General features: G+C 38.8%; 3 protein-coding genes, 1 non-coding gene and 3 pseudogenes across 5 annotated transcripts in view; 5 read left to right on the plus strand and 2 right to left on the minus strand.

The window, feature by feature from the left end:
- Positions 1–25,986: 25,986 nt before the first annotated feature.
- On the plus strand, positions 25,987–185,971 carry ST8SIA1 (ST8 alpha-N-acetyl-neuraminide alpha-2,8-sialyltransferase 1). Its single transcript, XM_053557786.1, has 5 exons — positions 25,987–26,622; positions 101,455–101,599; positions 128,068–128,177; positions 134,317–134,409; positions 184,529–185,971. Exons 1-5 carry the CDS (start codon positions 26,387–26,389, stop codon positions 185,013–185,015), a joined length of 1,071 nt encoding a protein of 356 aa, XP_053413761.1. The 5' UTR covers positions 25,987–26,386; the 3' UTR covers positions 185,016–185,971.
- A 17,351-nt stretch (positions 185,972–203,322) lies between these two features.
- On the minus strand, positions 203,323–203,422 carry LOC128562907 (uncharacterized; annotated as a pseudogene).
- Positions 203,423–207,533: 4,111 nt separating this feature from the next.
- Positions 207,534–207,637, plus strand: LOC128563048 (small nucleolar RNA U13). Its single transcript, XR_008373715.1, has one exon. It is a non-coding gene; the product is annotated as a small nucleolar RNA U13 (small nucleolar RNA).
- Positions 207,638–216,715: 9,078 nt separating this feature from the next.
- Positions 216,716–217,206, plus strand: LOC128561917 (60S ribosomal protein L21-like; annotated as a pseudogene).
- Positions 217,207–230,871: 13,665 nt separating this feature from the next.
- Positions 230,872–231,668, plus strand: LOC128561918 (dnaJ homolog subfamily C member 8-like; annotated as a pseudogene).
- Positions 231,669–242,301: 10,633 nt separating this feature from the next.
- LOC128562767 (sulfotransferase 6B1-like) lies at positions 242,302–262,634 on the plus strand. 2 transcript variants are annotated; one of them, XM_053558070.1, is made up of 6 exons: positions 242,302–242,603; positions 244,701–244,885; positions 248,040–248,166; positions 255,365–255,459; positions 255,611–255,797; positions 258,498–259,464. In XM_053558070.1, the coding sequence occupies exons 1-6, from the start codon at positions 242,459–242,461 to the stop codon at positions 258,545–258,547; spliced, it is 789 nt and encodes a 262-aa protein (XP_053414045.1). In that variant the 5' UTR covers positions 242,302–242,458; the 3' UTR covers positions 258,548–259,464. The 2 variants fall into 2 exon arrangements, with proteins under 2 accessions (XP_053414045.1, XP_053414044.1); XM_053558069.1 differs by lacking the exon at positions 258,498–259,464 and adding an exon at positions 260,682–262,634 and having other exon boundaries at positions 242,307–242,603.
- A 17,619-nt stretch (positions 262,635–280,253) lies between these two features.
- Positions 280,254–288,358, minus strand: part of CMAS (cytidine monophosphate N-acetylneuraminic acid synthetase) — a 19,050-nt gene continuing 10,945 nt past the window's right edge. The window contains exons 4-8 of the mRNA XM_053556525.1: positions 287,098–287,231; positions 285,094–285,188; positions 284,535–284,706; positions 283,628–283,781; positions 280,254–280,834 (exon numbers count right to left, since the gene is read on the minus strand). Coding sequence (XP_053412500.1) covers positions 280,644–280,834; positions 283,628–283,781; positions 284,535–284,706; positions 285,094–285,188; positions 287,098–287,231 — 746 coding nt within the window. The 3' untranslated portion in view covers positions 280,254–280,643. The remainder of the gene's footprint in view (positions 280,835–283,627; positions 283,782–284,534; positions 284,707–285,093; positions 285,189–287,097; positions 287,232–288,358) is intronic.

Raw genomic sequence — 288,358 nt, forward strand, 5'->3', positions numbered from 1 at the left:
AATTGTCCTCATATCGAAGTTGAATACATAGGATATAAGCTTCTCCATGTATCCAAATCAGTACCATTTCTATACAACAATAACAGTCAAGTTCAGAGTCAAATTGAAGCCTCAGTGCTATTTACAACAGCTGCAAAGAAAATTAGACACTTAGGAATATACTTACCAAGGAGGTGAAAGATCTTTACAGGAGAGCAACCAAACACAGAGGAGGGAAATTGCAGGTGGCACAAACAAACAGAAAAACATTTCACACTTATGGATTGGTAAAATCAACATCGCTAAAATGTCCATACTGCCCAAAGTGATTTACAGTTTCAGTGCAATCCCCAGCAAAATACCAATATCGTATTTCATATATCTAGGAAAAACCATTCTACACTTTGTTTGGAACTAGAAAAGCGCCCACTTAGCCAAAGCAATCTTAAGCAAAAAGAACAAATCTGGAGCCATCACATTACCAGACTTCACACTTTACTACAAGGCTATAGTAACCAAAACAGCATCGTATTAGCACAAAAATAGAGACATATATCAATGGAACAGAACAGAAAAGCTGCATATAAAACCATTCACATACAGCCAACTGAACTTGACAAAGCAGACAACAATATACAACTGGGAAAAGAAGTCCTATTCAATAAATGGTGCTAGGAAAATTGGATAGCCACATGCAGAAAAATGAAATAGGAACCATATCTCTCATCACTCACAAAAGTAAATTCAAGATGGGTAAAAGGCTTAAATGTAAGGCATGGAACCATAAAAATTCTAGAGAAAAATGTAGGAAAAACTCTTCTAGACATCTGCCTAGGCAAAAAAATTGTGCCTAAGACCCCAAAAGCAATTACAGTAACAACAAAAATAAATGCATGGGACTTGATTAAATTAAAAGATTTTGCACAGCTAAGGAAATCATCAACATAGCAGATGGAGAACCTATAGAAGGAGAGAAAATATTCAGGGCTATACATTTGATAAAGAGCTAATACAGAAAATCTACAAAAACCTCAAACACATCAGTAAGAGAAAAACAACCCTATTAAAAAATGAAGAAACAACAGACATCATAGAAGCTTTTTGGAAGAAGATAGACAAATGACTAATGAACATATGAAAAATTTCTCAACATTACTAATTATTAGGGAAATGCAAATTAATACCACATTGAGATAGCACCTTGTTCCAGTTAAAATGGCTTTTATTAAAAAGTTCCAAAACATTAGAATCTTCCATGGATGCAGAGAGAAAGGAATTCTTATACATGTACACCCTGTGTGGAAAATAGTATGGAGTTTCCTAAAGAACTAGAAGGAGACCTACCATTTGATCCAGCAATCTGTCCACTGCGTATTTACCCAAAGGGAAAGAAATCATTTTATCAAAAAGACATCTGCACTCAAATGATGACTGTATTTGAAAGTCTAATTATGTTGATATTTCATGTTTTAAGCTAGTTTCCTATTTTTTTTTGAAGTTTTTGGCCAGGGCTGCATTTGAACCTGCCACCTCTGGCATATGGGGCTGGTGCCCTTCTCCTTTGAGTCACAGGTGCCTGCTAGTTTCCTATTTTTTCCCTACATTTTGCTATTATTTTTAATAAGTGCTACAGAAGTTTCTGTTCCCAAGTAGACATAAACCAGGGCACTGTAGCTTGAGTCAGAAACTGACTCTGAGTGGTTACTATTACTGAAGACACCATTCAAGGCCTTCACTGTGTCTGCTAATGAATCTGATGATTTCTTATCCAGCCAAATATGCTTATCAGAAACCTCAAACATCCCTAACTACAGAAACAACCAGAAACTTCAAACAAGTACTTGGTTAAAAATATAGATGGGGGGGCAGTGCCTGTGGCTCAAAGGATGGGGTGCTGGCCCCATGTACCGGAGGTGGTGGGTTCAAACCCAGCCCTGGCCAAAAAACTGCAAAAAAAAAAAAAAAAAATATATATATATATATATATATAATAAGGATATGCATGTTGAAATAGATACAGATCAGCGGTGCTGGTGGCTCAATTGAGAAGGGCACTGGCCACATATACCTAGGGTGGCGGGTTTGAACCCAGCCGGGGTCTGCTAAGCAACAATGACAACTGCAACCAAAACATAGCTGGGTGTTGTGGCAGGCACCTGTAGTCCCAGCTACTTGGGAGGCTGAGGTAAGAGAATCGCTTAAGCCCCAGAATTTGAGGTTGCTGTGAGCTGTGATGCCACAGCACTCTACCCAGGGTGACAGTTCGAGACTCTGTCTCAAAAAAAAAAAAAAAAAAGAAAAAAGAAATAGATACAGATCAGGGTTTTCCAACCTTGGACTGTTGTTGATTTGGATTTTTTGTTGCGGAAGGCCGTCCTGTGCATTGTACAATATTTAGCAGCATTCTGGGCCTCTGCCCAATTAGATTAGGTGTCAGTAGTTCCCTTCCCCCAGTTTTATCACAGCCAAAAATGTCTCTGGACGTTGCTAACCCCAAGCAACACAATCTCTTTGGCTGAAAACCATATGATACACATATGTCACAATCCAGATGTATCTCCAGATTGCTGCATGGAGAATCAGACCTTTCAGACCCAAGTAGAAACTTTTAAAATAATGTTTTAGAGACAGGATCTTGCTCTGTCACCCAGGTTGCAGTGCGTAGCTCAGTCATAGCTCACAGCAACCTCAAACTCCGGGGCTCAAGAGATCCTTCTGCCTCAGCCTCCCAGGTAGCTGGGACTACAGGTGTGCCACCACACCCAGATAATTTTTATTTATTTTTTGTAGAAATGGGTTCTTGCAATGTTGCCCATGCTGGTCTCAAACTCCTGGCCTCCGAGTGTCCTCTTTCTCTGGCCTCCCAAAGTGCCGGGATTAAAGGTATGAGTCACCGTTTCTAGCTTCCAAGTACAAACTTTTAAAAAAACTTTTCTTAGTTTGATATGGCTGATAGAAAGCGGGGGTGTCAAGGGGTCTTCCTTCTCAAACACAAAGCTGAAGGCCATTAGGGAGGCTCGAGTGACAGCACATGTAGTTGAAAGCAGATTGAGCTCTGATTTGCAGATATGGTATTCTCTGGTGTTCGGGACAGACAGGGATGGCTTTTAGTGAGAGATTCCAAACAGCTGCACATATAAACCTTTTATGTGAAATGTTCACATTGGCAGTGTGAGAAGAGTGTATTTTGTGGATCCATCATTCACGTTAACATTCCATATGAGTTTTAGGTAGAGAGACTGCTGGCATTTAGAGACAGGCAGACTCAACCTCATCATTAAACTGAACTATACACAGATTTCACTTAAGGTCTTAACCCTTGTAAATGGTTTTGAATCCCTCACATGCCCTCTCGAGTCCGTGCTGCCAGCCACGCTGTGCCTCCCCAGTCGGCCATGCCCTGCTTTTCTGGCAATGTGTTCCCCTTGCTTGCCCATCCTCATCCTGAGTGATCCACTGTGTTTCCTGTTTAACCACCTAGGTGCCGGTAAGCTTTTATCAGGCACAGGTGAGCTCATTTGCTGGACCCCTTTCCACCATCTACTGACATAAGACGGTTTATTTCCTTAGCTCCATACAAATGTGGACATTAGCCTTTTTGCTTTATCTCTCGTTTTCTTACACGCTTGTCTTGCCCCAGCTAATTTCACTTTTCTGTCTTCATTTTGCCCAGTTCCCTTCTTAGGACTCCCTGCTCCTGTGTCTGCAAGGCTGTGTACTTTCAAGTCGGTGAGGGTGTTCAGTGGATGTGTGCTAAATGTTCACAGTTTTCTTACGGTTAATATTTTCCCAGTTCTATTCTTCCTGTTCTTCAGGAGAATGTCTTCCTGTTTTAAGGCTGAAACATCTTTTTACAGGCTCCATCACACATATGATGTGCATATGTACACATATACGTATGAAGTATATATACACACAAACACATATGTATATTTTCTCTATATTTCTAATTAAATAGAAAAAATCAGGTCCAAGTTTAGGTCCTAGTCATTAGAAGGGTGGGTGGAATTTATCTGCGTCCTCTAAGTACTTTTGTGTTAATAGTGTCCTGTTCTCTTAGACTTAGCCCTAAATGTCAGGCTAATGTGCATAGCCACTAGTTCTATTACAGTAATTAACAGGTATTAATTATTTAGCAGTTTCATTATACTAAATGAGCCATTTCCGCTTAGCTCTTCGGATCTAAGGCAGGGAGAGATGCTTGGTTTTCCTTTATGAACGATGTGCTACGCCTCTTGCATGCACTGTCCCCTTATCTCTTTACCTGCTAACTTTCACAACTCACTAATCCATCTACTGGTCCTGTACTCTGTATTGCTGTGTTTATTTTTGTTTATTAGGAGCATGAATGATAAATGTAGACGAAGGGTAGTTTTTGAATTTTATCAGCAGGGATACTTTCTATTAGATTTGGCAGAAGCCTAACCCAAACAGTCTAATAAAAAACAGTAAACGTAGTCTCTCAAATAATTGGAAAATCTGAAGGCAGATGTACAGAACTAGACTTACCCCATGCTGCTAGGACCCGTCTCTCTACATACCTCTCAGCTCTGCTTTCTCTCTGTTGGGTTTTCAACTCTCTCTATGTGGTAGTGAGATGGATGCCAATATTTTTAAGTACACGTACCTATAGTTCAAGTTCAGTAGAAAAAGATCTTCATTTTCTCAACAATTTCAAGAAAAGTCCTGGGCGGCGCCTGTGGCTCAAGGAGTAGGGCGCCGGTCCCATATGCCGGAGGTGGCGGGTTCAAACCTAGCCCTGGCCAAAAACCAAAAAAAAAGAAAAGTCCTGAATTGGACTCTCGTCTCACGTGATTGGCCTAGGTTGGGTCAGGTGTTCATTCCTGAATCAACCACTATAGTAAGGAGCCAAGGTGTTCTGACTGTCCAGGCTGAGGTCACTGGGTAGAGGCCGCCTTTCCTGAGCGGAAAGACTCAATATTACAGGAGAGTTGGCTCATCTCACTGTGCTGGAACCAGAAGAAGGGGGATTAGAGAAAGGGAAGGCAAACACCAAGATCTCTATTCTAAGTGTCCTTATTGGGAATGCTAGGAAGAAAATTCTACCATGTTTTGGATTATAAATTGGAAAACACAGCATTTCTTTCAAGATGGGTCTTCTCAAGTCATCTCAATAGCTTTGATTTAATAGTGCTCTTGCCAGTCTATGTTTTTGAAATTGATATTTTAGGGAATGCCATTTTCTTTGAAGGGCTTGGTGTTTTATTTTAACGAAGAAAGTTATTTCCTGTGCTATGAAGAGACCCACATCACGTTACACTGTTACAAATGTTAAAGTACACACAGTTTATTGATAGCTTTGTGGTAATCTTTATCTGGCTTCTGCATTTATTTCAATATTGTTTTCAACTTAACTTCTGTGGAGAAAGCCGTTTTTCCTGCATATAAAGAATATGAGAACAGGCATAAGGGATACTCCTAAAAGAACGTTTAGACAATGTCATTGTCTGAGATAGACGGTGATATTTTACATGCTAGCACGGAGGAAATATAACTGACAATATTTTTGCAACGAGGGAGACTTTTAGTAATTTGTTTCATTGTGTGAGAAAGTTAATTCAACTTACCCCGAAGAAGGAACACTTAGTACTTAGTACTTAGTACTGAACTGATTTTGTTTTTGCTTTACGGCTACAGTCGTGGGAAATGTGTTCTGTGTAAGAACGTACAAATCTCATACACGCCCTGTCGCTTTGGCCTACTCTCTTCTGCCTGCGTTATCTTCCCTTTCCAGCTTGATCTTTCCTTGCTTTTTAAACTCCATTCTTCTCTTTTTACCGTTTTATACTTTCCTTTGCTCCCTGTCTATTCCTTTGGGGTTGGTTTCCTCATCTCCTACTCTAGTAGAACCTCTTTAAGCTGACCACCCAAGGGACTGTAACAAACTGGTCAACATACGGAGGTGGTCAACATGAAGAACTAGGCCTACTGTACTGGTAGGCACAGGTCATGTATGTCTGGTCTATGAAAATCAGGTGAACCTAAGGAGGTGGTCAGTGTAGGCAGGTGGCCAACTATGGAGGTTTTTACTAGAGTTTTTCAAATAATCTGCAGATACTAAGTTTCTGTATGGAGGAGAGAATTGCTACAGCTTTTTAATTCTGTCACCTGAAAATTTTTAATCTCCTTATTTCTCAATATGGCCCTATATAGAAAGCGTTTGCATTAGTGAATAATCAGATGTAGAATGACACTTTATATAGTGAAAACTTGCTCACAAAGGTCTATTCTTCACTTACACTGTAGTCACAGAATTTATGGCTAGATATAAAGCAAAAGCACACTGAAATGGGAAATTACATAGAGAGAGGATCTAACAAGTTTAGAATTTAACTTATTTTAAACTATATGTCTATGAGTATGTTTTAATTTTACCTACAGTAAAATTTATTTTTTTGGTGTACAGTTTTACGAGTTTTGAAACATGCATCAAGTCATATAATTGCCACCAGTACAATCAAGACATTAATACATAACAGTTTTGCCATCCAGAGAAGTTTCTTGTGATACCCTTGTTATCAATCCCTATTGAGGCCCAGTCTGTGACAATGACTGCTTTGTCTTCTGTCGCTGTACCTCAGCCTTTCCCATGATGTTATATATTTGGAATCATACAGTATGCAGGCTTTTGAGCATAAAGCTTTTTAAATTTAGCATGGTATGTTTCAGATTCATTCTTATACTGTATCAATAGTTTTTTTTTTTTTAATTGCTGAGTCATATTCCTTTTTATGGATGTACCAGAGTTTGTTTATCATCTACCAGTTAAAGGACATTTGGGTTGTTTCCAGTACTTGGCAATGAAAAATTAAGCCACTATAAACATCCATGTATGGGTTTTTGGGGCGACACAAATTTTTACTTCTCTTGGATAAATAACTGGGAATGGGATTGCTGGTTGTACAGTAAAAAATGTTTAGCTATATAAATAACTTGCAAACTGCTGTCCCAAGTGGCTGCGCAACTTTGTATTTCCATCTGTCCTGTATAAGAGTTTGGGTGCTTTGCGTCTCACCAGCATTTGGTATTGCTAATGACTTAATTAAATTAAATTAATTAATTAAGCTATTTTAATAAGTGTTTGGTGTTTAAATAATTATTCATATTTAATAATGATGACATGCATTTATTCATGTGCTTATTTTTCCATTCGTACTAATTTATCTATTTTCCTAAAGTGGTTTGAAATGTTTTGCCTATTTGTTTTTACTGAGGTGTTAATGTTTTTATTGCTGAGATTTGAGACATCATCATTCTTCATACGAATCCTTTGTCAGTAATAATATTTGTATTTTCTCCCAGCCTGTGGCTTTCATTTCATTCTTTCCACAGTGACTTTCAAAGACTCAAATATTTTAATTTTGATGAAATCCATTTCATCAACTTTGTTTTAGGATGACTTAAGTTTCTGGTGTTGTACCTTAGAAAGTTTTGGCTAATTCAAGGTCACAAGAATTTACTCTTATTTGCTTTTTAAAGTTTTATACCTTTATGATTTGCATTTAGGTCTGTGGTCCATTTGAATGAATTTTTCTGTCAAGTAGGTGTTATATGTGGGTTCTTTTTTCTTTCTTCCTTAAGAAAGTTTCAGTACCATTTGCAGGAAAAGTTATTTTTGCCCCATCAAACTTCCATTGTATCTTTGTAAAAAAAAATCATTGCCTGTATTTTTAGGAGTCTATTTATGGATTTCGATTCTGTTCCATTATTATATAATACATGTCTGTTCTTTCATTATTACCATAGTTCTCATTACTGTAGCTTTATATTAAGTCTTGAAATTATGTGTTGTGCATCCTTTAACTGGTTTCTTCTTTTTCAAAATTGTTTTGGCTATTCTAGTTATTTTGCCTTTCCATATAAATTTCAGGATAACTTTGGCAGTATCTGGATTGCATTAAGTCTACAGACAAATTTTGGGAGAATTAGTCACTTAATAATATCGATTAACACAATCTATGGACATAGTATATCTTCCCATTTGTTTCAGATCCTTTTTGACTTTTTTTAAATCAATGTTTAATATTTTTCAGCATACTGATCCTACACATATCTTGTTATATTTACATGCATTTAATTTATATGTATTTTGAATGCTGTTTTAAATTATACTTACCCCCTGAATTTTTATTTCCACTTGTTTGTTGTTAGTATGTAGAAATATAATTAATCTTTTTATATTGACCTTGTATCTTGAAAATTTGCTAAATTCACTTCTCAATTTTATAAGCTTAACATATTATTTTAGATTTTATCTGTAAACATTCATGACACCTGTAAATAGAAATAATTTTATTTGTTTCTTTTCGATCTGTAGACCTTTTTTTTTTTTTTTTTTTGCATTATAGCACTGGCTAAGACTCTCAATATGATATCGAACAGGTGGAGCCAAAACAAGACATCCTTGCCTCATTATTGATCTTAGGGGAAAGACTTTAGCCTTTTATTAGTAAATGTAGTATAGTATATAGTTTTTTGTTTTTTTTGTAGCTGCCCATTATCAGGGGCAAAGCATTCATTCTTTCACCATTAAGTATAATGTAGGACATAGAGATTTTTCAGATGTCCTTGGTTGGGCTAATGAAATTTATATTCCTAGTTTGCTTATGGCTGTTACATTTTATAAAATGCTTTTTTTGTATTTATTGGGATCATGTAGTTTTTCTTGTGCTGATATTGTGAACTATATTGATCAATCTTTTAGTATTGAATCAGCCTTACACTACTGGGAAAATCTCACTTTGTCATAATGTTATCTTTTTTAACGTTGCATATTTGCAAGATCCTATTTGCTAATATTTTGTTGAAATTTTTTGTGTCCGTATTCGCAAACAATATTTTCCTGTGGTTTTTATTACTTGTGATATGTATGTCTGGTTTTGATATTGATAATGCTGGTCTCATAAAATGAGAAGTGCTTTCTTCTCTTTTATTTCCTGGAAAAAGATTGTATAGAATAGGTATTATTAATATTTCTTCTCCCAATGTTTGGCAGAATTTGACAGTCAAATATTCTTGGCATGGAGTTTCTTGTGGGAAGGTTTGCGAGTACACATTTAATTTCTTTAATTGAAAATGTGATTATTCATTTTATCTATGTCTTGAGTTAATTTTATGACTTTCCGTCATTCAAAGAATTATTCTATTTTATTTACAGTTTTCATATCTAAGATGAATTGGTAGTATTCTTTTCCGCCTTCTTTTATATTGTTTGATTTTTAAAAATATTCTATTTTCTATTTTTGTTGGCTTTTCCCTTGTAGGCTGTAAGCACACACATGCATATGTGATCTAGGGATTGTAATATACCTATTAAACCTTTAACAGTCTTCTTAGAGTTAATATTTTGCCGTTTTAGGCGAAGTTTAGACATATTCTCTTCAACCTTTTCCTTTTATGTTATAATTGGCATGTATTTTATATCTAAATAAAATGAAAAGTCACTCAGAACATGCTACGATTTTTGTTTCTGATGGCCATGCAAATGTATTCAAAGAACTTAAGAGGAGAAAAATAATTTTTTTATATAGATTTACTGAGATATATACCCACTTGTGCTGCTTTTCCTTCCTTAACTTCTAAATATTTCTCTGTTATCATTTTCCTTGAGCTGAAAAATCTTCTTACTCCACTAATTTTAGATCAAGTCCGTTGGCAACAAATCCAAAATTTTTTTTCATTTGAGAATATATTTATTTTGCTCTCATCCCCAAAGGCTATTTTTGCTAGTCGTGAGATTGAGGATTGACAGTTATTTTCTTTTGGCACTTGGAAGATGTTGTTTTATTGTCTTTTGGCCCCCCAGTGGTTTTAGTTTTTGATGAAAAATACACAGTTATTTCAATTGTTATTTCCTAAGTAGAATGTCTCTTTTAATGGGTCATTTAATGCCTTTTCTTAGTCTTTGCTTTTCTGCGGTTTCATTTTTATATGTCTAGATTTCGTTTCCTTTGAGTTTATCTGTGTGTACTTTGTCAATTTACTTAAATCTGTCAATTTACACCTTTGTTCAAATTTGGGAAGTTTTCAGCATTATTTTTCCATTTTTCCCTGCTACCTGTTTCTCCTCTTCCTCTGTGATACCCATGATATGAATGTTAGACCATTCAATATCGTCTCACAAGTTCCTCAGGCTTGTTCCTTAACTTGTTATCACCCTTTTCCTCTGTTCCTCAGATTAGATAATCCCTTAATTTAACCTGTCTTCGTTCTCTTCCTTCTCTCATCTCCATTCTGTTACTGAGCCCATTCATTGGTATTTTTGTTTCTGATATTTTAATTTTTGGTTCTAAAGGTTTTATTTATTTTTCAGCTGAAAACTTTACTTCTGTCTATCCATTCTTTTTAAGAGTTTTCACCTTGACTTCACATAGGAGAGTTACAATGGCTGTTTTATTGTATTTTTCTGCTAATTCCAGTATCTGAATCATCTCAGGGGTTTTATCTCTTGATTTTTTTTTCCCTTGATAATTGGGCACATTTTCCCAGATTTTGGTATTTTGGGAAATTCTAGATTGTATCCTGGACATTTCAAATGTTATCCCATGGACCACTAAGTCCTGTTAAAATTCTCTGGAGAAAATTGAATGTTCTATTGGAAAAGACAATTGGAAAAAACTTGTCTGTTGGGTACAGCGAATAGTATTCTGGTGACCGGCACAGCGAAAGCCCTGACTTAAGCATTACACATGACATTCATGTAACAAACACACTTGTACCCTTCAATATTTTGGACAAAAAAGATAAAGGTTTCTCTGGTTGTGAGGCAAGATGGAACAGACAAACGTTTTTGTTTGTTTGTTTGTTTTTGCAGTTTTGGGTTGGGGCAGGGTTTGAACCCACCACCTCAAGTATATGGGGCCAGCACCCTACTCCTTGAGCCACAGGTGCCACCCTGGAACAGATAAACTTTCCCCTAGTTCTTCTACGGCTAAAAATCCTGAACATTATATATGTGGTGTGAAGCAAACACAGATAACTTTGGAAAGTAAAAGGCAGTCTAGGGACATGGGACTGGAAGAAAACCTGGCAGAGTTCCCTGTTTTTGTTTTGTTGTTGTTGCTGTTGATTTATATGCCCTGGAGTGGATGATGAAGAAGAAGGCAGTCTGGAAATACCAACAGGCAAAGGCAAAAAAAATTCCCACAAAACACTTACTCTCTCTCTCTAGCTAAGGGACCAGGAGAGTGGAAGTCTAGAATGAAACAGTTTAGACACTAACCACCCTGATGTAATTACTGTAGAGCAGAATAAACAGTGGCTACACCCACCCAGCAAACGCTGCATGAGGAAGCTGGACTGCCTCCCTCACCTGCTTGTAATGAACCCTCCCTCCCTGGTGGTGGCAGTAGAGTCCGGGTGGAGAACTTGGACTTCCACCCTCCCCTGGCTGTAATGAACCCTCCCTCCCCAGTGGTGGCAGTAGAGTCCTGGTGGAGAACTTGGACTTCCTCCCTCACCTGGCTGTAATGAACCCTCCCTCCCCAGTGGTGGCAGCAGAGTCCTGGTGGAGAACTTGGAATCCTCCCTCCCCTGGCTGTAATGAACCCTCCCTCCCCAGTGGTGGCAGTAGAGTCCTGGTGGAGAACTTGGACTTCCTCCCTCACCTGGCTGTAATGAACCCTCCCTCCCTGGTGGTGGCAGTAGAGTCCTGGTGGAGAACTTGGACTTCCTCCCTCACCTGGCTGTAATGAACCCTCCCTCCCCAGTGGTGGCAGCAGAGTCCTGGTGGAGAACTTGGACTTCCTCCCTCACCTGGCTGTAATGAACCCTCCCTCCCCAGTGGTGACAGCAGAGTCCTGGTGGAGAACTTGGACTTCCTCCCTCACCTGGCTGTAATGAACCCTCCCTCCCCAGTGGTGGCAGCAGAGTCCTGGTGGAGAACTTGGACTTCCTCCCTCACCTGGCTGTAATGAACCCTCCCTCCCCAGTGGTGGCAGTAGAGTCCTGGTGGAGAACTTGGACTTCTAACCTCACTTGCACATTATTGCTGGCTGGGAGGAATAAAAATTACTTCAGCTGAGGCAACCACCCTGCCTGATTTGTCCTATTTATTTCGACTTAGAGGAATTTAAATCTAGTGATGCTGATGGGAAGTGGAGACTTGTTAGAGCTAGCTGCTGAGTTTACTTCACCTGTTAAGGTGGTGAAAAAAAGATGTGGGTCTCAAATTCCACTGGGACATTCAAGGCTATATGCCAGGCGTTCTCAAACTGCAGCCTGCGGGCCACATGAAGCGGTATGAATTGTATTTGTTCCCGTTTTGTTTTTTACTTCAAAATAAGATATGTGCAGTGTGCATAGGAATTTGTTCATATATATATATTTAAACTATAGTCCGGCCCTCCAACGGTCTGAGGGGTAGTGAATTGGCCCCCTGTTTAAAAAGTTTGAGGATGCCTGCTATATGCTATATCTATCTAAATTGCATAGCCCTGGGGTGATGGAAATATTGGATACTGGTGAACAATATACTATAAACCCTGATCTATAGTGGGAGGAAAATGTCAGGAGACCAGGAAAAAAAAAAAAAAGCATTTAGGGTTGTGGTGATATTGTGATTAAGTACTAGGGTTATTGTGAACCATTGTTTGGAGACCGAAAAATAAGCAAAACAAAAAATGAAAACGTAAAATGCAAAAACCTGCAGTGTGAGGACTTGGACCTGAGTGCATAGTTAGTGTAGCTGTGATTATGAATGGAGGGCTGAGCCATGGCTAGCAGTTCTACCCTTTGCCTGGTTTTAATTGGTAATGTTAATTAGGCATTTTTTGAATTGCTGAAATTCTTCTCCATAATGAATATTAAGCAGTACCAAATCCCAGAAGGATAACAAGAAATTTCAGCTTTAATTTAAATATATTATAGGATTGTTGGAAATGAAGATTGGTACAGCCATTATGGAGAGAAGTGTGGAGGCTCCTAAGGATATTAAAAATAGAACTACCATATGACCCAGCAATCACTCTTCTGGGCATATACCCAAAGGAAATGAAATCACCACCTCATCTGCACTCTTATGTTCACTGCAGCATTATTCACAAATAGTCAAGGTATGGAAACAGTATTCAGGGCACCATTTTAATGCCTCTAAATTTGACACAATGTTTCTTTTTTTTTAAGTGAACATTTATTTTATTCACTCAAAAGGGCAATTTTTTTTTTTTTATTAAATCATAGCTGTGTACACTGATGCAATCATGGGGTACAATGTGCTGGCCTTATATACAATCTGAAATATTTTCATCTAACTGGTTAACATAGCCTTCACCGCACCTTCTTAGTTATTATGTTAAGACATTTATGTTCTACACTTAGCATGTACCCTTGTAAGATGCACCATAGGTGTGGTCCCACCAATTACTCTCTGTCCACCCATCTTCCCCCCTCCCCTCCCTCTCCTCTTTCCTCTTCTTCTTGGGCTATAGTTGTGTTATAGCTTTCATATAAAGCTATAAATTGGTTCCATAGTAGGGCTGAGTACATTAGATACCTTTTCTTCTATTCTTGAGATACTTTGCTAAGAAGAATATGTTCCAGCTCCATCCATGTAAACATGAAAGAGGTAAAGTGTCCATCTTTGTTTAAGGCTGCATAATTTTCCACGGTGTACATGTACCACAATTTATTAATCCATTCATGGGTCGATGGGCACTTGGGCTTCTTCCATGACTTAGCTATTATGAACTGGTCTGCAATAAACATTCTGGTGCAAATATCTTTGTTATAAAGTGATTTTTGGTCTTCTGGATATAAACCTAGTAGAGGAATTGAAGGATCGAATGGCAGGTCTATATTTAGATCCCTGACCGTTCTCCAAACTTCTTTGCAAAAGGAACGTATTAGTTTGCATTCCCATCAGCAGTGTGGAAGTGTTCCCTTTTCTTCATATCCATGCCAACATTTCTGGTTTGGGGATTTTGTGATGTGGGTTAAGTTAGATGTCTCAAAGTGGTTTTTTTTTGGCTGGGTTTGGGTTTGAACCCGCCACCTCTGGCATATGGGGCCGGGGCCCTACTCCTTTGAGCCAAGGCGCTACCATCAAAGTGGTTTTGATTTGCATTTCTCTGATGATTAAGGATGATGGGCATTTTTTCATGTGCCTGTTGGCCATGTGACACAATGTTCCTTAAGGGCACAGTGAGCTGGACAGTGACTTCATGGCATATGGCCACCAAGGCCTGTCCAGAAGTGCTACCTCACTGTCTAGTAGTAGAAATAGTCTCATCATCCTTAACCTTTTAAAAATGACTCTTCTTTCCTGGAGAGGGACAAAAGGGAAAACTCTGGCAAGGCTGTGTCTGAGGCCTCCTCTGTGGTTGAATAGAGACTTCCACCCAAGAAAGCTATAAAACCAGGTAATAAACAAAAACAACAGAAAATTGCAGGAGATGGGAAGAAGTATATAACCGGTAATGATGTTGGGAAAGAGAAACATCATTCTTTGCTTGAGACAGCTCCAGATAAAGAGAATAATACTTTTAGCTATCTCAGATGTGGTGTTGAATCTTGGCCAGTGCTCGACAAAGCCCCCAGACTTTTTTTCTCCTGAGAAGGAGAGCTACATTAGATAAATACTATTAGATTCACCCAAAGAATGTGCTTGGTCAGTTTACAGAAAAGATATTAATTCACATCCCTTGTCAAGTCTTGAACATGAGTGGGTTGCAATTGCCATTTGGGTTGTGTTATGTTGGTTGCTTTTATCATATTGATGCTTTAGTAGTTTTTAGAGGAAAACTATTTTTGAACTGGCGGAGACATTGTGAATTTGGCATCTGTGTCCGGTACTATGCATCGCTGTGAACCAAACTGACAGCCTGTTAAGGCAACTGCGTGTGATCAGGAATGCCTGGCTGCATCGCTGCCTGCCGTGTTGTCAGGATCTACTTTGCTCATTTGACAATACCAGGTGTGAATGCAGACAGAGTGCTCTACTGTACGAACTCATCGTGATGGGATCGGGCTTGTGCCCCAGACGATGGCTATCAGCTTGATATGCCTGTTGTAGATCACTGATAATTCATCCCTGAAACTTCAAAAAGGGCAATTTTGAGAAATTTCATGGCTTACTTAAAATGAGCTGCACCTAGGAGGCTAAACAACAAAATTCTTGATTTTCACCCAAGCCCAAGATACACAGTGGCAATGTTTGTTGTGCCTTAACTAATATTGGCTGGAAGCTCACCCTTGTGACAGGAAAGAACTGCCAAGCCAGTTAAGGACATCTAAAGGAATTGCTGTGGGCTTGGCAGTTGATCTGGAAAGAAAATAAAGCAATATGTAAATGAAAGTTGCCAATTACTAAACCGATGGAGAATCCGGCTTACTAACATCTCTGGGTATAAGTATGTTACTTACAATAGAATTTAATGTGACTAAAGGGCAGTGTTGAGGTATAAGAGAGAATCAAGGTAGAAGAATACATTTATGAGAAAACTATGGTCAGCCATAAACTATGGCAGGTGGTTTATCGCCTATCACGGGTAGGTGTGTTCTTTATATCAGTTTCATCATTCTCATAGTGCCACAAATCGAAAAGGAATTTATAGACTCTCTGGTACAATTTGTTTGGAGTTTTGACAAAGTATCATTGCTTACTCTTTGGAATAGCAGGTCCTCACGGCAAATCTTATGAATTAGAACTGGCATTTTAACAAGATCCCCAGGTGAATAGTATGTATGTTAAAGTTTAAAAAACACTGGAATATGTTTTCTCTACCCTTCTTTTGACACAAGGTTGCCTCCATTTCTGTCAGTAGAGCTTAAGGAATCATCAGGGACTTTACCTGGCTTTGGTAGTTTCACATATATTGCAGAAAAGAGGTTTTTCAAAAGCCAAATAGTAGAACCTCTGTAGGTTGACCACCCAAGGGACTGTAACAAAGCGGTAGACATACAGAGGTGGTCAATATAAGGAACTAGACCAACTGTACTGGTACACACATGTGATGCATGTCCCGTCTATGCAAACTGGCTTGACTTAAGGAGGTGGTTAATACAGGGAGTTGCTGAACTGTGCAGATTCTACTTTATCATCCAGAACCAGCAGGTTAAGTTTTGATTGATGCATTTGCACTCAAATGTGCCTGTCAGTAGGTGGCTGGGCAGTCGTTCTAGTACGGTTGATGAGAGCTCATCTGAATCCCCACGTTGGCCCTTATCTCTTCCATACCATTTTCATTTTGTGACTAAAGAAAGTTTTTCTTTGTATCTCATTCTTAGTGTAATTACCATTCTGATTTTACCTCTAATAGGTATGTATATAAGTATAATTTTGGAATTCTATAACTGGAGATATCTTAGAGGTCATTAAGCATAATTTTCTAACTTTAGTAGAGAAAAACATGTGGCCCAGTAGATTAGGTGACTTTTTAATCCATTATGGATGGAATTTGGCATACATGTGTATATACTGACATTTAGAAAAAAATGAATATATTAATGCCAGGGAGAGTGGGCATTTAGTCTCTACAGGTCTCATAAAATAAATTACCTTACAAAATACACACAGAATTTATTTGAATATTATTCCCATGGTAGAACTACCCTAGGCCATGGATATGGCTTAAATATTTGTCCCCTCCAAAATTCATGTCGAACATTAATCTCTACGTGGGAATATTGAGAGATGGAGCTTTTAAGAAGTGATTGGGACCGGGCTGGGGGCTCAAGCCTGGAATCCTAGCACTTTAGGAGGCCAAGGCAGGTGGATTGACTGAGCTCAGATGTTCGAGACAAGCCTGAGCAAGAGTGAGCCCCTGATATCTACTAAAAACAGAAAAATTAGCCAGGCATTGTGGTAGGTGCCTGTAGTCCCAGCTACTTGAGAGAAATCCCAGCTACTTGAGAGGCTGAGGCAAGAGGATCACTTGAGCCCAAGAATTTGAGATTACTGTAACGTCTGATGACATTGCACATGACCCAGGGTGACAGAATGAGACTCTGTCTCAAAAAAAGAAAGAAGTGTTGGGTTATAATGAGGGTACCCTCAGGAATGGACTAATGGGTTATCATGAGAGTGGGACTGGTGAGTTTATGAGAAGAGGAAGGGGGACGTGAGCTAGTGTATTAGTATGTTGGCAGGTTAGCACCCAAGCATGCACCCAAACCCCCTTGCTATGTGATGCCCTGCACCATGTTGGGACTCTGCAGAGATCCCCCACCCGCAAGAAGGCTCTCCAGACGTGGCCTTTCAACTTTGACCTTCTCAGCCTCCATAGTTGTAAGAAATACATTTATTTTCTTTAAAATTACTCAGTTTCATGTGTTTTGTTTTAAGCAATAGAAAATAGACTAAGACAGCCAACTGAAACAGGATTTAATATAGATTTTCTTCTGAATATTTTTATTGACAGAAGAGATATTTGAGTATGGAGGAGGAGGAGGAGATTTCTTTGTGTTAGACTTTAAATTGGGGAATACAGACTGATTTTAATTTTTTTAAACGTTTCATGAGTACTTTGTATAACAAAATGTCATGTTTTATGATATGTTAGAAGGAATTATGGGTGAACTTAGTCAGTGAATACATCTTTAACTCCACTTACACACAAAACGCTGGCTGATGCTAGACGAATGGAGACATTATGCATTGTCTGAACTGGGACTGTCTGTGCTATTTACAGTGGTATCTTTACCTGTCCGATAGTGGCTTGGCTTGAACAGGTGGCGTTTTATTTGCATTTCATTGTTGTCTACTCTGAAGTTGTTTCAAATATAACTGCGAAGTCAAATAATGTGAATTTGGTCCATTTATAAGAAAACAAAATGAAAATTCAAACCTCAGTGAGTAGGGCGCCGGCCCTATATGCCGAGGATGGCGGGTTCAAACTCAGCCCTGGCCAAACTACAACAACAACAACAACAAAAAAATAGCCGGGCGTTGTGGCGGGCACCTGTAGTCCCAGCTGCTCGGGAGGCTGAGGCAAGAGAATCGCGTAAGCCCAGGAGTTGGAGGTTGCTGTGAGCCGTGTGACGCCACGGCACTCTACCGAGGGTGGTACAGTGAGACTCTGTCTCTACAAAAAAAAAAAAAAAAAAGAAAGAAAATTCAAACCATGTTGCAAGGTTTTTTGATGCACTGCTGAAAAGTTTATAGATACTGGCACAAAGTCAGGAGGGGAGAGATGATCAGGACTTGGAATGCTGTGGGGGAAAGAAAACATTCATTAAAGAGGCTGAGATTTTAAAGGTAAGTGAGATCTGGATAGGCAGAGAAAGTGGGCCAGAATTTCAAATGAAGGTAATACAATATGGGTGGCAGGCGCCTGTAGTTCCAGCTACTTGGGAAGCTGAGGCGGGAGGATCTCTGGAGCCCAGGAGTTTGAGGTTGCTGTGAGCTATTATGGTGCTACTGTACTCAGGCCTGGATGACAGAGTAAGACTCCTCTCTCTACACACACACACACACACACACACACACACACACACACACACACACACACACACACACACACACAAACAAAAATAAAAATTAACAAATGAGAATTTCAAATGAAGAGCTTACATGAATGAAGCAATCACAGGAAAGCTGGGGCACAGTCTGGAATGACTCAGGTGGAGGCAATTGTGTGTAAAAGGATGTAAGGCCGAGAATAGGGTTGCTGAGATTGTGATGCATCCTGCCTGCTGGGTTATGGATTTTAGACACATATATGTAGGCAACTGTGAGCCCTTGGTTAAATGCAGGATGGTGCAATTAAAAGTGTTTGAGAAACATAAGTATGTCAGTGCCACACAAGATGGGCAAGTTAAAAAACTGCAGACAAAGAGAATGTTAGGAGATAAAAGAAAACAGGATTCAGAACTGGGGTGGTAGCAAAAGAAGGACAAAGGGAAGATGGAATTCTAAAGGCACAACGAGCAAAGAATTGGCAGAACTTAATATAGAGCAGTTGGGAAGAATTCACCAATGCTTTATTCTTTCTACCTATAACCTGGGGACTGAAGATTTTCTTAAAGTTAAGGCCATATATAAAGTTAACTAATAATATATTCTTTTCAGTGCAAAAAGGTTAACACTTTTTTTTTTTTTTGCAGTTTCTGGCCAGGGCTGGGTTTGAACCCACCACCTCCGGCACATGGGGCCGGCCCCCTACCCCTTTGAGCCACAGGCGCCTCCCATAAGGTTAACACGTTTTTATTAAGCCATCTCTGAATACACACGGAATTGAATGGCAGGTCTGTTTTTAGGTCTCTAAGTATTCTCCAAACACCTTCCCATGAAATAACTCTTATTTGAAAACCTGGAGCTGTTGCTGTATATCCAGACTATAGTTTGCCATAGTTTAGACCATGTCTTCCACATTTCAATGCTTTATTCCCTTGACTTCTGTGGCGACCATAGTGGATACCCAAATACGGTTACATCAGCCATCTGTTCTTGCATGTTGCTCACTTTTTTCATTAAAGTCTTTAACATCTTAATCAGAGTGACTTTAAATTCTCCATCCATTAATCCCAATACCTGTGTCATATGTTCTGTGCTGTGTCTTGTTCTGATGCTTGCTTCGTCTCTTCATAAAAGGAACAAATGGGCTTTTGGTGTGAAGTTTGATGTTAATTTGTCTAGGAGTTGGGATGTTTAGTGTTTTCTGTAGCTGTAAGTGTCAGAGACTTCAGATTCCTTCAACATCCTTGTTTTTGGCCCCCCTCGTTGACTGTGGTCTTGCTAAACACTTCTCCTTAGACAGAATCTGTGTTTTGTGGCTCTTTCAGCTATAATCCTTTAATATTATGCTTAAGTCCTGTTGATGCCGTAGTAAATTGCAGGAAAGGGGAAGTGTTCTACAATTGTAGGATGAAATTTCAGGTTTCAGTGGCTTATGTCCCTGGACAAGGAACTTTACAAATTTTTTTTTTGCTTTATTTTCCTATCATTGGTAGGAAGGCCTAGATGGGGTTGGAGTGGGAGAAGAGCTCTTGGCCCAGACAAGGATATGGTAAGATCTTTTTCCTTGGAGGGTAGGTATTTGTTGTAGAGAATCCTCTATGTATCTCACAATGGTTACTTTTCCCAATTCCTGCAAGAGCCCCAACATGATCTTTCTCAGTTTTTTACCTTGAAAACCTAGTGGGATCCTCAAAGGTAAAACTCATAAAAGTATGGAGGCTAACCTGACTGGGATGCCCAGGAATTTCTGCCTTTCATATTAGTCCACATTGAGGCTCCAGCAATTCCACTTTACCGATCTCAAGTTACCATTTAAGTGATTCTACCAGTTCATGGCTCCAATATCTTCTGCCATAGATCAATAGAGCTTAGCTCTAACTCTGAATTTGTCTGTTTCTCCACATTGTGTGTGTGGGGGTGGTTTGCCTTGTGACTTTAATTCTTTAATGAGTCCAAGAAAAGTTGTTGATTTTCAGCTTATTCAACTTTATTGCTTTTAATAAGTTTGATCCCATGTAACTTGTACGTGTTTTTCTTTTAAATATTTCATGATTTTCTTTTTCTTGTTTTCTAAAATTTGACTGTTAGATACCTTGGTGTAGGTTTTGAAAATCTATTATGTTAAGTTCTTTAATGAACTCTCTAAATTTTAGTCTTTTTTTCTTTTAGTATGTCTTTGATAATGTTTTTCTTTCTGTTACTTTCCCCTTCTCTCCCCAATTTGGATATTGTTTTCTTTTCTCTGTTTGAGTCCATAATTTATCTTTTTAAAAACACATATATTTTTTGCCTCCTTTTTGGGATATTTTTTCAACTTTGTGTTTAATCCTTCTATGAATTGTGGGTTTTGTTGTTGCCACATTTTTAATTTTAGAGGAATTTATTTTTGGTCATGCGAACCTCTTGCTCCTGCTTCATTGGACTGTGTCTTAACCCATGTGAGAATGTTGTAGTTTTTATGGAAAATTTCTTTTTTCCTGCATTATCAATTTTTCCTATGGCTGGGTTTTTGGTGTATGTTTGTTTGCTTATTTTGTCTCTGCTTTCATGTTGGAGACACTCTTCAAATGTCTGAGGATCCTTGACTCTCAACTCATTTTTAAGAAGGGAGCATTTCAGAACACATTAAAATGGTAATACCATTGTGAATTTTATGGCCTTATACTCAGTTCTTTCCTAGTCCATGGAATAGAGTTGGCTTTTTGTAATTAAAGAAAAACAACCAAATATATATAGAAGGAGGCCTTAAAAAGAGGTGAGGGTAGACAGAAAGCCTACTGGGGGTTGGAGTGGGAGAAATGCTCTTCTCCCAGATGAGATGAAGATTTGCAATGAGAAACTCTGTGAGTGGGCTTCCCCAGAGGGTGCTGGGCAGAGATATGACCATTTGTTTGGAGATCTGCACATATCAGAATCCATAGGTCTTCTCCTTTGTGCTGCTCAATCTCTAGAGAGTTAAAATGCTGTTTTAAGGCAGGTTGGGATGAGATCTGGAGGCTTCACTGCTCATTTATCAAGACTTAGAAACAAATCTCAGATTTTGTTTTATTCCTTAGCTCCAGCTCCAGAGGTCCCAGGTCCTCTAATTTCTGGCCTTTTAAGAGCTCTAATTCTTGTTGACGTCTCTCATGCTCCCGTGTCCTGTGCATGTGGGCACATGGACAATCACTTGAAGGCCCAACGTGTTTGCAGCTTGATAAATCAGTTATCACTTGTTTACTTGCTTTTCTGCTTGTGAACGTTTTGACATGGTTCGTCTGCTTTTGCATCCTTTCTTTCTGTCTTGTTCTTGCGAGTGTCTTCCTCCTTGACTTCCTTACTGTCCTTTTAGCAGGGTCATGATAGAGAGTGGAGCTAAGCAAATGCATTTATTCAGATAAACCATATTCATAACTTTTCTTGATCAATAATCCCATTTATCTTAGTATTGTAAGTTGTCATGAAAAAGGCATGATTTTATGCTCTGACTCTCCATTCCCAGTCATTCTATTTTTTTATTTTTTTGAGACAGAGTCTCACTTTGTTGCACTTCGTAGAGTGCTGTGCTGTCATAGCTTACAGCAACCTCTAACTCCTAGGCTCAAGTGATTCTCTTGCCTCAGCCTCCCAAGTAGCTGGGACTATAGGCATCCGCCACAACTCGTGACTATTTTTAGAGGTGGGGTTTTGCTCTGTCTCAAGCTGGTCTCAAACCTGTGAGCTCCAGCAATCCACCCACCTTGGCCTCTCAGAGTGCTAGGATTACAGAATGAGCCACTGCGCCTGGCCTCAGTCATTCTAACAAAAGGAACTTGAGCAGAGATTAAAGAAAGAACAATCTTTTTGAATATCTTTCTTTTAAATCATTGGCAATTCTATTTAATCTTTAATGAAAGTCTTTCTTGTGACTACTAATATTTGTTTTAACACACATCAGAGCATGCTGGCTTGTGTTCCATTCACTCTGATCTTCTTTATCCATCTAGGTCTCTTGCTACTTCTTCATGAGAGGGGCCGCTTTCCTTTCTCCTCCATCACTTCAATTCTGCCGTGGTTCTGCATCTTATACTGGCTTCTTCTATAATTCTGATGTCACAAAAGCTTGCATGAAGTTTAACTATTATCAAGTTGCTTTACCTATCATGTTTACTGGTTTAATAGATTACTTGCCAAGACCAGGAATGGCCGTTCACTGAGAGAAAAGTCTTCAGTGCCTATAAGACCTTTTATGAGCTGGTGAATGATCATGATAGACAAATTAGTTTCAATATTGTACTTATTGAGGAGGCATTTATACCATTGTTATTGTCTTTGGTAGTTAGGACAAAATACACTAGAATATTCTCTCCTCTACTCTTACATTGTTCTTCTAAAAGATGATTAGGGACACTAGTACAATAGCAGAGTCATGCATTCCTGCTGGTTTTCACTTAGCTGTATGTTCTGTAATAACAAAATGAATACTATTATTTTACAGCTAGGAAAAATCAAAGCTCAGAATTTATGCCACAAATAAAGACATATAACAAGTAAGTGACAGAGATGAATTTTGAGCCAGGCTAGCCTGACACTAAAGCTGGGGCTTGTTCTACCTGATTCCTGCCTTTATATTTTTCTAATAAACATTTATAGAGTTTTTTTTTTTTTTTTTTTTTTTTTTTGTAGAGACAGAGTCTCACTTTATGGCCCTCGGTAGAGTGCCGTGGCCTCACACAGCTCACAGCAACCTCCAACTCCTGGGCTTAAGCGATTCTCTTGCCTCAGCCCAAGTGGTTTAGTCCCTGAGAAAATCCTATTTCTATCCTCTAAGCACACTCAGATGAAGTAGTATAAAAGAATCCAAGCCACTGCTATAATTCATACAAAACAAGATGGCTAAATATCAGGCAAAATATTTTCTTTAAAACATTAAAACTTGAGAGTTCGGTTCATACTTTTTCCATAAACAGTGAAGCTTTAGCAATAGCTTGAATACATTTGAGGCTTTCATTACAAAGTCAAGCAACAATTATTTTGGAGGATATGTATGTGCTCAAGCCTGAGTTTGTACCTAGAGAAACATGAAGAAAATGTGAAATATTGTTCTTGCTCATCTCCTAAACATGTAGGCATACCACCACATGGAGATGTTATTTCATCAAAAGCACAGGCTTTTCATTTGATATATGAGACCAAATTCTCTCCCTGCATAGTTAGTGGAGGCTGTGGCAGAAGGATTGCTTGGGCCCAGGAATTTGAGGTTGCTGTGAGCTAGGCTGACCCCATAGCACTCTAGCCTGGGCAACAGAGTGAGACTGTCTCAAAAAAATATGAGAAGAAGAAGAAAGAAGAAGAAAAACGTTAGCCACACAGCATAACAGGTCTACCTGTTTAATCATCTGTCAGGGACAGCAAATCCTGTGGCATTCAGAGCAGGAGGTTAAAGGGAATAAGAGCAGAAATAGCAAGTCTTTATTGTGCTCCTGTCCCATGCAGCCTGTGTTTTAGGTGGTCTGGGAACACATTACGGAGTGAGAAATTTTTAGGGATGTGGCTTGGTCTTACACGATGCATTGAATTTGTGCAGAGAAAGAAAAAAAATCTGTGCACATAAAATGCAGATGGTTGACCCTTTCACAGAAATGATCCCTGTGTGACTTACCTGAGCGAGGGGAATGGCCTGATGAGATTTGGTGTTCCTACTAAGGAAAATCAGGACTTAAGGTTAGATGGTGGGGTGGGGCAGGAGTCCACAAAGGCAGGAGAATTCTTCCTTTGCAGAAGAAGGAGAAACAGCACACTCCATCACAGAAATCTTTTGATATAAGGCCCAATTTTAATGCATTTTTATGATATAAAATGGGGAAACATTTACACAGCCCCTTCATAAATGCCTTGTTTTTATTGGTTTATTGTTAATTTGCTCTACAAGTATCCCTTGAACTTGTGAAAGAAAAGAGAAATCGGGATGGTTTGTGTTTTATTTAAATTACAAAAATAAAGGTGGTAAATGATTTCTCCCTAGCCCTGGAGACTGTGGGACAGTTCCTCCTTCGTTCCCGCTTTCTGGAACAGAAGAATGGTGATGACTGGTTACTTTACAGGACTCCCGGGTGATCTTCGTTTTAAAGAACCTGCATTAAGAAACTGTACTGTGGTAAAACGTAACTTTGGGCTGTGAGGGTTTCCCTGTCTCTCTCCTGATTTACAGAAGTAGGAGAGCGATTTCTGGGGCACGTCTGTCGGGGGAGGGCAGTAGGTTATTGACCTCAGGGAACGCAGTGGTACTGGGAGGAAAACTCTATGGTAGTCATCCGGTATACTGTTTCGTTTTTGGTAAATAACTTTGTATCAACTTGTCAAGTTTCATCTCTTAGTGGAAGAAGATCCTAGTAAAAGGTACCAGGCCACCTAGCAGTCAGTGCAGGCTATGGGGGCACCGCAGCCTGGTCAGCAGAGCCAATGGAGTTACAGCCTTCGATTCTGATTTGGTGATGAATGAGCTGACCGGGTTAGTAGGCTGCCGGGTCTCCTCTTTGTCCTTGCACACTTTCCATGCTTGACGAGATGCCTAAACAAATACAACAGGCAACCGCTAGGAGGTACCCGAGCTATGCGTCGGCAGCCGGGAAGAGCAGAAATGGCTAAAAGCGGCTCCCAGGGCCCGGCGGGTCTGGGAGGGTGGTGCTTTTCCAAGGTCAGGGTTGCGATAAGCTTGTTGGTGGAGCGAGAAGGACTTCTAAGAACTAAAGGTCTTTTAATCTAAACCGCGGAGGAGGAGAACGCGCAGCTAAAGCACTGTGATTTCCCGAGGTCTGCGTGCTCGGGCACCAGCTGCTCGCACATCTGGCTGCAGCGGTGCCTTTGCCTGCAGGGCGGAGGCGCGGCGGAGGACCCGGTGCACGCACCTCCTCGTGCGCGCGCTCGCTTGCGCCCGGGAGCGTGTGTGTGTGTGTACGCGCGTGCACGAGAGTCGGCTGGAACCGGGGCTCCGGGACCGGCTAATGGGGAGTGGGGGCCCAGTGAGGAATAAATAAATCTCTGCCAGCCTCTGTGCGCCTCGCTGCACCCAGTCTGAGAAAAGATACGGGTGACAGGGGCAGGGTGACAGTCCGGGCACAACAGCCGCGCGTTGGAATATCTCCAGTCTCTGGCGCACTCTGAGATTTATATATTTGTGTTTTAGAGGAGGGGGGCTGTTGCTCTTTATTGTCTGCCTTTATTTGCGAAGAACAAGGGCAGGAGAGAGGGGAGTGCGCTCTGGGTGAGCGTCGCGGCTCCGAACGGGTCGAAGGAGGCAATTTTGCGGGTTGGGGAGGGAGGGGAGACCTTGATTTCCACCAATCCCCGGGCGCGTGTCTGCGAAGTCCCGGGCGCAGCGGAAGGCTGCGGCGCGCCGCTGAATTAACTGATGGGAGCCAGTTCTTTTCTTCTCCGGGAGGGGTGGGGAGTGAGGGTCCTGGCGGGCGAGGCGGAGGAGTACGGGGCAGGGTAGCGGTCTTGGGCCGCCGTGGAAATTTCCAAGGACTTGGTGCGGTGCGGAGAGCGCGCCTGGGGAGGAGGGGGGGGTGCCTGGCGGCGCAGCAGCGCGGGAGGAGGTGAAGAGCCTAGGAGCATCGCTGGGAAGGGGACGCCACGGTCCAAATGTCCGGGAGGAAGCCCAACCTTTTCCCGGACCATCGCCGAGGGCGACCGTGATGTTGCAGAAACGGCGGGAGCGACTCGCCGCGACCTCTCTCTGCTCCTTGGGAGACCCCGGCGCCCGTCTCTGCAACCAGGGGAAGCGACCATGGCCATAGGTCGTGACTTGCTCCCTGACCGCTTCCCCTAGAAGGAAATCCATGAAAAAGTTGTATTTTAAAACATCATTGCACTGACTTTTGGGGCCGTGGCGGCCGAAGAAGCGTGCGTGCTTGTGCGAGCAAGAAAAGCCAAAGGTGTCTTGTGCATGGGGGGCTGGCGGTGGAGGGACCCGCCGCTGCCACTTGGCTACGCTTTGTGCTGAGGCCCGGCTCTCGGGACGCAGGGGCTGCAATGAGCCCCTGCGGGCGGGCCCGGCGACACACGTCCAGGGGGGCCATGGCTGTACTGGCGTGGAAGTTCCCGCGGACCCGCCTGCCTGTGGGCGCCAGTGCCCTTTGCGTCGTGGTCCTCTGTTGGCTCTACATTTTCCCCGTCTACCGGCTGCCCAACGAGAAGGAGATCGTGCAGGCGGTGTTGCAACAGGGCACCGCGTGGAGGAGGAACCGGACGGCAGCCGCAGCCTTCAGGTACTCTGCCCTCCCGGCTCCTCCCCTCTAGCGACCTTTCTTCCCGGTGCGCAGAGGACGGGGTCACCGGCCAGGACCGCCTGGCACCTTCCCTCAGAGGCATTCCTTTCACCTAGTCTTTCTTTTCCTAGCTCCCCTTTTATGTCATTCGCAATCTGGGGACTTTAGTCAGGGTCCCGTCCCCACCCTTTACCCCAGGAGATGTGCAGACACCTGCTTGGCGCATGAAAAGATGGTACGCTTTTCTTCCCAATCCTGAGTTTAACAATTTGCCGGTATCATCAGTGGGATGGAGAACCCAGGATAACTTAGTGTCTTGCACTTAATTTGTTGTTCTCTGCAGACATCTGAAGCTATAGACAAGCAGAAGCAGGCAAGAGGCGTCTCCCCTGGGTTAGGCAAGCAGTTGGTCACATAAATCACCAGTGTGGGGGTGATGGGCAAGTCTTGGGCATTGAGAAACAGGAGCAGATCCTGCAGCTTTGTGCCGTGTGCCCACCTCAAATACAGAGCTCTTGCTGGCGTCCTTCGAAGAGCCCACACTATGCAATTTCATGTTGAAATATCCACAGCTTCCTAATATCTTCCTAATATAAGTTTACCCACCACGAACCGATTCTTTAGAAGGATGAGTTAGGTGCCCAAGGTCATTACCTTTGATGCGTGGGTGCTGGAATTTTCATCCCTTAAAGCTCCAGAGAAGCTCCCAGCTCTTCTTGGCATAGGCTGCGATGCCTCTGGAAGATAGGAGTTGTTATTTACATAAGGATTTGAAATCAGACAACAAACAAAAAACAAAAGCCAGGTTGGAGATCAGACCTCGGAAGACCACTCCTCCCACGTTGTAGTTTCTCTTCCCTTCTGGGAATTTTAGATTGTCTAAAAATAAGTTCCTGGCAGCAGGGTTTGTGTAGTTAGACTGGAGGGAAGGCAGAGCCGCTTCCTTCCTCTCTGTCTCACCAGGCATGTTGAGGACATAAGCAGTGTTTCCACCACTGTGAGATGCCCCTGTCACCTCCTGTCCCCGGGACAGAAGATGCTGCAGCTGGCTCTTCCTGTGATTGTAGTGGTCTGGGTGGGCAATGCTTTCCTCTGCTCTGCAGATCTTTCCAATCAGAGCAAGGACAGGTGGGTTCCAACTTGAATATTTCTTACTGTAGTTATTTACAGATGTTCAAAGTGTGTGTATATTTTTAAAAACTTTTAAAACATATGTTTCCCTCCCCTTCTCAGGCCTGCTCTTGGAAAGAAGGTCAAAAAGTTAATCCAGCTAATTCTTTGAGATGAAAGTAGCAGAAATTCTCCCTGGAAGAGAATGCTTTCCTTCTCTCTTTTTAGAACTCTGCTGTCATTACATTTAAAAATAACCCCACTCCTCCTAAAAGTGTATAAGGGTTAATTTTCTCTTTCCTTTCCAGTATTGATTGTTGGACTCAAAAGCAAGCAAAAGGCAAAGCATAGCATCCAACAATTCTTTTCTCTAAAGACAGAAGGCACTTTCATTTCAAGTAATATAAGAAAATGAGTTAAGAACTTTCCATTGGTTTGCGATGAAAGAGTCCATTTTTTTAATATAAGAGGGAGAATAATCAAGCCCTGCTAGAGAATAGATTTCTTTTTAGAGGACACATCAAGTGGAAAATGCTTCATATGCTGAGAAACACAGGCTGATAGTTTCTGAGACACATTTGCTCCTTGCTGTCTGGAGCCTGGAGTAATTGCCAGTGTTTTTGGCTGCCATTTATTCTGGTTCCTATGTGCAGAGAATTACTTATTAAAACCCACACACTATAAAAACTACCCAGACACACAACTCTGAAAGTTAGGGTCTATGACATCGTTTTAGAGGCATCGTTACTTTTTGAAAAGAGTTTGAGCTTCAGAGGAGAATTCTGCTTCTGTCATGGATCGTGCCATGAATAGATAAACAGCAGAGTGTCTTTGGAGTGATACTATAGCTCTTTGAGTCTTAGCTTCCTTATTTATGAAATGGGGATAATAACATTTACCTTGCCAAAAGTCTGGTACATTATGTACCCGGAAGATTGTTGTTTTATAATTGGTTATAATTTCCCATATATGTTACAACTCTAATAAAAACATCTGACCTGCCCCCAAGAATTTGGAATGTTCTACCTGCTTAATTTACAGGGAAACATTATTGGTCCCTACTCCCCTTCCTACCCACATACACTTAAGCTAATAAACAGGGGCAAAGAGTTATGAAAGGTAGGAAAAGTTTTGTGGTTTATGTTAAGAATTGGTTTTACTCTGTGCATTTAATAAGATCCATTGCTTTTTAACATCTGAACTGTTAGTAGATCGTTAGGATATGGGCAGTAGTGCATATATGATAAATATTAGACAAGTCAGCCAAGAATCTTTATTATGTTAAGCAGGCACAACTTTGGCCAGGAAACATCTGTGTTTCTCCAGTCTGAAACATCTGCACAAATACAAAGATAGGTATACAAATGTACAAAGTGTACTTACATGTGGAGCTATGTGCACATTTATTTACAAACCATGGACTGATCTCAGATATATGTATAAATATATATGTATACACATGCATACAAATATTGGCAATCCGTCAACTGACAGTATGTTAAGGAGTGACCCCTGTGCACAGCTGTGTGTTAGGGCCTGGGAGATAGCCCTGAGTAGGGTGGGCTGATTGCTTCCTGTAAGAGAGCTTACCTCCTCCTAGTGGATGACTGTAAGAACAAACCAATGAATCAGTACGAAGATTTACGGCACTGTTAAGTGCTATGGAGACAAAAGGGTGTTTCATTATGTTTATAAGCATCAGAATTTCAGATTTTATTTTGCCCTCTGTGCTTTTATTCACCTCTGTGATTTTCTTCCTTTAGCGCAGGCCTTGTCCTGTGCTGCCTTCTCAGAGGGGAACCTTGGCAAATTGCATAGGAGATGGCAGCAAGCAAGTCATAAAGCTGTGACAGTTTTGAATTAAATGGAAGATTTTCCTAATGTATATAGGTAATAGAAAAGTAAAGAAACCAATCGACCCTGTCGTGGACACTTTTTCTTTCTTTCTTTCTTTTTTTTGAGACAGAGCCTCAAGCTGTCGCCCTGGGTAGAGTGCTGTGGCATCACAGCTCACAGCAACCTCCAACTCCTGGGCTCAAGTGATTCTCCTGCCTCAGCCTCCCAAGTAGCTGGGACTACAGGCACTTGCCACAAGGCCCGGCTATTTTTTGGTTGCAGCCGTCGTTGTTTGGGGGGCCAGGCTGGATTCGAACCCGCCAGCTCAGGTGTATGTGGCTGGCGCCTTAGCCGCTTGAGCCACAGACGCCGAGCTGATGCTTTCTTAACTGTTACTACTTCTGATTGGGTAGCATTGTGGGCAATGCCAAACCGAAGTAGTGTGTCTCTCTTACCAGACCCATTTTCATTTGCTCCTCAAACACGAAACTCACCTCAGAATTTTTTTTTTTTAAATTCTTGGCACCTGATGTAGTAACAAGAATAACAACAATAAGTTTAACCAGTTTTAGGTGCTTATTAGCTGCCTGACGCTATGCTAGCATATATCATCTCGTTTAATTTTTATCAGCACCTTGTATAAATAGAATAACGTGTATTATTATTTACAATTATAAAGAAGAACACATAAATAGATATATGTGTATTGTTGTTTACAATTATAAAGAACATGCCCTGGTCCCTGGCCTGAAGGGACTTGCTATAATCCCATGGAAGAGACAGATATGCAGACAGTTAACTAATTAATTAGAAAAAGGCCCATCAAAGAGAGGCGGAATGGCAGCGGGAAAAACTTGTGGATTTGGGAGCTGCTGGAACATGGTTGGAATTTTGCCTGTGTGATCATTGGTAAATGCAACTCTCAGGGCTTCAGCTTTCCTGTTTGTAAATAGGGTTTGTAATCGTGTCTTACAAGTTTATAGTGAAGATTATATAACAGCACCCGGAGAGCACGCAGAGGGATGCGTGCCACATATTTCTATTTAATACCTAGTCATTGTAACCATAGAAACACAAGCAAAGTCCTGAAAAAGTTCACAGAAGGTGACACTTAATTTTACCGAAAGGAGGGAAATCAGAAGGTATCAGGGAGGAGATGGCGTTTCTATGAAGTCTTAAAGGATGATAAGATGTTCCAGGCTGAGAGAACTGCAAAGTCCAAGGGAGAGAGGTTTGGAAGTACTTGGGGTATTTTCCAGTGTGGAAAGTTATTAATTTGCCTGTGAAAGATTGGACGATAAGTGGAAACCAGGTTATAATCTTTGCATGTATTTAAGGTGTGGCTCATAAGAAGTGGACAAAATTTAAATATCCAAGGATACTGGCTGTGTGGTAGCTATCAGTAGGGATGGTACATCACTTTTACCAGTGGATTTGGGGTTGGAAAAGTAGAAGATAATAAAGCAGTTGTTTTGAAAAGTCTTTTAACTTGCTGGTTGGTACCCATTACTCTAAGCGTTCATATTTTTCTTTTATTTTCCAAATTATGAGCAATCTACCACTCAGTTTTAGATTCTGTAGCTTCTTTTCTTTTCCTATTTTTGAATTCTAGGATGTTAAAAGCTTCAGGTGTTTCTGTGGCTGTTGTGGTGCAGCAGAAGGGCACTGGGAGGAGAGGGTATGAGAAATAGGTGTAGCCCTCTGTCCAGAGGAGATAGAAGTTTTAAGTTGGGGATTTGTGGAATTTACTTTTAGAGAAGTAGTGTAGGAAAGAGATGGTTTAATAAGATTTAGTGCTTAAGAAAAGAAAGTACAATTATGTTGTAAATTTATAAATGTGGACAAACCTCATCAGCGATAATCATAATAGAAAAATGAATCATTAACATTTATTGGTCACATAAAATGTACCAATTATAGTTCTTAGAGCTCCCACATGTTATCTTATCTTTTGTCCTCAAAGTAACTCCATAAAGGAGGTTTGTGAATGTTTTTTGTTTTACAGCTGGGGATAGAGAAGTTCCGAGAGATCTATGAACAAAACAATTGGATTCGGATTTCCATCCTGGAGCTGTTTAATTCTAAAATTCATGCTTGTTGCCTGATAATCTTGGACAAATGAAGCCTTGCCGCATATATTCTCTTGTGACATGGGCTTGAGTAGTTCTCCAGTGTCAACTAGCATCAGTTTTTCTTTTTATACTTTAGTAATATTGCAGTCATTATGGTTCCTGAAATAGGCCAGGCTGTGTTGGTTTTACTTGAACCATTCTCTCTGCCTGGAAAGATTATTTCAAGGCCCCATCTTCCTACCCTTTTCCCGGCTAGTTCCTGCTCATTTCTTTACAGTGCTTTATGGTGGTTAAGAGCAAAGGTTCTGAAGTCAGCTGTACTCAAAACCTGATTGTATTACTTGCTGTAATTTGTAAAATGTGGCTTGTAGAACTGTTGTGGGGATAATATGTTGAAAATGCTTAGAACTGTTTGGGCCATATAATTAATGCTCAGTCCATGTTAACTCCCCTCAAGTAAGCTTCCCTTACTCCTTCCTCCCTCTCTGTTAGAAGCATCTCCACTCTGCCTTTTTAAAAAATACTGAATGCACGTTATTATATTTCTTTCAGTTATTCAAAATATCTACTATTATATGCTTACTACTATTAACATGGAAAATGCTGCTATTATGACAGTGAACTTAACAAAATTCTTGCTCTCTTGAAACTTATAGGTTAATGAGGGGAAACAAAAAATAAATAGATTAATATACAAATATCTGCAAGTGATAAGAGCATCAATCATGCTGTCTTAAACATGCTAGTATATTTGTTTGCCTTCTCTGCTAAATTTTAAGCGCCTTGATTACAGGGACTGTTTCTCTTGGATATTTTCATTCCCAGAGCCTAGTATGGTCCTAGCCACTAATTTTTGTTTTGTTATTATATGAATGAAAGTTTTAGAAAGGCTTGGAACCATATAGCCAATCAGTCAATCAACAAATATTTAATAAAGACTTATTGTGTATCCAATACCCTGCTTGGCAGTTGGGGATCCAAGGAATATGGCATCCTTTCTGTTCTCAAGGAGCTCTTACTCTAGAGCAGAATTTCTTAGTCTCAACACTACTGACACTTTGGGCTGGGTGCTCTTTATTGTGGAGTGCCGTCTTGTGCGTTATAGGATGTTCAGCAGCTTCCCTGGCCTCGCTCACTAAATAAAACAGTCAAATATGTCTCTTGACTTAGCAGAAATACTGATGGGGTGCACAAATTGCCCTTGGTTAAGAACAACTGCTTTAGGAAAACAAAATAAACCTAGTTGACAGGATAAAAACCCCCACAAAATATATGCAATTAAGAAATACATTTGAAAAGTACAGTATAAATGCTTTGATTATTTAGGGAAAGGTGTTTTCTCTGCAGGCTCAAGTAGTTGGACAAGACTTCTTTGTAAGAGGAGTGAGTGAATTGTACACATACATGATGGATGGACAGGTCTTGGTCAGGGAAGAATCAGGAAATGGGATGTATTTAAGATATTTACTATAAGCAATTGTCTCCGCTGAAAGCTTATATTTTCATTATTATCATCTTTAAGCACTGGCAAGAGGAGTCTTTGAGTTGTGCCCTACACTGAAGGAGCCACACCCTACTCTTCCTCTGGTTTTATCCCCTCTAGGTGGAGCGCAGTGTCATTGAGGCCATTCTAGATCCTGGATTACCTGCCCAATGACTCAGGCCCCCTTCCACAGCCTACCTGCCTGTGTGGGGCATTTTCCTAGCCTTCCTGACAGTAGCTTGCCCACTGACGTGTACAATCCTAGGCCCAAGGGATGGCCAAGGGGCCAGCTCTTTGAGGGAGGGGAAGGCTGTGAAAGGAACTTGGATTTGGGACTATGGGGTCCACATGTGCACATGGGATGGTTTCTCCCTATGTCCCCATGTTCCAGTACCAAGCTTCCTGGTGTCTGAGAAATCTAAATTTGAATCTGAAATTCCAGATTGTTATATAGGTATATTTTTCCAGGAGGAGAAGGATAAAGCATATTTTATCTATTTGTTGGTTTGATTATAACTTCTCAATATTTAGTTATATTTGTACTTTTGTCCCCTGTCTTGCAAATGGGGACAGTTATTGTGCCTTTGGTTTGTACTGTACAATCAATACTCGAGTGAAAAATTATACTCGTTTTTTTGCAACTTGAGAGTCTGTTAATCTTCATTTGAGAGAGAAATGTTTTATGAAATTAGTTGTATCAATCAAATGATTATGTATACTAGTGTAGAGTATGACCCTCTTGGAAGTGATGCTGTCACTTAATGAAGTGATGGTTGATGTGCTCTCTCCTGATGGTGTCGATAGATTTCCAGTAAAATGTAATACTTTTAAACTTTTCATTCTAATCTGGCTCTATCAGGAGCTGTATGACATTGGCAAAGTTATTTAAGCTTTCTGTACCTTTGTTTTGTCATCCGAAAAGTATGTGTAATATGCCAATTAACTTCTTAGGTTTGTGATAATAATTAAGTCTGGTAATTAATGAAGAATCTACAGCCATCCTCGCTTGGCTGAGTGAGATGATAGGACGCTTGTTTCCTCCTAGAAAGAGTCTGGACTTTGGTGTCCTTGAGATCAGCACTTGATCCTGGTTCTCCTGGTTCTGTCATTTATTAACTTTGCAACCTTGAGCAATTTGCTTGGCCTTTCTGAGCCTTAGCCATGAACAGCAATTGATACCTTGAGAGGCTTGGGTACTGCATAATAGCTAATTATTAATCTATAATGAGGAGAGAAACCATGCCTATTAATTTTATCTTCAGTAAAGGAATGTCTGACAATGAAATCTGACCTAATGACATATCCTCTCCTTCCATCGAGAAGGGTATTACGGGCGTTGTAGTCAACAGCAGGCTTATCTTTAGTTTTGCTTTCTACATTTCTGTTAGCCATGTTCAAATGTAGTCCAAAAATATTAAATGAAAAATTCCAGAAGTAAACAATTCATAAATCCTAAGTTGTCCACTGTCTGAATAGCATGATTTAAGCTCTTGGTATCTGTGAACGTGCTAGAACTTGTTATTAGGCTGCCTACTAGTAGAATTACCTTCCCTTCACGGGGTGGGGCCTTGGTGTGTGCTACACCTTTGGGGGGCAAGACGCGACTGCAAGAGGGACTTTGCCTAACAAATGCAATCAGTGTAATCTGGTTTATTGTACCCTCAATGAATCCCCAACAATTAAAAAAATATAATTACCTTTCAAAAAAAATATAATTACCTCTTGACATCTTGCTCCCTTGCTCCCAGGACGTGAATAATCCCTTTGTTCAGTGTTTCCACTATGTTGATGCTTCCTGACTGCTTCCTGACTTCCTGATGCTTCCTTAGTAGCTGGCTGGGTTATCAGATTGACTGTCATGGTATTGCCTGCCGTGCTTGTGTTCAAGGAATCCTTATTTGGCTTAACAGTGGCCTTCAAGTGCAAGAGTAGTGATGTTGTCATATTATTATAATGGTTCTATTTAATCACTAGAATTTTCAGTTATTGTTGTTAATCTTTTATTGTGTCTGATATATAAACAAAACTTTGTCTTAGGTATGTGGGTAAAGACATCCACTGGGTACCTTGGGACATATTTCCCATGGATGAGGGGGCTACTGAGATATCATTAGTTAAATCAGTAAGAAATTGAGTAGCATGATGCCCCAAGGGCTATAGTTTGTTTTGAATACTCGTGATGAGTTTTGAAGTGATTGATTCCTCCGCCCCTTTGAACTGTCTTCTAGCTGTGGCATTATGTGAGAAGGAAGCAGCCAAGACCATAAGAGCTGTCTCATTCCTTTAATTAGGTGCCAGGAGGAGGCTGAAATGAATTCAGAGCCACAGTCTCAATTTTTCAGGTCTTAAGGAACCGAGTACACTAACAGCAGTTTCTAGGTGATCCTAATGAGGGCATTTTTGCTTGTTTTAATTATTGATACGGTAAATATGTGAAGTATATTATTTATGTCTCCAATGTTCATTTTAAAATTTTGTAGTGTTTATTCTTTGTCTGATTTTGGAAATAATATATATTTACTGTAGAAAAAATTTAAAATGTAGTAAAAAGGAGAAAAATACCTACTCACTTACAATCCCATTGAAACCATCTTTTTTTGTAATTAATAAAAGACCATAAAGTGGGAACTGTGGTAAGGGATTGAACTCTAGAAAAAAAAAAAAGAAAAAAAATATTATATATATGTGTGTGTGTGTGTATATATATATATATATATATATGTATATCCTAAATTGCTTATACACACACACACACGTATCTCCTATAATTGCTTACTACTCAAGAGTCACATAGGTGATGGTCAGAAAGACCATAGATAACATCACCCTTGTGATAGCAAGGCTGGTCTTTGAGACGCCTTCCAGATGCTGCATTCTGGTAGACCAGCTGACCCAGCCAGACTAGTAGCCCATACCAAAGAACCAACTCTTGTGACTTAGAACTGACTCAATGCAAGAAGCAATTTCTACTTCCTGACCTTATGAGTTCATCCCCAGACAAGAAGCAGACCCAACTCCCTAGATCTTTGCCTGCCAAATTTTTTTAAAAAATGCTGGCCTTCAATTTCTATCTAAGAGAGACAGATTTGAGAAATTCCTCTCGTCTCCTCATTCTTTTTCTCTGTATCCACAGCTGCCTGAATGTATTGATTTCCTCCTGAACAACACGCAGTGAACCTGGTTGTGCAGTAACAAATTTGGGGGCTCAGCCAGCAGCACCTTTGTGGGCATTTGCCTGCCATTTGTAGCCTTTTGCTGGGGAGGTGGACTTAGATATGTGCCGTAGCGACTGCCCAGCTCTCTTGGACTAAGGGTCACGTCATCTCTGGCAGGACCCCCTCCGCTGTGTATCTTTTCTCCTACTCATGGTCCATGAATTCATCCTTTGGTTCCCAAGACCAAGGACTCCGTAAGGAAATTACAGTAACATGCCTCTTACACATTTTTTTTTTTCATTTTGGCCTAAAGATTTTTCTGTACATAATGACCTGTAACCTACTCTTGTGCTGATCATTGATTTTTGGCCCATCGGAGGTGGCCAGCTGCTCAATCTATGTTTAAATAAGGCAAATGCTGACCTATAACCAATTCAGCTGTTTTTGTACCTCACTTCTGTTTTCTGTATGTAACTTTCCTTTTTCTGTCCATGAATCTTCTTCAGCCATGTGGTATCACAGGAGTTTCTCTGTATCTGTTCTGACTCTAGGGAATGCCCTATTCTGAAATTGTTCCTTGCTCAGTTAAACTCTGTTAAATTTAATTTGTCAGAGGTTTTTCTTTTAGCAGATGATGTCAGTAATGGGTTCCAGATAGAGCTCCCAGAGACCCCCAGGAGCACAGAGAGAACAAGCAAGGTACCATTGAGCCGATGTGCCCATTGCTTGCTCTCTCTCAGCAACTGGGGCTCATGGGTTAAGTTCTCTTATGGATCCCAAGGCTCCACAGATTCGTGTTTTGAGCTCTATGAGTTTGTTTGAGCAAACTGTTGACCGTAACTGGGTTTGGAAGTCATAACTCAAACTGGACCGTGACCAGGATCAGATTGGATCAGATAATTGACTGGGTTGGATCCAGCTGGAGGCCTCAGATGTCTGACTGGGTCAGGCAGAAACTGGCAGTAAATGCAATCAATACAGGGGTGCAAACTCCAGCTTTTAGGAATTCCCAGGGATATCTGTCTTCTGTCCTTTTGCTGCTTCTTCTCCCTCTCCTTCCTCCTCCTCTTCCTCCTTCTTTTTTTGTTGGGTAAGGAAAAATCTTTACTGAATGATCCTGTCGATATGAGAGCCAAAGCCAAGATTCAAGGTAAAAATGAGATCATTAATTTCTGAAGAACCGATTGAGTATTCTACCTTCTGGCTGTGCCTACCTATACAAGTATAAATACTAGGACTAGAAAGAGCAAGTGCTTATAGAAATAGCTAAATCTTAGTAAAGGACATTTAAAATTACAGTGAAGTATTACAAATGCATAACTGTAAGATATGCAATTAAAAACGAGGGCCCCCACGTTAGTCTCATCCAGAGATGCTATTTATGTGCAGAAGCTTGTGACAACACTTAAAAGTTTCTTTACAAAAAGCCAATAATAAAAGGCATAGGTGACTAAGTAATAAGAAAAATTTAATATGCTATCCTGTTGGCTTAGTTAGTATGTAGCCCCTAAGGCAAAAAGGAAGCTCTCCTGGATAAAATGTGTACCCAAGGTAGGCCCTCAGGTAAAACAGACTCGCTTCGTTTTCACATCCTGTCCATTGCTGATTCCAAGAATAGAAATGCCTTTTTGGTTCTCTCAACTTTATTCTTTAGTGGGATCCAACTCAGTAATTTTAGTTAAGAAATAGTAGCTAAGTTAGAACACCACTTTCCCAGAACACACCTTTCTGGCTTTTAACTGGCTTTCCAGTTGAAATCCTTTTATAAAGAAATTTCTATCTGTCAAAGAAATTTCCATTTATAGGCGATGTCTGAGAGGGAGGACTGAGTCATTAGAAACTCTTACCTTTGTTCTAAATTTACATGACAAATATTACCTTTGTTTAGGGTACTTTGCTTGGCCATCTTGTTTTAACTGGAACTTGACATACATTTCTTTCCCTTGGAATGAGCAAATGATGTTATACTCTTTCTGCTGTTTTTTTGAGAGATAAATTTTCAGCCGTGTTTCAAAAAGGAGTCATTCTTTAAAAGGCAAATTGTTGCCTACCTAACATTTGCTTAAGACGGTAAAACAGACAATTAAATGATTGATAATCTAAATGGGAAACATGTATTTAAAAGCAAGCAAATGAAAATTCCTTCTAAAATGTCTAAGATCTGCTTCTGTGTGTCTGTATGTCTGGCGTATGTGATATATCACTATATATCACTTTATATCTTTTATAAACATATAAAAGAGCTCTAATTAATTGGCTTAAAAATGTAAGTGCTTAAATCAAATATTTAATCAGGAAAATAGAAACTAATTCGAATGCCTTTTAGTTCATGGGACTTTAGAGGTAAATGAAACTAGTTTTGAAATTGTTACGAAAGTCTTGATGTTTTTAGGTCATAAAAGTCATAAAAACTGCTGCTTCTGTAATATTTTTTAATACCTGCTGGATTTGACTGTGAGCTTATGTTTTTGATTTTGAACCTCTGGATTCTGAGGTCTGGATAGGTAGCCACGTGGAAGCCTGGGAGCTTGTTCTTAGAGCCCAGTCCCAGAGCTGCAAGGCAATATCTATCTGACCCTTGCCTCAGGTTTGTCTCCAGGCTATTCTGGGAGGGATTGGATCCTCCAGGCATTCTGTCCTTTATTGTGAGCTCTATACCTGGTATGTAAATTGAGGACTCAGGTCCTCTCATTTGTAGCCACCTTGGATGCCTTATGGCTACTTTAGACCTAAGTGGACTGGGGAAGTTATTAGTAAGACTTGTCATGTAAGTTTAGAACAATGATAAGTTTCTGGTGACTCAGTCCTCCCTCTCAAATACCATTTGTGTTGTAGTTTCAAAATGCTTTTTAGTAAGTTAAAAATCTTAAAGTCATGTTAAGTGAAACAATAATCACAAAATGTTTGAGTCATTTGTAAATTAAAATACTAAAACAGTAATTATTAGACATAGCTTTCAAGTTTCTATACTTTGACATTTTATTTTTATATGATATAAAAGCTAAATAAATTTAGGTGTGCTAATAAAAATTGGAGACTGATAGCAGTTCAAAGTTACTTTAACTTCCTCAGTTTTTCTGAGAGTTGGCATTATGATCAATAATGTATAATTAAAGGCACTGGATATATGAGAAACAACCCTATATGCAAAATATGTAAGAAAAATAGAATATATTTTTTGATAAAAAGGGGTTATGGGAAAACATAGAAGTATTTTTATTTAGAAAGGAATTTTGCCTAAGCTAAAGGTTTTAGAAATTATTTTTATTATTATTTTTTGCAGTTTTGGCCAGGGCTGGGCTTGAACCCGCCACCCCTGGTGTATGGGGCTGGTGCCCTACTCCTTGAGACACAGGCGCTGCCCTACAAATTATTTTTAAATGATAAATAAAACCAAATGGATATTGAAGTTGGAAAATGGAAAATTACAAAAGGCTTATAAAAATCTTACCTTATGGTCAAATTGATTAAAATTGGATGGATTTGCTTGTAAGATTCTATTAAAATTAGCTTTATCAATAATAATATGCTTTACCAATAATAATATGAAAGTAACATTTTGTTTTTCTTTTGAATAAACATTTTACTATAGTATTAATAAAAATAATAAGATACTTTTATTCATCTTTGGAGTAAACTGTAATAAAAACAAAAAGGAGAAAATAAGAAAGGCAGATTGAGTTTACCTCTTTATTAGCTTATCTTTTGGTTTGTCTCTATTAGATCTCATGATTGTTTGGGAAACTGAATCTCTTCTCTATCAAAGGGTAAGGTTTTTGCTTTTTAAAATCTTTGAATTATCAATTTGGCAAAATGGATGACTGTGTTACTAGAATCTCTCTGCCAGGTCCTTGGTCTCAGACATTCTAAGAATGAATCCACAGACTACCACAAGTGAGCAAAAGGATAGATTTTTATTTTTATTTTTATTTTTTTTGTAGAGACAGAGTCTCACTCTACCGCCCTCGGGTAGAGTGCCATGACGTCACACGGCTCACAGCAACCTCCAGCTCTTGGGCTTACGCGATTTTCTTGCTTCAGCCTTCTAAGCAGCTGGGACTACAGGCGCCCGCCACAACGCCCGGCTATTTTTTTGTTGCAGTTTGGCCGGGGCTGGGTTTGAACCCACCACCCTTGGCATGTGGGGCCGGCGCACTACTCACTGAGACACAGGCGCTGCCCTGATAGATTTTATTGATGGATAAGAAGAGAAGGAAGATAAAGCTTCTGGCATAGAGGAGGGTGGATTCCTGAGCAGGTAGTCTGCTTCAGCTCTCTGTTTAAAGGGGTTTCTATGCATCTTTTCCTTCCCTAAAGGCAAGGGGTGTTGGGGAGATGGAGGTATGTCTAAAATTTGTCACAGCCGCTTGGCTCTAGGGGCAGGTGGGTAGAAGTTAATTTAAAAACAATTGTCATTGTGTAGGAATGTGGTCTTATTTAGGTGTGCTACTCCTTTCTGGGTATGGTGGCTTAGATGGCACTTTGATTAAGCTGGTTTATGGGCCTATTTGGGGGCCCAGAAAATGGGGTCTATATTCAGGCCTGGGTAAAAGGGACCTGCCTCAACTATAATTTTATAGTAACCTGTGATCCTGATTTATGACAAGTGTTTTAAACCTTTGATATTTGAACTTTCCAAAATACAAATTCTAAATTCAGTCTTTTACCTCAAACTAACTATTTTCAAAGATTAGGGCCAGTGAAAGTCCAAGACAGACAATTTAGACTTACTTGGTATCTTAAAACTGTACAGGAAGCATTATTAAATAAAAATGGTGTTTAACGGAGGCGGAGCAAGATGGCCGCCGAGTAACAGCTTCCTTGCATCTGGGCACTGTGAGTCTGGGGAGATAGGACTCCAGGCATCTCTGGCTGGTGGGATCTGCCTATCATCACCCCTGTGAGGATACAGGGAGTCAGTGAGAGACTTCTGGATCCCAAGAGGGGGACTAAAACAGTGGAAAAACGGCAAGTGGTCACATGTGTTCAATCCGTCTAAACCCACCCACAACTGTAAGTTCAGTAGCAGTGAGACTGCAAACCAGAAAGGCCTTACCTGTGAAGTGTTTTGGTGTCTTTGGACTTGGCACTGAGTTGAACTGCCTTGGGGAGAGCCTGAGCGGGAGTGCGGAGAACTTTGGCCGTTGTCTAGGGCCCCAGTCTGAGCCGCTGAGCCAGACGGAGCTAATAGTGTTTGGCTGTGGGTCACAGGGAGCCATTGTGAGCAATCTGCCCCGGCAAGCTCCGCCCTCAGGGTCGCAGAGCTAGAATCGGGTGGGAGCTGGTAACCCAGGCACCAAGTAGCCTAAGGGTGGGATCTGAGCCGCCTTGCAGCCCTAACCCTCAGGGGCAGAGTGAGACCAGTTTTGGCACACTGGGTAAGTGGATAGCCACTTCAGCAGTGATTCCAGCGACAAGCACTTTCCTGGGAAAGCTTCTGCTCAGCAAGTTTACATGTTCAAAGTGCCTTTTAAGTGGGCTGAAGAGAGATTTAGGGTGTCTACCTGCTGGGGTTTGAGAAACTAGCAGCCTCCAGTCATATCTGATCTGTAATTAACATCTCATACCCCAGAAGACCACGTGTTGCCCAGACAATATTCAATAACATATACATACTGCTTTGTTTTTGGTCGTGTGTGTTTTTTTTTGTTTTTTTTTTTTGGTTTGGTTGTTTTTTTTGTTTATTTTGATGTTGTTGATTGTTGTTTTGTTTTTTAAGTTCAACCTTTTCCATACAGATCCTTTTTCTTTCTCAATTTTTCTAGTTTAATTATAATTTCCCGTTGCTGCCTATTTCAATAATTAGAACTTCATTTTTGTTAGTGCTTCTACCGCTATTATTTGGTTTTTCCAGCTAATTTTATCCCGTAAAGTTTTCTGTTTGCTTGTTTTGGTTTGATTTATAGCATTTTTGTCTTTCCTCTCTACTTGGTGGAGGTGGGGTACTGTGTCTGATCAGGTTAGCAAAGAGCTGCTGACCTCAAGGGAACCACCCAACTGGGCACCCCCAGAAGGTGGTTTTTTTTTTTAAGGTTGTATCAAAGTACCCTACTGTACACCTATGTTGCTCTGTCTCCCTCTTTCTGTGCCTCTCTTCTTTTTGTCAATATTCCTTTTACCCACTCCCTCTCCTTTCTCTATTTTTCCTTTTTATCTTATCACTCGGTCCTCCTTTCTTTCATGCCTTTTTTGCTCTTCAACTTTCTCACCCTTCTGGTCCTGTAACCCTTAGTCCACAGGCACGAGAACTTAAAGAGCAAGAGGAAGTGAAAAGAAAATTAGGGCAAAGAAACAGATAAAAAGAAATCACTCATGAGGAAGAATCAGCAGAAAACTCCAGGCAACATGAAGAACCAGTCCAGAACAACCCCACCAAGGGACCATGAGGTAGCTACTTCAGAGGATTCCACCTATACAGAAATGTTAGGAATGACAGAAAGGGAATTTAGAATACACATGTTGAAAACAATGAAAGAAATGATGGAAACAATGAAGGAAATTGCTAATAAAGTGGAAAATAACCAAAAGGAAATCCAAAAACAGAATCAAATCAGAGATGAACGATATGAAGAATATAAAAAGGATATAGCAGAGCTGAAGGAACTGAAACAGTCATTTAGGAAACTTAAAGATGCAATGGAAAGTATCAATAACAGTTTAGACCATGCAGAAGAAAGAATTTCAGAGGTAGAAGACAAAGTTCTTGAGATAACTCAGACAGTAAAAGAGGCAGAAAAGAAGAGAGAGAAAGCAGAAGGTTCACTGTCAGAATTATGGGACTTTATGAAGCATTCCAACATACGAGTTATAGGAATTCCAGAAGGGGAAGAAGGATGCCCCAGAGGAATGGAAGCCATACTAGAGAATATTATAAAAGAAAATTTCCCAAATATCACCAAAGATTCTAACACACTGCTTTCAGAGGGATATCGAACGCCAGTTCACCTCAACTCTAACCAAGCTTCTCCAAGACACATTGTGATGAACCTGTCCAAAGTTAAGACAAAAGAGAAGATTCTGCAATCTGCCAGGAGTAAGTGCCTGTTGACCTACAGGGGCAAATCCATCAGAGTGACCGCAGACTTCTCTAATGAAACTTTGAAGCAAGAAGACAATGGTCATCTACCTTTAATCTACTTAAACAGAACAATTTCCAGCCCAGAATTCTGTACCCTGCTAAGCTAAGCTTAAAAATTGATGGAGAAATCAAATCATTTACGGATATACAAACATTGAGCAAATTCGTCACAACAAGACCAGCTCTATAGGAAATACTTCAACCTGTTCTGTACACTGACCACCACAATGGATCAGCAGCAAAGTAAGAACTCAGATATTAAAGGGCAGAACCTAACCTCCACACTGATGCAAAAGATAAAACTAAGCAATGGACTCTCACCAAATAAGACAAATAGAATACTACCACACTTATCAATTATCTCCATAAATGTTAATGGCTTGAATTCCCCACTGAAGAGACATAGATTGGCTGACTGGATTAAAAAACACAAGCCATCCATTTGCTGTCTGCAAGAAACACACCTGGCTTCAAAAGACAAATTAAAGCTCCGAGTCAAGGGTTGGAAGACAATTTTCCAGGCAAATGGAATTCAGAAGAAAAGAGGAGTTGCAATCTTATTTTCAGATACATGTGGATTTAAAGCAACTAAAGTCAAAAAAGACAAAGATGGTCACTTTATATTGGTCAAGGGAAAAATACAATAAGAAGACATTTCAATTCTAAATATTTATGCACCCAATTTAAATGCTCCCAGATTCTTGAAACAGACCTTACTCAGTCTGAGCAATATGATATCTGATAATACCATAATAACAGGGGACTTTAACACTCCTCTTACAGAGCTGGACAGATCCTCTAAACAGAAATTAAACAAGGATATAAGAGATTTAAATGAGACCCTAGAACAACTGTGCTTAATAGACGTATATAGAACACTCCATCCCAAAGATAAAGAGTATACATTCTTCTCATCACCCCATGGAACATTCTCCAAAATTGATCATATCCTTGGACACAAAACAAATATCAACAGAATCAAAAGAATTGAAATTTTACCTTGTATCTTCTCAGACCATAAGGCACTAAAGGTGGAACTCAACTCTAACAAAAATGCTCGACCCCACCCAAAGGCATGGAAATTAAACAATCTTCTGTTGAATAACAGATGGGTGAAGGAAGAAATAAAACAGGAAATCATTAACTTCCTTGAGCATAACAACAATGAAGACACAAGCTACCAAAACCTGTGGGATACTGCAAAAGCAGTTTTGAGAGGAAAATTCATCGCTTTAGATGCCTACATTTGAAAAACAGAAAGAGAGCGCCTCAACAATCTCACAAGAGATCTTATGGAATTGGAAAAAGAAGAACAATCTAAGCCTAAACTCAGTAGAAGAAAAGAAATATCCAAAATGAAATCAGAGATCAATGAAATTGAAAACAAAAGAATCATTCAGAAAATTAATGAAACAAGGAGTTGGTTTTTTGAAAAAATAAATAAAATAGATAAACCATTGGGCAGACTAACAAGGAATAGAACAGTAAAATCTCTAGTAACCTCAATCAGAAACAATAAAGGGGAAATAACAACTGATCCCACAGAGATACAAGAGATCATCTCTGAATACTACCAGAAACTCTATGCCCAGAAATTTGACAATGTGAAGGAAATGGATCAATATTTGGAATCACACCCTCTCCCTAGACTCAGCCAGGAAGAAATAGAGCTCCTGAACAGACCAATTTCAAGCACTGAGATCAAAGAAACAATAAAAAATCTTCCAACCAAAAAATGCCCTGGTCCAGATGGCTTCACTCCAGAATTCTATCAAACCTTCAAGGAAGAGCTTATTCCTGTACTGCAGAAATTATTCCAAAAAATTGAGGAAGAAGGAATCTTCCCCAACACATTCTATGAAGCAAACATCACCCTGATACCCAAACCAGGAAAAGACCCAAACAAAAAGGAGAATTTCAGACCAATCTCACTCATGAATATAGATGGAAAAATTCTCAACAAAATCCTAGCCAATAGATTACAGCTTATCATCAAAAAAGTCATTCATCATGATCAAGTAGGCTTTATCCCAGGGATGCAAGGCTGGTTTAACATATGCAAGTCCATAAACGTTATCCACCATATTAACAGAGGCAAAAATAAAGATCACATGATCCTCTCAATAGATGCAGAAAAAGCATTTGATAAAATCCAGCATCCTTTTCTAATTAGAACACTGAGGAGTATAGGCATAGGTGGCACATTTCTAAAACTGATTGAAGCTATCTATGACAAACCCACAGCCAATATTTTACTGAATGGAGTAAAACTGAAACTTTTCCTCTTAGAACTGGAACCAGACAAGGTTGTCCTCTGTCACCTTTACTATTCAACATAGTGCTGGAAGTTCTAGCCAATACAATTAGGCAAGACAAGGAAATAAAGGGAATCCAAATGGGAGCAGAGGAGGTCAAACTCTCCCTCTTTGCTGATGACAGGATCTTATACTTAGAGAACCCCAAAGACTCAACCACAAGACTCCTAGAAGTCATAAAAAAATACAGTAATGTTTCAGGATATAAAATCAATGTCCACAAGTCAGTAGCCTTTGTGTACACCAATAACAGTCAAGATGAGAAGCTAATTAAGGACACAACTCCCTTCACCATAGTTTCAAAGAAAATGAAATACCTAGGAATATACCTAACGAAGGAGGTGAAGGACCTCTATAAAGAAAACTATGAAATCCTCAGAAAGGAAATAGCAGAGGATAGTAACAAATGGAAGAACATACCATGCTCATGGATGGGAAGAATCAACATTGTTAAAATGTCTATACTTCCCAAAGCAATCTACCTATTCAATGCCATTCCTATCAAAATACCAACATCGTACTTTCAAGATTTGGAAAAAATGATTCTGCGTTTTGTTTGGAACCAGAAAAAGCCCCGTATAGCTAAGGCAGTTCTTAGTAATAAAAATAAAGCTGGGGGCATCAGCATACCAGATTTTAGTCTGTACTACAAAGCCATAGTGGTCAAGACAGCATGGTACTGGCACAAAAACAGAGACATAGACACTTGGAATTGAATTGAAAACCAAGAAATGAAACTAACATCCTACAACCACCTAATCTTCGATAAACCAAACAAGAACATACCTTGGGGGAAAGACTCCCTATTCAATAAATGGTGTTGGGAGAACTGGATGTCTACATGTAAAAGACTGAAACTGGGCCCACACCTTTCCCCACTCCCAAAAATTGATTCAAGATGGATAAAGGACTTAAATTTAAGGCATGAAACAATAAAAATCCTCCAAGAAAGCATAGGAAAAACACTGGAAGTTATTGGCCTGGGGAAAGACTTCACGAAGAACACTGCCATGGCAATTGCAACAACAAAAATAAACAAATGGGACTTTATTAAACTGAAAGCTTCTGTACAGCTAAGGAGACATTAACCAAAGCAAAGAGACAACCTACACAATGGGAAAGGGTATTTGCATATTTTCAATCAGACAAAAGCTTGATAACAAGGATCTATAGAGAACTCAAATTAATCCACATGAAAAAAGCCAACAATCCCATATATCAATGGGCAAGGGACATGAATAGAACTTTCTCTAAAGATGACAGATGAATGCCTAACAAACACATGAAAAAATGTTCATCATCTCTATATATTAGAGAAATGCAAATCAAAACAACCCTGAGATATCATCTAACCCCAGTGAGAATGGCCCACATCACAAAACCTCAAAACTGCAGATGCTGGTGTGGATGTGGAGAGATGGGAACACTTTTATACTGCTGGTGGGACTGCAAACTAGTACAACCTTTCTGGAAGGAAGTATGGAGAAACCTCAAAGCAGTCAAGCTAGACCTCCCATTTGATCCTGCAATCCCATTACTGGGCATCTACCCAGAAGGAAAAAAATCCTTTTATCATAAGGACACTTGTACTAGACTGTTTCTTGCAGCTCAATTTACAATCGCCAAAATGTGGAAACAGCCTAAATGCCCACCAACCCAGGAATGGATTAACAAGCTGTGGTATATGTATACCATGGAATACTATTCAGCCATTAAAAAAAATGGAGACTTTACATCCTTCGTATTAACCTGGATGGAAGTGGAAGACATTATTCTTAGTAAAGCATCACAAGAATGGAGAAGCGTGAATCCTGTGTACTCAATTTTGATATGAGGACAATTAATGACAATTAAGGTTATGGGGGGGAAGTAGAAAGAGGGACGGAGGGAGGGGGGTGGGGCCTTTGTGTGTGTCACACTTTATGGGGGCAAGACATGATTGCAAGAGGGACTTTACCTAACAATTGCAATCAGTGTAACCTGGCTTATTGTACCCTCAATGAATCCCCAACAATAAAAAAAAAAAAAAGAAAAAAATGGTGTTTAACTTTATGTGGTAGGTTATATTTGTATAAACATATCATTAATACATGTTCCGAAGTATGCAGTTCCTAAAATTCTTGGTAAATGTTATCAGTAATAATTGTGGTAATTATCTAAGATTATTGTATGGCACCAAAATAACCAAATATCTTTTGTCAATTTTCTCTTTAACCATGGCTAGTCTAAGACTTTTGTTATCCATAAATGATTATTATTTTACTTTGATTCTTCTCTAGCAGCAACTTTTAGCTGGATTCAGTCCAAAGTTTGCTTCTTCAAGGAAAGCCATGGAAAGGACTGACAAGTTTTCCTGAATACAGGTTGTTGATAACTTTTCAGATTATATACCGTTGGACCAAAACAAAACACACTTCCAAGACATTCTTGCATTTATAAATATTATTGCTGACACAACCTCAAACAGAACAAAAATTAATTGCATGGAACTGAACTAATTTTGTATGACTTTTTTGTTTAGAACATTGCTGATTTTTTAAAATTTTGTTTTCCAGAAGTCAAGAAACCTTTTTCCTTCTTTTGAGCTATTTATAGCTTACAACAAAGTATATTTTTATAAGCAAAAGTCGAAGCAATTATTTTTCTCTCTACTTAATTTCTCTAAGATTTGGAAATTATTTGGTAATATTCTTTTTTTTAAATTTAGTAATATTCTTAATTTGTGGCAATATGGTTATTTTGCATACGTTCAATAAGAATCTGTTTGCTTTTATAATAGAACACAGTGAAAGACACTGGCTATTTTACTAAGGCTTTGGCTGATACGGCATGTTTTCAGAGATGCCAGACTGCTTTCACATGAAAGCTATAACCCAGTTACAACCTACGAATAGGGGAAGGGGGAAAGGGAGAGGAGGGAGGAGGGAGATGGGTAGAGGGAAGGGGATTGGTGGGATTACACCAGCGGTGCATCTTACAAGGGTATATGTGAAACTTGGTAAACGGTCTGTAAAGCTAGTGAATGATGCTCCATGAATATATCAATGTATACAGCTATGATTTAATAATAAAAAAAAAAAGAATTAAAATTGACTTTATGAGGCCAATGAAACCCTCTTTGGAAAAACTGACCTGGAACCTCATCTGTAACATTCCTGATCAGGGCTAAACAACAGATGTCACTTTTCTGATAGACCCAGGAACTCCAAGTTACTTTGAGACCTTGAGAAAAGAGTTTACCCTATTCATCGGGTATCTAAAGGCACAGATAAATCCTTAGCTTGACTCGAGACTTTCAAGTCTAAAATGAAATTCATTATGAAAAAATTCCAGCAAAGCCAATATACAAAAAAGCCTACAAGGTCAATAATTATTCTTATTGCACTTTATGCAAATAATCAGGCCAAGTATAATGAGACTGATGTTTATTTTTGCAAGTAAATTGATCCTGCTGTGATTTATTTGTAATAAAAATGGGAGACTGGAGAGAGAAAAAATTATGTTTCAGAAAAAAAACAAAACAAAACTATAGTCCACCTGTTATTAGATTCTAGCCATATCCACTGCTTTTGAGTTTTTGTTATTTGCTTAAAATTTAAATTAGATCCTGAAATCTTTCTTGGTTATAAGTCTCCAGATAAGGCTTTAAAATTTTTCTTTCATTTTAATCATTTGTACTTAATGAAATTGCCACTATCTTTTTTTGAGACCCTTGGATTTCAAGATGGCTGGCTGTGCCCTAAAATGGCAGTGTTTCAAGCAGCTGCCTGGGTCCTGGGTTCTTGCAGTGCTCTGGGTCAAAAAATGATCAGACATCCCACAGTAAGGTAAAAAGAAGCAAAGTTTATTGAGGAAGAGAAAGATAGGTTTGCAGAGTAAGAAAGTTTACAAAGCAAGATATGTGCCCCATAGACAGTGAAGCCCCCATTGTCACGACAAGGAGAAAGGAGAAGAGGCAAAGGTTATGGCTGGGGGTTGTCTTTTACTCTGCTTTGGTCAGGCCTACCTCATGGTTCAGAGGTATCCTTGGAACCAGAGTCTTACTGTGCAGGTGGACCTCCCATGAGCTTCCCTGAGAGCCCATTGGGGGTTGTGGACCACAGTGTATATTGAAGCTAATGACATGATAATCAGTCTTAAGACTGTTCTAGGTCACCTTCAAGACTCTATTGTACCTGTGGCAAGGCTAGAGAGTCTTCTACATCCTTTTTCATTTGGCCTGCTAAGTTCTGATTGTAGATTGGTAGGGTGATCTCTCTTCCTCAGTTGTGAGCAATCACTTGGGAGACATGGAGTTGGAGGCTTGGGGGCCTGGGGCCCTGCCTTTGTCCTCCATCCTCAGGAGAGCTGGATTCCTAGCTATCTACCTGACAACCCTACAAGCATACCTTGGGACATCTGAAATCCAAGCCACAAAAAAAAAAAAAAAAAAAGTCTGTCAGATTATCACTATTTACTTCCACTTTAATGGAAGATGCTTTGAGTTTATACATGTTATCTAGATCCCTCCGGACTCTATAAGGAAACCGCTTTATAAACTGTTGCAAATATTAACCCTTATTTTTATTTTTATTTTTTCTATTTGAAGGCTTGTCTGCAATGCCAGCTCCCCAAATGAGACACTCTTTAACTGAACCGATGTGTTCACAGGACTAGGAGACTGACCAAAAAGATACAGGACAATATATTTAAATTTATTCCAATTTATTTCCCCTCCCCTCCACACACTCTTTAGTTTAAACCCAATATTTCTCCAAGTATAGCAGTTTGGCTTTTAATATGTGAAACTCGTTCATTTCAAAGTGGGGACTGAAAAAAATTAAAAATATTTTTACCCCCAAATACATTTCTTTGACATATTTTGGGATGGCTGCCACAGAAGTAATGCTGCAAAGCTGTCTTCTGTGTCTCTGTGGGGGGATTTACATCCGTAGGGAATTTCAGTCAGGTCTTTCTGTACTTTAGCTAGAAAAGATTAACTTGAGAGTCTCTACCCTCTTCCTCATAAGTTTAAGAGAGGGTTGTCAGGAAGACACCAGGACACCTGATAACAAGGCTTGCTGAAAATACCGGGCTCTAGTTTTGGAATATATACCAACACCAACATAATTAAAAATCTGTCTGCAATTCTAGGACTGATCACCGAAGAAACTGAAAAATGCCTTAGGGCTCAACATAGGATCCTTCAAGTCTTTAGTTCAGGCAGTCCTAAATAGTCAGGCAGTGCTAGACTTCCTGTTGGCTGAACAAGATAAGAGTCTGTGTGATGTTAAACACGACCTGCTGTATCTGTATTCCTCAGGAAAAGTGGCAACCCAAAGAGAAAAATTTTCCCTAACAAGCTATATGGCTACAACAGAGCTCTTCTAGTTAACCTGTGCCTAATGGATTTTTATTATTTACTTCGATTCCCTGCATCACATAATTTCTGCAGGGTTTCCTGAAGCCAAGACTCTCACTCCTTCCTAGGGCTCATTATCTGTGTTATATATCGTCTGCTGTTCACTTAACTACTGTGCTAAGATGGCAAATGAGAGCACTGATGTTCGCCATGTAGACCTTAGGTCTGCAACCAGGCACCTGTGAATACTTGAAGACAACTGTGAAACAGTTTCATTCCTCTTACCCCAGGCTCAACCCCAACTTCACCCATGTCAGCAGGAAGAAGCCAGATTCGTTATCTCTGCTTTTCCATCTCATTAGCCCACACCTCAAAAATGAGGTGGGATGAAGCTTAGGGGGCCGGAAATTGTCCTTTATAAAATTAATAAAAGGCCATGTAGTGGAAAGAGTGCTAGGGGCCTGAACTCTGTGGAGTTATAGGCATAGTTAAAATATATATGTGTGTCTAGATATAAATATATATATCCAGCCATTATTGCCTGGCTTGCTTTTCTGTAATTGCTTATGACTCAGGAGTCACGTAGATGATGATCTTAAAGATTCTTTGCTTCCTTTATCTTCCCAAAGATAACATCACTCTTGTGAGACCTAAGGTTGGTCTTTGAGATATCTTTCAGCCCCTGCCTTTTGGTGGACCAGCTGACCCAACCAGAACAGTGGCCCTTACTGAGGAACTAGCTCAGCTGCTCTTGTGACCTGGGAACTGAAATAGCACAAGAAGACTGTGTCTGCTTCCCAGTCCGATGGCTTTATGCCCAGCCAGTCAGTAGACCCAGTTAACTAGCCCTTTGTTGCCTAACTATCTTTAAAAACCCTGGCCCCCCCGGGTGGTGCCTGTGGCTCAACAGAGTTGGGCGCTAGCCCCCATATCCCGGAGGTGGCGGGTTCAAACCCAGCCCTGGCCCAAAACTGCAAAACAACAACAACAACAACAACACCTTGGCCCCCAAATTCTTGGAGAGACAGATGTGAGAAATCTCTCCCATTGCCTCAATTCGTGCCTAGGATAGTAAACTCTCCATGGTAGCAGGTGATAAACCTGTTTGGGTGGTAACACCATCACTCAGAAGTACTTATTGTAAACACTGTCTTTTTAATGTACATTTGCTTGCATATCTGTGTATTACTAAATTGTATTTTATATGTTTAGTTTTATATCCTCTTTTATTCACTCAAAATTATGCCTTTAACATTTTATTACATAGGTAAATAATTTTTAATTTCCAGGCTGGTTATAAATAAAATAGCTTCATGATTTTTATTTTGGAAAAAAGAATTATTTATTATTCACATGTTAATCACATTGGAACAAATTGCTTTCTTAAAAAGATTATTCATGCTGTTGACAAATTTGTATGAGAGTTTTTTTTTTTAAAGATTTCTCCATTTGTATTTGGTGAATAGCTGAGCTCAGGAAATCAAACAGCCTCTTTAAAGAGTTCCCCCTCAAACTTGGCATTTGAATAATGAAAAACTACTATCTTCATTTGTAAAAGTATTTGACATTTAACAAATATTGCAATAATTAATAATTTTGTGATACATATTTTATCATTCAGTGCCTTTGAAACATATTTTTCTGTATCATTCAATGCCTTTTGAACAAAACAGAATAATAAATAATAAATAGAACTATAAATAAACAATAAAAAGAAAAATATCACAAATTTGACACTGCATATTTTTTTAGGAATAGAATATGTGGACCTACACCATCCCTATGTAATGGCTTTAAGATTTTCCATCATTAGGGTAGGTAAAAATTTAATTAATCTATCATTATTGGATATTTATATTGTTGCTATTTCTCACTTTTATAAATAATGATGTGATGAGCATCCTTTTGTGTACATCTTAAACACCTGTTCATTTTATTGGTATACATTTCTATTTTATTTTATTTAGGACTAGGTCTCACTGTGTTGCCAAGGCTGGTCTTGAACTCCAGGCCTCAAGCAGTCCCCTCCAGCATTGGCCTTACAAAGTGCTGGGATTATAGGTGTGAAAGGTATAAATTTCTAGAATTAGTTCTGACTTCTTTGGTTGTTCAGAGGAAATCTTTGGCTTTGGTGAAGGGCAGATTTGGGATTTTTCCCCTTTTGGTGTAGCTGGTGACTTCATAAATAGCGGACATACAGTGATTGCTAACATTAAATGATAAAGTTCCCTTCAGGTGGATTTTCAACAGGTTCAAAGCAACTAAAAATACTCCCATGTAACTGGATATGCACAATGGCTAGGCGCCTCTACCTTGAGCATTATGGAGAGCCAGCTAGGATGAATTTGTTTAGTGCAGTGGGTATGTGTACCTTTTTCTTTCATGCTTATCTTCTCTACTGCAGTACAGTTGATAATTAGCATACTTCTTTACATGTAAAAGCAATGCCTTTGTAGGGCTATTTATATCATTTTTCTAGCACTTAAGCAATTAAATAAAACTACAATTCAAAAAGGAAAACAAATGTTGATTTCCTGACAAGGTAGAGATTCTTTCAAGGAAAAACAAAAATGTCTCAAAATGGAAACATTATATTTTGTGACTCTTTAATTTTAAGAGTTATTTTCCTTTACTAAAATTAAAAATCTTGAACATGAATCTGGGGCAGATCATACTCAGCCGGTGCAGGGTGAGAGTGGAATAAAAGCTATAACAATCCCACAATGATATTTTGTTGACTTGATTTCTTGGTGGTTAAGTGGTGATTGGGATGACATTACCATTTGTCATCTCTATCCTGTGTCCTCCTCTCTTGCACCTGTGTTTAATGGCTCCGGGTACTGTTATTGCTTTGATGCTTTAAGTTAGAGATTGAGTCTGCTTTACATTTGTCTCAGATCCCCGTCACAGTCTTACTAAGAGTCTATTAAGTATTGGATGAATGAAAATAGTAGATTCTATGAAAGGCTAGTTGACAACTATCTGAATACCTTTTAGGGGCAGTTTCATTTACTCTGTTATTATTATTTCACTTTCTCTGTTATTAAGACTCGGTGTTATACATATTCACTACAAGTTCATTTATTCAATCCTTCGTTCATTCCTTGGTTCAACAAATATCTCTTCACTGCCAGGCACCACACTAGTTGCTGAGGCTAGAGCATTCAGCCAGGATCACACAGGCCTTGCCCTCCCGGAACATCAGAGCACACAGCGTAGAAGAAGCCGCGAAATCTTCCAGTCTCTCAACTCCTTTTTAATGGAAGGAAAAAACACAGGTTTAACTTCACTTTCCGCACTTAGCTGTAGATGCATTTGGCACAGTCCAGAAAGGGCCACGTCCCTCCTCTGGTTCATTCAGTTTGGGCCTGAGGTCTCCATCTAGTTCAGTGGTATAAAATCTTTTGACTCGTGCTAACATATGCAGCATGCAGAATGTTAGAGAGCAAAAGCACTTTAAAACCTTGCTGCAAGATACATGAGCCCATGGGAGGAAGAAAAGCTCAATTACTGGTGGAATCAAAGAGGCTGAGCCGTAGGCTAGCTCGGATGGAAACTTCTCAACAAAGTGAGTTCTCCACTCAGCCGGCCACCTCACACTAATAAAGGGAAGGAAGGAGAGGGGAGAACAATAAGGCCACATAAGCTGTGAGCTGAGGAGTCTCAGCTTGGGGTAAAAACACAAAGCCATTTTGTGTTTTCCTAATGACAGCCCCCAACCATGCCATGTCAAATCTACCTCCTGACTCCACTCTCACCCCAATTCCCGGGTTCTCATGAGTCTCTGAACTTCTACTTTTTACTAACTTGGCCAGATTTTATTAGCTGTTAACTGCTTGGATTATTGGGACAATCTTGTTTTGGCGTTTAGCTCAGTTTTGTTGATTTTAAAGCACAACCATTACTCTTGTGTCTGCCGTCACTATCTCTGCCTGTTCAGGCTCCACCTGAACTTCTAGGAGCTTGCCGTGGAATGCGAAAAGGGCGTTTGCTGGTGTCAGGCCCACTTCACCCCCTTCTGGGAGCTGCTGCTTCAAGTCAGGGCAGGGAGGACATTGTCTTTTCTCTGTTGGCCATGGCTGCTTCTCGGGTGAACCCTGACTGGCCATCCACATCTTCTAAGGACAAACTGTCCTGGCTCCTTCACCTGGCCGGTCGCCTTCTTATCAGGAGTCCTGATAAACACAACAATCCTGATTTTCTTGTGTCTTCCGTCTTCAGGGAAGGGGAGAATCCCCATCCTCAATTTTTCTTACCCTCAATTTTCCCTTCAGTGTTGCCCAGGATGAGGGTCAGGTGTGATGGGGCTGGACTTCTAATCATACCCTACCACCAGCCCTGCTCAGGTCTGCCTACTGTCCTGTGGCTCTTTCAAGTGATGTGGGGGTACCTAGCAGCTGTGTCTCTGGCATTGGACTCAAACCATAAGCCCAACATAAAATTCCACAGAACATCTTGTTACAAAAGCAAAGAACTGATAAAAAGCTAGAACCTTGCTGCTACTATATCAGATGTCAAGATTTATGACGTGGCCCAAGAAATTCTCCTTGGATTTTTAAAATAAAGATATTGTATGGAAAATTAAATTCATTTTAAAATATTAATTAATTAATTTTTGAGACAGAGTCTGACTTTGTCTCCCTCAGTAGAGTGCGGTGGCATCATAGCTCACAGCAACCTCAAACTCTTGGGTTCAAGCAGTCCTCTTGCCTCAGCCTCCCAAGTAGCTGGGACAACAGGCGCCCCCCACAACACCTGGCTATTTTTAGAGACAGGATCTCACTCTTTTTTTTTTTTTTTTGTAGAGACAGAGTCTCACTTTATGGCCCTTGGTAGAGTGTCGTGGCATCACACAGCTCACAGCAACCTCCAGCTCCTGGGCTTAAGCGATTCTCTTGCCTCAGCCTCCCGAGTAGCTGGGACTACAGGTGCCCGCCACAACACCCAGCTATTTTTTTGTTGCGGTTTGGCCGGGGCTGGGTTTGAACCCGCCACCCTCTTGCTCAGGCTGGTCTGCAACTCCTGAGCTCAAGCAATCCACATCGACCTCTCACAGTGCTAGGATTACAGGTGTGAGGCCCTCATCTGGCTTTAAATTCATATTTAATGAATGTTCATTGAGCACTAATGGTATGCAACACTGGGCTAGATGTTTTTATGCACCATATTTTAATCTAACCCTAGATCTGAAGATCAGCTCAATTTTTCAGAACATAATGATATTTTTAGTAATATGGTTGTTATTTATTTGTGTCTGCCGTATGCCAGACGCTATTTTAAGCACTTTACACAGCATCATCATTTAATGCAAGTACAAAATGAAGAAGATGATAATATCCTTATTTTATAAAGAATAAAACAAGAATATTATTTTGTCTGTGTGTAATTATTTGCCTAATGGCATTTAAATTGTTAGTGGTGCTCAGAGCTAGCATTTAATGATACTTACTATGCATCAGCCCCTCTTTTTAGTACTTTATGGATGTTAATATTCTCATAGCAGCCCTATAAGACACTCCTCTTATATTGGTGGACAAACCAAAACACAAAGAGCTTGAGGACCTTGCTTGGCATTATACAGTTAGTAAATGGCCTCTCTGATTCTGAACCTCTTCAGGAAGACCGACATTCACATTCATGGCTTCAAGTCAAAGCCTGGCACCTCCTTGTTTTATTACGTACATCTTAATACAAAGAAATGAATCTCAAATGGTAAAATTTCAGCTCATGAAAGTAAATTAACATTTTATTCTGTTTCACTGTTGTTAAGATAGTAAAATCAAGGGCTGTTTATGTTGTCTGCTCCTTAAAGATCCTACAAAGGAAGCAGTGAACTTAAATCAGAGGGAAGGCTGTTGTCTCTCTCTCTCTCCGCCTAACATCTCTGATTCATCCTGGCGGCTGAGCTTTAGGTCCCGTTTGTTCTCCTAACTATGGTGCTATCGTATCCCACTAACTTAACTCTCCTTGTTGTCTGTGAACTAAAATCCGTCCGACTGCGAGAAACAGGAGTGGGACCATTAATCTTTCCTTACTCTCCTTTGCTGAAAACCCCAGGGACATTTCTTTTGGCTTTAGTTCCTGTCTCTGAAATGAAATCTACGTGACAATGTTTTGAGTGATTCAGAGATAATCTAGACTCCAGTGTGTCCTTTTTATGAAAATGATGGACTCTTCTTATAAAAGTCGAAGCTTTATGCAAGCAAACTTAAAAGCCTTCTCCATCCCATTTCCTAGAGATAAAGGGTGTTCATGTTTTTATGTGTATTCTTCCTATCAGAGTATAATTTATTACCCTAACAGGGATACATGAGCTAAAATACTCAGGACGACGGTATAAATGAGGATTACTTCAAACAAACTGGGTTGTGTGATGCCAATACTGTCTATGAGTTTTTCATATCTCTATCTGTGGAAACATCTGGGTACATTCAATATGTATTATATTTAGTGATGCACAACCTCTGAGATGGTTCCCAGTGATCTCCACCTACTGGAATTCCTGCCCTGTGTCATCCCCTCTTTTTGAGTGTCGGCTGCAGTTAGTGACTCCCTTTCAGAAAAAGATACCGTGGAAGTGATGGCATGCCACTTCTGAGATTAGGTCAAGAAAAGACGAAGGCTTCCGTTTTGGGTGCCCTCTTTGTCTCTCCCTCGGTTGCGTGACTTGCTGTGGTAAAAGCCAGCTGCCGTGCTGCGAGGGCACTCAGGCAGTCTGTGAAGAGGCCCACGGGCTGAGATATGTAGATTCTGATCCATAGCCAGTGAGGAGCTGAGGCCACCAGCAGCTGCGTAAGTGAGCTGGGACACGTGCCACGTGCCTTTCAACTTGGAGGACTGTAGCCCCACAGACAGCTTGACTGCAACTTCAGTCCTTGAGGTGGAATCACCCAGTTGGGATTCTCCTGACCCACAAAAACTGTGTGGGAAAGGAGTCTTTGCTGTTTTAAGTTAAGTTTTGGAAATAATAGCTAATACACATTTATTAAATAAAAATCAAACCGTACAATAAATTGTTTTTGGCAACATGCCTTTCTTCCCCCCACCCCACAACTTCTGTCAGTACACACCTCAAGCAATACCATCACATTAAAAAGGAAGATAGACTATAAAAGTCCATTTTAGGAATGACAATTGTGAAAGAATATAAAATTCCATTTCAGAGATGATCATAGTGATTTTCTTTTGTTTCAATCTCACTACTCACCTGTTCAGAATTTCCATTTATTACTGATTCACGCTGGGGAGGTTGTGTGTTTCCAAAAATGAACCCATTTCTCTAGGTTTTCTAGTTTGTGTGCATAAGAGGTTTTCATAGTGTTCTTGAATGATATTTTGTGTATCTGTGGTATAATTTGTAATTTCTCCTTTTTCATTTCTGAGTGAACTTACTTGAATCCTTTTTATTTAAGCTTTCTGGTTAATCTAGCTATTGGTCTACTGATTTTGTTTATCTTTTCAAAGAACCAATTTTTTGTTTTATCTCTACATTACATTTTTTTTTGTTGTTTCCATTTCATTTGGTTCTGTTCTGATCTTTGTTATATCTTTCCTTCTGCTAGCTCCATGTTTGGTTTGTTCCTCTGTTTCTAGTTCCTTGAGGTACCACATTTGGTAGTTAATTTATGATCTTTATTTCTTTTTCATGTAGGCATTTAGTGCTGTGAACTTCCCTATTAGCACTGCTTTTTCTGTATCCCAGAGATTTTAGAAACTTGTGTCACATTGAATTTGAAAATTTTTTTATTTCATCTTGATTTCATAATTGAGCTAAGGTTTGTTTAGCAACACATTGTTTAATTTCCATGTAAATGTGTAGCGTTGAGAGTTCTTTTTGGAATTGATCCATAGTTTTATTCCACTATTCTGAGAAGATACATGGTATGATTTCGATTTTTCTAAATTTGCTGAGATTTGTGTTATGATCTAACATATTCTCTGTTTTGGAAAGTGTCCTATGTGCTGATGAGAAGGCATATTCTGCAGATTTCACCATGTGGTCCAGCATCATTACTAAAACAAAAGCAACAACAAAAACAAAAAATCACCACTGTGCACTGATGTGAGGTGTTGTTTATCTAAATGATATAATTTTACAGGTGTGGATCTATTTCAGAATTTCCATATTTCTTCTGTGGGTTTGTCACATTAGCTCTATTCTAAAATCATACTGTAGCTTTATAGTAAATTTTAATATCTTCTAGGGACAGTAATTTTTTCTTTGTCAGAATATTCTTTGTGGTTGTCATATTTTTCATTTTGTTATTTCAGTAGATTTAGGGAGTACAGGCATTTTTTTGTTATATGGATCAATTTTATCATGCTGAAGTCAGTGCTTTTAGTGTACTCATGACTAGAAAAGTGTACATTGTGCTTGATAGGTAGATTTTTATCCCTAACCCTTCTTTAGTTTTCAATGTCCATTACATCACTTTATGACCACATATCACCCTTAGTTAGCTCCCACTTATAAGTGAAAACATGTGGTATTTGTTTTTCAATTCCTGACATACTTAGGAGAATGGTCTTCAGTTCCATCCAAGTTTCTGCAAAGGACATTATTTCATACCTTTTTATGGCTGAGTAGTGTGTGTGTGTGGTGTGTGTGTTAATACCCCACATTTTCTTTATCCACTCGTCAGTTGATGGGCACTTAGACAGATTCCATGTCTTTCTAATTGTGAATTGTGCTGGGATAAACATTCAAGTGCAATAATTTTTTTTAAATAAAATATCTTCTTGTCCTTTCTAGTAGCAGGATTGCCAGATTGAATGATAGGTCTACTTTTATTTATTTGATGAATCTCCATACTGTTTTCCACAGAAGTTGTACTAGCTTACATTCCCACCAATGATGTATAAGTATTTCATTTCATCACATCCATGGCAACATCTATTGCTTTTTTGACTTTATAGTCATGGCCATTTTGACAGGGGAAGGTGGTACATCCTTGTAGTTTTAATTTGCATTCCCCAGTGAATAGTGATATTGGATGTTTTCTCATAGGCTTATTGGCCATTTTTCTATCTTCTTTTGAGAAGGGTCTGTTTATGTCTTTTGCCACTTTTCAATGGTGTTATTTTGTTGTTGTTGTTTTGTGAATATGAGTTCTTTGAGGATTCTGGATTAGTCTTTTATCAGAGCTATAGTTTGCAAATATTTTTTCCATTCTGTAGGTTGTCTGATTTTCCTTTGCTGTGCAGAAACTTTTTAGTTTAATTAAGTCCCATTCATTTGTGTTATGCTGTATTTGTCTTTGGGGTCTTAGGGAAATTCTTTCCCTAGGCTGATTTCCAGGAGAGATTTTCCTAAAGTTTCTTCTGGAATTTTTATTGTTTCAGGTCTAACATTTAAGTTTTTAATCCATATAGAGTTACTTTTTGTATATGGAGGAGATAGGGATCCAGTTTCATTCTTTGGCATGTGGCTGTCCTATTTTCCTAACACCATTTATTGAACAGGGCTTTGTTTACTCAGTCTAGTTTTTGTCTACTTTGTTAAAAATCAGTTGGTTGTAGATGGATGGTTTTATATTTGGGGTTTCTTTTCTGTTCTATTCGTCTATATGTTTTTCTTTACACCAGTATCATGCTGTTTTGGTTGCTACAGCCCTGCAGTATATAATTTGAAGTCAGATAATGTGATGCCTCCAGATTTGTTCTTTTTGCTTAAGATTGCTTTGGCTATTTGGGTTCTTGTTTGGTTCCATATGAAGTTTAGAAATGTTTTTTCTAAATCTTTGAAAAATGAAGTTGATATTTTTATGGGAATTGTAAATCTGTAAATCACTTTGGGGAGTGTGGCTATTTTAGCAATGTTGATTCTTCCAATCTGTGAGCAGGGGTTCTTTTTCCATTTGTTCGTGTCATCTGATTTTTTTTTTTTTTAAACCAGTGTCTTGTAGTTCTCTTTGTAGAGATCTTTCATCTCTTTAGTTAGTTATATTCCTAGGTATTTTCTTTGCAGCTATTGTAATCAGTAATGAATTCTTGATTTGACTCTCACCTTGACTGTTATTGGTGTATAGAACTGCTCCTTATTTGTGTAAATTAATTTTGTAACCCGAGGCTTTATTGAATGTATTCATTAGTTATTAGAGTCTTCTGGTGGAGTCGTTAGGGTTTTTTTTTAGGTATAAGAGCATATCATTGGCAAACAGGGATAGTTTGACCTCTTCTTTTCCAATTTGGATGCCATTTATATCTTTTGCTTTCCTAATTTCCCTGGCTAAGAGTGCCAGTGCTATGTTGAATAGAAGCGGTGACAATAGGCACCCTCATCTTATTCCAGTCATTTAGGGGAATGCTTTAAACTCTTCTCCTTTCAGTATTTTCTTGGTTTGTCATATATGGATTTTATTATGTTGAGGTATGCTCCTTCTATGCCTACTTAGTTGAGGATTTCCATCATGAAGGGTGCTGGATTTTATCAAATGCTTTTTCTGTAATTCTTGAGATGATCATATGGTTTTTGTTTTGAATTCTGTTTATATGGTGAGTCAGATTTATTAATTTGTGTATGCTGAATCATCCTGCATCCCTTGGGTAAAGCCCACTTGATCATGGTGAATTATTTTTTTGACGTGCTCTTGGATTTGCTAATACTTTGTTGAGGATTTTTGCATGTATATTTGTGAGGGATATTGATCTGTAGTTTTCTTTATTTGTTGTGTCCTTTTCTGGCTTTGGGATCAGGATGTTACTGGATTGAGAGAGTGAGTTAGGGATGATTCCCTCCTTCTCAGTGTTATGAACAGTTTCAGTAGGATGGGTGCCAGTTCTTGGTAGGTCTGTAGAATTTGGCTATGAATTTATCTGGTCCTGGCCTTGTTTTGTTGAGAGATTTTTCTTTCTTTCTTTCTTTTTTTTTTTGTTTGCAGTTTTTGGCCGGGGCTGGGTTTGAACCCACCACCTCCAGTATATGGGGCCGGTGCCCTACTCCTTTGAGCCACAGGCGCGGCCCAAGAGATTTTTTTTTTTTTAACCACTGTTTCAATCTCACTACTCATCTGTTCAGGATTTCCATTTATTACTGATTCAAGCTTGGAAGGTTATGTGTTTCCAAAAATGAACCCATTTCTCTATGTTTTCTAGTTTGTATGCATAAGAGGTTTTCATAGTGTTCTTGAATGATATTTTGTGTATCTGTGGTATAATTTGTAATGTCTCCTTTTTCATTTCTGGTTGAATGTATTTGAATCTTTTTTATTTAATATTTCTGGTTAATCTAGCTATTGGTCTACTGATTTTTTTTTTAATCTTTTTCTTTTGTTTCCATTTCATTTAGTTCTGTTCTGATTTTTGTTATATCTTTTCTTCTGCTAGCTTTGTGTTTGGTTTGTTCCTCTGTTTCTAGTTCCTTGAGGTACTACATTAGGTAGTTAATTTGTGATTTTTATTTCTTTTTCATGTAGGCATTTAGTGCTGTGAACTTCCCTATTAGCACTGCTTTTTCTGTATCCCAGAGATTTTAGAAACTTGTGTCACATTTGTCATTCAATTTGAAAATTTTTTAATTTTCATCTTGATTTCATAATCGAACCAAGTCTTATTTAGCAACACATTGTTTAATTTCCGTGTAATTGTATAGTATTGAGAGTTCTTTTTGGAATTGATCCATAGTTTTATTCCACTATTCTGAGAAGATACATGGTATGATTTCGATTTTTCTAAATTTGCTGAGATTGTGTTATGATCTAACATATTCTCTCTATTGGAAAGTGTCCTATGTGCTGCTGAGAAGAAGGCATATTCTGCAGATTTGGGGTAGAATGTTCTATTAATGTTTGTTATGTCCATTTGTTCTAGACACCCATTTAAATCTGGTATTTCTGCATTGATTTTCTGCTTTGATTATCTCTCTACTTCTGTCAGCAGAGTGTTGAAGTCCTTGGCTGTTTATTTCTTTGCTTAGATCTAGTAGAGTTTGTTTTATGACTTTGGGAACTTCTGTGTTCGATATATATATATTTAGGATTGTTGAAGTAACCTCATTTTCTTTATATACTGACTATCTTGTCTTTTTTTAACCATTGTTGACTTAAAGTCTATTTTATCTAATATAAGAATAATGATTTTTGCTCACTTTTGGTTTCCATTTGCATGGAATAATTTTTTCCAATCATTTACCTTGAATCTATGAAGATCTTTGTGTGTTAAATGGGTTTCTTGTAGACAGCATATATTTTGGTTGTATGTGTTTTTTTTTAATATCCATTCTGCCAATCCATATCTTTTAAGTGGGAGGTATTTAGGCCATTTACATTCAATGTTGGTATTGATATGTGAGATACTGTTCTGATCATCACGTTGATTCTTAGTTACTATGTTTTCTCCCTTATGTTACTTTTATAAGAGCTGTGAGTTTTAACTTTTGGGTGATTCTATAATGGGGGTATCAATTGATCTTTTCCATGTGTAGAAACTTTCAAAAACTTTTCTTATAGGCTAGATCTACTGGTAATAAATTTCCTTAATGTTTGCTTGTTTGGGAAATACTTTATTTTCTTTCATTTATGAACAATTTTGCCTGATATAGAATTCTTTGCTGGAAGTTACTCTGTTTAAGAAAATTAAAAATGTGACCCCAATCCCTTTTGTCTTGTGAGGTTTTTGCTAAGAATCTTGTTGTCTGATGGGTTTTCTTTTTTGAGTTACTTGATGCTTTTGTCTCAGAGCTTGTAGGGTTTTCACTATCACTTTGATTTTGGCCAAACTGATGACTAAGTGCCTTGGTGATGTCCTGTTTGCCAGGAATATTACAGAAGTTCCACAATCTTCTTGTATCTAGATGTCTGAATTTCTAGCAATTCTGGGGAAGTTTTACTCCATTATTCCCTCAAATAGGTTTTTCATGCTTTGTGGTGTTTCTTTTTCTCCCTTGGCGATATATAGGATTCTTATATGTTAAATTTATATAATCCCATATTTCTTGAAGAGATTGTTCATTCTTTTTGATTATTTTTCTTCATTTTTAATTGGCTTGTTTAATTTAAAAGCCTGTCTTCAAGCTCTGAATTCTTTTTCTGTTGTTCTCATCTATTGTTAAAAATTTCTAGTTTATTTTGAATTTTTGTAATGACTCCTTCTTTTACAGAAGTTTTTTTCTTAGATTGTCTTTCTCTTTAGTGAATTGTTCATTCATATCCTGAATTATTAGTTTGGTTTCTTTGTGTTTGTTTTCAGCTTTCTCCTCATTTTCATTGATCTTACTTTCCATCCATATTCTGAATTCTGTATCTGACATTTCAACAATTTTCTTTTGACTGGAGTCCATTGCTGAATCCTTTGGGGATCTCAATACAGTCTGTTTTTTTTTTTTAATGTCACCAGAGTTCTTATGCTAGTTTCTTCTCATCTGGAATCTCTTTTATCAGCTCAAAACAGATATTGTTGTGGTTCACTTGCTCTCCTTTGCAGGGAACTATGTTGCATAGTGAAGAGAGGGAGAGGTCCCTAGATGGACTCCTGATTCCTGTTCTGGAAATTGACTGGGCATGAGAGGATCAGATATCCTGCACTGTGAGCTTCTAACTACTGTTCTCCTACATCTCTTGATTCCCATTTCCCTTTGATTGTCATAGTTTAATCAGGTGCTGGGGGGATATTCATGTGGAGGCATGGGTTGATCCTCAAGTCACTGTTGAAGACTTGGGTGGGGATGGGGGTGGGGGGAGGACAGGTCCCTTGCTGTGGAGTTGGGTGGCTATAGGTGGCTATAAGGGTTTTCTCTGCCTGGGTACCCCAGCTGCAGCATCAGTGGTGGCTGGATGGGGCTACTTAGTTAGCACCAGTGGCTGCAAGGCTGTGGGTGTTTGTTCCACTCAGTTTGGGCAGCAGAAGTTATATGTGGAGGGCAGGTGGGATGCAGTGATGTGCAACAGGCAGGAGGTATGCAGCAGATAGGTGACGTGCAGTGGTGTGGGTGTTTACTCTGCCCAGGTTTGTCAGTGGTGGGTCCACTGTCTGGATGGCAGTGGTGAGCACCAGGGGCTGTGTGCCCATTATCCTCCCAGGTCCCACGGACTGGTTCATGGGGCACACAAGAGTGCTTGACCTCCCTGTTCCCTCTCTGATCTGACAGGAGATATGGGGAGGCAGCAGCAGTGAATTGTCCCCTGGGTAGACGCAGCAGTCTTGGCTGGAACCTCAGAATGGTGCCAGATGTAGCTGTCAGGGTGCAGAAGCCTGTGGGACCCTGCTGTGCTCTGGGGCAATGATACTAAACAGTTTCCAGGAATCTCTCTGTGTCAGTTCAGAGGCATGCTGCAGATTGCAGTGTCCTCAGGGGTGATCCTGGGCTTCTCTCCTCTGTCCCTTTCCCATGCGCAGGTACCTTTCTGTCCTGTTGAGTGAGTTACCCACTCCCCTCTCCTTTGTACTAGATGCCTTTCTGTTCATTCCTAATGCTCTCTCTTAGTTGGTCAATTAGAAAGAGGTCATCTACTTGCCACTTTAGATCTCTGTGAGAGCAGCATGTGAAAGCTACTTCTAGTCTGCCATTTCGGGCCCTCTTCTGTCATATTTTTCTTTTAGGTACAACTGAGATTATTTTTCAAGTTCAAATTATTTCTGTTGAGATCTTTTATTTGAATTTCCTTAATTCATGTATTATTATTATAAAGTTAAAATTTTCAGTCCAGGAATAAGGTATATTTACTTATGCATTCAATCTTTATTTATTTCCCTAAACAGAGTATTTAGTTTTTTCTAAGATTCTGCACATTTTTAATTGAGATTTTTCCACTTATTTTATCTTTTTGATGCTTCTGTTATTATACACAGTAGCACCTTGTTTTTAACATTATTTCTAAGTAATTATTGTTTTTATATAGGAAAGTCATTAATATTTAATTACAGCCAACCACCTTACTGAAATTTCCTAGTATACATATTTTTTATCCTTTTGGGTTTCCTACATATGTACTTCTATACTTATGTATTTTATAAATAGCGATAATTTGTTCGTACTTCTTGTCTTTACTCCTTATGTTTTGTGTTCTTCAATGGGTGTGCTTTTAGTGTTTCAATAATGCAGCACTAGATTTCTTTCCTCCCTCTCTCCTCCCCTCATTCTCTTCAGTTAAATTTCACCCCTCATCAGTTTCCAGCCCTGTGACCTTACTAACATATGAAGAGAGTGAAGCTTAAAGAGGCAGTAAATGAGTGACTGAGCCAAGATGTAAACTCAGGATTCTCTTACCTTAGGGCTGCCTCTCTAAACAGTATCCTTATTGCCTATATAAAATATTTTGAAAGCTCACTTGCTTTCACACTTTCTCCTACCTTCCTTCCACTCTTCCCCCCACCCCCGCCTGCATAGCATATTATTTATGGATACTACCAATCTAGTCAGCAAACTTGGTCCCAGGATGCATCCTTTTTTGGTAGTTGTGGTAGAAATCTGCAGTTGATATAATGAGTGTCTAGATATACCATTGTGGTGCTTAGAGACAAGGGGCGATAGACTTCTGACATTAAGAACAGACTTCACCATACAGCATCACGTCTCTGCAATGGATTATTTTTTCCTTAGGTGACAGAGGTTCCTGAATTTATGGATTTGTCCTAACTACTTTTAACTTTTTTTGATTGTTCAAAAGTACTTAGTTTTCTCACTACCTCAAGGATTGCTGCTGCAGTCTTCACTTGTCCTTCACTACTAAAAGGTCCTCAGTTTGACAGGAAACAAAGCTCACTGGGAGATGCTTAAATCACATGAATCTGGTTTCTGGAAATGTCATTATTTTGGGAGGGAATGCAGGAGGGTGGGAAGGAACATAGTTTATATTTTTGTGGGGAAATGGAAACCAAAAGACAAAATAGATGCTCTGTTCAGAAGAGAGGAAATGTCTTGTCTTGGTTTAAAAAGTTGATATGTGTTGACTTTGTTATATTTTTTTCTAGCAGTGGGAATACTGCATGAATCTTACTTGGGAGAAAGATTGGCTGCTCTAAACCTAGTCCTTTGTTAGTGAAGCACAGGTCTATGATGGATGGTGGGATGGGGATGAATAAAGAGCAGGAAAAAGACAAAAATAGAAATTTCTTATTTGTAAGTAGTAGAATTGGCAGCTCTGCTTAGCACATTTTATTTATTTATTTATTTATTTATTGTTAAATCATAGCTGTGTACATTTGTGCACTCAAGGGGTACAATGTGCTGGTTTCATGCACAATCTGAAATATTCTCATCAAACTGTTCAACATAGCCTTCATGGCATTTCTTAGTTATTGTATGTAGACATTTGTATTCTGCATTTAGTAGGTTTCGCCTGTACCCATTCTAAGATGCACCGTAGGTGTGGCCCCACCCATTACCCTCCCTCCACCCTGACTTCCCCCCTCCCTTCCCATCCCTTGGCCCTTTCCCCACATTCTTGTGCTATAGTCGGGTTATAGCCTTCATATGAAAGCTATAAATTAGCTTCCTAGTAGGGCTGAGTACATTGGATACTTTTTCTTCCATTCTTGAGATACTTTGCTAAGAAGAATATGTTCCAGATCCATCCATGTAAACATGAAAGAGGTAAAGTCTCCATCTTTCTTTAAGGCTGCATAATATTCCATGGTATACATGTACCACAATTTGCTAGTCCGTTCTTGGGCTTCTTCCGTGACTTAGCAATTATGAATTGGGCTACAATAAACATTCTGGTACAGATGTCTTTGTTACATTGTGATTTTTGGTCTTCTGGGCATATACCTAGTAAAGGAATTATAGGATCGAATGGCAGGTCTATTTTTAGATCTCTAAGTATTCTCCAAACATTCTTACAGAAGAACGTATTAGGTGCATTACACCAGCAGTGTAAAAGTGTGCCCCTTTCTCCGCATCCATGCCAACATCTCTGGTTTTGGGATTTTGTTATGTGGGCTACTCTTACTGAGGTTAGGTGATATCTCAAAGTAGTTTTGATTTGCATTTCTCTGATGATTAAGGATGATGAGCTTTTTTTCATGTGTTTATAAATTGTGCATCTGTCTTTTTTTTTTTTTTTTTTTTCTTTTTTTTTGTAGAGACAGAGTCTCACTGTACTGCCCTCGGGTAGAGTGCCGTGGCGTCACACGGCTCACAGCAACCTCTAACTCTTGGGCTTACGCGATTCTCTTGCCTCAGCCTCCCGAGCAGCTGGGACTACAGGCGCCTGCCACAACGCCCGGCTATTTTTTTGTTGCAGTTTGGCTGGGGCCGGGTTTGAACCCACCACCCTCGGCATATGGGGCCGGCGCCCTACTCACTGAGCCACAGGCGCCGCCCGCATCTGTCTTCTTTAGAGAAGTTTCTCTTCAAGTCCCTTGCCCACCCTGAGATGGGATCACTTGTTCTTTTCTTGCTAATATGTTTGAGTTCTCTGTGGATTCTGGTTATTAGACCTTTATTGGAGGTATAACCTGCAAATATTTTCTCCCATTCTGCAGGCTGTCTGCTTGCTTTACTTACTATGTTCTCGGCTGTGCAGAAGCTTTTTAGTTTGATCAGGTCCCAGTAGTGTATTTTTGATACTCCTTCAATTGCCTGGGGAGTCCTCCTCATAAAATATTCACCCAGGCTGATTCCTTCAAGAGTTTTCCCTGCACTTTCTTCAAGTATTTTTATAGTTTCATGTCTTAAGTTTAAATCTTTTATCCAGTGAGAGTCTATCTTAGTTACTGATGAAAGGTGTGGGTCCAGTTTCAATCTTCTACAGGTTGTCAGCCAGTTCACCCAGCACCATTTGTTAAATAGGGAATCTTTTCCCCACTGAATGTTTTTAATTGGCTTGTCAAAGATCAAATAACGGTAAGTAGCTGGATTCATCTCTTGGTTCTCTCTTCAGTTCCAGACATCTACTTCTCTGTTTTTGTGCCAGTACCATGCTGTTTTGATCACTATGGATTTATAGTACAGTCTCAGGTTTGGTAGCGTGATTCCTCCTGCTTTGTTTTTATTGCTGAGTAATGTTTTGGCTATTTGAGGTTTTGTCTGATTCCATATAAAATGAAGTATTATATTTTCAAGATCTTTAAAATATGACAATGGAGCTTTAATAGGAATTGCATTAAAATTATATATTGCTTTGGGTAGTATAGGCATTTTAACAATGTTGATTCTTCCCAGCCATAAGCATGGTATGTTTTTCCATTTTTTTGTGTGTGTGTATGTGTGTGTGTGTTTTTAGCCGGGGCTGGGTTTGAATCCGCCACCTCCGGCATATGGGACCTGCGCCCTACTTCTTGAGCCACAGGCGCTGCCCTGTTTTTCCATTTGTTAACATCTTCAGCTATTTCTTTTCTTAAAGTTTCATAGTTCTCTTTGTATAGATCTTTCACATCCTTTGTTAGGTATACTCCCAAATATTTCATCTTCTTTGGCACTATTGTGAAAGGAATAGAGTCTTTGACTGTTTTTTTTGGCTTGGTTATTGTTGTTACATATAAAGGCTACAGATTTATGGGTGTCGATTTTGTAGCCTGAGACATTGTTGTATTCCTTGATCACTTCTAAAAGTTTTGTAGTAGAATCTCTAGTGTTTTCCAGATATACAATCATGTCATCTGTGAAGAGTGAAAGTTTGATCTCTTCTGACCCTATGTGGATACACTTGATCGCCTTTTCTTCCCCAATTGTAAAGGCTAAAACTTCCATTACAATGTTGAAGGGCAATGGAGACAATGGGGAACCTTGCCTGGTTTCTGATCTAAGTGGAAATGATTTCAATTTAACTCCATTCAATACAATATTGGCTATGGGTTTGCTGTAGATTGCCTCTATTAGTTTAAGAAATGTCCCTTCTATATCAATTTTATTAAGTGTTCTGATCATGAAGGGATGCTGGATATTATCAAAAGCTTTTTCTGTATCAATTGAGAGAATCATACGGTCTTTATTTTTTAGCTTGTTTATGTGCTGAATTACATTTGTAGATTTACGTATATTGAACCAGCCTTGAGAGCCTGGGATAAATCTCGCTTGGTCATGGTGTATAATTTTTTTGATGTGTTGTTGGATTCTGTTTGTTAGGATCTTATTGAGTATTTTTGCATCAATATTCATTAGTGATATCGGTCTATAATTTTCTTTTCTTGTTGGGTCTTTCCCTGGTTTAGGGATCAAGGTGATGTTTGCTTCGTAGAATGTGTTGGGTAGAATTCCTTCTTTTTCTATATTTTGGAAGAGGTTTAGTAATATAGGTACTAATTCTTCTTTAAAGGTTTGGTAGAATTCTGATGTAAAGCCATCTAGTCCTGGGCCTTTCTTTTTAGGGAGATTTTGCATAGTTGATGCTATTTCAGAACTTGATTTAGGCCTGTTCAACATTTCCACTTCATTCTGGCTAAGTCTTGGTAGGTGGTGTACTTCCAAATATTGGTCGATTTCTTTCAGATTTTCATATGTCTGAGAGTAAAGTTTCTTGTAATATTCGTTAAGGGTTTTTTTAATTTCTGAGGGGTCTGTTGTTATTTCATCTTTACCATTTCTGATTGATGAAATTAGAGATTTTACTCTTTTTTTCCTGGTTAGGTTGGCCAATGGTTTATCTATTTTATTGACCTTTTCAAAAAACCAACTTTTGGATTTATTGATCTGTTGTATAATTCTTTTGTTTTGAATTTCATTTAATTCTGTTCTGATTTTTGTGATTTCTTTTCTTCTGTTGGGTTTGGGGTTGGAATGTTCTTCCTTCTCCAGTTGCTTGAGATGTCCCATTAAGTCATTAACTTCCTCTCTTTACTTTTTCTTGAGGAAGGCTTGTAGTGCTATAAATTTCCCTCTTAGGACTGCCTTTGCAGTATCCCAGAGGTTCTGATAATTCACGTCTTCATTGTTGTTTTGTTCCAAAAATTTGGTGATTTCCTTCTTAATCTCGTCTATAACCTATCTATCCTTCAGCATAAGGTTATTTAGCTTCCATGTTCTTGTATGGATATGCAGATTCCTGTTGTTATTGAGTTCAACTTTTATTCCATGATGGTCTGAGAAGATGCAAGGAATAATTTCTATTATTTTAAATTTGCTGAGGTTAGATTTGTGGCCCAGGATGTGGTTGATTTTGGAGTATGTTCCGTGGGCTGATGAGAAGAATGTGTATTCAGTTTTGTTGGAATGAAATGTTCTGTAGATGTCATTTAAGTCCAGATGTTGAATGGTTAAGTTTAAATCTAAGATTTCTTTGCTTAGCTTCTTTTTGGAGGATCTATCCAGCACTGCTAAAAGGGTGTTAAAATCTCCAACTACTATGGAACTGGAGGAAGTCAAGTTGGTCATGTCTGTTAGAGTTTCTGTTATAAATTGAGGTGCGTTCTGGTTGGGTGCATAAATATTAATAATTGAAATCTCATCATATTGAGTATTACCTTTAAGAAATATGAAGTGTCCATCCTTATCCTTCCTTATTTTGGTTGGTTTGAAGCCTATTGCATCTGTGAATAGGATTGCAACACCTGCTTTTTTCTGCTTTCTATTTGCCTGGAGTATAGATGACCATCCCTTCACCTTTAGTCTATATTTGTCTTTTAATGTAGGATGATATTCTTGTATTCAGCAGATATCTGGCTTGAGTTTTTGTATCCAGTTAGCCAACCTGTGCCTCTTTAGAAGACAATTTAAACCATTCACATTAATTGAGAATATTGATAAGGCCTTTGAAAGTCCAGTGGACATTTTTAATCCTTTTGCGACTGTGGAAGTTGGAATTTGATCAAAATTTTCTGGGTGGGTTTACTTTTGTGGTGGAGGATTACGCTGGTCTTTATGGAGGATAGGTCTGAGAATATCCTGGAGATCTGGTTTAGTTGTGGCAAATTTCTTCAACATGTGAATGTCGTTAAAGTATTTAATTTCTTCATCATAAATGAAACTCAGTTTAGCTGGGTACATGATCCTGTGTTGAAAGTTATTTTGTTTTAGGAGATTAAAAGTTGATGACCATCCTCTTCTAGCTTGAAAGGTTTCAGCAGAGAGATCTGCAGTTATTCTATTATTCTTCCCCTTGTAGGTTATGGTTTTCTTTCATCTGGCTGCTTTCAGAATTTTGTCCTTCATATAACCTTTAGTGAAATTGATTACGATGTGTCTGGGAGATGTCTTATTTGGGTTGAGTAATGCTGGAGTTCTGAAACTGTCTGCTATCTGAATTTCAGAATCTCTTGGCATGTCTGAAAAGTTCTCATTCATAATCTCATGGAGAAGAGGCTCTGTGCCTTGTGAAGCCACTTTGTTACTTTTAGGGATCTCTATAAGATGAATATTGGTTTTCTTCGAATTATCCCAGAGCTCTCTGAGAGAGTGATCTGTTTTTGCCCTCCATTTCTCTTCCTCTCTGAGAGTTTGAGAGCGTTCAAAAGCTTTGTCTTCAATGTCAGAAATCCTTTCTTCTGCTTGCCCCATTCTGTTACTGAGGGATTCTACTGTGTTTCTCAGATTTTTGAGGGCTGCAACTTCTTGTGTCAATGTGTCAAAATCTTTGGTCATTTGGTCTTTGAATTCTTTGAATTCTTGATACATCTTTTGGTTTACTGGTTGGAATTCTAATTCGATGTTATTTGCTGTCCAGATTCTGAATTCGATTTCTGACATCTCAGCTATTTGTTTGTCCATGGGATCTTGTGCACTCTGATTATTCATATTGCCAGAATATTTCCTTTGATTTCGTCTCATGATTGTTTTTCCCCCATTGCCTCTGGCTGTCCTCAGTGTTTGGGTGGTGTCTCTCCGCGATTATTCCTGGGGGGATCACTCTATTCCTCCTGCATCTTTATAGGGAGTGACTCTGTGTAGCTCTTCTGGGGCTGCCCCAGTCAGGGAGTTCTGGTTGTGGGAGTAGCTCCAGAATGTGACACCCCTGGATCCAGCAACAGGGTGGTGGGTGGTGCACATACTTCTGGGAGTGCCTGGCACCCAGTGACTTTGGCACAGAGGGCCCAAGGCTCTAACAGTCTCTGGCCAGGAGAAGGGCTCTGCAGTGGCAGAGAGGGCTCCGGAGGGCGCGGCTACCAGTGTCCCTGGCCAGACGAGCTGGCGGTGTCGAGGCAAGGAGGGTACACGAGGGAGGACTTGGGGGGCAGCTCCCGGAGTTCCTGGTCAGGTCGTGGGGAGGTCCGGCAGGCGGGGTAATGGGTCCCTGCACAGCTCTTGCCAGGGTCTGGGAGGGTGCAGCTCTTCCAGCGGTCTGGGAGGGTCCTGGTGCAACTCTTACCGGGGTCCGGGAGGGTGCCAATCGTGGGTCCCAGCACACCTCTTCCAGAGGTGCAAGGGTGCCGATCACAGGTCCTGGCACAGTTCTTCTGGAGGTCCGGGAGGGTGCTCGACATTAATTAACTTTGATCTACATTTTCTTTTATTTGAGTTTCTTCTCATATGATAGCTTCAAGACGGAATATAAAGGAGAAGTATATGATGTAGTCCTGACCTCCAGGTGATCATAGCCGATGGGTGAGACAACTAAGTTAAGGCACTTGGGAGTGGAGAACGGTGCTGGATGTGCTCCTGAGTGAAGAGTGGGTTTGAATTGGCAGAGAAATAGTCATGGCATATTCTGAGCCTGGAAAAGAGCCTGAGAAATGGTTTTCAGTTGAGAGTTAATGCTGAATGGTTAGTTTGAGCAGAATTACCAAAGTGGGAGAAATGAAAACAAATCTTGGACAGTTAGGATGAGATTGAATAGGAATTTGAGACCCATGGTGAGCTCTGGAGTATGGAAGTAGCACAATAGCGGTGATTGGGAGCATGAGTTTGGTAGAGATAAGCATGAATTTAGGGATGTGGGTTAAGAGGCAGCCATGCCAACAACCCCACTTTGAACACTGACAATGGGAATGGAAGGGAAGGGGCAGGCCTAAGAGTTGCAGCAGAAAACTCTCCATAATAAGGAAACAGTTCTGTAGAGTTCATGGAAGAGAAGGACAATGCACAACAAACAAGTTTTGAGTCTCAAGTGCGGCCATTCAGAACTGGGTGGATAGGCGCATTTGATACTGCTTTGGGCTTCTTGCCCTGCATCCTGAAATCTGGGCTGGAGTCATGTTTTCTTCTGCCAGTTGAGCCAGTTAATTCATTTTTTTCTCTAAATTTTTCTTCTGGTTGTTAGATGGGATTCCTGATGTCTTCCCTTAGCTCTCTTATCAATTATATGTGTTGAATTGTCTTCAAATTTCCCTTCCAGCAGATACTCTGGTGAGTGAAAAATTTAAGCTTCCACCATGAAAACAAATCGAGGAGTAAGAAAAACACCTGTGTTAGAAAGCATAATATCTGGCATTAGTCTCTCTTTGGGTTAACGTATTTGGATAATGTGGGATAATTGTATTTGAGAGCTTAAAAACCAATTCAATCCTTTAAGGACCCCAAAGTGCTTATTCCAAATGCACCCGTTTTCCTGCCCCAAACCCAAACATAGACACACACGCATGCACAAGAACCAAATATAGTCAAAATATTTTTTTCAAGAAACAGACATTTAAAAGAATGAAAAATTTTAAATCTGCATTATGTGTGAATATGAAGGTATAAATAGAATGTATCTGCTGGTGCCAGGTATCTGACCACTGATTGGTCAGTCCATATGGCCTGGGACGCCTTCCCAATGGCAACACACCCCCTTGGCTCCATGGACATTCCTAGCACATTCCAGCTAAAATTGAAGTACCTACCATAAAAATTGGTAAATTGGGCTTATGCATAAATTCATCAGTATCTGTACAATTAAGTGTGGATTTCGAAGATTTTTTTTTTGTTGTTGTTGTCGCTGAACATTGGAGTATCTAGCTTAGTTTCCTAAGTTCACTGAAACAGGGTGACATTTGTGGACAGTGGTTACTCAGGCCTCTTGGCACAGACTGGAATCCTCCTGGTTCTCATTTTCAGGTTTCTTGGATATCATCCCATTTTGTATCCCTAATGGTTTCTGGGTGCAAATAACTCTTCTAACATTTGTTCTATGCTTTTCCAGTTTTCTTTATTGACAAGGTGGCTTTATCTCATCTATTTTTACTATATGTTGAAACAATAAACTCAGATACGACTACTACTAATAGTGGCTAACTTTGATTGAGAAATGGGACAGGTTCCATGCAAAGAGGGATTTATAGTGTAGGACCTTAATTAGTTCTCTCTACAAATGTATGACGTAGGCAGTATTTTATATCTGTCTTTTAGTTGAGAAAAAGATAGGTTATGGAGATCTCATGTAGTAAGAGATAGGGCCAGACTTCAAATTCAAAATAACCTGCCTCTAGAGCCTATTAACCATGAGCTGTGACTATACTAGAACATTTACGGATTATTGATATTTGAACTGTAAATAATATAGACATGTCCACATTAAAATTATTCAAACATTATAGCATAAAATATTGTCAAAGTACATTCTCATTTCCATACACCAAATGGTTAGGCCAGTAATTCACAAGTAACTAAAATTTATTGCTAAGTTAATAAAAAATTCTAATTCAAACTTGCAGAGGACTTAAGCATTGACAAGAATATGATATACTTGGTTCAGTAAAACTTTGAAATGGCCCATCATGACTACTTCAATGTTTTAAAAATATTTAAATTTCACATTATTTTTGCAAATTTGTTGTTTTTTCCATTTCTGGAATGCCCCTACTAGTAGGCACACCAAATCCAAACATAATGTGCCTTTTGATTAATTCAGTAATGACCAAAGTAATTTATATTTACCAACAAGAGCAGTAGCAATTGAAAATCATAGCCAAGTCCCCACAACACTGATGATACACTAATAAAACATCTTTTCTGACAATTGTGGGAATTTCAAAACTGTGCATGTGTTCATGCACAAAGGAGGCATTGTTATATTGCCAAGTGCGACATGGCAGCCAGGCTTCTTTGGAGAATGTTGAATGAGAATCCTTGGTAAACTCTCCAAATGTGACAATTCTAGTATTTGAATGCTACATTTTAATAACTCTTAAAATTATAATAACCTAGTAGATTGTTAGTAGGCGGTTTCCTGTCTGTCACACACACACGAAAAATCAAAGTCTATGGAAAGATGGGCCATTCATGTATTAAAACCCAAGAAGTGTTTTTCTGTTTTTATCACTTTATGTTGTATTGCTAGGACCACTGGTAACCCAGTTTCCTGGATCCAGGAAAAAGAGCCAGGAGGGGAGATTTTTTTTAAAAGGCTGTTGAGTTTATATAGTCATTTAGAGGAGAGGGAGGATCTTATCAATATCAGCCCTCTATTTCCTTTGGAGTAACACACTAGAATTTTTTTTATTATTAAATTATAGCTGTGTACATTAATGCGATCATGGGGCACCATACACTGGTTTTATAGACCATTTGACACATTTTAATCACACTGGTTAACATAGCCTTCCTGGCATTTTCTTAGTTATTGTGTTAAGACATTTATGTTCTACATTTACTAAGTTTCACATATGTGGAGAATTTTATCCACTCATCTTGTCTGTAATTTATGTACTCCCAAATCTTGGTAAGTGGAGTCATTACCAGTATCAACATTTTACAGAGAAATCCAGAAAAAAGGGATAAATGACTGCCTAGCATTATAAACTGTGAATCCATCACTCTTTTGAGGGTCACCCTCCTCCTTTTTGCCTAGGAGATAAAGTCTAAACTTAGCCCGCCATAGAAAGACCTTCATAATGAGTTCCTGCCCACTTTCTGAACTTAATCTCCTATGTAAACTACTGCATGTTTATTTGTAGGTGTACTCTGCGAACTGAATGCACCAAGTGCCGGGAGTTCTGTAAATGCACTGTGCTCGGAGTCTCCCAAACTGAGGGTTTAATGGACTCTAAAATTGCTAAATAAATAGTGTTGATAGTTCTGTATTTTGGCAAGTAAAGAAATTATAAAATATCATTATTTAATCAAAGTCTCTCAGTGCTAACATCAAAAATTAGAAAGGGTATAATCTCAGAATAAAGGCCACTCACTGCCTGTATTTTCCTCATTTTGCCAAAGATGGCTGAAGAATTCATTATGGATTGGCACTGGGCTGACGTGTTGGATGCTGTGTATATGCTATTTAAGATAGCATATATGGTATACGCTATTTAAGATAGCATATATGGTATACACTATTTAAGATAGCATATATGATATATACTAGTTATGATAGCATATATGGTATACGGTAGTTATGATATGGTATATGCTATATAGCCTTTTGCCTTTATGAGTAAACCTTCCCGGTCCTGTGATTTTCAGTTTACACCTTGACTTTAGACATTCTTCTATCTCTCTCACCTATTCTTATCCACCTCAGTTACCCTGTCAGTCATCTCTTCTCTGTCAACACTTGTCCCCTTCCAGGTACTAATAAACTGTGCTGGGATTATTTGCCCCTCTCTTGCCACAGGACCATGAGATTCCTGAAGATACACTTAGCACCTCATGTACCTTCATTCCCAAAGCTGAGCACAGTCGTCTGTACCATACACTCGGTGCAATCTTCAGTATTAATCCATGAATGAATGAGTTAGTGATTACCTGGGTACCCTTTCTGTCCTTTGTCTCTGCATTGTACGTCTTCTGTGACCTGCCGTTTCAAGCACATAGGATTTGTTCAAACAAACACAAACATTCACTGCATGGAATTAATGTATGGGTTTTGACCTCATCAGTTCTTCTATTTTTCTTTGCTGAGGAAAACTAATTATCTTCTTCATTATCAGAGTGTCTGGGAGCAGTCTGCAGCTGCTGTCTGAAATATTTGCCCAGGCTATAAATGCTTTGCTCAGCTCTTTGGGTCAGCCTGTGTTTTTCTTTAAATGTCTAAACCCCATTCATATGGGGTTGCCACATTGATTAGCACATTTTTATTTATTTTTATGGGTAAAGGAAAATAAGATGCTATAAATGAGTGTAGAGAGATTCAGCTTTTTTTGTAATCCACTCTTTCTAAATCCTCAGAGGCTTATGATGGTTTGTCTTTCTGTTGCTATTATTCCTTTAAAAATGCCCACTTCTAAGGAGGAAGGGGTGGAGAAAGAAAGAGCAGAGAGAGGGAAGGAGGGAGGGAGGTGGGGCCTGGGTGTGTGCCACACCTTTTGGGGGCAAGACAGGATTGCAAGAGGGACTTTGCCTAACAAATGCAATCAGTGCAACCTGGTTTATTGTACCCTCAATGAATCCCCAACAATAAAAAAAATAATAATAAATAAATAAATAAAAATAAAAATGCACACTTCTTTTTGCCTTTAAAAAATAATCAAAACACCTTATCCAGAAGGCATAAGCATAGCTTCTTATAAGATTCAAAGGTGATAGGAGTGCTCCCGTTTGGAGACATACGGTCTCTAGGCATTATTACGTGTCACCTGTTTTCCAAGATCCTGAGATGACTGTGATGACTCATTTCTCTGATCCCTACTCACTCATGGGGGTTTGGGGTGGGGCTGCCTCTTTGCCTTTCTCACAGTTACCCCCTAGAGACACAGAATTGCTAAGAGCTGTGTCTCTAAAGTGGTGCAGCCTCTGGAAGCCTGGGCTTCAGCTGGGCTTGGGTCTGTGCTTGAAAGAAACATTAGATCCTCCTCTTAAAGTTCTCTCTTCCTCTGATTCCCTTAGCCATCTTTTTCTCATGAAAAAACCCCATATTTTGGGGGTTAGAACTATTTATATGCTGTTCCTCTGTAGTAGGTACTTCACACATCTTATTTATAAACATTTCATTTATAATAAACTAGTTTTGTTTCCGTTTTATAAATGGGAAATCTGACCCAGAGAGTTGCGTTTGACAGAAGCCCTAGAGCAGTAAGTGGTAGAGTTGAAGTGGTGCAACCACCACGCCTCTGTTCTTTCCATCACACCATTCTGGCTCCCTCCCCTCATAACCCGGGTTATAGCTATGTGGTTTTGTGCTGCTGCTTAATTCCTGTAAGGAGAAATAAGAGTCCTTAACTTACGGGATTGTTTTGAGAACTGAATGGGCATATTGTATATGAATGGACCTGGCAGGGTATTTTGTGCACAGTACAAATAGAATGTTTCTTTATTTCTTCTTCTTTTTCCTCTGGATCCTCCTTTGTCCACAGACCCATCCCCACCTCCCAATATTAGACATCCCCTGAGGGTAGGCACTACTTCTGTTCTGTTTTGTATTTCTCTTAAAGATATTATTAGTTTGTGGGGGATGGGCATAAGGAAATGAGGCTGTGATTCAATCCTTCAGCATGATCAGAATAACAAATACTGAGAAAAAAATGGGCTTTAGGACGTAACCACATGTAGGTAATGGGAGGAAGAAGTGCTGTTTTAGCAAGAAAGAGAGAAAAAGCAATTAGAGAGGAGGTGGATGGGTCAGGTGACAACAGAGGGTCATGGATCTCCAGGGCAGGGAAGCTGGCGAGGAGGGAGGAGTCAGTCAACTGTGCCGGGTGCCACAGGGTGAGCCACAGGATGAGATAGAATCCTCATGAGCAGAGGCCATTTGAGTTGATCATTTGTGTGTCTTTAAAGCCCCTGGGGAGGGCAGTTTCAGTAAATGTGATGTGCTGGAGGCAAGTAAAGAAGATGGTGAGGAAGTAAAGTCAGAAAGTATTTCCAGGCATGGTGGCTCACGTCTGTAATCCTAGCATTCTGGGAGGCCGAGGCCCGTGGATTGCCTGAGCTCATGAGTTCAAGACCTGCCTGAGCCATAGTGAGACCTGGTTTCTAAAAACATAGCCAGGTGAGGCGGCACCTGTGGCTCAAAGGAGTAGGCGCCGGCCCCATATGCCAGAGGTGGCGGATTCAAACCCAGCCTCGGCCAAAAACTGCAAAAAAAAAAAAAAAAGAAAGAAAGAAAACATAGCCAGGTGTCCTGGTGGGCACCTGTAGTCCCAGCTGCTTGGGAGGTTGAGGCAAGAGAATCGCTTAAGCCCAAGAGTTTGAGGTTGCTGTGACCTGTGACGCCACAGCACTCTACCCAGGGTGACATAGTGAGATTCTGTCTCAAAAAAAAAAAAAGTATTTTGAGGTATTTGATTTGCAAAATATCCTCAGAGAGATTTTATCACATCTTGAGAAGGTGGCATATTTAAGGGTATTTTTCTTTAATTTGGTATAGAAGTCAGTATTTTTATGGGCTGAAGTAAAGCATCTAGTTAAGAAAGAGATTTTGAAGATGCCAGAGAATTAGTGATTAATGTGTGTCAGTTTTGAAGAAAGCCTGAGAATATAACATCAAGATCACAGTGAGAAGAAGAGTTGTGAGCATTTTCCTCTAGGTGGTTGTATTATTTTTTAACTTACATTTTTTCTTTAGTCTTCTTTGTATTTTCTAGATTTTCTTTCTGTACCTGGCAGCTATGACTTTTTCTTTTCTTTTCTTTCTTTCTTTTTTTTTGGCAGTTTTTGGCCAGGGTTGGGCTTGAACCCGCCACCCCTGGTGTGTGGGGCCGACACCCTGCTCCTTGAGCTACAGGCATTACCCTGACTTTTTCATTTTTAATAGCTCTTCAAAATTAATATTTTAAGTGACTAAGTAATATAAGTTCATGGAACTACAAAAGTATAGAAACATATAAAAATGAAAATGAAAATCCACCATCTGCCCTAACATTCCATTTCCATTTCTTAAAAGCACCTGCCGTTAAAAATTTCTTGGTATGCTGGGTGTGGTGGCCATGCCTATAGTCTTAGTTACCTAGAAGGTTGAGGTGGGAGGATTGCTTGATCCTAGGAGTTCAAGACCAGCCGTGGGAACATAGTGAGATCTTGTCTCAAAAAAAAAAAAAAAAAAAAAAAGTTTATTTTTCTAGGTAGCTTTTCAGTAAAACATATACACATATGTTTTAAAATTATAAAACATTATTGACAAACCACAGGTAAAGTGATGTAAGGGTATATGGGTATATGGCACATTTCTTGGGTGCAGAACACAACTACAAGAGGGATCCTACCTAACAAATGCGAACATTGCAAAGGGTAATCCATCTGGCTTCCTAATTTCTGATCCTTCTTGAAATACTAATGAAATGAAAAGAGAAGATCATGAATAATCATAAGCTTGTACGGATGAAGATAATGAAAGAGGGGACAATAGTGGACAAAAGATGTCAACAAAATTTTAGGAGATGAAAAGCAGATGGCCCAGTGATATGGGGAGAGGCCGGGGCAGGCTCGCAGCAGGGTAAGAGTGGGAAGGAAGTCAGTCAGTTCGCGTTGCAGAATTCTCAAAGACTCAAGAATTAGAAGTGAAAGTGTGGATGACACTGAAAGCAGGAAGACTGGCTAAAAATGTGCCTACTGTCCCTTTACCCACAAGAGCAAGGAGTTGCCCTTGCCCATCTGTTAGAAGACTGGAGATGAAGCAGAGAGACTCTGGATTTAAGACATTAGCTGAAAACAGGGAAGTTACATGAAAGGCTGCAGAGAGAGAGACCTCAGCCTCCCTTTTCACCTAACTGCCAGAATGTTAGTGATAGGGTTAAACCTTATCAAGAAATTGGAGGCATCATCTCTGGGGAAACTGACTAGTGCAAGCAAAAAAGACTGTGGATACTGACACTTGTGGGTTTCCTGTGAAATTGCTGAGTCCTCATCCTGAGTCCTCACTGGGACAGCCTCTGATGACACCCAGCAGTGGGTAACGATCACCTAGGCATAAAGAGTTTTCTGTCAGCTGTTGGTGCTTCTTTCTTAAATGTAAATGGATGGCTAGGGATCAGTAAGTATTTCCGGAAAGCCTCTTGCATAAAAAAGCAGGCACCAAACAAACCAATGGGAAGGAAAAGCACAGGAATCAAACCATGTAGGAAGTAGAAAAATGGTATGTTTAATAGTTATGATGCTTCCAAAGAAAATGCATTATATTCACAAAAGATAGGAAGCTATGTGCAAATAGAACTTTTCAAACCTAAGAAAACTTTTTGTTATTTGAAAGTGGTATCATGGAAATTAAATGTCAGTAGATGGATTTGCAAAATAATGTTTAGAAAATCACTCCCCCAAAGCACCAAGGACAAATAAGATGAAAAGTTGGAAAAAAGGTCAGAAGTTTGGATAGTAGGAATTCCAGAGAGAGAAATATTTTTTCAAAAGGGAAGGCAGAAGAAGTTTAAAGAAGTAAAAAGCTGTTTCTAGAGGTTAAGGACCTGTCCCTGGTTGCAAGGGGCCACCAAATGTCTAGCACAATGAATGCAAAAAGATGTATCCAGGTGATATTAATGAAGTGAATTTCAGAACCCTTAGGTTCTTAAGATCTTGCGAACCTTTAAGGAAGAAAAATGACTGTAATTAAATGATTACTTAGAAGAATGATGCCATATTTCTCAATAGAAACACTGGGAGCCAGAAAACAATAGACAATGCCTTCAAAATCTGAGGCAAATTATTTATAATCTTTCAAGAATTTTTGTACCCAGCCAAGCTAGGAAGTGTTTTCAACATTCGAAGGCTAAAAAAAAAAAAAAAAGTACTTTTCTTGTACCTCTTCTCAGGAAGGAAATAGATTATATTCTATACTAAAATGAGAGAGTACCAAGGAGAAAAAAAGGGATGAAGGAACCTGAGTAATACAGTACAGACAAGAGGTGAAAATAAATTCCAAGATGACAGGTGTTTACTAAGGCTAGAGAGCAGCAGCCCAGATTCAAGTAGAAGGACAGAAAGTAGCGGAAGAGAGGTTTCTAAGAAAAAGAAAGTGGAACCAATTGATTTCCAGTGTGATCGGAGTGTTGGAACACACTGAGAAAATTTTACAGTTCTTTGAAGAGTTAGAAGGGGAGTCATTGAAAGGGATATGATAGATGAAGCAAATGGGAAAAAAGGCAATGGCTAGCACCAAGAATTTTTAAAAAAAATTATAACAAGCCTATGCAAAAGGAAGTACAGTGATAGTTCACTACATGATTCAGTGATTAAATCATACTTAGAGACTCAAAATGCTATACTAATACTGCTTTAACTAAAATTTTATGTGATTCTGGAGGGAAATTGGAGTGAAGAAAAGGCTGGGTAGGTCTGTTTGGGATAGGATAAGAAAATGATATCTTTTCCTTCTGTGGTATTAAGCCAATAGATAACACATAAATTTGAAAACTAAGAAAATACTATTCGAATGAGAATTAGAAATATGAAAACTATTTCCTTTTTAGATAGAGACATAGGGCTTGAGAATAAGAATGGAAACTGCTGGTTTTGTTGCTTTATAGTAGTTTAAACTATGTATGTATTTTATTTTGCTAAAAACAAAAAGTTTTTTTTTTTTTTAAAGTGGTGTAAGGTTCTTTTGAAGCAAAAGGAACCTAAATAGTGTATATACCTTTTGATTCATCAAATCTACTTCTAACAGCATATCCCAGGAAATAACCCTGGCTGTGTGAGGACATTAATCACAGAATCCTTCACAGCATCAACAAATTGTACGTGGATTAAATTCCCGTTTCAAGAGGGCAAGTACTGAGCCCATCTTGTTTACTGCTATATCATCAGTTTCTAGAATCGTGTCTGATACATACTCTAACTTTACAAAAGCAAATCACGTAGCCAGGACATTTGTACTACATCTCAAAATTCTGGAAAAAAAAAAAAGTTGTGGAAGCCAAATCATCTTTTTTTTTTAATTTTGTTTTTTCATCTATTTTAAATATGTGCTTTTTTCTGTAATAATTTCTCATTTTGGACCAGATCTTTTGGCTGTTTAGCCAACTGAAACTACTCCCAGCCCAGAAAGAAAAATTTAGTTGAATGTTGGTCTCCCCATTTAAAACCCAGTGGCATAAAAAAGTGGTTAACGGTTTTGTGGTTTAGTGAATTCAAGCGCCGTACCCACTTCTTCCTATTTCCTTGTTTCCCTCATAGCTAAAAAGTTCTTGAACTTCTTTAACTTTTCACCACCTGCATATTCTCCCTTAACAATTTTTCGCCTGCTCCATCTCTGAAACTGGAGAGGCACCATGTTCCCATAGCTCTGGGCATTCCTTCATTGGACCGCATGTGTTGTATTGGAATTATCAATCTATTTCCCTCGGTGACCTATGAAGAAGTCCAAAAAAGCAAGTAATTCAGTTCACAAAGTATCCAGTGCTCCCATGTGGCAGCCACCCTGCTGGGTACCCAGAATTCATCCCAGCAAGCCAACTGGGTACCAAAATACTCTTAATGGAATCTCTTTCTTAAGGTGGGAGGAAGTGGTATTTAGAGTTTATAGAGATAGTGGGAGTCATGGAATTAGCACCAAAAGAATCCCTAGAACTGATTTAGTCCAACTACTCAATACCTAACTGTGGTGGCTGTCTGTAGAATGGCAAACTGCTCTCAACCTGGTTTGATTTAGTTGTCTTAAGCCAGCACTTTGGCCCTAACCTTCCTCTACTCAAAAGCCTCCATTTATCGCAGGAAGTGGTATCACACCACTGGACTCCAGTCTGGGCGTCAGAGTGAGAGTCTGTCTCTCCCAGCAGTTGTGTGTAGGAAGGGTCCATCACTTAGAGCTGAGGGGTTGTGTGGCAGGCTGTTTCTTCATCACTAGGAAGTGACTGAAGAGTGTGCCAGGGCTGGTTATAGGTCACATCTGTGACCCTGGGTGACGATTTGGAGACTGCTTCCAGAGCATGCTATAGCCTTCATAGCAAGCCACTCTGCTTCCTTCTGAGGCTCACTGGAGACAGAGTACTGCGGGGAGTCCAGGCCTGGGTTCTCCTGGCCCTGCCACCAGCTCTCTGTGTGGCTCCAGATTCTGCCTCCCTGGGCTTTAGCTCCACCCATGTAGGAAAGAGCTGGAATCCTGCCCCCTTGGAACTGGCCCCGCCTAGGTCCCCAGTGCTGGTGCTCTCCTGCTGGGCTTGAGAGCAGTGACCTGAAAATATAGCACTTTTAAAGCAATTCCTAGTAAAGAGCAGAGGGATAGGAGTCCATGGAATTGAAGCTGAGATAGTCCTGTGACTGTGCTATATTTACCTCTGAACTTCCTGATGACGCAGACCAGAGGGATACTTAATGTGTCAAAATGATTTTCATTATTTGATAAATAGATGCATACATATTGACATAATTACAAAAATATTTTCCTGACATTGAATTCAGAGAAGTATGTAGGTAAATAAGACAAGGGTAGATAGTAGACATTTCCTTCCATTTTACAGAAAATTGAATGCTCCCTCCTTTTTTTTAGAGTCTTGCTCTGTTGCTCTGAGTAGAGTGCTATGACATCATTGCTCACAGTAACCACAAACTCCTAGGCTTAACCTCAAACTCCTCCTGCCTCAGCCTACCAACTGGCTGGGACTACAGGTGCCCACCAGGATGTGTGACTAATTTTTCTATTTGTAGTAGAGACAGGGCCTTTCTTTCTCTTTCCCACCCAGGTTGGTCTTAAACTCTTGAGCTCAGGCAATCCACCTGCCTCTGCCTCCCTGAATACTAGGATTACAGGTGTGAGCCACCACGTCTGGCCACTGTTTCTTATAGTAACCCTCAATAAAAGCATCACTTTATAATATAACTTGCCGAAGACTTTTCTACAGGATGGTTAGTTAATTAAGCAATGCTTACCTTTCACATGGGTTATAGTTGCAAAAGTTGTTTTTAAGTCCAAAATGACCAAGAGGATTTTAAGCTCGTGTTCTGCAATACATTTTCCACCAAATACAATGTCCGAAGACACTCTATTAATAACATTTCAAATAGAGTTTCAAAGTGTCCTTTGAAAGCATGTTGTTCTGCTTTTTGGTTTATAGCCAATTAGGTAGACTTTTTCCCAAATGGTTAGTTTTTCTCTGTATTGAAGGATTTTGAGGCGAGTAAACACTCTTCATCTCCTCAAATGTTATGTGCAATTCCTCAGCAGATACTCTTGTCCTGTCCCTTCCAAAGTGGGCTTGAACAGAAGGAACACATTTTCATCAGCAATACTCAGAAATGTCTTTTACATTTTTTAATAATGCCCTACAGTTACCCTGAGTTACTGGGTTAATAGGCCTTTGACTTCTGTGCTTTTTTGTTGGCAATGAACTTGAACATTTCTGTACTTCTCCCGGGTACGTGCCGTCTTGTTATCTCTGAGCGCTGAGTGTATCATAGTAAGTTTACACAGTTTCTAGTTTTCAGCCTCTACTTATCTTGTTGACCAACTAAAAAAGAAAAATTCTATTTTATCTACCATTTTCCTTCCCTTTTGCCAATTGTTGTTTCTTTATTCACTCTTTGTCAAGTGATTCATTCCATCTACACTTGTCATAGCCTTTATTTTCTCAATGCTTTCAAGTTAAAAAAAAAAAAATCACCTCTATTTTTGTTTGCATTTCTACGCTTCTCCTTAACTGTTGGTGTCAACTTTCTCAGCGTCTCTGCAGTTTTTCTGTCAGGATGGCCAGTGTTATTCACAAGACAATTCAAAATTAAGTGCAAATGCAGCAAAATGCAGTGACAAAAGTGAGGGATGAAGGGTGCAGAGGATGGCGACGCCTGCTTGCCTATTTTCACAGTACGTTTGTGCAGGCAGAGTTAACACGCCGGACCCGGAGAACAGCTTTGTTCACATCTGTGAAAGTTTATAAAGTGGATGTTTAAAAATAGTTTCCTTTATATGAGCAAGTAGCTGACTTGCCTGTAATTTGACTTGATATCGAAAAATAATATTGAGAGTAGGAAAGAAACTCACGGACTCTAAGGGCTTTTTCTATTCTCTTTTTCAACAACCACAGAAGATTGCAGTGACCAGATGTGTGGGGTTTCTCCACTCCAAGAAGCAAGCCGTCAATCTGTAGCGGACGCTAGCTGGGTGTCATCTAATTCAGTTCTTTTCTTGTACAGTGCTAGATCTTTCAGATTGAGGGCTCAATCCCCAAGCCTGTCATCCCTACTGCCCTGCTTCCCCACTCCCCACACCTGTGCCCCCACCTGCAGATGTCAATCACAGGCTCCAGGTGGCTTCACCTGTGTTTTTGATCCACTGGCTCTGAGATTCCCCCCCGGGTTTGACTAATTTGCTAGAGCAGATCACAGAACTTAGAGAAACACTTACGTACATTTACCAGTTTGTTATGAAAGATATTACAAAGAGATGCATAAAGCGAGTGTGTTGGGGGCAGAGCTTCCATGCTCTCCCAAGCCCTCCAGCCTCTATCTTAGAAGTTAGAACTCGGAACCCTGTCCTTTTGGGTTTTTATGGAGATGCCATTAGGTAGGCCCGACTGAGAGTGATTACATCACATCTTCCCTCCCTGGAGGTTGTGAGATGGGGCTGCAAATCCCAACCCCCTAATCCTTCTTTGGTCTTTTCTGGTGACCAGCCCTGCCCACTCTGAAGCTGCCTCAAGGCTGCCAGCCACCAGTCAACTCACTAGCACACAAAAGACATCACTGTGGAATTTCCAAGGGTTTTAGAAGTTGTATACCAGGAAATAGGGTTGCCTATCTGTTTCACAATATCATAAATATAAAGACTCCAGCTCCTAGAAGAAAATGTAGCTAATACATTTTTTTATCTCTTCCAAATTCCTATTCTTATTCCTTTAACCACCTGTTTATTGGAAACTAGATGCCAGTCAGTTAAAAGCAGTTGACAACCTCACATGCTGATACTCCTGCAGAATAACGAGAGGCCCTTACGTTTTAAACAAGCAGGTGGCACAGTTAATATTCTGGAAAGAAAACTGAGGATTCTTACTTGTGTTTACTCAGAATTCCATCCTGTGAAAATGGGTCAGAGCACAAAGCCAAACATTTTTTTCCCCCAAATAATTTTGAGTATTACTCCACAGAAATACCATAAATCTGTGCTGTGAATCATGAAAGAGCCAATTGGAAAAATTTCAGGACAAATGCTACTGGCCTGCCCTGCACTAGCTCGGTGGAGTCCTAGAGTTTGACGGTAAGACTTCACCCTCTAAAATATGCCACTTTCCTGGTCATCTTAATGTTTCCTGGTTCAGTTCCTGAGCTTAGAAAAGCCTACGTCATTGGGAACTTGATAATGCTATTTCTATTTCTTTTTCCTCCTTTGTTTCAGTTACTTTGCCTTTCACTAACTTTGGCCCATAGTGCATAGAAATAATCTCAGAACTGTGTGTCATTAGCCTATGAAGGAAAAGGTGTTGTTGAGAAGAGTTGGTTTGTTTACTAGATGACCTGTGGCTTCCCCAGTGCTGTTCAGGAGCATAAGGGACTATAACTGGATAAAGACATCCGTGCTACATCCCACCCTTCACTGCCAACTTATATATTGGAGAAGCTGCTTAGTTGCAAATCAGTGTCTGCAGCCTGGAGCTTCTGCCTCTTGGGCACCTGTCTAAACCCCAGTGGAGTATGGGGGTTTACATGATGACTGTCACTTCTGACCTGGACTGTATTATAGCTGTTCTATCAAGGAGTAGATGGACTGTATCTCTCTGAGTAGATAGACCTTCCTATCCCTATGCTCCTGCCCAAGCCTTCGAAGGTGACTCCATCACATCCCGTCAAGCCCCTAGGTTAAGATTCACTGAAAATATACTCTCCAGCTTCTGTGTATATCCACTTAGCTGTTTTGTTGTGATGCTGAAGTAGTTGTATTCATAAAGATTAAACATATGGAAAGAACAGAAGTTTTCTTTTGTCTTTCATGTGGTTCCATTCTCCAAAGGATGGATAGATTTTTTTAAAAAAGTTTGTACAGTGAGTTTTCTTATACCTAAGTATGGTATTACTTGATTACTGGGGAATCAAAATTGGAGACTCTACTACAGGGATCAGTTGTCCTAGATTAGACAGAGGGATGAGGGAGAGAGAATGGGCTCAGGTGGATGGTTAGAGGAAATGTCAGAAATGCATCCGGGAAGAGACAGAAACCCACTGGGACATTTTATGAAGTTTCTGAGAAATTCAATTGTCACTCTATGATTTTGGAGTTGGATTTATTCTTGAGGGTCTGTAGATGATGCTGCTGAATGTTGGTTGGAAGGGCAGATTCTTCCTGTTTCTCTCCGGGGAAGAGCCACATGCACCTGGCCCTGTGTGAGCCTGCCCTCGGACACACCCATCCCACACTCACTACGTCTGGCTTCCCTGGTTTCCTGGATGTCCTTTGGGTGTAGCAGATGTACTCCTCCTTCAGGCCACTGCACTTGCTGTTTGCTTTACCTGGAACACTCTGGAAGGGTGGCAGAATGTCCCATCCCCAAACAAGCCACTTTGACGTGAGGATTACTTCCAGCTAAAGGCACTTGAAAAACAACAGATGCAGGAAGGGTGTTCTAATCTTTCCTTTTTCTCCCTGAAAATAAGGAGATTAAAAGTTCTCATGTGAACGATGCCCTCCGTATACCAGGATAAAAGAAACATTCTTTGATGAGGCATCAGAGCTGAGAGAATTCCGTACGAACAGACCTTGTTAAAATAATTCTTACCTTCCTTTAGCCTCCCTACCCACTTTAGTTACTTTTCCACAGTTACCTCTTTCTGTTCAACCTAACACAGAAGTATATGGTTTTGCCACTTCTGTGAGTCTTTCTTTTGAGGGCTCTCATGTTAGGTAAAGCTTACATTAAATACGTTTGTTGACTTTTCTTCTGTTAATCCATTTTATGTCAATTTAATTCTTAGCCCCAGCTGGGATTCTAAGAGGGAATAGGTGAAATCTCTACACTCTTCTCCCAGATGGTCCCATGGCTTACTTCCTCATCCCTCTCTGGTCTTTACTGAGATGTCACTTCCTTAGCCACCCTGTTCAAATGGCCTCTCTCCCAACTCTCTCAAGTAACTTATTTATCTGATTCCTCCATTAGAATTTAGGGTAGCACAGTGTTCCTTTCACTCCCGCTTTATTCTCTGCTCTGTCCTTAGTGCCTAAAATAGCACTGGGCACATAGAAGTTGCTCAATAAAGGTTTGTTGATTGACTGAATGAGTGCCGCCCAGAGGAACCCAGTCACCAATATAGCAAATGGGTGACTTTCAAAGAATAACATTAGAATCTTTCTAGTATATAGGCCAGTAAGCATAAGTAGGAAAACTGAAATAAGCATTCATTGAACTATTTCCTGGGAAAACTATATTCTTTAATTCAAATAATCATATGAGGCCTTACAATTAAGTTTGTGAACTCATCCTAGAAAAAGTACTATGCACTTTATTGCTGAATAAGGTCACCTTCAAAGTACTCCCCTTAGGAAGCTGTGCACTGATGCCAGCACCTGGTTCACCCTTCAGAGCATTTTTGGAACTCTTTCTGAAATGGCCATCAGAGCTATCATTGTATTACTCTTGATGTCCTGAATGTCATCACAGTGTCTTCTTTTCAATATTTCATTTATCTTTGGGTAAAGAAAAAAGTCACTGGGGGCGGGTAGTGCCGTGGCTCAGTGCGTAGGGCGCTGGCCCCATATACCGAGGGTGGCGGGTTTGAACCCAGCCCTGACCAAACTGCAACAACAACAACAACAAAAAAAATCTATACTTTCCCACAGTAGGCATATTTAAAACAAAAAAAAGTCACTGGGGGCGAGATCAGGTGAGTAGGGAGTGTGTTCCAATATAGTTGTATGTTTACTGGCTAAAGACTCCTTCACAGACAGTGTCCTGTGAGCTGGTACACTGTCCTGATACAAAAGCTATACCTGTTTCATGCCAAGATTTTCTTTCTTTTTTTTTTTTTTTGTGGTTTTTGGCCAGGGCTGGGTTTGAACCCGCCACCTCCAGCATAGGGACTGGCGCCCGACTCCTTGAGCCACAGGTGCCGCCCTCATGCCAAGATTTTCAATTAAGATTTTCCTAATTGTTTCTTTATCGATGTTTACTTGGTCTATAGTTAGCCAATGATTTTGATGCACAATTTAATGAACTTTTGCAGAATTTTCTTCAGTTCTACTTTGCTCCTGGCTACTCTGACCTCTCTTCATCAGTGATACCTTCTCTCCTCCCATGTTTAATGTTTAACCCATTTGTATAATGCCATTTTCTTCATGGCATTATCCCCATATCTTAGACTAGCATGTGTTTGACTACACTTCCACTCTTGCCAAGTTTAGTAAGAAATTTGTTGCTCTAGACTTGGCGCCCGTAGTGCAGTGGTTATGAGGCCAGCCATGTGCACCGAGGGTGGTGGGTTCGAACTCGGCCCTGGCCTGCCAAACAACAATGACAACCGCAACAAAAAATAGCTGGGCATTGTAGCAGGTGCCTGTAGTCCCAATTACTTGGGAGGCTGAGGCAAGAGAATTGCTGAAGCCCAAGAGTTTGAGGTTGATGTGAGCTGTGATGCCACAGCACTCTACCGAGGGTGACATAGTGAGACTCTGTCTCAATAAAAAAAAAAGAAAGAAATTTGTTGCTCTAATTCAAGCTCTGAAATCTCACTAAGTTGTTTGTACAGTGCTGCCAAAGTCAACGTATGGTGGCAGTTTCGCAAACTTAATTGACAGACCTCATATGTATGTGTTCAATAAATTACAAAACAAATATATATAAGGACCGTCAGATCATCTCTGAAATATTTGTGTTCCAAAAGTTCCCTTTGCTTTGCCTGTTTTAGAGAAATGTAAATCACACATGGCACTAATCTACCTTTCCTTGGAACGCATTTCTTTTACTATGCAATCATTTCAAATGTGAAGAATGAAATGCTGCTAAGTGCAAGATTACTCGCTGCCTTAAGTAGTAGATAAGAGCTGTTTTTTCCTCTGTTTGTAGTTCTGGCAAATTTTCCAGGAGATTAATCTTTGAAAAGATACTTTATTCTATCTGTAAAAAACATTATTTTAAGCAATAATCTAGTGAAAGTATATCTCCTTCATACAACTGAAGAGATTTTGATGGAAAGATAAGATGAATACAAATCTCTACCCTATATGAAGTGTTTATTTTGGATCTCTTAGGTCAATAGGGAACCATACTGTAGGGCTAAAAAGGTATTGTCTTTGCCCTGGAGACATTGCTGTCACCACCTGCTTTCAAACTCCCATCGCATGCAACAGGCAAAGCCTTGCTGCTCAACTCTCAAAGCATAATATTGGCATCTTTGTAGCTACATAAACCAGCTGTATAAGTGGAGAGGCTGAAAATAAGCATTCACTGAAATTCATCAGAGCCACTCCTGCCAGGTTTTGTTTTAGATCCTATGGGACATGTATCTGGGGCTTCAGTCAGCAGTGACTCTTTATTTTTAAACTTGCTTCAAAATTGATAATTTAAGACAAAGATTTCTAAAAGTCAGAGGAAAATAAAACTTTATAGTGGCCCAAACCATATCTTCTATAATCTCTGTGAATTTTGCCAGTTGGTTTTTAGAGTAGAAGGGAAGAGGAGAGAGAGGGGAGGGGAGGGAGGATATGGGAGGATATCTGGGGGGACCTCACCTAATGTGCGTGATGCAACGGTACATTTCAAAACTATTAAGAAATGAGTATAATTGTGAAAAAAGAAAAAAAAGAAATTTCCCTAATTCTTCACCTAAATTCACCAAATTCTTCACCTAAAGGAAAGCCCTCCTGTATTGGAATGCCACCTTTTTTAGCTACCACTCTTAATATGGGGAACATACAATTGTCACCCAATAGAGATGTGTTTGAAAATAGATGGGGGAATTATTAAAAATGATGCCTAGAAAATAGTTGTAAATTGTGTGAGGCAAATAGAGTTGTATGGTCTTTTCAAGGAGGAGAATGAAATTAATACTTACTGAGACCATATAATGTGCTAAATGCTTTATATACATCATCTCGATTTCAGAGCCGTCCTAAGATGTTGAGACTTAGGCACATTCTCAGCCATGAATATGAAGCTCTGAGACATCAACCCAAGGAGTCACATATAATAATCCAAAAGGAATTTTAGGAACTCAGCTCAGGACAGTTTACAATAAGATCTATTGATTTAGCTGTCTGGAGGAAAGGCATTAGATACACATTTAGGCCCAAAGCCAAATGTTAAAATCAACAATTAACTGAAGGCAGATACCACTAGACTAGAAAGAACTTTGGGAAGACAAGATTAAATTTGAAACCTAACCAAATATTTTATTTTATTTTATTTTATTTTTTGAGACAGAGTCTCACTTTGTCCCCCTCGGGAGAGTGCCATGACGTCATAGCTTACAGCAAACTCAAACTCTTGGGCTCAAGCAATTCTCTTGCATCAGCCTCCCAAGTAGCTGGGACTACAGGCACCCATCACAACACACGGCTATTTTTAAGAGATGAGGTCTTGCTCTGGCTCAGGCTGGTCTCAAATCCATGAGCTCAGGCAGTCCACCCACCTTGGCCTCCCAAATGTTAGGATTACAGGTGTGAGCCACTGCACCCCCCCATGCCTATCAAATATTTAAAAAATCAAATTTTGGAAGGTTGATGTTATGGTGAAGGAAAAATAATTTGTCAGTACCATCAGCAGGGGGATTGTTCCTGTGGTCACTATGCTATACGTCTGCAATCCTAAAGACCTGCTTACTTTGGATTAATGTTTAATACCCAGTGTAAGGAACCTGGGATTTACTGCTTAGCAAATATAAAAAATTCTGCATCATCTACTACTGAAAATGTTTGCCAGTGTATAACAATCATTTTGACAAACTTTTGGGTTTTAGTCTCCATAAATGAAAGCTATAAGGAATTAACTTTTTAAATTTGAATTTCGATTGCAGAAATGAAATGTACATCAAGTCTCTTATTTCTCTTTTCTTCCTATTTGTTACTTATTCACTCAATCAATACTTGTTAAGCAGCATTTCCCCATATCAGCCACCATTTCAAAACATGAGGACATAGCAGTGAATAGAAGACAAAAGTCCCTCCCCACATGGAATTTATATTCTGACAATAAACTTTGAGAGACAGACAATAAACAAAATTATAAATTAAATACATAGCATGTAGAGAAAATATTCACAAGAAAATATACATCTAATAAAGGGCTAATAACCAGAATCTACAAAGAACTCAAACAAATCATCCAAAAAAACAAACCACCCCATTAAATAGTGAACAAAAGATGTGAAAAGAAGCTTTTCAAAAGATGATAGACAAATGGTCACTAAGCATGAAAAAATGTCCAGTGTCACTAATCATCAAGGAAATGCAAATTTAAATTACGAGATACCACCTTACCCCCATTACTATGGTTTTGATTAAAAAGTTCAAAAGCAAGCCTGTAATCCCAGCACTTGGGAGGCTGAGGCATGTGGATTACCTGAGCACACAGGTTGGAGACCAGCCTGAGCTAGAGCGACACCTTGTCTCTAAAAATAGCCAGGCATTGTGGTGGGTGCCTATAGTCCCAGCTACTTGGCAGGCTGAGGCAAGAGAATCCCTTGAGCCCAAGAGTTTGAGGTTGCTGTGAGCTATGATGCTAGGGCATTCAACCAAGGGTGACAAGTGAGACTCTGTCTCAAAAAAAAAAAAAAAAAAAAAAAAACGGGCGGCGCCTGTGGCTCAGCAGGTAGGGCGCCAGCCCTATATGCCGAGGGTGGCGGGTTCAAACCCAGCCCCAGCCAAACTGCAACAACAACAACAAAATAGCCGGATGTTGTGGTGGGCGCCTGTAGTCCCAGCTACTTGGGAGGCTGAGTCAAGAGAATCGTCTAAGCCCAAGGATTTGGAGGTTGCTGTGAGCTGTGTGACACCACGGCACTCTACCAAGGGCGATAAAGTGAGACTATGTCTCTACCAAAAAAAAAAAAAAAAAAGTCCAAAAACAATAGATGCTGGCATGGATGTAAAGAGAAAGGAAAGGAATGTTTATACACTGTTAGTAGGGACTGCAAATTAGTACAGCTTGTATGGAAAACAGTATGGAATTTTCTAAAGAATTAAAGTAGACCTACTGTTTGATCCAGCAATCCCATTACTGGGTATCTACCCAAAGGAAAGAAGTCATTTTATCAAAAACACACCTGCACTGAAATGTTTGCTGCAGCACAAGTCACAATTGCAAAGATGTGGAATCAACCTAATCACCCAGAAATTCATGAGCGAATTAACAAAATGAGGTATACATATATCATAGAGTACTTCCCAGCTGTAAAAAAGGATGAATTAATACATTTCTCAACAATTTGGATGGATCTGGATACCATTTTCCTAATGAAGAATCTCAGGATTGGAAACACAAACACCACATCTATTTGATATTAAATTGGAACTAATCAATGAGCACATGTACACAGTGGGAAGTAAAATTCAGTGGAAATCAAGCAGGGGGCAGTGGGAAAGGGGAAGTGCAAAAATCTGTACAATGAATACTATGTGGGTGGTGGGCACAGTGATAGCCCTGATTCAAGTATTAACAAAAGTGATCCATGAAACCAAAAACATTTGTACTGCTTAATATTTTGAAATTAAAAAAAAAAGACTTATAAAAATTAAATATATATAGGCTTGGTGCCTGTAGCTCAGAGGCTAGGGCGCCAGCCACATACATGAGAGCTGTCAGGTTTGAACCTAGCCTGAGTCTACCAAATAACAATGAAAACTACAACCCCCCAAAAAAAACATAGCTGGGTCTTGTGGTGGGTGCCTGTAGTCTCTGCTACTTGGGAGGCTGAGGCAAGAGAATCACTTAAGCCCAAGAGTTTGAGGTTACTGTGAGCTGTGATGCCATGGCACTCTACCGAGGGCAACATAGTGAGACTCTGTCTCAAAAAAAAAAAAAAAAAATATATAGCATATAAATAGTGTTAATGCTATAGAGAAGAATAAGGCAGGATAGAAGGATATGAGGAATTAATTATCTGTTATGATTGGATCAACAATGATTTCTCCTTGTTGTTATTTTTAAGAGTATTTATTTCTCATGGAAATTTTGGGGGGCAGTTTGACATTTAACTATTCATTCCTCATAATGAGATATGAAGAGTTCCTATCTAGGATATTTCTTTCCCTGAAAACTCATTGCCTAAAGGGGATTAAGTAAAAGAATTCAATGTAATTATCAAATGCTTTCTTTAATATTTTGAATGCTAGTACATCAAATCTATGAAGATTTGAATTATTTAATCTCACCTCTATTATTTTGCCTTATATTATTTAAAATTTTATAAATATTCATTGGCAGAAAAATGATGTCGTATTTTTCCTATCTCAATATTTTCTTAGGCTGACAGTTTACTCCTCTAGGTAGTCAATTAATACTTCATAATTCCTGTACATAAAATTAACAATGTTTATAATAATTTATTCTGCTACGTTTTCCTCTTACAATATTAAATATTCACCTATACTTCACCTGATTGATAGCATTTCAACATATAAAGCATTTTATAAAGATTTTCACTCTGCTTCCTCCTAGATTGCTCATCAGAATGTTAAACTGCATATTCAGTTAGAAACAATCAACTCTGATGATGTTCCCGTTTGTGTTGCCTACGTCGATACACCCGTTTTTGATGTGATGGTGAAGTGCATAATCCTATAATTATTTGTCACACTCTCCTTCTGGGATGCCCAGATTTGGATGTTTGTTTACTTGACTATTCAGCCTGCCAGAAGTCAGTCTGCACCTGAAGTGTAACAGCAGATTTTGGCCATATACTGAGACTGAGTAGAATTCTTGTTTACCCCTCCTTTCTCAAGTTCAGTCATTCCATGGAGTCATTCTGGCAGCCCCTCCGACCTCCTTTGTATCTGTTGACCAGGGTACTGAAGTGGTAGCTAACAGATTCTCAAGAAGGTTTGTTCTGATCCTGGCATTATTGACCGGGTGATTGGATTTTTATCCTTCTTTGCCTATTTAGTTTCTGTAGAATCTCAGTGTTTCTAGTCTGTGGGCACGATCCATAGATAAGGGCTTCTTGGCTTCTTTCATCTGTTTAGCTTCCATTAGGAGGGGGTGAGAACCTGAGTGAGGGTTTAGCAAATGGCTCCCAGGCTGTATAAGTATTTACCCACATGATGCAACGTAGGATCATCAGATATGACAATTGCTGAAGCTTGAATTCAAATAAAATGCATTTAGATTTTAATTTCACTACTGAAGTCACACTCAACCAAAACTTAATGATTTGTTGATTTAAATTTGAATCTTAAAACAAAAAAAATTCTTTTCTTTTTTTTCCCCCTTGATTTTATTGTCTGCCACAGACACACACACACACACAGCAAATAATAAGCAGCATCCATGCAAAGCATGAGAAAGGGGAAGGGAACCGAATTTGCTAAAAATTCTAAAAGCTGGTATGTATCCTCTCTCCAGAATCACCTGAAGGTTGGATGGAAGCGAGGTTTGTTAATCCACCCGCAGTTCATTAGAGATCACGAACTTAACATTCAGGTTGTACCTTCTGACTGTCTCGTGCCTCTGGGGCGGCTTCCTGTCCTCTCCTCCCAGGCTGCAGGAAACCCATCCTGGAACCCTGGGCATGATGTAATGTCCTCCTTTCCCAAGATATCTGTGCACATTTCTTCTGTGACTCTGGCCACACAGTAGTAACTTATTGGTGGTTACCTCTGTATTAATCATGTTCTCTAAAGGCAGGTCTGCTTTTTTAATTCATTTTTATATCTTAGGAATCTAGGACAATGCTAGGTGAGAACGCAGTAAAAAGTTATCACTCCTACTTCCACTGTGACTACTGCTGTTGGTGGTGGTGACACTAAAGCTGTTGAGCTAGCTTGGGCTGTTCCCAGACCCTGGGCTGCCCACGCGCGTTTTCACATGGTCTGCAGTCTGGAGATGGCATAGGAGAAGGAAGTTGGAGAGGCTTTTGGGGTGGAAGGACAAATTTGAAAGTTTAGGATAGAAAAACCACGTTTGTATTACAAATGGCCATGTGATGCCTATGAATTTGCCATCACTTTTGGATTTTTATTGTCTGATTTTCATTTAATATGAGGGTACAGACGATTAGGTTACATTGTTTGCATTTGTTAGGTAAAGTCCAAGTTGTAGTTGTGCCCCTCCCCCAGGAGGTGTGCTGTATAACCTTACACTGTGCCTATTAGGTCAAAGGGCACCAATCCGGCTACTATCTCCCCTCACTCTCTCTACCCCTCTCCTCACTCTCTCTCCCATCTCCCCTTCTCCTCCCCCTCCCACTTGAATTTGTGTTTGTTTCTTGTATGGGCATATATTTATTTGTTCATCTACTGGTTTTATATTAGTATTGAGTACATTAGACACGTGCTTTTCCATCCTCCTTTACTAAGGAGGATGTTCTCCAACTGCTTCCAGGTTAACACAAAAGATGTGAAGTTTGCATCTTTTTTATGGGTGAATAGTATTTCCATGGTATACATATACCATCATTTATTAATCCATTCATGTGTAGATGGACACTTGGATTGATTCCACATATTAGCGATTGTGAATTAAGCTGTGATAGACATTCAAGTGTAAATGTCCTTATGAAACAATTCTTACAGATTTTTAAAATATTTATGTACACGTTGACACTTCTTATTTTCTGTGGAGTGTAACAGCAGATTTTGGCCATATACTGAGACTGAGTAGAATTCAGTCAGTCTGAATTCTACTAAATGTATGACTGCCCCAAGCATGGTGACGTGTAGGAAGAGATGTGAATTTGATTCCACATCATCTAACACTCTTTTTATCAGTAATTAAGAAAACATTTTTTCAATTTTTTTTTACATATATATGTGTTTATTAGGTTTCCACTTTTTGCCTTCAAAAAATTAAAAAGGCTTAAAATTTAATAACAATAACAATGTTTAAGATAAGGACTAGAAACAAAAGCCTTGTAAAGAATGAACGAGGATCAATACATTCAGAAAAGAAATCAGATGATTGCTGCATCGAAATATTAAGCAATAATAATAATAATAATAATGCAAAGAAAGTAACATTCACATTGTCAAATAAGAGTATGTCTATTATAGAATGCTTTGACTTTGAGGTTCAGTATGTAGTCATCAGTTAACTTCTTTTTTTTTTTTTCCAAAGTCTCAAAAAATAGACAACTAATGTTTATAAACAGAAGTAAGATAATTTCAAAAAACAGGTCATGCCAAATCTAATAGACAATAGAAAAAGAAGAAATACTTCAAAATCATTCTACTTAATCTGGATACACCTAAGAAAACGTTTATTAACCTAATGAACTCGAGCAAGACTCTGGGTCTGAATATAAGTTTTGTTGTCTATAAAGTCAGCATTACACAATCTATCTTCTTAGGGTTTTTTGAGGATGCAAAGAGAAAATGAATGTGAAGGTCATTTGTAAGCTGCCAGGTACTATGCAATGTATGGTGTTATTGTACAGCTGTGACCATTTTTTCTTGTTGTTTTTGGTTGGGGGTGGGAGCTGGAGTGAAGTTAGAAGTAAGTATCTGACTCGAGGTTAAAGACCTGGGGGCAAAGCTGTGCTCCTACCACATTCCTGGTTATGTGAAATAAATTGGTGAAAAAAGAATCTTAAAGCTGTCCAGTTCAACGGTTACTGTTAGAATTAAGTGGAAAATATCTATAAAGGCACCTGGCACACTGCAGTGCTCGGCCAGCATATGCAGAGCTTTTCTTCAGGGCAAAGAAAGGTAAAAAAGAACCACAATGGTTCTGAGTGGGTTGCACACAGGGAGGAAAAAGCCCAGCCTCTGACTCAGCAGATACAGCTTCATGGTCTGCTGCAGGCTCCCCAGTGAGTCCTGTGAGTGCTCTAAGCCTGTTTCCTCAGATGTGAATTGGGCATAATAATACTACCAATAAAAATTTTCTTAATTATCTCTTAAGGTTGCTGCAAGCCCCCCCAAAAGTAAGGTATCAGCAGACATGGAATAGGAAACCAAAAATTTATTCTCTCCCCCAATTGAGAGTCATGCTCATGATAATTCTTCTGATTTTTTTTTTTTTTTTTAATACAGAGTCTCACTCTGTTGCCCAGGCTAAAGTGTGAGGGCCGCACCCTAGCTCTCAGCAGCCTCAAACTCCTGGGTTCAAGCAATCCTCCTGCCACAGCCTCCCGAGTGGCTGGGACTACAGGCACCCGCCACGACACCCAATTAACTTTTCTATTTTTGTAGAAATGGTAGTCTTGTTCCTGCTCATGCTTGCTCAGGCTTGCTCAGGCTTGAGCTAATACAAGTGCCGAGGATGCTCTTTGGACAAAATGTAGGCAGTTCACTATAAAACCTTGCCCCCTGGGATCTAGCTACTAGTAAACATTAACGAAGGAAGCAGAAGAGAAAAGGAAAGAGATGCAGCTGGATGGATGGTGTAGGAGCGAGAGGGACACACCCTCGTGCTGGCATCTGTGAGAAGTTGAAGACTTTCTACCCACGCCCCTCTGAGAAGGGGAGGTCAGTCACGATCTGGAAGAGCAGGAGAGAAAGCACAGCGGGGCCAGAGGGGCACCTCGACTGCGGGCTGAGGCCGAGCGCTCCTCCAGGCCTCTCTGCCTAGAGGTGTCTGTGTCAACAGTGAGGCTGGGAGTGTGTAATAATAATAAAGAAGCAACTAACACGTATTGGACTTTCACTGCAGTTTTTACCTGTGCATTCTCAAAAAATGTCCCCAAGGGTGGTTCAGCCCACTCTGCCTGGTGATGGAGTGAGTTAGTGGCAGGGCCAGGATGTGAAGCCAGGCACTCCCCTCCCCACCGTCCGCTCTCAGCTCTGAGCTGGGCAGCTCACATGGCCAGAGAGATCTCAGCAGGCACGTCAATGTGGGGCCGCCATTCGGCCTCGGGTGATGCCGTCTGCAGTTAGTTCATTTCATTCGAGGTGGAATCAGGGAATATGCTCTTTGACTCACGAAAGCCCAGTGAGTAGATAGATTTGGCTTCTGATACTTTTTTAAATGGAGGATTTATAAAGATTTCCCCATAGATCAGTGACAGGACTAAACGCTTGAAAGGCAAGCTTTGGAGTAGCCTGTAAGCCAGCCCAGAAGGGTGAGTTGTCCCGGGAGATGCTGGAGTTTTGGACATTGAGTGAGTGAGTGGAGACCTTGAATATCATGGTGCCCCATGGTGTCAGACTCTACAGAGAGACTGGACGAAATGAGAACACAAAGGCCCCTAAGACGGCACAGTCAGAAGGCAGGCTGCTTGGCCAGTGTCTGAGATCACATCACTCATGTCACCCTGTTGCTGTTCAAGAAGGTTTCCGAGGGGTGGTTTCTCTATTTTGCCCCCAGTTTTGGGAAGTGCACTCTCTTTGTGGCCAGTCTGTCCTCACCCTACTTCATACTCCTCCCTGAACTTAACCACCTAACTGTTAAGTTAGGGTACAGATGCGTTTCTGCCATAGCCGAATAGCTCAGCAGTCTCCAAAGTTAGCTCTCCAAGTCTTTTCTGGATCTGAATGTTTGAATCAGTCAGTACATTTGCAACTATAACGATTTGTATTTTTTGCCTTTTGACATATTTCAGCTGCATCTGCGAGCTGATGTCTTATTGCTCTTGAAATGGTTTTTTAATTGTGAAATATTTTAGTCATGCATTTTGATGGCTGGAAGTGTGCGTTCATAGTAGTCTAATCACCTTGGAGATGCTGATGCTTCTGGGAGCTCACGCGGAGGTGAGGCTGCACGTCTCTGTGGGAATGACAAGTGAATGAATTTCTTGCTCACTTAACCTGCTGCTCTTTTCTCTCCGTGTGTTTTCTCTCCTAGGAAACAAATGGAAGACTGCTGCGACCCCACCCATCTCTTTGCTATGACTAAAATGAATTCCCCCATGGGGAAGAGCATGTGGTATGATGGGGAGTTCTTATACTCATTCACCATCGACAATTCGACTTATTCTCTCTTCCCCCAGGTGAGTGTGGAGGTTGTTGATTTCAGTATAGCTTAAATTTCTCAATGGCACAGAGAAGGGATAAATTTACCTAACTCATTGGATCTACTTTTCACCTTCCTTCTTCTCTTCTTAATTTTTAAATGTTTTTCTGTTATACCTGTCATTTTATGAAATCACATAATATTTGGATGCAGGGGCAGAAGCAAGATATTAGAGAGAAGGAAGATACCCCGGAGTTGCAGTTTCCCTGGCCCTTTTGATTTGAGCTGTGTGAGAATGAAGAAAACAAGCGAAGAATGGTCGGGAAATTGTGGAATTCTAGCATTTGGAAGCTAGCTGCAGAATGATCTGGGGGATTTCTGATCCTGGAATGTTTTCTTAGGACTGATGTTGCTCTCAGGGAGTGGGGACCATATGGTTTCCTTCTTAGAGCTCTTGCATGTTAAGCCTGTGGTTAGATTACTACTGTAAAGTAGAGAAGTGGTAGATATGGACAGAAAGAATTCATTTTGACCACATTTGAAGTGGTCTAAATCAAGCTTTGCTTACTTAATGTTTTTCTTCTTGGTTTTCTGAGCAGTGAAATAAAATGTTTTCCTAACATACATCTAGGCAGCAAGACGGGGAGGGGAAAGGAAATCTTTGTCCTAGGGAACCCAAATTGCCATTAGGAAAAAGTTGAGAAATGAATCTTGGCCTCCCCCAGTTGTCTTCTAGCCACCCTTGGTTTGGTCACATGATTGTAGAGAAAGAGCAGTCATGGTCAGACTTGGGAAGTGGGACTGAACCTTCATCTATCTCTATTAATAGCTAATGAGTCTTTAAAGGAGGGATTCTATAAAGTTTGGACACAGGTTCTGTCACATCCACAGTCACACTCTCCATGAAACCGTTCATGTGTACTACGCATCTGTAAGTGTTTTGGTCTAGTTTAATGGTTTTACAGTGTAGTAATAAGTCTAAAAAATTTTAAATAGGAACGAAAAGGTTTAATTCACTGCCAACACCTATGTGCTTTCTCTCTCTCTGTTTTTAATTTGCCCTTTGAAGGCTTCCTAGTGTCAAAGGATATGACTAAGAGTCATAAAACATGGAATTCAATTTTGTCTCTGTTTTACTAACTAAATGCCTTGGGTAGGTCACTGGAGTCTTCTGAAGGTCAACTATGTCATTTGTGTAATGGATAGAGCAGCACCTGTCCCGTCTACCTCACGGAGTAATGGTGAAGCTCAATTTGGATAATTCATGGCAGCGTACTGTGTAAACTACAAAGCATTGTATAAATGTTTGGTGTCAAGGATGTGCTGATTCATGCTTTGCATAATAATAGTGAGAAAGGAAGAATATAATTGTATAAGTCAGGATTGAGGCAAGGTAGAAAAATTTCCCTAGGTATTTTTGCCAGAAAGATATTTCATATAGGTAATTAGGCACTTAAGAAAAATCACTGGAAGAATGAACACTTGGGAGTCAAGAGGTGGCTTCTGGAATTATTGAGTTTGAGAAGCAACTGCTCTCCCTGTGGTCTAGGGATTATGAAACCCAGGTGCCACTGCTGTTAGCTTGGCCACAACTGCCTGCAACAGGAAACAGTGGCAGGAAGATGGGTCTCAGTTCTCCCCCCTCGGGTGCATCTAATGGGTAAAGATGAATTTGCATTTACAGTGTTAGTTGCAAAGAAGTCCAAGACAGGCAGCTTTTAGCCATCAAGTTTCAGCAGGAAGCTGGAAGGAAGGAGGAACAGAGAGGCTGAAGCAGCCAATCCGCAGGCTCCTCTGTGTGCAAAAACTGACCCCAACCAGCTATGACATGACGAGGAAACGGGGAAGCAAGCTTCCTCAACAGCTCATCAAATAGAAGCATTTTTAAAAGAAATCCAAAAGAGGCTTTTTCTAGGCTTTCAGTTATGCCAACTGACTTCTACCTTTGCATGAGAAAATAGATTTAAAGAAAAGAAATGACTAAAGAAATACAAACTAGGCTCCCATCTTATCTGTCAGTTGCAGCAGTAGGATGGTAGGAAACATTTACTTTTTAAAGTGTGTGCAAATGAATTCCAGGCCTCTTTGTGCCAGCTGCAAGGCCAAGGAATCATCCTTGAATAATAAAGGAAAAACCCTTTTCTTTTTCTTAGGGACCCAAAGTCATTACATTATTGTGTGTGTGCAGTCATGACAAAAGGCTGAACTAATTCAACGAGATTTAGATTTTTTTTTAGGTCTTCTTTTTGCTGAGAATCTGAATAGACTAATCAATTCTTAGAAATCTTGGGAAACCAGCTTGCATCACTGAAAACAAGGTATATTTCACCCTGCTCTCAGAAATATCATTACTTCTTAGTGAACTGTTTCTAGTTTATTATCAGCGAACTAAATTGCTAGTTAATTGGCACACTTCATTTCCCTGTGGGAAGAAAGCAGTGTGTACAGCTGAGGCAAAAATGCAGGTGAGTGGGCCAAGATCAGTGTTGTCAGTTGGAACTTCCTTCCTTCTGTCCTCCCCCTGAGTTTCAGCAAAAGGATGCCAAGTCACTCATTCTCTAACTCAGATTATATATCTCTACCTTTATCATTTTCCTCTAAATGCTTAATATATGTTAGCCCTCATGTGAGCCATCATCATCATCATCATTATTATTATTCTTTTATCTATTTATTTTTTCTTGTTGCCAGGATGAAATACAAGAAAGTTTATGCTCTGTACGTTATGGATTTTTTTTTTTTCTTTTTGAGACAGAGTGTCACTCTGTACCCTGGGAAGAGTGCTGGGGTGTCACAGCTCACAGCAACCTCAAACTCTTGTGCTCAAATGATCCCCTTGCCTAAGCCTCCCAAGAAGCTGGGACTACAGGTGCCCGCCACAATGTCCGGCTGTTTTTTTCTATTTTTAGTTGAGATGAGGGTCTTGCTTTTGCTCAGACTGGTCTTGAACTCCTGAGTTCAGGCGATGCACCGACCTTAGACTCCCAGAGTGTTGGGATTACAGGCGTGAGGCATGGTACACAGCCTCTACGTTACGGAATGTTAATAGGTCCTAATAAGGGCTGTCCATCCTCAGGAGGAGGCTGCTAAAATGCTCTGTACTTTCAATGTCACAGGAATCTCCTTTATTACAGCTTCTTATTTGGCCCTTTCACAATTTCCCCTGGTTTTATTATCAAATTTATTCCATTCTGCCATACATTACAGTTATCTGCATAACTATATCATCTACATATCACAGTTTTCTAGAAGTTCTTATCTGCTGATCTTAATACCGTCTTGTGAGCTTTTGAAGAACAAGAAGTTTTTCATTTTGGTGCTCCATGGAATGCTTTCCACTCAATATAAATATTCATTTATTTCCAGCTACTCATGTTTGCTGGGAGGGCTCCCTGTGTCCCAGTTGGGCTAGATCACGGCAGTGCCCTTGCTTGAACTGTAGAAAACTAAGTAGGATATTTTGATGTAGCTATTTCTAAATGGCTCTATGAATGTACTTTGGTAAAATATTTATTGAATATTATTAGGCATGAAGAGCCAAATTTTAACCTTCACAGTGGATTTTATAAGTATGCAGTGTGTGTGTTCTGAGTGCACAGTGTGGTACAGTGGGGTGGGATGGGCTGTGTTCCCACTCTGGAAATGCCACATCCCCTAGGGTGGGAGTAGCTCATTCTTATTTAAGCAAGGACTGTCCCTTTCAAGTCTACATGGTCCAATGTTAGTAGGTATTATCGAATAAACTCTGTTTTGGCCTAAGATACATTTCTCAGGAAGAGCATAAATTTCCTTGGAAACGATTAAGGGAGTATCAGGAATGTTTAAAACCACAAGTGTGCTGATATAATCTGAGAAATATTTCCTTTCGGGGTAATAAAAACATAGTTGGCTCTCCATTTTCTTATATTATGATATGAATTACAAACTAGTCATTTTTCCTGAATATTCACCCAAGCCTATACATAAAGAATCACATCATTAATGCACCCCACACGGACACGCGTTTCCAGCTCCCTAGTTTGGCCATGGGTTGGTTCCCTGTCATGTCTCCTTGGGCCTGGACCAGCTGTGGCCTTGGCCTTGGGGAAACCCAGCAGGACCTTTTGAAGTAGTTTGTCAAAATAGGTTTGTTGACATGAAACACATTTTCTTTTCTTAGGTAGAATTTTCTGAGCTCCTGGATATCCTTTAGTCTCACGGCACTTTTTATTTTTTTCTCCTTATGAAATTTGGATCAGGCTATATAACCTACAGAATTTGGTAGTTGGTTTTTTAACTTATAAAAGTTATTATAATCAATCATTCTTCCAAATGAATGCCTTTTTGATTGCAAGGAAACTATGGGGAATGGTGTTTGGTGGGTATAGATCTTTGCCAGACTTTTGTTAGGTTCTGTTGTGAGGCTTGTAATCGGCTGCTTTCTAATAGAAACCTAACATAGGGGCTTAACCAAATAGATGCTAATTTATCTCAAGCAATAAGAAATGAGGGAGGGGATAGTTCAGGGCTGGAAGATAGCTCTACAGTGCCATCAAGCCCCCAGGCTTCTGTCTTCTGCTTGTTCATCCTTAACTGATGGCCAAGGAACCTCCCAGTTTTGATTCAGGATCCCAGCAGGATCCAAGCAGAAGGAGAAGACATAAGAGGAAAATTGGACAGACACCTGCAGGACTGAGTTACATGGGCATGTCTAACTCAATGTTCCAGCTCTAGGCGAATGCAGCTCTTCTGCTGACCTATGCTGTCTGCCCCATTCTCTTCACATATTCTATCTTTACAGCAACTCTGTGCTTGTTATTATTGCCTCTGTGTCACAGATGAAACTAAGAGTGAGAGTGACTGAATTACTCATTCAAGGTTCCAGAGCTGGTAGGAGGAAGGGCTGGGATGAGAAACTTGGCCTGTGTGATTTCAGGGGTTTTCTAGTTTACTGTCTTGTTGAAGAGGCAGGGGCTCTAGTGGATTCGTTTTTAATTCTTCCGTTACCTGGAGACTATTTTAAGATTTTTCACTTCTCTTATAAGAATACCCTTACAAGAAATGGAAACATTTCTTCTGTAGCTATTTGGAAGAAAAAAATTGGATGTAGGTAATGTAGGTTGCAGGATCCTCACGAGACTGCATTTGCACTTTGAAACTGCAGTTTCTGTGCAATATTGTATAGTCTGCCGTTGGCTTTGAGCTCTCCAGCAACCCATGTTGAAAGGAGAAGTAAGAGCAGTTCTGTTATTCTGGTTTTTATAAAGGAGAAATTCAGGTTCTCAGAGAGAAGGTGGATTATTCTTTGCACATTGCTTCTTTGTTGTAGGAATCTAGAACGTGGTTCCATGACTGTTGAATAATTAAAGAAATTCACCTGTCATTCTTTTCTTTTTTTTTTTTTGGATACAGGTTCTCACTATGTTGTGGTATCACAGCTCACAGCAACCTCAAACCTCTTGAGCTTAAGCAATTCTTTTGCCTCATCCTCCCAAGTAGCTGGGACTACAGGCACACACCACAAACGCCCAGCTATTTTTTTTGCAGTTGTCATTGTTGTTTAGCAGGCCCTGGGCCGGGTTCGAACCTGACAGCCATGGTGTATGTGGCTGGCTCCCTAACCAGTGAGCTATGGGTGCTGAGCCCACCCTATCATTCTTGACCATATTTTGACACTAGGGAGTTGTGTGGTATAGAGTGTAAATATTTGGCCTTTCTGTGATGCCATTTATGGTCTCAGACAAGTCATGTGACAATTCGTAGCCTGAGGTTTATAATTTGCAAATTGGGGCAAATAACACCTCTTTTTTAGTATTTATTTTTTATTTTTCAAATTAACATGAGGGTATAATTTTTAGGTAACTTTGTTCTCGCTTCCAGGGTAAAGTTCCATTTGTAGAAGAGCCCCTCCCGCAGGGGTGTGTTATACATCCTCACAATGTGCATATTTGGTGAGATCCCACCTCATGTCCTCCTTCCCTTCTTCTGCCAAATGTCCTTCCCCTCCCACCTCCCACTTCCTTCTACCCTGAACTAGATTATATTAGTGTTTTATTGTTCTTATGAGCATGTAATTGTTTATATACTGATTTCATATTAGTATGGAGTACAATGGATATTTATTTTTCCATTCTTGCAATACTTTACTAAGAAGAATGTATTTAAACTCCATCTGGGTAAATGTAGAAGATATAAAGTCTCCATCTTTTTTAATGGCTGAATAATATTCCATGGTATACATATACCACAGTTTGTTGATCCATTCATGGGTTGATGGGCACTTAGGTTGCTTCCATACCTTGGCAATTATGAATTGAGCTGCAATAAACATTAGAGCATAAATGTCTTTGTGGTAAAATGATTTTTGTTCTTCTGGGCAGATACCTAGTAGTAGGATTGCAGGGTCAAATGGAAGGTCTACTTTTAGATCTTTGAGGATTCTCCATACATCTCTCCAAAAAGGCTGTATTAGTTTGCAGTCCCACCAGCAGTGTAGACGTGTTCCCTTCTCTCCACTTCCATGCCAGCATCTGGTGTTTTGGGACTTCGTGATGTGCGCTGATCTTGCTAGGGTTAAGTGATATCTTAGTGATTTTGATTTGCATTTCTCTGATAATTAAAGATGACGCATTTTTTCATATGTTTGTTGGCCATTCGTCTGTCATCCTTGGAGAAGTTTCTGCTCAAATCTTGCCCACTTATAGAGAGGGTTGTTAGGGGAAAATTATATCTTGTATTCATATTTCAGTGCTACTATGAGAAACAAAGTTAAAATGAGATAACAGATGTAAAAGTGCTTTGAATGACTGCCTTCCACAGCATATTATGGTAATATTACTGATATTATCTGTCTAAGAATTTAAGCTTTCCTTAGCATTTTGGAAATGCCAGGAACCAATGGGGGAAAATAAAAACAAAAAGACTACTCGAAATGGGGTGAAATCAATTTCACCAGAGCAATGAAAAGAAATAAATCTGTTGAGTCTGGGATTTAGGGAAATAAAGTATTAATGTAGAATGCAATGGACTCTGTTAATTGTACATTTATATCATTATATTTAGGTAACTATTATGATAAACTAAAAGTACTATGTGAAATAAATTAATTTCCAGTGAATTAAGACTCTGTATCTGAACAATGAATTAATACCCACCATTCTTTAAATTGCTCTGTAACTGAAAAGATGAGTGTGGATCATCCCAGGATGTCCCAATATCTGTTATCTGTGTAGGGAAAGGAAAACAAATGTTTAGAATTGAGGTAGTACCATGCAGTTGCCCAAAAGAATAGCTGAAGGTAAAACTCGGTTTTCACACTTAGAAATAATTAAAAATTGACACCTTTCTCTTAAGAAAAACTTGCAGGTTGTGTATGTTTGAGATCAAAATGAAAAATAAACATAAGGAATGAGCTGCCTTGCCATGGTGCAGATCTTTCTAACATACTCGACAGTCTGTAAAATTTTGTACAAAGAGTGATTATGGCTCAGGCTTCTAACTTCCTGGGAATAATTGAAAAGAATGCATGACACCAATTACCACCGAGTCAAATCTCATCCGGTAGGTCTGATGGGAGTGATAATTTTCTCAGGAGATGTTACTGTTCCATAGAACATTTTCTTTTTAGGTTTGGTGACACAACAGGGTGTTTTCCCGCAGAAAAATCTAAAGCTAGTGTATCTTTATTATATTTTCTTTGGTTTCTTCAGCTTGGTCCTTCTTATAGGCAAAGGTTCAAGTGTAGAAAGTAATTTCCGCCCCATTTTGATTAAATTTTAAGCATTTATTTAGATACTAAGAAGCTTCTGTTTGATTTCTATTAATATGCTCATTTATAACTGTATTAGGGCTTTCTTAAAGGCATAAAGATATATTTGATTAACTTAATAGAGAGAGATCATATTGATACTGAATTTTCTCCGGCTTAATTACTTTGGTCAAGGAATCGAGAAGTGCAGATAGGTACAGGGAACTTTTAAAAAATGTTTGTATCTATTCAAATCAATTTACTATCTTCCCTCAAATTCACTATTTTCCTTCATTAATTGGCCTAAAAAATTCTAGGTCACAGATGAGATAGCACAACATTCTTGTTATTTTGGCCTGACTAGACATACCTTGTTAACATCAAGGTTCAGAACTTTTGGATTAGAGACTGATTTTTAAAGGTAGGCTTCCCAGGAGGATGAGGGAAGGGGCAGGGTGGGACTAGGGGAGGGGACATGACTGTGGGGGCAAAAAGGAAGCTAGCCAATAGCCAGGAAGGGGTGGTTTGATTTTCACCATATTATTGATTTCTGTTGGCAATAAACAGAAAATATTGACCAACATGATGTGGTAATAGAGATGAAAATGGGTGTGGATGGAGCTGTGCTCAGAGATCCAGATAAGACAGCCCTGACTTTCTCTAGGCTGGAGGTTTTGGCAGCAGACACCTTCCAGAGGTACTGGCCAGAGTAAGGCAGGGCCTCCGCCTTCTAAAGGTCTGATCATTTATCATGGTAGGGACACAAGTAAACAAGGTCAGAGTCTCTAACATTGGGGTCAAAATTTGGGACCGAAGTGCAGTTCCTGGAAACTTTGAGTTGTGAGGCAGGGCGGGGATCTGGAAGGGCTGCCAGGGGCTGTAGTTTCAAAGAAAGACAGAAGCCAAGTTACTAGAGCCATACTTCAGAACCAGGGCCAGAAAAGAAATATAATTTGACGATAATTCTCATGGCCATGGGTGACCGTTCTCAAATCATTCCCCTAAAGGCCAAAATTGACGCTCACCTCCCAGAGTCCAGTCTGAATCTGCAGTAATTTATACCTGTAGATTCCGGGTATGTACGAAGGTTGAGAACTGAGCCCAAGGAAGCAGTAGAATTTTTTTTAGACGAACACGTTAGGTTTTTATCCTTTCCTATGTCTAGCTCTGTGAAGGCTGACAGCACAGAGGGAGCAAAAACTAAGTGGATGGAGGGAATTTGGGCCAATTGTTAATTAAGAAATTATATTAGCAGCTTCTTGGAAAAATAATTAAGTGGGTAAGTGTGGCGAGAAAATTTAAAATAGATGGAACACGGGTCAAAATCTAACTGTAAGGGAAACAGAAGTGCTTTTTGAGGGTACGATGACATTTTCTACTCTGAAAATTATTATGCATAAGATTTTTCTTGCCAAGTATTATTTTTCCTATATATGTAGACTCGGAGTTTTCAGAATTTTAACTCTTTGCTAAAAAAAAAAAAAAAAAAGAAAGGTGCCAAGAGAAAGGCAATTACAAATTCAATTAATTTGGTAATTGCTTTACCTGTGGTAGGCTGTTATTAACAAAACAATGGCTAACAGCCTCCTATGAAATATGTGTCATCTGATTATTTTGCATAATTTTTTTTTTGTTTGTTTCTGGGGTTTGATCTATTCTGGTTTTATTACATCTTGGGTCTAATCTACTATTCAGAGGACAGCATCTTCACAAAGTAGTGTTCATTCTGGAGCCATAATTGTTTGAGGACGTTTTCAAACCCAAAGGCCAGTGATATTTATGGACCCAGGGAAAACATACAGTACTACCAGATAAGCCATAAAATTTAATGTAAATTGGGAATATGAAAGATATAATCAGAGCTAAAATTAAATTTAAAATAAGGATTCGTGGCATCAGAAATTCCCTTTTACTTTTCTAGGACTCGTTACCTAAATGCATATGTCCTGTTGGCAGCATAACTCTGCTCTCCCCAAATTTTGATGTTTCCATGTAAAATAAGTCTTCAGGCACTCATTCATCAAATACTTACTGAGCAACTACTATTGTGGCGAGGGACTGCCCTAGTCCCTGGGGAAATAATGATGAGTAAAAATAGACCCAGTCTCTTGAGCCCAGTGGGTACCATCCTCAATGTTGCAAAGGCTCTTTATGTTTGATGCCCCTCCTTCTTGCTTCTTCTTTTCTGTTTCTGGTCTCAGGCAACAACCCCAACATCTACTCAGCCATTTGGGCTGGATGTCCAAGCTCTTATATTTGAATTTCACTCTCTAAATCCAGTTTTATTTCTTAAATATTTTTTGAATCCATTTCTTCCTTTCTTACCTCACTGGTGCAGGTTTATCATTTGTTATCTGGACTAATTCAAGAGCTTTTGAAAAATTTTCCCTAGTCTGAGCTCTCCTCCTTAAAACATCCTCTACCTTACTAACTGTCAGGCAAACAAGAGCAAATAGCCCAACAATGCCCTCACCAAGCCGTCTGGTGCCATGCTGATGGAGAAAACTCATGGAGAAGAGCAGGCAGCAGCTAGGAGATGTTTATTATTAAAACTGATGAAATTCCAGACATTCTAGACTCAGGAAAGGGACCCTGATGCATGCCTGGGATTTTCAGTTGTCTAATTTGGGATACACCAACTCTTCCTCTTGTGTGATTCAGAGACTGGGATATAATAGTAGTTGCTAAGATATGGCAGAACCTTGGCTTCAGCCTGGTTTATCAACTTGGTGTTTGTGGTAGTAAAGAACCTGTGAAACCATGATTGGTGACAAGGATAAGAGTTTTGCAGATATAGTTGAATGACAAAGATAGGATTCATCACATTAACTTATGGTCGGGCAAGAGCTAGCCTTTTCCCTGGCCTAGTGGGAATCCTGAGATTCAAGCTTTGGTATTGACCAAGACTGAGGGCCTTAAATGCTGGGCTTTGGCTGGTTCCTATGAAATGTTACTGAAGGCCACTACCATTTCCTGTTTGTAGGGGATCAGTCATGGACTGGTCAGTCCTTCCTGATTACCACCTATAAGATAAAGTTCAGACTTCTTAGAGTGGCACACAAGATCTTCAAGAATCTCGGAGAATAAAGCTAATATAAACTCACCGACTGCTACCCACTTCTTTGTCCTGTTATACTCTGTTATTATCAAATGACCTGCATTTCTCCAAACAAGTTGTGCTTTCCATTTCCTCTTCACATTTGTACATTCTGTTCCCCCACCCAGAGTGCCCTTCCCATCTTGGTCTTTCTGATGAATTCTTGCTTTATCCTTCAAAGTTTGGCAAAGCCACTCTTGATTTGTGTAAAACCTTCCCAGTTGTCTCTCCCAAATTTCAACTGCCCTGACAGTTGAACAAAAATCTGTTCTCTTCTTCCACCAACTTTGTGTCAATCTCTGTTCCTGCACTATAGAGTAACAATCATTTTTTTCACCTACTTTCTGCTCACCAGATTGTGAGCCCCTTGGGGACAGCACTTAGACCTGCCCTGGCACATAACATAGCAGGTGGTAAATGAAAATGTGCTAAATGATCAACAGAGTGGATAGCTATTCTTCCAAAGCCTTTGTACCCACACGTCATCAACCTAAGTTTTATGGAAGGAGGTGTGGCCCATGCTAGAGTAATCCCAGATCAGTTCCATGTGGTGAAAGCAATGGAAGAAGGAGAGGTTCTGGGTGTTCACGATAATGGGAGGAGGGTGGGATGGCAGTCTACAGTCATCCTCTGAGTGCTCACAACTTCATCCTAATCTTGAGAAGATGAGATCATATGACTCTAAAGTTGAGTCACAATATTGGTTATGGACATTTAGTTATTTTGTTTTTGTTTCGTTATTCTTATTACTTGTAAGACTGTTCTCAAGAAGCTGTTATTGCAGGAAGCTGAAGGACATTTTGATGTTTGTGAAGATAATTTCTTTCTCTTTATCATATACACTCCTTATTTCCCACCTTTGCCTTTACCATCCTATTCCATGTGACAATGGCGTCTTGCCTAAAATTCTATGAAAGTCTCTCATTGGACTTCTTGTACCTTATCTGGCCTCCTCCCCAGGGTATTTCCACATTGTAGCCTGAGTTATCTTTTTAAAATGCAAATTAGATCATGCCATCACTTTGCTTAAAACCCTTGATTGTCTTCTCATTGATTTTAGGATAAAGACAAACCCCTTAAGGCCTGGCCTCTCCCTAAGGCTCCAGTTTCCATTTCCACAAGTTTTCTCTCACCCTTTACATTTAGCCTGACTGGCCTTCTTTTAGTTCCCCATAAACACTGTGCTCCCCATCTATAGAACTTTTCAACACACTGTTCTTCCTGGATGACACTTGGCTTCTCTTACCTAGTTAACTTTTGTTTATTACTTGCATCCTGTGTGAGCATCATTTTCTTAGGGGATCTTCCTCATGGCACTAGGTACCTCGCACTTACAACTTTATGTTCATTTGTATAAGTATTAGATTGTGGGTTCTTTCTCACACTAGCTGGGAAGCTCCCAAGGATAGTGTTTAATTCTGGGTGATAAAGAGCTATGGTATCTCAGTTCTTAGCATAGTGCCTGGGACGTTGTAGACGTTCAACAAATTTATTATTTACTTTTTATTTTTTTGAGACAGAGTCTCATTATATTGCCCCAGGTAGAGTGCTATGGAGTCACAGCTCACAGCAACCTCAAACTCTTGGGCTTAAGCAATTCTCTTGCCTCAGCCTCCCAAGTAACTGGGACTACAGGCACTTGCCACAATGCCCAGCTATTTTTTTGTCGCAATTATCATTGTTGTTTAGCTGGCTCAGGCCGGGCTCGAACCCACGAGCCTTGGTGTATGTGGCCAGCGCCATAACTACTGTGCTACAGGCACCAAGCCGACATTCAACAAATTTTAGTAGAATGTATGAATGTGTTAAGCTGCTTGGTTTTGCTATATACAATTGCCAAGTGTATCCTGGTACACCCATAGACTCAGACTTCATTAATAGAGAGTGATGGGGAAAATCTTCACATTGGAAGCAGTCAGCTTAAGACATCTTAGAATGACCTGACGATGGAGATGGTCAAACAGTTATAATGAGTCCCTTTTGTTACTGTGGCTCTGTGTCACCCTGAAGTGGTTAGACATCAATATAAGTCTCAGATATTGCAATGAAATCAATCTGATGAAGTACCATAATGGAGAAACTGCTGCTTATTCTGAAGATTGAAAGTCACAGTCATAGATGTCAGCTCAGCCAGCCCCTGCCTTCCCGCTCTCCAGAACGAAATGGCAGAGAGCAGTGATGGAGCAAAAGGCTGAGCTGGCTTCCACATCTCTTCCCTGCCAGAAGCTGGCCTTGGCCCCGTGAGGGGACTTCGGTGCTCTTTCTTTTCTTCAGTCTTCCAACCATCAGGTATTCCTGTACCAATTTTCCCACAAAACGAATGAGTGGGATTTGTCTTCTGAAATCACGGCTATTATAGTACCACCATCTTTGAAACTAACATATTGCCTCCCTGCTGGTTTTTAAGTTATCTTGGCTCAGCTGCTAGAAGAAAACATTTTTTAGTCTCTGTAGCACTGTGGAGCCAATATGTTTAGGAAACAGGCCAGTCGATATAGCTCCCAAACAACCTCTTGCCAGAGACAGTAATCATTTTTTAACCCCTTGGAACTCTAGACAAAAAAAAAATGTTTCAGCCAGGATGAAGACACTGAGTGTGTAGTCAGGGCAGTTAGAGCAATCATTTTTTTGCTCGAAAACTTTGTGACTTTATTGAAATTAGTAAAGGACATCAATTAAGTAATCCCTGAGGACCTCTTTATTTAGATTATATTCTCATTTCGAGGAGATGGCCTTGTAAAAGAAGTGGCAAAGTCTTCTGCAATATTTAAAAGGCAGAATGTAACAGGTCCAAAATTATTGATTAAAAAGTAAATCACAATTATTAACTTCTTAAAGCATTTTATAATTTCATTGCTGACCTTTTATTGCATGAACAAATACAGGCAAGAAAGGATTTAGAAGCTGAAGAATTGAGCTTAGGGAAATAAGGATTTAGCAGTAAGGATTTATAAGACTTGAGGTGGATGAAGTGAAAGCCAGGAAACCTTGAGAGAAAAAGGAAAAATATTATTGTATGAATAAAAATAGTTGGTAATAAAATGTCATAGATTAGGTAGTGTCTTTAAAGAGAAGGTATCTGAAGGAAACACATTTTTTTCGTACTGTGGGAATTTCGATGTGCAGAAACCTCCTTTCACTTTGTCACGTGGTCGAGAGAAGCTGTGAGGACAGAAGAGGCGCAGACAGCAGGGCGTGGAGAGGCCAGCGTGGGGAAGAGGGTGCTGAAAAACTCCACGAAGCAGGGAAGATACCAGAGCAATATGGTTATTGGAGCTCTTACAGTTTAAAGCTATTAAAAGCTAACATGACAGAGCGATTTCCAAGTTCTAGGCATGGCGCTTTTCATAATTATCATTTTATTTAATCCCTTCAATAATTCCATTCAGGTAGTTTCTTATGTTTCCCCTTACTCTACCTCATGGATGAGGAAGCCGAGGCCGGGAAAGGGTTAGTACCTATCTCAAAGTCACCTTGGAAGTGGCAGGAAACTCTGATACTGTAATTTATGTGAGTAACCATTGTTTTCTTCATGACTTTGGTGTTATTTCTATGATCTGGGCACTCAGAAGATGACTAAGGAATCATTTAGATCTGTTGCCTGTAGAAATATAGCTTATATATGTTATTGTTCTGTCTCTGTGGTGATTTTTTAAGTAAGATGTGCTTGAGAAGTACTGAGGATGACATTAGCCAACCTTGAACTTCGTATTGCCAGTTTCTTGTGGGCTTGGCATTATGTTTAAAAAGAAAATTATTCCAGCCTCAAAAATCATCCTGTTAAAGCAGAATTTTTTTCTCATTAAGCCAGTTAAAGGATATGTGAGCCAAAAGGTTCATCAGAGCCACGCCGGCAAAACAACCAAAGTCTCATTTTCTAGAGGCTCTTACTGGACGGAATAAGTAAATCTGTGTGTTTATGGGAAATGCAGAAATAAGAAACGATGCTGCCTCCTGTGGAAGGCTGCCATGATTGCAAGAGAGAGAGAGGGTGGCAATGAAGAGTGGATACTAGTGAATATGTCCAAATAAATAGGGAGCGAAAAGACTTATTTTCATGAAGTTTCAAGTGTTTTTGTTTACTAATTATGACTCTGTGGCCATGTATACAAATAAAGCAATGGATATAACCTGTACACAACTCCTACAGAAGTTCTTTAACTGAAGTATACTTATTCAGAGGAAAAATTAAAGTGAATGTATTTTTGCATTCAGTATTTTTATTTTAAATTTTAATAGATAAGTTTATATAGATAAATTATCTCACTCCCCTTAACTGTAAAATTTTAGGTAAATGTCTAGGAAATATTAATAAGAACCAAATACATTAGAGAAAACCTGCCAAAGAATAGGTTAATTACGTTTCTGTAATTTCAGAAACATAATCTGAATCCTTTGGCATGGGTTTTGCGAGAACACTCTACAACTATGGAATGTTGAGAGCTACCTGTGCGCTAGGCTCTTTGCTAAATGTTTTACATACATTGTCTGATAATCCCAACATAGGAAGCTCATATTACTCTCTACTTAACATGTAGAAATTGAGACTGAGGGATGTCAAGTGACCTGCTTAGGTTTTCCCAGCTAGACACTTATTCCAAGCTGTTATTTCAAGTCATTATTAAAACTGTGGAAGCCAAAATTGATATGCACATTGTTAAATGCACTGACTCTTCCCTCTCAGGTTAAGTAATATGCCATAAAACGATTATAACACAATTAAGTCTCTCCTCTGGCATGTCTGAAATATCCGTAATAGTATATAAGGAGATCCCCATAGTGTTTTTCTTATGGAAATGGATGAATAACTACTCATTGCTAATAACTATTGATGTGCCCTAAATTGTTTTAAGGACGCCAGATGAGGAAATTGACATGTAGGGGCTCTCAGGCACTCTGGTACCCATGAACTTGGTATAGTTTTTCTGGCAAGTAATTAAACAGCGTTAAGTGTATCAAAAGTCTTAAATATCTGTTTATCATCTGATCTAGTAATTCCACATTTAAAGATATACCTTAAGGAAATAACTTAATGAGTGCTCAAGGTTATGTGGCTCAGGTCAGTAAAAGCAGGTGGAATTCTATGTTAAATGGTCTAGTGATAGTGAGCATATTACAAGGACATCTTGAAGGGGCTTTTCTAAGGTTGTGCTTTACACAAAATTAAGCAGCCTTTTTTGTCCATGCCAGAGGAGAGAATGGGGTGGGCTGATTGCCACTTTTCCCAGCTTCCTTCTGGGTTCTGCCACAATTCAAAGACATGTACAACAATGTTGTTTATCGTAGTGAAAAAGGAGGAAGCAACCTAAAATATTCAATGTTAAGGAATTGGCAAAGTTATCAGCCACCTATACCGTCAAATATAATGCTGATATTAAACTCACTATGGAGAGATAACCACAATATCTTGTTAAAAGAACACGCACATTACAACAGTACGGATAAGAAGATCTCATTTTGGTTAGCAAACAAACAACTGTTTAGGATAAGAAGCTGAGGAACTGCTATGGGTAATATCTGAATATTACTTAATGTTATTTTGAATAGAAATTATGGAGACTTTGCAAAAGCCCTTTGGACTTCTCTTTGTCACTTAGAATCCTGAATTTTTCACTAACTGTCTTATAAAAGAATCTATTCTTTTATTTGAGCCTGGCAAAGGGAGTCTATCTCAACCTTTGGATAAAAGTTCCTGGAAACGTGTGTTTTCCTACATCTTTCTTAATAATTTAAGATTTACACTTGTCTCTAACCATGGACTCTTTGGATAAATCTAAGAACTCTACTAGACTTCTGCCTGGGTCCAGAGTAGGTTATGTAAACTGGCTATGAGCAACCCAAATATGGTCTTCAAAGCCTTCACTCTCTAAAAAAGTCATTTGAACTATATGCCAACATTTAAAAACTAGGAGATTTCTCATTAAAGTCTGGATTTTTAGTGTAATTTAAGAAAAAGAGAAATCAGAATATTAGGCAACCCTGGGTCCCATACCAATCCATGGGGTATGAGCAGTTTCTGATCCTGTTGCTTTGATCATGCACCCTTTGTTTGCCACAATCTACAGCATTATTGCCTTCTTTCTGCTCATTTATGTTATTACTTGTGGGAATCGTATAGCCATTCGATGTTGCAATTCCTGTGCGCTAGATTCTAAAAGGTTACAGGGTGACTAGGAAGATGTGCTTTCTGTAGTTAGAGAAAAAGAGTCTTTCAATGGTATTTGCAATGAGATAATTGCAAATGCAGGCGGTCCCCAAGGTATGATGAGATAGGGTCTGTAGATTTGTTCTTAAGTTAAATTTGCATGTAAGTTGGAACAGGTACATTTACCTACTACTTGCAATAGCCTCCTTTCAGAAGTGTGAGTGGAACACCGGTCGGACGTCTGTAACTCAGGGACTTACTGTCACAGCCTCTGTTTGTAAGTGCTAGTTGTATGCAAGTCAGATGCTTGTAACTCAGGGAATGCCCATACGAGGTCTGACGATGGCATGACATTGAGTCCCTGCTTCCGCTGCTTTCATCTTCTGCTGCACTAGTGATTGGCCACTGCCTTGGTGGTGTTGGGAGCGTTCTATATATTCCCTTTCCTTTCCACTGTGTCAAAAGAAAACAACATCAACAGTCTTGAGGACTTTTGAAATGTGCCCAACCTCTGTCCTAAAGTATAGGCACAGCCTTTGTCACTGCTTTGGCATTCTTGGGTCAGAAACAGACACCAGTAACAAATTCCCATTATAGGAGAACCTCCATAGTTAACCCTTTCCCTACACTGACCACCTCCTTAAGTTGACCTAATTGTCATAGATTGGACATGCACCACATATACGTATCGGTACAGCAGGCCTAGTTCCTTATGTTGACTTCCTCTGTATGTTGACCAGTTTGTTACAATCCCTTAGGTGGGAACTTATAAAAGTTTCGCTGTAATAGGGAATTGATTGTGAAGTGCTTCATAAATATGCGGAATGAGTCACAAGATGCTATGTGGGATTGTATCCAGAATAACAGTTCATATGTGAAACACACAAAATATTACTCAGAATGCTGAAGTGTTATTTTTATAATGGATTGGGTAAGAAAATTTAACAGGCAAATAGTAGCCAATATATTCATATCATTCAGTCTCCGCAAAGAGACATCCTGTGTAGAAAGCATAATGATGCTAATGTTATTAGCAGAATGGGGACTATAAACCTGAGCAGCAGCTTTCTGGAAATTTGTTTTTGTATAATTGAAGAACAGTTAAATGCCCTTGAATGTAGGGATCTGCAAATATTCTATAATTAGCACTTATAAATATATGTCCTCAGGGAAAGTGTTGCATAATGTATTTTTAAGGGTTTAGGAATTAAATGTCTGTAATGAGAAGTATTTTTTCCTGTGAAATAAATGAACTAATTACTAGATATTTTCATCATAAAAATGCTTACACATGCTAAATAAGAAATCAGCTGAAATTTTAATTTGGACTTCCAAGGGGCTAGTTCAATGCCTGAGAAAGCAAATGCACGTTAGCTTACTTACTGGAAAGGACTGAAGCTGCTTTTGATTCAGCTGCCTCTTATCATTATTTTGCCTGTTTAGCTGGGCACCATGCTTGCTGGGAATTCGCATGTGGGAAGGTGCCAATCCTTAGCTGAAGTAATAAAGCAACTGGGATACCAGGATAAAGAGATGTGCATCTGAGGGGTATTGGTGGAGGGTTGGGGGCTTAATTGGTGTGCTGGTTAGAATGTAATTAGGTCCTTCAGCAGGGCAGTGCAATTTAATATGTCAAGGAGGGCATAATTAGGTGGGTGGCTCAGTGATGTAATTACATTCATAAGAGGGGCGCTATAATTAGATGTGAGGCAGGGGTGTGTATTTAGATGCCGAAGTTGAGGACATAATTAACATATGGGCAAGAAATTAAATTATGTGTGTGGGTGAAGCGTAATTATGTGTGGGAGTCCACGTGGATAGTGGGTGAGGGTACATAGGAATGAATGGGTTAGAGTGCCATTACATGTGGGAGTTGATGTTCTTGGGGACAAAACCTTGAGATTTTCATTAAAAAGGGCAAACGTGCTTTGGTATAGTGACTAATGGCAGGTGGAGCAGTGTGACAGCCTTTCAGACCACTCTGAAGACTTGCAAAGCAAAATCTGCTTTTCCAATATGATTTAGACCCACATTGAACACTCACGTTGACTTTTAATTGTGGCACTTATCACTTTTCTAAATACCAAGTGGTTGGATAATGTTTCTGGCTCTAAAACACAACTCCACGACAGAGAATGTGTGCTCCCTCTTCCAATCAAAGAGGAAAGATTTTGGAGGCAAGTACTAGGGCAAAGAAACACACAACCAACCAACCAGCACACAACCCCACTACCACCACCACCAACATAAAAATCCCACAAAAACCTAATTTTCCTTTGTGTTATCAGGTAGGCACATGAGTGTCCTTTTAAAAGAATATCACTTCAATTTACACATGTAACAGAATCCCAAAACTCAGTTACGGTCGCCTTAGTATTTCAAAGTTCTAAAACTGTATTTACTCCTAAATAATTTTGTCATTCTCCTAACATAAAAGCAACAAAGCAACAAATATAGGCTTTCAGTGCAAGAGGAACTCGGGAGTGGTAGAAGGGAGCTAGAGCAGTGGTTCTTTGTGGGTCTCAACCCCTTTTTAACAATGAAAATACATTGCGGCATTAGGAAGGTTGAGAACCACTGAGCTAGAGGAAGAAGAAGTGAAAGCAAAGTAGGTGAACCGATTATCCAGTGCCTCTGAGAAACTTGCATGGAAGCAGTGACGTATGGTAAGAGTTATAATAATAATAATGATCTTATACCATAGAGTCTTCTTTGGCCACATTCAGAAGCAAGAGCACTTTAAAAAGATTGATGAGTTGCTTAATTGTTGAAATTAGAGATATTTAATTGGTCTGATTAATCTGATTACACCCTGAAGCCTCAGAACCTTTTTAATTCTGTTCAGGGCTTAGGTCAGTTCAGACAGAACTCCATTGATAGATCCTGATGGGTTGCTATGGGTATTCTGAAATTTGGGGTTGCAAAAAGGAACCCAAAAGAGTTCAAGAAACCTAAATTGAAGGTTATTTTTAATAATGTGGATGTAGGGACATTGCAGATGGCCCCCAATCTTTTGTCCCATGCTTTAGTGGTTCCATGGAATGATTTTTATTCTTAGACTCTGCTTTTACATCAATGCATGATGCTGATATCTTAAAGAGTTGCCTCTTTAAAAAAACTATTATAACTTAATTTGTAAGCAGAGGTGTTCTTTTTCTCTTTTATTTTGAGACAAGTTCTCACTGTCACCCATGCTGGGGCCAGTGTGCAATCATAGCTCACTGAAGCCTCAAACTCTTGGCCTAAAGCTATCTCCCTCCTCCACCTGCCAAAGTGCTGGGAGTATGTACAAGTGAGAGCCACTGTGCCTGGCCCAGAGGTGCTCTTAATAAAATGTTGTGGCCGGGCACAGTGGCTCACGCCTGTAATCCTAGCACTCTGGGAGGCCAAGGCATGTGGATTGTTTGAGCTCAGGAGTTTGAGACCAGCCTGAGCAAGAGTGAGACTCCATCTCTAAAAATAGCTGGATATTGTGGCGGGCACCTGTAGTCCCAGCTACTTTGGGAGGCTGAGGCAAGAGGATTGCTCAAGCCCAAGAGTTTGAGATTACTGTGAGCTATGACGCTGCAGGACTCTTATCCATGTAACAGAGTAAGACTCTGTCTCAAAAAAAAAAAAAAAAAAGTGTGTATTCCTGTGAAAATACTTACCATAGTGCTGTTCAATCCAGTCTTCTGCCAACTAAGTGGTTTACATTTTTCTTTTCCTCCTTGTACTTCCTACCTTCCCTCCAAGATTAGCTCAAATGGCACAACAATTAGTGGTTTATGGTGGTTAACTCAGGTGCTTGTAGAGGTAATGCAATTATCATTCAAGACATCTGATTATGTCTGTGGATGGAAGATGAGTAGGTAGCAGGCCTCTTTGTGCTAGCAGCCAAGGTCAGTGCTGGCTCTGCTGTTCTGGGTAGGGGTGGAGTCCCAGCTCCCTGGTCCTCCTGTGGATCACACATTAAGGGGAGGAAGAGGTGAGTCTTCTTTCTGACTTTGGAAATGACTCTAGTAAACAAATGCTTTTGTCATTTAATTAGGAAAACCATTTGGGGATGCTCTAGTACTATTTACATATGGCACAAAAAATAAGGTTTATTTTAGATTTTCATAATGTTCTTTCAAAAGTCATCTTGTCAGCTGGGAATATTTTCACAGTTGGCATTTTTGGTCTGTTTTGGAAAAAGTCTTCTACACATCTCTATAGCACATCTCTTTACTCTCATGCATGCCATCAAACTTGGCATGGCTTTGGTTGGCTTTTGTAAAAGCTTCCTAAGATTATCTAATAGATCAGAAATCTCAACTGCTTTTCTTAATGCCTAAAAACTTCATTTGTTGGCTTAAATTTCACTTCCTTAGCGAGATTTTTCCTAGTCTTATGGCGCATTTTCTACATTTTCTTTTTCTGATTAGAATGTAAGCTCCGTGAGTAGATATTTGTCTATTTTATGCACCATCACACTCCTACCGTCTATGATGGCTTCCGGCCCATGATGGGTGCTCGACAAATAGTTGCTTGATGAAAATTTGCTCACTAAATTATTTATAGAACAAATTGTTAATCATCTGATTTATGCTTAGGGATATAGAGTGTTGAACAAAAAAGATATGACACTTGTAATGATTCCTACAAAAATGTACATTTTAAAACTCATGGGTTGATAGAAGTTGTAGATATACACACAAAGGATCAGTGACCTAACACATATATTTTGTCCAAAGTCTATACAAATCTTTGAAACTGGAAATAGTTTACATAAAGAGAGACAGCATTTTATAGTGGTCTATCAGAATAATGATAATTTCCCCCCATAGGGAATTTAATGTTGCTAGTATATAATAATAATATATTTATATGGGACTTAAGAGTTTCCTGATGATGTTCAGTGCTTACCCTTATTTTAATTCTCATGATCATCCTGAGAGGTAGAGGAGGTTGTTACAATCTTGGCTGCTTTCCAGTGAGGCCCTGAGAGGTTGAGGGATCTGGCAAATCAGATCTAAATCCAGCTGCTTAATAGAATATGATCATTAAGAGAATGGCTATTAACAGATGGAACAGTTATAGGTGAAAAATTTTGGATAAAGATTCATAGGATGAAATTTATGAGTGGCTGAACAAGAACTAAAAAACTTTGGGCTCATCACTATAGTTAATTCCTTAGCGAGGAATCTATCCTTTCATTTGAGTATGTTCTTTAAAGTTAGCAAGAACGTTATAGTATACTGGATTCTCAGGTCAAGTAGACATTTTCTTGCATGGGACAGAGTTATGCATTTGAAAAGATAGCATGCAAACCCTCAATAAAAATACTCTCTGTTAAAATCACAGTACTCCTGTGACAAGGGATGACCGAAGTTCTTTCTAGGTAGTATGCCCGCCAAAAGGTGAATGAATGCCTTGTTCATATGTCATTCTGGAAAGCATTGACCATTGGCAAGTTGAGATATTCTGGGTCTAAAATAGGATAATGAGAGTATTATCTCAATTGCTTAAAAAAATCCATAGTATTTTCTCAATGAATTATTTCTCCTATAAAGCTTTGATGCGCTGTTACTGTTCACTGATGTATTTATCAAAGCTCAGAGAATGCACTCAGGCATTCGAGAAATATTTATTGAAATGAAATGAAATTGCTCTGTGAGGGCTAGCAGATGACAAAATCCAAAAGGAGCAAGAAATTTTTATTAGAAAGAAGTCAGAGAGGGCATTGTTTGTAATTCCTAGGCTTTCGTTTGAGGGCTTCTGGGGGGGGGTCTTTTAATAGTGCATAGATATCATAGTTAAATTTTCTGCTATTAAAATTATTCCTGATTGTTAAGATGGAATTAGATAAATCACTCTTTTACCATGTTCCACAAGAACCATGAAATCTAATCATTTCATGGCTTGAACAAGTCAATGAACTCTGCTGGTAGGAGGAAGGAAATGAAAAAAGGGAAGAAAGATGAATATGCCCCCACGCCAGTGGCCGAGTGAGAAGCTTGGCATAGGTGATCTCATATAAACTTACATAAGCCTGTGCCATCTTACCCTCCTTTAAAGGTGGGAAGCAGAACACAGAGGAGTTTGCCAGCCTCCCCATAATCCTGTAGTTCCACAATTTGGAAGATGGGAGGCAACTTTGGAGTCCAGGTCTATATTTTTGCTGCTTCTGCTTCCCAGATCTGTTTGTTGTGTTCCCAGATTCTTGCTAGAAAATCTGGAATTGCCAGTACAGTGGGTTCATTTAAGAACTTCTCTTTAACAACAAGGAAGAGAGTTTTAAGTTGGCTTTTATAAAGCAAACTAAACATAAATTGAGGATCAATAAACTTATACTTTTCAAATAAACCGTATCCAAATAGCTATGCAAATATGCCATGTATAGTCCACTGAACTCAGGTTTTTGTCCTTACTACTTCCCCAAATCTATCTCGGTTAAGTTCACTAGTGACCTGTGTGTTGCTGAGTCCATTGGCAATTTTCACTGTTATCTCATTTAATTTATTGGTAACATTTGATGCAATTTTTTTCCTTCTTTCTTGAGACACTTAAAAAACAAACTTGGCTCTTTCTTAGACCTCTTCTGTTTTCTGTGTGTACTCATTCACCATCTAGTTTCCCAGCTTTGAATACTTAAGCTGATCACTCTCAACTGTATGTCTCCAGGGAAGACCATTTCCCTGACTGCAGACTAAGATATTCCATTGCCAATTTATTGTCTAATAGGCATCATCTACTTGGCATATCTAAGAGCTCCAGGCCAGGTATGGTGGTTCACCCCTGTAATCCTTACACTTTGTGAAGAGGGAGGATCACTTGAGCCCAGGGGTTCATGACCAGTCTGGGCAAGAGCAAGACCCCATCTCTAGAAAAAAACAGAAAAATTAGCTTAGTGTGGTGGCATGCCCCTGTATGTAGTCCCAGCTACTTGGGAGGCTGAGGCAGGAGGATTGTTGAGCCCAGGGGTTCGAGGATGTAGTGAGCTAGGATCGCACCACTGCATGTGCAACAAAGGAAGACCCTGTTGCAAAAAACCAACCAAACAAAAAAAGCCTTCTATATTCTTCCCCAAACATGCCTCACCTGTGTCTTCCACATCTCAGTGACTGGCCAGTTCATCTTCACAGCTCTTCACGCCAAAACTCTTGGCATCATCCTCAATTCTTCTCTTTTTCTCTTAACCTGTTTTCATTGCATCAGTAAGTGGTCAGGTCTTTCTCAGGAGTATCTTCAAATTTGGCTACTTTTCTCTACTCCTATTACTATCATCCCAGTCCAGGTCACCAAAACCTCCTGCCTGGGTTGTAACAGGAGATTCCTAACTGGCCTTTTCTGTCCATACATCCTACAGCCTGTTCACACAACAACACAGTAATTGCTCTAAAATACGTCCTGATGTCACTCCTTTGCCTACCCTATGTTGACTTGATTCTCATCTTAGAATAAAAACGAGTCTTTACAATGCCCTGTGAGGTCCAACAGAATTTATTCCCCGACCTCCCACCAGCTGGCTCTAATCTTCTCTCCTCCATCTCTGTCCTTTGCATCTTCATCTCCAGACACAGTGGGCCCTTTGCTCTCCCTTGTCCGACCCTGGAGTGTTCCCTTCTGGGGGTCTTTGGACCGGCGGTTCCCACAGAGCTCTGTGTGGCTCACTACCTCATCTCCTGTAGGAATTTGCTCACATGCCTCTTGAGTCCTTTTCTGATTACCCTATTTAAATTGCAATCCCTCTCCAAAAGCATCTCCTAATCCTTCTATGCCAATGCTTTCTTTCTTTCCAGAGCCCCTGTCACCATTTGACATACTGTTCATTTTACTCATTTTTCTTTGTTCATCTCTTTCCCCCATTAGAATAGAATCTCTGTGGGAATGGGGTTTTTATTTATGTCCCTGTCACCCAGGACCTGATGCGTAACATGTGCTTAGTAAATACTTGGGGAAAAAATGAAGAGCTAACTTGAATTGTAAATACTTAAACCTTCATCTGACAAATTACAGATCTAACGAATGGCTTTCTGGTGTTGAACCCAAAGTGTCCTCTCGGAATGTGTTAAAGGGCAGTTCATTGCCTGTCCCTCGCTCTTGAGTTTGTTGGACTAATGCAGGGGGTTCATACCTCTCTGTGGGCAAATGAGAAGATGTCACACTTTAATGTATCTCTATCAGTGGTATTTGCTAGTTATGGCTGTTCTTTTGACAAACTAGACATCAGGGACATAAAATCCTTTCTGCTGCATAAAGTGCCCATCTCAGCTACCAGTGAACACAGAGACTCCTGTAATTTTGCTTTTCTTGTTTAATTACTTCCTGCCATATGAGGCCCTTCCAGTGTGTACTTATGTACCTTTTCTATTCTTCTGGTATAGTCTTTATTATTTGTTTGAGGTCCATCCAGGTGGCCTACTTAGCATCAGTCTAGTTATTTTTGGTGCCAGTTATGTGTGTGGAAGGTCTTCCCCCAAAGAATCCCAACTGGTCTGCGTCCTTTTAGCAAGCAGGAGATTCTGCACTTGATACTTCTTGCTGACCCAACTAGAAGTGGCCAAATGACTCATTTGCCTTTCAGGGACTATTGCTGGGTTTCTGTATCCCCAGGTGCTATAAATAGCACTTCAGGACACACTCAGATCTGCTGAATATTTTCTGTGCGGACCAGGTCAGTGACTGCAGAAAGCAAGTTATCGCTTGCTGTCTGGTTCCACATTGGTCATTTGTCCTTTAGTGCCTCTTAAGTTCTAGACAGACCCACCCAGGGTGTTTATTTGCTCACAGACACAGGGCTTGCTCTCCGTAAATACTTCTAGTGTCTTTTTTTACGTTGCTTTCTCTGCCTGGGAAGATCATACTTATTTTTTAAGAGTCATCTCAAGTGAGAGAGCTTTCCCCATCTGTGTTGGCTTGGAAGAAGATGCTTTTTTGTTCCTCAGGGAGGTGCCCCATAGCTCTTAGTGTGTATTTCTTGTACAGCAACCTCAGCCTTATATTAGGGTTTGTTACCTAAGTATATAGGTTCACACTCTCCTCAGCCCTTTTTCTCCTCCTGTCTCAAATTGTGAATGCTGAGGCCCGTGACTTCTGCATCCTTGGATTGCTCCCCAGCAACTAGCATAGGAAATGCTCAGAAACGTTTGTTGAATGAATGGCTGATCCTGTGAATGAATGAAATGGCAGTCACATAAGGAATAGAATTCATTTGAGTTTGTTCCCAGCTTAATACCTTTAAAAATAATCCTATGTTTAGTTTGGATTTTTCTATTTTCCTTAGCAAACACCCTCTATTACATGTACAGCAAATTGGAGACAGAAAAAAAAATATTGTTATTTATTTAAATACACTTTCAGGCAGGTTTTTTTTTTTGTTTGTTTGTTTTGCTGTTTTCATTTCAAAGAAAGAGGGTAGCATGTTCCTTAACAACTTCTTGGCATCTTTCTTTTCACATGCTCTTTCTCCCGCGGCCCAGCCTTCAGTCAGATTTCTCCAAAGGGCTGTAAACAATGATTTTGTGAGGTTGTGTGTTCTTTGCAGTGAAAACCCGCCTTGTTTTCTGTTGCTAGGCAACCCCCTTCCAGCTGCCATTGAAGAAATGTGCGGTGGTGGGAAATGGTGGGATTCTGAAGAAGAGTGGCTGTGGCCGTCAAATAGATGAAGCAAATTTTGTCATGCGGTAAGAGAGAGCACCCACAGCGCGGCCTCTGCCTTTCTCTCCTTGTCCCCACCCCTCCCGTGAGCCCCAGGGCCTTTCAGAACTAGTCACTGTGATTAATCAGTTGTAGCAGGCTCCTTGGCTTCCCTTTAAGCTCATGGACAAGGGAGTTTAGGAGAGGGGAAAAGGGAGAGAGGGAACAAAGCCCGCGGAGGCCCTGAAGGAGAGAGATACCCACTCTGCTGAGAAGGAAGGCTTCCGGGAATGGTGGAAAAACGGAGATGTTAGTTTAGATAATACAGTCAGTTGATTAAAAACTTTTCCATTTGTTCTTTTATTAAAGCTAACTCTGTGTGAAAAAGCATGTTAATTTGTTCATTTTATTCTGCTCCTTAGTGCTCTTACTTTTTCACAAAAGCATCTGTAAATAGCAAGTGGGATCTTTGTGTGACTAGGAGAACTGGAAAGGAGGGGGGATTCAAACAAGGAGGACCCTGGGTAAAGGGACTGAGAAGGGTGGGGATGTGAACAGTGGAAACAGGAGGCCCCTGCAGGACAGGGAAAGGAATTGCTGAGACTCAGCCAGCCAAGGGTAGAGACCACCCCTTTGCATTGGCACCAGCCTGGCTGTTGGGTGATTTTGACCAGACAAGCTTAGCAGCCAGGTACAGAAGCAAAGGAAGCCTGTGATTGGATGAAGGCAGGTTTGAGATGATCTGGGTGGGAGGAAGCAGGACAGGGGATGACGACAAGGAGCTTTCTGGCTAGAGAGAGTACGAGGTAACACTCCGTGAATTTGGGGCTGGGTGCAGGAGGGCTCTGAGACAAGCCTGAAAGAGAGGCAGAGGGCCAAAAATGAATGAGGGGGTCAGCTTGGGGGTGGGGGTGGGGTGGGCTCCTGGCAGTGGAAGAATAGTAAGAAGAAGCTAAAGTCAAGGAATAGCCCTCCGGAGGGTAAGATTTCAGAGTTTGGCTTATCTAGGCATGAGCAGACATTTTCTAGAAAAGGAAAACATTCTTTTGTTATTGAGGAAATAAAGAAACTTTGAGGATAGACTCCGCAGGAACCCTAGGGTCTTTCAGGTGGACCCTAAAGTTTCACTGAAGTGGCGTGTCCATGAACCAGGTGTCAAAAGGTTCCTTGGCTGGAAAGGGGGAAGACAGCAGTGACACAGAGGGCAGGAAACAGAGAAGGGAGGGAGTTAATTTTGTTTGTGTTTATTTTTAACGATAAATAAGTAACAGTCTAGGAATGGCAAAGGTAGCCCACAGAACATTAAGCCTCCTCTGAGCCTCAAGTGAGGTGGGATGGGAAGCGTAAAGGCTCCATGGGAGAGCGTTTCAGGGAAGCCATGGACTTGGGGGAGGGCCAAGTTCCCTGCCTATGGGTGAGAGCAGGACTTCTTAAAAGACGTTGCTTTCACTTGGTGAAGTCTGCAGCAGGATGGGGTGGCCCTTCCATACCAACCTGTCCTTGCAGTGGGTGCCCTAGCATCGTTTTGCCAGAGTAGGAAGGTGTTTTCCTGTCTGTTGCATTTTCTTCTTTTTGGCAATATATTACAAACCATAGGACAATTTTTTAAAATATAGTTCTTTGAATTCCAGTCAACGCAGCATCTGTTTATTGAGTATCTACCACATATTGGGCCTTGAACTGGGTCTGGAAATGGTCTGCTGAATAATGCTGTCATGGACCCAGACGCTGGAGATGTACTTGCTCTGATGGGGGGATTCAGGTACATGGGGGCCTCTCGGGAGAAGTCATGTCTGGGCTGAGTCCTTTCTCAATCCCACCTCAGGGAAGAGAAACAACCTGTCCAAGGCTTTCATGTGGCTAAGACGGCAAGTGCTGCTGCCATGTTGTGAACACTGGGGAGAATGGTGGGAGATGGAGCCAGGGAGGCATTTAGGACTTAGGGTGGATAAAATCACCTTGAGAGTGTGCAGAGATGAGAGGAGATCTGGGCCGCTTCAGGCATCCACTCTAGTGTTTGGCATTCTGTGAGGCTGAGGAGCCAGCAAAGGACACAAAGAGCAGGGGACAGGCCCCTCTGTTGGCTAGGTCTGCCACCCATAGCACGCTGCTTTTCCTTTGCAGGGGCTCAGCTTTCTAATCCGTATGAGGGGGTGTGAGTAGACAATTCCTGAGGCTTTTCCACTCTGGCAACTCAGATTCCAACTATGATAATACAAAACTATAGTAGGACCTCTGTAAGTTGACTACCCGATGGACTCTAACAAGCTGGTCAACATACAGAGATGGTCAACATAAAGAACTAGGCCTACTGTGCTGATATGTACACATAAGTGCATGTTTGGTCAGTGAGAATTAGGTCACCTTTAGGAGGTGATCAATGTACACAGGTGGCCAACTATGGAGGTTCTACTGTCTATGATTTTTTTTTTTTTTTTTTTTGTAGAGACAGAGTTTCACTTTATGGCCCTCGGTAGAGTACCGTGGTTTGAACCCACCACCCTCGGTATATGGGGCCTGCACCCTGCTCACTGAGCCACAGGTGCTGCCCTACTGTCTATGATTTTAACATGGTTTATCTCATTTAAATTTTCAAATTGTTCTCATCTGTGAGTTTATTTGCTTACTCTAAAAACTATACAATAAGGAAGAAATAAATAGATAATATTAAATTCACAGATTCAGAGGCATTAAGTGATTTCAAGTGGTCTTCATACAGTGTAGAAGGAATCAGTGCAATAAGTATTTTTGTATCATCCCAAGTGTGTAAATGTGTGTCATTATGTTTAGTAAGGTGGATGTTTTATACTTAACATATAGAAGATTAGGTCTACACATCATGGAGGGTTATCTAATGGGGCCACGTTTATCACGAATTAAGTAGGACTAAGTTGGCCTTATGTGCAATCTGGTTCAAGTTCAAGATTCATGAGGGCCCAGCACAATATTCAGCATAATATTCACAGACTATGGAGGAGGTGAGGATTAAAAAGAATTCAGAGAAAGAACATCATTCCTAAAGCTATGTATACATGTACCCTTGATTAATTTGAAGAATAGTGCCATTTTCATAACACATTTGAATTTTTAAGAAGCCTTATTTATGGTTTACATTAGGGGAGTCATAAATGTCGGTAAATTATTTTAAAATTAGTACTGGATCACTTGCAGATCCATTTATAAATGACTTGCTCAATACACACGTTGGGGGCACCTTTAGGATACTGAGATAGTATCACATATTCCAAATTAAACACTTAGTGGGTAAATGCAGATTGGAAGGCACATGGTAAGTGTGAGCCTAGATGACAGGGTGCCTAGACAGATCCAGTGAGCAAGGAGGCCCCAAAATAGCCCAGCCTGTACGGAGCGAAACACCAGATTACAGTTCCAAATGTCTTCTAGGATTAGGATGTAACAATTCTGAAATTTTCCTTCCTCAGATGTTTTCAAACATGTCTTCTAGTGCTAAAAATCAATTTCCCATTTTTCAAAGTAAACATTTGCTCCGTAACCAAAAACAACACTTTAAAAAATAATATCGTTGAATTCAATTTATCTGGAAGGTCTGCAAGATAGAGGTAATAGTAGTTGCATCTTAAGAGAGGAACTGTGTGGATTCAAGATGCATTTGAGGGCAACAAAATTTTGGTGGCTTTTTGAATGACACTCAAAGGCATCTTTTGCATACACTAATATACAAATATAGACAAAAATTTAAAAGTAATTTTATGATTCTTTAATTTAAAGATTTCTTTCTCCCAAGCCCATTTCCCCCCCATCTCCACTCCCCAAATCAAGGCATATTCATTTCTCAACAGCTTTATGGATTTGGTCTCTTTTAGGATCATGAGCACATTCAGTTACTAAGATACTTTAGCCATTAATGTCTATCATTTGTGTCAACAAGCGATAAGGCAAAATTTGAAACACTTTTACACAATTATGCCTTATTAGAAATAATTCGCATGCAATGTGCCTGTTATGTTAATCTATGCAATTATCAACTTACTTGATGAGTTAAAATTATGGTGTGCTTTTCCTAAGAGAAGGGATATACAGGAAAGTACCACAGATAGATGCACGTCACAAGAAGATTCTATAAAAGAACTTAAGGACGATATTTACATTAAAATGTATTGTCATCATTTTCCAGAAATGCATTAAGATACATATAATCTTTATTTCATACAAAATGGATATAAAATATTATCTTTATGGTTTTAAACATTTCTGTTGGAGGATATAATCAGTTTCTGCAAATTTTTCTTGTGCTGTTACTTGGTGGCATGAAATGTGAAGAGACCCAGGCCTATGGGCCATAGAACATACAGACAAAGAAAGTATTTACTCATGAAAACCAACTTGTTTTGTTTAATTGTGATGACACAGGTTGGCAGCACTCCCAGCAGTATTCAGGGTTTATAGTTTCAGTATAACGTGGTTGATTCTCACGTGTTTCCAAGGGCAATCAAAATCAAAGCTTCTTTAAAAGTGTCTAAATTTTTGGTCTGTGTTTTAGTTCAAAGGAGTCATCTATGTCTTTGCAAAGATCAGTTACATTGCCAAGACCACAGTCAAGTACCACAGCCGGAAGAGGCTGATTGTTAATGCCCAAACACTCTGCCTCATGAAAACCCTCAGGAAACCACGTGGGCCATGGGACAATCACCAGACTGTAGATATTGTAGGAGCAGGCTCTGTTACTTGGGCTCTTCCCAGTTCCCCACAATGAATGCCCCACGGTGTATGCTCTCAATAGGCATTCAGCAAAAGTCACTGACTGGCTGCGTGACCTGTGGGTCTTTGCCAGAAGAACCAGTATCTCATTCCGAAAGAGCAGATGCAAGAAAGATTCTGAGTCAACGGAGACAGATATCTGCATAGGTTACCCTGCTGTGGTGAGAGTCACAGGGTCAATACAAGACAAAATCAGGGAACTTGAGCTGATGAGCTGAGAGGGCTCCTGGATATTTCTATCGCTTGGGGGAAACCTATAGGGAAAATGTAGTAGTTGGGGGAACTAGCAGAGATCTCAATATTCGTAAGCTGTCTTTACCTATAAATAAAAGATATTTTGGTTTGCTGAAGTAATAAAAAGTTAGAGATGTTCTGCTATGGTAGGACTCTAGTTAGGGATATGAGTGAAGAGGAGAAATTAGGACATGGTAATAAAACCTAATGGAAACTGTAGGCTCGCTTGGGGTTTTCTTAGATAATTAATGTATATTTAGTTGTATTTGTATGATATTTCTGATTTGTGATAATTTTGAGGATTTACTATGTGTGAGACATCAAGGTTACAGACTTTTTAGACATTGCCTATTTCTTTAAGTCTTTAACAATTTAACGAAAGAGGAAAAATCATTGTCCGCATTTTGTTTAATGAGTTAACTTGTCTAATGACCCTCAGGCAGGACGCTGTGGGATTTGGATTTGCAATGGGCATGTTTTCCATTGTAAACAGTCATTAGACATTGTGGCCAAGGAAAGCAATTGGGGCAGGCTGGTATTTTAGAGATGGGATTGGCTGGCTGTTTCCCTCACCAGAAAAACATCAGCTATCATTTTTCCTTTGGCTGAACTGGGATGGTGGGGAATCATCGCACTTCTTTGGATGACAAATCATTGTGTCTTCGCTGGTAATCAACCTATGCATTGCCATGTACGTAAAAGTCAGACTTGTGTTGATTTAGGTAAATGAGACGTTGCCCTGAATTCTCTATTATAAATTTAGATTTGGGGGCACAACAACAAAAGAAACACTAGCAAATATATCAATTCCTCTCTGTCACTTAAGGTTTATGGGTGTGCAGAGAACACTGTAGGTTCTGTGTCCTGTACTGTGTCACACTTTCTCGAGTCAAAGGTTAAGTCTAATACTTCCTGTCCTACCATCTCAAAAATATTCTGAATGGAGTAAATACATTTTAGTTACTGTCTCTTTCTTTCATAGATCATTGACCTCTCTGGCTGACATTTTCTTTCTTCTAAAACAGGACTAGTTTTTATGACAGCATTTTGAAGATGCTGGTAATTACCTAGTCATCTAATATCTATTAAAAGGAAGAGGTGGTAAAAAATGATTTGTGCATGGAGCTAGAATGACTAATATTCCTATTCGTGCCGTTATAAACAATTAGAAATATGTAAATAAGTTTAAATCGTTTGTTCTTGTTTGTCTAGATGCAATCTTCCTCCTTTGTCAAGTGAATATACGAAAGATGTTGGATCCAAAAGTCATTTAGTGACAGCTAATCCGAGCATCATTAGGCAAAGGTAAGAGTTTGTAACTTCTGTTTGTAAGGAATTAAGGAGGAAGGCTTTGGATGTATTTAGCTTCTCAAAGGCAGTGAGCATAATTCAGTTTGAGAAACAAACAAGAAAACCATCTGGACTGGCAGGGAGGATGGAAGGAATTGTAAATAAACGAGGCAGAATTATGGGAATCCAAACAAAATTTTATGTTTCCTCTGGGATTCTGTTTCTTGCCTTTAGAGATGGTAGAATAATCTGAGGGCCAATTGTTTTGCTCAAGAAAAGAACAATATTCTGCTTACTCATTACTATTACTTTCCAGCTTACTGCCTTTAGTCTCAATTTATTGATTGGTAATTGTGAACTGAATTAACATCAAGAATAAAAACAAACAAATGACCAACCTACGGTGTGTGTATATGTATATATACATATATATTTTGATATTCATCAAAATGGCAATATTATCAGAATGTACAAGAAAGTGTGGTTATACTCTATTATATCTAATCAGATTTGGGAAAGCAAATGGAAAATTCTTGTTCAAGTATCAATTCCAGAAATCTTGGAATTCTTTGGAATTCCAAGCAATTACAGTCTTAGAAGTTGCAGTGGGCCCTTCTCAGGGGTCCGTCTCTGGTTAAGGAAGCCCATCAGTGAGCTGTCAGCTGTTTCTCTGAGGACTGTTCATTGTAAAGGATAAGTCAGTCTCTGAGGAAACAGGAATCAAATGCTGTCTTTAGACCTAGCAATTAGGAGTGAAATATCCGGATGTTTTGGGCCCAGGCAAGTGAATAGTGTGTGTGTGTGTGTGTGTGTCACTTTATCACAATGCACAATTACTTGCTTTGGTTCATAAGTAAAGGGTTCCCATAAAATGTCTAGGAATGCAATTAAACAATTTTTAATTCTGAGAGATACTGTGAAAACACCATCTTCAATGTACCCTTTACTTTCTCTTAAGTAATGGATAAGATTGTTTATTTCCTCATATCAAAAACAACATTATGCATTGTTAATATTTTAAGCTTTCATTAGTATGTTGAGTAAAAAAATGATATATTATTTTTAACTTAATTTGCTTTTTTTTAATTAAGAAGGGCTGAGTGGATATTGATTATTAGTATTTCTTCTTTGGTGAATTGCTTCTTTGTATCTTTTGCCTATTTTCTGCTCTCATTTAAAATATTTTTCTGTTGATTTATAGGAACTGCTTATATTAGGGATATTAGGTCTTTTGTTATAGATGTAGCAAATATTTTCTTCTAGTCTGTTTAATGTTTTAATATGTTTAATGTTTTAATTTTCATTCTATTGGAGTTTAAAATTTTTTAGGCACTGAGATTTGTGAGTCTTTTCTTTCATGACTTCTTTTATTAAAACAAACTGTCTTTAGATGATCATACTAACGCTGCTCCTTTTCCCCCATGAAAAACAGGCCCTGTATTTTTCTAGTGCATTGAATAGCTTTTTATATTCAAGAAATGTAATCCATGTGAATGTATTTATTTTTATAAATAATAATTTTATCGTGTTTCAACACCAATAATAAGTTCATTATAAGCAGTTAAACACAGGAGACAAATACAAAGAAGAAATAACAGGACACTTACTGAAATAAAGATTTTCTTTGATTACATTTTTAAAAAATACTTTGCAGATATATAGGAAATTGCAAAAGAAAAAAGAAAAAAAGAAAAAAAAAAAAGCTTCCATGTACTCTTTACCCAGTTTCCCCCAAAGGTTATGTCTTTTATAACTATACTTTAATACTTTGACTATTATTTTGATTTGGGTTAGGAATAAAATAAATTTTAAGAAGGAATAAACGTTTCTGGGGCGGGGGGATGAAACATTTAGCATATTATATCTAGGAACAGAAGATTCTGTTTTTCTACTTGAATAGACAGAGTTGGTATGAGATTTAAAATGCCATGTGAAAAAGAATTATTTAGAGCAAGATTTAGAACAGGGTGTCAGAGAGAGAGGAAGAGAGGGATTGAAGAAGGGAGAGAGATAGAAAAAGAGATTGTGCTTTTGAGGAAAAAATAGACCTACAAATGGAGGAAGGACAGAGTCGAACATTAAGTACTGAAGAAGAAAGCAAACTTGTTAGTTAAAACTTAAGTTCAATATGAAGAAAAATTCCTGGACAAGCAAGGATCCTTAATATAAATATCGTATGCCTTTATTTATCATTTCTGTGGGCCAGCTTCTGTGTACTTTATATGCATTACAAATCACACTTAATCCTTAAAACAATCCTAGAGGTAGAAACTATTTCAATTTATGTATTTTATAGAAGGAGCCTGTGATATGGTAAGTTTAGGAACCTGCTCGTACTTACAGCTGCTATAATCCATCCGGGACTTTACCCAGACCTCTCTCATTCCAAAGCCCATGTTCCTAATCAGTGACCATTTCTAAAAGGAAAAAACTCAAACCGTTTCTTCCTCTGCTCTCACACCATCACAACAATCAAAACCGAACTTCTGAAACCAAATGTGTTTGGGTTCTCCTTACACACAAGCAAGCAATCAGTTCTGCAATGGATGTAGGCCGGGTGTCTTCCAGTTCATTTCCTACACTGTCTGCCTAAAGACAGTGTCAGATACTGCAGGGTGAGGGCTCAGTCCCGTGAGACAGCCTGCTCTCCCAGTCACTAGGACAGGCCACCGGAACTTCTCACTAACTTGGCTTCAAGTTGGGGATCCCACCACTCCCACTTTGGCTTTGATTAATTTGCTAGAGCAGCTCACAAAACTCAGGGAAACACATTGATCGGTTTATTATAAAGGATATCACAAAGGCTACAGAAGAAGAAAGGCATAGGGCAAGGTTTGGGGTAGGGGCATGGAGCTTCCGTGCCCTCCCTGGGGCATCACCCTCCAGGAGCCTTAGCTATCTGGAAGCCTCTAAACCAAGTCTTTCCAGGTGTTTGTTGAGCCTTCATTGCATTAGATCATCTACCAGCTTTGTATTAGTATTGAGTACATTGGATGCTTGCTTTCCCATTCTTGTGATACTTCACTAAGAAGAAGGTGCTTCAACTCCATCCAGGTTGATAGAAAAGATGTAAAGTAATTTAATTAACGATCTTTAAAAATTTTTTATGGCACACCTAAGATCCTCTTACAGCACACCAGTGTGCCCTAATTCTTCCTTGGTCTTTCTGGTGACCAGCCCCATTGTGGGGCTACCTCGGAACTGCCAGCATCGGTCAATTATTAGCATACAAAAAAGACATCACCGTGGAGTTTCTAAAGATTTTAGTAGTTGTGTACTAGGAAATGGGTTGAAAACCGAATCGGTATTTCACAATATCACAGTCCTCCACCAGTCTTCAGACCTGAATCCCTGGCCTCAGCAGGACATACAACACAAAAGATACAGCCATTTATTAGAATCTCATTCGATCCTTAGCAATTAGCCTGGTCTGTCATGTCGCAGCCTGTCTCCCAGGGAGGCCCCTCAGGTAGGAGTGCAGGCTTCCACTGATCTTGTCAGGTTTCCCTAGGTGCAAAACTTACTTACTCATTTCTCTTCCCTTGGCTGTTATTTCTCCTTTTCTCCATTTGCTATTTATTTTTACCCAGACTGTTTCATCTTTGAAAGGGATGTTAGATTCAGCCATTGTGCTGGTCCAGACTGCTGGCAACAGTATTTACCTAGCAAATTTACCCTGCAGTCCCCTTCCACTCGCACAGGTGCACGGCCTGCAGGCCACATAGAGACATTTACTGTGAGCCCTAACTTTGCCAGGGTGGGTGAAGGCACAATCCTCCCTACTGGGCCTTTCGGAATTCTGACCTGGAGGTTTAAAGGTGCAGATACAGTCTCTTGCTTAGGAACCATCTCTGCTTTAGCACCAGCATCATCCCCACCATTCTCCCCCAGAGTCCCCAGAATAGAGGAGGAATCTATCCAGTGGGGACCCTCCCTTAACCTCCCTCATTTTGAGTGTAAGCACACACTCATGAAAGTGTGTAAGCCAGCTTGTCAGTCCTTTATCTACTCTTGTTTTAGATAGTAAATAATCCCTTCCCTCCTCCCTCCCTCCCTCCCTTCCTTTCTTTTCTTTCTCTTTTTTGGGGGGGGTGGGGGGCAGAGTCTCACTTTGTCCCCCTGGGTAGAGTACCAGGTGTCGTTGCTCACAACAACTTCAAACTCTTGGGCTCAAGCAATCCTCTTGCTTCATCCTCCTGAGTAGCTGGGACTACAGGCGCCTGCCACAATGCCCTCTTTAGTAGAGATGAGGTCTCACTCTTGTTCAGGCTGGCCTGAAACTCCTGAGCTCAGGTAATCCACCCACCTGGGCCTCCCAATACTGGGATTATAGGCATGAGCCACCATGCCCCGCCCAGTTAGCCAATGTTTCAGCTACCCATACCAATTTTCTATTAAACCATTTCTCTGAGGATGGTGTGTAACAATATGTCTGTTTAATGTGGTATTTCTTTGTCCACTGTTGGACATTATGGGCTGTAAAGTGCATCCCTTGGTCTGAAGAAATGTAACTCTGAGTCAAATTAGCCACAGTATCTTCTGCTCTGATTTTTTAATAGTGTTTTGGGCATTGGTCTCTAGCACTAAGTATGTAAAGTCAGTTTGGAATAAGTATCTAGTCCCATCTGGAGCTGTTTATACCCCCCCACCACCTGCAGCGCTACTGGCGTTGGTCTAATGCAATCCACTTGCCCACTATGTTGGAGTAGGGAGGGCTTTTTCCTGGGGACCACCTGTAGTCTTTATCTCGATAGACAGAACAGTTCTTGTTGGCATTTTGTGCTGCAAAGGATGTGAGAAGAATATATCTAGATTCATCCATCTCTGCATAGCTATAGCTCCCCCACACCCACTCATTCCATGGATCTTTTACTGTTGGGAGGCTAGCGAGGGGGTCCCATTGGCCTGCCCAGTCTTCGATAGTGTTGCATCAACACCTTCATTTTCGCTTCATCAATGTCTGCCATTTTTCAATAATCATCTATAGATTTCCATCCCGCGGAGATGAATCCTGTGATTCTCCCCTTTAATCATTTTAGTGACCTTGCTATGAAGGAGACCCATCCACAGAAGCTGAGATAGAAAATCAGATAAAACTTGTCAAACTCTGCTTTGATTTTGTAGGAGTAATATCACTTGGGCCCCTGTGAGGAAGGGGCTCCCTTAGTCGCCGTCACACCTGGATAATGGGCTTATGCAGTGAGTGACTGTCCCCATCATCATAAAGCCAGTCTCGCATGGTTTGCCCGCAAAGCGTATCAGCTGCTGCATCTGGAGTGTTCCACTGGCACTTGTTGGAAGAAATAAGTAGTCCTCCTCCTCTAAGTCAACAGACTTTGTCTAGTCCTGTAGACAGGCTATTCACTTGAGAATAACCTCCTGTGTGTGTCTGGATCATGAGTAGCCTTCTGCTCAGTAGTGAGCTGTGAGCCCTGCATCAACCCAGGCATGTTCTTCCACCTGCAGTTTGAAGCCCAAAGACACTGAATTAGTTACTGTCACATTCTATTTTAGCAAAGGTTGCTCAGGGAGCTCATCTGATAGTAACTCACAAAATTACAATTCCTTCACACCAAATAGTTTACTGCTTTCTCTCTTCCCTCATACTGACTGCCTTCTTGGTGACCAAAGTTCATAGACGTACTTTTTGTTGCCCTTGGAATAACTTTTACCCTCTGGAGGTGGCTTTGGGGCTAGTGGTCTGAGCTCAGACAGCCCAAAAGCTGGGCTTGGTCCAGCTTCAAGTCCTAACCAACATTCTCTTTCACTTTCATTTTAGCTATTAAAAATAGCAATAATGAAGGAATCTTGTTTTAGCATGTTTCTTATAATGCTGGGTTTCCTTATGTCCACTGAACCAGCTCCTCTGGAGTAGGGTCTGCCACCATCTCTAAATTCCATTGGTAACTTTTACCTTTAGTAACTGAACCCATTGCAACTGCTGTTTTATACCATGGGTGATCACGTCACCACCCAAGAATCAAAGGTTCTTCATCCTTTCCCCTTTAATCCTTTCTCTTCCCAAACCATGTGGTTCCATGAGCCAGGGGAGCTCTAGCAAATCCCACTTCTGACGCTAATTGTAAGTCACTGGGAAAAATATCACTTACTCAAACTATGTTTTTTCTTTGCCCTCACACCACAACAACATCAGCACAGCTGACTTCTGTAACCAAATATGTGGGGGCTTTTTTCCATACACCAAGCAAGCAGCCAGTTCTGTGGGGACACCAGCTGGGTGTCCTGTAACTCAGTTCTGCTACTATTTACCTCGAGATCCCACAGATTGAGGGCTCAGTTCCACAAGACAGCCCTTCCTTTCCCACCAGTTGTAAGTCTGGGCCTCTGAAACTTCTGACCACTCAGCTGTAAGGAGTTCCCGTGACCCCATCTTCAAGTTAGATTCATTTGCTAGAGCAGCTTATAGGACTCAGAGAAACACATTTATGGGTTTATTATAAAGGATATTACAAAGGACACAGATGAAGGGATGCATAGGGCAAGGTATGGGGAAGGGGCATGGAGCTTCCGAGCCTCCCTGGGTGCACCACCCTCCGAGAACCTCCACATATTCAGCTAGGTAGGAGCTCTCCAGACCCCGTCCTTTCAGGTTTTTATGGCGGCTTCATTGAGTAAGTGTAATTGATTAAACTAGTGGCCAGTGGTGATCAACTTAACCTTCAGCTCCCCTCTCCTCACCAGAAATTGAGGGGTGGGGGCTGAAAGTCCTAGCCCCCTAATCCTGCCTTGGTCTTTTCTGGTGACCAGCCCCGATCCTGATGCTACCGAGGGGCTGCCACTCATCAGTCAGTCATGAGTGTGCAAAAAGATGTCACTGGAGTTTCTAAAGATTTTAGGAGTTTTATGCCAGGAAACAGGGGTCAGAGGCCAAGACTATCACACTGTCACACCCTCTGATCTTCTCAGGTGATCGTGTATCATACAAGGAGACGGTAGTTTTCACAGGTGATAAAAAATCATTATGGAAAAGCAAGTGTAAGTTTCTTCATTTAAAAAAAAGGTATACAATGTAACAAAGTTTTTGTTCAAATCAATATGCATATAGCAATTCTATTTGTGAAATAAGAAAAATAATTTTATTTATATGAGAAGAGACATTTTATTTAATTTTCAATTTCATTGTAGAAAAGTGTCATTAGCATCAAATAGTATGATATGCTTCATAACTAAAGAAGAAAGCAAGTCTTCTGTGCCAAAAACTTATGAAATTTTATTGAGAGACATTTTAGATAACCTGGTTAGATGTTCTGATATAACATGCCCATGACTGAAAGACTCAGTATTGTAAAGGCATTGGGTCTATGCAGACCAATGCATAGATTCATTGAAAAAAAAAAATTTTTTTTATTGTTGGGGATTCATTGAGGGTACAGAACCAAGTTACATTGATTGCTTCTGTATGATAATGACCCTCTAATAATTGTATCCCACTGAGAAACCCTACCAGAGCACCCATGTGTTTATGTGTGTAAAACCTAACAAGTTGATCTTAAAAGTTATGTGGAAACACAAACAGTCAAGAATGGTAAAGAAGCTAATGAAGAAAAAATGGTCGGAAAGATAATCTTGTAGGAAGAGTTGAATTAGTACTTCAAGGAATATTAAGTCCAATTTCCTCATTTGGAGAAATGCAAATAAAAGGCCTAATGAAATGTGTGCCTCAAATCTCAGCTACTCAGGAGGCCAAGGGGGTCCCTTCATCCCAGGGGTTTGAGCTCAGCCTCTGTGATACAGTGAAAGCCCATGTCTAAAACAATGAACAGACAAACAAAAACCCTAATGAGATGTATCATTACATCCATCAGATTGGGAAAAATTATACCAACCACTGATGTGGAACAATAGAAACTATCGTATATGTGGGTCATTACAAAAGTTTTGAGATACGTAAAAATCAAGAAATGTAAAATCCATGCAGATGGGAACAAAGCAAACCCTTCCAGCAACACTGATAAGCCAAGCAAGTTGAAACTTGTACATGTGAATCAGAAAGGATGCTGTCAACTGTGTTTCCTGGAAGTGCAATAACGGACTATAACACATTCTGTCTCAAAACATTCATAGTGACCCACATATACTTGTTAGGGGTAAATATAGTTACAACTACTTTGAAATGCATTTTGATGCGCATACTCTGTGCCTTAGAAGTTCTCTTCCTAGGTATACACCCTGGCGAAAAACAGAAGTAATTATAAAGAAGAAATTTATCATAATTAATTATAGCCCCAAACTAAAAATACTTGAAGGTGCATCAGGGGTAGAATGAATAAATAAATTGAGGTATGTTAACATGATGGAATGCTTTATAGTGATGAATTATAACTACACATACGAAAATTCACACACAGATGAATTTTGCCAAGTTAATGAAAAGAAGTGAGTCAAAAAATACAGGAGAATTTCATATAAAGTTAAAAATAATTACCGGTATGGTTTAGGGACACTGACGTAGTAAGTAAAACTAAAGAACAGCAAGTGGTCACTTCTTAGGTGGGAAGAGCATTGGGTTCAGGAGTGGAATAAGAGGGACATCTAGATTGCTGGAAGTGATCTTTATCTTCACCTGGCTGGAATAACATGGATATATGCTTCATAATTATGCCTTAAGCTGCCCATATTTGTTAGATGCACCCTTCTATATATGTATTTTATACTGAAGTAAGAAAATAAATGTTAATAAGTTCTTTAGTGTAGCCTAATATAACCATCTGACTTCTGAAGTCTTAATTATTATTAACATATACTATTTGACATATAAGTAAAGTTTGGGGGATTTCCAAGAGTTTGTCCTGGGTAAAATAAGGTACAACCCCTGTGTATTAATTCTAAACATGTTTTTTCTTTTTGTCAGAAGATATCCCTCAGAAGCTATGCATTTGGAAATATTTCTTTGTTTAGTGGCCAGGTGGTTTTTACCCTCTAGGGCAGTGGTTCTCAACCTGTGGGTCGCGACCCCTTGTAACAACGAAAATATATCCTGCATATCAGACATTTACATTATGATTCATAACAGTAGAAAATTACAGTTATGAAGTAGCCACAAAAATAATTTTATGGTTGGGGGTCACCACAACATGAGGAACTGTATTAAAGGGTCGCGGCATTAGGAGGCATTAGGAGGGTTGAGAACCACTGCTCTAGGGAAATACATCACTATAATATTTGGAATGACAGAAGGTATGACTTTCTTTTATGAAGTGGACAAATAAAAATTATGAAAGTAGAGTTTGGAAAAGAGAGAATTCTTTAGACTGTCTTATTAGTCTTGAGAAAATACATTTTCGAAAAGTGTACATATGGAAGTTGTGGGTCTGGAAATTCATGAGAAGGAAGGCAATTAAGATAGGAGCCAACAAATATTTCTTGAAATCTACTCTGGGACAGGAAGTACGAAGTTGAATGAGATGGGACTCGGAAGTTGCTCAGAGTCCCTCATGGTCAGCAGACATGCTCATCGTGTTAGCGTCCATGAAAGGGCTTTTATAAATTTCAGGGAACCCTTCTGAAGTTTATTAAGAAGATTCATGGATGTTCACGTCTAGATTGTTCATCAGTCTTTTCCAAGGGATGCGTTACTCACAAAAGGTTTTAAAGTTACTGGCTTAAACTGTGTCGTTCTATGGTAACATAGAGATGAGTGTTCTCAAAGCTTGTTTCTCAGTTTTTCAATAGAGTCGAAAACTCAAAGAGCCATTTTGCCCATAACAGGAGCTCATGATATTCCCAGAGGCAATCTATATATTTGGGCTAATTATTATTAAAAGATAAAAATTGAAAGTTAATTGATTGTCCTATTACGACGTTAGGAATTCCTTTTTGAACTTTGAGGCTAACCAACTTGGGAAATGATCACCACGTGTAGCCACTTACAGACGAGTTGCAAGGTCTGTGCATGTGTGTCTGTCCAGGCATAATAGAGGAAATAGCACCGGTGTGAGAAGCTTGGAGTCAAGACTCTTTTATTTGTGCTCTAGAGACCCAGCATATTGTTTGGCACACAGGACAGGACACGCACAGTAAATGTTTATAGAACTAATGAACACATTAACAAATATATTTAAAAATGTTCCCCAAACTGGATTTTTGGTTTAAGTCATCTATTAAAAGGAAATTTAATGAGCTTTGGGTGTTAATTAAAATGCTTTCCTGCTTTTGGGGTAAGAAGATGAATTTTTTAATAACAAACATTTCAAAATGGTATTAATCCTTAGCTGGGAAAACTTTGGTTACTTTTTTTTAGAAATGGTGACATGAATTAGGAAAGAAAGCTTTTAGATGGAGTAAAATTCATAGTGGAGTTAACCTTTTAAAATTTGTGAGTGACTGTTAATTCAGTAGGAGGGTTTGAGGCGAGACCCCAACATTCATTTTGAGGTTCCCACTGTCAGGTGCAGCATGAGGAATCTCTTCCTACCCAGGTGGAAGAGATTTTATCCAATGGTTATTGCCTCTAATTTTGTGAAAGGAAATTGGGTGTGTGGAGGTACTGGCAAGGAGAACAATCATGTATGTTATTTATGTGCTTTTTTTAAAGAATAATTTTAGCTTTGAGGAATTACCTTCAGGCTCAAAAGGTAATAGCAATTTCTCTTTAAAACTGTGTATGACTCATGTCTCGGTGTGTGTTACTAAAACTTCCCTGTCTCTCCTGCTATCTGGCTCCTTTTTCCTTTCTGGCTGAACTGAGTGCAGCTTATCCCTGTTTGCATCAAGGCTCAGCAGTCATTGATGGCTGTTCATTCTAACCTCCACACTAATAGAAGGGAATTAATTAGAGAGCGGATGGTAAAACTGGAAAGAAGATAGCAAGTAAGACCCAGGAAGGAGATACTCCTACATTGAGATGAATGCGTGGAGCGTGTGTCTGAGAGGCAGTATCGCACAGCAGTGAAGAACGTGGTTTTAAACAGATCTGTTCTCAAATTCCAGTGCCAATGCCAGTGCTTTTACTTACGAGTCATGTAACCTTAGTTACTTTACTTCCCATCTATCAATTGGGAATAAAATTCTGTACTTTGAGGACTGTCGAGAGATGTAAGTGAGGTAATGCACCTGCATCCAGCAGGAGCCATTCTAACTGATATCCGAAATAGCTACTCAGGAGGACTCTCCTGATTTTTTTCTTTTTTTTTGAGACAGAGTCTCACTTTGTTCCCCTCAGTAGAGTGCTGTGAAGTCACAGCTCACAGCAACCTCAAACTCTTGGGCTCAAGTGATCCTCTTGTCTCAGATTCCCAAGTAGCTGGGACTACAGGTGCCCACCACAACACCGGGCTATTTTTAAAGGTCTGTTTAAAAGATCTGGCCACCTCAACCTCCCAGAGTGCTGGGATTACAGGTGTGAGCCTCGGGCCCCAGCCTAACTGGATGTTTTTAGAGACTGGATCTTGCTCTTGCTCAGGCTTGTCTGGAACTACTGAGCTCAGGCAATGCACCGGCCCGGGCATCCCAGGGTGCTAGGAGTTTACAAGCGTGAGCCACCAGCCTACTGTCCTGTCTCAACACATTTTGTTCTTGGGTACAATGTATTTCTATATGCATTATTGGACTGGTCTAATTTGGGGAAATCTCCAGAGGTATGGCGTACGTCTCCCACTAAAAAGTGCAAACATGCAAAACAGAAACTTAGGGATCTAAAATGAGGGCCAACCACTGGGAGCTGTAAAATTCAGATACCAAAACTGAGAACGGGAGAGCAATCCCTGGACTCGTCATGTGTGTGTTCCGTGTTAAGCCCTGAGAAGGAACCTAATGTGTTCCTGGGTCAGTAGTAACCCAGCAGTAACCCGAACAGTAACCCAAACAGTCAATGTTTACTGGAGGAAAATCCTTAGAATCCCCATATATTATGTTTACATACATATAAGCTCATAGGCAAACGCTCAAAATGCATACATGCCACCAAGGGTAAGAGACTTCTGAGACAAAAAGCACACATATCTACACATATCTGTATAGTATGTATGTGTATTTAAATATACATATGAAATCTTTATTGGAAATAAAAAGAGTGAGAGTGAGAGGCCAATAGGAGAATATAAAAATGAACTGGGTAGACTCAAAAAAAACCAAATTGCATTTCTAGAAATGAAAAATATAATTGTCGAAGTGGACAGAGATCAGATTAGACATAAATAAAGAGGGAATTGGTGAACTGAAAGAGCAACTCGTTTTCCTACATGAGGAGGTGAGAGACACGAAGGCAAGACAAAGAAGCCTGGAGGACAGACGGAGAACTGTGTTAACTTGGAACTGAGGAACTACACAATGGAGAAAGGGGTGAGACTTTTTCTGAATTTACAAATAACGGCATTCATAAATTCTGGAACACAAAGGAACAAACACCATCAGTTAAATTTTAAAAAGCTGCAAACTGGGCGGTGCCTATAGCTCAGTCATCAGGGCGCTGGCCACATACACCTCTGGTGGCAGGTTCGAACTGGCCTGGGCCAGCTAAGCAACAATGGCAACTGCAACAACAACAAAAAAAAAAATAGCTGGGCATTGTAGGGGGCACCTGTAGTCCCAGCTACTTGGGAGGCTGAGGCAAGAGAATCACTTAAGCCTAAGAGTTGGAGGTTGCTGTGAGCTGTGATGCCACAGCACTCTACCCAGAGCGACAGCTTGAGACTCTGTCTCAAAAAAAAAAAAAAAACCACAAACCTAGACAATTTTAGTGAAACTGAACCAAAGATAATAAAAAACTTTAAAAGCAGCATAAAGAAAAGGAAAATTGCCTTCAAAAGAATGATAATTATTTTACCCCTAACAGTAAAAATGGAAATTGGAAAGCAGTGAAAGAGCATCTTCTAAGTGCTGAGAAGAAACTGTAAACATAGAAATGTGTACTCAGCAAACTATTTTTCCATAGTTGCTTCAACATAAACATGAACAATTTTTTTTTATTTTAATCACCAACAGACCTTCACTGAGAGAAAGTCTAGGAGGCATGTCCCACGGACCACATGCTGATTTTGCAAGGAATTTTTTTGCTTATCTGTGGTGTTGAATATTGTGAAAAGTATGCATGGATCCTTTTTCTGCTAGCCAGCTTTCATGAGTGTTTGTACATTTAATGTGTGGCCTAAGATGACTCTTATTTTTCCAATGTATAGCATAGAAAAAAAGACTGACTACCTCTGTGCCATCTCTCAGGAAAAAAAAAATGTTACTTCAGAAAGAAAATCTGGGATGCAAAGAAGTTGCTAAGCATAGAGATAAAATAAATCTAAGCAAACTTCATCTGTATAAAATAATAATCATAATTATTATACAGGACCATACCTATAATTTGTATGGTCAAAACAAAAGGCAAAAGACAGCCAGAATACTGGAAAATGACATTGCATAAGTTGGGGGGAGGGTAAAGTGTTTTAAAGCTCTAGCTTTGCTCTATGATCTATTGCTCTATGATCAATTATCCTTTGTAGCTTAAACAACAACAATTTTAGTATCTTTTACTTTTTTTCTGTGGGTCAGGAATTCAGGGAGGACTAGGCTAAACAGATCTGGCTCATAATCTCTTAGGTCAGTGGTTCTCAACCTTCCTAATGCTGCGACCCTTTAATACAGTTCCTGTTGGTCATGACACACAGGTTGAGAACTGCTATCTTATCTGGTGGCTGGAGTTGAAATGGCCAAGGGTCAGCATAGCTGGAGCTGGCCAGGCATCCCTCCTCTTCAATGCAGTCTTGGGAATCTCCATGTGGTCTCTCTTGGTGGGCCAGCGTAGGCTCTCATGTTGCAAGGCACCTCAGGCCAGTTGGACTATGTGCATGGTAGCTGGGTGGCTACCATGCACATAGTCCCAAATTGGCTTCCCCCAAATTCAGCATCCATAGATAACAATTGGAAGTACAGGACATTTTAATAGCCTTAACATGGGAAGTGATGTAGTATCATTTTCAACCTAGTCTCCTGGGTTGTAGCAACCACAAAAGTCTCACCCGGATACCAGGGGGAAGAGTTTTTATACAGATCCACCTCTTATTGGGAGGAGTTTCAGAGTCACCTTGTTAGGTGAGTAGGGATGGTAGGAGACTCATTGTGGACATCTTTGGAACAATAACAAAAACTAGAAAAAAATAACATAAAAACAAAAGTACAACAGAGGGGATCCAAAACGTCCAAGTCGATACTTCGAAAAGTCTGATACCATTAACAAGCCATTGATAAAGTTGATCAATAAATTTATTTAAAAATAGACTTTTCATTATTTTTTACTAAACCATTCTAAAAACCAAGAAAGAACTCTAGCATATACAGATTTGTGTGTATATTATATATGTGTAAAATATACACACATGGAAAATTTGAAAAAAGACCCTCTGTAAATATAAAAATACACCATTGATTTTTTAACTTACAATATGTCCAGATGGATGAAAAATTATACAATAATTTTCTAGAATAATACTCACATATTTCTAATAAATGTTGTTTTTCATGTTCTAATATTAAGTGAAAAATATATGAATGCAAATGCTCCAATATATAAAATTATATGTACAGAAGATCTCTAAGGAAATCAATCAACATTTCCCAATGTTGCTGTGAAATTTCATGATTAGAGAAAAAGTCATTAGAAAAACAGACACAGTTGTTTTATAATTTCTCCTAGTTTTCACTTGTTTTGACAATGCAGCAGGCCAGTGAGTGGGTGGGCAGACCCCATGAAGGAAGCCCCTGCTTTATGTGTGTGGCTTCTTGCCTTTCCAGATACAGGTGAGATTAGCTTGAACCCCAAATTTTATGTACTGAATTCAGAGTCAGAACGTTCTCTGCGTCTTTCTGGAAATACTGTCTTGGGAGTCACAGGGACTATTGAGCATAGCATCAAAAAACCTGGCACTTGATACAGCATCATTACTGGGTTAGTGTTTGTTTATTTCCTTCCATTTTCTTTCCTTCTCTGAAACATGATTCCTCAGTGTTAAATAGAAGATCAGATCAAATGTTACTTTTAAAGCATAATTGGCAAATAAATATGAAAATAGCCTAAGTTCTCATGCTACTTTCCTGCAGGCCCACTGAGAGTGGGTTAAACCCTAGTGAAGAAACATTGGGCAGAGTCCAGCAAGGGTCCTAGGTTGAGAATTTTTACCCAGGATTGTTACTGACGTGCAATATATTGAGACCACTGGGCCAATAATGTGCACCAGCTTTCTCCTGTCCACTTCCCTTCAGCCTTCTTTTTAATGTTTGCTTCAATGGTACATCTTTCCTGACTGGTGAATTTTAATTTCAGTGGAAGAAAGAATGTGTAGAGTGATCTCCAGAGGCCAATAGGACAGCCTTGGCTGTGCAATCTAAGATTATGGCTTACCCACTTTCTTTGCACGGGTAGGAAAACATTTGTGGACAGCTGGCACCAAACTCTGTTTTGAAAATGTGCTGTCTGTGTGTGGAACCTACTAATCTACACCCTAACATTTGGGGACCAGGGAAAGACTCAAGGGTATGGCAGTGATTCCAAAGTTGGATCTGAATAATAGACGAATGTGGAATTGTGGAGATGAGCCCAAACAGAGGAGACGAGGAAGTGAGAAGGGCTAGAGAAGGCAGAAACAGTAAAGGAGCTGGAGAGAAATTTTTAGGACTCTCAGGCAGGTTAGCTAGTAAATAACTGATGTGCCTAAAATCAATCGTAAATTGTTTTCCAGAAAGTGTGTGTCCCTTAACCCTCCCTCCCCTTTTTTGGCTGTTCAGATTTCTAATATATCTGTGCGTTTTTGTGTATAGTTTTAGTATGTGTATGTGCACCGTGGTGTGTGTGTGGATGGATGGGACTGTGTTTATTAGTTTGAGACCAACTTGGTTGTTCTGTGGTTGTTCTGTGGAGCAGAGGGGACAGACAGAACCTTGAAAATGTACCCCGCCTAGGGATGTTCAGATTGCAATCCTGAGAAATGCTGCTTTTGTACTTGACTGCATGCCCCTTTTGGAATGTAGAGACACCCTGTTGACTGGCAAAGATATTTTGTTACAGCCAAAGCAGTTTTGCCCCAGCTTAACTGTGGGCGGCAAACTTAAATGTAAAGTGTGAAGCTGGCTAATTATCTTACAAACTCCATATGTGCCCAGAGCTGCTTTGGGCAAGATGGTAGGGGTCCATCTGTGAACCACTCCATTGCGCAGAGTTGATTCCATATTCAGCAATTTCAGATTGTTCAGCTATTAATGTAATTTCCTTATTATCCTCATGAAGAAAGATCAGACAGTAATAATTCTGTATTAGTATGTATGTGACTATTTCAAAAGTCCCTGTGAAAATTACTTTATTGTTAAATGTATATTTGTAATTAATTTTACTGGCAAATACAAACCATGTAGATGAAATAGACTGTAGTCTCAAAAATTGCTAATTGTATTGTATTTGATTATATATTAGGTAAAATAATATTCTTATCCAAAAAAGATTGGCTTTCCAACTCAAATTATGGTAAAAACATGCCTCTGTAAGTTTCTAAGTTGCTTTAATTTGCTTAATATACCTTTTTTTTTTTTAAAATGACAGCTTTAGTGTTTATTAGATCTATAAATCATGACATGCATTTTTAACTTAAGTTTCCACTATTAGCTTTCATATCTGGATTTCTGCAGAACACATCTGCACACACACACATCCAACAGCAGCAGCAAAGGAGAAAATGCATCTTAAAATCAGAATCACAATGTAAATTATTGACAAGGGCAGAATGTAAATTGGTGAGGCAGGTGTCACATTTGATAAATATTATTGCAAGTCTTCATGGAGGGAAAGGCAGAAGAAAGGAAAGCATGCCCAAAAGATAAAATTATTGTGGTTTATTGATTATGAGCTGCACAATTTCTTACACTTATCACCTATGAGACACCTGCCTCTGTCAATCATTTGGGAGCTGAGGAATAGCTGATGCTACAAGAGGAAGGGTTCCCCTGGTCACTGCTTCCCCTGTGCTGTCCTCTCAATCGTCAGGTCACAGATGACAGCACTGCACATGTTGAGCTTGGTTGGCATTGAAATTATCTCCAAAAAGATTGAATATGTATTGTGTAGAAACGAAGATGGAAACAGAGCAATAGGGTATAAATTTGATTATAAGCAAATTATTCAAGAGAAATAATGGAAGCAATTTTGTATTTTATTATAAAGCAGCCAAAAAAGAAGGCAATATCCACAAGTAAATGATGAGGTGATGGTTTATTGTAAATAGTTACTAAGAGGTGTACAAAGCGATTGGTCTTATCACATGCTAAACAGTGCAAATAAAAGCAGGAGAAATTGCTCAGTTCCTTGAAATGAATGGAAAATTGCCAAAATAAGAAGAGGCTGGTACAGGACTATCCATGGCACTTTTATAAAAACATTGAGTTCGAGTTTTATTGGCAGTGTTATTTGTTTCTTTATTATTGGTAAATAATATGATAGCATCTTAGATGTGATGAAATATAATTTCTGTTAAGTAAATAATGTCTGCCAATTCCTCTGGTATAAATAAAAATGATTAGGTAGAAAAATAGGGAATGTCTGAAAGTCTAAAAGAAAGAAACACTAACTGGCAAGGGGAGGTGAGTAATGCAGGTGTTAGCATCATCCTGATTTATCAGGAAAAACATTTATGGCAGACAAGGTAAGTGATTTGCTTCCATTTGGTATTAAGTGGCAGATTGAGAACAGTCTTTGGACTGTCTTGTCTTTTCTTGGGAAGTAGTTGGACACATACCATGTGGGGGTTTATTGCTTAGCTATGTTTCACTGGGAAAGAAAAGAAAATTCCAAAAGGTCAGTAATGCGTTTACCATTTAAAAGGGACATGGTGGATTTATGGACTTGAAATAATTCAGTGAAACTCCTGGGGAGGCAAAAAAGAATGACCAATGACGCTCTGTATTTCAAAGATTCTGACAGTAGCAGAAGATATGAAAGGGAAAAAAAGATACATACTCAACAAATTTTAAAACAAAACAAAACATGACACCATAGTAAGCCACAGGATTGCTGCTTTAATGTGATGAAAAAAGACTGCAGGCTCCTTCAAGTTAATACAGGGCAAGTTTTTATTAAAACTTGTAATTTACTATATCTCCTATTTCCAGGTTTTTTTTTTTTTTGAGCTGTTTATAAGCATTCCATTGTAAAAATAATTGCTTGTAGTTGTAGCTTTAAAGTGAACCCTCACCATTTCCCATCTGGATAAACAGTGATTACTCATTTCCAGGATAAATCGTGATTACTTTGTTACCAGGTTCTCTGCTTCTGTTTTTACTCCATCTTTTTATAGGCAGTTCTCACTGCCAAATTACCTTCTGATATTTTGACCTCTTGAGGCCTTCTTCTTTAAATACTTGTAATTACTTTACTTCTAAGAAGGCCGAGGGCCCAGCTTCTGTTTCACGCGGCTTCCCCCGTGTGCTCAGCGGCAATGCTCTTCTGCTGGGCTCTCCCACGCCACTCCTGCCGTCCCGCTGGAGTTGGCCCCTGCCATCCTTTGTAGTGACTACACAAGCTTCTGAGCTACAGTCTCTGCTTGGTCCTTTTTTTATCTTCTTGCTATACTGTAAATACACTTTAAACAAAACACTGGATTGTGCTTTTAACAAGAGAAGCTTAAAACTCCTCATTTACTGAGAAGTATGCAGGGACTACTGATTCATGCCTCCATATCTAATGATACGGCCCTTTCAGCTTTTAAAGGATAAAAGTTATTCCATTGGCCTTAGGAGACAAAATTTTTGTGTCACTCCAAATAAAAGGTATGGCTTCTAAGATTGGAATAGCAATCCGATGGGAAGCTGGTTGGTGAGCTCTTTCATCTGGCACTGGCAATCTGTAGGCAGTTCCTCAAGTCCATTCATTATCCCATTTTCTAGATAACTCTACCAGATGTTTTCTCCTCTCAAACATCCAACATCCATCTCCTTCTCTTCCTTCCAGGTAATAATATGGCTTCCTACTTCCCTGAGAAAATAGAAATGATGAGAAGGAAACATTTAGGATCTCACCCATATTATCAACCAAAGTACCTCTATCTGTGACCATATACTTAAATCACTGTGTGCTCAGGATCCCAGTTCCTCCTCCTGGTGTCAGTACATTCTTGTTTTTCTTTTGTTTGTTTCTTCTTTTTTTTTTTTTAAACATACCTATTTCTAATACAGCTTCCCAAATCTTAGCCAGTTGTGTGAATGACTTTGATGGCATTCAGCAGTATCAGCAGTTTCAGCTTTTTCAACGAATCCTGAAATCTTCTTACACGTTCTGATCTCTGCTGGTGCAAGGTGTCATTCTGAAATCTTCCTTTGCCATCATCCTTATTCCTGTAACCTGTATCATCATCTTTCTTGGATTATTTTTTTCCCTTTGGCAGTGCACATTCTCAAATAGGTTACTGAAACAAGGCACAAGGGAAGGAAAGGTTTTGAGACCTTGCATGTCTGAAATTATCTTTGCGTTTATACTTGATTTATGTCATATCTTTGCCAGGGTTTTATTTCTAGTTTGGAAATCCTTTTAGCATTTTGAAGATGTTTCTCCAGTGTTTCCTAGATCTGGTGTGGTTTCTGACAAACCTGAGGTCATTCTGATTCTTGTTTTTATGACCTGGATTTCTTCTTTCCTCTGCATTCCAATCTGGTCTGCTCCCTGATTTTACTCTCTGAGTTTTGAAATTTTACAGTGATGTGCCTTGTTATGGGACTACTTTGATGCCTGGTGCTGGCACTCAGTGGGCATTTTTAATCTCCAAGCTTATATCCTCCAAGTTTGCACATTTTTCTTGAGTTATTTTTTTAACTCTACATTGACAGCGGCAGTGGTCAATTGTCAGTTCTCTTCTTTTTGACCTATCAGTGACACCTGACACTTTTGATTCTTCACTCCTCCTTAAATCACTTTCTTCCACATAGCTTCCATGTCAATACTCTCTTGATTCTCTTGTTATTTCAAAAGTCACTATTCTTACTCACTTTTGCTAGCATCTTCTCATCTCCTAAACCTATAAACATTGGAGTAGTCCAGGAATCTACCCTCTAAAATTTCCTTTTCTTTATTCATTCCCCTTGTATAGGATATCATCCAGTATCATGGCTTTAAATACATATATATTCTGGTGACTCCTAAATCTGCAGTAATTTGAGACCTCTTCTTTTTTTTATTTATTTATTTTTTTTGTAGAGACAGAGTCTCACTGTACCACCCTCGGGTAGAGTGCCGGGGCGTCACACGGCTCTCAGCAACCTCCAACTCTTGGGCTTACGCGATTCTCCTGCCTCAGCCTCCCGAGCAGCTGGGACCACAGGTGTCCGCCACAACGCCCGGCTATTTTTTTGTTGCAGTTTGGCCGGGACTGGGTTTGAACCCGCTACCCTCGGCATATGGGGCCGGCGCCCTACTCAATGAGCCACAGGCGCCGCCCGAGACCTCTTCTTTTATCTCCAGGCTTATATACCCAACTCCCAGCTTGGCTAATCTATTTGGACATCTAATATGAATATCAAACTTAAAATAAGCAGCCTAGAACTCCTTACCTTTTTCCCCACCCCAAACTTACATATTCTGACATCCTCCCTATCTCAAAAAATAGAAACTTCATTTTTCAGTTGTTCAGTTGAAAAGCCCTTGAACTGGAGTCCTCCTTGGCATCTTTGATTAAATCCACCGTCAAATTATGCTGGACCTACTTCCAGCCATCTTGATTGTTTTTCACCTTGTTTACCATCCTCACCTGCTCCAAGCCACTGACATCCATCTCCTGAATTACTGCAATAGTCTCCCCAAAGGTTTTATTGTTCCAGCCTTCTCACTATGTGCTATTTAGTAGCTTACTGCTTCTCAGCTACAAACCCATTTCCCTATACTCTGTGTTGTAATACTGGAACCAGGAATCTATAAATCACAAGTCTCCTTTGCCAGCTAAATTCCACTATCGAGAGGCCGTGGGAAGCCGGGGGAGGGAGAAGGGTGCTGGATGCTCCTTCCCGGGGGCATCTGTAAGTTTCCTGTCCCCTCCTTGTTCCTGTGAGCACCACCATAGCCACTGTGCCTTTCCATAGTGGTAGCTAAATTCAACTTTAAACCTGTCAACAAACAGATAAGAGATTCTTATTCTTTGGATTTTTAGAACCACAAGAATTAATCTATCCTTGGCCAGCACAGGCTTTTATGAATTCTTACTCTTTCTAGGCATATTCTTCATGCCTGGGCCAGTTTTTGTGCTTTGAATTTTTGTTTCAACCTATGACAAAATAGAAAAAATGTGCATCTGTGATGCTCTTCAACTCAGGAGAAGAGAAAGACCTGTATCAATTAACTTGATAAAATCACTTGCCTCGTACCTGTCTTGAAGCGAAAGTGTTATAAGGTGCTGCAGGAGAAACAGTGGGAAAATTGAGCGGAGGCGTCTGCCAGGGCATGGGTTTGGGGAAAATCATAATTACATACTTAAAGAAATTTCCTTGTTATTTTTACAACTCAAATCACAAAATGTCAAGCTCGCTAACATATATCTTTGGTGTTTAGGATATGTGGACTCGTGATTCTTAGGAGAGGTCTCACTTTCCTTGGGAAATGCATCAGGAGAAACAGTTGCTCATGAGATCTCCCTGTTTATTAAGTGCGAATTTGTGCAGGAAAAAAATCCTGGGAAGCCCTACTGTACATTCCCCCTCCCCCATTTTGGGACCCATCCCCCCCTCCCAGGGAGATCTGTTCCTGGCTCTTACAAGCCCCGTCCCACAGTGATGTCCCATGATTCACATCTTTTCAACTCAGTGTCTCCTCTCTGCTCTTTTCAAAATGATAAACTCATTTGATAAACATCTCTGTTGACATATTTATGGTTGACAGTGGGTTCATGTTTTACTCCTCTCTGTCTTTTTCTTTTTTAATTGGAACCATCTGGATGAAGCTAAGCACTTTAACAAAATAGAGTGGTAATTCATTTTTCTTTTTTTTGAAGGGAAGAGTCATGGGGACTTTAATACATTCATGCATATTTCCTGTATTTCCCAAATTTTATGAATTACGCATGCATTACATTTCATAGTATAATGTATTTTTTTTTTTTTTTTGTAGAGACAGAGTCTCATCCTATGGCCCTAGGTAGAGTGCTGTGGCCTCACACAGCTCACAGCAACCTCCAACTCCTAGGCTTAGGCGATTCTCTTGCCTCAGCCTCCCGAGTAGCTGGGGCTACAGGGACCTGCCACAACGCCCGGCTATTTTTTGGTTGCAGTTTGGCCGGGGCTGGGTTTGAACCCGCCACCCTCGGTATATGGGTCCGGCGCCCTACCGACTGAGCCACAGGCGCCGCCCCACGAATAGCTATACATACAATTGCAAATTATCCTAGTTTTTAGTTATTGATTTTACAGAGATATGAGCCTCGGATTTATATTATTTGAAAAAATAGAGTTACTCTTTCACTGGAGGAATTACAGACACTTTGACTTGACTGTCTTGGGAGTAGGGGTTAGAAAGGAATCTTTCATGTTCTTTACATAACACACTGTATGCCGCTAGTTACTCCTGAAGCTGACCCGGCTACTACAAGATTAATGATGACTTTGGAAGCACTAATGGGAAACAGACTCTGCTTTCCTGTGTTACAAAGCCCCATAGAGGCAGGATTGATGCCGTCTGCTGCTGTCCTTTGAGAGCAGAGGCCCTTATAAACTTGTCTCTTTCCTGGGAAACATCTCACTTCAACAAATTCTGTGGAACTAAGAGACTTCATTTCTCAAATATTTGCTAGATCATAACCTATGCCTGATATCACTAAAAGTTCAGAAGGCAGAGGTTTCATAACACAGATTCTCATTAGATAGAAAAGTTTTCCGATTAGAATATATGTGTAAGAGCATTATTACGTAAGAGCAATTGTCTGTTCCAGCTGTTATTGTTAGGTAAATACTTTGAAAGAGATTTAAAACCCTAGAAGATTGAACCTCGTGGTTGCTAGTCCTTAGCATTAACTTGGTGTCCACGGCATGTGACGCTGCTGCTTTGGTGTCCTTGAACTTCTTTTCTCCCTGTATACTTCTACATCTCTCTTCCCTGTTTCTTACTAACTTTCTTGGTTTTTCCTTTATCTGCCACCTTAACATTGGTGTCCCAGTGTTTCCTCTAAGTCCTCTTTTTTTCTTTTCCTTTTTTTTTTTTTTTTTTGTAGAGACAGAGTCTCACTTTATGGCTCTCGGTTGAGTGCCATGGCCTCACACAGCTCACAGCAACCTCCAACTCCTGGGCTTAAGCGATTCTCTTGTCTCAGCCTCCTGAGTAGCTGGGACTACAGGCGCCCGCCACAACGCCCAGCTATTTTTTGGTTGCAGTTTGGCCGGGGCCGGGTTTGAACCGCCACCCCCGGTATATGGGGCTGGCACCCTACCGACTGAGCCACAGGCGCTGCCCAGTCCTCTTTTTTTCTTTACAATATTTGCCATCCTGTGGAAATGACATCCATGGTTGTCACTTCCTTTCATGCTGGTCTGTCACAGGCCTTGAGTCTCTCTTGTGCGTCAGGCAGGTATGTGTCTGCTGGCTGACTCCATTAGACGTCCCAAGGGCACCTCACGTTCAGTATGGCCCCAGTGGGACTCAGTTCTCTCTCGCACCAAACCATCCTTGCTGAAGTGGTCCTCATCACAGTTGTTAGCACCATCCATCCTGCCCCTGAGGGGTGTCCCTTTAACTCATTTTTGTACCTCTGTATGTCGTCATCCATATCTACTGACCTAGACTACCTGTCAATCTTGCTTTCATATTATCCATCAACTCTACCATTGTCCCATCATTTCCAATAACTTTCTCTTTGTTCAGGCTTACTAATCCCTTGTATAGTATTAGGGATTAGTGTCCTAAGATCTTCCTTCCATCTTTTTTCTTTTGAACAGATTTGTCTTTTAAAACCAAAATTAATATTATTCCCGGACTCCTCATTATCTTTTACATGAAATTTCAGGTCATCATCCCTCAACATTCCCTCCTATTTGCCTCAGTTTCTAACATCACTCTTCACTTTGCCAGTGGCTGTGCACCCATGTAACTCCCTCTCACTACAGATTCCTTCTCTGTCTTGCTCCAAAGGCAGCGACTTTGTCTTTTTCTTCTCTTTTTCTTAGTGTGTAGCAGAGTGTTTGACCCAAAGTGAGCCTTCAGCGAGTATCTGGGTTAATATACATAATTCTGATGAACTCTTATATTCCAACTTTTAAATTAAACCATCACAAATAAATACATAGACAAAAGAATCTACAGGAGAATGAAAAATAAGGGTGAGAAAAAAAACGAAAAGCTAAAGTCTGCAGGGAATTTCCACTAACTGCAGCAAGGAGGAGGTTGGGTTGAGAGTCATAATCCTAAACTAAGCCTGCTGAACCAGAATAGCACAGAAATCTGGGAAGGAGATGGGAAACAACTGTGACTCAACCCCACTCTATCACACTGGCAAAGAAACACAAAAAATCCCGAAGCCATGTGAATTCTTTTCTTAGCTGGCCAGGGCCATACCTCTTCTTCTCCTCCTCAGTTCTTCTCTTTCCTCATCCACTTGAAAACCACACTTCACAGTACACATCATGTGCACAGCCCTGTGTGCCAGGGGTTTAGAGGGACAAGTAGAAGCAGTCACACTTTGCAGGCTGAGATGTACAACAACTTCAGGAAAATATTCAAGAAGGGAAGTTAAGGTGAAGAGCCTGTCTCTGTCACTCAATGAACAATTCTGCACAAGACCCTGTAGCCATCAGAACACCTGCCAGTTGGAGGAGAAGATCCTTTCTTGCTTTAGCAGAAATTTCAGATGAGTGTTTGCTTGACACAAGAAACCAGGCTCTGGACTTGGTACTTCGGCGTTCTTTGTAAGTCTAGCTCTAAGAAGGAAAAAGTACAAATACCTATGTGATTAGTAACTACAGATACAAGGATATCATGTACACCATTTTGAAAGGAAATATGATTCTGGAACAAGTTACCTGATTTTTTGTTTTCATTGTATTATTTGTTTTTCTGCTATTTAAGGAAAAAGCAATAGAAAAAAAAAAATTAGCCATAAAATGCCCCTAAATATTCTGTGACACAAAAGTGACTTAAGTATTCAGAGGAAAAAATAAATAAAAATGTTTTCCCAGAGTGAAAAGAGGAAGAAATTTTGGAGCCTTAGCTTCATGACATAAGAATTGACCCAGTAGGTGCATGAGGTGTTTAGGAGAAAAGAGGATGACCTGAAAGTAGAGATGGAGAGATGAGTTGAGTGTGGGCAGAATTGCAAAGACATCAATAAAGTTCACATTGGATGCTACAAAGAGCAAACGGACAATGTAGAAATGAAAGTCCTAAATAGTTTGATCTTAAGAATGTAGAGAATGGGGGGCACCCCTAGCTCAGTGGTTTGGGCACCAGCCCTGTGCTCTGGGTTGGTGGGTTTGAACCCAGCCTGGGCCTGCTAAAAATAAATAAATAAATAGTTGGGCATTGTGGCGGGTGCCTGTGGTCCCAGCTACCAGGAAGGCTGAGGCAAGAGAATCGCTTGAGCCCAAGAGTTGGAGGTTGCTGTGAGCTGTGACACCACAGCACTCTACTGAGGGTGACAAAGTGAGACTCTGTCTCAATAAAAAAAAAAAAATCCAAGAGATGAACATAGTGAGAAGAAAGGGATCCATCCTATAAAGGACAGGCTTTCTGAGGAAAAATAAAAAAAATTAAAATAGTAAATAATCATCAGCCCCAATTTTTAAAAAAGTGTTTTAAGAACTAAGAAACCTTTTCAGAGCTGGAATAGAACTAAGTCCACAGACAGAAGGACTTATCACCTTCTGGGTAAAATTAATGAAAAGGGACCTACATTTAAACATACTTTAACAATTTTTTACATTTGAGAGATAAAGAGAAAACCTCTGTGAGCGTCCAATCTGAAAAACATGATTTACTTGTAAAGGAGTAAGGATCAAGGTCTCAAATTTCTCCGTATCACTAAATCCAGGACAAATGCCACGGAAGGGACAGAGGTTTGAAAGTCATGATTCTTTATCTAGTCACCTTGTTATTTTTGCATAAGGGCTAAGAAAGATTATTTCTTGAATTATTTAAATATAAAACATATACTATGTATATATGTATTATGAATATGTACTACAGCTGAGAGCCAGATACTCAAACACAATAAATTTGCAGTATAAGATATTGGTAGTAGAATTCAAAAGCAGTTAAAAATATGGAGAATGAAACAGTGATGCTAGGTCAGACTAGCTCGTGGGTAGAGACCAAAGCCTTGATTTGTAGGTTTTTCTGATTTCCATGGTATAGATACTGTCCCATGGCCAATTTCAAGCTACCCATATGATGTTAATATGGAATTGGGAAGTGATTAAAGGTAAACTGAGGCACAGTACAATTTTTAAGGAGTTCATTTGAGCAAACATTTATTTATTTATTTATTTTTGAGACAGAGTCTCACTATGTTGCTCTTGGTAGAGTGCTGTGGCATCGCAGCTCACAGCAACCTCAAACTCTTGGGGTTAAGTGATTCTCTTGCCTCAGCCTCCCAAGTAGCTGGGACTACAGGCACCCGCCACAATGACTGGCTATTTTTTTTTATTGCCATTGTCATTGTTGTTTAGCCAGTCCAGGCCAGGTTCGAACCCACCTGCCTTGGTGTCTGTGGCCGGCACCCTAACCATTGAGCTACGAGCACTGATCCAAAACAGTGATTCTTGATTTAGGAAGCAGCAAACTGACAGTTTGTAAAGGGAACCAAAGGGAAAGGTTTTTTTAGAGACTGAATGTGGAAAATATTTGACTAGTTACGGTCATATGGTTGCCTTATCTGGTCTATTCTGCAGGGAAATGCCTAATTATCTAACTTACAATTGAGGTGGTGGCTTCTATTTGGTTGAGCTTACCTTTCATTTTTTTTTTTTTTTCAATATAGGCATTTATTTACAAGAAAGAGCTCAAGCTTGAGTTTCACTTATGTTTGCAAATCAAGCAAGGTTAAGGTCACTTATAAGCTCTCCCTGGTTTTGTCTGCTCAGGGATTCTTCAGGCCTGGTCTCCATTTAATTTACTTTAAGAGGAGAGAAGTGTGCACAATTAGCCCTCACGTGCCTTTAGGATCCAGCCACAGTTGAACCAATGAGTTCACTCTTTGAAAAAAAAAAACAAAAAAAAAAAAACCATTAAATCCTTGTCAGGCCATGTACCAAAATTAACCGTATAATCATTTTATTAGTTACTCAGAACTTCGATAACACATTACCACAGACTAAGTAGCTTAAAACAGAAATCATTTTCCACAAATTTGGAGGCTAGACGTTTAAAATCAAGATGTCAGCAAGGTTGGGCTGTGTCTGAAGTCTCTAGGGCTCTAGGGCAGCATCTTTTCTGGCTTCTTTCCGCCTTCTGGTGGTGGCCGACACCGTGACTTTCTGCTTTCCGTGGTTTATAGACTCAGCACTCCGTCTCCCCACATAATATTCTTCCCGTCATCAAATTAGGGCCCACCTAAATCTGCTGTGACTTCATTTTAACTTAGCTATTACATCTACAAAGACCCTATTTCAAAGGTCACATTCTCAGGTTCACGTTCAGGGGAATCAGTACAAGGACTTAACCCAGTACAAGGATTAACACGCCAAATGTAAGTAACAAAACACAAAAATAAAATGCATTAATGTGACTATTTACCTTGAGAATCCTTTCTACTGGCAGAAATCACAGAAAAATTCTTTATACAGTTGACTCCAAATTTCAAATGTATTCTTATCAAAAACATGAACAAAATTTAAAAAACCAACCAACAATCATTTGAGGAAAATTGTCTTAGATAGAATAAAATAAAATATAAATATCTTTCGTATATTAAGATAATATGTAAACAGGTATGAAAAATATTGCAGTCCCAGGAGATAATTAGATTGGTAGAAAAGTCACAAAGCAGTCACAAAGCCTGCATTTATTATTGCATTTAATAAATGCAATTAATAAATATTCAATCATATTCATGATTAAATACATTTACAGTAAGGCAACAGCAAGTTATCTATTTTTAAGAAGCAAAGTAGTAAAAAAAAAAAATAAGAGAAAGAAATGCTGCTGTATGTTCTCATGCATTGCTGATGGGAGTATTAATTAGTTCAATGTTTCTTTTAGTAAAACAAAAGAACTGACATGTATCAAGAATCTACCTTTTGAATTAATAATAACACTTCTAAAAAAGTCAGTTCTAAAGTCATAGTCTGGGAATATATAAAGCATAAAGAAGTTGAAAGCAAAAGATCTCACAGAGTTCAGTATTGTCTTGAACCATTAGAAACACTATTATGGAGGATATAGCAGAGACTATAATCCATAGAGGTCTATTTAAAGGGATTTTACAGTTGTTGGGAAAGTGAAGAAATCGATTCTTTTATTCAGGGAATGGGAAGCAACTCTAACAGCCGAGCTATAGAACTTCTTCAACAATGAGTAGAAACTGCAGGATTAGGAAGCCACCTGCCATACTGGGAAGCCACATCGTCAGCTGCTAGCTCCAGCCTCATGCTGCTTGAATCAGAACCTGACTTTAAAATTGGAACCTGTCTCCTTCCTCATTTATTTCAGTTCAGAATTCAGGACTCATACAAGTACATCACCTTGGCTAGGCCTATACCAGATCCGGAGCCTTCGCTGGAAAGAAGTCTGAGAAAGGCAGTTTTTAGCTTTCCTGCTTAGAACTAGAGGAAGACACAGGAGATTGGAATAGACAATGTGTGATCCGGTCCACGTATATTAATATTTACTATACTCTAAATACCAAAATATAAGAAATGAGTTTGATGGCTTTAAATGACTCTGAAACATTTTTGAGACAACATTTTTAAAAAGCATGAACTAGAAGCATGTATAATATATGGGGGATTGTCTTTTTCTTTCTCCTTTTTTTTTTTTTTTTTTTTGAAACAGTTTCACTTTGTCACCCTGGGTAGAGTGGCATATGTTATAGCTCATAGCAACCACAAACTCCCGGGATCAAGCGATCCTCTTGCCTAAGCCTCTCTCGTAGTAGCTGGGACTGTAGGCACCAGCCACAAGGTCTGGCTATTTTTAGAGACGGGGTCTTGCTCTTGCTCAAGCTGGTCTCAAACCCTTGAGCTCAAGCAGTCTGCCCACCTCAGGCTCCCAGAGTGCTAGGATTGCAAGGGTGAGCCACCACACCCAGCCTGATTTTCTTTTTCTTAACTATACCTTTTACCTTTTCTAAAATGAGCATAAATTAATTTGATAACCCTCATTTCCCTTTCAAATAAAAAAACAGATATTTATTAAATAAATGCAGGGATTAATGAGGGCATGAATAAAAATAAAATAAATATACCCATGGCTATCTCTTTTGCTGTTGTAGGTATGAAAGAATTCCAAAAACACTTTTTAATTTTCCTCTATACTTGGCTTTTTTGCCATGCATTGTGGCTGCTGCACAGTTTGGCTCTGTCAGTTTGAATTTGGTGTGTATTTATGTGTCTGTTTCAGGTAATATATAAATATATCTGTATATGTTTACATAATATTTATGTTAAAGCATATAATTATAGTCTTACTTAATACTAATATGTAAAAGAACTAATTTTATTTATCAATCATAAATAAATCAATAATTATAGTGATTGCCCAGAAATACGGTATATATTATATGGCCTTTTCTTAGTTAACTGTAAGATTACTTACCCTTTTAAACATTAAACTATTACTTTTAATTGAAATTCCACTGATATTTTGAATAAATCATAAAAAATAATTTTTACTATTTATCAAACTGTGATAATGTCTTATCTCTCACTTCCTTAAATGTTAGATATTTTCTAATGTGAATCTATTACTGAAATTATTCAAGTGTAGCAAAAAGCTTTTTTTCTACAATTGTCTCTTGGGAGGCAGCTTCTTTTGCTGAACATCTGTCTGGACCAAGCCTTCCAATTTAGCATAGGATCTAGCTCAAGAATTTCATTAGAGATTCTGCCTCATGAATTAACTGCCCCACCTCATTACAAGAAATGCCTTTAGGGGATGCTACAAGGGGTAGATTAGTATGTTAAAATAAAATTAACCCAATAATGTATGTATATGTGTGTGTATATATATATATATAAACAAAATTCATTTTCAAATTCATCTTTAATACAGTTCTATTTAATGTCTTATCCTAACATATTGCAATTGTAGGATCTGCTACAGTTTCTGATGTAGGCAAGGTATTGTTTTTCTTTTTTAACTTTCTTTTCCATTTTTGGAAAATGGGTAAAGAATGGTGGTATTAACCATATTTCAGAGAGGAAAGTCACTGCTGTCTATATATAACATAGACTTTGTTACTCAAAATACTTTTAGCCTAGGCAGAGAGTAACTGAGAACAGACAGAAATGGAAGAAAATGCTGTTTGCCCTATATCTAATCTAGGTGTAAGCAGGGAAAAAGGTTTGCTTTGAAAGCTGATGTAATCCACTCACACTTGAGTCACAACATGGAATGGAAATAGATGTCCTGTTTTCAACAACTGTAATATAATTAACTCCTGGGCTCTGTTTTTCCTTAGCCACTGAATCAACTGTTTAGCAGTCTGCTGAGGTTTGTTTGGGGATGTTTGCAGCATATGATTTAAAGAATTGGCTGTGAGATGTAAAAAGTGTATAATGGGTCCTTGAAGCTGTAGAGCACAATGAGACCCACCCTTGCACCTCTCTTTGTTCTTTTCTTCACTTTGCTATTTTCCTCTCCATCTTTATTCACTATAGCATATCAATAACGGGATCAGTGATAGGAAGGGAAGTGATTTATGTTCCTTTACTTTCTTGCATCTTTAACTCTTTAACAGACACATTTTGGATGGGCTGATTTTATCTTGCCAATTGCTTTTGGCAATTCTTTTTTATTTACCTCTTCTTGTCTCTTCTTTTCCTATTTTTTTGGTCCTCCATCCCTTCTTCTTTTCTTCCCCATCTGTCCTCACTCTTCATCTCCTTGCTTTTAGGCCAAGGTGTAAATTGGAGAGTTAGGGCATTAGTATGGTTGATGAGCAGGGTGAGTGCGGGGGGAACTACGTACCTCTCTAGGGTGGTGCCTGTGGCTCAAAGGAGTAGGGCACTGGCCCCATATGCTGGAGGTGGCAGGTTCAAACCCAGCTCCAGCCAAAAACAGCAAAAATAAATAAATAAAAATAAAAACTGTGTGCCTCTCCAGGAAGACTGACAGCCTACGTGGAAACCATCTTGGTGATGGGAGTGAATGGAAAATGGGTGAAGGGTGTAACCGGGGATGAGCTGGAGATGCTGCCTCCAGGTCTCCATAGCCCATATGTGATATCTGGAGAATCGTGACATTTCCACGCTTCTACTAGGTAGAAAAACACTAAAACTACTGATGGGGCAAAAAAGAGCCCAAGGTGGAGAAAGGGCAGCCATGGATACTGGGGCAACAGAAGGAGCTGTCCACTGCATGGTGGTTGCCAGCTTGGTGTCTAGAAGAACCAGCAGACACCAGAACTGAGCCCACATCAGCCTCGTCCCTTTGGAGACGGCAGGAAGATCCACCATTTCCGTGAGGATCTACAAGGGAAAAGAGGAGGAATGACCTCCAGAGGGGAGGGGACCACATCTGGAGGAGTTTTGCATTATAAATGGATGGAATATTTACCTCCCCAAACACTGTTTTGCTTTGAAAGACACTGAATTGCTTTTCATTGGAAAATTGAAGGGTTTTTTTTTTTTTCCCTGCCATTAATGAGAAAAGGAACATCAGACTAAGATGAAACCAATTGTTGGGGACAAAAAATATTGGGCTGTTTCACATGTGAGTTGTGTATTAATTTTTAGTCCTGCTATTAGGGGTACGTGTCTGAAAGAAATCAGTATGTTGTTAATGGAGGTCAGCTCTGAAGGTTGAAATTGTTGAGTGGGTGGTTATTGTTTTTTCCTTCCTTCCATCCACCTCTATTTCTCTCTTTATCACACAACATGCATTTATTAAACATTTACTACACGCCAAACATACATCTTTGTGCTTATCTTTATTTCCTAATTTCTATACAATTAAACAAATATTGCTTTGCTTTTACAAAGGGGAAGAAATATTTATATTATTTAAATTACTTATTTAAAAGTAAATGGATGCAATTCACTCATTATGGTATTTGAACAATATTTGTTCCACCTGTGAGCGTAAACCAAGCCTTGGCGTTGACTCATCTGTTCCTGACTGTATGCTTTTGAGGCTATATTTTAAATATAAATTCCAGACTTTTCAAGAATCATTTTTCATGCTTGTAAAGAGCCTAATTCCCATGCAAACCTTTTGAATTACAGTTGTAAACTCTGTTGTGATCACACACACCAGCATTCCGTTTTGATCTTCAGAAGCAGAGCCCGTTTGCAGAATGGCCTGATCCTCTAGTACTCAAATAGTCATACCCAAGATGGACTAGAAATGTGCATGTGAAAGTCAAAATCAAGTCTGGCCATCAATTCTGTTTTTAAAATAAGGATTTCTCTATGTGGGGCAAATCGTTATCACATCAAATACAGTGAAAATTCTTTGCATATGGATCACGGACACCCTAGCCTGTTTTCTGGCATCAGCCTCTGAGAGGAGTCTTTGCAAGCTGTAAGGCCACCTGCTAATGAGATACTCGCACCATGCAAGCTATAAGGGCACCTGCTTCCTCACAACTAGAAGAGACATACTCTAGTAGTTTTAAGGATCCTGAAAATGATTAGTTCATGATGATTTCACTTTCAAAACTTCTCATCAAAGGAGATTCCCTGAATCTCTTGACTTGTGACTTCCCAATATTGCAGTCACCAGCAATCAACCTGTCAAGTCACCTAGTCAAAGTCAGGGTGGGCCGAATACTAAGCCTTGTCTTGTATTTGAGATTTAGTCTGAAGACTGGACAGTCATAGTAAGTGCCCTTGTCCTCAACTTTGTCCTGGTCATAAATGCAACTGGCAGCCTCCCCCCCCCACCACTGGATTCCAAAGGGGGAAGGATCCCTGTCTTCACTTCCTTCCCGCATTTTCAGTTTGAGTTTATGTTTCAAAAGAGAAATCAAATTATTTTCTATAAATTGAAAAATAATCAGGAGACCATAGAGATAAAATACTATTTCTATGTAAAATAATAAGGCAGTATGTAATTTAGATTTGTAATACACATTATTGGCAAAAATTCAATTAAATAATTGAATAATGAAATGCATTATAAATTAATAAATGTGATATTGAGAATAAAAAATGTGCAGTGTATTAAAATATTCAATATTAATGCAAATAATTCCACTAACTGCTTTAAAGCATGGAGGACATAGTAAGTCCTCTGGGATAAAATCAAAATGATGCATTTTGTAATATCCTAGAGAGATTCCATTCTCTTAGAGAGATTCCATTCTCTTACAAAGCTTTGCTTATATGGCTCTTTTTTTCTTTTTGATTATAGAAAAGAGAGACTCTCTGATGTTCCCTTTCTGCTCTAAATAAATCTCTGACAAACTACAGAGATTCACCATTTTCACTGACCCCCACAATTATTTTTCTTTGTTATTTCTACGTGTTTATGGACAATCTGGAGTAGCAGTCACATTTTAAAATTTTGTTCTACAAAATAATAAAGAATGAGAAATAAGCACTTATTTACATGGATCTCAGTATTCTGGTAAGGCCTGCATTAACACGTGCACCCAGCCCAGAAAGTGGTCTTACTGTTAATTTATATTTTGCTTTTTTGCTTCTTTGGAGCTAATAATTTATTTCTGTAGAATAGTTCATTAAGATTCAAATTCTCATCACTTTATCTTGCTAAGAGGAGCGGAAGAATGATGAAGATCGTGATGATGATGACGATGAAAGCTAGGAATTCTAAGGCTTATTATGTGCCAGGCACATGTGCATTGTAAGTATGAACTCACCTAGTCTTCACAGCAGCCCTGTGAACTAGGTGCTATTATCAACTCCATGTTTTTCAGATCATAAAATTGAACCATAAAGAGATGAAGTAACTTGCTTAAGGTTCTATTTTGCCTGAGGAAGAGGCTAAACATGCAGCCTCCTCGAAGTACCTTTTCTATAATTGGAAATTATATTGAACACCATCATCTATATTGGAAACGTAGTTATAAAAATGGAAAAATCAATGGTCTTCTAAAATGCAATCTACTTTTTAAAACAGAAGATTGTTGGTTTATGCTAACATTGTCATTTCTTTTTACTGAAATGATGATAGTCCACAGATTAAAATATGCCTCACTGAATTTTATTATGTCTCAAATCAATCGCTGTTTTAAAAGTTGGTATGGCTTTAAGAGGGAGAAATAAATATAATTGCTATTCCGAGAAGTTCAAAGGGGGCAAAAGTAAGAAAAGAACACCTAGGGTCAAGGAAAATAGAAAGTGAAATTTTATTCATCCTGGAAAATGTGAGATTTTCTGATTTGAGTCTTGAAATGAAAACTGGTTGTAGGATTCTTAAAAATTTTGAGGTTTATAAAAAAATCACCATATTCTATTTACACGAAAATGAACTACAGATTTGTATTTAAGGATGCTATTCAGTTCTTAATTACCCCCCTCCCTTTTTTTTTTTGGTTTCAGGCAGAGGAATAGTTTGCATAAAAGCCAGTGATAGAAAATATTGAATGAGAAATGTGAAGGCAATCAAAAGTATCTCTTTGTATTCCTTAAGAAATGCTTTTCCTGTAGGGTATTTTAGAAAGAAGTAGATGCATCTTGGGATGAAGATTCAAAATGCTTAGACATTTACTCATTCCTTTATGCTTTTATTCTTTCAACACTTATTTGATGTCTACACTATGTCAGGCATAATATTAGGTTCAGGGTAAAGGAAGTTAAAGGACATTTAGCCTTTCCTGAAGGAATCCAGTAAAGGAGATACAAAAATTAAAGAGATAATTATATGGCAAGGTGATAAGAACATTGGTGAAAAACAGAGAGCTAAGAGAGCACAAAGGTAGATCCCTAAACCAGGCTCAGGGTCATGGAGAACTCCCTGTAGTAGATGTCGTGAGTTGAGTCCTGAAAGATTAGCAGGAATGAGCAGGGCAAAGGAGGCATTCACTTTCGACAGAATGACCAAGCAGGACTCTTTGGAACTGGCCAGGATGCGAGCACAGGGTGGCTGGAGATGTAGGCAGGGATTAGATCACTGAAGGCCTTGAATGTCCATATTGCTTGTGCTTCATCTGAAGACGAGGGAAAGCCATTGAAGAATTCCCTTTGACAGGCAGTGACACAGTCACCCTGGGGTCTGGGACAGTTACTCGCAGAGTATTGAGAAGTGTGTTTCAGAGACGGAGAAAGCCATCTGGATGTTGTTGAAATGACACAGAGGTGGTTAGAGTGCTAGCCACATACGCCGAGGTTGGCGGGTTCGAACCCAGCCTGGGCCAGCTAAAGCAACAACGACAACTGCAACAAAAAAATAGCCGGGCATTGTGGTGGGCGCCTGTAGTCTCAGCTACATGGGAGGCTAAGACAAGAGAATTGCTTAAGCCCAAGAGTTTGAGGTTGCTGTGAGCTGTGATGGCACGGCACTCTACCAAGGGTGACAGCTTGAGATTCTGTCTCAAAAAAAAAAACAAAAGAAAAGAAAAGAAATGACAGAGTGGAGAGTGACTGTACATAACCTGAAATTAAACTATGGCACTGAGGATGCGCGTTAATTAGGGTGGCCCAGCTGCTGTGACAAACTACCCCACACCTTCATGCCTTAATAACAATGAAATATTTGTTCTCTCCCATGTACAGTTTGTGCACAGGGAAGGGGATGTGTTCTGCTCCATGTTGTCATGTATGGACCCAATATTCTTCCATCCAGTGGGTCACTATTCCCCTGGGCCTTAGAATCTAGACTTTCCTTTATTCTGCTTCTGCTGAAAAGGAAGCAACTATCTTTGACATGCAGTATGGCCAATTTGGGTGGCTCAGCCTGTCAGTACTGTATTAGACAGAGAAAGATGGGAAGGTAAACTCCAGAGATGTTATAAAAGTGGAATTTAGTGACCACCTGGGTATAGAGCGACAGAAAAGGGAGAATGGATGTTTTTACTGCGGTTCAGTCTCCACTAGACAGTTGTACCGCTAGATGCCCACCACAATTCCTTATTCAGATAAGGAATACGGTTGTTTCAAGAGATTTTGGAGGGAAGATGTTGAGTTTGTGGTATTTCCCACGGATCTCCACAGGACTCACTTTCCCACTTTCTTCAAGCTTCTACTAACATAGCACCCTAAATAGAATAAAAACACCACCTCCCCCTTTCCTATTAATCCATTTTATTTTCTTCATAGCACTTCCCATATAGTGTTCATTTTTTTTTGTTTGTTTATTGCTTGTCTTTTCTGGCTCAAATAGAAGTTCCACAAGGGTAGAGACTTTATGTCGTTCACTGCTATACATTTCTTAGTGTGGAAACAACCCCTGCCACATAGTTACTCAGTAAATAATCGTTAAGTATGTAGATGAATCTAAATGGAAATGGCCAGCAGTTTATTAGCTTTATTTATACACACGCACACACACACACACACACACACACATATATATATAAAGTGTTAATATTTATTTAGTAGTTTTAGTAGTTACTGTGGGACAGATAACTGTTCTAAATACTTGCAAGTATTAATTCATGCAATAAGCATCCCAATGAAATAGATAGTACTAGCATCCCTATTTTATGGATTAAGAAACTGAAATACATACAGCTTAAGCATTTTGACCAAATTTGCAACATAAGTATTAGCGGTACGATTCTCCTCTAGGTATAGGGCTTCAGAATTCACATTCTTAACCATTAGATGCTTCTGCCACATAATTTGGGGGTGTTGTGCAGCAGGAGTGAAGGCCAGATTAGGAAGTCATCACCGTAAAATCATTGTGAGTAGAGGTCATCTTGTGCCTCAAGATTTCTTCAGATTCATTTGGGGCTCCTGTTCTGTGTCTGCCAGCGAGTTCAAAGCTTTCTCCAGTAGTGTGGGCATTTCCATATGCTTTTGTTTCCATGGTCATTGTTTATTCCAGTTTCCTGTTTGCTTCAGACTCCTCATCTCACCTGTCTTGCTTTTCTCTTTCTGTTGCACATCAGTGCAGGCATGGATTAAAGCTTCTTTTCCTCTCAGTTCTCCGGAATACCATTCCCAATGCCACTGTGTGTATTTAGCATATTTTATAGGAGGTTTGAGGTTGGGGGAGGGGGACTAAAAAACTGTTGAGTAAGGAACATTTAAGTTGGGTACATATATATTTATAATTGAAATGTCTTCTTGTATGTTCCTTTGACCAGTATAAAGTATTGATCTTTGTCTTTGTTAACTTTAGTTGCTTTAAATCTCCTTGTATCTGAAAATAAGATTGCAACCCTCGTTTCTTCTGATTTCCATTTGCTGGAAATACTGTTTTCCATCCCTTAACCATGACTCTTGATTTGTCTTTCAGGGCTAGGTGTGTTTCCTGGAGACAGCATATGGATACCTTGTGGTTTTTTATCCAATCACTGTTCTTTTTGGAGCAGATGAAACAATGACAACATTGTCATTGGCTGATTGGATAAAAAAGCCTGTGCCTCTTCAGTGGTGAATTCAATCCATTGAAGACATCTCTTTTCTTAAAAGTATGTTGACCACTTTGTCACTTAGAGTGCCCACTTATTATATGACATTGGTTTCTAAACTTCCTTGATGTTTCCTCTCATTGTTTTCCCTCCTCTTGCCCTTCAACTTCCCTGCCCTCAAATTCCTCTTAATTCCTTATCACAGGACATGCTCTTAGGATTTCATGTAACACTCAAAGCATTCTCCACACTTACACAGTGAGAATTTTCTTTCCACAAGGTGATCTGTTATAATTAAAATAATATTTTCTACCCCATTACTAGTACATGTTTTAATTTAGGTCTTGAAAGGGAATGAACTTCTAGAAAGTATGGGTGACAAAGAGAAAAAAATGGCCCTGCAGAGAAGTAAAGAGATTAGGATAAACTTTAGAGGAAATTTTTGTTTATTGTTAGATAGTTTTCAGTTGGGAGAGACTTGGACCAGAGCCCCTATGTGGGAAAAGGGTGTGATTAAAGATAAAGGAATGATTATAGCAGCTCAGTTCATAATTGTGAAGATGTAGAAACAACATAGGAGCCCATCATCACTGAATGAATTAATAAACCATGGCATACTATTCAGCCATAAAAATCATGGAAACTTGGTATATTTTGTATCTACATGGGTGGATTTGAAGAACATTCTCCTAAGAAAATATCTCGAGAATGGAAAAGCAAGTATCCTATGTACTCAACACTATCTTCAAACTAGTAGATTAACAACTGCAGGCCCACACAAGAGAAAAACACAATTAAATTCAAGAAAACGGGAGGAAGCAGGGGTTCAGTAAGCCCCACCTAACCAGTACAATGTAGGGGTACATGGCACACTTCCTGGGTGAAGGACTCAACTGCAACTTGGACTTTACCTAATGAATGCAAACAATGTAACCTAACTATATACACATATTAATCTTAAAAAGGAAAACAAAAAGATAAATAAAGAGAATAATGTGGACCATGTCCTTGAAAAGGTGAGAAAGGGTGCAATCTAGGCTATAGGTGAATGAATGAACTCCTACAAGACAGGAGGGATATATCTTCTACTCAGGGAAAAGCTTCACAGAACAGCTGAAAGAGCACTGAATCCACACTCAGGCTGAGCTGAATTGGAAGCCAGACTACATTCCTGCTGTGAAACTCCATTAGAGTACTTACCTGTACTACTCTTAATTTTCCCCAAGCAGAAAAGGGATAATGCCTTCCTCATCGAGTTACTGCAGGGCTTACCTAAGATAATATGCATTAAGCAAGACTCCTACAATGGCTTTTGTTGATGATTTCTGTAATTTAATTGTAGGATTTTTTATTTTTGTTTCTGACCGTCACTAGTGTTATACATAAATGGGAGACCATAACATCTTTTTGTTATCATCATTGTTTCACCTGCTCCAAAAGGAATGTGATTCCATGGTCACATTGTCATTTGGAATTTTGAATACATTTTCAGGATTAACATCAAACTTGTTGCCAACAGGCTAAATCTGGCCTGCAAAATTGTTTTGCTAAGCTATACCTATTTTTTTTTTTTTTTTCTGTTTTACTCTGAAATCCTTTAGGTGAGACATGCCCTGTTCTAGATCTACTCTCTCTTATCTCATGCTTGGTCTTTTTATATATTTTTCTAACCTACTTGGCCCCTGTAGAGAACCTGTGATCTAGATTGATTTCTACTGAATAGCTTATACCACTAAAAACTGTCACATCACCAAATCTCCAAAGAGCATTTTCTGTCTTTATTTTACTTGATCTCTCCTCAGCATCTGCCTCTATTGTAAACCTCTAAAATTCTTTCTCCCTGTAAGCATTCTCCTAATTTTCTCTCACCTACCCTCCCATCTACCCTTTGCTACAGCTCTGCCTCCTTTGCTCATCATTTTGATGTTATAATTTGTCAGTGTTTTGCTATTTAGCTCACTGTTCCTCCAGGTGGCTCATGTCTGTGGCTCTGTATGTCCAAAATTAGATAAGAGTCTTGCTCTTCAAACCACCTTCTCCTGTTGTGTTACATGTCATGATGAAAAGGAAGTAGTCACTGGGAATCCAAGCCCCCTTATCCCCCCAAACTGAAACTACGCTCACAACGAAGAGTAATAAATATTTAACAACTGGCCCAAGACAGGCACAAAATACGATAAGTCACTAGCCTGTACACCTCACCATTGCTTCCCAGCTGAAGATCACCCCTTCCCCACCCAGTCACCAGAGCCAGCCCCTTCCTCTCCTATGGCCCCAATGGTAAGACCTCATCATTTCACCATTAACTAATGGCACACTAGTGAGTCTCCATTTTTCCTTCTAGGTAAAACCTCAACCTTGAATGGTAGTAGGTCCTTCTTTTGTTCTCTCCTGTGCCCTAAGCTGGCTTCCTCCCTAGCTATTCCCAAGCCTCTAAGCTTTACCATATTAAATTGTTTGCATCTCTCTGGATACCCCACCCTCTGTCACCTCCATGCCTATGCCCATGCCTCTCTTCCCACCAAGGATGCTCTTCTCCTTCAACTCTGTTTGCATAGCTACTTTTACTGGTTTTTCAAAATTCATTTCAGATATTTGCGTGTCTGAAAGGCCTTGCCCCTCTTAAAACTCCCATCCTGAAACATTTTTAAAGTTTGCATTTGTAGGGCATATTTTTATTATCTACCTTATCTATCATTTGAACGCCTTGATAATACAATATTCTCTGCAGTCTGGTAAAGTATTTTCCTGGGGAAGAGACCTCACCCACAGAATGAGAAGGTACATAGAAGGAAACTATTGTAAATCAACATAAAATTAACACTCATTGACAGAAGGAAAGGAAGCAACAGCTGGGTAAACAAACAGCTGCTCAAAGGGACAAAAAATGACAGTGAGCAGCCGTGAACATGACAAATAGTCCCAAAATATTAGGAAAGCAAGTAAATAATATGAGGAAATGAGTTAGCCCATTGGAAAATTGCTGAAGTATTTGAACAGGAAGTAAGTAATAAGGCAAATGTTCAAATTAAAGTTATACATAAAAAAATCAGACTTTTAAAATGCATATGCTTAGGAGAGAAATTAATTTGAACATTTATGTGACTTATTTTTTATAAATGTGTTTTATACTGTAGAGAACCTCATACTATTAAAAACTTTAAAAGTACACCGGAATCTTAATTTATTGTTGTGCTGAAAAGAGTAAACAGAAACCCACAATTGTCTCTTTGTATTGATACTAAGGAGCCTGACCTTTCAATAACACACATAATACGTAAATATATTCACCGTAAAAAAATCCAAACTATTACAGACAAGGCTGAAGTTACTTGACCCTGTGATACTGTGAAATATATATTTAGACTTCAACCTGTTTCCTAACATACAGCTCCTAAAATCCTTAGTATCTCCATAAGGTGATGTCTTTTAGTATACTAAAGACCCATCAGTCAATTCAGTTGTCCCTGGAAAGACCAAGGCAGAATTGTGGGATTGGGACTTTCAGCCTCACTTCCAAGGAGGGGAAAAGGATTGAAGGTTGAGTTGATCACTAATGGCCAGTGGTTTATTCAATCATGCCTATGTAGTGAAGCTTCTATAAAAACCCAAAAGGGACTTCCTGATAGCGGAAAGAAAATACAAAGAAATAACAAAAAAGATATAAAAGAAAATACAAAGAAATGCAACAACAGTATTGTAAAGAATATACAAAGAAATATCATGAAGATGAAAATGAGGCCAAGCACAGGGGCTAATACCTGTAATCCTAATCTTCTGGGAGGTTGAGGCAAGTGGATTGTCTGGCTCAGGTAGATTTGTGGTAGCTTAAATTCTAGTCATTTCATATATATTTTGATAAGTATATTGACCCTTTGCATTTCCTCATCTCAAAATTGACAGTTTTACATTATTGTACATTTTTCTATTGTGTTATTTGTATGATTATTATTAATGTTTTATTGTTACTACTCTGGATACTAATCCTTTGTTACAGTGTTCTATTGGTATATTTGATACTGATTTTTATTGTTTGAATGTACGTTATAAACATTTTCTCACAATCTGCTGCTTGTGTCTTTAATTATATAACTTTTGTAGACATCTTTAATTTTAAAGCAGTCATATTTAACAATCTTTTCCTTTGTGGATTTTGCTTCTAGTAACTTATTTTGCAATGCCCTTTGTATTCTAAGTCTTAAATATATTTTCTCATATTTTCTTTTAATTTTATAATACATTGTTATTTTTTCTGGAACTTAATTTTCTGAACAGCATGAGATAGGATTTTATCTTAGTCTCTATTATTGGCTAGCCAGTAGTAAGTACAATTTATGGAATAATTGGTTTTTTTATGAATTGATTTGAAATGTCATTTTCATCATACAGGGAACCCCAATATGCATAGGTTCATTTCAAGACTCATTCTTCTGTTCTGTCATATATGGTTTGTTCTTGTACTAGCTCCAGAATATTTTTATTGCTATAGTTTTATTATATAATCAGCTTTCATATTGATAAGGTTCCTCTTTGTTATTTTTTTTGTCCAAAATTTTCTTGACTGTAAGTACTAATTTATATGTTCTATTTGAAGTTTAGGATCATCTTATTAAAATTTACTTTAAAATAATATGGATTTTTTTTATTATTGTTGTTGAGATTGCATTGAACTTACAAGTTTATTTTGGGAGACATATTTCTATATTCATTATTGTCTCCATAAAGAGGTTCTGCCTTGATTTTTAGGTTTATTTCAAGGTGTTCAGGGCTTTGTTGCTATTATAAATGAAATATTTGTTTTATTATTTTTTTTAATACATGATTACTACTGTATAGCTAAGAAGCTGATCTTGCCTAGGTTGGCTAAAATAAATAATTTTTCAGTTAGTTCTCTTCTATATTGTATTTAATTATATCATCTGCAGATATTGAAAAATTTCTCCTTATATACGTAGTAGATACATGTTTTTTAAAAAATGGTCAAATGCAATGTGTATATATCTTTATGTTGTTTACTCTCATTTTATTAAATTTTTGCTTAGACAATGTGGTATGCATGATGATAATTGTTTTAACAGATAGGTTTTTCTTTCGTGAAATAATGTGTGGTCAGACTTTTCTATTTGGGTGTTTTTAAAAAATATATATATATTTTTGTTTTTGAGACTCTGTCTCTAACGTGTTGCCCACGCTAGAGAGCCATGGTCTCAGCCTAGCTCACAGCATCCTCAAACTCCTGGGCTCAACCTCACTCCTCCTGCCTCAACTAGCTGGGACTACCCGCACCCACCACAATGCTTGACTAATTTTTCTGTTTTTAGTAAAGACGGGGTCTCCCTCTTGCTCCGGCTTATCTTGAATTCTTGAGCTCAAGCAATCCTCCTGCCTTGGCTGCCCAGAATGCTAGGAGTAAGATCATGAGCCACTCGCCTGGCCCCCAAATAGGTGTTTTTTATCCAAAGATTCATTATGATTATTTGTGAATTTCTATCTGTAGTTGTTATTGTTTTTTGCTATACATATATATTTAAAACTACCTTGTTAAGGGTAGTTAAAATTTCTTGACCTTTATATTTCCTAGGTGGTCTTGTGCATTTGATCATTATAAAATATTTTATAGTTTTTCCAATTTTAAAAATTAAATTTTTATTTTAGCCAAAGTAATGCACGTACATAGTTTAGAAAAATCAAACAGTATGAAAAAACTTAAAATGAAAGTCCGCAATCACCCGCCTCAGACCTCCCCATTCCTCTAAATCATGTTCCAAGAAATTAATTCCTCTCAACTTCTTTAGCTGATTTTCTTGTTACATTTGAAAGCAGCATGCTTAAAGACAATTGTTAAGATTTCAACTCGTCCATTGATTTCTTATGGAAAAATAGTTCTCTTCACATCCTCCTCACAGGACCCCTCCCCCAAGACACACTTATATTTTCTTATCTCCCAACCCAGATCTATGATAAATCATGGATCTGTGGACCTTAGCATCTGAAAACAAAGTTTTCAGATATGTTTCAAAACATAGTTCACATCTGAGACAAGAAGTCTATTCCAGGATTTTATTTCCTGCCCAACTTTTAGTTCTCCCCCAGAGCTAATAAAACCTTCCCACACAGCAGTTACTAATCCATCTACAGACTCCCTTCTGAACTATAACTCTTCTTCTATTACTACCAAACGCCTTAGTCCATCAGGGGCACACTCTGCTGTTTTTGAGACATCTATCCTGGGGCTGTCATCTTCTCTTACTACAATCCAACTGATGGCTTTCTAGACCTACTGTGTAGCTATTTTTCTTGAGCTTTCTTTTATCACAGTCCATCAGTTGTTAAATATTTTCATTACCAACAGCACTTTCTTACTTTTTCTTTATATAGCATCCTAGTCTGGATATAGCTATTAATATTTCTAAACAAACTGATTACAGATTTTTATGAGTTTTTTCTTGCCTCTTGAATATCATAGTTGTCTTTGAGTACCTTTGTTCTTCCATTTGTGTTCTGACTGCCATGTTGGAGGCTGCCCTTCCGTGTCTTCTGATTGTGGCCATCTGTTCCTGTTTGGAGAGCAGAAGCTCTGTGCAAATACTGCACCTGTCAACAGCAGTGCAAGACTGCTTCCCCCTGGGTTGAGAAGGTAGCATCGTTTTGTCTCTTGGACAGCTCCCACGTGCCATGATTTATTTCTAGGTCTTCTCTCTCGAGTCAGCCAGTGTCACTGTTCTACTTGGGAACCCTGAGCCTGACTGCCAATATTGTATGAACTGAGATTAACTCCCATGTTCCTGGTCTGAGCTAGATGTATGGGAACACACCTACTGTCTCTGCGTGGAGACTGACTCCCTCACCTGCACACAGTGATAATTGACCAGTGCAAGATTTTTAGGGTTCAGCTCGCCTGGCATCTTTGCTACCCCATAATCTGAATGAAATCCTTGCTGATTATTAAAGACATTCATCTTTCTTAAGGTTTTCTGCTACCTTTTAGACAATATTTAGCAAGTTAATTCATGCTCTGGTTGCCTTTGGTAAGCTTTCTGTTTCTCAGAGGTAACCCAGATTTGGGATCCACTGAGGGTTTGCTTTCTTTTCCTTTTTCAGAATGGATATGAATTTAAATATATATATATCTTTTATATATATATAAAAGATATATATATCTTTTATTTCTGAAGAATTGACGTAGGAGGTAAGAGCTGGGCCTTCACCCTTTTCATATTCTGTTCAGTTTGCATCTTGACTAGCAACCTGTAACTAAACACTTTAACATTTTTAATTGAACTTCCTTTTAGATTACTTGTGGGTTTGGCTGTTTTCAAATCAATATATGTAGACTCTACAGTTTCATCAACATTAATCTTCTGTTTGTCATATTTTCTATAAATATATTTCAGAGTAATGCCCATTTTGTTAGGTATCTTATTTTTCATTGGAATGAAATTTTACATCTTGAGAAATCAATTTTGTCAACATTTCTATTTTGCAAATGTCTGATAAATTCACAATTGTTTTCTTTAGATTTTAAATATTTTGCTTATTTATCTTGAAATTGTTTTGTAATTTTTTGTAACATATGTATCTATTCCCTCTCAAATTTCCAAATTGTTAGCTAGCTATCTTAATACTTTTTATTAAATAATTTTAGAAGTGTTATTAGTTTTATCTCCATTATCACCTACTCAATTTATTTGTAAAATCTGCTGTATTTCTGTGCTTTCTACACTATAATGATTTCCCTTTATGCCAGAATATTCATTACATATTAATCATTTATTTTTTAATAATTCACAGTCTGTTCTGATTTAATTTTTCTTCTAAATCATAGTCTTTATTACTTAATAGTTTTCTGCTCATATAGTACACAACAATTCTGAGCTAGATTATAAAAATTAAAGGATGAATAAGGTTTGTTCCTTGTCTTCAAGAAGTATGTGGTCTTGGAAGATATGAGTAATTCGTATTAAGAAATTTAAAAAAGAGTCTTTTGAAAGCTTAGTTGGAAGGAAGGAGTAACTTAATAAAGAAAAGCTTAAGTTGTGTCTTGATTTATGGACAGAACTTCACCAGGGCAATGAATGGATGAGCAAAAGTTAATCTATACATGCAAAACATATGTGGACACTTGCTCCTACTGGGATGGCTAGAGCATGGCGTGAGGGCGTGGGAAGTAGGTTAGTATGAGGCTGGAGAGACAAGCTGGAGCGCCACTCTTTCATAATTCCAGTTGAATTTTGTAATAATTTAATATAACTCAGTATCAACCCCATTAAACTCCTGATCAGGATAACCTTGAATATATTAGGTATGCCATACCAGTTATCACATTGATTGAACTCTTAAATAATTTGTTGAAGAATGGGGTAGGTAAAAGTAATAAAATATAATCTATTGGTTAGTTCTTTTAACAGTATCAATAAAATTAAGCCTATAGTAGATTCAAGATGTATGTCTCTTTTCATTTAAAACTCAAAGAGGGAAAACTACCTCCTTCAAGAATAATCAGTGAGCTTTAAGACAGAAAACACAAAATCAATTGTCCTGATTTTGTTGAAGCTGCCTGTAATTCTTCACTAGCATGTAGTCCCCTGCAGACATAGTGATCAGTTCTCTCAGCCAGCAGAGCCCTGTGGAGTGGAAGCCATTCTGCACAGCAATAGGGAGGGATGGAAGCAAGAAAGGAAGCCAGTAGGACTACACTAACTGCTCTAGAATGTTGAAGGTAAAATGGGAGGAGTAGAATGTAGCTCTGGGAACAGTATGGGCATATTAAGAATTTTTGTTTGTTAAATTCTAAGCTGATTGTAGCAACCATTTCACAATGTACATGTATATCAAACATGTTGTGTGGCTTGGTGCCTGTAGCTCAGCAACTAGGGCGCCAGTCACATACAGTGGAGCTGGAGGATTCAAACCCGGCCTGAGCCTGCCAAATGACAACTACAGAAAAAAAAAAAAAATAGCCGGGTGTTGTGGTGGGTGCCTGTAGTCCCAGGTACTTGGGAGGCTGAGGCAAGAAAATCACTTGAGCCCAAGAGTTTGAGGTTACTGTGAGCTGTGACGCCCCAGCACTCTACCGAGGGTGACATAGTGAGACTGTGTCTCAAAAACAAAACAAACAAACAAACATAAAAAACAACATGCTGTGTACCTTAAATATAGGCAATTTTTATTTGTCAAATATACCTCAGTAAAGCTGGGGGAAATGTTTGAATGTATTTAGAAGACAGAAGGGTTTAATTTAGTAGAGATGAAGAGGCTAAATGTTCTAAAGAGAGGAGACCCCCTTAGACTATGAATGCTTTAGAAAGCGTAAAAGGAGTGCTTTAGAAAGTGTAAAAGAGCTTGCCTCAGGATACAAAGAGGAAGGGGTAGCACTTCTTCCTCTTAGAATGGCAACAAGAATAAAATTAGAAGATACAAAGAAAAAGGTGTTGAAAGATAGCTGCAGAGAGCCAGACAGTTGATTACATTGATGCTTTGATCTCCTAAATAAGTAGATATCCTTGACCCCAATATCAGAATCATCCAGGGGTACTGCATGAAAATCTACCCTCCTGGATCATTCTTATCAGAATCCAGGAAGCTGTAATATTAGTGGAATCTCCCCATTATTCTAACTAACATGTGAAAAACAGAGCTCAAATGGAGTAGGAAATTATCTGCATGGTGTGTCTATATGATTAGGAAAGCATTGATGTTTTAGGAAGTGAGCAGAATATATGGGTGGACTATGCAGAGACGAAAATAATTGCCTAGCAAGACTATTTTGAAGTTGGGAAGCAGGAATCTGTATTGGAGAAGCTGGTGCAGCTGCAGACAATGATTAAATATGCTTCCATGGCTCCTTCTAGCAAGGGTGTCCAACCTGCAGCCCATGGGCCACATGCTGATTTTGTGAGGATTTTTTTTTTTTTGCTTATCTGTGGTATCAGATATCACTAAAAGTATGCATGAACCCCCTTTTTTTCTAATAACCTTTCAATAGAGTTTGTGTATTTAATATGTGGCCCAAGATAACGCTTACTCTTATAATGTGCAGCAGAGAAAAAAGAAATTTGAAACTCCTACCTAAAGATCCTATTATCACTTCTCTGCTTGTCAGAGCTCAGGAAAAATTGCTGAAGCACGCTGCTGGATCAAGGACATGAAGAAAAATGAGAGATTTCCCTTCCTTGTGGGCTTGAGAAACAAACCTTTCTGGGCATGCAGAGTAAATAACACTGACAGTTATGTACAGTCCTGTGGAGTTGTGTATTCAGAATTTTAATTTCACATATTTATGATGAGCCTGCCAATAAAGAGGCCAGATGTCCCTCCGCTAGTTGCAGTTCATTCCTTTCTTTGATGCTGCTGCTCTTTCTACACCGGACCCGGGATGGGCAGCTACCCTTGTGTAAGAAAATCAGAAGTTGCAAGGTGTTCGCTAGTCTAGTTCTCTGTCCTTTTCTTTTTTTACCTACTGGAGTCTATTAGCATCCTCTTAATTGATCTCCAGCCTGCTAGCCTCTTTCTTCCCAGATCATCTCCTATACAACTAGAGTACCTTTTCCTGATGCATACTGACAACTGTCTTAAGTGCTATAAGTAGTTCCTGCTGGAAAAGTTCCCCATCAGCACAGAGTGAAATCCAAACAAATGAAAGACACATGAAAGGTTTCTCACAACACACTTTGTCTTCGACCATTCCCACCTCCCATGTCCCAGGGACACAAATCATCATCCGTGGTTCAGTCCACTGTACCCTGTTACCTGTGCCCCAAGTCAAGTGGCCCTTTGAGTTTAGCTGCTGTTCATGCTGTTTTTTTTCCCCAAAGAAATGAATTTAAATGTTATCTCCTCTCTGTAGGCTTCTCAGACCTCACTTCCTCTTTCAAGGCACAATTTTTTTTTATCAGTATTCCATAAATCTTCATGCAAATATCACTCTGTATATAGACATTATATTGTACTTATTTGTAATTTTGCTCTGCAACTGGGCTTGAATTTCTTGAGACCAAAAGTGTGTTAACTGACTTTTTAGCTGGCTGGGGGCCAGCTTCGGACCCACCAGTTCCTGTGTACATGGCCAGTGCCCTACCCACTGAGCTACGGGCACTGCCCTGTGTTCACACCTATGGAGCATATTGCAAGGGTACAAGTCAAATCTGTCAAGTATAGAACATAAATGTCTTATCACAATAATCAAGCAAATGAGGTGAAAGCTATGTTGATTGGTTTGATGTAACCACGTCAGATGTTTATTGCAGCCCAATTCATAATTGCTAAGTCATGGAAGAAACCCAAGTGCCCATTGATTCACGAATGGACTAGCAAATTGTGGTACATGTATACCATGGAATATTTGCAGCCTCAAAGAAAGATGGAGACTATATCTCTTTCATGCTTACATGGATGGAGCTGGAACATATTCTTCTTAGCAAAGTATCTCAAGAATGGAAGAAAAAGTATCCAATGTAGTCAGCTCTACTATGAAGCTAATTTATAGCTTTCATATGAAGGCTATAACCCAACTATAGCACGAGAATATGGGGAAAGGGCCAAGGGAGGGGAAGGAAGGGGGGAAGTCAGGGTGGAGGGAGGGTAACAGGTAGGGCCACACCTACGGTGCATCTTAGAATGGATACAGGCAAAACCTACTAAATGCAAAATACAAATGTCTACATACAATAATTAAGAAAATGCCATGAAGGCTACATTGAACAGTTGATGAGAATATTTCAGATTGTATATGAAACCAACATATTGTACTCCTTGATTGCACAAATGTACACAGCTATGATTTAACAATAAAAAAATAAACAAAAAAAATCAACACATCGTACCCCACATATGCATAAATGTATTTATGATCTATGTGTATATGACTTAATAAAAAATAAAAAAAAATTTAACTGCCCAATGCCTGACACCTTAGATGTAAACCATAAATGTTAGTTGAATACATTTAAACCAGAGATCTTCTCTTTATGTAATCTAAACTGAAAGAATAGGGGTAAATAGAGTTCTTTGGAACAAGCCATATGGGTAACTCTTTGCATTATTTTATAATAGTAATGAGTTTTCTTTTACCATGTAATATCATAGTTATAACATAGCATTGTTCCATCTGAATACTTGTAAAATCACAGAGTGGGAATAGATATGCTTTCTTTGATTTGCAGATGAGGAAACCAGTCCTTAATTAGAGACCACACAAGTAGCTTTTATCAAAATCCAGCTAACAACCTTTACGAATTCATGCAAATTAAACCATTTAACATTCTAGGCAAGTATGTTATGGAAGAGAACAAAATGTGTAATGCATTTTGGTTCCAAGACCACCCTATTAAGGAATGTTAATGTGAATTTAAAGCATTCGGGTCAGGGAAACCCAGTGTACTTGATGGGAGATAATTGGTAAGATCAAGGAGGATTTAAAATACCATTGAGATGTTTTTCATGTTTCCCTGAGATGATTTGAACTGCTAGGGCCATCAGAGGCAGCAGAGTGGGTTTTGATGAATTTCTTTTTCTTCAGGTTTAACAGAGCCTCTTCTTATCTCCCATAGGTTTCAGAACCTACTGTGGTCCAGAAAGACTTTTGTGGATAACATGAAAATCTACAACCACAGCTACATCTACATGCCTGCCTTTTCTATGAAGACAGGAACAGAGCCATCTCTGCGGGTTTATTACACGCTGTCAGATGTTGGCGCTAATCAAACAGTGCTCTTTGCCAACCCCAACTTTCTGCGTAGCATTGGAAAGTTCTGGAAAAGTAGGGGAATCCATGCCAAGCGCCTGTCTACGGGACTTTTCCTAGTGAGTGCAGCTCTGGGCCTCTGTGAAGAGGTGGCCATCTATGGCTTCTGGCCCTTTTCTGTGAATATGCATGATCAGCCCATCAGCCACCACTACTATGATAATGTCTTGCCCTTTTCCGGCTTCCATGCCATGCCCGAGGAATTTCTCCAACTCTGGTATCTTCATAAAATTGGTGCGCTGAGAATGCAGCTCGACCCGTGTGAAGACACTTCACTCCAGCCCACTTCCTAGGAATAATAGAAGAAGAAGGGACCGATCCAGGGTATTTCTGTTATGTTTTCTACATGACTCCAAGAGGGAATGGTCAGGTGGTTTCATGGATTTGCAGGAGCCGCCTGGAAAAGCAAGAACATGACAACAGAAACCCAAGCAAGACTTTACTTGTAATGTTGGCTTCGAGGACAAATGAGAAATGAAACATTCCATGGAACATTTTATAGCACATGGTGGATTTGCAACTAGTAAAATACTGCTGTAATGCTGTTGGTAAAGCACATTGATGTGGTTCAGATTTAGAAGATGCAGTTCAAAAACAAGACAAGCTAAGCTGAGGAACTGATCAAGGTAGAAGAGAAAATGCTGGGGCGAACGTGTTGCTGATTGTCAACACAAACTGGCTTAATAATAATAATAATCTGTCTTATTAAGACTGGCATTAGAACTATAGGTTTTTTAAAAAATTATTATTTATTTTTGCCCCATTTAGGGGCAGTGGGTAGGTGATGGAGTAGATTTAAAAAATCCCTTACTGAGTAATGCTACAGCTGATTATTGTGATTTGTTGAACCATGTCTATACTAACTATAGTTCCCCTCTATTTTTTACATTTTAAATAAGAATCGCTTCTTCCTCTTTTGTCGAGTCTACTTAGACAATGTGAAGCTTTGTTGAATTTAGACTGTGTTGATTCATAGTCTGTATAACATGAGCCACTTTCCCTCCACAGAATTTAGGACATACACCCAATTTTAGGTCTGCCTTATGTAAGCCTGTTTGCATTGTCATTATTATTTTGGTCCAAAAAGACTACCAATGGGAGTACATAATTTATTGGTAAATTGGCACCATTGTCTTCATAACTCAATATTCAGAAATGAAGTAAAGCACATTGATGAAAAGCTAAATCTCTGTGGAAGACAGAGCAGAAGGCAAATCCCTTTTCTATCTACCAAGACAAAGCATATATATGCTCCAAGTATATATATTCGCTCCAAGACAAAGCATATATATGCTCCAAGTATATATATTCGCTCCAAGACAAAGCATATATATGCTCCAAGTATATATATTCGCTCCAAGACAAAGCATATATATTCGCTCCAAGACAAAGCATATGTATGCACACATGCAAGAACACGTATATACACGTACACAAACACACACTCTTACACAAAGTTAAACGAAACTTAATCCTGAGCAACTGTGAAAGCTGAACTCACCTGACCTGGTGTTGTAAAACTTTAACAAATGTTGGTGAGCTGCAGGTGTGTTACGCCCTGTCCACTACATGTTAAGACAAGCCAGTTGACTGGTTGTTACACATGATGCCTGCACCAGCATGAGATGCAGGTCTGACTCCCAAGTAATTATCCAGGCTTGGTGCCTATAGCTCTGTGGTTAAGGTGCCGGCCACATACACTGAGGCTGGCAGGTTCTAACCTGGCCTGGGCCTGCTGAACAACAAAGACAAATGCAACAAAAAAATAGCCGGGTATTGTGGCAGGTGCCTGTAGTCCCAGCTACTTGGGAGGCTGAGGCAAGAGAATCACTTAAGCCCAAGAGTTTGAGGTTCCTGTGAGGTTTGATGCCACGGTGCTCAACAGGGGTGACATAGTGAGATTCTGTCTCAAAAAGGAAAACAAACAAACAAGCAAATAATTACCCAGAATGAGCAGAATTATTTTACCCATATGACTTTCCCCCAAATCTCATGAAGGGGACCAGGGTTGAGCATGGTCACGCAAGGCATGGTGGGTGCAAGTAAGGGGATATGAATTGGTAGCTGCTTCCTTCCTTGGTAGCTGACAGGAGCGCTCAGACATCTTGTTACACCAGCTTAGACACCCAGCAAGAAAACTGTTGACAGATTACAAGCACCCACATGTGTTTATGTATCAGAGAAAGGTGCACAAAACCTCTCATTGGCTTTGTGCTTTAAGGTGTCTTAAGCTAAAAGGAGGCAATAAAGAACTTATTGTCTTTATCCTTTTAAATGTCACCAAAATATAGGTAAACTATCCCCCAAAGTTCCATTTCAGTTTTAATGGGAGAAACTTAGTATACCATATAAATTGAAACAGGTGACATTTTTTGGTGGGTTAACCAAAAAACCCATGTTATCTTACATGACATCAGGATAACAAAGCCCTCAGAAAAATCCCATATCACTGGAGTAGGCAATTCATAAATGTAATTGAATACAAAGCTATTATACAAATTACCAGTTAAAATATGACTGGTTGGCATGACGCAGATTATATTAATACTTAAAAATTAAGAATTTAAGAACATCAATTCTGTGCAGAACTGGCTTGCTGTGTTGATCTGTATGGCAGTGAAAATGCAATGACAGTATACCATGAGGGAGCTGTGTAGAATATTCACTGATGTGCAGCCCTGAATGTATTTTCTCTTCTAAGCTACTGAGCTATTTAGTAGTTACCTTAAAAAGGAATACATTTTTTTGCTGCTATGCCATTAAAAATATGAAAGGGCTAACAAAAAACAAACACATGCAAAAGTGAACAAAATATGTGTCACTCAGATTAGTGCTTTAATTGTTAAAATTATTAAAATGTAATTAATTAACCCCATAAAGCCCCTGTGTAATAATTGCGTTGAAAAGACTATCTGGAAAATTTGCATCTTGTTTTGATTGCTGGGATAGATTTATGCAACAGACATCTACATAAGTAACACTATTCCCATGTGGCTGCTGAAAGGAAAACAGAAATGGCTGATACTGGTAATTTTTGATTAAACCTGTGCTTCTCAACAGGGTGATTCCTCTGCCCTCTGTCATTTGGCAGTGTCTGGAGACATTCCTTATTTTCCTGGCTCAAGGGTGTAATGAGTAGAGGTTAGGGATCCTGCTGAGTACCCCCCGATGTACAGGTCAGCCTCTCACAACAGATAATTATCTAGTCTAAAACGTCAATAGTGCCGAGGTTGAAAAACCCTAGTTAGATGAGAGTGAAATTTTAATTGTACCACATTATCTTTACTTGGACATAGACATAAATGTTTACACCAGGCGAAGTGTAACTACAGTCTAATGAAAGTGTTTTCATAGGGTAGATTACAGCTTGGCATTACTTAATGGTGACAGGTCATGAGTATGCCCTACATGTGCTTTTCTCCATGGTTGGTTAGATACATCTAAACAGGAATTGTGCGTGTGCGTGTGCGTGTACATGCACGTGAGTATGTAGCCTGATATTTATGACCCTATATCCTTATTTCCATGTGTCCCCACTAAGGGCTTGCCTAGGTATGTCCTATAGAATACTTTGGAATACTGTACTATTATAATATTAAGAAGTTGAACTCTAAATTCCCATTATTTTATTTTGTTTAGCTGAAATTAAGACTTTCAAAATTGGGCGTGATACTTTGCCCAATTTGGCCGATTATATTTTAACATTACCGACCCTTAAGGTTCAGCTCAGAAGACATTCAGGTTATGATAGACGCATTCAATTCAAAAATATTTAATCACTTTCAATGCATCTCCCAAGAGAGGGCATCACTTTCTACCATCGGACTAATTTTAAAGAATTGGTTTTTAGTGACAAAAATCAGGTTGCTCCTTGGGGGCAAAAGGAAAGATGGAAGGACTGAAAATTAGTATCTTGATAGTCCTTTTAACTTTTATCAGCCTCAACTTGAGAACTGCATTGATTCTAAATCATGAATAAGGGTGACATCTGTTTAATTTTAATCCCACCTTGGTAAAATTAAGACTGGGGAAGGATTAAATCATTCTATAAGAAAAAAAAGTAATGTTTTATATAAAAATTTTGATGTGGAAGAGGACTTCTGGCTACATATGCTTTCAATAGAGTATTTAACCAAAAGTTTATACAGGATTGTGAAGCGACACTGCACAGTCACCACACAGAAAGTTAAGGAAGTGCTCGCTGGATTTTGATTCTGTGCAGTTTGCTTTCTGCTACCTCAGCAGATATAGAAAATAAATTATCCCAAATGGCAGATGTTCAGAATACTATGTTTGGCTTTGTGATATCGCATGACCTTCTTTTGGCTAAAAATTTGTGTAGGCTAAATATAACTTGTACCTGAAGCAATCTGGCCAACATGACTTAAAATGGAAAATAATGGAAGAAATCCTTGTATTTAAAATTTACTAAAAATACTCTTAGATTAGACAAAAGTTTTCCAACAGTGTTATAAGATGATCCAAAATGGAAACAATATCAATAATGTAGTGTTATAAGATGATCCAAAATGGAAACAATATCAATAATGTTTTTTTCTTGTCAGCAGCTATGGTAATTTTTATAATTTTATTATACATACAACCTCCTGTTTCTTTCTTTGGAAAGTCAGCCGTCCAAAGTTTTAATTTCTGACCAAGGATGGTGGTTCACACCTATAATCCTTGCACTCTGGGAAGTCGAGGTGGGAGGATCTCTTGAACTCAGGAGTTCAAGGCCAGCCTGAGCAAGAGTGAGACCCTGTCTCAAGAAAAATTAGTGGGAATTATTGTCTGTACCTATAGGGAAGCTGTGGCAAGAGGATTACTTGAGCCCAGGAGTTTGAGGTTGTAGTGAGCTATGATGACACCACTGCACTCTAGCATAGACTCTGTATCAAAAAAATAAATAGCTTTAATTTCTATGTCCTAATATATTGACTTTGTGAAAATTTTCACTGACAAATCTTTGTTAGGAAAGATCTAAGGGGTAAAATGTCACTGTGGAAAACTTTAAGAAATGATGATTGTGTTGTATAAATACTTTCCCAACTGAACTAGGTAGTACCTGCTCTATCTTTGTAGAATTCCAAAGATCAAGAGTGGTAAGGATTTTTGCATAAACTTGAGGACTGAGAGTAATACTGTGATTTTTATTGATCTTTCTAGTATAGAGGGCAATTCTCAAATTATGACTTTTGGTAACCACACATCACGGGTGGAAGTGGGTTGTGCCATGTAAGCCAATGCCTCTAGTAGTAGTAAAAGTAACTAGCCATTTGGGCAACTTCATTCCACTGTGTGCTAGAGAGAAAGTGAGGCATGTGGAAAGGAGGAGACAACCCTATCACAAAGCTCTCAGCATAGAAAAGGTCAGAGTGGTCTCTACCCTTGACCTTGGCTTTCCAGCACCATCTATCTCTGTCCTTCCCCAGGGGAGCTGGCTTGGCATTAGGGTTGAGTTAGTAGCATTGTGACTAGAGAGGTGGTGTGGAAATTTGCTGAGAAGCTCAAAATTTTACACTGCCTCAGACTTTTATTTTGTTTTTGCTTAAACATGTGCTCTCTAAATTTGGGTGTCCTGTGGCAGAGTCACCCTGACCTCGTTATAGCCTTGCTGGTGATTATGAAAAAGGGAGCTTTTCTCCCATTCAGATAGATTTTTGTTTCGGTTCTTGAAGCTAGGGAGATGGCCAATATTCCACCAGTTTCTTTATAGCTTCTTTGAAAGCCCTGGAGACTAAAAACTCACAGGGATTCTGAAGCCCAGAGGGTCTGTTTATAAACTCCTAAATATGAGGCCACAATATTTAGATCGAGCACTATAAAATTTCTATTTTTTAAGTGGGAGGAGACTTGAATCTATAATTGCTGTAGCTTTTTCTGCTTCCTATCATTAAAAAAATGGATACCATCTGCTGTATTCTCAGCCTAGGCTTGTCTTTTGAATATTTTACATACATCCTAGAGGTGAGAGATTGAAACAAGTGCACGAATGGAAAGCTTATTGAAACATAACACAGCTTCTGCCCCTCGTTTCCACACAGAAAAAATATATGCTTCTGTTTCCTTCCCCTAACTTACTTCTTTGTGGTGCCAGCATTTCTGATTTCTTCTCTATCATATAAGGAATGAATAACGTACGCATTATAAGCCTCCTGTGAACATCAGCATGGAAGCCAAAGCCCATCCCTTTCACTTTTTAAAGCTCAGAAGGGGAATTATATTTTATTGTCACTCGTCTGTGTCCTTCTTGATCTGTGTATGTGCTAAGATCCTTGCGATTCTGTCTTCCTATCAAAGCTGTGGGATATAATCAAGGATGCAAACCTGTCTGGAACCTTTATAGAATAACATCTAAATATATTGATCCTGCCTTTTTCTCTGCTTCTATGTAATTAGACTTTCTTCAGATATTTATTTAAAAAACTGTATGCTTCACACATACCAATAAACATCTTAAGAGATGTAATTTAATCCAAGGCACAGTAAACCAGGAATCAGCTAATGTCTGTTTTTCTCCACACAGTAAGAGAAACTGAAAATTGTAATAAAAAAAAAAGGTTTAACCAACATGACAAAAAGAGATAAAATGCTAGTTTTCATTTGAAGATAGCAGTGGGAACGATCTCAAGAGGAAGTTGAGCAGAGAGCAAGGAAGAGGCTGTTGACCTTGAATGCAGTCCCAAGAAGGGAACCTTTTCAAAATATTTCAAAGGAAATACCTTGTCATATGGTTGTTATGGTTAGTGATGAAAAGATGCTAGAGGAAGCAGCATGAGAGCCAGATGGTGAGACACTCAAGGAAAGAGCAGAGGAGCAGCACCTGTTTATCCATTTGGACCTTGACAGTCGCAAGACTGCCCCTTCCTTCCCCTCCTCTAGAGGTGGTTTCCTGTGTGCTTGAGCCTGTTGAAAGAAAACTCCCATTTTCATATCCCTCTTTCACCTGCACTTTGGCAAAACTCCCCAAATAAGATTATTATTTAGATCTCCTTTTGTGATAACGCAGTGACAGCAGAACATGTCACCTTGGACCTTACTTTTGGAATGTGATCACCATATGCTACACGTAACCAAAGTTAGAAAGTAGTCGTTCCCTGGTCCTACAGTTACTTCAGTAAGAGGCTTTTGGATCCATTGTTACTTAAGTAGACTTACAGGTGTTTTTCTGCCCTGTGTTCACACACACACACACACACACACACACCCCTTACATCATGCTGGTGGAAAAGAGGGAGATGGCAGATTGGGTGGGGGTGGGGAGTGGCAGAGGGTGCCTTAACTTTTCCTGGCGTGCCCCCCACTTGGTTACATGTTTCTGTCATGCACCTGTGTCATTTTAAAGGTGTAACCATGTCTGTTCCAAGTCGTAGCTTTATCATCAGCAAGAACTCTTATAAATGTAGCAAATGTGACTATTTTATAGAAATGCACAATAGTATATAGGCCTTGGAGGAGTCTGATAATAGTATATAAATATCCTTTGTTGATGTAGGAGCACCCTCTGATAGGAAGCTCCTTCGGTGGTAGCTACAGGAGAATTCATAGATTGAATGTTTGTTTCTCTAGGAAACTCTAGTATCCATGGAAGCAAGGAATCAATTTGTTGCTGTTTCTCATTCAATTTTAAGCACCCATGGGATACTACCCTCATAATCCACAATATTCACAATTTAGGATGATTGATGACTACCAGGCTACGTCAGAGAGACACTAGAGAGAAAGAAAGAAAACAGGCAAATATAGCCCCATTGAAAAGCTGGCTTAATCTTCAAAGAGTCTAGGATATTACTGGAACTCTACAGCTAGTTTACAGTGTAGTTGGTCTGAGAGGTGTTGGAGAGAAAGAAAGTTTCTCTTTGGTCTCTAACGTTATTATTGCACATTATATATTATTCTACATATGTGCAAACTGTTTTCTTGAGAAAATTTTCAGAGGCTGGAGGTAAGAAGGAAATAGCAAAAGTCAGATATTCTTTTTTCTCATATTATGTAGTTTGACTATCAGTTCATGGCTATAATCATTCTGGAAATAATTTTAGATTAGGCTATAAAACTGAAATCACCTTTGAAGTGTATTTGGAATTGCTTCTTTCTATTAAAGCCCATCTCCATGAGTAGAAAGGCTGGGGAAAAAAATCAAGGCTCTTCATTTCCTTCTGTAGAGTTTCATATAACATGTTGCAGGTAAAAGAAAAAGAACTCTAATTGGTACTTTTTATAATGTGACTTGGAAAATGGTATCTCTGTTGGTTCTGCTGAGTTGTTTCTTTTCACCTAATCTAAATGCAATGTCATGGAAGGAGGTTTGCTGTAAAAACATGTCTTTTTCTTTCATGTGTTCATTGTAATTATGGCTGGTAGTGAGAAGGTTCAGTAAGTCTCAATTTCTCTACCTCCTTTACTTGGAGAAAAATTGGAAATGTACCCTGTGAATAAAATGATTTTTTTTAAATATCATGTGAAGTCTAATTATTTTCCAGAATTGAATGAGCAAGGCTCTTTCCCTTTTCTAGTCCTGCTTTGTTTTGTATCCATATCAGCTATTTGGATCTTTTTTTTTCTTACAAATGAAAAGTCATGCTACATAGTGAAAATATTATTTTCAAAATATTGAACTGTAATGGCTGTGAAGAGAATGTAAGAACTCTATCGATACCTCTTATGCAATTAAAAGGCACAGTCTGTTGGGCAAAGTAGAGAGAAAATTGATCGTTTATCGAATATCTTAATATAGACAAGCCTACTTTCCCATTCATACAATTGTTCTTTTTTGTAATGAGTCAATATCAGTATTTGTGTCTCGGAGATACTCTTATACATTCATAATAAGATACAAAACATTTAGATTTCTCTTCTGCTCAGGTGGGTGACTTTGAAAAGCCCAAGTGTGTCTTCGTATCTGAATTATTTGGATAATTGCTTCAAACTCCCATTTCCCTTGGGCTTTAGTGGCCCAGTTCTGCCAGATCCTTTCTCAAGAAGGAGTAACATCAGGAGAGTGACCTTGCTGTAGTCTTAATCATATATTTCTTCTCGGAAATTATAAGGTAATTCTTATTAATTCTTTGACTTCATTCTAATCTAATACAAAGTAACTTTTAGGCTACAGCTATTTTGGGAAGGGACATCTTATTACCAAATGGAAAATCTACATGGTGTTTAGCTGATTCATTGGGGTGGGGTTGGGGGTGGGAGAGCAGAGCTCTAGTATAAATGTGGGTTACCCTAAACTATTCTCAGACCATATGAGGAAAACAGATTTAACTTGTTTTCACCAACTATCATTAAGTCAAAAAAAATCTAGATTTTTGCCAAGTCCTGTTGTTCTATTGCTTCAATTTAAGCATTAAAAACAGATATTAAGAATCCAAAGGCATTAATTACTCAAGAATTCTCCCTAAAACTAAAAGAAGGATAATGATAAATTATAGACTATATTTTTGCTTGAAAACTTCTTATTTTGGACATACATTTAAATTCTTGATGATATGCAGAATGATTGAATTCATTTATAAATGGTATTATCCACTTTTCTGGGCTTTTGAAAATGTAAGAAAACAAGCTCTTTGTTCTTTTATACAGATAGAACAAAGTTTATTTCTTCCCCCCACAATAGTCATGGTTTCTGGGGATGAATTTAAAAACTCATCCTCAATGTCAATGTTTGGAGACTTTCATGATAAACAGTGCCATCAAAAGTTAGATCAAAAGATAATCAAGAGTTTATGGAGTCAGGCTGGTGGCATGCATTTAATTCTAGCACTTTTGTGTTAGGAGGCTGAGGCAGGAAGATACCTTTAAGGCCAGGAATTTGACACCAGCCTGGTCAAACTAGGAGACCCCTATTTCTTTCTTTTCTTTCTTTCTTTCTTTCCTTTTTTTTTTTTTTTGGCAGTTTTTGGCCAGGTCGGGTTTGAACCTGCCACCTCCAATATATGGGGCCGGTGCCCATACTCGTTTGAGCCACAGGCGCCACCCAAGACCTCTATTTCTAAAGGAAAAATGGAAAAATTAAACAACCTTCTGTTTGAATGAAAAACAGGCTGAGGTAAGAGGATCACTTCTGCCAAATACTTCAAGACTGTGATGAGCCATGATTGTGTCACTGCATTCCAGTCTGGGCACAGAGCAAGACCCTGTATCTGGAAAAAAATAGTTTCTTGGTCTTAAGATAGACTTTAATCAAGAAGATCTAACCTTTGTGTGGGGGGCCAAGAGAGACAGTAGGAACAGGATATAATGGTCACTGGCTGAGACCACTACAATGGACCTACTGCCAGGTGGATTATCCTTCTTTCAGAAAATAGTTCTCTACCGAGGGTTTAACATTGGCTCTGCTTTTGTCGCTTAGGCACTTGGCAATAGTGAAAGCCAGATTATCATTAGTCCTTGTTATTAATTCTATGCGTAAGCTCCATACTTGCTACCTAAACAGTGTTGTACATAAAGAAGCCGTGTATTCTGCCCATTAAGGAAGTAGTGGGATAACTGAGAAAAGAGACCAACTGATATTAACTCACCATATTTAATTTTTGTCTGGACCTCTTACAAAGGCTAAAACTGAGATAGTGAGGTTAATTTCTTCAACAGTTATCCACATTTTCCATCCTGGGGCACGCAGCAATTTGTTCTCACCAAAATAGCATTTATTCTGGATTTGCCTTTTCTGTCCTCAGCACTTCCACCAGCACCACCATCTATGAACATACAGAATGACTCATTTGCCATAACAATATGGTAAGTTATATAATATTCTTCTGACCAAGGGACACACATTTTATGGCAAAAGAAGTGTAGCAAGGAGCTCGTGCTTATGAAAGTAATTAGTACTACTCTTTACCGTATCACCTATATTCTCCATAGGAGGGATATTGCCTCTTCCAAAAAGGCAAACAAACAACAACAACAAAAAATTAGTTCTAGGAGGCAGAAAAAAATGGTTAGGAAAGAAAATTTTAATGGTTAATAAAGAGCTATCTTAACATAAATTTCCTTACACATAGTTGGCACAGCCAACTCATTTTAAGAACCATCTGGGAGACAATGTTGGGCTACCATCTTACAAGGATGTGGTATATGTTTTGGTCACACAATGACCAGTTTCTTCCATTAGATATTTGGACTATCATCAGAATACTTGGATCTGGAAACCAAAGAATGAAAGCAGGAATGGCTCCACAAATTATTATATGCTGTGCTTTTATTATTTTTTAACTTGAAATATTTTCTAATTCCCTCATCATTCTTCTTTAAACCATAGATTATTTGGCATATTTTTAAATTTCCAAAAATAGAGTAGATTTTTTAGTATCTTTTTTTTTATCTCTTTCAAAGTAAATTCTGGCATGATCAGAGAATATACTTTCTTTATTTATTAAGACTTGTTTTATGGCCCAGCTTCTATGAGTACATCAAAGGAGGGACATGTTCTGCATATGTTGGCAGCAGTATACTAAAAATGTTTATTAGATCAATACAGTTGACCTTCGAATAATGTGACACCCAACTCTGCACATTCAAAAATCTGCATATGTTTTTTTAACTCCCCCCAAATTTAACACATTGATTGTCACACTAGAAAGAAATGCTATTGGTTTTTTTCCTTGAGGCCACTGTGTTTTATTAGGTCAAGATGGGTCAAAAGACATGTGAGTTATATATGCTTCATGAGGCCCCAGGCTCAAAACTATTGTAAGTTAACTACAACTCACATGGCAGTTAATGTGTCAGTTACTAATGGCATTATCAATAACATAAACAGTTGACTAACACATAATTTGTAAGCTACCTTGTATCATATGCTATGTTCTTATAATAAAGTAAGCTAGAGGATGGAAAACATTATTAAGAAAACCAAAAGGAAGAGAAAATATATTTACTGTTCATTAAGTGGGAGTGGATCATCGTTAGGGTCTTCATCCTCACCATATTCACATTGAGTAGGCTGAGGAGGAGGAGAAGAGGAAGGGTTGGTTTTGCCGCAGGGGTGGCAGAAGCAGAAGACAATCTTTTGTATGAGTGGACTCGTCCAGCTCAAACCCATATTGGTCAAGAGTCAACTACATAACCTTACTGATATTCTACCCATTTGTGCCGTCAGTTGTGGAAAAATAAGTATTATTCTCTAAGCATTTTATGCCCATTTTTCTCTTTAGTTCTATACATCTTAGCTCTATGTACTTTGAAATTGTGTTATAAGTTGCATACGCTGAGAAGTCTGACTTCAGACTTATGTGTGATCCTTCTGTCTGATCATGGACACATATATGGCTTTGCCTGGCCGTAGTCCTCGGGGAGAGAAACTATCCTTCCCACACCAGCCTTGTGCATAGCCAATCCATCACAGTTTTCTAAGTGAGTTACAGGATTTAGGTCTCTCGGGAGAGCCATGCTTATAGGCATTTTTGCTTGCCTAACCCAATACCTCCACACAGAGGCCTCTTTATGAGGGGCCTTGGCTGAAACACTCTTCTCTACTGTGACTCAGTGTCTTTCCACTCCTAGACTTCCCCTCTCCCTTTCTGCCAGCTCATGGGTCTATTAAGAGACAAGAGCCTTTTGTTTGCGGCTCCTTGTCAGTGAGACAATTCTCCCATCTATCTCGTATCCAACTGACTCTTGCCTAGTGCCATTCCATGGGAAAAATAAAACCCTCAAAAGCTGTTGCCTCTTTGTGCCTCTTGCTTACAATGTAAGTGAATAAAGACTTAATTGTTACTTTCAATTTGGCTCATTGTCCTAACTGATCACAGCAAGACCTGATGCTTGAAATACATATTTAAGATTGTGATATTTTCTCCATGAATCCACCTTTTTATTTCTAAATTTTCTAACAATAAAAATACTATAATATTAAAAATATCAAAATAATTATATAAATTTTTCTTTCTTATATCTGGTAATACTCTTTGTTTTGAAGTCTATTTTGCCATTAATAAAGGCTTATGTTATATCAATGGGCAAGAGACATGAATAGAACTTTCTCTAAAGATGACAGACGAATGGCTAACAAACATATGAAAAAATGTTCATCATCTCTATATATTAGAGAAATGCAAATCAAAACAACCCTGAGATATCATCTAACCCCAGTGAGAATGGCCCACATCACAAAATCTCAACACTGCAGATGCTGGCGTGGATGTGGAGAGAAGGGAACACTTTTACACTGCTGGTGGGACTGCAAACTAGTACAACCTTTCTGGAAGGAAGTATGGAGAAACCTCAAAGCACTCAACCTAGACCTCCCATTCGATCCTGCAATCCCATTACTGGGCATCTACCCAGAAGGAAAAAAATCCTTTTATCATAAGGACACTTGTACTAGACTGTTTATGGCAGCTCAATTTACCATTGCCAAAATGTGGAAACAGCCTAAATGCCCACCAACCCAGGAATGGATTAACAAGCTGTGGTATATGTATACCATGGAATACTATTCAGCTATTAAAAAAAATGGAGACTTTACATCCTTCGTATTAACCTGGATGGAAGTGGAAGACATTATTCTTAGTAAAGCATCACAAAAATGGAGAAGCATGAATCCTATGTACTCAATCTTGATATGAGGACAATTAATGACAATTAAGTTTATGGGGGGGGAAGCAGAAAGAGGGATGGAGGGAGGAGGGTGGGGCCTTAGTGTGTGTCACACTTTATGGGGGCAAGACATGATTGCAAGAGGGACTTTACCTAACAATTGCAATCAGTGTAACTGGCTTATTGTACCCTCAATGAATCCCCAACAATAAAAAAAAAATAAATAAATAAAGGCTTATGTTTTTTGTGGTTAATATTTACATGATTTTTTTTTTATCCTTTTACTTTTGTCCTATTGTAGTTATTTGTAAAATGTAGCTCTTGTTAACAACCTAGTTGGGTCTTGTTTTGTTTGTTTTTTCTGTTTTGACAGTCTTTGCCTTTTAATTGGACTATTTATCACCTTTATTTTTAATGCCATTGTTCATATGGCTGATTCTAAACGTATCATCTTATTAAAGTCATGTGTCACTTATGACAGGATGCTTTCTAAGAAATGTGTTGTTAGGTGACTTTGTTATTATGTGAACATCATAAACATCATAGAGTATACTTATACAAACCTAGATGGTATAGCTTACTATATGCCTATGCTATATGGAATAGCTTGTTGCTCCTAGGCTACAAACCTGCATAGCATGTTGCCATACTGAATACTGTAAGCAAAATTGGAACAAAAAGGTAAGTATTTGTCTATCTAAACATGGAGAGCATACAGTAAAAACAAATAGTGTAATGTCTGGATGCAGTGGCTCATGTGTGTAATCCTACCACTCTGGGGGGCGGAGGTAGGAGGATGGCTTGAGCTCAGAAGTTTGAGACCAGCCTGAGCAAGAGTGAGAGACCCTGTCTCTACTAAAAATAGAAAAATTAGCCAGGCATTATGGTGAGCACCTGTAGTCCAGCTACTCAGGAGTCTGAGGCAGGAGGATAGCTTGAGCCCAGGAGTTTGAGGTTGATGTGAGGTAGGCTGAGTGCACCACACTCTATTCTGGGTGACAGAGACTCTGTCTCAAAAAAAAAAAAAAAAAGAAAAGAAAAGAAAAAAGGAAGGAAAGAAAGGGAGAAAAGAAGGAAGGAAGGGAAAGGAAGGGAGGGAAGGGAGGGAAGGGAAGGGAGAGAGAAAGAGAGAGAAAGAAAGAAAAGAAAGAAAGGAAGGAAGGAAGGAAGGAAGGAAGGAAGGAAGGAAGGAAGGAAGGAAGGAAGGAAGGAAGGAAGGAAGGAAGGAAGGGAGGAAGGAAGGAAGGAAAAGAAAAGAAGAAAGAGAAAGAAAGAAAGAAAGAAAGAAAGAAAGAAAGAAAGAAAGAAAGAAAGAAAGAAAGAAAGAAAGAAAGAAAGAAAGAAAGAAAGAAAGAAAGAAAGAAAGAAAGAAAGAAAGAAAGAAAGAGGCAGAAAGGTGTAAAGGATAAGAAATAGTACATCTGTATAGGGCATTAACTATGAATGAAACTTACAGGGATGGAAGTTGCTCTGAGTTAATGAGTGAGTGATGAATGAATGTGAAGGCCTAGGACATTACTGTACACTTTATAAACATTGTACACTTAGGTTACACTGCATTTATAATCTTATGGGACAAACATCATATGTGTGGTTAATTATTATGGAAATAATAAGCATTTTAAACTTACCATGGTATAACTAGAATTAATATTATACCACTTCACATATAAAAAGTTACCTTCTATCCTTTTTCCCTCCTGTCATGTATATTACTATTATATAGTTTATAATATCCATAATACATGTACAATATTGTTGGTGTTTTGTTTTAAGTACATAGATGTCTTTCAAAGAAATTAGGTTTTAACAATACACTTTTGTATAAATACTCCCTTATGTACTGATTTCATGCTTTTTTTACTTCCTGAAGAACTAGTGTCATTTCTCAACAGCCTGATAAAATTCCTTTACCTTTATGTGTAATGCTGGTAGTAAAGTCTCTCAGCTCTTTTTTACCTGAAAATGTCTATATTTCACCTTCATTTTTGAAACATATTTTTATATACCCTTAGAATTCTAGCCTGAAAGTTTTTCTTTCAGCATTTTAAACATGTCATTCCATTGACTTCCCGTTTGTCTAGTTTCTGATGAAGATTTTCCTAGAATCATCACCATTGTATTATATATGTGATGCTTGCTTTGTCTTTCACCCTCTAACTTCTTTTAAAGATTTTTTTCTCTCTTTGGGTTCAGCACTTTGACAGAGGTTTCATCTGCGGATTTACCAAGAGTAGCATCCCTAGTTTGAGGTATCACTAGAACGTGCAAAGCTATGACAGTTCTTTGCATGTCTCTGTGTGTTTAGTAGACTTTATTTTTTAGAGTAATTTTAGATTCACAGCAAGATGAAGAGGAAGGTGTAGAGATTTTTTTTTTCATACCCCTCACCTACATACATGCATAGATATTGACACATTATCACCCCAAATCCACAGTTGACATCAGGGTTCACTCTTAGAGGTGTAAATCCTATGGATTTGGACAAATAATGACATCCATTATCATCACATCATCATCATCTGCTACTCTGTATCACACAGAATAGTTTCACTACCCTAAAAATTCTTTTTTTTTTGCAGTTTTTTTGGCCAGGGCTGGGTTTGAACCCACCACCTCTGGCATATGGGGCCGGCGCCCTACCCCTTTGAGCCACAGGAGACACCCTACCCTAAAAATTCTTTGTGCTCTGTTTATTTATCCTTATCTCCCACCTACTTTCTGGAAAACACTGATATTTTTAATGTCTTTGTAGTTTAGACTTTTCCAGAAAGACTTTTTTTCAGACTGGTGTTTTTTCACAGTAATATGCACTTAAGTTTCCTCTTGAAATTTCTTCTTTGACCCATGTGTCATTTAGAAGTATGTCATTTAGTCTTCAATATTTGGGGATTTTCCAGCCATCTTTCTGATTTATAGTTTAATTCTATTGTGGTCTGAGAGAAAACACTGTGTGATTTTTGTTCTTTTAAATTTGTTAAGGTGTGATTTACAGCCTGGAATGTGCTATATCTTGGTGAATGTTTCATGTGAGTTTGAGAAGAATATGTATTCTGCTGTCGCTAATTAAATAAAGCAGTCTATAGATGCCTGTCAGCTCCAGATGGTTGATGGTGTTAAGTTCGCCTATGTCCTTAATGTTTTTTTGACCAATGGATCTGTCCATTTCTAATACAGAAGTGTTGAAGTCTCAACTATAATAGTGCAGTCATCTATTTATCCTTGCAATTAGTTTTTGGCCCACATATTTTGATGCAGTATTGTTCGGTGCATATACATTAAGGATTGCCATGTCTTCTTGAATAATTGATCCCTTTTATATAATGCTGCTCTTTATTCAGGATAAATTTCCTATTGGTGAACTCTACTTTGTCTGAAATTAACATAGTTACTCCTACTTTTTTGTGTGTGGATTAGTGTTAGCATAGTATATGTTTCTTCATCCATTTACTTTTACTTATATGTGTTTTTCTATTTAAAATAGATTTCTTGTAGATGACGTGTATCTGGGTCTTGTTTTTTATCCACTCTGACAGTCTCCATCTTTTCATTGGCACATTGACATTCTAAGTGATTCCTGATATAGTTTGATAAACATCTGTCATATTTTTCAATATTTTCTATTTGTTGTCCTTGTTCTTTTTTCCTATTTTTGTTTCCATCCTTTTCCTGTCTTTCATGGTTTTAATTTTATGTGATTCAATTCTCTCTCTTCTTAGCATATTGATCATACTTCTTTTTTATACTTATCAGTAATTTCTCTAGAGTTTGCAATACACATTTATAGCTTATTTAATTCCACTTTCAAATGACATTATCCTGCTTCTCAATTAGTGCCTTATAATAAAATAGCCCTAATTCTCCTCCTCTATCATTTGTATCATGGCTGCCACTTATTTCACATACAATAAACATAAATATGTGCACATAATCAAATATATTGTGGCTATCATAATTGTGAACAAATTGTTATCCATTAGATCAATTAAGAATGACAAACATAATAGTTTTTATTTTACCTTAACTATTTCTTCTTTGCTGTTCTTCCTTTTTTTAAGGTAGATTTGAGTTTCTGATCTTTCAGATTTTCCTTCTTGCTAAAAAACTTCTTTTACCATTTCTGAAAAGACGGCTACTGACACCAGATTTTCTCAACTTCTAGTTATCTGAGAAAGCCTTTATTTCAACTTTACCTTTTAATGGATGATTTCATAGGGAACAAAATCATAGGTTGGTGTTTTTTCTCTCTCAACACTTCAAATATTTCATTGCCTTTCCTTGCCTGTGTGGTTTCTGAGAATACAGATGTAATTGTTCCTTCATTGGTAAAGGTTTCTCCCCTCCTCTGGTGTTTTTCAGAATTTTTCCTTTATCTCTGATTTTCTGTAGTTTGAATATGATATGCCTGGGTGAAGTTTCTTTTTCTTTTTTTTTTTTTCCTTCCTGGCATTTATTCTGTTTCACGTTCTATGAGTTTCCTGAGTCTGCAGCTTCTTATCTGGCATTAATTTTGGGGAAATTTTCAGTCGTTATTATTTCAATTATTTCTGTGTTCCTTCTTTTCTTTCTTTTCCTTGTAATATTTCCGTATGCATACACTATTTGTTGCATATTCTTGCATATTCTGTGGGGTTGTTTTTCCCCAGTGTTTTGCTTCTTCATTTCGGGGGCTTTCTATTGACATATCTTCAAGCGCAGAGATTCTTTCCCTAGCCTGGTCCAGTCTACTAATAAGCACATCAAAGACATTCTTTATTTGAATTATAGTGTTTTTGATCTCTTATCATTTATTTTTGGTCCTTTCTTAGAATTTTTATCTGTTTGCATGGCCCATTTATTCTTTCACACTATTTACCTTATCCATTGTTCATGTCTATTTTAGCATATTAATTATAATAGTTTTAAATTCCTGATCTGATCCTTCCAACATCCCTACCATATCGGAGTCTGGTTCTGATGGTTCTTTTGTCCCCCCAATCTGTGGGTTTGTTTTTTTTGTGTTTGCCTGTAGCATGTCTTCCGATTTTTTTCTTGACAGCAAGATCTGACATACCGAGTAAAAGGATCCTCTGTATTTGGGCGTCATCCTTGCACAGGAGCCATGCTGATCTTCTCTGTATAGTTTCAATTTTAGTATATGTGCTGCCAAGGAGAGCACAGGAACTTCTGTAAATAAGCTTTTAGTGATGTGGTTGTAAATTGTGAAGGGAGGTGAATAGTCTATAGCTCTAAGATTAGGCTCCAGTCATTTTAGGGAGCCTATTTTTCAGGAATGTGAACTTCACAAATGCTTCTCATTTCCCCCCCTAAAAAAAAAATAAAATAAAATAAAAAAAAAACTGAGACAGGATGGCTCAATGTGGACTGGAGTTGGGTGTTTCTTTTCTCCCACCTGGCTAGAGTAGATGGCTACAGCTGAATAGAGTTGGGTATTTTTCTTCCTCCAGGTCCTTAAGACTCTAACAAAACCCCATTAAGTTAGACTTTGTTCACAGTGTAATCCCTACTTTTTCTTTTTGAAATCAACAAAAAATAATTTCTTCTAAAGGCAAATCTTGTTAAAAAGAATGGAACACTCTGGCTTATTCCAAAATGGTTACTTTCCCCTACCCCAGCCATGGGCATGAGGAAATTTTCCTCTGATTTTTAATCTGGAGACCAAGTAGAACTCCTAGAGGTAAAACCCACAGAAGTGTTGGCCTCCTTCTATGGCTACGTCCCCTGAAGTTTTGATTCTCAAAGTTGTCCACACTGAGCCTCCAGCAATCCATCAATTACCATTTGCCTTTATACCCTGGCACTGGTTCCCACAGCAGTTCTGCTCAAGAAAACTGTGATTCTCTTTTATCTGTCTGGGTTTCTGGGTTTCTGTTTAAGAAAGCTGTGATTCTCTTTTACCTTTCTCTCTGTTCCTCCAATTTGGGAGGCAGTAGTTTGCCCTGTGACCTCACTTCTCTCACGGATCTAAAAAGAGTTGTTGAATTTTCCTTTGGTTCAGATTTGTGCTTATTGTTGGGATAGACTAGTGACTTCCAAGATTCTTATATACTGGACCAGAAACCAGAAGTCCTTGTGTTTTCAAGTCCCACTAATATCGCTTAGTAGAGAGGGAGATGGTCTGGTCAAGGGAATTATGATTGCATCCCAGAATTTATCCAGATTCCTGTGGGTACCTTCTGCTTCAAAGACAATAGATAGACTGGCTTATCATCATCACATCATCATCATTATCATTTAACAGACAAATTACCCAAGATTCTGTGTGAGAGATGAACACCACATTTTATCTAAAATTTTATTGGGTTGCTAATAGATCTTTAACAACTTTATTTAGAGATAGCTTACATACTATACAATTTACCCATTGGAAATAGACAGTTTGTGTAGTATAGACAGTATGTATATATACCATGGAGTACTATCAGCCATAAGAAAAGATGGAGACTTTATATCTTTTGTGTTTACCTGGATGGAGTTGAAACATATTCTTCTTAGTAAAGTATCTCAAGAATGGGAAGAAAAGTATGCAATGTACTCATTACTATATGAAACCAATATATAAACAACTACATGCCCACACAAAAGGAAAAACACAAATATAGTCTAGCAAAGGCAAGGGGAGAGGAGAGAGGGGAGGAGTGAGGAGGGAGGGCGATTGGCGGGATGTCACCTAATGTGCACAATGTGAGGGTGTTCAGCATACCCCCTGGGTGAAAGGCTCAACTACAACTTAAACTTTACCTTAGAATTGAAAACAATATAACCTAAACATTTGTATCCTCATGTTAATTTGAAATTTTAAAAAGGAAGTATATGGTTTGATTACTTTTAGTAAAAAATATTTTAATGTGTACCCCCCCAAACTTTCCTAGCTTTAGTTTACAGTCAATTCCTGCTCCCAGTCCTACCCCAGACAACCTTGGATCTGCTTTTGGTCTGTATGGTTGTGCCTTGGCTGGAAATTTTATATAAATGCAATATGTATTGTATGTAGTCCTTTGTGTCTGGCTTCTTTCACTTAGCATAGTATTTTTAAGGCTTATTATTGCATATGTCACCAGCTCATTCCCTCTGATGGCTGAATAGCATTCTATTGTGTGCATTTACTACATTTTGTTTGTTCATTTATCAGTTAATGTACATTTGTATTGTTTTCAGTTCCTGGCGGTTTTGAATAATGCTGCTATAAACATTTATGTGCAGATTATTGGTTTGCATATTTTTTATTTTTAAAAACTTATGATTCCTTTTCCAAAGTAGTTGTGCCATTTTATACCACCCAGTATCTAACGCCTAAGAACTATCAATGTGGAGCTGGTTTGGGGTGCTCACTAGCCATTTGTATATCTCTTGCTCACTAGCCATTTGTATATCTCTTTTGGTGAAATGTATATTAAATTTTTTTGCCCTGTATGTTTGGGAAAATGGGGCTCTAAGATCATAAAAACATAATCTGTATAGAAGCCCCCTTTCAAATATATTATTTGCAAATATTTTTCCTTTTCCTTTTTTTTTTTCTTTCCATTAAATCATAACTGTATACAATGATATGATTATGGGGCACCATACACTCACTTCATAAACCATTTGACACATTTTTATCACAGTGGTTAACATAGCCTTTCCGGTGTTATCTCAGTTACTGTGCCAAAACATTTACATTCTACATTTACCAAGTTTCGCAAATACCCCTGTAATATGCACCACAGGTGTGATCCCACCGATTCCCCTCCCTCTACCCATCCCCCCCTTCCCACTTCCCCCTATTGTTAAGTTGTAGCTGGGTTATAGCTTTCATGTGAGAGTCCCAAATTAGTTTCATAGTAGGGCTGTGTACATTGGGTATTTTTTCTTCCATTCTTGGGATACTTTACTAAGAAGAATATGTTCCAGCTCCATCCATGTAAACATGAAAGAGGTAAAGTCTCCATCTTTCTTTAAGGCTGCATAGTATTCCATGGTGTACATATACCACAATTTATTAATCCATTCGTGGATCGATGGGCACTTGGGCTTTTTCCATGACTTAGCTATTATGAATTGGGCTGCAATAAATATTCTGAATTATTGCTTTCCTTTTTTTAATGGTGTCTTGTGCAAATGAAAAGTTTTTCATTTTCATGAAGTCTGTTTTGAATTCGTCCATAAATATAGTTTTTTTGATGTCATCTACAAACAAATACACATTTCTGTCCTTTCAATATGCATCCCTTTAATTTCTTACTCTTGTTTTATTAAAGTGCCTAGAACTGCAAGCACAATGTTGAATAGAAATGCTGAGAGTGGAAATCTTTGCTTTGTTCCTGATCTTAGGAGAAAATATTTCATCTTTCAAGATTAATATGATGCTAACCACAGATTTTTGGTAGATGCTGTTTATCAGAATTAAGAATTTGATTTCTTTTCCTGGTTTGTTGATATTTGTTATCATGAATGGTTCTTTGTTACTTACAGATGCCTTTTTGTGTGTGTCTATTCAGATTATCATCCTTGTTTTCCTTATTCTATTAATTCAGTGTATTAAGTTAATCAGTTTTAAGATATTAAACCAGTTTTGCATTTCTGTCGTAAATTCTGTTTTGTTGTGGTACATAAAGTTTTTGTGTGTCTCAGGATTTTGTTTACTAATATTTTATTAAGAACTTTGTGTCTATGTTCATGAAGAATGTTGGTTTATAATTTTCTGTCCTTGTGATGTCTTTGTCTAGCTTTGGCATCAGAGTAAAAGTGACTTCACAAAATAAATTGGAAAATGCTTCTTCCTCTTCCCTCTGAAAGCGTTTCTGAAGAATTTGTGTTATTTCTTCACTCAATTGTTGATAGAATCTCTTTGTAAAACCAGCCGGACTTTGGCTGTCTTTTATGGGAATAATCTTAATTACTAACTCGAATATCTTCCCTTGATTTAGATATATTTAGAATGTCCACAAATCAGTACTATTAATTTGTGCAATTTGTCTAATTTCTTCTCATAAAATTGTTAGTAACATTCTGTTATTTTTTTTCAATTTTCTAAGATTTTCAGTGATGTTTCCTTTTTTGTTTCTGAAAGTGTAGTTTATCCTTTTCTATTTTATTCATGGTCTCACTACAGATGTATCGGGTTTTTTTGTTCTTTGCAAAAAAACAACTGTTGGTGTCATAAATTTTCTTTTTTTTTTTTTGTCTATTTCATTTTATTTTATTGATTTCTGCTCTGAGCGTTATTATTTAATTTTTTCTACTTTCTTTGTTTGCTTTGTTCCTGAGGAAATAAAGATAAATCATTCATCCCTTTGTAGTTCATAAGTGTGATGACTGGGTTTTAACACTAATGTGTAAGATGTGCCTACCTTAAACCTTATTATGAGTTCAGTACATTAGCTGTCTGACATAAATTTTAAAAGATAATGTATTACAGAAGTTTAAAGAAGGATTACTTCCTATTCTTGAATGACAGGGTTCTTTGAAGAGGATGTGAAGTGTAGGCTGGACCCTGAAAAGAAAGAGTAGATTCTGATTGTGTGAAAATACAAGAGGGATAAGGGATTTGGGGGAAAAATATTCTAGCAAGAGGGACTAGAACAAGAAAAAGAAGGTTAGTGCAAAGTGTATCAGCAACAGCAAATGGTTCATTTGTGAAATAGAGATCAAATATATCAGCAATCATATTTAATATAAATGTACTAAAGTCTCCAATTAAAAGACTAATACTCCACCTTTCTGATGGATTTATCAAATTAAGTTTTGTTTAATTCTATTTAATATATTCCAGAAGATGACATCTTATGAGATACAGTTTTAGAACTGTTACATTTGGTGATTGAATAAGTTGGATTTATTCCAGAACAGAATGAGGCTTTGACATTAGAGAATATATTAATGCCGTTAATCACATTAACCAGATTAAAGCAAAAAGTTTTATGTGTATATCAATAAATGAAGAAGGATCAGGAGGAAAAATAATAATAATTACTTTTGATTTTAAAAATCTTAAGTAAATTTCTTTACTTTATAATGGACTCTTCATAATGATATCTAACTAAAAGATGTACAGAAAACATATTTCTTAGTGCTGGAACATTAGAACATGTCTTTCAAAACAAAGGACAAGTGTAAGGTATCATTCAACATTGTCCTTGGAGAACTATATGGAATAAAAAGAAAATAAAAGGAAAAACACTAAGAACTGGAAAGGAAAAATAATCTTTTTTTCAATGATGATAGGACACCCACCACCTACACATACACCTAGCAGAATTTGAAAAGTTTATAATATTAATACACAAATTTAGCAAGGTTATGTGATACAAGATCAACATAGATAAGTCAATTTAATTTTTTATAACACTAGTAATAAACAACTACAAAATGCAATTGGAAAAAGGAAACTACTATAGCAACAAGAATAATGCAATTTCAATCCATAACACAAAAAAATGTACAGATCTTTTATGGAATAATTATAAAATTTATTAAAAGATAATAAAAAAGATCTGAATTGAGACAGGCACTATATAGAGAGACAGGAAGATTCCACATTTTAAAGATGTCACTGGTGCTAAAATTGATCTAGACCTATAGAGTTTGTCATATAACTTAATTGATCACTTATGTAGAAAAGTAAAGAATCAAGAATTGCCAAGACATTCCAAGTTACTGTAGTTTTTGGTGAGCATTTTCTTTAAATGTTAAAATACATGGGGCATGAAATGAGTTGAAAATTAAACTTTTTTGGGTCATATGGAGCTCTTGGATATCAATTCTAAATGACTTTCAGCCAGTTCACCATTAGCTTAACCACTATCCATCCAATTATTTTGGCATTTATACATAATGGCATTTTTACAGAAGAGCTCATTCTTGGATTTCATATTGTGCCTTAAAAGCAAATACAATTTACCCTTGAACAACATGGGCGTGAACTGTGTGGATCTGCTTACAGGTGGATTTTTTTCAATAAATATAGTTGGCCCTCTGTATCTGCAGGTTCCACATCAACAGCTCAAACCTGCTAAAAAATATAGCATTTGCTGAGTAAAAAACTAGCAGATACAGCAGGCTAACTTTTCCTGTACATGGATTCCCCAGGGCTAACTGTGGGACTTAAGTCTGCTTAGATTTTTTTTTTTTTTTTTTTATCTAAGGGCAGTCATGGAAGCAATCCCCGTTGATATTGAAGGATGACAGTATGTAGAGACAATTTTTGGTCATCAGAAATTATGCATATTATCATGGTAATATGCTGATTTTTATAACTTGTAGTCATGATCCTGATCTTTTTAATTCTTTTTTTTTTTTTTTGAGACAGAGTCTCACTTTGTCACCCTTGGTATGGTGCCATGGAGTCATAGCTCACAGCAACCTCAAACTCTTGGGGTCAAATGATCCTCTTGCTTCAGCCTCCCAAGTAGCTGGTACTACAGGTACCCATCACAACGTCTGGCTATTTTTTTTAGAGACAGGGTCTCATTCTTACTCAGGCTGATCTCAAATTCTTGAGTTCAGGCAGTTCCACCCACCTTGGCCTCCCAGAGTGCTAGGATTACAGGCATGAGCCACCACACCTGGTCTCTCTTCAACACTTTTAACATTGTCATTATGACTTTGAGAAATGTTTTTAACTTAGGTTTTCACCAGAATTTTTAATTTACCATTTTCATTTTTTCCTCAAATGAATCCCGTATCACCAAACAACTTTTATTCAAAATTAACAGGAAGTTCCTGAAAAATGGACCTCTTATTGATAGTCTTGATAAGGAATGAGTAGATCACATCAGTCTCTCATTACTTTAAATTTTCTTTTATGTATTCAAAGGGGCCATAGCAAATTTTCCGGCCTCTGGTTGCATTGTTTTGTGTATGATAAGCAATAAATACACAAGTATATAATATACTGAGTATAATATACTGAGTGTAATATACTGAGTAATAAAATATAATTCAGCTTTATCTATTTGCTGAGTTTTTTCCTTCTCAGGTCATATAGAAAACTTGGCTGTTGTTCTGCAGTATAATCTGGAAATGTGGTCATTCTTCCAAAAAGCAATCGATTTATACTGATCAGTTGACCTAGATCCTACTACAAAATTTTCCTGACTTTTTTGCACATACAATAGTTTTGTATTTTAATGATGCCTAATTTTGACTCTGTCTATATACTGTATAATATCTATGTATAAAAATATACCCACATACAGTTGTAGTTATCACATTATATAATTTTAAAGATATTGAAATGACAGTTAAATTCAATAAAAATGACCTCAAAATGCCTGGTTTTTCAACAGATGTAGGATTGAGGAGCGCTATAATGGAGTTTGTGTGTGTGTGTGTGTAAATATAGCATAACTAAGAGTAATATTGAAAGCATCAACTTTAAGTCATAGCTTGATCTCAGAAATATTAAAATGTAAAAAATATATAATCTCAAAATCAATGAAATACTTTTATCCTCCCTGATTGAGGTAAAAGAAAGGCATTTTGGAAGGAGCCTGAGGCACAAGTCAATGGGGCAGTCGTGGAGAATGACTGTGTTGCAATATTCTAAAACTAGTCTGTCCCCGCAGGAGAATAAATCAAGGTGCTAAGAAAAGAAATCTTGAACTGAAGGAGTGAGTCAGAGAGATCATTCCCTTGGCAATTGGTTCAAATTCCTGTCAGTCTGAGCTCCTGTAGGCATATGTTTTTGCACACTAGGGGGCTCTAACATATAACAATATGTCAAATGGAACTATTGATAGCCTACATTTTTGCTTATTTTTGAAATTTGTTCCCTCAACAAGTATTTATTAAGTATGAACTGTTAGGCATTACACTGAACTTTACAAGGAATATAAACATGACTACATTCCGTACTCAGCGTATAAGAGATTTACAATGTGATGAGGCAGCTAAAGCATGGATAAAGTTAAAATAAAGGGAAGCATGAAACAAGTTAGAAAAGTGGACCAAAGAATTATAAAAGTTCAAAAGAATAGTGAATCTTTGCCCAGATCGTTAGTTCAAATTTCTTTGACTTGGAAAAAATGTAAACAGCTCCTTAGTGAAGTGGCCAGGCCCCGTATTTCAGGGAATCGTCCTGACTGAGGTTTATGGGAGGGGTATGAACACAAGGAGCCACCTCTTGCAAGTGCCCTGTGGGCCCGGTGGGTAGTGCTAGGGCACAGGCTGACTCCACATGCCCGACATTACTTTTCTCCTCTTGTCCTCCTCTCCTTCCTTCCCTTTTCTTCAGACTTCCCTTCTTTCTTTGTCTTCCTTCTTGGGATTCCCCGGGGCATAATTGACCTGGCAGTGATTCTAAGAATCTTCATCTTGCAGGTGGCTTCTGGGCATAAGAAGTTGCCCACCCCACATCCAAGGTAAATTCTAGGACACCGTTTTTTCCCAGAAAATTATTGCAGCCACCAACACCCTTTGCTGTTATAACTGTGAGCACGATTTTCCAACATTATCGAAATGGCAAGAGACTGTTCGTGGTCCTTGAATGATTAGGAAGGCAAAGTGGCAGAGCAGCAGCACAGATGTAGGAGCCCTGACCTCGTCCCTTTCCCATGACACCTGCACCCTCTTGCCCACTCACCACCTTGGCGCATTCTGGGCTTACTTTCTGGCCCTGCTGTATCACCCCAAGTTAAAAATCACCTTTGAAGTCTTTTCCAAGAACCCAGGAGCCCATGGCAAAAATAAATACATAAATAAATAAATATCCCTGGTTTCTCAATTTTGCCTTCCTTCTGAGGTTTGGTCATTGAGACACAACTATTTAAAGATTCAGGTTTTATTACTTAAACAATTATTAGGGTTTTAAAGTTTGAAAAAATAGTACTTCCTTATATTCTTTACTTGAAACAATAATCGCTAAAGCTTTGTCATTTTTGTTTTCTTAAATATTTCTATTTATTGTTATTGCTGTAGTTCCCAACTATTTCAATGTATATATCCTAACAAGGACATTTTTTCCTACATAGCAACAGTATAATAAAATGTTCAGGAATTCAACATTTAATATATAGTTCATATTCAGATTTTACCAGTTGTCTCATTATTTTGTAGTGATATTTTTTTCTGTTCCCACATCTGATGTATGACCACATGTTGCATTTAATTATCATGTCCCTTTGTGGTCTCTTTTCACCCGAAACTGTTTTATCTTCCTTCACCTTTAACATTGACACTTTTTAGGAGTTCAAGTCAATTGAATGTCTCTAAATTTAGGTTTGTCTGATGTCTTCACATGATTAGATTCAGTAATGCATTTGTGGCAGGAATTTAACACATTCTGAGAATATTCTATCAGGAGGCATAAGATTCCTGTCCACAGGGATTAAACCATCTCTTATTTCCCAAGCAATGGAAGAGTTTCCGTTTCCCCACAGCCTCACCAACAGAATGTGTCATTAAGGTTTTGAATTTACTGCCAATGTGATTGGAGGAAAAGTGACATTCATTTTGATGTAGGTTTTAGAAAATAAACTTCATGGAAGTACAATTAGAAAGCAGTAAAATGACTCTGGGAGGCTGAGGCAGGTGAATTGCCTGAGCTTGCAGGTTGAGACCAGCCTGAGCCAGAGCAAGACTTTGTCTCCAAAAAAGAAAAAAAAATAGCCAGGCATTGTAGCAGGCGAGTGTAGTCCCAACTACTTGGGAGGCTGAGGCAAGAGAATCACTTAAGCCCAAGAGTTTGACATTGCAGTGAACTATGATGACACAGCACTCTACCTAGAGCAACAAAGTGAGAATCTGTCTCAAAAACAAACAAAAACGAAAAACAATAAAATGAAAGAAGTAAAATGAATCCATTTTAAGTGCACAGCATGATAAACTTTGACAACCCATGTAAAATACAGAATATATTTATCACTTTAAGAAGTTTCTCATTCCTGTTTCAGTAACCCCCCACCCCCAACTTCTGGTTCCAGACAACCCAGACAACCAATGATCTGCTTTTGGACATTATATATGATATTTGTGAACTCTAGAATTTTATATAAATGAGATCACAAGATCCTATAGTTGAGTTGTTTGTCCCCTTAAGCCTTACGTTGAAATTTGGTTCCAATATCAAAGATGGTGACCTGATGGGAAGTATTGAATCACACGGGAGTGGATCTCTCTTGAATAGATTAATGCCTTCCCTGGGGGTGGGGTTACATGAGCTCTCATTCATCAGTTCCCATGAAAAAGAGCTTGGTATCTCCCATCCCTCTCTCTTGCTTCCTATCTTGCAGTGTGATCTCTGCATTTGCTGGCTCCCCTTCAGCTTCCACTATGAGAGGAAGTAGCCAGAGGCCTTCACCAGATGCAGATGTTGGTGTGATGCTTCTAATACGGCTTGAAGAGCTGTGAGCCAAATAAACCTCTTTTCTTTATTAACTGCCCAGCCTCAGGGATTCCTTTATGGGAATACACAACTAAGACACAGAGTATGTACACATACATGGTGTCTTCACATAATACTTTTTATGAGAGACACCGTTTTGCCACATGTGGCAGTTAGGTATTCTTCTTATTACTAATTAATATTCTATTGTATGAATATATCAAAATTTGTTTATCCATCGTCTTGTTGGTGATATCCTGTTTCCAATTTGTAGCTATCATGAATAACACTGCTATGAACATTGAGGCTTTGGTATAAGGTGATACTGGCTTCATAGAATGAGTTAGGGAGAATTCCCCCCTCAATGTTATGGAATAATTTCTGGAGTATGGGTACTAGGTCTTCCTTGTAGTTTTGGTAGAATTCAGCTGTAAACCCAGGTGGTCTGGAACTTTTTATGTTGCAAAATTTTTTATTTCAATCTCATGGCTCATATTAATCTATTAATTTCCTCTATGTTTTCTAGTTTATATGCATAGAGATTTTCATAGTAATTATGGGTTATATTTGTATTTCTGTTATCAGTTATAATATCTCCTTTTTAATTTCTGATTGAACTTGAGTCTTTTCTCTTCCAAATTAATCTAGTAAGAGGCTTACCAATTTTGCTTATCCTTTCAAAAAGCCAACTTGTTTCATTGATCCTTCATTTTTTGTTGTTGTTGTTGTTGTTTGTTTTGTTTTCCATTTTGTTTAGGTCTATTTCCTTTGGTTGACTTTGGGTTTGGTTTGCTCTTCATTTTCTAGTTCGGTAAGAGTGACATTAGGTTGTTAATTTGTGGTCTGTCCTTTTGACATAGGCATTTAATAAGGCAATGAATGTTCCCCTTTGGATTGCTTTTGCTGAATTCCATTGATCTTGATAGCTTATGTCCCCTTTGTCATTCAGTTCAAGGAGTCTTTTGATTTTCATCTTAATGTTGTTATTGACCTGATTGTTCAGCAGCAGTTTTATCAATTTCCATAACTTTATGTAGATTTGAGTGTTTCTCTTGAAATTGATTTCTAGTTTTATTCTACCATGGTCTGAGAAAATTACATGGTATGATTTTAATTCTTTTGAATTTGTTGAGATATGTTTTGTGGCCTAAAATATGATCAGTCATGGAGAATGTCCCATGTATTTATGAAAAGAATGAATATTCAATAGTTTGGGGGTAGAATATTCTCTAAATGTCTATTAGATCCATTTCTTCTAGAGTTACATTTAAGATTTAAATCTAGTCTTTATTTTCTGCTTCAATAATTTGTCCACCTTTGTCACTGGGGTGATGATTTTTCCCAGCAATTATGATGCTACTATTTATCTCTTTGCTTAGATACAGTATTATAGAATTTGCTTTATGAATCTGGGAGCTCCTAGGTCAGGTGTATATGTATTAAGGATTATTATGTCTTCTTGTTAAATTGCTTCCTTTACCATTACATAATGACTATCTTTGCCTTTCTTTACCATTGTTGATGGAAAGTTACTTTTATCTGATTTGAGAATGGCCACACCTTCTCTCTTTTGGTTTCTATTAGTGTGTAATATTTTTTCCATCCCTTCACCTTGGGTCTGTGTGAGTCTTTGTGGATTAAATATGTTTCCCTGGAGACAGCAGATACTTATGTTTGTTACATCCATTCAGTCAGCCTATGTCTTTGTAATGGGGCAGTCAGACCATTAAGTTCGAGTCATAAAGTTGGGATGTGGGAAGAGTACCTTACTGCTTTGTTTTCTCTCTTGTGCTATTGTTTTATACAGCTATGACCATTACCTTTCACACTGGTTTCACGCTGATGGCTGTCAACCATGCTGGTCCAGGTATAATGCAGTATAATGCAATTCTGACTATTTCCTGCAGGGCAGGTCTGGTTATGACAAATTCCTCAGTGTTTGCTTCTCTGGAAAAGTCTTTATTTATCATTTATATATGGAACTTAGTTTTTCAGGATACAAAATTCTAGTCTGCCATGTGTTCTGTTTAAGAAGACTAAATTGGGCCCTGATTCCTTCTGGCTTATAAGGTTTCCATTGAGAAGTCTGCAGTTAGCCTGATAGATTTTACTTGTTATTTTTGCCTCATGGCTTGCAAGATTACCTCTTTCTGTTGACTTTGGCCAGTCTGATGACTATATGTCTTGATGGTTTCCTCTTTGCAATGAATTTTCCAAGTGTTGAGCTTCTTATATCTGGGTGTCTAAATCTCTAGCAAGACCATGCAAGTTTTCCTCAATTATTCCCTGAAATAGGTTTTCCAGATCTTGTGTTTTTTCTTCTTTACCCTTAGGGATCCCTATAATTCTTATATTTGGCCATTTTACATAATTCTATATTTTTTATAGATTTTGTTCCTCTTGATTCTGTGTCCTTAAAATTTTGGCCAACTGAGTTAATTGAAAAGAACTGTCTTCAACCTCTGAAATTCTTTCTTCTGCTTAGCCTAGTCTAATTTTAAAGCTTTCCACTGTGTTTTATATTTCCTTAAATGAATTTTTTATTTCCAGAAGTTCTATTTGTGTTTTTTTTTTTAATCCATCTCTCCCTTTAGTAAATTTTTCATTCATTTCTTGAATTGTTATTCTGGTTTCTTTGAGTTGATTTTCCATTCTCTCCTGGATTTCATGGAGCTTCTTTATAATCCATAGTTGGAATTATTTCTCTGTCATTTCAGTAGTTTCATTTTGTCTGGGATCCATTTCTAGAGAGCTGGTGTGATCCTTTGGGAGTGTCCTTTCACTCTAATTTTTCATACTTCTGGAGTTCTTGCACTGATTCCTTCTTATCTGGAGCAGCTGGCACTTCTTGTTTTTGGATTTTCTTTTGTATAGGTAGGGCTTCCCCACTTCACGCATAAAGGTGTGCCATGGCATATGTTGGGTAAGGACATTTGGCTTTGCTTGTGGGTGCTTTGATGGGATTTAGGTTCTGGGTGGAAGATGTCCTTGGTGTGGTCTTTTTCTCAGTTGCTAGTTATTTGTAGGCTGTAGTAATTGTGAGATACTGTGTGGGCAGATTCTCTGTCTCTTATTGACAAGGGAAGATAAAAGTCTTTGAAATCCTTTCTCTTGCTTCCTTTCACTAGAGACAACATCTTTCAGTAATTCACCAAAATGACAAACACAAAGGGAAAGAGGAGAGGCACCTGATACATATTCTCTAGGCCTTTTAGAAAACATGGAGTTGTTCCTTTGGCCACATACCTACTAATCCACAAGAAAGATAATATTGTAGATATCAAGGGAATAGGTACTGCTCAAAAAGGCATGCTCCACAGATGTTACCATGGCAAAACTGGAAGAGTCTACAATGTTACCCAGCATGCTGTTGGTGTTGTTGTAAACAAATAAGTTAAGGGCAAAATTGTTGCCAAGAGGATTAATGTTCATACTGAGCATATTAAGCACTCTAAGAGACAAGATAGCTTCCTAAAATACATGAAGGAAAATATCAGAAAAAGAAGGAAGCCAAAGAGAAAAGTACCTGAGTTCAGCTGAAGTGCCAGCCTACTCCACCCAGAGAAGCACACTGTGTGAGAACCAGTGGGAAGGAGCCTGAGCTCCGGGAACACATTCCCTATAAATTCATGGCATAATAGGTGTATAGCATAGCATACAGGAGAACCAAGAGAACCAGTTGAGCAGGAGCATAAGATGCTGGAACCTTTTCCCCATGAATTCATGGCATATTAGGTATACAGCATAGCCCACGGAGAACCAAGAGAACCAGTTGAGCAGGAGCATAAAGTGTTGAAACCTATTCCCCATGAATTCATGGAATAATAGGTGTATAGCATAGCACACAGGAGAACCAAAAAAACAAGAGCATCAGCTGCTGCAACCTATTCCCCATGAATTCAAGGCATAATGAGCATAACAAGGTTTGTCATTTTAAATGGAAAGGCACCTCCCTAAGGTGCTGGAATCTTTTCCCTATGAATTCATGGCATTATAAATAAAAGTCTGAATAAAAAAAGAAGAAATCCTTTTTCCTTCCCCAACCCTGTGGTCTTCTTAATAGTGTGGATTATATTGGAAACACCCAGTTTAATCTTTGAAACAAGTGGTGCTTGTGGGTAAGAGTCAGCCATCTCTTGTATAATTCAGTCAGTAAATTCTTCAATGGGCTATCCAAGCTGTCCTCTCTGTCAGTACATGGTGATTGCCAGAAAGAACCCCTTGCAGTGTTTTTTTTTGTTTGTTTGTTTTGTTTTGCAGTTTTTGGCCAGGGCTAGGTTTGAACCCGCCACCTCCAGCATTTGGGGCCAGCGCCTTACTCCTTTGAGCCATAGGCGCTGCCCTACAGTGTTGTTTTTGGGACTCTAGTCCTTGAGGAGAAGTACCAGAATGCCCTATTTGATAGGCAGGGCCTTGGAGTTCCCAGGAAACTTCTTATTCTATACCATAGCAGGGTGCTTGGAGAAGTGAGGCTGGGTAGGGCTGGGTCAGGTGAGACATTATATTCAGGCTCCACAAAAGCACCAGACTGTCCTGGCAAGGAAAAGACTCCCAGGCCATTGGGGAAAACCAATCCACTAAGCCAGAAAGTCTGTGGTGGGATAGGAGACATCTGAGATTCAGTTTTGCTGTTGGGAGTGGGTTTTGCTCTTCTCCTTTCTCCCCATTCCTAAGGTCTCCTTCCAGTGTCTGGTCACAAGCAGAAGACCAAACTTGCTGGGGTTACTGGTAATGGCACTGTAGGTTGGGAGCTTCCCTGCTTAGATTCTGCCCTGAGCTGAAATGTGGCTTGGGGGAGGGGTGCTCTATGAGTGTGTTTGGACTTGGACCCATACTGTGCTCTCTTTTCAGTTCTGTTCATGTAGGCTCCTTCACATCTTGATATTAGTTCACAAATCTCCCTTCTGTGCCCTGAGCAACATGATCAAGTCCTGGGGGCATGGGATCCAGCCTGCAGGCTTGTCCTCACATTCCCCAAGTTCAGTCCCTGTCTATGCCAGGGAGAAGTGTGCTGGTTCTGAGTTCCCCATAGAATGCTCAAGTAAGGTGGATACTGCTGTGTTTCAGGATGTGTCCTGCTGTTATGGAGTACCCAAGACAGCAGCCCCACGGAGGGATGGCAGACCTTGGTCCCAGCACCCCTTAGTCCACTGCAGGTCTTTAAGAGGAAAAGTGTGATTCTCCATTGAAACCTTGGTGTCAAGAGTGTGCCAAGAGAGGGGAAACAGCTTCTCCTGAGAGTCCTGGCTTAATCATCCCTTGGGGCACCTATGCCACTCAGTAGCAGTGAGTAGAAGGGAGGGGAAGGAAAAGAGTCTGAATGGAGGAGAGCTAGCACTCTTGCTGTCTCTTAGCCTCTCCCTGCAAGGCAGCCTTCCTGGATTGTTCAAGCTCTGGGATCACAGAGATCCCCTGGGACTCACTAGCCTATATAGTTTCTACAGTCTGGGTCAGAGTTGGGAAACATTTGTGTAGGGGGAGCAAGTGACACAATTGAAAGGGCTAAAGCTCCCTGGGGAAGATAACAGCAACAATGGGTGGAAAGCAATATGGTGGCCATCATCTCCGCTTGGGTCTGTGGTGACAGAAAGCAACCTTGAGGGGGCTGCCGTCTTGGTGTTTTGTCCTCCAGAAGTTCCCAGTTCACTAGCAGCTTGGGGCTTGTGAAATTCAAAAGGCTCTCCAGCAGCTCAGGAGCCTGCTGACTTCCAGCAGTGCGAGGGAAGGAGAAACCAAACACCTATCTACCCTATCATGGGCTCCAAGTTTCTCAGGGGTTGATTCCTGCCAATATCTTGCTCCTTCTTGTTGTGCTACACACTTATTCCTATGGAATCTTTTACAGATTCTGGCACTTTTCCCTCATCATTACACCTGAGCTATATTCTTTTCATTTAGAACTTTTTCTTCTTTCTGAAATGATTTGTTAACTGAGGTCTTTGATGAAATCAACCCTATCATATTTCTTCTTTTATGGCTTGTGCAATTTGTGTGATTTTCAAGAAAACATGCCCTCAGGATGGGATGATTTTCTCCTATTTTTTTCTAGAATATTTATAGCTTTATCAAAATGTATACACATATCAAACACCACATTGTACCCCACAAATATGTGCAATTTTTATTTGTCAGTTAGAAACAAGATAAAAGAATAATAATAGAAAGTAAAAAATAAATAACATTGAGCTTTTTTAGAAAGAATATAGTTTTAGATCTACATTAATATCTATGATCCATTTTGTAAACCTCTAAACTTTTATGACTTCATGAAAAGCTCTGTTTTTTCCCCGTCTCTCAACAGAATTCTTTCATCAATGGACAAGCCTGTTCCATTGATGAAAGGATGTTCTTCATCCTGGTAGTGCCCAGAATCAACGAATGCCTCTAGAGATGGCTGCAGATCCTCAAACCCCTTCTTAAAGATCTTCCTTCTTTGAAATTTTTCACTAAGCCCTTGCTTTTACACCCTCTGATGCCTTTAAATATATGGCTTCTCTGAATTTTCTAGTTATTTGTTTGGTGCCTCCAGTCTGTTATGAACTATTTTATCCAGTTAAGAGTGGTCTACTTTTCTAACTGCTTTCAACATAATTTTATTCATCTTTAGTTTTAAACAGTGTGCCTATGTGTAATTTTCTTTGTATTTATCTTACTTGCAGTTGTAGCCTATCAAGAGCCCGTTGGAATATTGACGTCATTCACCAACTGTGAAAAATTATTGCTCATTATCTCTTCAAAATCCTTCAGCCTCATCTTTTCTCTTTCTCTTCTGAGACTCAAATTTAGTGTACTTTAGATCTTTTCATCATACTGCACATCTCATGTGTTTTTTTCCTGTGTTTTTTCATTCATATTTTCTGTGATTCAGTTTGAATAATTTCTTTTGCCCTATCTTCCAAATTGTCAATTATTTCTTTAGCTCTGTGTAACTTGATTTTTAATGTATTCACTGAGAGCTTAATTTCCTTTAAAAATTTTTTTAAGTTCTATAATTTTCTGTTGGTTATTTTTATAAATAATTTAAAATTTTCTATTGAATTTCTCCATTCTACCATTTAATTTTTGAACACATTAATCATGCTTGTTTAAGTTTCTATGTCTGACAACTTTAATATCTAGGACTTCTATGTTTCTGATTCTTTTGTCTGCATTTTCTCTGGTTTTCAGTCATTTTTTTTTTTGTACGCCAGTTAATTTGGAATTGAATATTGGAAGTTGTATATTAAAAAATGTCAAAATAACTCGAGGTTCTGGAATATTATCACTTTTTTCATGAATAACTTATTTTGCTTTCACAGGTGGTTAGGGTATGATAGGTCATTGTAAATTTTTCAAAGTCTGAGTTGATATGAAGACTGCAGGCTTTGTGGTATGGTCTTTCAGGTAACCCACACTCCTAGCATAAGGGATCTTTAACAAAAACTCCCCCTCCTTGGAGAGCCCTAACCTATAATTTTTGTCCTTTCACTTTCCTGAGACTGTTGAATGCTTTGCCCACTTTTTAGACTCTCAGCTATTAAGTGAATCCTTTCCTGAGTTGATGGGCATTTAGGTTGTTTCCACATCTTGGTGATTGTAAATTGAGTTGCAGTAAACAATCTAGTACAAATGTCTTTAGGATATATAATTTTTTTTTCTGGCTAGATGCCTAGTAGTGGGATTGCATGGAATATTATTCTGCATTACAAAAAGATGAACTTGGGGCGGAGACAAGATGGCTGACTGAAGCCAGCTTTCCACAGAGGCTCCCATCCACAAGGACAGTTAAAGGGCAGAAATTTAGCAAGTAACCTGGTGGATTAGAGCTGCACCAAGAGAGAAGGTTGAAGAATGTACATCAACCCCACTAAGGCGAGCTGCGACCCCAAGGATACAAACAAAAGGTAAAAAATCCATCACCAAGGGGACGGGAGTCCCCTCCCCCATGAGAACGGCTCGGAGTGCCCCACAAACAAACGAGCAGAGGTCAAAGTTCCTCCCACTACACTCCATGGGAGAGACACTCTAAAAACTGCACCTACCTCCCCTACTAGGGTGCCACAGCATTCTCCTGCCAGGCGTAAAACTGTATAAAACTGTATATATTCTCTACCTGCAACTCTGAGCTCCCAGCACTTCCCTCCACTCTCACTCTGAGGTCTGGAGGCCTGTCCCCCAGGAGTACAGATTCTTGGGTGATTTCTTGAGGGGGGTGGACAGGGCCTAAACTGCAGCTGGTCAGTGCTGACTCTGGGGCATGGGAGTGAGGAGAGGACAGTCAGCTGACAGGGAACCACACCAGAGCATCAGTGCCCCGAGGTACAGAGCAGCAGCTGTCTTTTAGCAACAATGGGGCTCATTACTGGATATTCTGAAGCCACACCCCCTGTCTCCCTGGGCAACCAGAGGAGACTGGGCATCTACTCAGGTGGCAACCACCACGGAACAGATCTGGGATGGAAACACAGGCCCGGTGAGTAAAGGGTTTCCCTGAGGCAGTACCGGCCTGGGTGCAGTGCAGGAACTAGAAACGCATGTGCAGAGCCGGAAGTTCCCATGGCGGGGCTGACCCAGAGGATGAATTCACTGAGCCTAAGACACACCCGGCCCTCAGGGGATCATCAGCCTATAGACAAAAGAAGGCAGGAGACTAGAACTGACAGGTAACCGAATACAAACCTGCAGGAGCAAAGACAGGGCCTGAGGCGCAGGCTCTAGGAATGCAAAACAGCTTCTCATCTGCAGGGGAATTTAGTAGGGACAGAAAAAAATCCCTGCAAAGTTGTTCTGTTCTGTTCTGTCAGTAACATCAATCAGGGGTGGGGCTGAAACTGAGTGAACAACCCCCAGCCTCCACCAAGCCCCTGAGGTTGTCAGGCCTCACCTCCCCTTGCTGGATAGAGGCAGAGCACAGTTGCCTGGCTGAGCAGAAATAGATATCCTTGTGATTCAGGCAGGTGCAACCCCCTGGAGTATCTGTTCACTAGAGGCAACTGGGTCACAGCCCTGCGGGTCTATCAGTGACTGGGTGTGACAGAAGGGGGACAAAGTGGGGAAGGAGGCATCAACCTTCCCAGACTAATCTATTTGCTGGGTGGGTCCTCCTGACTCCACGGAGCACCAGAGCAAGCCACATCTGAGTTGTCACCAGACCCCTGCGATCCAGTTGCCAGAGACCTTTTAAACTCTCCTACCTGAGACAGGTGCTGACTGAGACAATTGACTTGGACCTTTTGAACTGAACCAATCACCCAAGGACTATTCAAGTGGTGCCCTGGGTGTGTGGTTGTAGGAAGGTTTGATTTTCCTTTTCCAATTGTTGCCTGTGGAGGGCGGGGTGACTTAATTGCTGGTATTTCTCCTCCACAGCTGAGACTTCAACCCAGAGTAACTGTTTCACTAGGGTCGAACAGAGACCAGCTGAAAACAAGACAGAACCACTTAGCCCCACCATACCAAACAGACCCCCAGTTTCTGAGGCCATAGCACTGTATGGATCCTTGACAAAGCTCCAGGGGAAAAAATCAAATGGTGTAAAACAATCATGGGGCAGAATCAGCAGAAGAACTCTGGTAACATGAGTAACCATAATAGATCAACCCCCCCCCCAAGGAAAGATATGGCAGATGTAACTGAAGATCCCATTCATAAACAGCTGGCCAAGATGTCAGAAATCAAATTCAGAATTTGGATTGCAAACAAGATTAATAAAATGGAGGAAAATTTGGAATTAGAAATTCGAGCAGCAATTCAAAAGTCGGAATTAGAAATCTGAGGAGAAATTCAAAAGTTATCTCAAGAATTTAACGAATTTAAAGACAAAACCACCAAAGATTTTGACGCACTGAAGCAAGAATTTGCAGCCCTCGAAGATCTGAAAAATACAGTAGAACCCCTCAATAACAGAGTGGAGCAAGCAGAAGAAAGGATTACTGACATTGAAGACAAAGCCTTTGAATGCTCCCAAACTCTCAAAGAGGAAGAGAAATGGAGAGCAAAAATGGATCATTCTCTCAGAGAGCTCTGGGAAAATTCAAAGAAGGCTAATATCTGCCTCATTGGAATCCCTGAAAGTGATGAAGTGGCCTCTGTGCCAAGTGAGCCAATTGGCCTCTGTGCCAATTTCTCCCTGAAATTATGAAAGGTAATTTTCCAGACATGCCAAGAGATTCTGAAATTCAGAAAGCAGCCAGTTTTAGAACCCCAGCACGACTCAAACCCAATAAGATATCCCCCAGGCATATCACAATTAACTTCACAAAGTTAATATGAAGGAGAAAATTCTGAAAGTAGCCAGACGGAAGAAAGCCATTACCTACAAAGGGAAGAATATTAGAATGACTGCAGATCTCTCTGCTGAAACTTTTCAAGCCAGAAGAGGGTGGTCATCGACCTTAAATCTCCTAAAGCAAAATACCTTTCAACCCCAGATCCTGTATCCAGCTAAACTGAGTTTCATTTATGATGAAGAAATTAAATACTTTAATGACATTCATATGTTGAAGAAATTTGCCATAACCAAACCAGCTCTTCAGAATATTCTCAGACCTATCCTCCATAATGATCAGCCCAATTCTCTACCACAAATGTAAACTCACTCAGAAACTTTTGATCAAACTCCAACTTCCACAGTGGCGAAAGGATTAAAAATATCCACTGGACTTTCGAAAAACTCGATACCCAAAATTTTACCAGACTTATCAATATTCTCCATTAATGTGAATGGCTTAAACTGTCCTCTAAAGAGGCACAGGTTAGCTGACTGGATACAAAAACTCAGGCCAGATATTTCCTGCATACAAGAGTCACATGTTACCTCTAAAGTTAAATATAGACTCAGGGTGAAAGGATGGTCATCCATATTTCAGGCTAATGGTAATCAGAAAAAAGCAGGTGTTGCGATTCTATTTGCAGACACAATAGGCTTTAAACCAACAAAAGTGAGGAAGGATAAGAATGGTCACTTCATATTTGTTAAGGGTAATACTCAATATGATGAGAGTTCAATTATTAATATCTATGCACACAACCATAATGCACCTCAATTTATAAGAGAAACTCTAATAGACATGAGCAACTTGATTTCCTCCAGCTCCATAATAGTCAGAGATTTCAACACTCCTTTAGCAGTGTTGGATCGATCCTCCAATAAGAAGCTGAGCAAAGAAATTTTAGATTTAAAGCTAACCATCCAACATTTGGATTTAGCAGACATCCACAGAACATTTCATCCCAACAAAACTGAATACACATACTTCTCATCAGCCCACAGAACATACTCTAAAATCGATCACATCTTAGGTCACAAGTCTAACCTCAGTAAATTTAAAGGAATAGAAATTATTCCTTGCATCTTCTCGGACCACCATGGAATAAAATTTGAATTCAGTAACAACAGGAATCTGCATACTCATACCAAAACATGGAAGTTAAATAACCTTATGCTGAATGATAGCTGGGTCAGAGATGAGATTAAGAAGGAAATTGCCAAATTTTTGTAACAAAATGACAATGAAGACACAAATTATCAGAACCTCTGGGATAACGCAAAGGCAGTCCTAAGAGGAAAATTTATAGCACTGCAAGCCTTCCTCAAGAGAATGGAAAGAGAGGAAGTTAACAATTTAATGGGACATCTCAAGCAACTAGAAAAGGAAGAACATTCCAACCCCAAACCCAGTAGAAGAAAAGAAATAACCAAAATTAGAGCAGAATTTAATGAAATTGAAAACAAAAGAATTATACAACAGATCTGTGCCTTGGGGCACTGCCGCTCTGGCGTGGTTCCCTCTCAGCTGACCATCCTCTCCTCACTCCCCTGCCACAGAATCAGCACTGACCAGCTGCAGTCCAGGCCCTGTCCACGCCCCTTGAGAAATCACCCAAGAATCTGGACTCCTGGGGCACAGGCCTCCAGACCTCAGAGTGAGATTGGAGGGGAGTGCTGGGAGCTCAGAATTGCAGGTAGAGAATATATACAGTTTTACACAGTTTTATGCCTGGCAGGAGAGCGCAATGGCACCCTAGTAGGAAAAGTAGGTCCACTTTTTAGAGTCTCTCCTGTGGAGTATAATGGGAGGACTTTTGAACTCTGCTCATTTGGTTATGGGGTATTCTGAGCCATTCTCATGAGTGGAGGGGACTCCCATCCTCTTGGTGATGGATTTTTTACCTTTTGTTTGTATCCTTGTGGTTGCAGCTGGCCTCAGCAGGGTTGATGTGCGTTCTTCAACCTTCTCTCTTGGCGCAGCTCTAATACGCCAGGTTACTTGCTAAATTTCTGTCCTTTAACTCTCCTTCTGCATGAGAGCCTCTGTGGAAAGCTGGCTTCAGTCGGCCATCTTGTCTCCTCCCTGGTGTGATTGTTTTATATGGGAAATATATGTAAGTGAATGAGAAATAAATCAGTTTTATTTGCTCAGTACCCAAGTTCAGTGGTTAGGGCATGGGCCACATACACCAAGACTAGTGGGTTCAAACCTGGCCCAGGCTTGCTAAACAACAATGACAACTATGGTGGGTGCTTTTAGTCCCAGCTACTTGGGAGGCTGAGGCAAGAGAATTGCTTATGCCCAAGAGTTTGCGGTTGCTATGAGCTGTGACACCACAGCCTGGCACTCTACCAAGGGCAACAGAGTGAGACTCTGTCTCAAAAAAAAAAAAAAAAAAAAAAGAAAGAAAGAAAAGAAAAGGAAATCAGTTTTTTTTTTGTTTGTTTTTTTTTTGTTTTTAGTATGGCCCTGTTTGTATCCACAGGTTAGATGGCCTGGATGTACATAGACTATGGTAAAAACAGGATTCCTCTAATTTAAATTAAAATCATTCTTTATTCTGAATTTTTCTTATTGATCTTATTACTGTGTCAATCCATAAAGCTCTCAAAAAAGGTAGAATTATAGTGTTTGTAGGAATCTCAAGAGGTCATTTTCATGAGTTCTAACTTTACCATCAAATAACTTTTTATAATCCTCTGTGAAAGGAATTCTGTATCTTTCAAGAAAATGACTCGCATTTGTAGAGACATCTTCTTTTTCCCTTGGAAAACTATACATTGAGATCAATGGATAGTTCTTAAGAAGAAAATAACTCAATGGAAGGTTTAATTGTATGTTTCCTAAAAAGCTCATTCTCAACAGTGTTGCAGGGGTAGATGGAGGGACAGGAGGGAAAAATTGCTCTCATTCATTGAATTTCTTTACTATCCAAGTCAAGATGGCACCATTGATTTTACCAAATAGTTGATCCTAAGCTATCTTAACTTTTTATAGGTAACTCTTACTCTTCCAAGGTTAATGAAAAAAATGGAACTTTGCTGAGTTGGTGTTAGTGCTTCTTTTGTAACTTTTGGAAATTCATATGTGCCTGTGAGAATGGTGTCAGGCATTGGGCTAAATGAACAAAGCAATGAACTATTTGAATGAAAATATTCCCTCCCAATCAATCTAATATTCCCTCCCAAATCAATCCCTATGACATACCCAATCAAAACTAAGTTCCTTGGTAACTATGAACCAAAACATGAGTGACACTCAAAAGAAGAAAATAAATTACTCTTCCAAACTACTGTAAAACACCCACAGTCCGGATACAAAATAGTCTCCAAAACTGAGTCTCATCTGCATAAAATGTGTCTCTGAATCTGCAGCTAAATGAGGAAATAAAGCCCTGATATTTAGAGTAAATAATGCTTTGGCTCATTTGCCTTTTGATATGGTGCATTTTTATGATTGAGAGGAAATGACACACTGAAAAGGGCAGATCGGGGGTGGTGGGGAGCAGCAGGCAGTGAGGGTGGAGAAATTAAGGGCAAAGCCACTGAGAGGAGAAACATGAAAAATAAGTAACTCTAGCATGTGATATTTCCAACAGGTTTTATATTAATCAAAAAACCACTAGCCAAATTTATAATTTAAAAGATTTTGAACAATTTGGAAAGATAAGTGATTCATCAGAGAATTTCAGCAACAATTACGAAGACCCATCTTATATATTGAGCACACACACACACTAAATAGCAAAGAGCATTACAGTAATCTTTTGATTGTTGGGTTCCAAATATTTTCCTCAATTTTAACAACTTTATTCAGGTATAATTGGTATACAATAAACTGTGTGTATTTAAAGTGTTCAACTGACATATCTGTACACGTGTTAAGCCATCACTACAATCACATAATCAAGCATAACCCCAAGATTTCTTTCTCATGCCCCTTTGTATTCCTCCCTTCTGCCTGTATCCACTTCCCTCTCACCCCCAGGAACCACTGATCTGCATATCATCATTATAGACACGTTTACATTTTTTTATGATTTTATATAATTTAAAATCGCACCATATGTATCCTTTCTCATCTGGCTTTATTTCACCCAGGAAAATTATTTCAAGATTCATCCATGTAGTTGAATGTGTCAACTTCTTCCTTGGTGAATATGATAAACAGATACATACTTATGGAGATATATCATAAACTATTCACTTGTTGATGGACTTTTTCTCTTTTTTTAAGCTTTTGGCTGTTATGAACCAAATTGCTATGAACATTCATGTATAGCGGTCTTTGTGTGAAAGTTTGTTCTCCTTTTTCTTAGGTAAATACCTAAAAGTGGCATGTCTGGATCATCCAGCAGTAATATGTTTAACTTTTCAAGAAACTGTTTTCCAACATGGTAGCACATTTTGCATTCTCTCCAGCAACCATGAGAGGTCTAGTTTCTCCACCTTCTCACCAAAACTTAGTATGGTCAGTCCTTATAATTTTAGCCAATTAAACTTAGTCATTTAATTTTAGCCACATAAAAAATACGTGGTAGTATTGATAGGGTAAACTACTGCTACCTGATGTTGTTGGGGGGCCTAACACAGCCCCATATGAACCCCTTCCCCCGCTCCTCCTGTTCTCCTCTAAACACAAAGGACCTAGTTAGTTAGCCTCAAAGTCAAGTTTGAGCCAAAGGATCCTAACTCATGAAAGCCCTCCAAGCAAGCTGTGGCATTTTCCTATCCCCTACAATCCCATATAAAAGGGGTATCTAACATCTGGGCCACAGATGCCCTCTTTGTACTTTCCAGGCAGGCCACCCTCCCCCTGAATAAACCTGACCTGAACATCTTCTTTCCAGTCTTCTCTCTGGGTGCTGCTGCTTACACATTTCAGGTGTCAATGTCTTAAAACCATTCCCTGTTGGCTTGGCGCCTGTGGCTCAAGCGGCCACATACGCCTGAGCTGGCGGGTTGGAATCCAGCCTGGGCCTGCCAAATAACAATGACGGCTGCAACCAAAAAAAGCCAGGCATTGTGACAGGTGCCTGTAGTCCCAGCTACTTGGGAGGCGGAGGCAGGAGAATTGCTTGAGCCCAGGAGTTGGAGGTTGCTATGAGCTGTGATGACACGACACTCTACCCAGGGCAACAGCTTGAGGCTCTATAATAATAATTCCCTCCTATATTTTGTCTGTTTGTTTTTTTCAGGGTGGAGAGTAAGCCAGTTCTGTTACTTCATCTTTGCCAAAAGCTTCTCTCAACTTATATCACAGGCGGGAAAACACTGAGAACAATAAACAAACAAGAATAAACTTTCACTATCAATACTGCATTTTGTTCAAGTCTATTTCTGTGTTTAGCTGAGAATTTGCCTGCCATGAGGATAATTTAACAGTATTACAGCTCTCTAAGCAAATTTCTCAGTGTAGGCACTTTTGGCCTGAGAGGATTTGTCTCCCTTTATGTAACAATACAGGTGTCAGTTCTAGATGAGGACCACCCCTTGTATATGGAAAATAGAGGCCAGCTCTCATCAGAAAAGCCTTTCTTGACCACACAAAGTAAAACAGTAAATTATTCTATAGTGTATCACCATTGTTTTGGTTATTGTACTTATCACTACTTGATGTTTTCTTTTTAATTTGTTGATTAAACACACCTTTTTTTTTTTTTTTTTTTTTTGTCTCCCTGAACTCGAATCCTCTTCATCAAAGCACATACCTTTCAGTCTTATCAGAGTCTATTTCCCTTAGCCAAAACAATACCTGGCCTATTGTAAGAGCTCAGTACAATGAGTTGGGTAAGTGTTTTTCTGTCTCTGGCCTTAGAGCAGCTATTGCTCCAATAGAAAGGACTTCAAAAGAAAAATCAACTTACCAAAAAAAAAAAAAATTAGTACCACCAGGAAGTTCTGTGTTCACTGACATCTACACACCGTCTCCATTTTCCTCTTGCTGTGTAACCTGTGATGTTTTCTTGAAATTTCCTTCTTATCTGATTTCTGTCTACCAGTTACTATTCCTGTTGCTTAATATTTCCTGTTCTGGGGACTGGGCTTCAAAGTCACCATCATATCTTCCCCACATATCAAATCCACAAGAGAAAGAAAAACAACATCTTTCTCTGAGCTTATTATTTCTGTAAACAATCAGTGAACTTCATTTTTTATTTTTTATACCCTAACTGCTGCTACTAAATCCCAGCATTCTTTCCTCACAGTGCTGTCCCCGAAAACACCTTTCCATTTAATTGGCCATCTTCTCAGTTCAAACCAAACTTTTTCTCTGTCCTAACTGGGCTGTCTGCTTCCAAGGTCCCCTTTTGCTTTAGTTCATTTCATGCATGACATCCAGATAGTGTTCCCAAGGTAAATTGACACTGTACTATTCTTTCACTAAAAAGCTTTACTGACTTCCAAGCAAGGGGTACAAATGAGCAGCCTATGGTTGGACATTAGATGTACATATGTTCTGTTTGGTAGGCTTCCTCAGTTTTAAAACATTTTTTAGCCCTTTCTTAAACAATTAAGGGATTTTTTTTTTATTGTTTCAGGTTAATTTGTGGTTAATTAACCTGCAGAGAATTAGGTTACAATGTTTGCATTTGTTAAGGAGAGTCCCTCTTATAATTTTGTCCCACCCCCAAGAGATGTGCCACATACCCTAACATTGTGCCCTTTGAGTGAAAAGCAAAATCAGATTTTCAGATTTCTCATAAAAACCTAAAAGATCTAAGATACTAGGCTTAGGCTCCCAGGAAGTAATGAATAGCTGAGTATTAGCTGCTTCCTGTAGACTAAGTAAATCTTTTCTAGTTTGCCAGACTCTTCAACAGTCCCTAATATCTTCCTGATGAAACCAAGTGCGATTTTTGTTATTTAAGGTTCAGTTGGTGCTGACGTTTTACCCAGAGTGGAGAAATATGTCTCCTGTCTCTTTCTCAAACATAAGAAAATGAAAGCATGGGAAGGCCACATGTTTAAATTATAAGTGAAAGACAATGTATTATTTGCTTACGGAAGTGAAAACGATTTCTAAGTGTTTAATATAGAGAAAAGTGGGAAAATGGCAACTTCAGAAGAGAGCGGGACTTGAGGTGGCAGAGGCAGCCTAGGGGAAGCATTTATGACCTTTTACAGTGAAGTGAAACAAACAGAAAAGAAAGACTCGGTTCTCACATCCAAAAATCAAATTGAAAGATTGACCCATGCTGGTTCCTCTTACTTCAATTTGAATCCATTTGAGGTTCTTCAGATAGATCCTGAAGTCACAGATGAAGAAAAAACAAAGAGCTTTCGGCAGTTACCCATATTGGTGCATCCTGACAAAAATCGAGGTGATGCTGACAGAGGCTTTTGAAGCTGTGGACAAAGCCTCAAGTTGCTACTGGATCAGGGACACAAGAAGAGGGCTCTGGATATAATTTAAGTGGGAAAAGAATTATGCAGAACGCTCCTTGAGTGAAAAAAAAAAACAAAGAAGGAAAGAAAACCTACCATTGCAGAGGAGGGTGATCCTGAGTTGTTCAAACAAGCATCTAAACAGATCATGAAACTCTTTGCTCAGCTGGAAATTAAAGAGGAAAAGAGAGAGAAGCGGAAGAGATGCGTGAAAGGAAACGGCAAAGGGAAGAAGAGGTTGAAGCTGGAGAAAAAGCCAAACGAGAAAGAAAGTGGCAGAAAACCTTGGAGGAAAGTCGAGATGGTCGTGTGGACAGCTGGTGAAACTTTCAAGCAAATACAAAAGGGAAGAAAGGGAAGAAAAACCGCACCTTCCTGAGACCCCTGGAAGTGGAAGTGGAGTGGGGAGAGTGCCCAGCTGGGGTCACAGACAGGAACCCTCCCAGCTGGCTCCCTTCCTGAGTGGAAGGACACGTGGACTCATTCTTTCCTCCCACTTCTACCCCAACATAGAGTAGGATTTGCTTTTTGGTTCATTTGGTTTTCAATGCAATTTAACATTGAGCAGAGTAATTCTTTAGTACATTGAAATTTCAATGCAATTTAACATTGAGCAGAGTAATTCTTTAGTACATTGAAATGAGGAGCGTGGTTTAAAAAAGACCTTCCCCTCCTCCTCCCCTTAGGACAACCAGATTGAAAGGTGCCACCAGGGCTCCTGCCTTCTCTTCCTACAGCCAATAACTTAACGTTTTGTACTTCACTGAATTGTGGTGGTTAGAAACTTCGTGAACAGTTTGTGGAAATCATCTAATGAAACATATTGCTTACAATGGTGTTGCCGTGACTTCAAGCCCGAGCTACCCTAGGGAATCCCTTCAGTTCTGTGGCTTCTTTTTGGATTTACCATTCTGGAAAGCTCCAGATGAGGCAGGGAAGCAGCGTGGGCACACAGAGCAGTAGCTCGGTGCCCCGGTGCCCTGGTGTTTGGCGTGTACCCTCCTGTCTGACTGACCAATCAGCATGGCCCCAGGCCACCTAAACCTGTCCACTTTCCAAAGAACAAACCATCCTCTATTCAATACCATGGTGTCCCAGTCTGTCTGCATTCATTAGTGGTAATATTCTTTATGTATAATAGAGATGGAGAATAATATGGAGAAAAGTGTATGCCTATGGCTTACACTTGGCACTCTCCACTCCTTCCATCATCTCTGCCCTCCATGGGGATAAGAAGTTGTGATTCCATCAGGCTATATTCCAAGAGGTGAATAGACCCCTCACTGGGCATCCAGTACTCTCCAGAACAGAGGCTCAGTCTGACTTTTTAACCCTATCTCCACGAGCACTGCTGTCTAGCCCTAAATCTCTCTCCTATAGCCCCATTCTTATCAAAAAAAAATCACAACTCACTCACACTTGGTTTGTGAAAAGCCTTTCCATTCAATTCCCTTGTCAAAGGTCACCCTCCTCCTGATCTGTCTGCCAGATGTGTCATCCTTCCTCTCAACTTCTATAGCACCATGTTTCTTCCTTACTTATGGGGCCTGCGTTCTGCTCCAGGCTTTAATTTCCCACTGGGGATTATGTCTGGAGTTTTGGAAGGCCCCAAAGAAGGAGATGATATATTTAGAGAGAGGGAGAATGAAGTGTGCTGGGAACAATAAATAGCAGATATAAATGTCTGACATTTAAAGATATAATACCCAGGACATTTTACTCAGACATGCATACACACACTCTCTTACATGAATGCTTCTAGAAGAAATATCACATAGATATTAAGATCATGGGTTTTTGAGTTAATAGTATTTACCAGTAATGGGGTATTCTAGCTGAGTGTATTCTTGGACAAATTAGTTAATCCCACTGAACCGGTTTCTTATCACTAAAAAAAATTATGGGTTTAATAATATTTCTTTTATAGTGCTGCTAAAAAGATTAAACGAACGTAAAATATTTAGTGCAATGCCTGACATTATCTAAGAAGAGTACTGTGAATAATGCCTGTTGTGACAAGGTAGCAATTTTAAAATAATTAGTGCACTTTCTTCTTTGGCTTTCTAAGCACACAACCCCTGCCCTAGTATTAATAAAGGTGGAGAAAGGGAATGAGCAATAATACAAAAGGAAAGCAAATAAATGACAAGTTTCTATATTTGACATTGAAAGTATAATAGAATTATGCATCAAGACATTAGCCTTCTAAGCCAAATTATCATTTTGAGAGATGACTTTAAAATTTCCTTAATATCCTGCTCATTATTTTTTAGCATGGCAGGGCTAGCACATTTAAGCTCGTAACTAGGCTTTTGAAGTTAGAATTTTCCATGGAGAGGCCCAGACAGCAAGATTAAAGTGGAGAGTTGGCCCCTTTCTGGCCCCAGGGGATTATGGGAGAGAAGGAGCAGGAAGGAGGGAGGAGTTTACAGGTGGGTTGCTGCTGGCAGTTGTCCTTTATCAGTCATGCTGTCACACACACTGAGGCCCTCTGTCCCATTTCAGCACTGCTGTTGATTCAGTCACTACCTTCGGAGAAAGGTGATAACTTTCTCAGAAAAGGAGAAAGCTAAAATTTCGTCATTCTAGGAATATGATGCCAGAAGTAGTTTCCTTTCCATAATTCAAGCTATTTTGGCTAACTTCTAGGGCTTGAGCTATTCTGGCTCTTTTGCAGAAACACCCAGTGTTACATCTAAATTTCCTGCTGATAATCAACCAAACATGCTTTTGGTTGTATCCTGTGTCCCGGTATGTTCATTCCAAAGTTTATCCAACCCTCTAGCTCTCATCTCTCCTCTTCTTTTTTATGTAGAATGAAAATGATTTCATTTTTTGAGATGAAGAGATGAATAGTATATGCTCCCTATAAAAAATTTCAGATAATTATGCATACAAAGAGAGAGACTAATACCTGAAATCTACCTATCCTGCAGTAACACCAGTATAATACAATTCTCTTTTTGCATGCCTCAGCATGAATATAGACATATTTTCATATGTATATTTTTTGTATAATTTATATCATATTATGCTTACTTTTTTGGGGGGGATTTTTCTGTTATAGTTTCATCTTTTTTTAATTAATTCTTCCTTTCTTCACATACACAGGGACTTCAAAAAATTTGTGGAAAAATGGAATTAAAAGAAAAAACATATAAACTTTATTTCTCAGCATAATCTCCATCAAAGTCAAGATGATTTGATAAGCAATACCAAACATTTAGCCCATCCCTAAAGAACTAAGGGTCTTGGGAATTAAATTGTGTCAATGTACTCTTTTTTTACATCATTAACAGAAGAAAAACGAGTGCTCTTTAAAGATGTTTTAAGAGTAGGAAACAAAAAGGAATCAGAAGGAGCCATATAAGGACGGTAAGGTGGATGCCTAATTAATTCCCATTAAAACTCTTGTAAAATTGCCCTTGTTTAGTGAAAGAGCCAGAGCATTGCATGGACAGCACTCCCTAGTGAAGGTTTCCAGGGTGTTTTTCTGCTAAAGCTTGGGCTGACTTTCTCAGGATACTCTTATAATAAGCAGAGGTTATCATTCTAGAGCCCTTCAGACAGTCAACAGGCAAATTGCTTTGAGTATCTAGAAACAATTTAGCCATGACCTTTGCTTTTGACTGGTCTGCTTTTGCTTTGACTGGGCCACGTCCACTTCTTCATAGCCATTGCTTCAATTATGCTTGTCTTCAGGATCATACTGGGAAAGCCATGTTTCATCTCTTGTTAAATTCTTCAAAGAAATGCTTCAGGATATTAAACCCAGTCATTGAAAATTTCCACTGAAAACTCTGCTCTTATCTGCATCTGATGTGGACAACAGTTTTGACCTTTATACAGTGGAAAGTTTGTGTAATTTGAACCACTTGAGATGTCTATGGTGTTGGCTATTGTTTCTCTTGTTTATTGTTGGTCCTATCAATTAAAGAACCAAGAAGATGAATTTTCCTCAAATTGATGTGGCTGGTCTGCTCCTGAGGGCTTCATCTTCAGCGTTATCTTGTCCTTTCTTAAAATGAGTTGCATTTGTACACTGCTGAGTTCTTTGAGGCATCGTCACCAGGAACATTTTGTAAAGAATCATTGATTTTACCGTTTAGCTAAAATTGAAGCAAGAATAAACATGAAATTTATGGTGAAGCTTGAGTGGAATCATGGTAAAATCAGTGATTCTTTACAAAAATTTTATGGGGACAATGCCTCAAAGAAATCAGCAGGGTACAAATGCATAACTCATTTTAAGAAAGGACAGGACAAAGTTGAAAGGGAAGCCCCCAGGAGCAGGCGAGCCACATCAACACATGCTCGTTGATCTATTGTCTAGTTTTTCTATACAATATTGAAAATGAGGCATGAAAGTTTTCAATTATTGTTATTGAATTATCTATTTCTTCCCTTGATTCTGTTATATTTTGCTTCATGCATTTGGTATTACACCTAATTTGCTGTTATTAGGTGTTTATATGCTATAAATCTATATCTCTTTGATTGATTGACACTTTAAATCATGACCAAGTGTCTGTTTCTTTTTCTTTCTTTCTTTTTTTTTTTTGTTGAAATAGAGTCTCACTTTGTCACCCTCAGTAGACTGTCTTGATGTCATAACTCACAGTAACCTCAAACTCTTGGGCTCAAGTGATCCTCCTGTCTCAGCCTCCCAAGTAGCTGGTAGAATAAGCGCCTGCCACAATGCCAGGCTATTTTTAGAGACAGAGTCTTGCACTTGCTCAGACTGGTCTCAAACCTGTGAGCTCAGGCAATCCAGTCACCTCAGCCTCGCAGAGTGCTAGGATTACAGGTGTGAGTCATGGTGCCCGGCCCCCAAGTGTCTCTTTTAATCTCTAATGACTTTTTATTTTAAAGTTTATTTTCTCTAACATTAGCATCCCCAATCCTGCTTTCTTATGGTTGCTATTTGCGTGATAATTTTTTTCCAGTCTTTTTCTTCCAGCCAATTGCATCTGACTCAAAAGTGGGTCTCCTGTAGACAACATATAGTTGGAACTCGTTTTCTACCAATTCTGTCAATCTCTGACTTTTGATTAAATTGCTAATTTGTTCACATTTAATGCTGTTATTAATATAGTTGGATTTACATCTGGCCGTTCATTTTTCCCCTACATGTAATATTGCTTCTCTATTTCTTTATTGCTTTCTTTTTTACCACGTACCATTTTAATTCCTTTAATTATTTCTTACCTTACATTCTTCCTTCCTTCCTTCCTTCCTTCATCCCTCCCTGCCTCACTCCCTTTCTTTTCTTTCTTTCATCAGGGTCTTGCTCTGTTGCCTGGGCTAGAGTACAGTGGCAGCATTACCATAGCTCAACTGCAACCTCAAACTCCCAGGCTCAAATGATCCTCTTGCCTCAGCATCCCGAGTAGGTTAGACTATAGGCACACACCACCACGCCCGGCTAATTTTTCTATTTTTTTGTAGAGACAAGGTCTTGCTGTGTTGCTTAGGCTGGTATTTTTATTTTCTTAATGGTATTCTAGGGTGTACTTTATACATTTTACCTTATCAGAATCTAGATCAGATCTATACTATTAATCCAAAGAGATTTAAAAACATTACTCTTGTATAGCTGTTTCTTCTTCCTTTCTGTGCTTTTACTGTTACATGTGTATCTATTCTAAAGACCAACAATATATTGTTGTATAATTATTACTTTACATAACCATATTCCTTTAAAGATATTGCGAGAAGAGTGGATATGTATTAACAAAGTTCATTGTAGTAACCTTCCGATTTACCATTTCTCATTCTAGTGTATCAGTTGCCATTTGCTTACTACAGTTCTGTTTTTCTCCCATCCACCTCCTTGTGCTGTTGCTGTCAAACATATTACGTTTCTTTATATTATGTTCAACAATACATTGTCGTTTACAATTGCTTTTTTACTCAGTTAAGGAAACAAACGAAAATAAATATGCATTTCTAATGTCTTTCGTAAGTATATAAGACATGGATGATCTTTGTTTATTCATGTGGATTTAAATTACTCTCTGGGTACTTGATTGCAGCCAGAGGAACTTCATATAGATTTTTTTTTGAAGTTTTTGGCTGGGGTCCTATTTGAACCCCCCACACCCAGCATATGGGGCCGGCACTCTACTCCTTGAGCCACAGGCGCCGCCCTTCATATAGATTTTTTAAGGTGGTCTGGTATGATGGCATTCTCTCAGTTATTCTTAATCTGGGAATGCCTTTATTACTTCTTTATTTTTGAAATAAATTCTTCATTTAGAAATAGTTTTTCTAGAATAGAATTCTTTCAGCACTTTTAATATGTCGCCCTTGTGTCTTCTGGGCTTCATTCTTTCTTATGAGAAGTCAACTGTTGGAAGAAATAAGTTTTAGTATTTTATAGTACAGTCAAGGTAGCTAGCAATAATGTGTTTATAGTACAGTCAAGGTAGCTAGCAATAATGTGTTGTATATTTCAAAATTGCTTGAAGAGAAGAATTATAATGTTTCCAATACAAAGAAAAGATAAATATTTCAGGTGATGGATATCCCAATTACCCTGACTTGATCATTACATATTGTATACATGTATCAAAATATCACATGTGCTCCAGAAATATGTACAACTGTGATATGTCAATTTAAAAAATTTAAGAAAAGATAGTCAACTGTCAATTGTGTTGAGGTCCCCTTATATGTGATTAGTCCTTTTTCCTTTGCTGCTTTAAAGATTTTTCTCTTGGTGTTTATCTTTGAATATTTTACTGTGATTTATTTTTGTGTGGGTCACTTTACATTTTCAGTACTTTGATCTTCTTGGGTGTGTAGATTAATGATTTTTATCAAATTTAGATAGTTTTTAGTCATTTTTCAAAAGATTTTTTTTTTTTTTTTGCTTTTCTTTCTCTTTTCCTTCTGATTTATTTATTTATTTATTTATTTATTTATTTATTTAGAGACAGAGTTCTACTATGTCATTTTTGGTAGAGTGCCGTGGCGTCACAGCTCACAGCACCCTCAAACTCTTTGGCTTAAGCGATTCTCTTGCCTCAGCCTCCCAAGTATTTGCAACTACAGGCACCTGCCACAACACTTGGCTACTTTTTGTTGCAGTTGTCATTGTTGCTTTATCTGGCCTTGGCTGGGTTTGAACCTGCCAACTTCGGTATATGTGGCTGGCTCTGTAAACACTGTGCTACGGGTGAGGAGCCTCCTTCTGATGTTCTAATTGTGTGTATGTTGGTGCACTTTATGGTGTCCCACATTTCTTTGAGTTTCTGTTCCTTTTTCTTTATACTTTTTGCTCTCTATTCTTTGGATCGTATAATTTCTAAAAACCTAGCTTCAAGTTCATTGATTCTTTCATCTGCTGGTTTAAATCTATTGTTTAGCTCTTATAGTGAATTTCTCATTTTAATTATTATACTTTTCAATTCCAGAATTTCCTAGTTCCTTTTTCTGCCAACTATTTCTTTTTCTCTGCACGAAGAGACATTGTTATCATACCTTCCTTTACTTGTTTAATTATGGTTTTCTTTAGTTCTACATTAATATGTGTATAATGGCTGTTTTAAAGTCAGCATCTGTTAAATATACTATATAGGCCCTTTCAAAGGCATTTTTCTGTTGCCTGCTTCCCCTGCCCCAAGGTGGATGAGTCACACTTTCTTATTTCTTTTTATGTCTCATACTTTTTGTTGAAATCTGTACATTTAAAAAAATATACTACAATAGCTCTGGATTCTTATTCCTACTCCTTCTCTGGGGCCTATTATTGATGTTGTTTATATATTTTTAGAAATTTGATTTGATTATTTTAGTAAAGTATATTTTCCCCTCAATGTGAAGCCTCTGATGTCAGTTCTCAAAGGTGCATCCATGAGCATGTGCATAGGCACCCTGAAATAACAGGGGTTTTAGCAGGGCTCCCTATGACTATCTCTTTTTTTTGACCTTCCTGCTGAGCTGTCTGTTTCTCTTGACATCTTGCCCAACCATAAGATTATACTACTTGCTGGCCATTTGCTCTATTGTTTTCAACAATACCCTGGCTTATAAATTGCTCCATAGTCTGACCTAATTAAATTTGAGCTGCTTTGCATGAATAGTTTTTGAAACTAATCTTTTATGTATGGTTCTGACCTCAGGAGATTTCTTCTTAGCTGTCTCTTTCCCTAGTTCTCTGGTGAACAAGATGGCCTACAGTCTACAATGTTGCTCTCCCAGAACTGCTAGACTCCTTTTAATTGCTTACTACCAAAATCTCCATTGTTTTCCAAATCACCCTTAGCCTTGGGGTCCCCCCATCATTCCAATTAAAGTCGGTTCCTTTAGGAAGAGATTCAGAATTCTATCCTTGGCCAGAATCTCCCTTTGGGCAAAATCTCTGAGCCACTGCTCAGTAGCCTATACTGGGGACAGTGGCCCATTTCTCTGGAGTGGACATCCTTGTTCTATGATCAGGGCTCTGCTAGCCTTTGTTCTTCCTGGCTTCTCTCTGCTGACATGGAACCTCTGCCCTATAGGTGAGGTGGGCCAAGGATGATTAGGGCCCCTGTATTTCTATCCTGCTGTACAAGAGTTGAGCCACCACCCATGGGGTGGGGACTGGATGAAGGAAGAGAGCCCCTAATCTCTTGGCTGCAGTCACCTGCTAATCACTCTGCAAAATTGAACTAGGGGAGATAAGAACTACTGGTGGCCTGCCCTTCCAAGAAAGGCTTAGGAGCCTTTCTATGCCTTTCTTAGGAGCCAGTGGGAGAGGGAAGCCCATGTTTTTGGCCACACTTTTCTGTAGTTGAGCTTCCATGTTGAGCTGGCAGGGATCAAGGAGAGAGCAGATCACAGCTTAACTGTGACAGACTGTCACTGTTCTTCTTAAGATTTAGCAGACTTTCTTGATTAATGTTTCTTTATTTGATGTCTAGTTTTGGAATGATTTCTGGAGACTTTAAATATTTATTTTGTTTAAAACAATTGTCACCATTTTTTGGTGTTTCAGCAGGAAGTATGCCCACATAGCTCCTCAAATCACCACCCCAGAAGTAGATTTCCCCTATAATGTTAGTTTTAATTTTTATTTTGTTAATGAACGATGATGATAAATACCTTTTCAAAGATCTACACATGTCTTTGCTTTTATTTGTTGTTGAGTTGTTTGATTTAAAAAAATTGTTGATGAGTAGGAGTTCTGTAAATAGTATGGAAATGTATACAGTATTGAATAAATGTATCACAATATTTTCTTCCAGTCTGTGGCTTGCTTTTTACTCTTTAAATGGTGATTCTTAATCACCATTTGATTGTTCTTAATTTAATGAAGTTCAATTATAAATCTTTTTCTTTAGTGGTTCAGGAATTTGTGTATCCAATTTAAGAAATCTTCACCTTGGCGGCGCCTGTGGCTCAGTGAGTAGGGCGCCGGCCCCATATGCCGAGGGTGGCGGGTTCAAACCCAGCCCCGGCCAAACTGCAACCAAAAAATAGCCGGGCGTTGTGGCAGGCGCCTGTAGTCCCAGCTGCTCGGGAGGCTGAGGCAAGAGAATCGCGTAAGCCCAAGAGTTAGAGGTTGCTGTGAGCCGTGTGACGCCATGGCACTCTACCAGAGGGCGGTACAGTGAGACTCTGTCTCTACAAAAAAAAGAAAAAAGAAATCTTCACCTTTTCAAAAATTATGAAAATATTCCCTGTGTTTTCTACTGTAAGCTGTTTACTTTTAAAATTTAGTTCTCTGTACCATCTTGCTTGTTCTTTGTATGTAGTATAAAGTAGGATTCATTTTAATTCCCATATGGATCCAAAAGAATGAGTACCATGCATTCAAAAAGACATCCTTTCCTCACTAAATTTTACTTTTCAATGAATCAAGTGACCACTTACGTGTATACATTTTTCTGTACTCTTCATTTTACTTTATTGGTTTATTTGTATAGCCTTGAGTTCACGCCATTCTCTTAATTATTGTTGCTTTATGGTTAGTCTTGAACTCTGACAGCATAAGTCCTGTGCTTTGTTCTCCTTTGGCTATTCTAGGGATTTTTTATTTCCACATAAATGCTTCTTTGTCAATACACACAAACACACACACATGCATGCACCTAGGATTTTGATCAAACTGAACTCACTTTATAAATCAATAAGAAGAATTTTGACTTTAATAATATTGACTCATCTGGTCCATGGACATGGCATATTTCTCTATTTATTTAGATCCTCTTTAACTAACCTCATTTAATACTTTGTAGTCTTCAATGCCTCGCACATGTTTTATTCATTTCTATACTTGTTCTTTTTTTAACCTTACCCTAAATAGTATTGTTTTTCAAATTTTATTTTTTAATTGGTAGAATACAAAAATAGAATTCATTTTCATGAATTGACCTCATAATCCAGCAGGGGTGCTCAATTCAAATATTGATTCTAGTTGTTTGTAGATTCTTTGAAATTTTCTGTGTATTTGATTATTCTAAACTTCATTTTCATTTACTGTCATGAATATCCTTTTTGATTATGTCTCCTGCAGTAGACCTCAGTTAAAGTATTGATTGTTTCTTTTTTAATGTATAATTTCTTTGATGGTTAGACAAACCAATTAAGAGGATTCAACTGTGGTTCACAGAAATAACTGGGCAATTAGTTGTATCTAATTGAATACAGAAAATATAATATTAGTGATGAAAGGTAAGAGTGACTCAGACAAGCGTCTCTTCACTTCAACCTGAAACTTCTTGCTTACGTCAAAGCTTAAGATATTTCTTTTCTGACTTGGGTGTTCTGATTTCCATATTATCTTATCTAAAGTACTTTTCTTGTATGGTTTGTCTTTAGCAACACATTTATCTGCTGATTCCCTGAAAAATTTATAGTTCTCTTTTCACTCCTTTTCTAAAATGCTATACTATCTACTTAGATTAGAAATCTAATTTTCTAATCATTGCTAAAGTGACGTAATCAATTACAGCCACTAAAACCCTTTCCTTATCTAGGCCAAAGAATTTGATTAATTTTAGTTCCCTTATATAATGATGACATTCTAATAGCTTGGTAGCTTTGTATACAAACTCTCCTGAGTGTCCAGTTGAAGGAAACTTTATGTAATAAGTGTTATCAGAAAAATTCAGATAGCATCATTTTCATAGTAGACTTTGGCTCCCTTACAGTTTATAATGCCAGCTTACTCTACAGTTACTTAGCCACTGAGCTAAAGACCAAGAACCATACTTGCTCTGTGCTTTGTGTGAGGCCAGTGTACTTTTTGATAGATTTGACAAAAGATGTCATCCCAGAACCAGTTAAATATTCTTCATAAATTCAAGGGTATACTCTTTTCCACAATGTCTTCAGAAGAACTTCTAAATTCTCTGGATTCTTTTGATGCAAGAGAAGATGATGTGTTCCTGGTTTCATATCCAAAATCTGGTAAGTTTGTTTTAAAACATCTTTAAAAATATAGAAATGCAATAATAATAAGATATAAAGCATTCATTTTTGCCAAACCTTTATCTTGCAGAATTTTACCACAGTGAATGCTAATTAAAAATTTTGATATTAATAAGCTAAAAATGTGCCTTGTGGGAAATTCAGTTGGAAAATGTAAAGCATCACTATATTTTTGTTTCCATTTTATTCATGAAGACATATAGATATTGATAGATAAAATAAGCATAATATCTGTAACCTTATAAAGTTCTCATCATACTTTGCACCAGACATAATGGTAATGAAATAATGTTTGTCCGATTTATATACTTAATGATTGACTTCTAGAGAAATAATAGTTTTTCTTCTAGTCTAAAAGAAACATAAATATTTTTATTGTTCAAGGTATTTTACTTCAAAGTTTGTTCCCACTTTGAAGAGTATACATCCATGAAGAGATAATTATTATGAATAATTAATCAAAATTAGTTGCCTGTTATTTTGGTTTTGAGAGGTGTCCAGGGTACATACTATGCAATCGCTTGCTGCTATTTTCAGAATAGCGGACATGTGGAAATGGGCACACACCTGCTGGAATGAGTTCTGCAAATAAGAGCTGGAGCTCCCTTTGAGTTGCATGAGCCTTGTGTTCCCTCATCTGAAGCCCAGAAAGGCCCGTGCAAGGAAGACTCAGAGTTCACACTGGGCAGTTTTTCCAGGGTGCTTTTTGAGAATAAATACAAACTACACACATCTGTGTATGTGCATTTATATCTGTATACATAGAACTATTGTTTGTCCTTAAATAACTCAGGGTAGAGTTGAAATGTAATAGGTTACTCTGTGAGGAAATATATGTTATCTTAAATGACATGTTAGTTTAGAAAGTGATTTATAACACTTTAAATGTTCTTAGAGCAGGTAGCTAACTTATACCATATATAAGCCACCATAAATAGCCTTCCACTACATATATTGATGCCTATAATTTGACATTTTCTGCCATCTGCAAAGGTGCTAGGAGGTCCCCTTCAGGACCACAAAGCTTTGCATATTCCCTCTCCTTCATCAAAATAAATCAGTATGTTCTGTTAAAATAATACCACTATCACTGCTATATGAGTCACATTTATATGAATACTATAATTATAAATATTTAAGACTTGCATTATAATTTAAAATGGTCTTAATACTGAGACATACAATGCAAATGGGAGTACCGTTTAAATACTCATGCAACTATAGATTTGTTAATATTTTATCTCATGGAAATTACAATGAGATAAATGAAGATAAGGCCTGATTTAAACTCTTTGGGAACAGACATTGCTTTCAAATGTACCCCTCCCTCCCTGCAAACTTCTATTTCTCTACTCAATTTACTATTATCAACAACACTTGTGCACATTCACCATTTGCTTCATGTGAACATTAAATTGTTTTCCTTCCAGATTCCATGGTAGGAGTCTTGTGTTTCTAGGATGCTTGAAAACAGCATCCATTCATTGTGCAGACGCTTCGTGTAACTACTATTGATCTGCACATAAACAAAAATAAGATTCGGTGTTTATCTTCAAGAGAGAAAGGGCAGATAAGAACGGGAGGAGTGGCACCTATCCTCCGGCGCGGGGTGGATTCCAGCAGAGGGGAGAGCTGGGTGCATGTGGGGAGACACAGGGACAAGAGCAACTCTGCAGGTGGTGGGGACTGAAGAGACACTTTATGCAAGGGGAAGATGCACAAGCTTGCAGGACCAGAACACACCTTACATGGAAAGATCTGTGTGAACTTGCCACTTGCAGAAGGGTCCAGGGGTGAGTCGCAGCATGGAAGAGCATCTCAACCCACAGAAACAGCACGTGCAGTGTTCACGCTCCTTTGCGCTCTTTCAAATGTAATTCTACCTATAAAATGAATTGGCATCGCAAATATTTCCACAAGTTTCAGTGGGTGTCAGGAGGTAATAATAACTACAGTTATATAGTATTAATACAATTAATACTATTCACTGCTTTTACGACATGCCAACTTTCTATATTCCTTTCACCAAGAGTGACATTTAATTAAAATTGCATTTTATTTTGTTTTTGTGTGAAGGCACTCACTGGGTTGCAGAAGTCATTGGGAGCATTCCCAACGCTAAAATTACTCTAACATCGCCCATTGAATTTGGAGACATTTCCAAATTTGAAGAGCTAAAAATGTATTCTAAGAGAAGAGTAATTCCAACGCATTTGAGCTATGACATGCTACCCAGGAATATTAAACAAAACCAATGCAAGGTAAGGCCTAGGGTAAAGAGCACAGGGTCGGGAGTCTGACAAAAATGGGCTTTGATTCTTAATCTGTCACATGGCTTGAAGGTGGCAGAGCAAATGCTACTTATATTCATTATGTTACCTATCAAATTTGCAAGATATGATATAGGAAAAGAAAAGCAAATAAATTATAAAATACTCCCGAATAGTTACTGCAAGCCATTTTAAAAGGGTACACACTATTATTTACAAAGTATTGTAATTTCAAAGAAAATTTTCTATTTTTCATCTTTCTTATTCAAATTTATTTTTTCATAGAGAAATGCTTATGGGGTAAGGGTAAGTAGAGCCATGTTTTTAGATCCATTTATACTGACTAATCTCAATTTAGTTAAAATATGCATGCACATGCATAAAAACATACTAGATGTAGTACGTGCCAAGTGATTTTCTGCAGGTTACCAGTAGGGCTGAGTTGTATTTTCTTTAGAGATGTGTGCATGAGTAATATTTTTAAAAAAGAAGAAGCAGAAGATACTTGAACAGCAAAGGCAAGATACAAATGACAGCTGTAACAAGCTCCTGGTAATGAAACCTCTTCAGACGTCAGCCTATTCTAAACATAAAAACACAACAGCCTACCAGTCAAGTGTGTGTGAATCACATCTGATCTTCCTAAGATTGCAGCTCTGCGACCACAGTGCCTCTGTGCACACCATCTACTCTTCTGCCCACATGAAAGTAAACATCATCAACCAGAGGGAAAATGTCATGGAGATTTGCTTTCATCCCCAGCAAATCTGTCAGAACAGGGGAAGATGGATCACTCAACCGATCATTTTCATTTCAGACAGACCATTTCTAAGGCAGGGAGGGAGGCAGGGAAGAGGGGGAGCAGGGGAGGGCAGGGGAGGAGGAGAGAGAGAGAAGCGGTGGAGCAGAGGCCTCTGTAAGCACAATGACCCTTACTCAGGGTAATGCAAACACACTGATAACAGACAGCTATATGACTGTCGAGTATCGAGCTACGTGTTTGTACGTGTGCTCATGACAACGGCAAGGGGAGGCTTTTCTCCTTTTATAAGTACAGAAAGTACTTATGGTTACTTCTTAACCATCATGCTGAGGGTAGAGGCTTAAAGTAAAGCACTGTCAGGATGTCCCTCCCCGGGGACTGAACCTCTCCAGTTGTCCCTACTCCTGACAGCCTGACTTGTCCTCTGCTGCCGATGGCCCCTGAGAGCTCCAGACAGGACAAGCCTTTCTGGCTCCAGCCTGGCCTGTCAGATACCTCGTTCCTCCCCCAGTCTTTTCCTGCCAGCTCTCAACTCGACTTGGCCTTCTATATTTTCTTCTGAATTCTTATTTCAGCTTTTTTGTTTGTTTGTTTGTTTCTGAACTCTCTGGTGGGAAATGTATGTTTTCCAGCTCATTTCATGATTTTTTGTTTAATATTTGACACCTACAGGACCGCTCTGCACTTGCTGCATTGCACCCAACCCCCTCCAATAATTCTTGTGATTTCTTTGAGCACATTGTGCGATGAAATACGCTTTTGTGGGTTGCATTGTCATCCCCAGTAGAGGATAGAGACATGCAACTTGTGGGGGAGGAGGTCTCTGAAGGCCCTAAAACTATTTTCTATGCCAAAATAAATAGGCCCAACTGATAGGCTGAGGTTTAAATTTCTTTCATTTTATCCTTTTTGGTTAAGGCCATGGATTTTTAAAACTGGGCTCTTTGAGTCTTGGGTTATGGGGATCCACTCAGAGGCCTAGAGGATATGTTGGGTTCTTCCACAGTTCACTCTTGGGATAAATAGAGGACATGATGGTAGCAGGGGTGGTGGGGGAGGCGACATTCCTTTCGTACACAGTGGCCTTTACATCCCTCAAGGAAAGAAGAGCAGGTGTTGTTCATCAGGAGCACACAGCCCTGGACTATGAACATGACACAGAAAGGCAGGACTCAGGGTGACTTGGCAAATTCCTTCTTACCTAAGTACAATTAATTTTTTACCCTGACTGTCAATTAAACACAAGTAGAACATCTGGTACTGGTGTGGTAGTGACTAGGATCAAAGATAGCCTTGTCACACCCAGCCTGTCACACTGGCTTTCTGTGGTTAAATGTATGTGCCTACTGCCCCTTATCCTTCTCTGATTATAGCCCTCAAAGGTAATTGCCCTTCTTCACCTGACTATGAATTTTGAGAGGGCTGGAACCATTTCTGTTTTGCTCATCATTATATTCCTTGGACCTGGAGCACTGTACACTGCCTTCTATAAAGGAGATACTAAATGCCTATTTATTGAATTGAATTAAGTTGCACTTATAGTATTCATAGAAATTGGGAGCATATCTCAGATTCCCTGCTCCTTTGGGGACTAAATTGTAGCAAAAGGAGATGCCCAAATAGTATTTTTCCTGTAAATAAGAATAGATGGCTGGGTGCAGTATACACACATGCCTTCAATCCCAGCACTTTGGGAGGCCAAGGTGGTTTGGCCTCTCTTGAGGTTAAGAGTTCAAGACCAGCCTGGGCAACATAGAGAGACCTGTCTTTATAAAAAATTAAAAAATAAGCTGTGTGCTTATAGTCCCAGTTACTCAGGAGACTCACACAGGAGGATCCCTTGAGTCCAGAGTTTGAAGTGATTACAATGAGTTATGATGATGCCACTTCACTCTAGCAGGGGGACAGAGCATGACCTTGTCTCAAAAACAAACAAAAAATAAACAATTTGCAAGAAATCTTATTATATGTATATCAGTTTCATAATATATGGATATTAGAAAAGTAATTTTGTCCTATGAGTAGGAAAGTTTTCTCCATGGCAACCCCTAAAAGATAGGACCAAACTTATTGCATAAATTTAAAAAGTATGGTTGGTACACTGGCGGCGTAGCATCACCGGGAAGCTTATTGGAAATGTAGGATGTCAGGCCTCGTCCTGGGCCTCCTGAATGAGAATCTGCATTTTCACATGATCCCCTGACAATTCTTACACCCATTAAGTTTTGAGAGACACTGGCCTAACTCTCTGTTTAATCATCAGCCGAAGCTGGCAAAAATGACTGCGATTTGCACAGGTTAAGTTCAGCTGCTGCTTTCTTTTAGGAAATGTTTTGTATTTGGGTTATTGCCATCCAAGAATAAATTAATTTTTTTAAACAGATAATCTACATCATTAGGAATCCAAAAGATACAGCTGTTTCTCTGTTCCACTACTACAGAGATAACCCTAATCTCCCCTGCATCGAGACGTGGGCTGCATTTTTAGAACTATTCCTGAGAGGAGATGGTAAGTCTAAAAATGATTTTCATTCCTAACGTACAGTGGACTTTCTCACTCAACACGAAAGCACTTTTCCAAGAGTGCAAATGGGTCTTAACTGTGTGTTTTCTGAAGGGCATCAACTAGCTTATTCTAGTCTTATTCTTTTATCTTTGTTAAGCAAATTCTTTCTCACTTTGCTTTTTCATGGTCTTTCTTACTACCTGTGGTTAGTACCTATTAATGGTCATTTATTGAGCTGATTTTAACCTTTCCAAAACAGAGAATAATTCTGTACAAACACACATTATCCGTCTTTTATACGTATATGCACACACAGTATCAGTCTTTTCAGTGACATGGTTATGGACCGATTGGAGTATAGAAATTTATAGCTAGAACCTGAACAGGTAGCCTGAAATGTGTCCTGTACATACCAGCCTGGAAATTAAAACAAATCAGCAAAAAATACACAAACACACACACACATACGAATCCCCCAAACATACAAATAAATAAACTATGAAATAATCAGTTTGTAGAAACTAAAGGAAGTACTTTATCTGGAAAATGTCATCATGGAACTTGATGTCACTGAGCTGCCCCGCACACGCTGGTGCTGCACCACCTACGAATTTATTCCCTTTACCCCGACTCAGTGGTGTCTGAAGCACCGAAAAAAGGCAAACTATGCTGAGTTCCAAATACTTTCATTAAACAAAAATAAATATGCAAATTTTAGAAGATAAATAATTGATGAGATGATGTGTACCCCACCCCACCCCCCAAATCCTATTTCTTACTGGACTTAGAGTGGATCTTTTTATTTGCTAATTTTGTCTTTTTCCCTGCACATTGTTAAACTGTTATTTTTTTCATTTATTTGTTCAGCAAGCATAATTTTAACCTGAGGACATTGGCAACCCACCAGCAACAGGTTTATACATTGTTTTGCTCTATTCCCACTAGAATATGCCTTCTAAAGAAGAATTTGCCTCTTTCTCATCTATATTCCTCCTTAACTTTCCACGAATGTCACACATTTGGTGGAATCATAAGATTTCAAGAGTGACAGGTTAGAGTTTATCTGCTCAAAACCCCTATCTGATGTTTGAATCACCCCACAACATCCCCCAGGGTTGTATGGGCTAAGCTTGAAAGTCTTAACTCTGTAAACAGATTCACTGCCCCTACAAAGCATCTTGGAAATGCTGAGATATTATAAAAAACAGTCTTATCATCTACTTCATACTGATTGTATGATTAGAGACTTAGCTAGGTACTGGGGAAACACTATCTCATTTCTTCCTCACTTGAACTATGAAGTAGATATTATGATCTTTATTTTACAGGTGAGGAAAATAAAAACCTTGTCACAGATGTGGAAGTAACAAGGAGCAGAGTCAAGATTTAAATTTAGGTGCCAGCTCCAAATTCTTTGCCTTCACCACTGTAGCCATAATTCATCCGTCCCCTCCACCCCCCAAAAAATTCTGATCATTAATTCTTCTTCCACATGATAGGGTTCTAAATATTTGAAGATAGTTAGCATGCCTTACTCCACCTCAGTTCCATTTTCGGAGTGAGCAGGGTTTAAATACATAAATTGAAAAAAAACAAAACAGAGTCTGCTTTTCCTCATGACAAGAAATGCTGCTTTCTCTCTCATCATCATGCTCTGCGGTTCAGCATCCCTCTCTCATGGCTGCGTGAACTAGTTTCACCACGTCTCTGTTACTGTGCAGTGACCAAAAGGCAAAGCACATTGTGGGTGTGACCTCACCAGGGCAGGGTACAGTAGGCCTAGCCCCACTGCTGTTCTTGAGATTACTTTTCTGTGCATGTATCCACAGAAAGGCCCGCTAAGGTCAGAACTCAGCGCTGCTCACCGGCAGTCATGGAGCATCTGACTTTATTACCACCATGTTCTCAGGAATCATAGCAGAATGTCCAGGAGGGGCAGGGTGGAGGTGGAAAAATATTCCAGGTGATTCTTTTATATCTTCTTAGGAGAATAAATAGACTTTTAGTTGTAAAAGTCTATTTACAACTACTGGATTTTTCTTGCCAATATTCTATAGCTGGGTGATTGATCCTGGGCAAACCCTTTCACCCCCAGGAATAGTCACTGAATCACTAAAGATTTTAAAATAAATCTATTTGGATGAGAACCATAATTTCACTTTTCAGTTTACTTTCCTGGTCGTGTGTGTATGTGTTACCTGCATGTGACTATGTTTCAGAGATGTTCTTCAATGAATTTTTGAAGGGAAGGTTGATTCTTTTGTCAACGAGAATATGGTCTCATACAAAGAACAGGCGATGGAGGCGGAAGGCCTGGTATCAAGTCCTGACTGTACCCATTTCCTGTGTGCCTTTGGACAAGCAGTGTAACCATTCTGTCTACATTCCAAATATAAAATAGGACTAATAGAATGATCTGTTCCCAGGTTTGTTAAGATAGGCTGAAATCTGCTATAGAAATTATAGTGAGCAAGGCCTTTGACCCCATATAGGTTTGCTGAAAAATCACTGACATAAGGCAGATTGATTAATAGAAGAAAATAAGACATTCCAATTTATTTCACGTGTTTGCCTGGGAGCTTTCAGAGTGAAAACTCAGCTTCTCAGTGAGGGACAGAAGTTTTCAAACAATGGGGCTTGGATTGTAGCTAAATTGGTTTTTGGTGGCAGGACGGGTTATAGGAGGGAGAAAGGAAGGTTTGCTAGCCAAGGTGGGCATGTTATGCATGTTGAAACCTTATAGGGAGCAAGCCTCCAAGAGAAGCGATGGTAAATGTTTCTTTTCAGACCTTAAAGGAAATGAGTTAATCTTTCCTAGATTGAGTAAGTAAAGACCTGGCTGGATTAATGGAGATTCTCTATAGATGAAAATTTCCACTGTCAAAAGACAACATTGCCTCCTTTCTTCTGTCTTCTGGACTTATTGCAGTCATTTCAAAATACGTCAAAGAAATATATTCTGGGGTAAAATATTCCTAATGGCCTTCAAAATAGACTTACTTGTTAATTCTACAGACACAGAAAACTTCTAAATACAGTAGACCCTCCATAGCTGACTATTTTCCTACACTGGTCACCTCCTTAAGTTGCCCTACTTTTCATAGACCAGACATGTACCACATGCACATTATCAGTACAGCAGGCCTCGTTCCTCATGTTGTCCACCTCCGTGTGTCCACCAGTTTGTTACAGTGGCCAACTTACCGATGTTCTACTGTAGTTTCACACCAGGATAGAAATGTTGCAAGTAGGTTGTCTAAAGAGATTATTTTACAACTGGGGCATCGTGATGTCCTGTGCCCATTATAAAAGTTATAGATTACAGTACACCAGACATAGATAGCTAGTCATTTATATAATCGTCTACCTTTCACATAGTACGTAAATACATGTTAGTTGTTCAAGTTAAACAGTAACCATTAGTGGTGTTGTAATATAGCCCTGGCAGATTAATATCCCAAGAAAACTATTATCTTAGCACTTTGTTCTTTTTTTCTCCTATAACTCCTTCTCAAGTCTTATGTCAGTGCTGTGTTTCCTATGTTAAAGAATCCCAGGGAGTGGTGCTTTTCTGCACAACCACCCTGTCTCCAGAGTGCTTTCTAGAAATTTGAAGCTAAGATGCTCATTATAGGCCAATATGGGAGAGGGATAGAAGGTTTGCAGAAAGCATGGCAGGTTTGAAGTAGCTGATGAGAAGCATTGACTGTGTTAATGTGGCCTTGGTGTAAATGCAGAGTTGTATAAATTTCTCCAGCAGTGCTCTGCACCAGCACAAAAGAAGAAAAAGATGAAGTGTTTTGATTTAATACTGGGTGTCTAGTTAAGAGATTGAAATAAGCAATCAACAGGCAAGAAAGTTGAAGGTTTTGGCAAGAAAATTGTTGAGGGCATGAACAAGAGAAAGAAAGGAAAGATGGAAAAGTACCAAATGGCCAGAAGAGGGTATTATGAAAGGGATTCATTTAAGTCTCCCCAGCTGAGGGTGAGACCTGAGATGAACTGCAAGAAGATTGTGATCTAAAGTCAGAGTCTTCTGTGGACTAAAGGAAAAGGCCAGAAGGTCAACATATGGTTGACATAAGGAGGGAAAGAGTGATAGTCACATAATTCTCAAAGAAGCCTGGATTCTGTGGGAGTGGAGAGTTTCCAGGAAGCAGTGAGATTTCTGGCTCACTCTTCAGACCCTTCAACACATGGACTGGGCAGGAGTGAGCAACCACTATTCATCATGTTGGGGCAAAGGGAAGGTTCTCTGAAAAATCAACTCATGATAAAGCAATCTAACAAGAGAAAAGCTTCTTTGTTTCAATGTATACATATACACAGGAAGCTTCAGAATGAAAACTCAACTCCCCATTGGGATTCAGAAGCTTATATGCCTTTCTGATAAAATGGGCTGTGGGAGTGGAAAAGAGGAATTCTACTGAGAGACAATAAAGAATTGCCAGGGGGCTGGTGCCTGTGGCTCAGTGGGTAGGCCGCTGGCCCCATATACCAAGGGTGGCGTGTTCAAACCCGGCCCCGGCCAAACTACAACAAAAAAATAGCCAGGCGTTGTGGCAGGTGCCTGTAGTCCTAGCTACTCAGGAGGCTGAGGCAAGAGTCGCCTAAGCCCAGGAGTTGGAGGTTGCTGTGAGCCGTGTGATGCCACGGCACTCTACCGAGGGCTATAAAGTGAAACTCTGTCTCTACAAAAAAAAAAAAGAATTGCTAGAGAGAACAAATGGAAGGAACAAGATTAATAAATGATTCTCTTTGGAATTTAAATGAGACCCAGGGGTGGGAAATTATCTTGTTAGGTAGTCTGTTCAGGTGTTGTAACAATCCTGGTCTTACAGGGAAGGGAAGAAAACAGCAGTTGTTCTCCTACTTGGGTCTGGATCTCCGATGGGTAAAGAAACTTCAGTGATTCAGGAGAGTTGCTGGTGTGGTGGTGGGTGTCCGAGGTGAAGGTAGTGGGTCAGAAAGACCTCATGCCTTCTGCAGTCTGTCAGTGTCAAAATGCCGTATTTTGGCATAAAAAGATTTTTAATTTCCTTGAAGGGGCTCTCAGGGACGGAGTCACTTTGGATAGATGAGAAAGGTCGATTGAGGCTTACATCAAGGCTAGGAGGTGCTGGGATAATTCTATGCTTAACCAAAGTGTAACAGAGGGAATGGCCTGAAACAGGGTAAAATGTTTTATAAATTGTCTCTTTAACCCCCACCACACTTTTTTTTGGAATTAAAAAAATCTGTATCCCTGCTCAAGGCTGTAATTCAGAGGGGTAGGAGAGTGTTTTTTTGTTCTTTGTACCCACAGGAAGTGGCTCAAGGAAGGTATTCTGGCAAGAGGTCATGAGGTTATCTTCACTGGAGATGCTGTAATTAAATAGCAATAGACCAAAGCTGAAAAGTCCTTTTAAAAGCTCTGCATTTCTGCTTATAGACAGGACAACGGCCCTTTAAGATGGGAGTTGACCATCATCCTCATTTGCCAGCAAATTAATACACTTCTCTTTCCTTTTCCTAAAACCAGTTATTCTGATTCTTCTCATGCAGCCTCAGGGACAAGTGCTGAACTTTTCATAACAAAAGAATTTGGAGAAAACCATTTCCCAGAAAAGGACCATTTCATATTTCTATTTTGGAAGCTATAAAGCCACAGGTATACAACTAACTGGACAGTGGAGATTCTGATTTATCAAAACTATCATTTTAAAATTTTAACCCTTTAAAAAATCTTTTCAAATATATTAACAGTCTTTCTTTTTAGTACACTTCCTAGTAAGGAAGGAACAAGCAGCCAACTTCTTTAAGTTCTTTTGGCTAGTTTAAGTCTTTTTGAAACAAGGTGAGGTATGAATGAATTAGTTAATAATAGAATAGCTGGCTCTCAACTTACCATCTGGCTATGGCTCCAAAAGTTCATCCTTAAATCTATTTTGAGGCATTTCCTACTGAAACATTAAAATGGGAGACCAGTCTTCCCACTCACCAGTGTTTACATCTGGGAAAAAAACTGGCCATTCTTAGAAGATGAACCTCTTATCAGTGACATGGTAATTTGGGTAATTCTAAGACAAGGTATTACGTAAGTCACTGAAACAGCCTAAGACGACTGATAACTACAGACTGTAACAGGTCAGCTTTTTCAAGAACCTGTTCTTATAACATATAACCTGTGGGCCCCTGGGACAGGGCTCTTAAATGGCACCTCAGTAGTTTGGGAAATTCCTGTTTTAAAAATACATTATGGTTATTTTCTTGCCCTTTGTTTCTTCAAAAGCAGAAGCCATGAGAAATTGCAGTTAGTTTGGAGGTAATTACATTTCAATTTATTCAAAGCTTTAATGTTTGAAATGTGTGCCATGATGTCTGGAAGACACTAATGGCTTAATAGATGTTTATTCAATGAATCAAAAATCAGCAGATCTTCTGAAAATCACTAGTAGATTAGCTCTTTTATGTTTGGGGCGTTAGGTAGAATTGAAACCTTGGATAATAAGTTGCATGGAATGATGTATATGTAGTACTTTAAATTACTATGTTTTATACTTTAGATTTCAAGCTAGTTGACTTTTTGTGATGACAAGAAGTTGCTCACTTTTGATTCTTAATCATCACTGCTGAGGAGGTAATTTTTCATGACATTATTTTACTTCTAAGTCCTGGAAGTTTTCTAAGACTGTTATTTAACAACAATAAAGAGATAAAAAAAAAAACTACAGATAAATCCCTAAGATTATATTTTTCAGCCTTAAACTAAGTGATTAGAATCTTTCTTTAATAGAATTTTATAAACTTTTTATGCTAAGAGCCTATAATTATGAAAAACATGTCACATTTCCGGAAGAAAATGATAAATTCTAAATGTTTCCCTATTTCTCCTAAGAGCCAAAGCAGTAATCAGAATAAAATTATTAGAAAAATATGTACCTTTTTATTTTTATTGCCTTTTTTTTCAAATGGTAGAAGAATATTTGCTAGAAAGAGGAGATAAAACACCAAGCTTATAAAAGACATGGCCATCCTCCAAGTTCATATCAAAAGATTGTATTTAGTTGAAACAATAGTGGCATTGAGCTCTTATAGGGAGAACTGTCACTCCAGAGTCTATGTCTGAGCCTTACTTTGACTTCTTCTTTGAAGTAAGGAGAACCCAGAGACGCAAAGCCACCATGTTTAACATTAACCCGACAATTCACTTTTCTTCCAGTGGTGTATGGATCCTGGTTTGATCATGTTTTAGGCTGGGAAAAGCACAAAGACAATAAAAACATCCTAATAATATCCTATGAAGAAATGAAAAAAGTAAGTGTTCCCAAATGTTTTGACAATCAACATTTAAATTATATTAAGGTAAAACAGGAAATCAATTAATGAATTCAGCTTTTAGGTTTCAGGGAAGGAGTTTGGTGTTTTGATAAGAGTTTTACCTATTTTTTATTTGCTTCTTGCTCAGGATATTTCTAAAAGCATAAAGAAAATGACTACTTTCCTTGATATAAACGTGAGTGACAGTGAAATTAATAAGATTGCTTGGAAAACATCATTTAATGAAATGAAACACAATGCAGCCAAAGAAAATCATGATACAAATCACACCATCTGTGCTCTGACATCTAACAGGAACCTGGTCTTTAGGAAAGGTAAGCCAGAAAGCCAGATGGTACTTTGGGGCTCAAATTTGGAAGCAGCTTATTTTGCCCCCCGACTTTTTTTTTTTTTTTTTTTGTAGGATTTTCTTTTCTTTCTTTTTTTATTTCAAACTATGTCCCAGGTACAAATGTTCTTGTTCACGTGTATCTATTTTTTTCATGTTTGAACCAGAGTTGTAAATGTGCCCATCAGATAGTATTCAAATGTGTCACCCAGAGAGTGTTCATTGTATCTGTTAGATAGGTTTTTGCCCCTCTCCCTCATCCGTCCATTTGCTGCTTAATTTCCATAGTTTCACTTCCCTTTGTACACGTGTGTTCATCAGATTTAATCTTTTGCCATTTTTAGTTTTTCATTTCATCTTCACGTACTTCATATCTTGCACAATGGATTGCATCTCGTCACCCCTTAGTGAAGGTTAATTGAATGACATTCTTGAATTGTATTCCGTTCAGAGTTGAGATTTCCATGCCCCCTTATGAGGCAATCAAGAGGGAGATGCACACAGAACAAACAGATGGAAACAATAAGGCAGTTTGAAGAATGCACCTCAGGTCTGCAGCCTGGTCCCTTTGCTAATATTACCTTGAATTATAAACTTACCCACTTAGTCACAGCAAATCGAAAGCAGTCCTCTTCCTCACTGGGACAGCCACTGGAGTGTGGTGGGGCTAAGGACACTCACTCTCTCTAGGAGACAGAAGGGAGCTAGGGAGTATGCTCAGTGCATTTCTCCAAACTCACCAATCAGAAAAATCACCCTCCAGAACTAAGTAAGGGGTTGGGAGGGGAGCTGGGATTGTTATCTAAGGAAGTTGTCCGCATGGAAACATATAAAGGAGATAAACTTTTCCCACTAATACCTGAGGTTTAACATAGAAGTAAGTTAGGTACCTCTAAATATAAAATTGTTCTGTGTAAATTTTTATCCAGATCTGGGGGGAAAATATTTTAATATAACTTAACAAAGGCAAACTTTTCTGCATTGATATACTCAGGTTTCTTACCAGAAAACCCATATTTGTTTTCCTTCTTTGGCCCAACTGGATTTAATTCACTCTGAAGTAAAGACTTGCCAATTCGTATAGAGCAGATACTGTGTTAACTTTGCAAATTATTAGGTTAGGGTGCCAGCCACATGCACCGAGGCTGGCGGGTTCGAGCCCAGCCTGGGTCAGCTAAACAAGGACAACTGCAACAAGAAACTAGTCAGGCGTGGTGGGGGGCACCTGTAGTCCCAGCTACTTGGGAGTCTGAGGCAAGAGAATCACTGAAACCCTAGAATTTGGGGAGATTGCTGTGAGCTGTGATGCCATAGCACTCTACCTAAGGTGATGTAGTGAGACTCTGTCTCAAATAAAATAAATAAATAAATGAAAGCATTCATTCTAATGCATTTGAATTCCGTTCATAATTGTTTTCCTTGTGCTGAGTCTAAGCCCAGAAAGTTAACAGTGAAAATAAACTTGCTAACTCTAGTCTACCACAGGTAGGTGACAAGTAAGGAAATGAGCATTACAAGTCCCAGGGCCCATACATGTTGAAAGTTAGGGGAGAATTGCAGGAGCAGGGAAAAGTGTATGGACAGGATGCATGTTACAGTGTTGCTTACTGTAATGAAAATCTAGTATGCACTCACATAACCACTAATCAGAAACTTAAATTACTGAAAATTACAGAAAATAATATAAGAATACCTAGCATTTCCTGAGTGTTTCTTATGTGCCAGGCACATTACTTGGTTTAACTTACTTAAATGTGACCACAGATTTGAGGATGGTATTCACACGATCTACCTTTCACTGAGACATCAAACACCTGAATAAGTTGCCCAAAGTCACAAAACTAATAAAAAGTAGAGTTGAGATCTGAATTCAAACAGTCTCATTTATTTGTCTTCTCTCTTTTATTCTTATTTAGTCTAGCAGAGTTGGACAGTTTTGCTTATCTTCAAAAGCCAACTCATAGTTTTGTGGATTTTTTTTTTCAGTTTGATTATTTTGTTTATAATTTCTATTATTCCCTTCCTTCAGCTAACTTTTGTTATGGCTTGTTCTTTTTCTCTAGTTTCTTGAGGTGTAAAGTTGTTTATTTGCCATCTTTCTTCTTTTTTTTTTTTTTTGTCTATTTTTATAGTTATAAATTTTCCTCACAGTACTGCTTTTGCAGCATCCCATAAGTTTTTATTTTTATTTATTTTTATTTTTTTGAGACAGAGTCTCATTTTGTCACCCTTGGTGGAGTGCTGTGGCATCATGGGTCACAACAACCCCAAACTCTTGGCCTCAAGAGATCCTCCTGCCTCAGCCTCCCAGGTAGCTGGGACTACAGGTGCCGGCCACAATGCCCATCTAGTTTTTTTTCTATCATTAGTAGAAACAGGGGTCTCTGTCTTGCTCAGGCTGGTTTCTAACTCCTGAGCTCAAGTGATTATCTGGCCTTGGCCTCCCAGAGTGTTAGGATTATAGGCGTGAGCCACTGTGCCCAGCCCAGCCTGTAAGTTTTGGTGTGTTGTGTTTCCATTTTCATTTGTCTGAAGATATTTTAAAATTTCCGTTTTATTTCTTCTTTGACTCATTGGTTGTTCATCATACTCAATCCAACCATAATTATTATTGTATACATATAAAATATGATGAAAGAAAGAATGAAGATTAATTGTGTGATTTTTTTCTTTTTTTTTGAGACAGAGTCTCAAGCTGTCACCCTGGGTAGAGTGCCGTGGCATCACAGCTCATAGCAAACTCAAACTCTTGGGCTTAAGCAATTCTCTTGCCTCAGCCTCCCAAGTAGCTGGGACTACAGGCACCTATCACAACACTCGGCTATTTTTGATTGTAGTTGTCATTGTTGTTTGGCAGGCCTGGGCTGGATTCGAACCTGCCACCTCCGGTGTATGTGGTTGATGCGCTAGCCACTGAGCTATAGGTGCTGAGCCAAATTGTGTGATTTTTAAATGTAGCTTATATATTTGTATGTTTCCAAAAGAAAACATTTGGGAGAATGTATGTCAGCAGATCTGTTAGTCTTGTTATCTGGGTATATTTCCTTGATTTTTAAATCTTCTTTTGCTTACATGTATTTTCCATATTGTACATATACAACTAATATATTATTTTTAATACAATTTTCTCTTTCATAAAGTAAAAGAAAGTCAGTGAAAGTGAACGAAAAAATTAGAAACAAGACAAGTAAACAAAAGTCACTGCATATGAGGGAAGACAGCAGTGGTGCTGGAAAACTGTTAAAGAAACCTGAACAGAGAACTAGGAAAACCCAAAGAATAATGATAAGCACATTCATACCTTGTTGAATGATGCTTTGCTTTATTACACTTTAAAGACATTGCGTTTTCTTTTCTTTTCTTTTTCTTTCTTTTTTTTTTTTTAACAAATTGAAGGTTTCTGGCAACCTGCATCAAACAAGTGTATTGCTGCTAAATAAATCCAATAGCATGTGGTGACCTCGTATCTCTGTGTCACATTTTGGTGGTTCTTGTAATATTGCAGACCTTTTCATTATTGTTATATATTTTGTGTTGATCTGTGATCAGGGATCTTTAATGTAATAATGTTATTATTATTGTAGTTGTTTTGAGGTGCCACTAACTACGCCCATATGTGATAGTGAATTTAATCAATAAATGTTGTATGTTTTCTGACTACTCCATCAAACAGCTATTCCCCAATCTCTCTGAGCCTCCCTGTTTCCTGACACACAATAATACTGAAATAAGGCCAATTAATAACCTTACAATGTCCTCTAAGTGTTCAAGTGGAAGGAAGAATCACATGTTGCTTGTGTTGAAGCAAAAGCTGGTAATTGATTAAGCTTAGAGAGGAAGGCATATTAAAAGCTGAAATAGGCCAAAAATGTAGGCTTCTTGCACCAAACAGCCAAGTTATGAATGCAAAGGAAAGGTTCTGGAAAGAAATTAAAATTGCTACTCTAGTGAATACACGAATAAGGAAGTGAAACAGGCTTCTTGCTGATACGGAGAAAGTTTTAGTGACCTGAATAGAGAATCACACCGCCACAACATTCCCTTAAGCCAAAGTCCACTCCAGAGCAAGGAGATGATTTTTTTTCAATGTTGTGAAGGCTGAGAGAGGTAAAGAAACTGGGAAAAAGAGACGGTAGAGAATAAATGTATATGCCTTGTAAGGGAGGTGCATGTAGACCTCAGGGATAAAGCTTCTGAGACCAGAAGTGGCAAAAGATCCTGGGGGCAAGGTCCAGGGTTGGGGTTTGGTGTAGTGCACATATGGAGGTGAAAAAGGCAGCCCTGAGGGCTGACCTTGTGGCCAAAGCTGAGGGCCATGTGTACAATCAGGAGAGTCTTATAGACTATGTGAAGTATGTATCTTATCTCAATCACCAAGTACCTATAACTTGTGTTGATAATTATGTAACTTGGTTTTTATGTTTTCAATTATCTTATCAACTTTATAAAATAAATGTCTTTAAAATAAGACCAATTACCTACCCCTAGAGTATGTTATCAGCTCAGCGTCTGCCGTGGAGATGTACAGGGAGGGAAATAAATGAAACATCATCATGTCCACACTGTCTGCTTTATGTTTTTGTCACGTTTAGGGGAGAAATGTCTTTGCCAGATATAGTAAAACCTATGACACTTACGTATTTTAAAATCTGCCTTCATTTTTAAGAAATAACTTTTTAAATAGCATAAATTAACACATAATCATTGCAGAAGAAGTTAGAAACAAATCAGCAAATGAAAAATAATCCCCTATCATCTTAACACCAAGAGATACCAAATGATCACATTTTATTATAAAGCTGGCAGATTTCTTTTGCAAATACAATACATTTAAATTTGTTCTTATCTAATACATTTCCAATTTTTCCAGGTGCAGTGGGTGATTGGATAAACTACTTTACTTCAAAGCAGAAGAGAGTATTTGATGAACTATTCACACAGAGAATGAAACACAGTGAACTGGCAAGGCACTTTGAAGATTACTTTAAATAGAATTGGGCAATGAAACCAGTTTTTAGTTTACACAATTCCATGCTTGGAGAATACATAAAAGTTTTCCTCCAATGTGGAATCCATTTTTTTTTTTTTTTGTGAGAAACAGACACTTTATGAATGTCATGTGTAAGAGACTATTATATTTGGTGATAGCAGAGAATTATTCATAAAAGGAAGTATAACATTTTTGAATGGCTGATTTGTATATCTGCTTTTAGGATGTTCAGTGTAGCAAGGTGATTACTTCTATTGAGAAAGAGCATATTATTTTAAGTGTTCTAAAAGCTGCATCCACGTATAACAATAGAGGTGAAGGGTTTCAAAAATAACAAATGTCTGGCAAGAATTTATGTTCTGCCCATTTGGATGATTATGATCTCTAGACAAACATTTTTATTTTAGTATTCCCTAATGCCTGTGTAGAAATAGTCTCAAGTGCCATCAAAACTATAATGGGGTAATGGCCTGAAAAAGGGTAAAAATGTTTTCATCTCACTAAAACTTCCCCTACTCTATTGAGGAATTAAAACCTGCATCCCTGCCTCAGGCCAGGGGCAATGGGTGTGTCCTTTGCTTTTTGTACCAGGAGATGTGGCTCCAGGAATTGTTCTAGCAGAGGTTACAAGATTGGCTTGGTTAAATGAGATGAATCAGAACCACCAAATATGGTTGAATAGCAATAGCCTAAAGCTAAAAAACCTTCCCTTTAAAATCTCTGTATTTCTGCTTAGAGGCAGGACATTGGCACTTTAAGATAGGAGTCTGACAACCCATCAATAATGAACTTCTCTTTCCTTCTCTTCAAACCACTTGTCCTTACTCTTCTGATATGGTCTTAGGGACAAGTCCCAACTTTTTGGTAACATATGATTCTACTAAGGTGGAAACCACTCAGGTAAATGATGTGAAATAATCACATTCCAACATTTTGGTGAGAAAGAAAAATGAAGATACTCTTTCACATTACATTTTCTTGTCACAATTTATTTACTTTATCTTTAATCAAGTCAATTCAATTACAAAATTTCTTATTTTTCAGTTTTGAAAGCATAATTTTCTTTGAAGTGTTTATGATTCTTTGCAGTATTTCGAATATATATGCATTCTCCCAAAAGCATTTCTAACAGTGATACAATGTCTATAATTCTTTCTCTCCTATAATGAATATGTTTCTATAGCTTTAGCCTAGAGGACTCTGTGATAAAATTTCAGTAAACTTATTTTAAGAGTATTTGTTTTAAAAAAGAGTATTTATTACCTAAATGGTAATCTATAAATTAGATCATATTGTTTACATTTGTCATAATATGTAACTCAAAGCTTAATGGGAAATAAAAATTTTATATTGTATATGACTCTGAGCTCTGAACTTAAAGAAACAGGCTGAGTTAGTTGTTTTAAATGCTTTGATTTTGTACCTTAATGTATTGTGAATCTTAGTAGGACTCCAAATTTGTTGGAGTCTTTTGTATCAGGTTTATCACAATTTGGTAAGAAATTAGATCTTCATAAATCTTATATATGTATATGTTTGTTGTAAATACGATATATTCTTGTTGGCTTCAAGCAATTCAGTTTTTTTTTTTGAAAATTAATAGTCATAGCATTTACTTGGACATCTCCCTTTCTTAAGTAACTGTGTTTTGCAAAATGCAATTGAGTGTGATCAAGTCTTCATGTTGGAGCTAAAATCATTTGCACCTGATGTTGTGGTTCAGGAAATGACAAAACCGTCAGAGTATCTAAAGAGGGTAGCAAGTGAAGACAACAATGACTGAAGTGTTAGGGGAACCAAATCCCATGAGCCTATATTGTCTTTTTTCAACATTAAAATGATCATTGAAATTGAAAGAACTGGAAGGACTCTATTTGGTGACATTCTAGGATTTCAGCTCTGTAAGGTACCTTTGGGATATTATAATCCAATTTTGATAATGAACTGCTTAAGGTCAATAATCTAAAGATATAGCCAAGGACCTTAATTCTCAATTTCTTATCAGTCAGAAATATATTTGAGTAGCTTCTGCATGTCAGGTTCTATTTTACACTGCCGGGACCCATGATGAAATTGAAAGAGTCCCTGCTCTCAAGATGTTTACATTCTGAGGGGGAGGGGAAGGGAAAGAAAAGGGGAGGACAGAGGGTGATTGGCAAGTTCTCACCTAATATGTGCAATGTTAGGGTATACAGTACACATCCTGAGTGAAGGGCTCAACTGCAACTTGAATTTTGTCTTAGAAACAAAAACAATGTAACCTAAACATTTATACCCTCAGGTCAATCTGAAATTTAAAAAATGATGCTAACTTTCTATAGGGGGTGATATATAATTTTTTTAAAAAGTAAATATAGGACATATGGAGATATGTCAGGCACTAATATGTGCTATAAAGAAGATAAAGTAAGGCAATAGAGTAAGCAGTGACTACAGAGCTGCTTTAGCTGTGGGGGTGGGGTGGGTTGGCTGAAGTCCCTGAGTGATAGAGAAGTTCCATTGTGAATGGTGAGTAGGAGGTTAGTTGGCTTGGAAGCATGGAAAGGAGTTTGGATTTCATTCTAGGTGGATGGTTTTCCACAGGGGAGTGAGGCATTCTGATAGACACTTTCAATAGATCACTATGACTACCAGATGAAGAATGGACCTACAGCATCAAGGGCAGAGGTGGATAAGTAGCTACTACCGAACTATGGGTGGGAGAAGAAGGGGGCTTGGACTATGACTGTAGTGGTGGACATGATGAGGAATGGACAGTTTCAGGATATAATGTGGATATTGAGCTTGATAATCTAAACTAGAAATCAGAGACAGAAAGGAATAGATAAGGAAGCCCAGAGTGTTGGCTAATCAACTGAGCAGAATCTGATGGTGACATTTATGTAGCTGTTAAGGCTTGATAGCAGAATGATTTGAGGCATGGGGAGGAAATGTGTGCAAAAAGACTTCTGTTTGGGCCACACTATTTTAAGTGTCTCTGATATCAGACACCAGTAGTGATGGTTGGTTGGATAAGAATCTCTTTGATGACTGCCATTTTGTTCCGTGGGATCCAATGGAAGACTGCATTAGATCCAAAGATTTACAGAACGTTATGGAAAGGAGCATCTGTATGATGATTTATGACCTGGGAATCTTGAACTTCTGATAGTGGCTGAGATAGTTTGGGATAGAAATCAAGAGGGAGTTATCTGGCAAGTCAGAGCACACAGTAAATGTAGGTGGCTTGGCTTCTATTCAAACAGTGTAATGATATTTAACTATATATGATATTAAAAATTATCCTTAGCCTCTCCTTCTTTCCTTTCATAAAAGAGTTTTAATAATCAGTTTTAAAATCCCTTTCTTGGTTAATGTTTCTAGGATGAAAGTCTAGAAAAATTGTTGTATTAAAGCTTATTCTGTATCCATGAGTTCAATACCACTAATAGACAATACCCAGGTGTTTTGTCTTGGTGTACACAAATATAGCTTTATAAACTGTCAATGATTCTTTCATTGAAGAGGCCAAAACACAACTAAAGAATATCCCTAAGTGGTCACTTGTTTTTTCTTTTAGCTGCCAAAAATATCAGTTACTGTTAATCAATGGGCATTTCTACATTTAGGGAGAATGCCACCTCCTCTAACTTTTAATTTTATTTTCTTTTGAGACACATTGTCTCTCTGTCACCCCAGCTATAGTATGGTGGTATCATTGTAGATCATTGCAACCTCAGACTTCTGGGCTCAAGCAATCCTCCTGCCTCAGTCACCCTAGTACCTGGGACTATAGGCGAATACCACAACACCTGGCTAACTTTTCTATTTTTAGTAGAGGAAGGGTCTCACTTTTGCTCAGGCTGATCTCAAACTCCTGAGCTCAAGCAATCTTCCCACCTTGGCCTCCCAGAGTGCTAGGGTTACAGGCTTGAGCCACCACACTTGGCCTCACCTTCTTTAACTCACTACTTTAACTACTATGAGTGGCTCTGCTTCTGGAAGGCAGAACAGGATTGGAGGATGTACAAATAGACTCTGGTAAGTTCATTTCAGTCCTACTATTCATCCTTTGCTCATTTCCTGGATCATTTTTGAGACAGTGAAAACAATAGCCAGTCAAGCCATCCAGGTGGGCTACATCAATGGATCCTGCAGATGGCTGCAGATCTATCACCATGGGACCTACACACACTGGAGTAGTACCCTTTCGGAAGGGATCTCTCCCCCTGAACTCTGACCTACCACTTTGCTTTTTCACTTCCTTGGAACTTATAAAACAACTGAATACACATTTCCTGTTCCAAACCACCTTCCACTATTTACCTATTGATTTCCTCTGTCACTTACTTTTTACTTTCCTCCTCCACTTCCCCACCCTCCCCTGCTCCTTTGTAGTCAATATGTAATTGCTTAAGCCTAATGATGCTTCTACATTTCATTAGCTGGAACTTTCTCACTTCTAAGCATTTGCTTGTTCCTGAGAGGCATTTCACCCTCTAGTCATTTAACATCAGCTCTAGGAAAACCTGCTCTGACAACCCGCAGTCCTTGCCCCTGTTATTTTCTATTTCATCCTCATTGACTCTCCGTCTCTTCATTTGTGTTTCCCTTTCCACACTTAACCATCCAAGCCTTGTGTGATTAGGTAAATGTCCCTCTTCCATTCTACTTTGTAATGTTCTTGCCCAAGTGCACGTCTCATCCATTTTTGTATCCCCCACCACACCTAGCCTGGTACCACACTCATAATAGATATTTAACAAATGTTGGTTGTGAGTTGAGTTCATGGACCAGCTTAAACTCTATGTCTTCTTGAAAATTCAGTTCCAATAGTGCAACCCACACTGATCCTATTTTTGTATTCTCCTAGTACTTCATGTCTGCATTAGTCAATCCTTTTTTTTTTAAACTTAATCATATGTTCCCTTCCATTATTAACTAACTGTTTCACATTCTGCAAGTTTTTTCTTCTTTATTTTCTGGTAAACACACAGAGAACTTGTAAGAAGCCTCTTTGGGAACTGACGCCGGGTATTGCATGTAGAAATTGTTCAGTAAGTGTGTGTTGAATGGAAAAATGAATGAATCAATGCATGCCTTACAGGATGAATGAACACATTCCTGTTTCTTTATTGACTGCTCAACTTCCTGGTCCTGTAGGCATGAATGCTGAGAGTTGTTTAATTCTTAGCTTTCCTCCACTTTCCAATTCAAACCAGTCACAATATACTATTGATTCTTGCTTTTTAATTTCTCATAACCATTCTGATCATGAAAGACTTTACTGATCCTCCTTCAAACATAAAGGTAAGAAAAATGAATTATAAATTATAAGGCTAGTCTGTAGATACCCCCTGTATGATAAACACATCTGGGGGAGATGTCAGTACAGTTCACACAATGTGGTCTAATTCCTTTTTGTTGTTGTTTTTAGTAATTTCCCCTTAAAATGGAAAAGATTATAATTTTTTTTGTCTTTAAGCAGCTCATTCACACATTTATAAAATACCAGTTAAAGCTGAGTAACTGAAAATTGGCATCAAACAGGAAAAATGTAGCATTTAAATAATATTTGCATTGGTTTTACTTATTTTTACATTAGTTTAATAAAAGAATTGTTGGTCCTTTTCCTGTACACGTACAGACCTGGGCGGAATTTTCAGTCAGCAGAGGGGTAAGCAGGAAACAGTCCTTATGGCCATTTTGGGACACAGGAGTAAATCAAAGAGCCTCAACTTCCCTGCCCACCACAAAAAAAACAAATCTAGTTACAGGTAAACACTGTGCCCCATTCAGATAAGGACAGTTTGGATTATCACCTTTTTTTTTTTTTTTTTTTTTTTGCCTCAAGCTGTCGCCCTGGGTAGAGTGTCATGGCGTCACAGCTCACAGCTCACAGCTCACAGCTCACAGCAACCTCCAACTCCTGGGCTTAAATGATTCTCTTGCCTCAGCCTTCCAAGTAGCTGGGACTACAGGCACTGGCCACAACGCCTGGCTATGTTTTGGTTGTAGTTGTCATTATTGTTTGGAAGGCCCGGGGTGGATTAGAACCCACCAGCTCTGGTGTATATGGCTGGTCGCATTATCACCTTTTCAAAGTATGAGAAATATAATCTCTAGCTATAACTAAACAGATTTGAGTAAATAAATTTGAGCATTTTTTTGTTCATTTGTGATATAATCATTAGTAATTTAAAATCCTCATGAATATTGCTATACAGCTATTAGGGTTTCTAATCCTCAGTTGTTGAATGGCTGTCTTATCATTACTCCTGAGATGAAAAGGGAATTCCAAAACTGTAAACAACAGAAGTACAAAACTGAACCAATCTGTGTCTATGATAAACATGTATGCACGTGCATATTTTTAAAAATAGGATCATTTCAAGTTAGCTATTTATTTCACCGGTTTATATTAATTTATAGTATCAAATTTGGTCAAATAAAGATGCGAAAATATAGGTCTGTAGATGTTCTCAATTATTTATATTGCTCTTTCATCGTGTGAATGTTTCACAGTCTACCAGGATCTGTATAAATGACAACTGAAGGGACACTCGGGCAAGGAAAGAGCATTGTCATGATGACTAGCCAGGTTTTATACTTCTGATTAGCTGGCCTAAAGGGAATTTGAATTATAATAAATTAGCGTGACCAGCTGCATCGTGCTAGGTAGGTAGTATATAGCTGAGCTAGAAAATGACATGGAGGGGTTTACTCACTCCAGACAGAAACATTTTAGTATTAAAATTATTAATTTGTATTAATATGTTGATACAAATTAATATGGGTAACATTAATTTCTCTCCAAAAGGCAGTTCAATAAATATCTAGCTAACTCAATAAATATCTCATGTCATCCTTCCTTTGCTCACACAGTAAAGGTCAACCACCCTGTTTTGTGAGAACTCAGCTTCTGATTTCAACTGAAGTTATTAGGCTTCAGTGAAGCGAAGTTTCGCCCCCGAGATTCATAAAACCTAAGTCAGAATCCTTTGAGTCCTCTACAAAATGCAAATAAAGCTGACTCGCTACCCAAAAGGTAATGAATCTACAGTGACAGGCTCTGTCACAGTGCTCTTTCTGGCATGCCAATCAAGCAAAGTGCCAAGGGTGGCAGGAAGGACAAACTGTGTGTGAGTCTGCCTCCTTTGACACCTGTGCCGTTACGGACCATAATCTGTAGGCTCCAGTGAGCTCTGGCCTCAGGCAGAGGCACTGGCTTTCCAAAGTTTGTCTAGGCCCAGGTTCCTACTATGAAATATAAGATATGAAATGTAAAGAAAGGAAACGTGAGAAGTAATATTTATTTCTATAAAATGAGGAAATTATAAAAAAAAAAAAAGACTCCTGGGGGTCCATCCAGTCAGCAGCTTTCCCACACCCTGAATTGCCTCCCTCAGGGACACTACCCCTGAGAAAGGGGGCTCTGAGTGTGACTGTGGAGTGCCAGCAGAGGATGGAAGAAACAGGACACAGGATGTGGGGTCATTTTCCCAGCCACATGGCCTCCTGTGTCTGTACTCCAACTTCTATCAGTCCTGTATCAGTATTTCAGGCTTTCTGCTAAGCGGGCACAAAAGGGTTTCATTGAGAAGAATTAGCCCACTGATATTACAGATGATGGCGGAAGGACAGAGAGTCCATTAGAATGGGCTCTAGGTGCTGTACCAAATTCTGAAAACACTGACGAATAAGCTAGACAGTATTGTCTCTTCATAGCCTCCATCCCGAGGGGGAGAGTGATTGTTAAACAGGAAAAGTGTAATGATAGATCTCTGCAGACCTCAATGTCTGTGTGTGGGGGGAGGGTGGGGTCAGGATTGGGATCTAAAATGGAACCCCAGATTGTAACTGGGAGGCAGTGCTCCCTCATACATGATGGACTCACCTAACATATAACTGTGGTGGAAGAAGTGTGCCCGGAGTGCCCACGTGGCCAATCAGGTCTCATCTTGAACAAAACATGACCCTCTGTCCAAGTGAGTCAGGCATGAGCAGAGAGAGACTGGCTGAATTTGATAGCCCCTTGACAGATGCCTCCCTCTCAGCCGTGGACACGTGGTTCAAGGCTGCCCCAATTTTGGACCTAAAAAACCAGCTGTACTTAATTTCATCTAGAAGGGCCTTAGTCTAACTTAAAAAAAAAAAAAAAAACCTTCCCTGATGTTCTTATCCTGGGCATGCATTCTTAGTTTTTGCCATAGAGTTTCTCAAAGTACTTCTTGCAAAATATCAGCATGAGAATCAACCACTTCTGTGATACTTGTTAAAAATTCATTTTAAGAATTATTGTTCAAGATAGTAGGTTGTCAACTCTGGCTACACAGGAGGATCTCAGGTGGAAAGAAAATTTAATACCAATTCTCTGGGTCCCACACCAAAATTCTGATTCAATTGGTCTGCGTTAGTTCCAGGCATCTGTGTGTTTTAAATGTCTTCCAGAGTGACTCGAGTGAGCACTCAGGGTTTTGAACTCCTGAGTTAGAGTAGACCTCTTCCTGTGAGCAGGTGTACACCCAGGGGAGGGCGGATGGGATGACACCAGCTGAGGCCAGCTGGTAATCAGGAAGAAGGTCTCCAGTGCACCAGGAGTATCTATTGAAGAGTATATGGGATGGTTCCCAAGTCCGGATTCCATCCCTGCCGTGTTTCCAAAGGGCTGTTCTCTCTCTTTCCTTCCCAGGAGAGGATGCCTTCCAACTTCACTCTGACAAACGCATTTTCAAAGTTCAGTGTGCCTGAACCCTGTCACCTGATGGAACTTGGCTAATATGCACATTCCCAGACCTTACCCCCGAGGTCCTGATTCAGTGGCTCTGGGATGAGACTGAAATATATATTTAATGATTTTCATATTTAACAACTATCTGTATGAGAGTTTGAGGAAGGTGGGTGAAGGACCATTCTCTGAGAAGACACTCCCTGGGTCTTTTCCAAAGGTATAATCTACTGCTTTTGGGAAAGTTCTCTGTCTTAAATTCTGAATCTGCCGCCCAGTATCTGATCTTGGGTGTATAATTAACCTCTCTGTGCCTCAGTTTCCACATCTGTAAAATGGAGGACATAAAAGTACTTACTTTATAGAGGTTGTGAGGATTAAGAGAAGTTAGATAGAGGTCATTTTCATGCACTGATGTCACAGGGGACAGCTGTGGTAAGCTTTGGGGACACATCTTTAGTTAGCCCTGGTCCTGTAGGCAGCAGTACAACTGTTTATATGTCCTCACTCAGTCTTAGCCTTCCTACTATACTGCCTCTCTCACTCAAAGCCCCCTGTAAACTGTTAGAAGACTTGTGAAGAAAGACTAAAAAAAGTCCAAATTTTACTTTACAAAGAATTTTATATAATAGACATTAATTTTCAACATATGAAGGTTGATGAACAACAGAAGTCATCTAATCTCATCAAACCCCTACGAGTTACTGCCAGTCAGCTGCTGAAAACGCCACATTTTTAAAGGTAGATCTGTGATGACACCCAGTGGCTGAAATGTCAACCACTGAAATTTTTAAAATACATATAAACGTATTTCCCTCCGCCTACAAGTAATGTTACATCTATTTCATCTTTAAATTGTTCAATTCAATGTTACATCTACTTCAATTGTTCAACAAAGCATGAAATGGTCCTGCATTGGGAATGGCATCTGTGAAATGTGAAAAAGCCAAAATTCTTTGGAACTATTTTTAGTAGAACTTTCCCAGCCATTGTGGCAAACGAGAGCTCCAGTTTATCAAAGATGTCATGTTCCTAAAAAAAAAATTTAGACTTGGAAAAGGTAACTTGTATCAAGTGTGTAGTAAACAAAAGGCCAGACATGGAAGAGTATAATAGAGAGTATTCACATTTCACGATAACCACACATGGACATTTAAATAATTAGAAAATAATTAACATGCTTACATTGGCAATTCAGGTCACAGCAATTACTTAACCTACTACCCATATCATTTTTTTTTTTTTTTTTGAGACCAAATCTTGCTCTGTCTCCCTGGCTAGAGTGCAATGGTATCCTCGCAGCTGACTGCAACATCAAACTCTTAGGCTCTTCTGCCTCAGCCTCCTGAGTAGCTGGGAATATAGGTGCTCGCCACCACGTCCGTCTAATTTTTCTATTGTTAGTAGAGTTAGGCTCTACCTCTTGCTCAGGCTGGTTTCAAACTCTGGAGCTCAAGTATGCCTCCTGGTCTCCCACAGTGTTAGCATTACAGGTGTGAGCCACTGTGCTCAGTCCCATAAATATTATAAGCCCCTCAGTTTATAGTCAAATATTAATAGTTTGGGAGTGTTAAATGACTTGGAAAATGCAGAAAAAGCCAAAGCTAGAATCCAAGTGTATTTATCACCAACAGCCATTTAGAGACCCTGCGTAAGCCAAGTACTCCTCTAAACATGCTACTTATATTATCTCATTTTAATCTTCAGAATCCCATAAGGTGCTTCTATTATTATCTTCAACTAGAATATGAAAACTGAGGCACAGAAAGGTTGGCCAAACTTGTTCAAAGTTCAAAACACAACATTTACAACCTAAACCCTCAAACAGATCTCTCTTTTTCCAGCTTCTCAAATTTCCAAACCCGCGCACATTAACATACATATAAGATACATAAAAAACAGAACTCCTTCCATTAGGAAGTAGATCCTATCTTCTGACCCCTTAATCTGTGATGGGTGGTCAGCAGCTTGACTTTGACCTGTGGAACTGAGGCTGAAGTAACATTGTGCAACTTCTGAGGAAGCCTTCCAAAGACACTGCAGTATCCAGTCTCATTTTCTCACTGCTCAGAGACTCCCACGTTAAGCAGCTGAGCCTAGTCTCCTTAAAGTTGAAAGACCGTAAGAAGGGAAAGGAGGATCAAACAGCCAGTGTGTGTATGAAACTCACCTGGACCACCGAGCCAGTTCAGCCCATCAGCTAACTGCAGTGCAATCATAGGAGAACAGGTTGCTGACCTCAGCCCAAATTGCTGATCCGAGAGTTATGGAAAAAGTGATGGTTATCGTTTTAAGCAAAAATGTTTTGAAGTGATTGTACTGGTGGAGTTGTGATATTGTTGTTTGGTGTTAGCATGATGTTTTTTTTTTTTTCCATCTCTTTTAACTTTTTGGAGTCTTTTTATTTAAAGTAGGTATTCAGTATTCAGTTTTTTAATCCAATCTGACAATCTCTGGTGTGTATAGACCATTCACATTTAAAGTGATTATTATTATTGTTATTTTATTAAATCATAGCTGTGTACATTAATTCAATCATGGGGTACAATGTGCTGGTTTTATATACAATTTGAAATATTTTCATAGAATCGGTTAACATAGCCTTCACGGCATTTTCTTAGTTATTGTGTTCAGACATTTATGTAGTTGGATTAAAATTTACTCTCTGTTATTGTTTTCTATTCAATGCATTTGTTCTTTGTTCGAACTCCCCCTGTTTTTCTGACTTCTCTGGGTTTAATTGAGAATTTTGGATAGTTCCATCTTACCTCTTCTCCTTATATATCATTTACACTTCTGGGTTTTGTTTTTTTTTAACATTTTTAACATTTTTTTAAACATTTTTTCCCCAGTGTTTACAATATACATTTTAAAATAACCTAAGTCCATCTTCAAATAACATCATAGCTACATTTTTTTTTTTTTGAGACAGAGTCTCACTATGTTGCCCTCTGTAGAGTGCTGTAACATCACAGTTCACAGCAACCTCAAACTCTTGGGTTTCAGCGATTCTCTTGCCTCAGCCTCCCAAGTAGCTGGGACTATAGGTGTCCGCCCAATGCCTGGCTATTTTGTGGTTGTAGTTGGCCCAGGCTGGATTTGAACCTGCCAGCTCTGGTACATGTGGCTGGCGCCCTAGCTGCTGAACTACAGGTGCCGAGCCCATAGCCACACTTTCTAAGTTTATACTCCCAATTAGTCCCTCTTATCCCTTATGCATTGCTGTAAATCATTTCAGCTGTCCTTACAGTCACCCTCTGACTACAGTCACCCTCTGCGTTGTTGCTATTATAACAAGTTAGCTTTTGCATCAATTAAGAATAAGAAAAAAATAAGTGATATTATTTTTTCATTTATCTTTTCTAATTCTCTTTTTGGTAGATCTAAGTTTTTCAACCATATCATTTTTCTTCTCTCTGAAGAACTTAAACAGTTTTTTGCAGGGCCAGGTCTGCTGCCAATGAAATCCCTCTGAAAATCCCAAACTGAAATCCCTCTGTGGTTTGGTATCTTGTCTTTGATTTGGAGAAATTCTTGGTCATTATCACTTTAAATATTTTTTCTGTCCTGTTATCTTTCTTATCCTTCTGATATTTTTATTACACGTATGTTCCAGCTTTCAATACTGTCCCATAGTTCTTGGATATTCTGTTTCATCCTCCCATGTCCCCCCTCTGGATTTCAGTTTGGGAACTTTTTATATTGACCAACATTCAAGTTTACCCTTTTGTCTCATCTACCAATGAGTCTCTTGAAGGCATTCTTTATTTCTGTTACTATTTCTTTCATTCTTAGCATTTCCTTTTGGTTTTTCTTTAGCATTTCTCTATCTTACTATCCATCTGGGTTGGATTTTGTATACTTTTTTTTAATTACCTGACTTTACATATTAATCGTAGCTATGTTTTAAATTGCCTGTCTGAAACCAACGTCTGTGTCATAGCTGAGTCTGGATCTGATGACTGTTCTCTCTCAGACTTCGCTTTTTCTTGCCTTGGTATGTCTGATAATTTGTTGTTGTTGTTGTTGAAAACTAGATATGCTTGAATGAGTAATGGTACTAAGACAAATAGCTCTTTAGTGTTAAGATTTATGTTCACACTAGTAACGAATCTTGCTAGGAGTTAGACTGTATTTAATCTTATTCACAGCTATAGATACAGAAGATTTCAAATTCCTCCAAAGTCCTCGTTGGAGCTTCGAGACTTCCTTTGGCATTTTTCCTTAGAGAAAGTATGTCTTGCAGATTTTTTTTTTTCTGGAATCCACTGTTCTTACATTGGAGACTTCTTGTTGTGTATGGTATGAAAGAGAGGAAGTATTCTAAAATCTTCTCAGTTTTGGTATTTCCGTGGGCTTATGTCTTGAAAGGATGTCTTTCGTAAGTGGTTTGGGTTTTTTTTGAGATAGAGCCTCAAGCTGTCACCCTGGGTAGAGTGCTGTGGTGTCACAGCTCATAGCAACCTCCAGCTCCTGGGTTTAAGCAATTCTCTTGCCTCAGCCTCCCAAGTATCTGGGACTACAGACGCCCACCACAATGCTTGGCTATTTTTTGGTTGCAGTTGTCATTGTTGTTTGAAGGGCCTGGCCTGGATTCCAACCCACCAGCTCTGGTGTATGTGGCTGGTGCCTTAGCCACTTGAGCTACAGGTGCTGAGCCTCACAAGTGTTTTCTTTCCTCCCCCAGAGGCTGAGCTTTCTTCCCTACTGTTTCCCGGGTTGTAGCATTCCCTATTTACTTCCTTGATGCCCTCTCTCCAGTTGACTATAAACTTTTTCCCCCTTAGGGGAACCGGAAAAGTATCTGGAGCTGAGCAGAATTCCTTTCTTCTAGCTGACCTAAGTTTTCAGTAATTGCCCTCTGGGAGGAAATCCTTCCTAGTGGAGAATGGGCTTTGGTTAGAGAGAAGATTCTGGCAGGGTTTCACAATGATTGTTCTTTTCCTCCTCCAGCCAGGGGTATGGCGGATTTTCCTTGAATCCTCAGAACCTCCTTGTGAGAATCCATTTGTATTCCTGGAGGGAAAGTGTGTGTCTCTCCTCACTCCTAACCCACCTCCCATGACAGCAACCTCTAGGAGTTTCTCACTCTCACTTTGGTCCACACCTTGGGCTCCAGCATTTCTTTGCAATTACTAGTTAAGTGCATCCAGCAGTTTCTGCCTGAGGTGATCAAGCATCAGGTGCTGTATCTCTCTGGATGTTGGGATTGCTGGAGTTTGAGCAGCAATTTGTCCTATGACCTCAATTCTCTGGTAGGTCCAAGTCATTGATTTGTGGCTTGTCCAGTTTTTCTTGTTGTAGGGATAGGATTGGCAACTTCTATGTTCCTTACATATTGTAGCTGAACATAAAATATTTTCTGAAGTTTTCATGCTGCAAGGTTGCTTTAATGGTGAGAGCTGAATTGTACTTGGGTTTGGGTCACTGAAATTAAATAAGGACTCCAGTATAATTTGTATCCAAACACAGTAATTAATATATGGGAGGTACTTTAACAGTAGATGTTTTAAAGGAATGAATCATTTATGCTGATGAAGGTGGGACTTAAGAAGAATGGTGTAGAAGACCCACAATAATCAGCAGGAACTATGGCTGGGAATATTAGGTTGTGTTGACTACAACGTTTGGTCTAAAGTACGTTTCATTCCGTGGTCAGCATGGAGTCACTGAAAGATTTTGAAAAGGTTAATAGTAAACACATGAACAATTTATCTAGCAGTTTATTCAGCATTGGATAAACTGAAAAGATACTGGCCAGTAGCATCAAACTCAAGCTTTGGTGTCTGAATAAAAGTGAAAAGGAGAAACTGAGAAGAGCTATAATGTCTTAATAATGGTAAGATCAGAAACTGAGGAGGTGAAGTTATATTTCTGACAAAAGTTTGATAACCAGAATCCACAGAGAACTCAAACTTATTAATAAGAACAAGTAATCCCTTCTGACCCTATATGGATACCCTTGATCGCCTTTTCTTCCCTAATTGCGGTGGCTAAAACTTCCATTACAATGTTAAAAAGCAATGGAGACAATGGGCAGCCTTGTCTGGTTCCTGATCTGAGTGGAAATGATTCCAATTTAACTCCATTCAATATGATATTGGCTGTGGGTTTGCTGTAGATGGTCTCTATCAGTTTAAGAAATGTCCCTTCTATACCGATTTTCTTAAGTGTTCTGATCATGAAGGGATGCTGGATATTATCAAAAGCTTTTTCTGCATCGATTGAGAGAATCATATGGTCTTTGTTTTTTAATTTGTTTATGTGCTGGATTACATTTATAGATTTACGTATATTGAACCAGCCTTGAGACCCTGGGATAAAACCAACTTGGTCATGATGTATAATTTGTTTGATGTGTTGCTGGATTCCGTTTGTTAGGATCTTGTTGAATATTTTTGCATCTATATTCATTAGTGATATCGGTCTATAATTTTCTTTTCTTGTTGGGTCTTTTCCTGGTTTGGGGATCAGGGTGATGTTTGCTTCATAGAACGTGTTAGGTAGTCTTCCTTCTTTTTCTACCTTTTGGAACAGGTTGAGTAATATAGGTACTAATTCCTCTTTAAAAGTTGGTAGAATTCTGACGTGAAACCATCTGGTCCCAGGCTTTTCTTTTTAGGGAGGTTTTGTATGGTTGATGCTATTTCCGAACTTGATATGGGCCTGTTCAACATTTCCACTTGATTCTGGCTAAGTCTTGGAAGGTGACGTGCTTCCAAGTATCAGTCAATTTCCTTCAGATTTTCATATTTCTGAGAATACAGTTTCTTGTAATATTCATTAAGGATTTTTTGGATTTCTGAGGAGTCTGTTGTTATTTTGTCTTTGTTGTTTCTGATTGATGATATTAGAGATTTTACTCTTTTTTTCCTGATTAGGTTGGCCAAAGGTTTATCTATTTTATTGACCTTTTCGAAAAACCAGCTTTTTGATTTATTGAACTGTTGTATTATTCTTTTGTTTTCAATTTCATTTAATTCTGCTCTAATTTTGGTTATTTCTTTTCTTCTACTGGGTTTGGGGTTGGAATGTTCTTCCTTTTCCAGTTGCTTGAGATGTCCCATTAAGTTGTTAACTTCCTCTCTTTCCGTTCTCTTGAGGAAGGTTTGCAGTGCTATAAATTTCCCTCTTAGAACTGCCTTTGCGGTGTCCCAGAGATTCTGATAGTTCGTGTCTTCATTGTTGCTTTGTTCCAAAAAATTGGCAATTTCTTTCTTAACCTCATCTCTGACCCAGCTATCATTCAGCATAAGGTTATTTAACTTCCATGTTTTTGTATGAATATGCAGATTCCTGTTGTTACTCAGCTCAAGTTTTATTCCATGGTGGTCCAAGAAGATGCATGGAATAATTTCTATTCCTTTAAATTTACTGAGGTTAGACTTGTGACCTAAGATGTGATTGATTTTGGAGTAAGTTCCATGGGCTGATGAGAAGTATGTGTGTTCAGTTTTGTTGGGATGAAATGTTCTGTAGATGTCTGCTAAATCCAAATGTTGGATGGTTGGGTTTAAATCTAAAATTTCTTTGCTCAGCTTCTTGTTGGAGGATTGATCCAACACTACTAAGGGAGTGTTGAAATCTCTGACTATTATGGAGCTGGAGGAAATCAAGTTGCTCATGTCTGTTAGAGTTTCTCTTATAAATTGAGGTGCATTCTGATTGGGTACATAGATATTAATAATTGAGATCTCATCATATTGAGTATTACCCTTAACAAATATGAAGTGACCATTCTTGTCCTTCCTTACTTTTGTTGGTTTAAAGCCTATTGTATCTGCAAATAAAATTGCAACACCTGCTTTTTTCTGATTACCATTTGCCTGAAATATGGATGACCATCCTTTCACCCTGAGTCTGTATTTCTCTTTTAAGTTATGACTCTTGTATGCAACAAATATCTGGCCTGAGTTTTTGTATCCAGTCAGCTAACCTAATAGATCTGCCATTCAATCCTGTAATCCCTCTACTGGGCATATACCCAGAAGACCAAAAATCACATCATAACAAAGATAGTTGTATCAGAATGTTTATTGCAGCCCAATTCATAATTGCTAAGTCATGGAAGAAGCCCAAGTGCCCATCGATCCACGAATGGATTAATAAATTGTGGTATATGTACACCATGGAATATTATGCAGCCTTAAAGAAAGATGGAGACTTTACCTCTTTCATGTTTACATAGATGGAGCTGGAACATATTCTTCTTAGCAAAGTATCTCAAGAATGGAAGAAAAAGTACCCAATGTACTCAGCCCTACTATGAAACTAATTTAGGGTTTTCACATGAAAGCTATAACCCAGTTACAACCTAAGAATAGGGGGAAGGGGGAAGGGAGGGGAGGGAGGGGGGAGGTGGGTAGAGGGAAGGGGATTGGTGAGATTACACCAGCAGTGCATCTTACAAGGGTATATGTGAAACTTGGTAAACGGTCTGTGAAGCTAGTGAATGATGCCCCATGATTATATCAATGTACACAGCTATGATTTAAAAAAAAAAAAAAAAAAGAACAAGTAATCCCATTTCATTGTGGGCAAAGGACTTGAACAGAAGCTTCTCTGAAGAAGATAGGCATATGGCCTACGAGACACATGAAAAAATGCTCATCATCTTTAATCATCAGAGAAATGCAAATCAAAACCACTTTGAGATACCATCTAACTCTGGTAAGACTGGCTCACATAACAAAATCCCAAAACTACAGATGTTGGACTGGATATGGAGAAAAGGGAACACTTCTACACTGCTGGTGGGAGTGCAAGCTAATACGTCCCTTTTGGAAAGAAGTATGGAGAATACTCAGGGATCTAAAAGTAGACCTGCTGTTTGATCCTGCAATTCCTCTACTAGGTTTATATCCAAACATCACTTTATAACAAAGATATTTGCATCAGATTGTTCATTGTAGCTCAATTCATAATAGCCAAGTCATGGAAGAAGCTCAAGTGCCCATCGACCCATGAATGGATTAATAAATTGTGGTATATGTATACCATGAAATATTATGCAGTCTTAAAAAAATGGAGACTTTACCTCTTTTACGTTTATATGGATGGAGCTGAAACATATGCTACTTAGTAAAGTATCTCAAAAATGGGAGAAAAAATTTCCAGTGTACTCAGTACTATTTTGAAACCAATTTACAATCACTCACACTTTCATAGAAGAATAGATCACAACTATGGCCCAGGATGAAGGAGGGAGGGGGGAATGGGAGGGGAGAGGAGAGGTCAGATGAAGGGAGGGTCAATGCTGGGATCACACCTATGGTGCATAACGCAAGGGTCTATTAAGTATAAAGTATAAATGTCTTAACACAATAATTAAGTAAACGAGATGAGATATATATTAACCAGTGTGATGTAAGTGTTCCTAATTCTACATGAAATTAGTACATTGTACCCCATAAATGCATTAATGTAAACATGATCTATGTGTTTATGATTAATAATAATAAAAAAAGAGTTTGCGATACAACCAGAATTCACAACAGAGAATTGGGGTTGGAGATTAGATTTGAGTGTTATCCGCATGGAGGTCACTACTGAAAATAACGACAGAGATGGAATCCCTGGGGTAGAACAGGAAGTGTAGATAAAGCCTTTGGGGAATGTAGAAATTTAAGGGAATCGGAAAAAACAGTCAGCAGTGGGAAAACCAGAGGGTAAAATTAGGACAAATGTAAAGAAAATTAAAGTAAAAGATAGTTCCAGCTCCAACTCACATTTGTCTCATACAGGCAGACTGAACTGTGTCAACTCAATAGTCCTGACAAAAGAAAACAGCTTCCCATAGAGCTGACTTGAGTGGCTTACTGCTTGTCAGAGTTTTACACGAATTCTTTTTATGGTGAAAACAGATGTAAATGACAGAAAATGGTTAGTTTTGTTTTGTTTGCAAAGTAAGAGTCAATTGCGATGGCAAACTTCATTGTTGTCTTATTTTAAGAAATTGCCAGACACCCCAACTGTTAGCAACCAACACCCTGATCAGTCAGCACCCATGAACTTTGAGATAAGACCCTTTACCAGCAAAAAACATGTCTTGCTGGAGGCTAAGATGATAGTTATCATTTTTTAACAGTAAGTTTAAATTAATGTATGTACATTGTTTATATAGACATACTACTACTGAACACTTACTATAGTATAGTACAAACATAACCTTAAATGCACTGGGAAACCAACAAAGTTTTATGCTTGTTTACGGCAGTGGTCTGAAACTAAACTTGGAATATCTCCATGGCTTGCCTGCATACAGATCACCATTATTTCAGAGGTAACTCCTAATAATTTCCTCTGCTTTCCAAATCAATATATAACTTTCATATTATATAAATAACTTTATTTGGATATTTGTATTTGTACATGGAGTCCACCCCTCCACAACTGGGTGTGAACAGCATGGGTTCTGTGCAAATTTTGTTTAACTAAATGTAGATCAAAAATACAGTATTCTCAGGGTGTAAACCCACACACACATATGGGGGGCAGACTTTTGTATATGCTGGTTCCACAGGGCTTTGTAGGATTGAGTATGCATTGATTTTGGTATATGCTGGGGGATCTGTAACCAATCTCCTGCATATACTGAGAGACAACTGTGCATGCTGTATGTATACACATAAAGATGCTGTACACCTGGGGTCCAGGGTTTGTTTTTCACTAATATCACATTACTGTTTAAAGGAAATAAAGAAAATGCTTGGTAAATTCCTTCTATAGAAACAAGGCAGTTTTCATCAAGTTTGTGAAATGTAATTTTATTAATTGAAGGGCATGTCTTACCAGACACACTGTCCCCAAATAAATAAAATCCCAGCATCAGTGAAAGCACACAAACACACAGTTTTACAGGGTACAATACAAAGTCAATTTTGATGATGTTCTTACTTGCATTTACTAAAAATCTGAGAAAGACTATAATCAATCTCTAAATAATTATCTTGCATAAGGAGAAAAGTAGAGCACAATTATTTCATAGGTTTGGAATGGTAATTTGAGAAGATTTGCTTTTAAAAGATATTAAGATACATCACAAATAAAATCACATGGAATTTTACTTAATCAGAAATAAAAGCAAACTGGCGGAAGAAAGCCATATCCTTTCTTTTCCAACATTATACTAATTTCTATTTTTGGCATGAATTATTAACCTTTTCCATTAGTAGGAAAATGTGCTCTGCAAACTCCCGGATGGCACCACGGCCACCATTACATTTGCAAATGTATCCAACAGCCTTCTGGGCAGTGGAACAGGCATCAGCAGGAGAGCCACTCAGGCCCACTCTCTTCAAGCACTCTTCATCAGTCACTTCATTTCCTATCAAGTAAAATAAATACAGAGTGAGCATGTAATGAGACAAAGAATATTCTAGCTAAATAATGTAAACAGCAACAAATAAGTAACTCTGGCAAATCCAGTAAGACCTAAAGGAACTGCATATAAGAATACTAAAGACTACGTGGAACAAAAACATTTTCACGTACAACTGAGGTCTCGGGTTTTCCCTAGCAATCAAAAATCAACTTTAATCAGCTGGAGAAGGAGACTGGCGTACACTTTCTGCTTGTTGTGCATATTACAATTGTTAGTAACTCCATGCATAAATTACAAACTCTTAAAGTATTTTATTCAGGAAAATTTCAAATACATACGAGAATCCAGTTTCATGCTATATGATTACCGTATCTTGGATCATTTGCCAATATGTATTTTTCTCTATATTCTGCCTCCTAACTTTTCTGGATGGAGGGAGAGGAAGAAATTCCTAGATAGCTTATTTTACACAAAACCTCTTTAGCATTCATCTCTAACACATAAATGCATTTTTTAAAAGTGATACAATATTATCAAACTCATAAAAACAATACCTTAATTATCATTTAATAACCTAGTAGGTGTTCAAATATCGCTAATTGTCTCAAAATTGTCTTTTGATGGTTGACTTGTTTGAATCAAGAGTCAAATAAGGTTCATATACTTTGTTGATATACATCTTAAATGTCTTATAATCTGTAATAGTTCTGATTTGTATGCCATTTTTTACTAAAAAATTGTTATTTTTAATGTGTCAAAAAACAAATCATACTGACATAATTTTGTCCTTTCTCTTCCCTCTCCCCTTTTGGAATAGGATAAATTTCAGAAGCTCCCAGTACCTTACATTCACATTCTGAGTAAAACTACTAATAAAATGCTGGTTTAAAAAAGCTTGTTTTAAATTTGTTCTACATTTATTTACTGAAATTTTTTCTCTTATTATTAAATATATTGAAATTAGAATTTTCATTGAAAGATGATGAAAATTCAAGTTAGTATTTCTTCACACAATCTGGTCCTTAAGCACTATTTATTTTACTTATAAAAGTGTTATTTTTAAGAAATATATTTTTATACATTTATGTGCTCTATGTAAAACACTGATTTTTAAAATAAAGTTTTGGAGTCTATTCACTATATTCTAAATTTTTTAACCTCTATTTCTTTTATTTAATACTTTACTTTTATTTATTTTTGAGATAGGGTCTCACTCTCTTGCCCAGGCTAGAAGGCAGTGCTGTCATCATAGCTCACCACAACCTTAAATCCTGGGTTCAAGCAATCCTCCTGCCTCAGCCTCCCAAATAACCTGAACTACAGGCATGCACCACCACATATGGCTAAGTTTTCTATTTTTTGTAGAGATGGGGTCTTGCTATGTTGTTTAGGTTGGGCTCAAACTCCTGGCTTCAAGCAATCCTTCAGCCTCAGCCTTTATACAGTTATGTGCTCTATGTATTACTACAAAAATAACACTTTTATTTAATAATAAAAGCCAGCACACCTGGCTGAACCCTCTGCTTTACTTATAGCATCTTTAAAATGTCATATAAGTAATGTATATTCTTGGCTAAAACTTTTTTAAAAAATACAGACAACTAAAGAACAAAATCATCTTAGTTATCACTATTTATGGATAATATTTTGGCATATATAATTCTGACACAAAATCCTGGATATATATATTTTACCTATATAAATATACATTTATTATTATTACTACATGTAGGCAGGCACGATGTAAAGCATTTTATATTATCTTTGTTTTTCTTTCCAATGGCCTTATAAAATTTGGTTTATATTTATATTGTAAATAGAAAATTAAGGTATAGAGAAGCTTACTGAAGGTCCCACAGATAGTAAGTATAGCTGGAATTTTCTGTATGTTCCATTAAAATTATTTTCTTCTTACAAAATTAGATGGTTCTTTAACAATGTTCTATAGTATTTTTCTCCATTGAATCTTCATGTGTAGTTTAAAGGCTATTCCTAAAGTCGTTACATCATATGCTCCCAAAAGATTTCATGCTTGCTTCTTTTGAGTCTCATACTACCCTTGTTAACATTTCTTTCATACATGAATTAGAATTATTATGCATCTCAATGACTTGTCATTATTAATATTTAAAATGTTGACATCATCAGACTACCAGTTTCATGACTATATATCACATGGAACCGATAAATCTATTTGCTAATATTAAAGTGAAAAACTTATCGTTACATCTGACCATGTCAATAAATACAGATTACAGAATTTTTCGTACTAGTTGCATAGTATTCCAAACTATGGATATTCTGGGGGTTTTTTTGCAGAATATTTAGGTGGGTTCTTTTTTCCTTCATTATTGGCACATTTGTCCATTTTCTTTCTTGTAATTAGAATTTGGAGGTTAAAAATACATACATTTTACTAATAGCAAAAAAAATTATTAAGAATGTAATTCCTACATGGTAGAAACTCTACTAAGTGCTTTACCCAGATGGTTTTATTAACTCCTCTAAGAACCATACTCTTGGCAACCCCAGTTTACAAATGAGGAAACATGGTTTACCTTATCAACACTGGCTAGTCGGTGGCGAGATCGGACTCCATAGTGTGTGCTAGAAATCTATATTTGATACATATCATCAAACCAACCCCCAGAGGGACTGTTTCAATTTAATACTTTGATCAGCAGTGCAAGAGAGTTCCTATTTCCTTACAATTGTGCCCATTTGGAGAATTTTATTACTTATCTATTTCTTAAAAAAAATTGTGGTCCATCTTACTATGGCTAAAGGGATACCAACCAAGATATGCCACTTCTTTCCAGCAGAGACCCATTTCTTTTCTCCATTCATCTACAAATGCTAGCTTGTCTGATACATTGACTTCCATTTTGCAATCCAGTTTTAAGGAAGAGAGTGTCTGCTTTGAACAGGCTCTTTCTGAGATCAGCCTCACCTTATAAAAAGCAAGTGTGGGGGTAGACAAAAATTAGAAAGTGAAGAAAAGAGAAATCTTTCACAATAAAATAAAACCCTGTAAATAATCCAGTCATATGTGAGTAGCCCTTTGACTTTCTGAATATCCAAATAAGAAAAATCAACTGTCATTGTAAAATGATAACATTTCAAAGCAAGTCTGTTTTATTTCTCACAGTTCAGTAAGAGTGAGACCACTGTTTTCTACAATAGAAAGAATTCTACCTATAGGGAAAAAAATACAATATACACTAAGATTTTCCTATAATTCAGTTTATGCAGAGGAAAGTTTATAACCATTCTCTTGTACTGCTTAGTAATACATATATAAGGTTTTTAGAGAATTATCTTAGCCTTTATTTTTAAACAACACACTTAAATAGTAAGTTAATTTGAATTTGTAAACATTCATAAGATTTTTTTCTTTTTCTAAATGCCAACATCTATGATTTAGAAAATTTTTCTTATAGAAATCTTATGCAATAATAGCTTCTATTTAAAAGTAATATGTTTATACTTATTGAGTTAATAAGAAATATTATTTGATGATTGACAAATTCTTAATTCTACTTATCTAAAAGTAAACAGTCTAGTAATTTTCTAGGCACAGGAAAGCCAACTTTCACATAGTTTAATAGTTAATACTAAAGATTTAAACCTCTTACTTCCTTGCATGTTGTTTAACCCTAAATCAAAATCTTTTAAAATATTGCTATATTCAAGAAGCACATACCTCAATACCACTTTTCTTTAATAAACTTATCCCAATAGCATCTTTTACATCATAAGATATAATTTCTTTTTGGTCTCCTGATACATAAATGTGGCCATTGGTGAGACATCCATCTATATTGCACACCAAAAGTTTTATCTCCTTCAGCTTCTCTTTGCCAAAATAGCCATATCTATAAGAAGCCAAAATAGACTGTTGAGTACAATACTAATCACTCCTTACTATCTGGCTAACACCAGTTGAACTGAATAACTTGTCTTTCATTCAAATTATTCAAATATCACTCTTCAAATTTACTTCACATATATACTTCAACCTACAGTTCAAGAACTAAAAAATGTGTGATCTAACCAGATTATGTGTTCTCATTTCTTGAGTACGCCATGTAAAGGCACACTTTATACATATGTGTTCCACACATGGGCAAACTAAGTACAAAGATCATAAGATGTTTGGAGCATCAGAAATCAGTATGTAAAAGTATGGTTCAAAACGTCTGCTACAAATGATGTGAGGGTCTAGGGCAAAGGTCATACAAGTTCTTTTTTCCTTTTTTTACCTTAGCACTCTTTGCTCTGCAATAGGCCAGTCAATATCCACGTCTATATCCACACTGTGCTCAGCGCGCATTTCGTAGTATGCCATTTTTCCACCCTAAAGATAGTGCAAACATCATGAGTGCTGTTTTTAACATTCATTCATATCTATCAAAAGCTTTATTATTATACAGAACAGTGAATTCATTTCTATAGTTCAGAGAAAAATGAATAACACAGTAAAATCAGTGACATACAGCAAAATAATTGCTTTTAGAGGACAAAGCTCACAAAAAACAAATAACATTTTTCAAACTTCTAGCTATACGGTTCAAGTTCCCTAGTTTAAAAAAAAAAAAAGATTTCTATTTTACGATTGAAAAAAGCAGAAATAATACTCATCCTCAAGTATTCTGACAAGGGATTTTCTAAAAATTCCTTTATCCCTTTTTTCCCCAGAAGTTTCTCCCATCATCACCCAAAAGCAGTATGAAGGTTTTTGGAAAAATAACTGTAGCCCCTATTGTACAGATTGTCTTAGATCCCTGAGCTACAAGTGAGAACAGATAGTAGTGTCCCAGTCACGTGTAGGCAGAGGCAGGGACAGTCCTCTGATTCTGGGGCATGCAGGCAAGAGAAGCTGCCTTTTCTCTGACAGTAATTACCTGACTAGATCAATTACTGGAAAAATTCATTTTTCAGAATTGTCAGGTTTTTTTACAGATCTTCTAACAATAAGAAATATCATTTTTCTCCACACTTTAGGAAAGTCCTCCTTAGAAAGGATCTTGGGAAGGGCAGTATCTATATAGATCAAATTTCATTTTCCGGAACACTCAAATTTAACTAAACAGCCAGTCTATGGTTTGACTATACACTGATCAGAAGATTGGAAAAAATAGTTTTCCCTCTTTTCCTCAGCACATGAATCACATTAAAATTCTTACTACATAGAAATTTTTTTCTTCTTTTTTTAATGTTAATTTTTTACTAATATCAGGACCTGAATCTAAATCTTGATGGGTCCATTTACTAGATAATTTTTGCCTTGAGTCAACTACCTCATTTTTCAGAGCTTCAGTTTTCTCTTCTGTAAAACTAGGATGGAAACGTCCACCTCCTGTAGTGGCTATGCAGATTACATGAGACAACCTAAGTGAAGTACTTCATACAATCCATGGTATAGAAGAAGTGTTGAATAATAGCTACAACTAAAATTAACGAATTAAGAAATATATTAGACAACCTTGTAGGTGCTAAAGATGAGAGAGACATACAAACCTTTATTTTAAAATGAGAGCTGCTGGAGTCAGAACAGATAAAATGATACAGTTAAGGTCACATAGTTGTCTAAAGTTAGAGTCAGAACTAGAATTTGATTTTCCGGACCCCCAGGTTGGCTTCTTTCACCTTTGTTACATTCTTTTTCTTTTTAAAATAATGGAAGTTACAGCCACAGTGTTACAGTCACGACCTAACTATAACGCAAACATGGATTACAATTTTGAATGGAATAATGGAATAATTTAAATAGCAGGATATGTATAGACATTCAGTACTTGATGTTTTTATTTTTATTTTTTGAGACAAGAGTCTCATTCTGTAGCCCAAGCTAGAGTGCCACGGCATCAGACTAGCTCACTGAAACCTCCAACTACTGGGTTCAAGTGATCCTCCTAATTCAGCCTCCCAAGTAGCTAGGACTACAGTTCAGGCTGGTCTGTAACTCCTGAATTTCAATCTTCCTGCCTCCGCATCCTACAGTGCTAGGCTTGAGTCACTGGCACCCAGGCTATTTTGTTCATTTTTTATCATTATAACAGAATTCCTTGTACAATTAATGTACATCCCTTGTACTTAATGGTTACCCCTGGGGTAGACCTGCAGGAAAGATGCCTCAGATGATAATCTTTTCCACTGCTGCCTTCCCTCTGATACTTACTTCACAGACTGCCATACTTCGTCCCTAGAACTCAAAGTATATCTACGAAAGGGTTCAAAAGAATTTTGAAAATGAAGGTACAAACCTGTAAGTAACCCATCTCTATCAAATGTCTTTTAGCAAAATAAAATGATCCATTTTCATATAATTCTCCATCCCAGTCTTGTCTACGAGGCCGTTTAGCTGGATTCAAATTCAGAGGCTCAGTTACTTCACGAACTAAAAGCAGAAAATTACAGTCAGTTCCCACTGCTTTGAATATAGAAAGTGTTCATTTAGTAACCTCAAAAAAAGCAAATAAAAATGAACTCAGAATGTAGATGTAGATGAATAACTAAAAGGACCTTTTTATTATTTATTTATTTATTTTTGCCTGCCACAAGGCCTGGCTATTTTAGATTGCACACTTCACAGGCATAGAGAGAGTTATATTCACTGCTGTGTATGCAGAACCTATGTGAGTAAAGCTATGCTGCCTAGAGCTATTCCGTGTATATTTGCTGAGGTTTTCTTCCTCAATTTTTTTCTTTTCACATATACATGTGTTCATTAGGGCTTCCACTTTTTGCCTTCACAAAATTAAAAAGCCTTAAAATTTAACAACAGTAACAATGTTTAAGATAAGGACCAGAAACAAAAACCTCACAAAGAACAAACAAAGACAAATACATTCAGAAAAGAAATCAGGTGATTGCTGCAATGAAGTATTAAGCAATAATAATAATAGTAATGCAAAGAAAGTAACATTCACATTGTCAAATAAGAGTATGTCTATTATAAATGCTTTTTAAAGGAATAAATAATTCTGATGATTTATCTTTGCTTTCTAATAGTTAATAGAAAAATAAAATATCTTACAAAGAAATCTAATAATTAAGGTTTTTGACTTTTAAACGTATATGATGCTTTGGAAGGACATCAGGGTAACCTTCACAAGAACTAAGCTTGTCATAAAATACCCATTTTCAGTGTTTAAGCCCTTTAACCTATTTCACATTTCCATATCAAGAGAAATACTGTGTGTTATTTATCTACTGCAGTTGAGAAATCACTTTCATGCAATTATTATACAAAACTAAGGATTTTCCCATTAAATTATCAAAGCTTTTATAATAACTGAAGAAAATGTTTATACATTATATATTCTTCTAGTAGTTAAACATACATTAAATACAATACCAAATTATATTTATTATCTTACTTGATAATGAAGGCCCAGCGACATCAACACTAACGATAACATAATGTTGTAAATAATGACTTTGGCATTGGCAGATTAGAGATTTCTTTGCCTTTTCATTACACTTCCCCCAAATTTGAGTGTGTGTGTTTAAGAGCTACTGACT

This window comes from Nycticebus coucang, chromosome 12, assembly GCF_027406575.1.
Source record: "Nycticebus coucang isolate mNycCou1 chromosome 12, mNycCou1.pri, whole genome shotgun sequence".
NCBI lineage: Eukaryota > Metazoa > Chordata > Mammalia > Primates > Lorisidae > Nycticebus > Nycticebus coucang.

Excerpts from the sequence above, each read along its gene's own strand:
- LOC128562767 (XM_053558069.1), top strand. The coding sequence starts at position 242,459 with ATGTCATCCCAGAACCAGTTAAATATTCTTCATAAATTCAAGGGTATA. Across the intron at positions 242,604-244,700 it reads GGTTTCATATCCAAAATCTG|GCACTCACTGGGTTGCAGAA; the intron begins GTAAGTTTGTTT and ends TTTTGTGTGAAG. Across the intron at positions 248,167-255,364 it reads ACTATTCCTGAGAGGAGATG|TGGTGTATGGATCCTGGTTT; the intron begins GTAAGTCTAAAA and ends CTTTTCTTCCAG.
- ST8SIA1 (XM_053557786.1), top strand. The coding sequence starts at position 26,387 with ATGAGCCCCTGCGGGCGGGCCCGGCGACACACGTCCAGGGGGGCCATG. Across the intron at positions 101,600-128,067 it reads CTTATTCTCTCTTCCCCCAG|GCAACCCCCTTCCAGCTGCC; the intron begins GTGAGTGTGGAG and ends TTCTGTTGCTAG. Across the intron at positions 128,178-134,316 it reads GAAGCAAATTTTGTCATGCG|ATGCAATCTTCCTCCTTTGT; the intron begins GTAAGAGAGAGC and ends TTGTTTGTCTAG.